Here is a 279,646-nt window from a genome sequence, read left to right on the forward strand (position 1 = left end):
AAGTTATGTTTTAATGTTTATTACAATTAATTTTTGTAATGATTTTTTTTTTTTTTTTTTAAATAACACCGTTACTTTAGGTGTTAAATAAGGGGACACGTGTCAATAATATTTTGTAAGGTGTAATGGCTAATGTTTTCCACCCGGGTGGAGAAGATTCGGCCACTATATTATTTATGTATTTCCAAGGAAATCAATCTATTCTTCACTCTTGTATGTGAGATTTTCATTTTTAATATGAATCTTATAATCTATTATTTGTCTTTTTTTTTCATTAATTTTGTAATGAGTTTAGAAGAAGAAAAAGGCCTCACTTGGCTCGCTGCCTAATGCCACATCTAGGCTTGAGCCGACCCGATGTGTTATCCTGATAATCCTTGGTATTTATCCTGATAATCTTCTATCTTGGTGTATATCCTGTTTGAGGCAGCTTCTTTTTTGTTTTTGACCGAGGCATAATTGTCTTAAGCCGGCTCTGAGTCCACTGTCCACATAGGTATTTGAACATTCAGATTAAGAAGAGGAGAGTTGGGATTCACTTCAAATAAGTAATAAGCATCAACTCTTTTTCAGCTAAAACTCCACGCGATGAATGAGGCCAAGCTATGAGCTTGCGTATGGACTTAACTCTCTATAAAATGTATGTGAAACGAAAATGATAAAGTAAGCTTATTTTAGCTTAGCTCTTTATTGGATCACGAATTTGTTCACCTTTTGAACACGATGATTTAGAAGTCATTATTTACTTATTATTATCATCTAAACAGACGATACATACATAAGTCTGCAGGACAAAGATGAAATCATTATCATGCAACTCGATCAGTAATTTTATTGCATTCATGCATATATGAGACCTAACTCCTACATGCGCTGCTACAGTACTAGAAAGTCTCTTAAGAACATTGGGAACGACGCCATCCTTGTCAGGGACAACTGGAGGAAGAGGAAGAACACCAAAGTTGGCCTAGGGAGCCAACAAGGCCGATCTACGTGCTTGGCGATAAGGAGGGTGGCTTGGTCGCTTGGGTTCACCCGCTACGTGCCTAATGCCAGTTTGCTTGGGGACCCGGGGATCCCAAATGAGGTCTACTACTTGCTTGGGTCTAGAAGGGGTTTCGGGTATTATTAGTCGACCCGCAATTAGGTTTACGTTCTTAGGGTCGGGGGATTTGGGCATCCCCATACCAGCTGCTACCGGCTACCGCCATGGGTCCTGCTGCTTCGGCAATAGCAATAACAATCAGAAGAAGTTTATGTTGGAATTTTCATGTGTATTTCAAATACTTGTGTGTTGTTTAGTCCCACATTGGTGAACCACCACTAGGTAGTGAGGTATATGAGGTGAACCTCTAACATAAGGGCGTGCCCTTAGGGTACAAAGGCTTTTGTGTTAAGAGGGAGGACTCACCCAAAGCCACACACACGCGCGCCCGCCCCGCACCGAGTCGTTGTGACACCACGCCGATCAAAGAAACTAATTCTGGAGTCATGGAAGTAACTTCTCTACTAAATGCTCGCAAAGACCCTAATTTCTAATGATTTCGAAATGAAATCAATTTACCCTAATGGGAATAAAGGTATGTGAATCCTTGCTATTTTCACACTTGTCCAAGAGATTTTTTGATATTTATTGTTCAAATAAGAATGCTAATGATATATGGGAGAAACAAGAAATACATGATAGAGGATCTTTGTACTTTCGAAATATGCTATTGGGAATTTTCTAAAGTTCCATATGAGAGGATATAGAGATGTAACGCCTCAAATCCATGATTTTCATGTGTTTGATTAATGATTTGAAAACCGAGGGTATTAATTTACCCTAATCCTTTGTTCTTTGGATGTTTGATTGAGAAACTCCCCGAGTCTTGGAAACACTATAAAAAATAGTGAAGAAGATAAGCGTGAAGATGACTCTTGAGGATGTGATCATTCACATTCACATAGAGGAAAAGAACAAGACTTCGGGATGAGGTGTTGTCTAAGGAATTTCATTCTAAAGCCAATATCGTTGAAGGTAATCCCAAAGAAATCTAACAAAACCTCTAAGAAGCGGAAGTCCAACAAAAATAAGAATTTCAAGGTCAAAAGCACTTCTTTTAAAAGGAGTGGTAATCGCAATGGAAATTGTTATGTTTGTGGTAAACCGACATAGGGCTTTTCGGTCGCATAACAAGAAAGACACCGATGATCCTCCCAATGCTAATCTAGTTGAGGGAGATGATATTGTTGTTCTTTGTCGTCACAAGTGTTCATAGCCACCGGGAAGAGGAACCGGGTACTAGATTCGTGCCACCCGCCACATCCGTGGTGATGTTGAAGCCTTCTCGGACTACATACTAGTGAAAGATGAAAAGGTCTATATGGGTGACTCTAGGTATGTTCTGTTGAAGGAACAGGCAAGGTTCTTCGAAGTTAACTTCGGGAAAACCCTTTCACTTAGTAATGTTCTTCATGTTCCCGAGATTCGCCGAATCCGATTTCTGTCCCCTACCGGGAAAAGTCGGGCCAAGGTGACTTTTGAGAGTGACAAGTTTGTTCCGACAAAGAATGAGGGGTTTTGTTGGTAAAGGTTATTGTAATAATGAAAGGTCTTTTCATGTTGAATGTACTTGACAACATTATTATTAATAAGAATGAATCATACGCTTACTTGCTTGACTCTTTTGATATATGGCATGGTAGACTAGGACATGTGAATGTTCAAGATATGAAAAGGATGAAAGCATGTGGTTTATTGTCTAATATTTCTGATTTCTCTAATGATAAATGTGAGATATGTCTTTGAGACTAAAGCCACGAAGAAACCCCCGTAGAATCGTGTCTAGAGATAAAACCGATTACTAACTCTTATTCATACGGTTTGGGTGAATTCGTATACCATGTCTAGAGGGGAAGTTTTATTATATTACATTCATAGATGACTTCTCTAGGTACACCATGGTATATTTACTTAGACACAAGCATGAGGCGGGGTGAGATGTTTCTCAAGTACAAAGTCGGTTGAAAACCAAATTTTAATCAGAAGATTAAGAGACTTCGGCCCGATAGGGGTGGAGAATATGAAGTCTAACCCTTTCCGTGACTTTTGTAACAAGAGTGGCATTATTCATGAGACTACTCCACCATACTCTCCCGAAGTCTAATGGAGTAGCCGAATGGAAAAACGTAACACTAAAAGAGATGATGAATGCTATGCTTGTAAGTTCCGAGCTTCCTCGAACTTGTGGGGAAGCAATCCTATCTGCTTGCCATATACAGAATAGGATACCCAACAAGAAAACAGGGAATAAGACACCATATGAGTTATGGAAAGGTCATGTACCTAACTGGTTGTCTAGTGGGTAGTGGATTACCAATTGCCTAAACTTGTTTTTCTTTTTTGAACAAGTTTTGGCTGGAGTCGCATCTTGAAGTTGGACTCGCCTCATAGCCGTTTTTGGGAGACCGAATTGAGGAGTCATTCTCATATTTGGATTCCTACAGAAACCTCTATATAAACACAGCAGTGTGTGTCTATAGGGATGAACCGATTACAGAGAGTAAGAGATAGAAGTTGAAGTCGTCTTCTTTGCCTCCACACCAATAAAACGTAACTTCGTGGATACTCCCTTCTCTCCACCCTACACCTAAAACGGATAAGTCTTTTATTGCTTCAATCTTCTTCTCTTCTCTTCTTCCCATCGCCACCGAGAGATAGTTATATTGTCGTTCTAGAGGGTAGTCCGCTCTAGTGCAAAGTCGATCGCTGTTAACCATTGAATCCTCGTGGAGGAAGACGCCATTGTTGCTTTTTCGCACCATTGGAAGGGCGAAATCTTTCCTTAAGGACAGCCTAATCCGCGCCTTGGTTATTACCTGTTATTCTGTCCTTGTCTTCTATTGTTTTCTTTTATCCATATAAAACAGTTTACTCAGTGAAATGAAGGAGAATGATTTACCCGCCATGACTCACTTCTTCGATAACTTTGTTTCCGGAACATTGAATGGAACACAACTTATATAGGAAAAGAAAATTAAACTTTTTGTCAAAAACTGGAGTAATAGGCCGGTGATGGATGATTGAAACTTTTTCCCCAAGTTATCAGCACTAGCTTGGTGGCAACTGGTTAGTATCTGCTCGAGAGTCACATGGGTGATGAGTCTAGGTGTGTACCTTGCCAAACTAGAGGTCCAGCAATTAAGTGAATCATCTAACTTTGTTCGAATTTGGAATAATTCGATTTTTAAGGCAATTTAAAGTGAGAAGGTCATACCTACAAACCTCAGACTAATGTAAAACTACGAGTGCATTAACCATCATGAGATTGTTCGTGCAGTTTATACATGATTTATAATAAGTAGAGTCTGGATTTATTTACTAACCCCGACAGAAATGTGATGGCTGCAGAGTGCATCTTGCGTCTAACCGATGCAAATGGTATAGCTAGTTGTAGCTATGTGGATGAAAAATAACATAATTCAGTCACCTTCATGACACAAGCACGTTGATAACTTGATATACTAGTTACTGTAAAACACTAAAAGTTGTTATATTTTTCTTACTTCAGGAGTACATAATTATACACAACAACTTTCTTGATGCCATACCATACCATTACAACTGATTTATGATCTGCTACAATCTGGAATATGTTAACATATATCTTTTTTTTTTGAAACGAGTTAATAGGGTTTGGCAGACCCTTAACCTGTATTAACATCTTACATAAATCATTCCCTTTAGATCATTCGAAACTAGTTCAAAGAGTTTACTATCTAAGGGAGGACCATTACAAACATATATCTTAAACCACCTGGGAGTGCATTTTTTCTTGTAGGACCTGTACAAAAGATTTCCGTACAAGCAGTTGCGTCCTCATTGAGTGCTCTCCAAATCAATCAGGCATTTCTTTGTGAGATTTACTACTGAATCTGCTATAACTTTTGCACTGGACTTCATATAACCACCTGAAAGATGGGGTAAGACGATATTCTTCAATCACAATCATAACGGTTCAACAAATAAAAGAAACTGGTTTCAACATAGAGCTATAGATAGCTCGGAAATACCGTTCAGACAACCTAAGGCTACTTACGTTATTGGCTCCAAACTAAATGGACAACCCCCTTTTCTTCTCAACTCCAGGTCTCTTATCAACTTGGGACTCCTAGTTTAATTATAGGTAGGAGAGAGTTTAGGAATGACATTGCATGTACTTCCCTTTCAGTTCTAGATCTAGACTCTTGGTCATTAAAAGGGCAGTTTGGAAATTGGCACACAGTTTAAAGAGCACAGATACCTGAGGTAAGCATGACTAGAGGAATCTTCTTATCTTTGGCAAACTTGAAAACCTTCTCATCTCTACTGATTACTCCATTAGGGCTGATCTGAATGTGAATAAGCACCATTAGTACTTGGAAGTTGTTAGATCTTAGCTCAATGTCCAGAGTCTCATGATGTGCAAAGAAAGCACAGCCTCGAGATTACAAAACAATTAGCCAATTTACGAAGTCCATTCTTGATGAAGGAAGATAAATAAAACAATTACCTTCAAACCGCCCAAAGGATCTCCATCCAGTATATCAGTGCCAGCATTGTAGACCACCAATTCTGGCTCAAATATATTACCAGCTACCTGGAGTTCATATTCAAACAGTAAAGATTTCTACCAAGTAAAAATGCTCTGTATACAAACAATATCGTCAATTGCAGATATCTGTTTCTCAGCTATACTAGCAGAAGGCTAATGAAATTATAATCCACTTGAGCAACGTTTCATGTCTAGATCGGAAAACAAAAAAAAAATGAAGTAAAAGCACTGGAGAAATATAGGGATCACAACAAGTATTTCATAGGGGCTAATTAATGTATAGAAGGAGTAGTGTTGTTGTTGAGAAGAAAATTTTCCAGGGTTGTTAAACAGAAATTAAACAAAAGAAGAAGACACCAATTCTGTGATCAAGCACATTAACTGACCAGCATCTCTCAAATCAGTGTTCCTAGACCCAACAGGAACAATAATAACCAAGCAGAAATAGAAAAAAAGTTTACCAAAGAAACAAAAAGGTTTCCAATTTTTTTTTATCGATGATCATTTTAATGGATAATTAGGATTTCCAAGAATGCGGTGACAAATATGTACCTCAAGTGCTTTATCTAACCGTTCCAAATACACATCTGTTGTGGTTCCAGTCTGTGTGGATATAACAAATAAACGTAAAGCCAAATCAGTAAAACAGAATAACAGTAAACATTCCTATTTTACTTCCAACGCTGAGAAAAGGGAGGAAATGCCTTACCGGTACTTCAACCTTCTTATCAATGAACCTCCTTGCTTCAAAATCCTAAGAAATGGGGTATATGGATAGACGTGAGTGAGTAAGTACATGTGACAATGATCATCATCCTCTCTAGAAAATATAGACACTGGAAAGACAAAAATGTGAAGCAAGACCAATATTGGAAAGGGAATGTATGGTTTCACAATGTTTAGCTCAGCCAGAAAGGATCTTACATGAGGATAAATGTCGGGATTGTACATATCCAATATAAAAACTCGTCCTGTTTTAATCAGTTTAGTCAGTAAATCTCATAAAGAGATGGTACAGATGCTTAATAAAAAAATACGGAGAGAGAAGAGTAAAACAAAACAAATCTTACTGTCATTGGAGAAGTCCATCTCATGACCATTTCCTTGATGTGCATCAAGATCGATAATCATCACTCTGCATATATATAGTAACATAAAAGAAGACAATAAGGCAAATTGATACATAATAACTTCTAAATAGCATCAAAATGCACCAAAAAAGGATCTTTTATATCCTCACACCAACTGTCGGTACCTCGAAATGTTTAAGCGGATAAATGCGTAGTGAATGCAAAGAGAAATATCTGCATATGCACAGAATCCACCTCCTTTTTCTGCAGAACAATGATGAAATCCTCCACCAACGTTAATTGCCCATCCTCGCTCTTTTGCAAGCTTGGCTGCCAAAATGGTTCCCCCAACCTGTACCTCGCAGTTTATATCCTTAAGATATATAGTGATTAGATCGCAAGAGCCTAATGATTGAGGGTTTCACCTGCTTGCGGAAAGGGTAAAGGGCTTTCTGCTGCACAACACAGTTGGGAAGTAATGCAACTGGTGGTACCTAAAGAATTTATCGAAAGCAGTGTCAGTTATTCATCAAACATATTACATTAGATTTATCACAACCACACAGTCTTAAATATGATGAACACAACAAATAAGTACATAAGAAAATCAGTCAATGTCAGTTTCATGACTATCAACATTGTATGACATTATTTAATACATGAGATGAGAGAGTCGACTTGGATAAATAAGTATGAATTACTTTTGCAGGGTGTCTTGACAAAGCAATTTACAGAAGAGGTTTTCATTCTTTCTTCGTACTCTTAATTAACACACTATGGAATTAGGCTGTGATCTCAACGAGGCAAAGATCATCATATACAAGAAGCAGCTAACTTTGAAATCTATAACCTTATCACATCCATCTCGCAGTTCTCAGCAACTTTCAATTATATTCAGCCATCAATTTTACATGTCACGAGGTTAGATATTTTCAAACGAGCTCATTTTTTTAAGAAGAACTTCACAGCGTCGAAACTGTCTTCACCAAAAACAAAAGACCTAATCCTTATGATATAAACTCTTGTGAGATTGCTTTTGTGTTCGACAAAGTTAGAAACTATAATCAATCGTGCTTTCTCATATCCATAATTAATTCTAACTTTATTGGTTCTATTGTTGAAGAAACTAAGATCACAAAGACATAATTGGACATTACCTCCATAATGATTGAAACGTTCAAGCTGTTTTTAAGACTGTTCAAGTATGATTCTGAATGCACCTATCCATTATATAAATACAATGTATTAGGAAATTAACGTTACATAGATATATATTCAAACAATTAACGGTGTTTAAAAATTGAGTAGTTACCACAAGAAGATCTTCTTTAGAAGCTTCTAAAGGTTCAACCACTCGATTTCTATCCAAAACACCCTCCGCAATTAAAAACTGACATATCCGTCCCCATTTCGAAGAATCAAATGGATGTCTACACACACACATAATTAATTCAGTTAAAAAACACAACTCATTATTAAACTTGAACAATTTTTTTTTTTTAACTTACAGCTTTTCGATGCCAAAGAACGCGATGTTATATGCGGGAGAGTAAATTAATGGAACCTACAAATAATAACCAATTAATTATAATTAAATTAATAATGAATTGGAGGAATATAGTTTTTTTTATTATTATTATTGTTACTTTGGATTGTGGGACGTTGAAGTAGAGTTTACTAGAAAGGACACGTGTCGTTCTTTTGGTTTCGGTTTGGATTGTAGTAGATGATGAAGTTCCTGCAGTGGCGGTGCTGGATGATGTTGTTGAAGCCATTGATTGGAAATGGAGGGTAGAAGAGAGAGACAGTGAAGCGGTTAAGGTGGAGAACCTGTGAGGGTATTTTTGGGATTTCGGAATATGGTGGAGAACCGAGCCAGTTTTGACAATTTGGAATAGTGGTTCGGTTAGCCACCCATGGGAAATGAAACACGGTTCTAATTTCTAAAGCACAGGTTTAAAATCTTGATTTCGTTAACAGTAATGCTACACTGACACAGGATATCGACACAGTCAACCAACACACTGAGGTGGATGGTGACGTGTCATGTCCACGTAGCAAAAGTTAAACATACTATTTTTCTTTTTGTTTCTGCGATAAAAAAACCCCTATCTTCTCGCCGCTCTCTCTCTCCTCCGCTACTATTGGAAATAAAAAATCGGAATAACCCAAATTCATTCTCCCAAAATTTCCACCCTAAAATCAAACCCAAATAGGTTGATATAGTGTCGACAAAGAACATCCCGTTTGTATCTCGTCATGACTCATCATGTCTGAAGAAGATGGTTTCCTCATTTGATGATATCACTATTTTTTTTATTGCAGAGTAAGGAAGAGTATGAAGCTTCTGTTTGTTTATGTGGAAGTCAAATCTGTCGCGGTAGCTATTTGAATTTGACTGGAGAAGGGGCTTATCAAAAGGTACAATATGAGTGGTTTTCATAAGAATTTCCCATATGGTGTTGTGGATACTGAGTTTGTATAATTTGCCTAACTGAAAAGATAATACTATGTTTTAGCTTATTCATTTTTATTTATTTTTTCTTTAATCATCATTCTCTTGACCAAGGAGCTTTCGAAAAGTATTCTGCTTTCAAAATGGTCAAGTGAATTCTCGAGTGTAATAGTCACTTATTTTTTCCCACCGTGTCCTTATGGAGTGTCATGGAATCTTTGGACCGGCATTGGTCGATGCTAGAATCTTGTGAGTTGAACTATGTATCTGAAGAAGATTATTTTGATTTGGGTATATTTACCCTATATTCACTTAGCTTAACAGAAATTATAATGAGTATATATCTTCTTTAATTAAAACATCAAGTTCAAATTCCACCATCATCTCCCTCAACCTTTGGTAGAAAAGGTTTCTTAGCCATAAACTGGTATCTTTTTTACCTTTTAAATTTTTGGATAGGTTGTGCAAGTTTTCTTTCCAATCATAATCACTAGATAAGGAGGCACAGCTATTAATTGTGAATACTTTTCACGCACCAATATTCTTGTTAAATGGTGTTCTAGAAACCATTAATTGACCATATTGATAGATAATGATGCAACAGAGCGGTAGTTTCATTCTTATTGGATCCATGATCTGATTTGTATTTGTATATTTCAGGTGAGATACGTAATGAGATGTATATACCATGACCCAAAAAAAGCTCCACCCCCACTGAAGAAACTGAATCCTGAAGAGGTATATTTCACTTGTTGAGGAACTTCTTGAGTGCATGGTTTCTCATACAGAGGAATCCTTGTTAAATGACCTTAGGTCCAAAATACATGGTCACGACCCATCAGACTCTAATGATCTTATGGGAGAACTTCAAAATTCTTTATTGTGGTAAGTAGCATAAGCTCCTTTTCTTGTTGCACTCATTGTATAACACTCTTGTTTGTAATTGTGATTATGAACATGCATATTTATGTTTAGAGCGTCAGAAGTATGGTTGTCTTTTGTGTGTGTGCAGACTCGTGGTGCTCACAATACCCTTTTCTGGCAGGAGAAGCAGTCCCAGAGACCGTGGTTGAAAGACAGAATATGGTCTTTTAAGAGTGCCCCTCAAGTTTTTGGTAGTCCGATGCTAGATGACGTTGTGAATAAATCTTCCCTGGACAAGGAAATGGTGCTTTGGTTGAAGAATAGACCTCCAATATTTCAGGCCATGTGGGACAGATGACCCGTCTTGTTTGTGAGAGGCTGCAGGGATGTTGCTAATTGACCCAGCCATTTTGTTTTGAAATGATTATTCTATTTATGTTACAGCTACCCGTTGGATTGTGGGAGTTGGTAATCATTTCAAAACATCGTCCTTTGTGCTCCTCTTCATTCAAATGTATAGTTCTAGTTCTCTCTGTAATTTGTATCCATTATTTAGAAGCAATGGTTATTTAGTTTTCTATTTTTTTGTTCTCATTAGAATATTCGTTTATATAATAAAATTCAAAGGAAATTTTCAATTGCCAATTTCGAGCCAGACTTGTAATGCTAATTGTTTTTTCGGCGAAGTTGGTCTGTTATAGAACAGTAACGTAATATGCTTGTATTTGGTGAAATTGATCAGTTGTTACAGACTGTAGTGCATAGAAAGTTACAGGCTAGAGTTATCATTGCCCCTTTCGGAAGTTTTACAATACAAATTTGAAATCATGGTTATTGACATTACAAATTACAAGCTGCAGTACAATATAGTTTGGACGGTTTCTGACAGTGTGGTTTTAATTTTAATTTTTGACATTGCAATATCCTTGATTAGGAAGCAACAAATGTAAAAACAGAAATGACAGACTAAGAGAATAAACACTAAGGTTACCTAGAATGAAATATGTTAAGAATCAACAACAATCTTTTTCCAAATAACCAAAGGTCTCTAACATGATTCACAATTCACACACGAGTTCAGTGAAACACAAACAGCTACGACACGGCCAGCAAACCTGTGTCTATCTTCTAAAACTGATACTTAAAATTCTCTGCCATGCTAAGAGACAAAACTCAAGTGCAAATAGACAAACTCAAGTGCAAAGAGACAAACTGCTCTCGTTTTTTCCCTATCACACGTACGTCTTCCATACAGTTTACTCGACTAACTCTCATTCTTCATTCATGCCTACTAAATGCTTCCACCAAACTCCATAAGTTCTGCTCCACCAATCGTATCCTACGTACCAAGAATATAAATCCAATTCATTGAAACAACTTTTTAAAAAAAAAACAACAACAATAAACTATGATAAATAGAAACCTTTAATGGAATGCTTTCTTGTGTCTCGCCAGACTCCATAACTTCCGATCCACCAATTGGGTCCTACATATAACGTAAAATTCATACAAATGCTCAAATAGCTAAAAAAAAAGTAAAATCATTAAGGTTGTTTGCTAACCTTCTCCAAATCTAAATCATTAATTGTTTTTTCAATTGCGCTCGTCCCTTTCTTCTTCTTTCCTTGGTTCATTTTAGTGACTTGTTCTCGCTTCCCCTCTTTCTTCTTCTTTTCTTGCAACTTTTTAACAGCTTGTTCTACCTTGCTTGTCTTCCGCTTAAAAGGTGGACGGCCTGCGCCACGAACTGATTGAGGACTACGAATAAGGCCATTATCCTTAGTTGTAGTATGAACATTACCACTAGTTTCACATACAGTAGGTTGATCACTTCCATATGCAATAGGCTGATCACTTCCACATGTAGTAGGTTGACTACTCGCACATGCTCCTTCGCCTTTCTTTAGTTCATTATTCAAGCCCTTAATCCACTTCATAACAATATTTGTCTTATCTTCATTGTCGGTTGCCAAGTCTGCTGTTTCATAGAAGGCATTACACATCCTATCAAAACGTTCATTCTCAAGGTTTTGCATCCAATCAAAGTAACTGATTTTAACCTTTGTATGACACCTCTTTACATCTTTCCTCCATCGATGAAGAATGTACTTTTCAGGTATATTTTGAATATTTTTCTGAATCAATATGACAATAATGTGTTTACATAAGATTCCTCTAAACTCAAACAAACGACAATTGCACTTAATGTCACTGTCATCTGGGTTAAAGCAAACTATAAAAGTAAGTTGTAGATTTACCTCTCCAACCATAACATCTTCGGAAATTTCATACGCCTCAATGCCACATTCCTTTTTAACTGAAGACATGTCACAGTAGAGCTTCCCGGTTAACTCCTTCTGAAACTCCTTGAATTTTGCAGTTGTATAAGCATCCTGAAATTGTTTCTCAATTTTATAGTGAGTAATACATGGGACTCGGGAGTTGAAGGAATTAAAATCTTCTTGGTTTTCTTTCTTTGCCTTGCTCCGTAATGCATTCTCATATTGCTCGACAAATTGCTTCAATGTAGTCTTCGAATTGATGTACCCGTCAAAAAATGCATTCATGCTCTCACTTCTTTGAGTACTTGACATTCCTGCCCAAAAAATATCTTTTACAAACGCAGGAACCCAACGGCGACTCTCCTTATACAAACCATCTAACCATTTATTTTCCTTAAGATCATACTTCTCAATAAACTTATTCCATCTTCCTTCGAATTCAGTGGTTGTTAAGGAATTATAAACAGCTTGTTGTATCTCAAACTTAATTGACTCATACTTCTTATAAGCCCGTAATTTTTTAGGTAACTTTTTCATGATGTGCCATATACACCACCTATGTCGTGCATTCAGAAACACAATTTCTATAGCATTTTGCATAGCTTTGTCCTGGTCTATAATTATTGCATTAGGAGCACGACCACCCATACAACCAAGCCAAGTCTGAAAAACCCAAGAAAAAGTCTTGGTGTCTTCACGAGATATTAAAGCACAACCCAACAAGATTGACTGACCGTGATGATTCACACCCACAAAAGGAGCAAACGGCATGTCATACTTATTAGTTAAGTAAGTTGTGTCGAACGTGATCATGATAAACGTAAAATGAATAGTTTACCTACGAAATGAACGATGAATTCACAACGTAAGTAAACTAAACTGCTATTTGCTAGAGCGTTTATCAAAAGTTTTCTACTCTCGATGCGATTGCACTACGTGGAGTAGGAAGTTCGTTCCACTCCTAGTTCCCTAGCACGGATTGTTTTCTAAGTCTAAGTAATCGAGTCTTAAATCTAATGAGAGATTTACGAGGGGGATTATACTACGATGCAATATGAAATTGATTATTTTAATTTAAGCTACTTAATGCTATGGAAATACGATAGTTTGAATTCAGATAAAGAAATAGAGGGAATTGAATCCACTTCGAATCCAACTTAACAACCTAAGCGTAGAAGGTTGTATCTCAATTCTCAATGTTCTTCGGAGAGAATTTGAAGTTCTAATCCCTAGTGTTCATGGCATTTCTACCGGATACTAACTAGCATGTGAGGTCGTCCACCCATTCTCATGGCGAAACACGACCTTCTAGAGTGGAATAGATTCTACAACCAATTCTATACTAACCACTAAGTTTTCATCAAGGCTTCATCAACCCCTCTAATGGAGGTTTTAGCCTTGAGTCATCAACCTAACATTTCCCATTAAATCTAAACTAAACATAATGTAAGAAATTGAATTTTACTTAATTAAACAATAATGAATCTAATTTAATGACTGGAATAGAATGATAACAAGAATTTAATTTAGATCTAGAATGGAAATGACAAAATTCGAAATTGACAACTAACTATTTTATTAATCTAATCAATCAAGAACAATCATTCAAAGATTTAATCTAAAACAGGAATTGAAATGGAACTAAAACTTAATCTATTAATAAAACTAGATCTAGAATTCTATATATTAATTTAGGTCTAACTAGCTACCATTAACAAAGAGTAAAGCTTTTGTTTTTATACATCAAGATCCAAAAATCGTGCATGGGCTTGGAGCCATGTTTTGGGCCAGAGAATCAGGCCCAAAACATAATACTTTCGGTCCAAAAAGGCCTCTTCAGCTGCAGTTGGCTTCCACAGACTTTTCGTCCACTTCTACTCCTTTGATTGGGTCAAGGCTTGGACCATTGCAAAGCTCTTTCCGAGCCGGTCGTTTTGACATAAGGTAGGCCTCAATCCGAGGTCTGAGTCCAAAGATATGGCATTCGGAAGTTCTGCTGACTTTTGCTCCTTTATCTCGCTAAAGTGGCACATTTCGCACATAATGGACTTTGAAGCCCGAAATGCATAAAAACACGTAATCAATATTAACTCTTACTTATTATTCACATAATTGGTCTAACAAGATGATTATTAAGGGGTTAAAACTACAGTTTTGGGCTCTTATCAAACCACCCCTAAACAACATTTTGCTTGTCCTCAAGCAAAGATGAGAAATTAGAATAAGTGACCAAAAATGGAGTTCTACCTAATCTCGTTTTACTGAGTCGCGATTGCATTGACCATATGTAACAAGGCCTTAAACCACTAGGAATTCCCTAGTGGACGAAGTTATAGCCTCGTGAGAGTTTTCCCAGTGAAGGTACTCACAAACTTCATCTATACTACAACGACTAAGAAAATAAAACTATTGTTTCCTTTATTCATGCTCCAAATTATCTATACGTCTCACTAGCTATGAACAAGAATAACCAAGTCAAAACCTAAGCTAATATATGCATAATAATCAATCATCTAAAATAAACATATAACAATGAGTAATACTATGAAATGTAATAGCGAGTCCGTTTAAAAACTTCGGATTAAGCGTCCTTAAGTAGGTCCTCACATAAATGTCAAGACAAAACCACTCTGATTTTTCCACTCAAGTTTATTTGCTCCAGATTAATGCGATGGGCACACTTTACCTTACAATCTCAATGACAACAAGGAAGCCGGTCGATCAAACACATCTGCCACTTACTATCACACTAACCTATTCCTAATTGAGCTAGAGGTCTTTATTAGGTGTTACGGGGGATTAGGAGATGGTTTAAGAAGGAAGGAAATGGATATTCTAAAGGACAAGTCCGAGATAATAGAGTCTTCATATTATGTAACTAGAGAAAACCTTGTTATTTACTTTTTGCTTCTACACTTTGTTTCCATCCTTAGCCATATTTTTTCTTTTTCTTTTCTTTGGCTTTTTGACTCCTTTTATTCTATTTTTGGAGTTTTTATTTTATTTCTATTTTTTTCTTTTCCTTGGATGGAAACTTATTTTCTTTATTTTTCTGAAGCACTAACTAATTTTTTGTTTACACGGGTTTTTCTTCTTCTTTCTTCATTCATTCTATTCTCGGACTTATTCTAAATTGGGTAGGTTGATTTATTATATATATATATATATTTTTTATTTTGTTTTGTTTTTTGTAACAGGTAAAGGAATTGTGGTTTATGGAAGGCTAAAGGAAGGCTCAGAGGGGCGATTAGCGGAACATAATTCATAGGTTTGAATTTCTGGCTATATCGATCCAAAAAGGGCCTAAATTCTCGCTTAGGATATGGCATAGTGATCAAGCAAGTGGACGTGTGATATCTCTATCCGGATTTTACTTCTCCCTTGTGTCATTTCTCAAATGTTTCGCTCATATAAGGCTTTAGGCTATATTCTCACAGGATTTGTAGAATAAGTACTCTAGCCTAGATTTGAAAACTTCTTCGCTAACAATCATAGATACTCATGTAATAAATTTATAGATAGATGCAAAGATTATTACCTACATATTAACCTAAGTTTCTAACAATTATTCGATGCAAAAAAGCTATGTGAGACTTCTAAATTGTTAAGAGCATAGAGAAAGAAAACAATACCAATATTCCTAAGTGTATAGCATACTTTTTATTTATATTTTTGAATTTTTGAAATTTTAAGTAGAAAACAAGTGCATATTATACATATATATATCCTAACAGATGTCTTAATTACACGTGTTTCTATGCCCCCAAACAAGAAGCATGCTTTGTCCTCAAAGCATTTAAATAAAGAGGGTAGAAAAATACCATTGAAGCGCGTGAAATTCAGGAACATCTGCAAAACAAAGTTAAAACATACCAATATAGTAATAAAACGACGCAACTCTATAAAGAGTTCCACCCATTATGGGGTTAGCGGAATGAAATTGCTTGGGACTTAAGCGGACACTAACTTAACTAAAAAAACTTACACCTGCACCCCATCTACTCGTCATCCTCCTCTTCTATATGAGGTTCTTTTCGCATCCCCGCCATGCCATAACAACTTGCCGCGCCTTCCGTGGGTGTATCATCAACTAGTGCTAACCTCTCTAGTGTTATTTGGTCCGATGGGGTGTAAGGGGCAACCAAATGTGGTTGCACCTGCCATCCCGCCAAGTCATGGCTCGGAATGATCTTACCACCCACGATGGGTGGGTCTCATGATTTCGACCCTTTCCCAATGCGTAATCGCGTGTATGCAGAATATGGGTAGGCAAAAGCGCATAATCGCGGCAAACCAAGACAGGCATAAGAAGGTACTTATGCCTCAAGGTATGGCCTCGCCTGCGGTAGCAACTAAAACTTCGGGGAATGTCATACCGACGGCGTCCCTCGGCTAAAGCAAGGAAAACGTCACCAGCGATATTATTGGCGTAAAACTGCCGTTCCTAGAATGTTCATCATGATGAACAACATGGTTGTGCCTACATTCAGCGATATAGGCTACTTTCGAGCGATGTTATATTGGTCTTTGTCCATGATCTGAAACACCCCTCCCCATAATACTCATGGAAATAAGCATATTCATATAGGTATGAGTTATCATCATATATCCCCGTGTGCATATAGGGTCGGATAATGGCAACCCGAAACCAAAGCTATCAATTGCTTACTGAATTTCATAGTCGTGCCATCAATAGCAAGGGAAAATTTTTGTTCTCCTTCTTGGGTACAATAAAAGTAATATTATTATAGAAGAATTCAGTTAGCTTAGGTGAAAAAGAGTCGTCATCACTCACGAGAAGATGCAGCCATCCTAATCGCGATCCGGCTCGGCCAAACGATGCTCCATAGGTATCGGTTCCCATCAAGTCTTCAAATGACTGTTCAGGGAATCACTATAGGAGGTGTCATCTCAAAACTACTCTGTAGAACAGGTGTGAAAACACTGAAAGAAACCTCCTCGAAAAATTTGAATTTCACGTGGCTTACGGGTGGAGGCGGCTATATGGCTATTCAGATAAATCTTGGTCGCTCTTTAGGTTTTTGAAATTATAGTGTTTGAAGCGAATTATCTCTGAGATTTTTCGATTTACAGTGTTTTAGGGGCGGGTCGAGCTCTAAAACAAAATTCGACAAAAGTGTAAAGCGTGGCTCTGACGAAGGCGGCGGCGTAAAAATCTGGCCGAGTTGACAAGAGAAACAAGAAGAAAAAGCTTGGAGTAAAAAGTGAGAGATGATTGTGGGGTGTAGTGTGGGTTGTGAGTGTAGAAAGATGGAAGTTTAAATAGGTTACGGGTTTCCAAAAGCGAATCGGCAAGTTGCCAAATTATTTTAAAGCAATTTCGAACTTGAAAACTGCCAAACCCAAAACGAAACTATCCATAGTTTTGATTTCCTAACAACCACGGTATCTTTTAAACTTGGTTTAGCATAGTAACTTCTAAACTCTCCTACATATCATGCTACCACTACAAAAAATCATAGCTATGCCGATATCGGCCTAATTTTCAACTCTAACTCCAAGACAACCTTACGAAAGATGATCAAAATAAATTATATTAAAATAATATGAAATCCAAGCAATCTAAAACAAACAACTTAATATTTAAATCTAACTACTGAAATAAAATTCCACTAACAAAACAATAAAAAAACAATGAAATAACGGGGAACTTGGCCGATGGTGAACACCTAGGCGTGTGAAGAAGATGGTCCCCGAGATGGAGATTGGTTACGTGGTGAAGAATGGCTTGAGCCATCGGCTCTTGGCGACGGCTCATGCCTCTCGGACTTCGGTTGAGACGGACTCATCCACGAGTGGCATCGTCGTAGCATCTCTATCTGAACAAAGCGTGTGCTTCCATCTCGATCTTGAAGTCTTGCATCTTGGGCTTGGTGATTACGGTGGATAATCTCCAAGTTAGACAAGATATCTTCGACCCCTTTCGAGCATTTCAACTCTCGTCGAAAAGTTCGTTTGCTTATTCGAATTACAATTTGTCTATGTCGGATATCTTCACCGGATCGATAACGCATCGCAAACCGGTTTGCGGCATTATCATTCGTTCTAAATTAGAAGTATGACTATCGAAATTATCCTCGACCAACCATGTCATATCTTACGCCCTTCATTATTCGACTCAACTTTATTCTCTGCGACACAACGGCCAAGTCTCTTGGATGCATTCCTTATAAATACTTGCATTAGAATGCAATTTGATCTTAATAGGAGCAGTTTAGCGGCGGCTCTAAATGAGAGCATAATCTTAGTGATCAATACGGGGAAGAGGCGCCATGCTCTTCCCCACCTCTAATCACATTCAAAATTAAATCGAGGATGCAGAAATTACACTCATTCGTTTGCAAAATCCAGAAACGTCGGAACGAAAGTCCGATGTCGATGACTTTGTCTTTCAGGGGCGTTCCTACCAATCCAGCGAGCTCTGACCCGGTTGATTGGTTCTCCGGGTCGTCTGGCGAAGCTTGATGAATGAGATATCGTATTGTATTCACCCTCTATGACCATTATCTTTCATCAAAACGAGGAACTGCGGTATCTTTGGGATTCCTGAATGGTGCGTATCTAGGTTGGTTCTGGTAGTGATTCCTAATAGCTCGACCAACAAGCGTCTCGTTACTTCCCTCCTCGTTCTGCTATCCTAATGAAAATCCTATTTCCCTCGATTCGTTTCTTATAAAAACTGTTCTACCAAATCATAGTGATAGAAATCCCGGTCGAATACCACGATCTGTTCCAATCCCTCTTAATCATATTGGCGTCGTAAAATGGTGCGAAATGGTGGGCCTCAAAGCGTGCTCGGACATTCTTCGTCGTAAGCGCCATTGGAGTTTGAACCGATTTGGGGTTTGTAGATGGAAGTGGATGCAAGTTTGATGAAAAACAAGGAGAAACAATGGTGGTGGCGGTGGTGGTTCACGGTGGCGGGTTTGAAAACTTGAATTGGTGGGTGGTTTCTTGGTGGAAACGGTTGGAGATTGTGTTGGTGTTTCACAAAGGCGTGGGATGTCTTTCTATTTTGATGTATTCTATTTTTATTTTTATTCTATTTTTTTTTTTTTTTTGGTTGCTAGGGTTTGAATTTAAATTTGTGACAAGCGGTTGGAGAAGATGAACTTCGCGATTTGGATTTTGGAAAGGGGAGCGAGTATTTGTAGGTGGCCTGAGTTGGGCCCAAGCCCAATTCGATTTTTCGACTTTAAATCGATTTTTAAGCGCAACTTCAAACTAAATTTCCCGCCGTTATCGGTCCGATTTTCTCGAATGAGATATGGAAATGATCGGGAGAGAATTTCCAATCCATTGATCCATAAACTACTCTATTCCGACCGTGGGTGACATATAAGATAGTGGAAAACGCCTCGAAGTGCGTGCATGGCGTAAGTTATCTTAGCGAATGAACACTAAATTAGATGACATCAACCCCAATGAACTATACTAATGGACCTAAGCAACACAAATAGAAAGTTCGAGCAATCCGGATGGAAAAGACTGAGTTCCCACCCCCAAACAAATTTTTAAACACAAAATTTGTTTTAACATGGATGTCGTTTTAAAGTCGATTCCCAAGACTTGTTGGATTGCTAGTTCTATGGGTTTAGATATATATCTATATCTAAAAATGAAAACAATTATTATTATTATTATTATTATTATATATATATATATATATATATATATATATATATATATATATTTTTTTTTTTTTTTTTTTTTTTCCAATAATAAGCAAAAACATTAAGCAAAGAAAGACATAATTCACACCATAGAAAACATGACTAAAAATCCGAGAAAACATGCAAGAGTGGAAAAACGTGAAATATGTGAACCATGGACTTAGGATCCGGTACTTACAGCCACACACTCCATAGGGAGGGCCCGGTTACCTTAATGGTGCACTTACCATTAAATGGAAGTGAAAGGAAGTACACGATGACAAGGGTCATTCCTCATATATAGGGTCTGTAAAAAAGGACTTCCTCTATATCGAGGGGACGAAAGTTAAGTGAAAATGTTTTAACCGTTGACCGTTAACTTGAAAGGTACTTGTTGTCCTTGGGATTTACCAAGGTAATTGCCCGTAAAGGGGTGACTTGATAACGAGAAAAGGACCGGACCAACGCGGGTTTTAGTTTCCACAGGAAAATATGTAGGCGGGGAGTTGTAAAGCAAAACCTTTTGTCCGACCACAAACTCTTTCGCCAAGATATGCTTATCATGAACCGTTTCATGTTAGCTTTATAATCCTTAGCGAGATCGTAAGAATCGCTCACGGTTTCTTCAAGCTCATTTAATTGTAACTGCGTTTGACACCGCCTCATCAATATTGTAGTTAAAGGCTTTTATAGCCCACGAGCCGCGGTGCTCTAATTCAACGGGCAAATGACATGGTTTCCCAAATACAAGTCTAAAGGGGAGACATACCTATAGGAGTTTTGAAAGCAGTTCTATATGCCCATAAGGCATCCGATAGGCAGCTTGACCCGATCTTTCCTATCGGGGTTTCTTGTTGTTTCTAAAATCTTTTTGATTTCCCTATTAGAAACTTCTACTTGGCGCTAGTTTGTGGATGATAAGGAGTTGCTACTTTGTGTGTAACTCCATACTTTTTTTTTTCACTAGGGATGCAACAACTCACTGTTGCAAAATGTGTTCCACCATCACTAATGATGGCTTTAGGAATGCCAAACCGGCCAGAAAAAATATATTCTTTAATAAAAATACCACGGTCTTATGGTTATTGCTCGGCAAGCTAGGGCCTCTATCCATTTAGACCGTAAACCACGCAACTACTAGAATATAAATATAACCGTGGGAAACAGGGGAAAGGGCCCATGAAATCAATACCCCAAACATCAAAAATTTCTACTATCAAGATTGGATTTAATGGCATCATATTACGGCCGTGATTAAGCCCGAGTTGTTGGCAAATCTGAATACCGTCTTGCAATGCACTTGGGCATCCTTAAAAGGGTAGGCCAATAAAATCCACATTGAAGAACTTTAGCGGCTGTTTTCATTCCGCTAAAGTGGCCACCACTCTTTGTCATGGCGAGCGATAGAACTTCATTATATTCCCACCGGGGAATGCAACGGCGAATAATCGATCCGCAATACTTAAAAGGTAGGGCTCATCCCATGGTATAACTTGACTCGGCCAAGAACTTCTTACGTTCATTTCTTGTCCAATTATAAGGCATAACATCAGCCGCTAAATAATTTCTGATGTCCGCATACCATGGTGATGAAAAATAGCATCTGGATGCTCATCGGGAAAAGAGTCCGTATGGACTCGGAATCACTACTATCGTCATTTGTAAGTCTAGATAAGTGGTCGGCAACTACGTTTTTCGACCCTCTTTTGTCCTTTTATTTCTAATGTGAACTCTTGCGGGAGAAGAATCCATCGGATTAATCTCGCTTAGCATCCTTCTTTGCAAGAAGGTACCTAAAAAATTGCATGGTCCGTGTAAAACTAAAGTTTTAGAACCAACCAAATAAGGATGAAACTTATCTAAAGCATAAATGACAGCTAAAAATTCTTTTCAGTAGTTGAATAATTCCATTGAGCATCGTTTAATGTTTTACTAGCATAATAAATAACAGTGGACTTATTATCTAGTTTTACGTCCCAAAAAAGCACCAAGCTGCATAGTCACTAGCATCACACATGAGTTGAAAGGTTTAGACCAATCTGAGGTTGTATAATAGGTGCGATGGTTAGAAGCGGCTTTTAAGGTTTCAAAAGCCTGTTTACAGTTAAAATTAAAATCAAAGATTGCATCCTTCAAAAGCGAGGTTAGTTAAAGGCCTAGCTATTTTTCAAAAATCTTTAATGAAACGCCTATAAAACCACATGGCCTAGAAAGGCTCTAATCTCCGCGGACGGATCCGTGGTTTTAGGTAGGGTAAGCTATCTTATCTAGTTTGGCTTTATCTACTTGATGCCATCACTAGATACAATATGACCTAATCTTATGCCCTTTTGACCATGAAATGACACTTTTCCCAATTTAAAACGAGGCTCTTTTCTTCACACCGTGTCAAGACCTTAGACAAAAGTTAGACAAGCGATCTGTAAAGGAGTCTCCATAGATAGAAAAATCATCCATGAACACTTCCATAAAGCTCTACCATGTCACTAAAAATATGAAGCATACATCATTTGGAAGGTACGGGGGCATTACAAAGGCCAAAAGGCATTAGTTTATAGGCATATGTTCCGAAGGGACATGTGAAGGTTAATCTTTTCTTGGTCATCAATATCAATAATAATCTGAAAATAGCGAGTAGCCATCCGAAAACAATAAAAGGCATGACCCGACTAGGCGTTCTAGCATCGATCTATAAATGGTAAGGAAAGTGATCCTTTTCGTGTCATAGCATTTAAACGCGTCACGTATCAATACTGATTCTCCATTTCATAGGACCTTGAGTGACAACATAGTCACCCTTCCCGTTCACGCATACCATGGTAACTCCCGATTTCTTAGGAACTACATGAATGGGACTTACCCATTCGCTATCGGAGATTGGGTATATAATACCCGCGATCGAGTAATCGCAAACTTCTTCCCTAACCACCTCTTTCATGGCGGGGTTCAAGCGGCGAGGTTCGCGAAGTCTTGGCGTTATCCTCCAAATGGATCGATGAGTGCAAACATTAGGGTCAATTCCCTTAATGTCGGCTAGGGACCAACCAATCGCGGACCGATGTTCCCTAATCACCCTTATTAAACATGTCTCTTCATCCTTAGTTAGCGAAGAAGATATAATTATCGGGTGACTACCATCCGGATCAAGTTGAATATATTTTAACTCGGGGAAGAGGTTTAAGCACGGTGTGGAATGCCGGAATGTCCGTTGATGTTTCATAAGTGTCCTTATCTTGCGTAATGAAGCAAGTCTTAAGTAATCGATATATGGAGGAGCAACCGGGTCTACAATTGGTGTGGACTCGGGATGGTGTTGACTTCCTCTAAGTAGGAGTCATTTACAAAATCTGAAGTTCTAAAAAGAAAGGAATTTGTACATATTGTTTTCGGAAATGTGTTGTTAAAATAATCTTGAGCTAAACTCGATCATGCTAACCTCCCCATCTACGGGCGAATTTGGTAAGCTGTTTCATCATTTTAAAACATTTACCTCGGCGGAAAAGATGGCCAAAAGATAAGGACATCTTTCCATCGCGACAATTTATAAAGCGCATTGGCGGTTGCCAAGAAGGGCGCCCTAAGATGATGATCGGTCTGAGTCATTAGCGACTTACGTATCGAGGATAACAAAATCAGCGGGATAGTAGAAATCCACGAACCTTAACAAACACGTTTTCCACTACACCTTTAGGATACTTAATTGACACATCCGCTAATTGCAACGTTATTTTTGTAGGTTGCATTTCCTGTAGACCTATTTATTTATACAAGTAATCACGGGGAGTAAGTTAACACTTTCGCCCCGTGTCTAATAAAGGCGATTAAAATCGTGTGGGAATCTCCTAAGGTGCATTTTCTGATGGGGCGACCGGGGTCCTTGTACTTAACAATTCCATTATTTTTGGATAAAGTTGGGAGCTGTTGGGTTAAAAAAGCGTCTTTAGGTATATTGGTCTTACGCCTAGTAGTGCACAACTCTTTAAGAAACTTAAGCGTGGTTAGGGAGCTTTTAATAGCTTGAGAAAAGGAAGGTTTATCGTTAGATTCTTGAAAACGTTCCTAATCTCCTCAAAGTTTGTATCCTTGGTTAGCATGGCTAATTTTTGAGGGAGCGGTGGTTTAAACTCTATATTTAGTGTATGGCTCGACTTGAAGTGTAACCTTGGCTTTCTGTTTCTTAGGTTGTGGTTTAACTGGGACCTCTACAGGTGGTAGGTTCTTCGGTTTCTATTTCGGTATCTAGTTCGATATCCGGTGTAAGGAATCTTGATGGGGTAACTATAGGCATAGTTACTTTGTTATCAACCACTCTTCCAGGCGGAGAGTGGTGATGGCATTTAGGTCACCTACGATTGTAGTTTCCGTACTAAATTACCGTTTACCTCAAAGGTGTGTTTTGTTTTAGGGTTTGGTATTGCTTGTCCCGGAAACACGCCTTTTGGTTGGGCTTTTCGCTTGGGCTAAGCTGTTGTATGCCCCGATTTATGGATTGTAAAATCTGTTGGTTTGATTGAGTCATTATGCGGAAAAGTTGTTGGGTAACTTGTATAAAGAAGTCGATCCGGTTGTGTAGGTGTAGTAGTCCGCGGGTGGTGTGGTTGGAACTATCTCGTTGATTATTTATGGGTGGGTTGTGATAGTTATTATTATTAACCTAACGATACCTCTATTAGTATTATAATTATTATAATTATTCTGACCTTGTGCTTGACCTTGTCGTGGTTAGCTTGGTTGTTATAATTATTATAATTCCCTTGACCTTGTCCTTGTCCTTGTCTAGGTGGAGCTTGGTTATAATTGTTTGCTTGCCTAACGTTTTGATTATTATTACCACGGAGGTGTTACTTGTTGATTATTTCTCAAACCGGTTGGGATGTTGTCTCAAAGGGCGTAGGAATAGGATAGTTATTAATAGAGTAAACATTATCTTGTTACGGTGGTTGTTGTCCATAAGCTAGAGGACAATAATCGTCGAGTGCTCTGGACTCAAAGAAAAATTACATGGGTTGGAGTTTACATTCATGACGGGGGATAGGCTTTTGTTGAAAGCGAAATAGCCTCTACTTTTTAGTTAGAGATTGATTAGATTTTTAAGTTACGGATCGGTTTTCTTCTCAAACATATACGCGGGCTTTTACTTGTTGAAGAAGAACTAGGGGCGGGGGGATATCATCACTACCCCCAATTATAATTCCGTTTAGTTTGGTCTTCTAAAATTTATAAGCCTCAGAGGCTCCTTTACTTAGGAAACTACCCCATTCATTATGTCAAGGACTTCTTTATGGTGGTGTAGAAGACCTTTGAAAAAGGCCGCGAACTAATGTGTCTTTAGCTAAGTTATGATGTGGACACTCTATTAGGAGATCGGTGAAACGATTCCATGCCTTAGAAAATGATTCATGAGGATTCAGTCGGAAAAAATGAATCTTGGAAAGCATCTCATCCGTCTTTAGGGGTGGGTAAAAATGTTCCATAAACAGCTGAACAAGTTTAGCCCACGAGTCCACCGAATTAGGCGCTTGGGCAGTTAACCAAGACGCCGCCTTATCGGCTAAGGTGAAAGGGAATACCCTCAGTTTAATTTGTTCCGCACCTACCGTAGGATGATGGAATGTTGTAAGGACTTGTTCAATCCCACGCGTAATGGCGATAAGGTTTTTCATGGTCTAACCCATGAAAAGCGGGTAACAAATTAAATATGTTTGGGGATTCAAAAATCCCCACTTGGGTCCGCTAGAGCGATGCGATTTGGGGCTATCGCTCAAGGCTTTGTAAAAGTCGGAGAGAGGAGTCTCTCTTTCTTGACCATTATGTCGGGTATGGTGTGTGTGATAGTAGTTAGAGGTGTAATAAATTGGGTGGTGTACTAGATAGACTTGTTTGTTGCCGTGTAATTACGTTTGTTGTTTTGTTCGACCGGACCTTAATCTCATGCAAGACTAAGTTGAGCTTAACTAAACATGCAACACTCCAAACAATTCGATATACTAGTAGAAAACCTCTAACGGAAATCGCGAGGTATGGAAGAAAGGAATATCGATAAGCGTCCTTGCTTCGCTTATGAATAGCGTCTTGTGTATGCAGCGTGTTCGGTGTATATAAAGAGATTAGAACAACGAAAAATATGAAAGATCAAAGTTTGAATCAAGGCTGTGGGAAATCGGGAATTTTAACCTTTGAAGCGGCTCAACCACGCCCGAGTAATTTTCAGATTACGATGTTTTTTAGGGCGTCGGCTTTCGATGGGTTGTTGAGTTCCAGTGTTTGGCCGGTTGGCGCTTAGTATGTAGCGGCGCTGCCTTCGATTAAAACAAAATTCCAGTAACTTAAGCGGGTGGTCTCTCCTTGAAGCGGGGCCTCGTTATATTTTCTCGCGAATTTGTCACGGGAAATGGGCAACCACGGTATGAAACAAACAAGGGTGGGTGGGTTTAATGGGACTTAAAATGACTACTTCTACTATGAAAACAATGCTAAAGTGTAACTAAGATGGCAGGCCCATTTGATAAGCGTAAAATGAATAGTTTACCTACGAAATGAGCGATGAATTCACAAACGTAAGTAAACTAAACCTGCTATTTGCTAGAAGCGTTTATCAAAAGTTTTCTACTCGATCGCGATTGCACTAAGTGGAGTAGGAAGTTAGTTCCACTCCTAGTTCCCTAGCACGGATTGTTTTCTAAGTCTAAGTAATCGATCTTAAATCTAATGAGAGATTTACTGAGGGGATTATACTACGATGCAATATATGAAATTGATTATTTTAATTTAAGCTCACGAATGCTATGGAAATACGATAGTTTGAATTCAGATAAAGAAATAGAGGGAATTGAATCCACCTCGAATCCAACTTAACAACCTAAGCGTAGAAGGTTGTATCTCAATTCTCACGTTCTTCACGGCGAGAATTTGAGTTCTAATCCCTAGTGTTCATGGCATTTCTACGGATACTAACTAGCATGTGGTCGTCCACCCATTCTCATGGCGAACCACGACCTTCTAGAGTGGAATAGATTCTACAACCAATTCTATACTAACCACTAAGTTTTCATCAAGGCTTCATCAACCCTCTAATGGAGGTTTTAGCCTTGAGTCATCAACCTAACATTTCCCATTAAATCTAAACTAAACATAATGTAAGAAATTGAATTTTACTTAATTAAACAATAATGAATCTAATTTAATGACCGGAATGGAATGATAACAAAATTTAATTTAGATCTAGAATGGAAATGACAAAATTCGAAATTGACAACTAACTATTTTATTAATCTAATCAATCAAGAACAATCATTCAAAGATTTAATCTAAAAATGAGAATTGAAATGGAACTAAAACTTAATATATTAATAAAACTAGATCTAGAATTCTATATATTAATTTAGGTCTAACTAGCTACCATTAACAAAGAGTGAAGCTTTTGTTTTATACATCCAGATCCAAAAATCGTGCATGGGCTTGGAGCCATGTTTTGGGCGGAGAATCGCCCAAAACATAATACTTTCGGTCCAAAAGGCCTCTTCAGCTGCAGTTGGCTTCTACAGACTTTTCGTTCACTTCTGCTCCTCTGATTGGGTCAAGGCTTAGACCATTGCAAAGCTCTTTCCGAGCCGGTCGTTTTGACATAAGGTAGGCCTCAATCCGAGGTCCGAGTCCAAAGATATGGCATTCGGAAGTTCTGCGACTTTTGCTCCTTTATCTCGCTAAAGTGGCACATTTCGCACATAATGGACTTTGAAGCCCTCGAAATGCATAAAAACACGTAATCGGTATTAACTCTTACTTATTATTCACATAATTGGTCTAACAATATGATTATTAAGGGGTTAAAACTACAGTTTTGGGCTCTTATCAGATCACATCACCGAACTCCTCATATGCTGCTCTGCTCCTTGCATCGCCCAAAATAAATTTCTTATTCTACCATCGCCATCTAAATCCATTAGGAAGTAGAAATTAGAATTATCTGCTTGCATTTTTGCGGCGTAGTTCTGAACAGTTGCGCAAAGATCCCCATTGCCAAGCCTTAACCGTCTAGATTTCTCGACATAATTGCGACAATCTTTACCTAAATACGGCAGTTTATCAAGTCCACCCGCTTCCACCGCCAAAGGAGAATAGCTTTTGTTTGGCCGAATACACGCTTGATCATTTATCTCAAGTTTTCTTTTAACACATCGGTTCAATTTACGATTTCTTATGAAATATCGTGATTTTCCTGGACTCAAACCATGATTATGATCAAGTACTACAGATGTCACCTTCCACTTTCCATCAGAATCTAAAGCAGCTCTAAGATTTGCATTGCATTGAGTTTTGGTAACTGGATGCAATTTAAAAGCATTTCTTGAAGTGCTCTCTATCTTGCCTGATCGAGAACATGCAAAAAGCACCCATCTAACCGCCCCATCATCTCCCTTCGACGAAGACCTTTTCTTAACTGGAAACCCATTCTCATAACCGTATTTAGTGTAATATTCAAACAATCCTTCGACAGTATCAAACACCATTCCTATTTCCGGATCTCCCACTTTTTCGTCTTGAACAAATTCATTCTCCATACCCACATCAACACCAATTGTTTCTTCCAATTCTCTATCGCTGATGCCCTTCTCATACATTCTCATACTTATATCGTCAAATTCAAAAATTCTTGACTCCATTCCTAAAAACAAGAAGTAAACAATTGCAAATAAAGAGAAAGTGCGTTTTTTGATTGGTGCAAATTAATAGTTAGAGAGAGTGCGTGGGGTCTGAGTTGTGTTTGAGAAATAAAAAGAGAAGAAGATACGAAGGGTTTTTGGATTAAAACAAAGAAAATAAAAAATAAAAATAAAAAATCCAAAATTGTTGAGTTTGACTTTTCTTAGGTGGACATGACACGTCAACAGCCACCTCAGTGTGTTGGTTGACTGCATTGTCACCAGGTACGGTACGGGTTTAAAACGGTATACTTGAAAAAAAAACTTAGTTCGTGTTTTAAACGGAACGCGTCTCGGGGAAAAAAACGGAAAAAAAAAAACGTAAAAAACGTGGGGCATAAAAAAAAAAGGTTTAAAAAGGGTAAAAGCGGGTTTAAAACGTTATAATACGTAAAAAAAAAACGGTAAAACCGATGATAAATAATATAATAGATAAGGAGTTTGATTTTCTATAAAAGTGGAAAAAAAAATAGACACATAAAATAAAAATAATAATAATACAAATGAAAGAAAATTCAAATACATGAAAGTATCAAATTATCATTACTCATCCAAATACTAGAAATTTTAGATTCGATTGCCAAAACACTATTCAAAATAAGATACTACTAATTACCAACCATAATGGCATAATTAAATTACTACAAATAAGTTAATAACTTTAAAAATTTCAATTAATTATTAATAGTCCAAAGCAAAATAGAACGGTCTCAATAAGTCAATCTAACCCACTCTTCAAAAAAAAGGTAAACTCCATAACCCTTTTTTTCTTTTCTAGCGTTTTCTTTTAGAAAAAAAAAAAAAGTTTTAAACGGAGATTTTCAAAATCTCGGTTTTAAACATTTTTTTAAGTTTAAAAACGGGTTTAAAAAGTTTAAAAGCGGGTTTAAAACGCGTTTAAAACGCGTTTTGTTGAAAAACCCGGTTTTAAAGCGGAACCGACGCCTCTCGGCAATATCTCGGGTTTTAAACGCGTTTTAAACCCGTATTTGGTGACAATGGTTGACTGTGTCAAAATAATGTGTCAGCGTAGAATTACTCTTTGGTTAAGGATCAGGCACACGGATGTCGGCTTTATTGCTCTATCGATTGTTGCAGAAAGCTTATTCAAGTGCAATAATGGAGGAGGAAGCAACAGAAAGGCCTAGACCAAAAATTGCTGTTGTACAAGCAACAAGCCAGCAACATTGAAGGTTACAGTCCAAGTATCGCAGTCTCCACTAGTTGCAATGATGAAACCCAACCCCAACCCCCCAAACTTGACAATAAGGAGTCAACCAACAGTGGCCGTCAGTTGCACTAGTTGCAATGATGAAACCCCAACCCTAACCATAGTACAAAATATCTCGATATATCGCGATATTTAGAGATATTTATCCAAATTTGGGGGAAAGATATATAAATATCACGATATGTTCAAAGATATATACGACTGCAAATCTCGGTGATATTTTGATGATATTTGTAATATTTGGGGATATTTTGCGATATTTGAAGATATTTAGTGATATTTTGTGCATATAACAATTTTATTTAATATTTACTATTATATTTCAAATAAATATAAATAATGTGTCATGATATATCAAGAAATATCCACGATTTTGTCGATATTTTGAATATATCCACGATATTTGCATGTGAAACAATGTCAAATATCCCCAAAGAGAGGGATATATCCACGATACATATCCAGAAATTGAGTATTGATAAATACCTATATCCTGATATTTTGTACTATGACCCCAACCCCCACAAACTTGATAATAAGAAAGAGTCAACCAACAGTGGCCGTCAGTTGACTAGTTAAAGATTGTGAATTGTTCTAAATTTTTTTTTCTGTAGAAATTACAAAATTTGCCATAAACTATGATGTGCCACGTATTGGACACTGTTTAAAGCCTACAACTCGAAATTAGACACTGTTCAAAACCCACAACTCAAAATTAGACATACAGTTTACGTCCAATCAAAGCTTGCTCTATTTGTTGGTTTTAAGCGGGAAGAATGGTGTTGTGCTGCTATTGTTATGCAAATTCTAAGATAAAAATGAGAGCTTTGTAAGTAATCTTCACTTTTGGCTGTGATTTTGAGTGTCTAAAGTGTAGATCTAGTGGTGTTGGAAGTTGTTGTGTGGATCCTTCATATCGTGGACATCATCACTATATCTAATATTCGATTTAAAGGTAATCTCCTTCAATCTTTGTCAACCTCACTATTTTTTTACTTTGTTATAAAATGATGAGAGGGATTTATACAGTATTTATCTCGTTCTTTAAAAACAAAAATAGATTAGCTTTTATACAGTATTTGTCTCGCTCCTAATTCTCAAGTAATTTATCCATGTTTGTGCAGGATGGTGTTATTTGACAATAAGGATTTGATTATTTATATTGGGGGAAGCTTTAAACCACCGCCTGATGCAAAAGAAGTGTGTCATTCTCATTACGAATCTGAGTAGGATTCACTGATGATGCGTGAGGTTGATGGTGATGAGTTGAATATGATGGATTTCACAAAAGACATACTTAAATTAGTAGAAGTGGTCGTTGGTTTGCAATTGTCCTACATTACAAATGGTAAATTGGTGTATGTGAATACTGATGGTGAACTGCTACAGATGTGGGGTCTGTTGGCTCCTAGCAAAGATGGTTTTTGTCGTATATATGTTTACTTAGATCTCGGTGGTGTTGATGACTTTTTAGTTATGACTCCTAAAATTTCTACACCGGTACCAAATGCACTTTTTCAACTATCCCAAGCTGAAAAGGGAGATGATATCACACTTTTGGAGATAAAAAGAAGGGTTGCGAAGAAATGTAAAAAAAAACCTACAAAGGTGGCGTCCAAACCAAAACAAGTTAAGAGAAAACATCAGAAGGGTAAGAAGTTGACTTCGAAAGACAAGGGAAAATGCGTTATCATTGATGAAGAGGAGGAAAATTTTTGGGCAGAAATGGCTAGACTTAAGGCGATTGGTTTTGAGGATGAGCTGGATGATGATCTTGAGAGAGAGAGAGTTCCATTGGTTGTACCAGCAAACCCTACTGTTCAAGTGGGAAAGGCAAAAGGCAACACCAAACAGGCAACTATTGATGGTCTTCACCCTGAAGAGGGCTACCACAGTTCACACTCATCTGAAGATGAGAGGGAGTTTGAGATACCACCAGGTGACGAATATTACCACTTTGAAGTTGAAACTTCTAATGTGTACTTTGAACCAGAGATGGAGATGCCAATGATTGAAGTAGTTGAGTTGAAGCTTGGTATAGAGTGGTCAACCATTATTGCTCTACAACATGACATTATGACAATTTGCATACGGAATAGATTTGAAGCATTTTTAATTAAAGATGAGTCTTACAGGATTAGAGTTTTATGTAAATGCATAGGATGTCCATGGTTAGCTTATTAGAGGTGCAAGGATGATGGGTTCACAATAAAGTTGAATACACTATTCAATGTGCACACATATTCAGCTGATATAGATCATAAAAACAGTATGGCAGATGCCAATTAGGTGTCAAGAGTAATGGAAGACCATATGAAGGTGCACTACAAGTCAACAACACTACATAATATAATAGATGAAATATATAAGATAGAAATACCATGTTGCCATCAGCTACTAGACTGCTTGGCATTCAAGGATCAAATGTTTAACACAAATTCATGGTGATTATGGTGAAAGTTACAACCTGGTTTCTATACTATGTGATCAGGTAGGTATATGCTTCAACTTAGTTTATGTTCATGTTTATGTTCAACTTAGTTTATGTGATCATATTAATTCATATAATTTAATGATATGTGATCAGGTAATGCAAAGTAACCCAGGCTCTCTTGCCACTTACACTAGAATGAAGATAGTTTAGAATTTGAGGACTTGTATATTTGCTTCAATGTTTCATTATATGGTTTTCTGAATGCTTGTAGACCAATTATTGGATTAGATGGTTGTTTCTTAAAAGGGAAGTATGGAGGGCAGTGCTTAAGCATGATTGGCTTGGATGGAAATAATGGTTTGTTTCCAATAGCTATTTTCATCACTAGATCGGAGACTAAGGATAGTTGAATAAGGTTTTTGGACAAAATGAAACACTATGGGATAAATGATCATCCACAAGCTGTAACTTTCATGTCTGATAGACAGAAAGGACTAGTTGAGGCTGTGCCAATTGTTTTTCCTAGAAATGAGCATAGATTTTGCTTTCGACATATGTACACAAATTTCCAAAAGGAATTTAAGGCCCAACACGAAGACTGGATTTGAGAAGGCTATGGAGAAATTGGGAACTGAATGTAGTCAAGCTAAAGATTGGTTTTTGAAAAAGAATGTTGAGACCTGGGCAAGGTCACACTTTAGTCATGTTACAAAGTGTGAACATATCTCGAACAATTTCTCCAAATCGTTTAATTCATGGATACTAGAACTGAGGGATAAGCCAATAGTGTCTTTTGTTGATAGTTACCACATTTTGTTGATGTCATTTCTGTATAAGAGGAGAGAGAAAGCCAAGGAATGGGATAGCAATGGCTTAGTACCTTGGGTGGTTAAGAGAATTACAGAATTGATCGAATACATACCATATTATGATTTGGCTGAATCTACCAATGACTTACAATGTGTGAAAGATCTCTATGGAAATAGATGGACTGTGAACCTGGTAGATCATGAATGTAGTTGTGTTAGGTGGCAACTCTCTGTAGTAGTTTGTGTGCATGCTGTAAGAGTGATATATCCTATGAGACTGGATTGGATAGACTATTGCAGTTCCTATTATTGGGTTTCCACATACAAATAAGCATACATGGGTCACATCAAGCCAATGCCTGACCCCAAGGACTGGCCTAAACCAATAAGTTTAATTTGTTATCGGACTGACTATGCATTTGTGTAAATTTCTTATGTATATTTTTCTAATTGGGTTTTGTTGTTCTGTAGGATCCAAACAAATATGTGTTTCCACCTCCATATGTGAGAGGGATTGGCAGACCTAAAAAGAATAAAAGAAAAGATGAAGACGAGGGTTTGAAAATGAACAAGAAGAAGAGAAAATGTCGTAAATGCAAAGTTGAGGGACACAATGCAAAAACTTGCAAAAGCTGCAGAGAAAAATGGCAGGGCAAAAGGTAGAAACAAATAGTTTTGCTTAGTTAAGACCTAAAAAGAGTCTAAGTGTTTAACTAGTTGAAAATTGATACTTTTATATATATTACAGTAACAAAAAAGGACTGCCAAGCAGCACCCTCACAAACATCAATAACTCAGGTGGCAGCACCCTCACAAGCACCAACAACTCAGGTGGTAGCACCCTCACAAGCACAACCAACTCAGGTGGCAGCACCCTCACATATTATTAGAATACTTTTGGTTCAAGTTAGTTGATTTGCTTTACTTGTTCATGGGGCTTTTAATTGTTTATTGATGGTTAAACTCTTTGGATTGAGAAATATTAGAATTTTTGTCTTACTTTTTTGGGGATAATGTTAGCTTAGGAAAAAATTGAATGATGAAGTAGGACCATATCCAATTGATAAATGACTAGTTTGTGTTTTTCACAATATATTATAATTCTTAGATATTTTATCTTCTGATGATTTTTTTCTTCGAGTTGTACGTTAAGTATATGGTTTTTGCACTTTCAGATGGGAATATGTTAGCAACTGCAGCTTCTCGGGCGAATATAATATTTGGTTGTTCAGATAATAAAAAGGTGCGACAAGTATTCTTTGCATACGATTCATTGGTTACACCATCATTTCAAAGAATTTTAGTTCAATATGGTATAGCTAAACATAATGTTAAGTAGCACTCGATCAGGGTGGGGTTCTTTTGCCAATGGATTAGGTCCAAAAGTCTACTAAAACTCAAGTTGTGCAAAGTGCAGTGAAGGTAAGTCTCTCTATGACAACATTTTTTTTTTTGCCCCTTGTGTGGCTGCGCTCGGAGTTAGTTGTTTATTAGTAAGTTCTCGAGTTCATCTAATTAGTTTGTTCAATATGTTTTCTATGGTTATTGACTTTGGTAGTATGAAAATATTCATACATGGCTTTGTTCAGTTTTCCTATGGGTCTTTACTACTTGAATTACTAACCATGGCCATGACACTTTTTGACGACCTATATGATAATTCCGTCACTATAAAAGTGTGACAGTATGAAAGACGCAACTATACGCTTTTTCTGAGTACCTACATTTGTATAGCTCCTTCTCTTCTTTGCAAAACTATAAATTTGGTTAATCCAATGTAAGCGGTGCTCCGGTGATAACTAAGCTGGCCATTAATTGTCGCAGCCATTGCGGCTATTAGAATTGAGAGATAGGCTATTAGAATTGAGAGATAGGTAAATAGATTCTAGAGCATAAACTGAATATAGACTTATCTACCGGGACCATAAATGAATGTAGATAATGCCTAGAAAACCATTTAAAAACTACAATTGCAATTTAAACTAAGAAGAAAGTAATAAATAGACTGAATTGCTTTCGGTCAGATGCCTATTCATATAAATGAAAATAACATGTATTTATTAGTGAGTGTTGGCTAAAATGGTATAGGGCCCACTTTATATCAACACCATAGTTTGAAATTTCTGAATTTTTGGAATTCTGACAAATCTAAAAACCGAAATTCATTAAATTTCGACCCCTACCACATTCGGAATTTCAGATGATTTCAGAATTTCAAATATTTCGACTCTATATTTGAAATTCCGATTTTTTAAAAAACCAAAATTTCGGGCGGAATTCAAGAGTTCCGTTCGGAATCACAAACTATAATCAACACATCATTCATCTGTGTGAGCTTTGTAACCTTGGACTTATTAGACTCGGTTAGTTAAAGATTATATGAATGCGCAAAAATTAAATGTTACTAGCATTCCTGTACGCTCGATGAGCGTTGAATTAAGCATAGCATTAAGAAATTAAACATCTCAACAATTTAATAGAAAAGGCTATTTCTTAAACTAAATAGGTATGACAAAAAATCTTAAGCCCATAGGCCAATCATATTGTCACGTTAGAAGCAACCAAATTACTTAGTGTTAAAAACATTTATGATTGGGTCCCATTTTCTTGTCTTTTCTTGTTTCATTTATAATGGAAGACAAATATGTAATTTTAAACGATTAATAAAGGAAACAAAAATTAATGACGTGATGAATTCACTGTTACTCCCTCCGTTTTCTTTAAAGAAGTTAGATTGCATGAATATTATTTTAGAAAAACGTCAAAGAATTACGAATGGTACTGGTGTGTCCTACTACAACTATCAACTTGCCAAGTCTCACTGACAATAACCATTACTTGGATACAGGATATGCTATTATGTTTGATGCAACCTTTAATGTCAAACTCTCACATACAGGTATTTGGTTGAGTGGGTGACTAAACATGCTCAATACAATTTTTTTTTAGCCGGAATGATTACAACAAACTAGGTAAGGGGTGCAGTCTGCAACAGTAGAACCATAGTACAAAATGCCGCGCATTTAACCTATATCGAGATATTTGCATGATTTTTTCTATTTCCGATATCAAGTCGGGCAGGGAAAACTCCTTTATGACGTATATCTATTTAAGATAGATTATCGAAATTTTGAAATATCATGGGTCATCTTCTTGTTGTCAAAGGTGTAAACAAGAAACACAAAACAAGAGAGATGGGTAATTTTCACTGAAATTCCCGATGTTGTGGGATAATATCAACTTGTAATTGATCGATCACACAATTGTTCTCTTATCGTTTCACCAGCCTTTCCCATTTCCTCTTTTACTATTCATCTCTCATTCTCTTTTGTTTTCTTGCAAAGAAATTTTCTCTCTCCTTCCATTCAAGTTTTTGAATTGGATATTTAGATTTGAGAAGTTGGGTGTAAAGAAGTTAGAAATTGCAATTATGGTCTTCCCCGTTAGAAGTTCATCTTTAATAGATTTTTTTTTTTTAATGAGATCACATTCGCCATGGTCTGCACAAGCATGAATGAGGTTGTAATAATTCTCATCTTTCCACCTCATCTGGTCATTTACAAATAACAAGTAAGGTTTGGTTGATATCTCCTTTAATTTTCCAAATTGTTTATCCCTCTATCAAAACCTCATCTCATCACTAAAAGTCCCTTATATGTCTCGATATATTGAACAACTCATTAAACTAGGCTTGCCAAACCTCCTCTTATCGATCGATATTTTCTTATATATTTCAAAATATCGGTTTTGGAGACTTTCGGTATTTTGAACCGGCACGATATTTTGTACTATGAGTAGAACACAGCCTTGGTAACCTTGCCTAAACCATGATCTTTTTCTATACACTCTTGATGACGTGTCTGTTGCAGCAAATCGACCAAGAAAATGATACTCAATAATGTCACCACCTTGGACTGGGTGTGAAATTGTGAATCATTGTCACCAGCCATGTTCTTCTCAAGCTCTTTAGAAAATCAGACAACGAATTGACATCTTGCACAGAAATTTTCATTGAATTGAGCATATTTTCACTAGGAGGGGCCCAAGAGATCGAGCTTAATTATGCATCTCAGGTTCTCAACAGACGATTAATCCTCGCTAGCCACTCACAACACCACCAACAATTCCGATTTATTTATGGCTAAATCTACCCTGCGCAGGTCGTATGGTGCGCTGTGAATTCACAGCCACTCATACCAGGGGTGCGTGTGTATTGCGTGGCTGAAGTACTGAATCCAAAGGCCCACATTACCTGCGCACGATACAGCTCGCGCACTGAAGACCAGCTCTTTATTTATTATGTGAGACTATGTCAATTGTTTTTCAAATCATCAATGTGGAGATGAAGTTGGCCATATATATGCCGCTTTGTAATAAAGATGTTACTGTTTTATTTTGGTCAACGTTATTACCTGGACAAGTCCAATTTCTTAATCTGTACATACCATACTCAATCATTGTTACTGTTAAGTTACAAATTTTATTATATTATAATTGTAGGTAATTTGTTACAGCCGGATCCCAATTTGTGTTTGGCAAACTCAAAAAAAAAAAACGATTATTATAAGTGTGTTATTGGTTTCAAAAAATCTAAAAAAAAAACATTATTACAAGTATGTCATTGGTTTCCAAAAAATTGAATTCGAAACCCCAAACTTAAACGATCCGGCTAAGTCGTTTAGACTAAGTCCCAAACCACTTTGCCACACCGTTTAAGACTTAGTCCAAACGATCCGGCCAGGTCGTTTGGACTAAGCCCTAAACGATTTAGCCACACCGTTTGGAACGTAGTCCAAACAACCTGTCAAGAGCCTAAAAAATAGAACTTTAATTTTTTTTTCAAAGTTCAAATAACAAACGACATGGCCACACCGTTTGGACTGAGTCCAAAATGATGTGGCCATATCATTTGGAATTTGGACTTAGAAAAAAATGGCCACACCGTTTGGACTAAGTCTCCAACGATATGGCTACACCGTTTGGACTTAGTCCAAAACGATGTGGCGGTTGTGGCCATGTCGTTTGGGATTTGAATTTTGAAAAAATATAAAGTTTTATTTTTTGGGCTCTTGACCGGGTGTAATGGTCGTTTGACTTCACGTCCCAAACAATTATACACAAAGTCGTTTGGGACATAGTCCAAAACGACCGACCCCGGTTTGTTGTTTAAGTTTGGGGTTTCAATTTAATTTTTTGGAGACCGATAAATCTACATACTTGTAATAATATTTTTTTTATGATTTTCAAAACCAATAAAGACATTTTGTAATAATCGTTTTTTTTTTGTAGGAGTCCGCCCAACACAAATTGGGGTCCGGCAGTAATAGGACCATAATTGTATGATTTGGACTGGGAAAACACAATTACACAGCCTTTTTACCAGTCAATTATTTTGGACGATGGACGATAGAATAAAAGTACCAGTATTTTTTGGGAAAAAATGTATATTATAAAGCTGTTTTTTAACATAATAGAAACGTCTATAGAAATGGCTTTCCAAAATTTTAAAGGTACTAAAAGCCAGTCACTCTCAATGCTAGCTTTTCAATCACGTGCGATGTAATATTATGAGCGGTCAATTAACGATGAAATTGAGAAGAATAGTGTCAAATTTAATATCTCTTACAAGAGCGACAAATTTAATATCTATTACACAATAATAATTTTAAAGTATTGAATAGGATTGACAAACAGTAAATTTTCGGCCCAAAAAAATATAGGCATCCAAACATATTACACATGCATGTATTACACTTCATATTTAATACCAGTTATGATATTACACATTTACATAGACACTAAATACGAGCTAACAATAACGTGGTAGCACGTGCCCTCATCTAGTAATAGTAAAAGCGTCACAAAATACCAATTTTTGCAAAACATACATGCGTAATCAAACAACAGGAGGCTAGTACCTCAGATATGACCCAATCATGTATAGAAGGGCATTGCGCAACGAAAACATGTTACCAAGTAACAAGCCCAACATGACGTGGCAAGGCGATTTTGTGTGCGACTAAAGAAAGGAGTGGGTCAACAAAACTACAGGTTCCCTCCTTTTTCTGGTAAGTTTCAAAAGGTGAGAACACAACCTTATCTGTTTCCTTCATCCTTCTTTACCTCTTTTAGCAAGTTTCTCCTTGTTCTTCATCTTGTTCTTTTGGGTTAAGAGTGATTCTAACTACTGGATTACCATAGCGAGTCAAGCTTAATCCTTTATAACTTTGTGAAGAGCACCTACTCCCTACATGCGAAACTCTAAACTTTGACATGATTCTCTTCTTCTAGCGAAATTGAGGTCCACTTTCAAACTTTTAGTTTCAAATCTAGCAAGAGTAGGATTAAACATGGCTTCTCAACCACTAGGATTAGAAGGTGGCTCCTCAGCTCAAGATAAAACTTGGAGTTCGCTGTTCTCAAACACAACCACAAATTTTTCCAGTGGTCAACTAGACTGGATCGAAACAGACATGGATCTAGATGTGATTGATGTACCAGAAGACATCCTTGAAGAGGGTTGTGAAAAGTGGAGAGAGCACTTAGTGGGTTTCTTTGTGGACAAGCGTCTACCTTTTCCAGTGGTTAAAAATGTCCTAGAGAGATCTTGGAAAACCAAAGCACATTATGATATTGCTACGGATCGTGAGTTGTTCTATTTCAAGTTTAATGATGATGAAGATAGGCAAATGGTTCTAGAAAAAGGGCCTCTTTTTTCTTGGGGTAGAGTTTTTATGGTTAGACCATGGACGTAAGACTTAGAAACACGAGAAAAGTATGACTACCCTTCCTATTTGGGTAAAGGCGTGGAATGTTCCAAAACGACTATGGACCAAAGCAGGCATGAGCTTTGTTGGAAGTAGAATAGGGAAACCTCATTCTTTGGGATGAGGCGAGTCAAAAACTTAAGACTTGATTATGCAAAGATATGTGTGGAAGTGCGGGTGGGTACTAAATATCCGTGATACAATAAGACCGAGAATGGGTAGAGGAATAGTTCTTTGAAGTTATTGTTGAGTACATGTGGCTCCCAACTATATGCGCGGGATTTGCAACAAGCTTGGTCACAAAGAACCGAAATGCCCAAACAAGGACATTAATGCACGAGATGCGATGATGTTGCATTGAACAAAATATAACAAAGAGAAGGAAGTGGAGCGTAAAACAATAGAAGCAAAGGCGGAAGGAAGTGGAGCAGACCCGGTAGTAGCGAGAAGCTTCTGAGAGAGAGCCACAAGGAGTGAAACAACATTACCGACAAGGAACCATGCTATGGAACCCGATGTTACTCCAATGAGAGCAACAAGTGATAGTCCGATGGTTCAAACCTTAACCACGAAAGTCGAGGCGTGCAAGGAGTAACTAGGATACAAGCTCAAGGAGTCCACACTCGGTTCCTATCACCTAGGCAAGAAGAAATAATTGAACAACAACAAGGACAACAGAGTGCTGCTCCAAGCAATCCTAGGAATCAGAATAGTAGCAACGCAAATGCAATGGAGGATAGAGTATGGGACAACAATGAAAGGGTAAGTGAGAGCATGACCAGAAAATGCCTTGAGGAGAGGAATCAATTTGCAGCTCTAGGTGATAGTAATGATGAGCTAGAAGATGACATATTAGAAAAGGAAGATGACTTATTTTCTGATCATGAAATAGATGAGATGTTAAGGACAAACACTTTGCAACCGAGGGTTGTAAGTGGAGTAGAAGTTGGAGTTACTAGCTCTGAGAGCTCAGCGCAACAACGATCAACAAAATCCAAGACTAGAGCCCAGAGAAGGGCTACAGATGAAGTGACATCACCAACTACAGAGAAGAGAGGTAAGGACAAGAACAGGTCCAAAGGTAGAAAGAAAAAATCCCCAAATACATGGAGGTAAGTCTGAGTGTCTAGAATGTGAGGGGGATGAATCAAGCTTCTAAAGCTAAGGAAATAAGGAAGTTTAGTGATAAAAGTAAAGTGTGTTTGCAAGGATTGCTGGAGACAAAAGTAAGACAATGTAATAGTGAGGCAATAAGGAGAGTGTGTTGGCCTTCATGGCAATGCATTCAGAACTATTCAAGTGATGTGAGTGGTAGAATATGGCTTCTATGGGATGACACAAAGGTTACCGTATATAAGCTACAAGAAGGAGCACAATATATACACTGTAGGGTTGCTCTTTTGCATAATAGTGTAAATTTTATATTTACTATTGTGTATGCTAGTAATAGCAAAAAGGAGAGATTGAAACTATGGGAAGACCTGCAGCTTATGAGTACCTCCATTAACTCTCCATGGATTCTTATTGGGGATTTTAATAATGTTTTGTATTCACATGAAAGGATTGGTGGTGAACCTGTATACCCTAGGGAAATAGCTCCTTTTGCACGTTTTATTTCTCAAGCTAACCTTGATGACTTGAATCTACTGGAAGTTTTTTCACTTGGACTAATTATGCTGATGTGAGTAGGAAGTGGTCAAAAATAGATAGAACGCTGGTCAATTATCAATGGCTTACAGAGTTTCCAAATTCTGTAGTGGAGTTTCATACTCTAGGTGTCTCAGATCATACTCCAATGGTATTGAGTTTGTATGAAAAGGAAAAAGGTTTCTATCCTTTTAGGTTTAGCAACCATCGGGCATTACACCCGATTTCATGGCAACAAAGGCAACTATGTTGGGACTTGGAGATATATGGGGATAGGCTCTATGTCCTTACACAAAAGCTGAAGATTGTAAAGGCTAAGCTGAGGAGTTGGGCAAGACATCATCTGTCTGACTTACAGAAGAGGGTAGACACTGCAAGAGTGGATTTACAGGAAATCCAAAAACAGTTACAAGGTGTGCCTTTTAATAACCTTCTGTGTAACAAAGAGAGGGATGCACGATCAAGGCTATGTTTACTACTGGAAATGGAACATGAAGACTATAAGCAGAGACTAGAATGTGACGATATGCTGCAAGGAGATAAATGCAATGCCTATTTCCATAATGCCATCAAAGAAAAGAAAAATAGGAATTTCATCTGGGCTCCAGAGGACCTACAGGGTAACAGGTACCAAGGACAAAAGGAGGTAGGCCAAGCACTAGTTGATTACTATCAGACATTACTTGGAGGCACCAGTGAAGTACAAGGAGAACAAACCGAGAGTTAGAGGAACCGGAAGTGAGAAATGTCATAGATAGTGAAGCAAACAGAGAAACCGTAGAGCAAGTCACCGAGAGAGAGATACAAGAAGCCTTGTTCTTAATGCAAGATAGTAAATCACCGTGACCATGGGTTTAATGTATTCTTTTTAAGAAAACTTGGTCTATAGTGGGGAGGAATTCACAAGTGCCGTTAAATCAAAGATTCATCAACAAGGTGATTCATGGAGGAGTTAATTCTACTTTTTGTGCATGATTCCAAAAAGAATAAACCAGCTAGAGTGGATGAGTTTAGACCAATTGCATGCTGCAATGTGGTCTATAAATGTATCTCAAAAGTTTTAAGTAATAGGATGAAGTCAATCATGCCTAAACTTACAGATTTGAACCAGTCAGCCTTTGTTTCTGGAAGATCGATTCAGGATAACTTGTTGCTTGCGCATGAACTTCTAAGAGGGTACAATAGGGTACATGGAGCCGCTAGGTGTACTATTAAGATAGACATTCAGAAAGCGTACGACTCGGTGGATTGGGATGCAATGGAAACTATTCTGCTAAGATTTATATTTCCAAGGGTATTTGTGGACTGGATCAGGATGTGCTACACTACGCCAAGTTTCTCTATATTGGTTAATGGCATACCTCAAGGTTACTTTAGAGGTAGGAAAGGGCTTAGACAGGGAGATCCTCTATCTCCCTATCTTTTTGTACTCATCATGGAGATGTTAGGTGGACTACTGAAACAAGCAGTGGACAGGAAAGCCATTGAGTACCACTCAAGATGTAAGAGGCTACAGCTAGTTCATCTATGTTTTGCAGACGATGTGATGCTTTTTTGCAAAGGCGAAGCTACTTCTATATATGGAGTGAAGGAGACCCTCGAGTCCTTCTCTGCTCCACGGGGACTCAAGCTCAATATAAGTAAAACTACCCTTCTCACTGGTAGTATAAGCCCCTCTTCAAGTACTACTTTGGCAGGAATCTTGGGTGTGAAGCTAGTCACTCCCCCAATCAAGTATCTGGGGTTACCTTTAACAGCATCTAGGTTAGGTGTACAAGATTGTTTGCCATTAGTAGAGATGATTACAACAAGAATTTCAAACTGGAAGAACATTTTCTTGACTCTTGCAGGAAGGCTACAACTGATACACTCAGTACTAACATCATTTCATAACTACTGGGCAAAGACATTCATCTTGCCTATGGGGGTCATGGACAAGGTGTCCAAGATTACTAATAGGTTCCTGTGGGCTGGTCCTTCTATGGAGAAAAAGATACACAAAGCAAGCCATAGTACTATAAGATACAGTAAGAGTGAAGGAGGACTGAATATAGTGGATCCTAAAGTGTGGAATGTGGCAGCATATTGTGGTCTGATTTATAAGATTGCAAGTAAAGATGAAACTCTGTGGGTCAAGTGGATGTGGGAGTACCAGGTGAGAGGCAAAGAGTTCTGGACAATGAAAATTCCTTCAGATTGTTCTTGGGTGTGGAGATCAATTCTCAAGCACAGGAAAGAAGCTGTCAAGTTCATTAAGTATGTGATAGTAAATGGTGAGACTACAAGCCTTTGGCACCAACCTTGGTGTTCAAAGTAGCTATTGTTAATGAATCCAGAAGCTAAGAGGTTGCTACAATTGCTTGATGAAGCAAAAGTGTCCGAACTGATCAGTGATAGGCAATGGAATAGTAGAGTACATGATCTTCCAAATGGAGAGCTCAAGAATGCTATTTTGGGTACAGAGATACAGGACATGCTGGAACAAGACTTCATAGTGTGGACAGAAACTCCTACAGGACAATTCTCTACAAAATCTGCATACATGACACTCAAGAAAATCAGAGAAAAAGTTAAGTGGTATCGACTTGTTTGGGGGAAACTTACAAATCCCAAAGCACTCCTTTATAGCATGGCAACTGTTTTAGTGGCAGCCCTCTCCACTCGATAGGCTTATAAAGAAAAATATTCTTCACCATTCACAATGTTGCCTATGCATGCAGGAAAGGGAGAACTCTCACCACCTATTCTTTGATTGCGCATACACTAAAGTAATATGGGATGAAATCAAAAGAAAGCTTGCCCTCAATCCAATGGTGATGGAATCAAATCAAGAGTGGTACTACATTATGAGAGAGACAAGAACAAACTCAACAGGAGCAGAGATCATTAGAGCTATGACATGTGCAACAATATACAACATTTGGAATGAGAGAAATAGCCACAGATTCAGAGGAAAGAAACACCAAGCTAATCAGGTAGCTGGTGATGTGATGAAAAAAATGAAACTCTACCTACAACAAGTTCTCAAGAGTGTTACTGAAACAAACGAAACAAGAAGAATGTTGGACTGCTTGGGTTTGCAACTTGGATGGACTCAACAAACTGTGACTCAATGTCAATGGCAGAAGCCTTTAACCACAATGCTCAACCTTGATGGTACAATGCAACCACAAAGCACAGGATATGGAGGACTGATCAGAGACAAGGATGGTAACGTTCTGATGACATATAATGGGAGCTCTAACAAGAGGTCCATTCTATTCCGTGAACTACTAGGCATTCGGAAGGACTAAGAGCAAAGAGATGATAGGCATAGACCGAATTGAGATAAATCCGCATTCACCGAGGGTCACATCATCAATGGAGCGAAACTAGTCCTTGGTTCTCAGAGAAATTTGTGTGCGCCATCGAAAAGGATGTCAAAGTTCCGGAAAGGTAGAGACAAGTCATATATTCAGAGAAACGAATCGAGCAGCTGACTTCCTTGCCAAGTCATGTAATATGAGTGATCAAACAATTATCTATAGTATAGGACCTTACCCTAAGCTCCTAAGTGAAATATTAGCTGATGATGCTAATGGAGTTGTATACTACAGATATTGAAATAGTGCAGGTCGAGGCCTGCCTAACCTCTAACTGATTAAAAAAAAAAAAAAGTTTAAATAGTACGTATATATTGATGTACCAAACTAACCCATCCATAACATTTTGTAAATACTTTAACTTGTAAATTTTCTTTAATCAATCTATCTATGTATTCCCTTTTGTCTTGCAAAATGGAGTATAATTGTTATGAAGCTCTAAATAAATCTCGAGTTTATGAATAAATTGTTGTATACATTGATGCCTTCACTTTATTGATTTTTGTTTGTTCACTTACATAATAGGAAATTTTTAGAATTAAGAAAATGTCACACGGTTGGGGGCGGCTTACTCCTTGAGGCTTACGCGTCGCGTCATGAGCTGGTTAAATGCTTCACCCCGTGCTTTGAAACGTTGCTAGGTACTGCTACAAATGGTCTCGGTAAGATTTGGTCCAGCACGGTGACCCTCTGGACCCTGAAAATTTACGTTTACCAGGAAGATCCTCAACTCAAAGTTTTCTAAACAGTATCCAAGCCCTCTTCATATGGAACTTTAATTTACGATTGTAAGTTGTAACACGGACAAGATTTTGGAGGACAAATCCATGATCGTTTCTTTACCTCATAACCGGGCCAAGAGTAGGTAGCAGCATTCAATACATGCTTGACCACAGTTTACTATATAGGGGTTCACACCAATGAGGTTCATGACCACGCTGCTTAGTGGAATTTTACCAGTGTCCAGTACTTTGGGTCATAAAGCAGCTTCGTTTCTAAGTTGTGCATGAATCATGAAGATAATGAAATGAGGAATGTTCGTTTGACAAGAAACCCTCAGTTTAGGTTCAGAAAATGCATCTACTATAACACGAGGAAATGCCTTAACAAAGTGAAGCAGGTGATACATGTTAATGAGAAAAATATCCAGCTGATATTATACAAGAACAGATCTTCCACTACAGCACTTCAACTAGACCACAACAGAACCTTCATTATCATACCCATTTGGCAAGAGAACAGAGTTTGCAAACGAAGCCGTGCCATTGTTTGAAGCACCCTGTATATTCAGAACAGAGGTAACCATATTGTAGATCTGAACATTCTCAAAAGAGGGAACCTTCCGGCCCCTTGCAAACTGAGGTCCATGGCCAATAAAGATAGTCCTCATAGAGAAGTAAGCATTATCATAACCATGAGCTCCCGCGCAAGTTCTCTGGTTCAAATTCCTCTGCTCCACCATAAACCCTTCATCGAGCAGTCCTATGATTGGAGATATGCGGTAATTGGCAGAATAGTGAAGTCTAGCAGGGAAGTCCTCCTTGAGAAACATTTTCAAATTCTTTCCGTTTCGAACAGTGCTTGAGTTTAGTCCTTCTGTCATATTCTTTACAACTTCAGGTGGAGAGACGCCAGCAGGAGGTCGAATTGCGAGCAATGGATAATAAGACTGAACCCACGACTCCGGAATTTGGACCCATGGAACCAAATCTTCAAGATAGAGGGACTTTCCGTCACATGTACCAGCCATGCCATGATCACCAACCATAATGATAGTAACATCATCGAACACTCCTCTCTTTTCGAGCCCTGCTATCAACTTCCCAATAATTCTATCAATATTAGCTACTGCTTCAGTGATATGCGGATCATCAGGTCCAACACGGTGACCCTGACTGTCTGGATCCTCAAAATATACGTTTATAAACGAAGGAATCTCGTTACTAGGAAGATCAAAATATCCTAATACAGTATCGACGCGCTCCTCAAATGGAACAGAAGCATTATAAGGAGGACAAAATTTTGGAGGACAGTTCCATGATCCTTTCTTTACCTCAGAACCGGGCCAGAAGTAGGTAGCTGCACTCAATCCATTCTTGACCACAGTTTGCCACAGTGGTTCGCCTAACCACCAATGTGGTTCATGACTTCGTGTAGTGAAAGTCTCGCCGCTATTTGGGTCGGTAAACCAGTTGGCAATTATGCCATGGTAATCTGGATAAAGACCGGTGACAATGGCATAATGGTTTGGGAATGTTAAAGTAGGGAAAACTGGGATCAAACCGGTCTCAGCTTCAGTTCCATTTCTGATCAATCGGTGGATATTGGGTGTGGGTGTCTTGAATTGGTACCCGAATCGAAACCCATCTGAGGATATCAATATTACAACTGGTCGCTTAAGCTTGACGAGTGGACGAGCAACATTTTCGACAGAATAGGAACCAAAAACAATTGGTGCTGCCGCTAAGGAGATACCTATGAGAACAAATAGAAGTTCACTTAGTGAAGCGAAGGATTTTACAGATGTTCTTGCCATGACTGCTTTGATAGCTTAAGGGCAAATTTTCGACCCTTTAATAGAGAAGAAGAAACATTAAAATAATGTTCCTCTCAATAGTTGGTAGCAGCCGGATCTCCAAGTGGGTATAAGCCTAAGACGCCTAACAAGAACCACGAGAAATGAAGGGGAAAAGAACCGTTTGGGATATATATGAAAAGGATAAAAAAAAGTGAATGGAGACAGTGGGTATAAGCCTAACAAGAACCAACGAACACCAATTTTTTCTTGCTCTTTATTCGTTCTATATGAATGTTTTCATCAATCATTGTCCTTCTATATTACTCATTTTCCACATTTTTCACTTTTCTCTTGTATATTGTATATTTTTGTACTAGAATAGGGCTATTGCTACAAGCCTGTTAACCAATGCCCAAAATATCGATATCAATAAATATATCGGTGTATCCAAAAACCGATATATACTCAAAAACCGATATATATTGGATATATCCATTTTTTTTGTGAATAGTCCAAACTATTTAAAATATCAAAAATATCAAATATATCAAAAATATAATATCGAAAATATATTGAAAATATCAGATTTATATTAAAAAATAGTAAAAAAGTCAATCGATATATATCATAAATATCAGATATATCGATTATATTGGCGATATAAAGTTTTATATTGGAAACTCCGATATATATTGAGAAAAAAAGAATTCTATATTCGGTAGATATATGTCAAAAATATCGATATCGGTATACCAAAATACCAATATATATCGACAATATATTAGATATATCTGCGATATTTTGATCCATGCTGTTAACTGCATTTAGTAGGACTGTGAATCGGATATCGAATATCTTTATTCCGTATGAGTACCTTAGTGGCACCTATGCCCAATAATGAGAAGATTGGTCAGACTAAGGATGGAATGATGGATGCACAACCAAGAGTGCCCACAAGCTGACAAAAGAAAGGAAGAACGATAACTTTAAAAGCATAAACTACTGAAGGAAACTCAATTCCGGAAAAAAAAAATCCAACGCCACCTTTTTTATCATAAAAGGAATGTATTTGGCCGGTGTGAAACAAATGATAGTGGTGATTGTTACAAGATTACAACTATTAAATTGAGGAAGATGTTCAAAGTTCAAACTGAGTACATTGCCAGGAGGGCATCAGCAACTAAGTGCAGGAGATATAGCCCACAATATTGTATCGTCACTATACCAGCTGTGAAGCAAATCGACCACCTCTTTTGACCAAAAAATCAGCTCCTGCAAGTGAACTCCTCTTTTGTCCAGTGTACATTCCATGTCATACGCAAGCCTTAATCGCCATGAATATCTTCTCCAAGTTATGGGCAAGTTTTGTTAATATCCTCATTATGCAACTTCAAATTGATCCAACACACACACCATAACGATTACATTCACAAACCAGTTTCACAGAGCTAGTTGACAGTGTTATGACATGCCTTGAGGTAGATTGTCATAACAAACGCACATCTTGCAAAGAACCTGCTCGACAAATGCACATCTTGCAAAGAGGTAGATTGTTTCTTCCTCCTGTCCACACAATACACATCTGTTTGGTATGCTCCATCCCCTAATCTGCAAGCTATCGCCATATCAATTCTCACCAAGAACATACCTGATAGGGAAAAAAAAATATAGCCTTATTGGTGCGTTCCCTACAGTCTTGTAAGGCAATGTGATGTGTGTAGCATTAACCATTAGGTTACCTCCACTATTCTCGGATAAAAAAGACTTCACATAAGAGAAACCCTTCGTGTTCCACTTCCATTGCCCTCATATTCACTATTCCCTCTTTTTATTGTCAAATGGTACCCGATCGTCAACCAAATTCTTCCACCTCCCAATATTGGCGGTCTCTTGTGTGAAGATTCCCCGCAGCTCCATTTCCCCAAGACAAAGTAAGTCGCTGATGTCTGATCATGCCATTATACCAATTCTCTTCCACCACTAGTTTTCGCGATACATGTAGTCACCGAGCATAATACAATTCAAACGAGATAAGAAACACCTTTAAGAAGTCGGTTCAAGTACTCTTCCCTTAAAAAGGTTCGAAAAATCAGTGTCATAGTCATAGAATCATGTGCGTAGGTATTTAACTAAAGTCGAATGGAAATTCGTGCATCTTTCATTAACTTAAAAAAAATGCATTCTAGAATTACTCACTCTCATCCATCCTCACGCCCAACAACAAATTCTTCAAGTACTTACTTTACTTTGGTACAATTTCAAAAGTTCTGGCACCTCATTTTGATATCTGATGACAAACCTCTCCAAGAATGCATTTTCGACTAGTTTTAATGCTCTACCCACGCTATTCTTTCTTATTAAGCCCTTTGAAAGAAGAATTTGAAGAACAAAGCTTCTAGGAACAATTCTCTTTTCCATGCTTAGTAATAAAACAGTTGCATATTTGGAAATATCATCACGGCTCCAATTCAAATTATTCATAAAGAAATCCAGTGCTGTGCTAATCTTCTTCAACGAAGCACCCATAATGAAGGGTTGCTTGTTGAACACAGCGAGAACCTCATCTTCTGACCAGCCAAAACTCTTATAAACTTCCATTTTCGCATCCCAAATAGGCTTTTTTATCCCAGAAAGCACAATGAATCCACTAATGAACACCGTACTTGTAGGACTAAAACCCATTTTCTCGAGTTCTAACACGACTTCACTAATCTTGTTGGGATCAACACATAGAGTTCGAGGATTATAAATCATCAATTTGGAGATGTTGGATTTGGGCATACCATGAGCTAGTAGCATTGCTATGTTTGGCCCCATTCGTTGTTGTACACCTCTGGGCCACTTTAAACGGTTAAGAATGATGGCGACGTCACTGTCTGTTGTGGCAAAGCTTTTAAGGAAGTTGATGGTAGGGATGATGGACTTCTCTACGCTTGCCATAAATAAATCGTTGTGCTTAGATACGATTTCACTAAGATTGGTTCCCGCAATGCCAATGCTTTTGAAATATTCAAGCTTGGGTCTTAACGTTTTATGAGGAGAGGATAGGAGATATGGAGGGTGGGTTGCAATGATTTTTGAGATGTGGGCATCAGTGAAACCATGGGACTTGAAGAGGGACAGAACTGAGTCAGGTTTAGTCGTTGTTGATTCCTTGAGAACAAATTTTTTGGAAGCTTTAAGAGCTGATTCTGGGGTTAACCCACATGAGTTTATAAGGTAGTTTACTGTGAAATCTGGGTTTGAGATTATGGAACTTTGAGTAGAGATGAATCTAACGAGTAGAGGCTGGTTTTGAATAAGTAAATAATCATGAATTTGGGATGCGGCGCTGATTCTTGAATTTTGAACAGTTTGGAATCTATTGAGTAATGAAATTCTGTAAACAATTTGATGGGGCATTGTCCAAAAAAATAAATAAAACAATTTGTAGGAACTTACAGAGAGATTGAGGTCGCCCGTCAAGGTCGAGTTCACAAAAAAAAACGGCCACTTCTTTTAGGGAAAATAAATGGTGTGAAAAACTGAAAAGAAGGACAAACAGTGGATATTAGGGCAGGGATCGGGTCGGGTTCGGGTTGGCTATATCCGAATCCGAATAGTTTCGAATCCAAACACATTAAATCCGAAATTTAATATCCGAACCTGACCGACCCAATCGGATAACACTAAAAATTAAAAAAGGTACTTGTTACTGCCGAACCCCATATTGTGTTGGGCAGACCCCAAAAACTAAAACACTTATTACAAATGTGCCATTGGTCCCAAAAGTTGTTTTGTGTTGGGCAAACCCTAAACCAAAGTGAATTTGACTTTGTTGAACCTTTTTCACCCTTTTCTATTCTCTTCTTCCACCATAAAACCATAAACCCTTAAACCTTTTAAACCCTAACACTAAACACTAATAGAATAAACCCCATTTTTAAATGATGAAAAAAATGTAATGCATTATGACCCCATTCAAGAATATGCCCAACCCCATTTTTAGAACAAAGTGAAAAAAATGATGGATGATAATACATTTAATAAGAATAAGGTAAATCTAAATTAAACGTCAATTATGAATGTAGTAAATATGCATGTAATAATTTCCATCTAGGAATTATTGATTCAAGAAAAAATTATACATGTAATAATTTGCATGTAGTAATTATGCAATAGAATTTTGCATGGAATTATTGATGTGTAATTATACATGTAATAATTATGCATGTAAATTAAACGAAAGCGTAATTTCATGAATGTAGTAATTATGATCATGTAAAAATTATGCATCTAGATTTAAATTTGGAAAACGATTTGTCCGCTTTTTTGCGATTATACGATTTGGAAAAAAAATGCTTTAATGCACACCGTTGAATTTTGGCATGTCGCTTTCGATTTTAAATTTGGAAAAACGACTTTTCATGTTTTTTTCCTCTTGACTTGGCCCCGAAAAATGGTGTGGCCATGTCATTTGAGATTTGAACTTGGCAAAAAACGATTTCTATTTTTTTTGATTTGAACGGTGGGCCCCAAACGTGCCATTATTTGAACTTGGCAAAAGGTTTCTGTATTTTTTGAGATTTGATTATGCATGTGTGGCCATGTCGTTTTTATTCTCTAAAAAAATTATTAAAAAAACAGCAAAGTCATTTTTGGCATTGATCCCAGAGAAGTTAATGTTCCAAATGGAAGAGGTCATGCGGAGTAACCATTTTACCTCTTTTATCACAAAGTTAGATAGAATAACTTTGTTTCAAACATGATAGTTAAAGGAAATTTGGAAATTGTGTGAAAAGATACACCGAAGATATACCGTTGTCATACCTTCAAATCCGTACATTTTTTATATTTTTTGCAATTTATAAATTCAAAATGCCTCGGGCCTTCGAAAGACTTGAATTTGAGGGGATAATGAATCCCAAAAATGGTCTCAATGATATGTCTTCAAGCCACGACCACCCTTAGATGGATGTGTTTGAACTCTCATTGACTAGTTATCCGCTTACGCAGGTTCTCCGTGCTCTTTCACTGCGAAGAAATTAACTATCTAACGATCGCATACGGGTGGAAAAAATGGTAAACCATATTTGAGAAATGTACAATTTTGCTATAAATCATTTTTAGAACACCTTTTTCTTTATTGCTGTGGGCAACGGGTGATACAACTATTTTTGTAAACTAAATGGCTATTGATTAGATGACTTCTTGCCTAAGTCGATCCGGACGATTTTTTTCTTTTTTTTTTTTTTTTTTTTTTTTTTTTTTTCGAGATATCAATGTCATCATTTCTCCAACTCATCCTAATTGATTCTACATTTTTGTAATGCCTCACCTTATACCTCGCATTGATAGCTTTGTGTTTCTCCGTAAAGTTAGTAACTCTACATGACTACCAGCTTTAGCACAAAATTGAACACCCTTGATGATCCTTCATGCCTCCTTCCACCCACCATTACCTGAATTATGAGCTACTGATCCCATTGCAGTTGATCTTAACCATAGGTAGGTTTCTGTGGATGGTCTTACCCAAGTTCCATAATATTGTTGGTTATGACTGAACTTGGCAAAAAGATTTCTCTGTTTTTTTGGCATTTGAACGGTAATTGAAAAAAAGATCGAGCTTACCAATAGTAATTGAAAGGTAGCTAATTGGTGGGTTTGATCAGCTAATTGGTGGGTTTGATCTTGATTGAGATCGAGCTTGATCGAGATCGTGGGTTTGATTTTGGTGAGAGAAATTTGATTTTGGTGAGAGAAATCGCGAAGAGGGTTTGAAGGATAAAGGTGGTAGCCGGTTTTCCGGTTTCTTGAATATTTGGTTGGGGGGTGTACGAGTCCAAGTTGTGCCTAACAATGGGCGCACCGCCCAACTCGGTCCGCCAACACAAATTGAGTCCGGCAAGAATGGGACCCTTAAGAAAAAACCCAAAAATTATATCCGAACCCGACATACCCGAATGCGACCTGAATACATAAATGGATATAAAAATCGACCCAAACCTAATGTATTCGGTAATCGGGTCAGATCGAATTCGGGTCTACTCGACCTGATTCTCTGCCCTAATAGATATTAACCAGGCTAATTTCCATGGGCCTGAATGGCTGATTCGTAGTCTCTCCGTTATTTAATAGGACAACTAATTGGGCTGAGAGCCCAACTTTTCAATTCTTTTGGCCCTAAGTCTATCTTAATTTTAATTTTGAAGATTAACGAACGTCAGCAATGTTTTCTTATGTAATATAAATATATATTTTCATATGTAAAACACTATGTAAATTTACATTTTCATATGAAAATTAAAATTTTAAATTGACATCTATAAATTGAAATTTTTATAAGTAAATTTAAATTTTAATATATAAAAATACTATGTAAATTTAAATTTTCATATATAAAAATACTATAATTTTATATTGTCATATGTAAATTTACATATGATGACGTCAGTCCGGTTTGTCCTTGAGCTGAAATTATTGTTGAAAATTTGTTCTTAAGTCGAAATTATAAGTAAAGATTGATGACGTCAGTTCGATTTTCCTTCAATTCGAAATTAAAATTTAGGGCCGACTTGGGGAGAAATTATTATTGGGCTTTTTTTTTGGGCTGTAATCACTGTTAGTAGAACCTATATGCTCTGTTTGGTTCACTGCAATGGGATGCATTTGCACCCATTTCCCACTAACTACCCATTTACTGGTGTTTGGCCCACTAATGCAAAGTGGCAGTTATGCAAATAAGTTGCACTCATGTGCACCGTATAAATAGGTCAGGAGACAACTTGTTGCAACCAAAAAAACATTGTAACTATTTGCAATTCCTCTCTCTCTCTCTCTCTCTTAGCTTTTTTTTTGGTAACTTCCTCATCTTTTGTAGCAGCCACCAACAAGGAAAATAAAAGTTTAGTTTTTTAATCTCAATTTCTCCTCTCCATGAAGAATAAACTATCTCAAATTAACTAATTTTGTTGAATCTCAATCTCCTTTCTATGAAGATTTAAACCAACTCAAATCAACTAATTTTGTTTGAATCTCTATCGAAATTAGATAAAAAATTAAAGAAAAAAATTGAGGAAAAAAAAAATTTTAGGTAGATTTTATGGATGAGATCTTAAAATAAATTGTTCTATATTTAAAGACTTGTTTTAATCTTAAAGTGTGTATTTAAAATTTGGAATTATGGAGAGGAGAAAATCATTTGGTTATTTAGTCATATATTTGTGAAGAAGATGAAAAAAATGTAGGGTGCTTTTGCACTACTCTAACCAAAACAGAGAAGTGACTTGTCATTGTAATTCCTTATCGTGTATTACGATGTAATTGCACCCATTTGCTATTTGCACTTGCTTGCATCGAACCAAACAGAACATATAATTTATTTACTTCTAAACTGAAATTGGTAAAGCCTCATTTGTAAATTTGTAATCATTTTTTGTATGATCCATTTCTCCAACTTGTTTGACGACCTGGAGCACACACAAATGGGCATGGTTTTAGCGAGTTTGGTGTAAACTTGTTATATATGGCTTGGATACCACATCAAAGTTGAAATAACTTAGCAATATTTTATATTCATGAGAGATGGCAGAGTCCAAATTTGTTCACCATCGGCTAGTGCTGGTAGATACTAGTATACTACCAGCGCAACTGTTGTACCGCGTTGCACACTATCGATTAGCATCTTAAACCACATTTTTACATAAAAAACCAAAATAAAAAAAATAGTATTGTAATATTGATAAATACAATCAAACAACAACCCATATAAATGTGGTCAAAGAAACGTTCCATAACTCACTTCACCCAATGGAAATATAATCAAACAGCAACCCATATAAATTAAAGTTGAGAAAAATCCATCCTTCCCTAATCCAGTGAAAGTTAAAAGGCCCTATAACCCCATTTCTAGTAGAACCACAACTGAGTTAAACCTAAGGCTGAGTCCAATGGCTCCCTATCCTTTTAAAAGTAGTGCTAAAGTCAATAAAGTAGAGCTAAAATCAACAAAATAGAGCTAAAGTCAACATATTTTACTCTCTATCATTATTTTTTTATATATATATATATTTACTAGGATTTTACTCTCTATATATATATTTTAAAATAGATATAGAGAAGAATCCTTTGTATATATAAAGAGAAAATTAATGATAGAGAGTAAAATCTGTTGACTTTAGCTCTACTTTTAAAGGGATAGGGAGCCATTGGACTCAGTCTAAGTCCTTCATTACCAGCAAACAAAATCACCCAAAAAGTCCAAAACCATTTAAAAACTTACAACAACAAACTAGAAGATAGTCACCATCATTGCATAGGTATCTTTCACTTATTCATTCAACCTAATATAATAGTAAAAACCCATCAACTTCACTATATAAAAACAATTTAGAATCTTTGTTTCTAGGTGTTTTGATCCTTTTTATATTTTATATTTTATATTTTCCCATGATTTTGGATTTTGCATCTTTGAAGAAAATAGTCGGGCTGAAAGAGCAAAGAGGAGCTCTTCTCCTATTTTTGATTGGTGAGTATAACTTTTTATTTATTTATATTAGTAGAAATTAGGAATTATAAATTAAATTAAAACCTTACAAACCAATATGGAAATGCCTACACACAAATGGTAGTCTTGGAGTGGACACCAAGTTAACATACATAGTAAGTCTTGGAGTGGACATCAAGTCGATCATGCCAAGATACAATACACAAACATACATAGAACTAGTAATAATCCTTATTACGGCATAGCTCATTTGGTAAGAAACCTTCAGACTAGGTTCTACATAATGCATTATAGAATAACACAAGGAAATTGCATTACAAAGTGAAGAAGTACATCTTCACGAGATAAAGACCCAGCAGAAGCTTACTACAAAAGAACAGACCAAACCAGCATCACTATAGTACTTCAACTAGACAGCAATAGAAGTTATAGAACCTCCATTCTCATAACTGTTTGGTAAGAGAACAGAGTTCACAAATGGAGCTGTGCCATTATTAGAAGCGCCCTGTATATTTAGAATCGATGTAATCAAATTGTAGATCTCAACATTCTCAAAAGATGGAATCTTGTGACCTCTTGCAAACCGAGGACCATGGCCAATAAAGATGGACCTCATAGAGAAGTAAGCATTATCGTAACCATGAGATCCCGCACATCTTCTCTGGCTCAAATTCCTCCGCTCCACCACAAACCCTTCATCGAGCAGTCCTATTATTGGAGACTAGTATGCCAACCGAGCTTCGCACTGGTTTTTCAAAAGTAGTCGGTGCACACATGGTATTTTAAGAAAATTCTGCTCAAGGATCATTCTAAGTTGATGCTTAATTGCTTCACATATATATGATGTATGTATATGAGCAATTATTATATACACTACCCTGTCCCATGGTATATGTTTGGGCTGGAGGATTGAGATTTGATTCGGACTAAAGTTTCTTTTCCTTGACACAACAATCGATTTTATTGTCAGATTTCTAAATGGATTCATAGATAATTGCCTGAAATAACTTTGGTTCACAATCGTTTTTAGATAAGACAATGCTCTTTAATACCAAAAGGAATGATGTACAATGTAGGAGGCCTCAGCCAGTGAAGCTGATGGACTGATGGTCTTGGCGTGCGTTAGTGGAAGCAGTATGTTGGTCTCTGTCTCTGAGAACCACTTTTGGCATGTAGAGAACATTGTGTCAGAGTATTAATGATTAGGCCAATGAAATTACTCAGTGATCGTCTCAAGCTCATTATAGTTGCAATTTGCATTGAACTTTCACGATTAGTCTGGTACTCTGAATTTGAAATTACCGGTACACCGGTGATAGCTGATACATTGCCATCGATACGGTTGTTATCATGCAATGACGGTTTATATATAGCACGATGTTACCTACATAAGTACAGATAGCACACACACTTAACATACACGATACACACGGACACACCATATATTCCACATAATTACTATAGGTAACATTCCCTTACGATGAAAATTGAAAAATGGTAAACTTAAATAGATATGTGCTGGCGTGTGGCATATAACTGATGAAGTCAAATTTGGTCATGCGGGTTAATTTTCTGAGATAACCATTTTAAGGGAGTGAAAGCATATCTAATAGAAAAGACTTATTAAAATTGACCAGATTCTGTGTGAATGTAGTTTGACTCTGATCACATCCAGCAAAAAATCTTCTAACCAGGCAACCCTACACACAACTATTCTAAGAACCTCCGAAGTCATCAAGTCAAACTATTCTAAGAACCGCTGAAGGATTCACAAGGTGATACTCTCACTGGCCAAGCTGAAGTCATCAAGTCTATCTTGGAGTATTACACTGATTTGCTTGGAGCAGATGCAGGAGAGATATATGAAGAGGAGTTCCTTAACGAATTGCAGGTCAGAGACACAGTATCTGATCAGATGAAACTTAGTCTTGATACAGAGGTCACAGCAGAGGAAATCAGATCAACCCTTTTTGAGTTGAAGGACAACAAAACACCAGGACCTGATGGCTTCACTCCATATTTCTTCAAGAGATGCTGGTCTATTGTTGGTCATGACTTCACTGCGGCTATCTTAAATGCTTTTGCTTATTGTAGATGTCCTAGAGGTGTTAATGCTACTTTTCTATGTCTCATACCAAAAGTCAGCAATCCCTCCAAGGTTGAGGATTTCAGGCCTATAGCATTGTGTAACACTACATACAAATGCCTTTCTAAAATCATTTCAAATAGGCTAAAGCTTGTTATCAATGACCTAGTGCAGACTAATCAATCTGCTTTCATCCCTGACAGATCAATCCAAGATAACATTCTCCTTTCACATGAGCTACTCAGAGGTTATGAAAGGAAGAATGGTACTCCGAGATGTACCATCAAGGTGGATATCAGGAAGACATATGATATGGTAAGTTAGGAGGCTATCAAATCTATGTTGAAGATTTTCAGCTTCCCACCTAACATATGCAAATGGATTGAAATGTGCATCTCAACTCCTTCCTACTCTGTATTGATAAATGGCGCTCCTGAAGGATTTTTCTCTGGAAGAAGAGGAGTTCGTCAAGGAGATCCTCTATCTCCATATATCTTTGTGCTTGTTATGGAGATTCTCAGTTGTATTCTCAAGCAAAAGATTGATGATAAATCCATTCAATATCATTCAAAATGCAAGTAGGTGAAGTTGTCCCATTTGGCATTTGCGGATGATGTGCTCATGTTCTATAAAGGGGAGGCTTCCTCTGTTCAAGCAATCAAGGAATCTCTTGACATGTTTGGAAAAGCTACAGGCTTACAGATCAACAAGTACAAGACAACTCTCTTAGCAGGTGGTCTAAATGAGCAAGATTCTGTATCCTTGGCCTCTATACTGGGGGTGGAGTTGGTTAAACCACCAGTGAGATATCTTGGTTTACCACTCATCTCGGCTCGGTTAGGCATAAGGGAATGTCAGCCTCTTGTGGAGAAGGTAACAAATAAGATTACAAACTGGAAATCGAGACTGCTTTCTTATTCAGGAAGAGTACAACTAATCCAATCAGTGCTGTTATCGTTTCATACCTTTTGGGCTAGAACCTTCATTTTACCTAAGACGGTACTGGAGCAAGTTGAAAGGATCTGTGTCAAGTTCTTATGGTCTGGAAGTTCTAACCAGAAAGGCTATCACCAAGCAAGTTGGAGAATGGTTTGTCAGCTAAAAGAAGAAGGTGGGTTAGGATTTATGAACTTGCATAGATGGAATATTGGTGCGTATTGTGGTTTGATCTTTAAATTGGTAACAAAAGAAGATACAATATGGGTTGATTGGACGTGGAAGCAACACATCAAGTCAAGTCACTTTTAGACTATGAAGGTGCCACAAGATTGCTCGTGGACATGGCGTAGTATTCTGAAGACAAGAGCAGTGGCCAAAAATTTCATAAAATACACCATTGTAAATGGGAATGACGTCTTATTGTGGCATGATATATGGTGTGATCGATCACCATTGATAGAAGACGAAGAAGCTAAAGCAGAGTGGAATTTCCCTGATGATACAAAAGTGAGTGCACTCATTGAAAATGGGAGGTGGAATGGAGAAGTTAATGGTTTACAGTCATTGTCGCTGAAAGAAACTATTAGGAAAGTGGAGATTAATCAGCATCTGCCAGCTGATAAGATCGTATGGACTCCACATCAGAGTGGACTTTTCACATCTCACAGTGCCTACGATGCTCTAACTCAGAGGAGAGAAACGAAAGGATGGCATAAACTGGTGTGGGGAAGATGGGTACTGCCAAGACACTCATTTACTACCTGGCAACTATTCTTAAACAACATTCCTACTCAAGACAGGTTGGTACAAAGAAAAATCATTTCCTCTTCAGCTTGCTGTCTTTGTAGTAACAGCAGAGAGTTCTCTGTGCATTTGTTCTTTGAGTGCTCTTATTTGAGGGAGATTGTTACCAGAGTCAAGCAACTGCTGGGCATAGTTACGGATAATAGATCAGCAAACAGAGAATGGTCTTCGATCCAAAGACTCTGCAAGAATGAGGAGGTGGGGGAAATCTATAAAGTCTTCTTTTGTACAGCTGTGGATAGCATATGGAAGGAAAGAAACTCTCGCAGATTCAGGCAAATTTTAAATCAGCTAGGACGATATTTGACAAACTGGTAAGTGAGGTAAGAAATTATCTGCAAGTTCTGAAACCGGAAATTAAAGAGTCCATCACTGCCAGGAATTTGTTTCATCGGTTAAATATAGATATCCAACTGAAGTTTCCAAGATATACGGACTGTTTCTAGATTCCTCCACTTGGAAATCGGGTGAAGGCAAATGTTGATGGTGCGTTGAGTACCAATGGGACAGGGCATGGTGGTCTAATAAGAAATCAAGTCGGCAGTGTTCTAGCTTGTTTTAGTGGAAGCGGAGGAATGCACTTAGTGCTCATTCAAGAATTAAAAGCCATTGATATATGTCTACAGAGATGTCTGTCAGAGGGATATAAGGAAGTAGAGGTGGAAACTGATTCTTTGAGGGCAGTGAAGGCTATCAATAAGTTGGAGAAGCCACCTTGGTACTGTTGGGATATTCTGGAAGCCATTGAAAAGAAAAAAGAAAAGTTTATCTTTGTTTCCTTCTCCCATGTGTACAGAGAGGTAAACAGAGCGGAAGATTACTTAGCATCTCTAATTCAGGGTAGTTGTAATCTTTTAATTCAATTTGTCCCTCCACTAGATCATGTATTGCAGAATATTATAAATGATGATGTGAGTGGACAAAAGTATGTAAGAAAAGGTTAAATCAATACAGGTGGAGGTCTGCCTAACCTCAGCTTAAATATATTTAACTTTGAAATACCAACATAATGAAGCCAATTAAGAACCCAATCAATAAATAAACAATTAAAACACTCAATCAACTAAAATAAATATGATTAAAGTGTAGAACTTTACAGAATCGAGGGTTGGTCGAATCGGCGAAATGTTGAGTTCAATGTTTAACATTGAAATAGTGAACACAATTACTCGGCTAATCGAGACTAATTGGCCGAGTACTCGGGGAGTTTTTGAGCCTGATTGTGATCGGGGATTAAATTGTTAGTCAGGTCGGCTAAACAGCGAGTATCGAATACTCACCGATTAATCGGGGAGTACTCAACGATTTAATAGCCCAGCTAAGAACCATAATAATTAGATCAAAATCTGACACTAAGGTAGCACCCCCACAACACATACGACATTTTCAACCGACAAAGCACACAGAACCAAGATAAAAGTAACAGTGAATTGCTCTGCAGCTTATGCTGCATGTTGGAACTATGACTTGTGGATTCATTAAGACTTGAATCCGACTAAAAATATCAAGCAATCACAATTAGCATAAAAAGTACAGCTTACTGATCCATCACATGTTGAGTAATCTTTCAAAGGCAATGGCACATTAAGATCAATAGCAGAAGGAAGATGCACCAACTCTACCCGGTTGTCAGAAATGGCATCTGCAACACACTTGGCTTTTGGTTTCTCACCACTGCAACATTTTGTTACATTAGAAGAAGCAATTTCATCACGATAGTAACAAATGTTTGCCTTCACATAAAAATTAATAATAATACAATAGTTGGATATCTATATGTAGAGAAAAACGATGTTTTCTTATTCTGGTGTGAAAGGCGCGACCCGCGCTCCATTTACACCTGGGCAAGGCGTGACCCGCGCTCATGTTTTTGGCGACCTCCAGTGATTTAAGCGCGACCCGCGCTCAACTTTGCCTGGTCGAGGGCGCGACCCTAATAATAATACAATAGTTGGATATCTATATGTAGAGAAAAACGATGTTTTCTCATTCTGGTGTGAAAGGCGCGACCCGCGCTCCATTTACACGCAAGGCGTGACCCGCGCTCAACTTTGCCTGGTCGAGGGCGCGACCAGCGCTCCACCTTATTTCAGCACGAATTTGCCATTTTTCGGAAGTTTTCTGAAATAGTATAAATATAGGTTTTTTCTGTAGAAACCTAATTTTTCCAAAACAAAGAAAGAGAGAGATTATAAGTGAGCAATTCTTTGTGAGTTGAGTGTTCATTCTTTGTGAGTGAATTGAGAGACTTGTAATATGTTACTCCGGACATCTAGTAAAGCTTGGAACTGGTAATGTGGACGTAGGCAAATTGCCGAACCACGATATATCTCGTCTTGTAGTTTGTTCTTCTTTTATATTAATTATTTTACTTTAGATACTTGTTATTTGATATTGAGAAGTGTTGGGATTACTTTGGAGGGTGTTGAAGTCTTGTCTAGTAAGAAGGATCGATCCTTGTGTAGGATTGATCTATTATAGTGGGTAACATTATTTTCACAGTGTTATATTCGTAACAATTGGTATCAGAGCATAGGTTTACGACCTAGAAATTGGTGTAGACAAGGTGTTCGATTAAATTCCTGAGTTAAAGTTTTTTTTTGTTTGGGTTATTGTGTGTAACTTGAAAAAATGGCTCCCAAGATGTCAAATGCTAAGTTTGAAGTAGAGAAGTTTAATGGGAAGAATAATTTTGGGATTTGGAGAATCCAAGTAAAGGACATCTTCATCCAATAAGGTTTGCATAAGGCTTTAAATGGGATTAAATCTAAGGCGGCGAGTATGAGTGATGATGATTGGGAAGAGTTCGATCTACAGACTTGTTTATCAATCCGGTTGTGTCTTGCTAATGAGGTTATGTATAGTGTGATGGGAGAAGATACCGCTGTCGATATTTGGCTCAAGCTAGAGTCTATGTATATGACCAAGAGCATGACTAACAAGATGTACCTTAAGAAGCGTCTTTATCGGTACATGATGGTGGATGGTTCAACGATGCAAGAGCACGTTAGTGAGTTCCGTCGATGCCTAGCGGATTATTTGAATGTTGGCATGAAGATGGATGATGAGGATCAAGTGGCATGTTTAATATTCTCTTTGCCAGAAAGCTATGAGCATCTAATGACTAACTTTATGAACAGAGAAGATGTAGATCTCGACGAAGTTCAAACTGCGCTTCTTTCTTATGAGTTGATGAAGAAGACACGAGTTGAGAATAGCATTGATGCAGGATAGGGGCTAGTGGCAAGAGGAAATTTGTATGAATAGAATTCTACAAGTAATGAGAATTCTAGGTCCAACTTAAAGAAGCCTTTAAAACATGTAAAGTACTACAATTGCAATGAAAAGGGACATTACGTAAGTAATTGTCCTCACCCGAAGAAAGAGAACAAGAGAGATAGTCAGAAGAAAGGTAAGGCACAAATTGAGGCAAGTTATGCTTCAGGCTTTGAAGGGGATGAGTTCAGTCTCTGTGTGCCCACACAAGACTATATGACCGAAAGGTGGATTCTTGATTCTGGATGTTCTTATCATATGTGCCCGAATAAAAAGTGACTTACTTATTATGAGAGCATTGATGGTGGTTCCATTTTGATGGGTAATAACGTTGCTTGTAAGACGATAGGAATTGGAACTATACAGATCAAGATGTATGATGGTGTAGTGAGGACTTTAACCGATGTGAGACATGTTCCTGAGCTAAAGAAAAGTTTTATTTCTCTTGGTACCTTGGATTCCAAAGGCCACAAGTTTGTGGGCGAAGGTGGAGTCCTAAATATTGTTAATGACTCTTTAGTTGTTATGGAGGGTCAAAAACATGGAACCTTATATACTCTGATAGGTAGTACGGTGATAAGCGATGTAGTAGTGGGTGCATGTAGTAATGATTTTGAGTGTACTAAGATATGACATATGCGTTTAAGGCATATGAGTGAAAAGGGTTTGTCTGAGTTGTGCAAATGAGGGTTCTTGAAGAATTTGAAGAAGCCAAGTATAGGGTTCTGTGAGCATTGCGTCTATGGTAAGTAGTGTAGAGTCAAGTTCAAGTCAAGCAAGCACACGACAACAGGCATCCTTGACTATATGCATACGGATGTTTGAGGACCCTCCAGGGTGGCTTCAAAGGGAGGTAACCGCTATTATGTCTCATTCATTGATGATCATACTTGCTATGTGTGAGTGTATATGATGAAATCAAAAGATAAAGTGTTTGAGACATTTAAGAAGTGGAAGGCAAGGGTTGAGAATCGCACAGATAGGAAGGTAAAGACACTACGGTCTGACAATGGTACTGAGTATACCTATGGACCTTTCCAAGAGTTTTGTCTTGTAATGGGGAATTGCCGCATTAATGGACGATCGAGGGCATGCCACAGCAGAATGGAATGGCAGAGAGGATGAATAGAACCTTGCTTGAAATAGTGAGATGTTTGTTGTCTAATGCCGGTCCCAGGCAAAGATTATCAGCAGATGCGTTATCCATGGCGTGTTACCTGTACAATAGGTCACCAGTACCAGCTATAGATTACAGGACACCTTATGAGGTGTAGTTAAGTAACTTAGCTGATTATAGTATTTTGCGAGTGTTTGGATCGATAGCTTACTACCATGTGAGGGAAAGCAAGCTAGATCCTAGAGCTAAGAAGGCCATATTCTTAGGTTTTGCAAATGGGGTAAAGGGATATAGATTGTGGTGTCTAAAAGACCACAAGTTCCTAGTTAGCAGAGATGTTACCTTTGATGAGACTTTTCTGTTATCTTTCAGTAAGCCGAAAGTAGCTGGGTAGAATGGTGAGTCTATAGAAGTTCAAGCTACTGAGCTTGAGTTGTTTGATGCAGTAGATGACTGGTTAGATCATGATGAGGTACCAAATCATGAAACCACACAGCAACAGGAAGAAGAGCAAGAGCATCCGCAACTTGTACTGGTTGACCCTAGGCCAAAGAGACAAGTTAAAGAAGTGCACAAGTATGGGCACGAGAAGCCGGTAAAACAGTATGGTCAGGTGGATTTAGTGGCATATGCACTGAATATCGAAGATGATGAGCTAGATAGCTTCAAGGAAACTGTTAGAGATGCTCATTATAGAGATTGGTTGGTAGCTATGCAAGCAGAGATGGAATCTCTTGATAAAAATCACACATGGGACCTAGTTTTATTGCCAAAGGGCAAAAAGACTATCGGCAGTAAATGGGTGTTCAAAAAGAAAGAGGTCCTTCCTGAGTCTGATAGTACTGGGTACAAGGCAAGAGTGGTAGCAAAGGGTTTTTCACAGAAGGAAGGAGTCGACTATAATGAGGTATTTTCCCCGGTGGTCAAACATACATTCATTTGTGTGTTATTGAGTTTAGTTGCTCACTTCAACTTGGAGTTAGAGCAACTTGATGTGAAAACTGCTTTCTTGCATGGGGACTTGGAGGAAGAGATCTATATGAGACAACCTGAAGGGTTTGTCGTTGCTGAGAAAGAAGATCATGTATGCAAATTGAATCGGTCACTGTATGGGTTAAAGCAATCACCCAGGCAATGGTACAAGCGCTTTGACACGTTCATAATGCAACATGAGTACACCCAAAGTAAGTATGATTGTTGTGTTTACTTTCATAGGCTTCGTGGTAATGACTTCATCTATCTCCTGCTTTATGTGGATGATATGCTTATTGCTTCCAAAAACATGGTGGAGATAGACAAGTTGAAATCCCAACTTAGCTCTGAGTTTGAGATGAAAGACTTAGGTGGAGCCAAGAAAATACTGGGCATGGAGATTGACAGAGATAGGCAGAATCGACGGATAGTTGTATCTCAGAAGAAATACCTTCAGAAAGTACTTTCGCGTTTTGGTATGGAGAATGCAAAGTCGGTTTCTACACCTTTGGCTGGGCATTTTAGGCTTTCAGCTAAGTTCTCTTTTAGTTCGGTGGAGGAACAAAAGCATATGGCACATGTTCCTTATGCTAATGCAGTGGGCAGTTTGATGTATGCTATGGTGTGCACATGCCCAAACATTTCACAGGCAGTTAGTGTTGTAAGTAGGTATATGGCTAATCCTGGGAAGCAGCATTGGGAGGCAGTGAAAAGGGTATTAAGGTACTTAAAGGGTACCTTGGATGTAGGATTAGTTTATGGTGGAGGCACTTGTTATGTCAGTGGATATGTGATTCAGATTATACAGGTGATCTAGATAGACGACGATCGACTACTGGTTATGTTTTTATGATGCATGGTGCACCGGTTAGTTGGAGGTCTATGTTACAGGCTACAATTACTCTATCTACTACTGAGGCAGAGTATATGGCAGTGGCAGAGGCAGTGAAAGAGGCATTATGGCTTCGAGGTCTTCTGGATGATATGGGTATTGAGTAGAACAGTGTTGCTTTGCATTGTGATAGTCAGAGTGCTATTCATTTAGCGAAAAATCAGGTTCATCATGCTCGGACCAAGCATATTGATGTCCGTTATCACTTTATACGGGATGTCGTTGAGGATGGTGATGTAGCACTTGAGAAAGTGGACACCCATGACAATCCTGCTGATATGATGACTAAGGTTGTCACCGGAGTTAAGTTCCAACACTGTTTGGACTTGCTCCAAATCCTAAATGCTTGATAGAGCCCTTTGTGGGCATGGCCCTTAGGGGCGGATGGATTGCGAGTTTCTGGATGGATGTGTTCTTGCTGGATGTGTTCGGCTCGGTTTTATGTGTTCAAACCTCACCGAGGTGGAGAATTATAGAGAAAAACGATGTTTTCTCATTCTGGTGTGAAGGGCGTGACTAGCGCTCCATTTACACCTGTGCAAGGTGCGACCCGCGCTCATGTCTTTGGCGACCTCCAATGATTTAAGCGTGACCCGACGCTCCACCTTATTTCATCACGAATTTGCCCTTTTTCAGAAGTTTTCTGAAATAGTATAAGTATAGGTTTTTTCTATAGAAACCTAACTTTTCCAAAACAAAGAAAGAGAGAGATTATAAGTGAGCAATTCTTTGTGAGTTGAGTGTTCATTCTTTGTGAGTGAATTGAGAGACTTGTAATCTGTTACTCCGGACATCTAGTAAAGCTTGGAACTCGCAGTGTGGACATAGGCAAATTGCCAAACCACGATATATCTCGTCTTGTGGTTTGTTCTTCTTTTATATTAATTGTTTTACTTTAGATACTTGTTATTTGATATTGAGAAGTGTTGGGATTACTTTGGAGGGTGTTGAAGTCTTGTCTAGTAAGAAGGATCGATCCTTGTGTAGGATTGATCTATTGTAGTGGGTAATGTTGTTTCCGCAGTGTTATATTCACAACACTATACTTAACCCATAAACTGAAGTGGATATTCGTAGAGATATAATGACAAAGAAAAAACATCCTAGGACAAAGGGTAAACCCTAGAAAAGAATATGTCAGAATGACAGTGATACTGAGCCAAGAAGCAAAACACAAACCAGTATCGTAATACAACGTAATAACAGCACATTGACGCATAGAGACAATTACTCTCAATAGACTTGTAATATGTCATAGAAGACAGGTAAACAAAGTATCAGCCTTCATTTAAAAGTTTGTAAAACAGCTCAGCGTTTAGTCCATAATGCAACATTTGCTTACTTAACTCTATAATTAACTAAGGCTAGCATATGCAATTGCCTCAGTGTTATAGTAACCTTCCAGGTTTGCATAATTGAGTAAGTTAGTAAGTGCATATAGCGATAGGTATAACTTGAATTAGCATCAATGTGACTTATGGTATCCACAGTCCAAGTTGTACGAAAGAGGAGGACTTATTGACGTAACTCAGCAATTGGAGTTGGAAACTATCTAGCATGGTATCCATGTGATAAATCAATGATATGTGAAGGTGAAAGCAGTCTGTGATTCGAATGCTTAATTTGCTCCAGTAAGTATCCTCAAGACTTATAACAGTCAGGCAGATGAAATCATTTTTAGTTGGAAGAAGACTTTTGTTTTCGTTGCGATCCATCTAGTTCACTATTTATCCTTCTCCAAATAAGTCGCACGAAATTGACTTAAGTTTCTCCATTTAATTTTATTCAGCAAATTACCTATGAACTATGCTGGTTACCAAATGCCTCCTGAGTATTAAAATCAAGATTTTACAACACAGTCTTAATTTTAAGTTTTATCAAACACCCTTCCAAAATACCATGTCGAAAACTCTCCTATTACAACATGTAGGTTCCCAAGTTTCTTTTCTCTTTCAGTAAAAGTAGATAATATAGTTATATATTAAGGGATAAACTTCAGTAGTTCCTAACTTCACTAAGATGAAATATCCTACAATACAATGGTTATCAAGAAGACTGTAAGCACACTATCCCCATTAAACTAATCAAATAGATATTTCTAAGTCTGACATATAAATTTTGAAAGATGTTTAAATAAGCAAACCTGCAGCAGTACCACTGGACCAATCCACGAATTTTCCCTGTGATTATTTTGGCCATCCTTTAGAAATAGTCGATACTCGCAATCAGCCAACAATTTCCCTATCGTGCGATGCATTTCAACAGGAACCAGCTTAGACTTTTCTTCATCGGTGCATGTCCTAGCCAAGTGTAGTTTAAGTCTTCTAACACCACCGTACGTCACAATTTTTTTTACAGTAGTTACACTGGGATTTCTTGCGATCATCATCAAATGATATTCCATGATCCTAAACAATGTCCGGCTTACAAGGCACACCTATACAAAACATATATATAGATGCACAAACTAAATCTCCTGAAACCTATATACAGACTACAAAGAAAAGTAGTCTTAAGACTTATTTTCCTGAAACCCTCCTGTATAATGAAACAATGTTCTTAACATATTGGTACACAGTAATTAACATCTTGTATAATGAGATCGTAAAGAACTTTCAATTAAGTGGAAGACAATGAGCAAATATTGAGTTTAATGTATGTATAATATCCCTTTAAATAACAAAAATATATAAGTAAAGCAACTTCAACATATAACTTGAGTGTATTTTCGTATGTCGTTCCGCACTCCTTCGTTTACGTCATGATTCTATTGATGAGAAGCCTTATGAATTCAATCAATCCTGTAGTAAGAATAATTTTAAATCTCATTATTAGTTATTATTTCAATATTTTATTTCCAAGTATTAGGGAATAAGTATGTTACCTGAATTTCTACACATTGTTTTTTGGCATTTGGTTATTCATCCTCTTGTTTGATTTTGATGCCCTGTTTTTAAGATAGTAATTGAATAGGTTAGTAGTAGAGCAAAACGTTAGCTATGACTATTACTGGGGTATGAAAGGAAGCTAAAGTTCCACAGCTTGCTTAGGCAATAAACTGCAACAGTAAAATTTTAACAATGCATTATAACCAACAGTAAAATTTGTACTTACCTTTTCAATTTTGTCTAATTTTGAGACAGTTAATGAGCTATCTTTTCCATTTTCACAGTTGTACTTTGTTATTCTGACTTCAAATTCATATTCCTTGCCAATTAGTTCTTCTAATATTTCAGAAACCAAGTCGAAGCCATTTTCATGCATAGAATATTTTAATATCATTGTGCGAGATTTTTTGTAAATAAATATAATTTTAAAGAGTTAAAGCTAATTAATACCTGTTTCTCAATTTTCAACAGTTCATCCAAAGGACGTTGCAACAAATATTCGGCCTCATCATCAAACAATGTTATCAACTTTTTGCATGTTGAATCTTCTATTTCAAATTGGAGTTTGTACCTGCATAGAATGTAATTACTTTAGTCTCTATGATAATATTTGTATTTTTTTTTTAATAATATTTGTTACAATACCTTTTTGTTGGTTCTTTCATTAAAATGGAACAATAATCACACCACCATTCTGGATATTTTAGTTATACTTTTCTTCTGCACTGATCGCTTTCACAACAATTGTAATGCCAGTTGTATTTGTTGTCAATATCTGATATTTTTGCTTTAAATTTGTACCTTTTCCCCTATACATTGATAATTTCAAATTTTGTTAAACAGTAAAACAATAATTGAAAAAAAGAATTACACATGAACTTGGATAAAGGCAGGAAGTTACCACTGATGAAGTACTTAGCAATGTATCAATTTCTTCTAAATTTTTCACTCGAATTGCCTCTGTTGCATAGGTAGATGGCCTTTTTCTTGAAATTGGCAACTCTGCCCGTGGATTGTTTGAACTGCATTTTACATGAGAGATATGTCATAAACTTTAAAGTATGTACATAATTTTTTCTTGTTAAATAAGTAATTGTTATCTATTTTTTAAAGTATGAGCATCATCTGTTTCCAGGTTTATATACACCTTTGTCGCTGGTGTTGGTTGGAGTACATATTTACCTGAAGCCCAATAACTTCATACATTAGCACATATCACTCAAATTTATTGAATGTACATATTTAGATAGATGTACCTGAGAACAATCTGACTATTGTTGAAGTCACAGTTATAATATCTCTTGGGCCTTTTTTTGTTAGGACTTGTGGTATTTGTTTAATCCGATCTCCCCAGAAAGTAATTTCCAAGCATTCCATTCTAACAACAAATAAGGAAACAGAGTTCAAAATATACCATTGGTGATTAGTTGGTTTATTAAATAGTAGAGTATCATTAATAAGAAAAAACATACCTCTCATTATCAATGTAGATTGCTTTTTTATTTGATTGTCCCATTCTTGTGTGAACATTTTTTTGCAATTCACCGATGTTGTTGTAGAATCCAATGACATCTTAATAAGGTAAACTTTATTGGTAAACCTATGAAAATTTTACCAATAAACGAACTAATGTACTTTGAAAAAAAAAATGTTAGAATTCCCAGTAAGAAATTCGTCTTGCTTATCTCGTGGGGCTAATTTCTTAAAATCGACAAAGCTGAATAGTTGTCGTGGAATTGATGTTTCATCTGAAATATTCCTCATGGTTGTATACTTCTCAAATGTTATCTTGTTTTTATTGTTCACGGGACAGTAAGACCTAACGTTTTTAACGGTGAATTTTTCCAAATGTACCACTGAACCATCTTGAACTTTTTCCTTAAACTGTGGATAAGATCTCTATAGGTATAAACGCATTGATTTGGTCACCCTGTATGAATGAAAAAAAAAAATAATTGATATAAATCTTAAAGTGATAAAAGAGATGTTGAATAAGTGTGGTACTTACTTTTTCGTCGATGAGGATCATATCCTTACTTAACAATGTCTCATTTCCAACCAGATAGTGGTCCCAGCTTCTATCAATTCTTACTCTGAGCTTCAAATTCCTAACTAATTTGGTGGCTTGCTTTATCAAACTGTAATGAGTTGTCATGTCTAAATGCTGCAACATTATATAATGTTAGATCGACCGAGAACAGATAAGTAGGAGATTATCTTTTCAAAGTTAATATAATTAACTAAAAAATAAATATAAAATGAAAACAAAGGTATGTCCAATGAAGTAATAAACTGTAATGATTTCAAACACTTGGCATATATAGAAAATGGTTGTGTATATTCCAATAAAGAACAAAAGAGAATAAAAAAAAAGATAGCGAATGTGAATAATGTCTCCATAGTAGCTGCTGGTCCTCTACACTATAATAGAATAAAAAAATTAATTAGTTAATAAGCAATTCTCTCTATATGAAGTTAAAAATTGAAAATTTGAGATTGAACTAATATATTTTTTACCTCATTGTAAATTGTTGAATGCTTCTTTGTAGACAATGTTCTGAGTGTATCCTTCTGGTTCGTCACCATTTTTCTTGATTAGGAATTTCAGTCCTGATCATGTAGTTGTTCGTTATACTGCAACGTATAGTTGTCCATGACTGAAAACTGGCTTAGGCAAGTATACCCCCACTTGCTTCAATGTATGTCCTTGACTTTTATTTATTGTCATTGCGAAACAAATCTTTATTGGAAACTGTATTCTCTTCAAACTGAAAAGCCAGTTCATGCACTTATAAGTTGTCTCTATCCTTGGTATATCAGTTTCCCCGCCAATGTTGCTCCCTGTTATAATTTTTGCTCTAATGACCTTTGGAGCTAATTTGATAATAATAAGTCTCGTTCCATTACAAAGACCAAGGCTCTGGTTTATGTTTCTAATGAGCATGATTGGCGTGCCAAGTTTCAACTCCAGCTTATGGTTTGGAAGACCAGATCCTTTAATTGTGTTAAGAAATTCAACTAGGTATACTGCATACTGTTCTTCAATATTTTTAGATATGGAGCTTAATGAATCGGCGCTGAAGTACTCACGCATTTGTCCCTCGAAAGAAAACAGGATGTGGGAGTTGATATCATCTACAGACTCATTTGTAGGTGGCAGAATGCATCCGTCTCTGAAGTATTTGTCATCCATGTATTTTGATGGTAAATCTTTGTAAATATTTGACACGATATCACTTATGCTGTCATTTCCAGGGGGAATAAGAAGATCATTAGGAATTTGGATCCAATTTTTTTCTTTACCTTCGAATATGGAAATGGCAGGCAAGTTTCCTTCTCCGAGGTCTAATACCCACTTGCTGAAATCTGACACCAATGAAGAATCCACATTCTCTAAGCGCATGTTTCTAGTTAGCTTGAAGACTTTGCAATGTTGCCAAATATGTGATCTGTTTATTGATGAAGCAATTATTAATTCCCTTGTACCTCTTGGAATGACAGGTAAAATCTTCCTGAAATCTCCCCCTAGCAGAATAATTTTACCTCCAAAGATCTTGTTTTCATTTTCTTTGCCCATTAGATCTTTCAGCGTCCTGTCTACTGCTTCAAAATCATGCATGTGGGTCATAGGAGCTTCGTCCCAGACTATAAGATCAGCTCGTTGAATAAGTCTGGCCAGCATGGTGTTTTGACTTATATTGCAGGTTGAGTACTCATCAATTTCTATTGGGATTTTAAATCTTGAATGCGCTGTCTTTCCACTTGGAAAAAGTAGAGCTGCTATTCCCGAAGAAGCAACTGCAATGACTATTTTCCTTTGTGACCACAGTTGGGTCAGTATGGTATTTGTTCCGGCCCCCACAAATGTGGCCCAATAAAAGCCCAATTCAATATAAAGCCCACACTCAAAGTCCATGCTACAAAAAAGACCACGCTCAAAGCCTACATCCCACGATGTTTTGCAAGTCAAACAACTTCCACCAACTTCATCCCACGACAGTTCTCCCGCCAGTTCTCCAACTTCATCCCACGACAGTTCTCCCGCCAGTTCTCTAACTTCATCTCCCACCAGTTCTCCAACTTCATCCCACGATTGGAATATTGGAACGAGGAAGTAACTATCACCGATCCTACCTATAAAATCCAACCTTCGTCATTTTTCCAGAACTACGCAATCGAGACTTGATCCCAAGAAATATCTTTGGGTACATAGGCAACTTCAAAACCGAAGTCCAGTCTCATATTTCCCCAACCACCATCTCCTTCACCATCTCCAAAAAAACATTACTTCCTACCCTCAACTGGTGTGTTTTGGCAAATCTTGCTGAAACATATTTGGCGCCGTCTGTGCTCCTACCCTCAACCACAAACAAAAGTTACGTCAATGGCTTCTAGAAAAATCAACAACGGTGAAAGTTCCCCCTCACAAGTTCAACACTCACCTTCTGCTGGGAATTCACTTTCCAAGTCCGATGGACCTCGACCATCTACGACTGAGAGAGTGGGTATTCATGTATCCGATCCATCAACTCAGGTCGACCGTCGTCTCCGACAATTGGAGAGCAAGAATAAAAATCTGAAGAAACAGCTGTGTCAACTTCTCGAAGATGATTCAGGGTCCATGACAAAAAGTGTTTGGGATCGTTTGAACACTGAAGCATCTCTATTAAAGACTCCAAGCACAAACTCCCGCACCAAGAGAAACCGTGCGAGTCGCTTACGAAAGGCTTCAAACAGAATGTGCAACGCCGAAAGCCCACACTTTCCAGTGTAATCGTAAGCGAATCCCAAAACTCCTTTGCCGACCTTGATGCCGACCACCCTGTGAGGGATCGCCAACTCACAAAAGATCTCATGAAGAAAACAGGTTTAGCCAAATCGGACCATACTAAGGGAGATCGGAAAAATATCCATATAGGTCGGCAAGGTAGACTGCCCAACCAACGAAAAACCAATGAAGTTCCTTACCCCAAGCTCTAAGAAGGGTAGGCAAGCCACTGCAAGTCCTCGTCGCAACAGCAATATGCGCCGATCTGGACAGCAGCACTATTCACCGGGCAGTTCCAGTTCACAACCTAATCACTCAAGTTGTAGTCCTAATCCAAGAGCTCATTGTCGGCCGAAGTATGTTGACAATGGTAGCAATGGAGATGGAGACTCACTTGCAACAGGTCAAGAAAATGGTTGTGACAGTCCAGCACTCCGTCCATATTCTCCCGATGTTCACCATAGGAGACGAAGGAACCGATCTCCACTACTGGCTCGGTCACCTTCACCTGCATGGACGGGTCGACGAGAACTCACTCCCCCTCCTCCGAAGAAATCTTGGCCAAAACGTCCACAGTTCGGTCGGGACCATCGTCGAGAGAATGTTCCATTTTCTGAACGACGTCTCCATGAGATGATACTGAAGGCTGTTAATGATAAGGAGTCACGAGAAAACAAAATTCGAAATCTCGCTATAGAAAGTGGTATCGATTCTCCCTTCTCTTTCCGAATCCAAACAACCGTTCATCACAAGGACTTTAAGCAGCCAGAATTTGAGAAGTATGGTGAGATTGATGGAGATCCTTTAATGCATCTTGTTAATTACAGAAACAAGATGATCTTATGGACTTTCGACGATTCTCTTCTTTGCAAGTTATTCCCATCTACACTCATTGGAATTGAGTCGATGAGATGGTTTAACATGCTTCCATAAAGATCCATCCACAATTTTACTGATTTGGCTTACAAGTTTGCCGAGCATTTTCGTCACAACTGGAAAGAACCGAAACATATTGATTCTCTATTCAGTATTAAACAACAAAAAGAAGAAAAACTCAGTAAGTTTGTTGCGAGATTTCGGAAAGCGGCTGTTGAAATCCCAGATGCATATGATATTCTTGTCATTTATGCCTTCAAGGAAGGCATTAATTATGATAGGGACGGCATTTACAACTCTATTGTAAAAGACGTCCCAACAACTCGTTATGAACTTTTTTCTCGAACTCAATAGTTTATTCGAGTTGAAGATGATGCATCGGCACGAGTTCACAGAGATAGGGATCGAATAAGCAAGCCGCAAGAACAGAGTCAAAGACAGAAGTTTCAACAAACATCCGATCAAAAGTCCAAGAGTGATGGTAGGCCACAACAATGGAACGGCAAAGAACAAAAGAAACTTCCCGAGTTAAAGCTTACCACCCTCAACGAGAAGTATGCTGTTATCTATGAGAAGATTAAGGGAAAGAATATCTTATCTCCACCTTTTCCCCTCTCCGAAGATACCAAGGCTACATGTGACAAATCACTATGGTGCAAATTCCACTATGATTTTGGTCATGAAACTGAACAATGCCGATCTCTAAGGGGTCGAATCCAAGGTTTGATCGAGAAGGGTATGCTCCAGGATTACGTGCTGGGTAAAACAAAACAAGCTTTAGTCGTGACCGCACACAATGTAATCAAAGTCAGTCATGCCAGAGTTGATTCAATGTCTAACACCCAGCGCAAGAATTTCAATCACTCCAAGATCATTGATCTCAGCCACCACTATGTTTATAGTGGATATGATTTTCTCCACGGTATGGGTACTGAGACTTATGAGGAAGGACCTTTATGTTGGACTGATAATGATCTAATAAGAGTGCACCACCCTCATTATGATGCTGTTGTAATCCAAGCTTTTGTTGGAATTCATCGTGTGCAGAAAATCATGATCGATACAGGTAGTTCGGCAAGTGTGATCTACAAGCGTTGTTACAAAGGACTCAATCTCCCTGAGAAAATGATAGTTCCCGATCCAAATCCTATCATTAGCTTCGGATGGACAAAGAAGAAAATCAATTGGTAGATGCTCTCTTCCGGTGACATTAATGAACAAGGAAGTTACAATTGATTTTCTTCTCATGGATTGTAACTCCTCCTACAATGTCATTCTGGGAAGAGATTGGATCCACTCAATGGGAGCTATCGTTTCTACTTTCCATCAGGCTATCAAGTTCTGGTGTGATGGTATGGTAGGCAAAGTTAGAAGTGATCAAATAGCAGCTTTGAAGTGCCATGAGTCTGTACTCGAAGATTATAAAGATTCGGAAGTCAAGGGCAACTCCATCCTAAATGTCGATGGGGGGGAAATAGCAATTACAGAATTCCATTGGTTGGGTAAATGCTATGGAGCAGCGTTTAGGTGCCCCCCCGACCATCGACAGGCTTCTTGAAGTACAGATCGGCAACCAGGAAGAAGAAACCACTTTTATTTCTGCAGAAATTTCCAAGAAGAAACAGGATGAACTCATTGAGCTTTTGAAGAAAAATTGCACAGTGTTTGCATGGATGGTCAAACAAATGCCTGGGATTGATCCTTCACTGGCATATCACAGGCTGGATATCGACAAAACACAAAAGCCCACCGTCAGAAGCCTCGCCGAATGGCTCCCGATCGAAAGCTCAAAGTGAAAGAAGAGATCGACAAACTTCTAAGTGTTAATTTTATAAGGCCTGTACTATATCCGAAATGGATATCCAATGTAGTAGCAGTCCCTAAGAAAAATGGGAAACTTAGAATCTGTGTTGATTTTACTGATGTCAATAAAAAATGTCTTGTTTACCCGTATCCCTTGGATCGTATTTCTGAAATGGTTGATGCCACTTCAGGGTTTAAACATATTTCTTTTATGGATGCCTCAATGGGATTTTATCAAATTGCATTAGCTGAAGATGAACAAGAACTTACAACTTTCATAACAGACCAAGGCTTATTTTGCTATAAGGTAATGCCTTTTGGTCTAAAAAATGCACCGGCAACATATCAGAAATTCATAAATACATCATTTTCAGACTTCTTAGGCAAGTTTATGGAAGCTTATATTGACGATATGGTCATCAAGTCGCATGAAGAGTCTTCTCACCTTCATCACTTGCAAAAATTCTTTGATCGGCTTGTGCATATTCCAATGCGTCTAAATCCAACAAAATGCGCATTTGGGTTAGCATCGGGTAAATTTCTTGGATATCTTATGACCAAATGAGGCATTGAAGCTAATCCTGATCAAATCTGTGCAATTACCAAAATGCCCTCGCCAAAAACAAAGAAGCAGATCTAACAACTTACAGGTAGGATAGCCGCTTTGGGTAGATTTATCTCAAAATATTCAGATCGGCTCCACCCCTTTTTTCAAGCCATAAAGGGATCCCCAAAATGGACAGATGAGTGTGACGTAGCTTTTCAGAAAATGAAAGAATACCTAGTACAGCCGCCAATTCTTGCTAGTCCGACCACCGGACAAACAATTGGCATCTATTTGGCGAAAGATCGAAATAGGCTGAGTGCCGTCTTATTCATTGATGATGAAAATGAACAACCAATTTTCTTCATAAGTAAGACCACTTACGACTCCGAAAGCAAGGTATTCAAAGATTGAGAAAATAGCTCTCTCACTTGTCCATAGTGCACGAAGATTGAAGCCTTATTTCCAAGGGCGTATCATCAATGTCTACACTGAATACCCCTTGAGAAAAGTTTTTCAAAATGCTGATTTGAGCCGATTAGCAGAATAGGAAACATATTTTAGTGCCTACGAAATTATCTACAAAGCCCGATCATCTGAGAAAGGCCACGCAATGGCATCACTTATGGCCGATTTTCCTGTCGATGACATACCGACCATGGAAAAGCAGTTTGAGGAACCTCCTCTTAATCCACAACAAGGATCGGCCGATCCTTCCACAAGTGCTGACTCTTCTTTATGGATTCTACATACGGATGGTTCAAAGAACAAATCAGGTTCAGGCCTAGGTTGTGTTTTGATCCGATCTGATGGCGAAAAAATTGAAAAATCTGTTCGCCTCGGATTTTGCTCATCAAACAATGAAGCTGAATATGAAGCGGTTCTTTATGCAATGCGAACAACACTTGACCTGGGGGCAACAAAGATCAAATTATTCACTGACTCAAAGCTTGTGTCGAATCAATTTGGCGGATCTTTTGTTGCTCGAAATGATAGGATGGCTGCATATGTCCAAAAAATGCATGAGCTATCCATTCATTTCAAATCCATTCACGTTCACCAAATACTCTACGCAATGGTAATCGTCATGCCGATGCCTTAGCCTATCTCTCTGCCGCAGTTGATGTTAACAATGAAAGAAAAATCTATATTGATTTCCAACCTTTTCCAAGCATAACTGTTATAGAAGAACATGTTCAAAACTTATATATTGCTCATCTATGCTATTTCCAGACGACATCTCGGAATTGCGAATTTGAGCAAGTAAATGCCATAACAACAAGGAAAAGAAAGAGAGAAGAGCTAGCTCAATCGGCCGACACAAGTTTAGAATCTCACTCAAGGGAAGCAGCTCAAGAAGATTTAGCCGACCATCAAGATTTGGCCGATCATCGTGTTGATAGTGATTCTCCACTCACACAGGATGCCGACCAAAGCAATGTTGATATGGAAGATGAGTCCCATGAAGCAGATAATTCTCCAGAAATACCACATTTGGATCTCCAATCTATCGACGGTGATTCTTCACCAGATGATTGGAGACCTACTTATTTAGAATTTCTGCAACATGGAACTCTACCTGAGGATTCGTCACTTTCCTATAAAATTAAGAGAGATGCCTGGAAATTTGTCATAATTCCAAATTCTAAAGGTAAGCTCCTACTTTATAGGAAGGCAAACAATTTCAGTCCTCTTCTCAGATGTCTTTCCAAAGATTAAGGTCATCTAGTTCTCGAAGAGATACACTCCGGACTTTGTGGAAACCATTCTAGGGGACGTAGTCTTGCACATAAAGCCATGACTCAAGGATACTGGTGGCCTAGCATGCAAAGACACTCAGCGAAATTTGCCCAAAAATGCATACCATGTCAAAAACATGCAAATATGGGCAAACTTCCAGCAACGGAACTCCACCCAATTCTAAGCCCTTGGCCTTTTGCAAAATGGGGCTTGGATATTGTGGGACCCCTACCAAAGGCTCCTGGAAGTGTACGATTCTTATTGGTTGCGATTGATTATTTCACTAAATGGGTAGAAGCTCAACCACTTGTCAACATCTCAGCAACAGATGTACGACATTTCTTATAGAAAGACATCGTTTGTCGCTTTGGAATTCCATCTAACATCGTCTCTGACAACGGTAAACAATTTGATGCAGAAGAAATACACAAATTTTTGTTCCTCACTAAAAATTCAGCATAATTTTTTTGCTCCATATTATCCACAAGCAAATGGACAAGCAGAAGCAACTAATAAGACGATTCTCTCGACTTTGAAGAAGAAACTTAATGAAGCAAAAGGAAATTGGGTTAAAGAGTTGCCAGCAGTGCTTTGGGCTTATCGCACCACTCCAAAGCATTCTACCAATCTTTCCCCTTTCAACCTAGCTTATGGCATGGATGCTGTCCTCCTGACAGAATTAATTGCACCAACGACAAGGACAGAAGCGGTACAAACTGGAAACAATGATGCTGCTCTAACTTTGGTGGCAGATTCAATCGATAAAACTAGAGAAGAAGCTTTACAATGTCTAATAAAATATCAGGCAGACATGAAACGTAAATATGATAGAAAGCTTTGCCTCAAAAGTTTTGAACCAGAAGATTGGGTACTTAGCCTAAAACAGAAGCTTATTGAATCTGGGAAGCTGTCAGAGAATTGGGAAGGACCGTTCATCATTGATAGGCCAGCATCTAAAGGGTCTTATTTCCTTCGTAGAATAACTGGAGAAAAATTTGCCAAGCCATGGAATGCTTTTCATTTGAAAAAGTTTTATCATTGAATGTTTTGTTTTTCATTTCATTGTAATCATTTCGTAATTCAATAAAATTCGGTCCATCTTTCGTTTTAACTAGGAATCAAATATAAAAAATTTCCTTATGTCATCATTAAACTATGGGGGCGGCGACTCCCCAAATTTCATTATGTTATCATTACATTATGGGGGCGGCGACACTCCAAATTTCATTATGTCATCATTAAACTATGGGGGGGACACCCCAAATTTCATTATATTATCATTACACTATGGGGGCGGCGACACCCCAAATTTCATTATGTTATATCATTACACCCCAAATTTAATGATGTTATCATTACACTATGGGGCGCTGACTCCCAAATTTTATTATATTATCATTACATTATGGGGCTGACACCCCAAATTTCATTATATTATCATTACACTATGGGGCGACACCCCAAATTTTATTATGTTATCATTACACTATGGGGCGTGACTCCCAAATTTCATTATATTATCATTACACTATGGGGCTGACACCCCAAATTTCATTATGTTATCATTACACTATGGGGGCGACTCCTAAATTTCATTATGTTATTATTAAACTATGGGGGCGGCGACACCCCAAATTTCATTATATTATCATTACACTATGGGGGCGGCGACACCCCAAATTTCATTATGTTATTATTAAACTATGGGGGCGGCGACACCCCAAATTTCATTATGTTATCATTATACTTTGGAGGCGGCGACACCCCAAATTTCATTACGTTATCATTATATTATGGGGGCGGCGACTCCCCAATTGCGTTATCCTTAATACTTATATCTATTTTGCCGACCTACCTAAAGGCCAGATTACCCAACTCTTATATATTTTGACCGACATATTCTGATTACCAATCTAATAAAAAATAGATAAAATCCAATAATCATGAATACAGTAAAAAATAAAATAAAAACATAATCGAGAAAGAAAAAATTGTAACCTAACCTCACATCATCCTAACAATAAAAAACAAAAATTTCACTCAAGAAGTTGCGGCAGAATGCTATCGTCCACTGGAACTGGAACACCTGTTAGATCTGATAGTGATACATCTTCCAACTTCCTATAACACATAGTATAATAATCTGACAGCTGCTGCAATTTTTCCCGTTTCTCAGAATCTCTCGATTTCTAAAGTACAACACTTGCCGATGCTTCACGCAACAACGCCCCAAATTTCTTAGTTTCAACTGTATGCTTCTCAATCATATCATCCTTCTCTTCACAACCAACCCTAAAATTTTCCACCCTCTCATGATATTCATCTAACTCCTTCTTCAAAAATGCATTCTCTTGCAATAGTACCTTGTGGTCTCCTCTAATCCCCTCAGTCTCGCAAACTCGTTTTGCCAATTCCAATTTCTCACATTTTAAAATCTCAACTTCATCACTCAAAACCTTCTGCTCCTTGAGAACAACAATTTCTTGATTCTGTTTCGACAATTCAGCTTTCATGATATTCATTTTCATCTCATAATCGTGCAAAACTACTTCATTTCTCATAAGTACTCCTCTCATACGTTCATTCTCCTGAAAGATGAGGTCTCTCTCCTTCCAAATATTTCTCAATCTCAAATATTCACTGGTTTTAATCTTATAATTTTCTTTTGCTTCTAAGATTTCTTTAGCACAATCCCCAATCTTCGACGTCTAAGAGAACAAAAATAGTGTGTTGATAAAAAATAAAAATAAAATAAAAAAACACAAAACACAAAACCACACACAAAATTACCTCTGCAAGCTTTGAATTCAACATATTAACGGTTTTTACAAAATCTACGCTACGTTGATAATCCAAACACAATAACTCTGGATCTGAAATATTAGACAAAATGATTTAAAATAATAATATATAATAATACGTAAATACTATAAAAATAACTATTCAACATCTAACCTTCAATTGCCAAGGCTTGCACGTCTGGAGTGATGAGCATAGGCATTGTAGAACTACCGCTCATCCCTGGTTGCGACGAAGAAGGTACAGTTGAGCCAACAATGATGTCGGTACTAACAACAGTAGACACTTCTGTTGACACGCGTGCATCGGTGTCAGCAGAAGTCAGCAATCCAGCATTTGTACCAACAATCGTTGACACTTCTGTTAACATACTTGCATCGGTGTTAACAACAGAAGTCGGCAATCCAGCACTAGTGCAAACAACAGTTGATACTAAACTCGACACACCAGCAATGGTGCCATCAGCAGAAGTTGCTACACCAGCATTAGTGCCAACAACAGGTGTTGGAACTCCAAAACTACTTCCACCAAAAGGAGTTGGCACTCCAAAATTGATCTTGACAACAGAAGTTGAACCCATTGTATCTCCACCATCGTCAACTTTTTCCATCTACATTACCAAAAGAACCATTAAACAATCAATAACGAATATTATTCTAAATCACAGAAACAAGATCAACACTAACATCAAGTCCAGATATACTGTTAGTCATCGCTTCCCCACCGATATCATCATCATCATCATCAATATTAAGCACATCAGTAGTTTTTTGTACAGGAAGACAAAAAACCTGTCATAATGAAACATCATTCCAAAACATATTATAGGTATTACATATTTGATATTTTAAAAGAAATATTATATACGTACCAATTCTCGACTCTCAATCCCTTCCTCAATTTTACTTGAGTTATCCCCAATTTTCTTTTCCTTCTTTTTTGGACGTACGCTTCTTTTCTTCTTTCTAATATTTTCTTGTCCACTATCATCAGAGTCATCTCCTCCTACTTCTTCGTCATCTTCACTGCTATCATCTACAATAACATTCTTTTTTTTCTTTGAGCCACAGTAAGGTGCTAATTCTCTAGGCTCATTAAGCAGTCCAGTTTCTATATCATGATAATAATCTACTATATCGTCTGGAAACGAAAGATCATAGACATCTACATTATGGCTAAACAAACGAACAAATTTCTTTTTTATCATCTCGCTGCTAAACACTGATTTATTTGGAAACTTCAGAAAATCCCCTAAAAAAACAAGATAATCAAAATCAAAATGTGATGCTAACTATTTAAAATTATAATTATAAGAATATTGAGTTAACATCTTACCTGATATATTGTTAGGATAATCAATATTTTCGAACCTCCAACTGCCTTTGATCTTAAAACCATACAATTTTACATTCTTGTAGTTGGAAGGCATCCCATAAAACCGATAATTCTGGTTGTGATGGTTATGATATCCCAACGCATAACTTTTAGAAGAAGCCTTGTTTTGCCGCAGAGGCTTCAATAACTCAAACAAAAGGTCTGACGACATACTCTTTTGATAAACCTTACAAATTCTTACTACACGGGAAAATATAACCCAATAGCCAGGAGATAATTGTAAAGGATGTACTCTCCATCGAGCTAATAACTCGGACACTGATTTTCAAAATGGAATACTATAACCAAGCCAAAAATGTGAAAACAATAAAATTATCTCGTCATTTTCACATTTTTGGTCGATATCGCTACCAACATACTCAATAGAAACATCATCTCCAATATCATACTGTGCTCTCAAACTATCTGCATCAATACCCTTCGCCACCCTATTCATATTAAAATCCCCCTTATCACCCCATCTTCTCTTCAAGTTATAATTCATCTCCATTAAACAAATATTTTTAATACTGTCAAAAACTAAACAAAATAAAAATCTGACCTTTTCCTAAATCTCGATTCAATTGATCAAACCCTCAAGCCACGAAACCACCTTGATAAGCACTAGAGTATCCAACGTGCAAACTTTACTGAGCAAGACGAACGAAAAAGTATTATAAAATCAGAACTTTGTTTTATTTTTCTTCTCTCTCAGTTTTATGACTGATGAAGAGCCGACTTGCGTTCTTTTTATATCCAAGGACTAAAGTAACGTAAACCAATAGGTTTCCATGTGTTTCACAACCAATAAAATTCATTGGTTTCTTGTGTTGGGTCTTTCACAAACAATAGGTTTCTATTGCCGCATCTCTGGCGAAAAGAAATACACTCGCATGGCAAAAGAAGACCAACAAATCCACGACAATTGTTCCTTGAAATTGTTGTCGCTGCATATTTATTGGTTCCTTGAATCTTTTATTGCCGCTGAATGCCGCTGCTATTTTGCCGCTGGGTGTGTAATATTGAATGTCCCTGAATGTCGCTGCTATTTTGCCGCTGGATGTGTAATATTGAATGCCGCTTCTAGGATTCTTCCAATTTAATCCTTTGCCGCTGAATGTTGTTGCTAAGACTCTTCCAATTTAATCCTTTGCCGCTGAATGTCGCTGCTATTTTTTCGAATTGCCGCTGGATGTGTAATTGAACTGCCGCTGATGTGTTGATCCATTTGAATTGCCGCTGGGATCGAATCGCCGCTGTCACTACTACAAAAAAACACATTAGCCACGGTTGGCAAACTTGTATATACCACTGTTTACCCAATAACAGTGGCTAATAGTTACTTACCACGGTAAAGATATCTTTTCTAATTTTGGTACAAACAAATCCCACTATTCTTCTAAAACAGTGGTATACAATGCCCCATATACCACGGTACAAGCCAATATGCCTATTTTGTTTTCTCATATTTATATACCCCACTGTTTCTACAGAAAATAGTGGCTAATGTTTTCCAAAAAAATTAATACCGTGGGTAAAGCAGTATACCAAAACCCCCCTCCCTTAATTAAAAAAGAAAAAAAAAAGAAGGGAACTCATCTGCTTTTTTTCAACAGAACACTTTTCAACTAGTTACCAAAAAAACAAAGAATTCTCAACTTCTATTGGTCTCTTTTTTCAACTAGCTAGGGTTTCAAGTATTGATTTTGTTCATTTCTCAATTTCGGATTATAGGTATTTGGTTTTGTCTCCCTCTCTCTCGATTTCTGCTGTAAATTTAGTGGTTTTGCTTTAAATCGTTGGTAGATGTTAATAGGGTTTTCTAAAAATGTAATTTTCTTCTCCAATTTAAGTAAAGCCCAATGTTGTAGTGATCTTTGTATGTGATCATTTTGATGACTCATATTCTACTAGAAATGGGGATGGTGTAATGACTATTCAATTTGATATACTTAATACTAGTAGTAGTACTAGTGTTTTTGTTAATTACTAAGAAGCTTGTTCCTGTCATGACTTATGCTTCTAGTACTGGGCTTGATTTGTCTTTGTCGAGTACAGTGGATCTTTCATTTGCTAGTAATGTGGTGTTGGACCAGGTTTGAGTACAACAACAGTTGGAAATAAAGCTAGTGGTGAAGAAGAGTAGGAGGGGCGAGGCCAAGGAGTTCTCGATGATCGTGGGGTTACATTTTAATTGGAGAACTGGAAGATGGGAATCTCATATTTGGTTAGTCTATTGTTTATATTAATTGATTGGGTCTATTTTAGTTTTGTGATTAATTAGTTGCACAATTTTAATTTTGGCGTGTTTTTTTTGTTTAGGTAAGGAAATTGTGTAAGTTGATTGGTGATGAATTGATCTTATGAATGGTGTTTTTTAATGATGAATTTGGGATTTTGGATTTTGTTTTTTCTGTTTTAGGTGGATTTGATATTGCTCATGCTGGTGCAAGGTGAAATTTGCATACTAGCCTTCTATAGTTCTATTCAATTTTGAGTTGTTCTTGGTTGAATTTTGTTTTGACTTAATTAGGTTGGGTTATGAATTGTCTAGTGTATGATCGAGCTGCTATTAAGTTTCGAGGAGTTGAGTCTGATATTAATTTCAATCTTACTGATTATGAAGATGATATGAAACAGGTATGATGGGGTTCTTTGATATTATGACTTACCATAAGTTTGTAATTAGCACATTAGAATTATTTTAACTCGATTTGATCATCAACAGATGAGGAACTTGACGGAGGAAGAATTTGTCCACATTCAACGTCGCCATAACACTGGATTCGCAAGGGGGAGCTCTAAATACAAAGGTGTCACGCTTCACAAATGTGGTAATTGGGAAGCTCATCATATGGGACAGTTCCTCGGCAAGAAGTAAGAAATCTCCGACTCGACTCCATACATTTATAGAATGTCTGTATGTAGCTATTAGGCCTAAGTTCGAGACTGCTTGCTCTTCAAATTGAGTCTCTATATTCTAGTCGTGGGGTTGTTCGGTTCTTGGACACAGTATATATGCATGGAAACCCTGTTATCATCGTTGAGAATACGACGCTTGCTTGCATGCATATATATGTATTTTGGGTTGTTCGATACTGAAGTAGAAGCTGCAAGGTCCTACTAAAAATGAATTTCACTCTCCTTGATACTGAATTTTTTAGCAACTCAACCTCTCAATATATTATTACTTGCAACAATCATTTTATGATCTTATACGTATATATGATTACTTGTAATGTTTTGGTTGAACAGAAATGGGTGCAAACACTTGGTTTTAGGCCAAGGCAGGCTATGATGTTGTGGAAATGGATTTATGAACATGGCATTTGGGCACATTCTAGTGATGAATTGAAAGGTATTCTTATGATTAGATTCTGAGATAGTGGCTACCCTTTTGGTTTATATGCAACTATAGCATACATTTGCTAGTTGTGATACTACTTGTGATATCTGAACAGGTTGATTTGGAGAGCTCAAATGGACACTATTCAGTCACAAAAGTCTCTTTGTGTAATGCATCCACATTATAGTTTTGTTGACAACATATTTTCTTATCCTTCATCCTTTATTTCCTTATTGAGCCAGCTTCCGGTTCGTCAGACAAGTTGAATTGAAAGGTGTTAATTGCAAGTTGTTTAGTTAACAATCACTCTCAATTCATGTATTTTCAAATCAGTGGGAACTTCAACATCTGCATTTGCAATTGTGGTTCGAGGGAAATGTGCGGCCTAGTTTCTAGTATCTGGAGGAGGCATGTGTCACAACTATAAGCTTTGCTAGACAACATAGAAATTTCGTATCCATTTTGACATTCTACCTATAAAGTATAAGCTTAAGGTATTTTCTACTGGTTGCTCATATTATTTGTCTTTGTGACTGTTTGGTCTTTAGAAGTAACTAGTAAGTAGGGTTGGTCATTAGTTATTGATATTCAATTTGTTAGTTTTTTTTTTTTGAGAACCATATAATTATCTAATCATTAGTTAGAATAGATAGTCATATTTATCAGTGGTTATATATGTAATGAGCTATATAAGAAGCTTAGGCAACCTCAAGCTTTAATGGAGTGTGGAATTTGGTTTAGATCAGCATGTGTTCTCGATTTACCATTTTCATAAGAATACTTTGGTTTAGACCAACATGTGTTCTTAAGGTGCCAAGTGTCCTTAGCATCATAAACAAATTCTTATGCATACATATTGTGTGTTTGGAAAAATATATATATGCTTATGAATATTTTCCATGTTTGTACTTAGGGCCCGTATCAACCTGGTAGTAAAGAGTGTGAGTATTACGTAATGAAGTTTATGAGAGAAATAATGGAAGCTTCTTCAGATAATTCTTTTGAAAATAAGGTATAAGTTGTCATACACTAGCATTCTCTATTTTGTGTTACTCTTCATTATTTAGTTATTATATTACTCTATGATATTTGATCGTGCAGATAACAAATCTATCCCTCAAAGATACATACACACAAGAGGAACTTGATGTTGTTCGACTTGAAATTCTTAGATTCATCTAGCATAATGAAGTGTTCGAGCCAAGTGTTGTGTTTTAGTTAGGTTTTGACCCATTCCAGTTAAGGTTTGGTATTTGGTCTCACCATTTTTTTGATATTTTAGATGGAACAAATAGATTGCTCTTTTGATTGATGGAACAAGTTAGGTCATTATTATTTTGATAGAACAAGTAAATTTGGATGTTTATTTCATTATTGATGACTCGAAAAAGTTCAAAACTCTTTTAGCAATTCAATGTCTTCGTGTTGGATGTTTAAATTTATTTCTTTTGTTCATGTTGTACTATGAATTGTTTATTTGAGTAATGTGTTTTTAAATCCAGTGTGGATATATATGGTGAAAAGGGCAGGTTGTAGGTTGAATGAATATGATTAGAATCAAATAATTAGGGGCTTTTATTTTTTTTTAAAAATGACTATAAACCACGGTTTGGTAAGAACCGAGGTATAAGTAGTTTATATACCCCACGGTTTTTATCCAACCGTCGTATTAGCATCACTATTCCCCACGGTTCACATCGAATAGAGCATATTGTTAAGACTATTAACCACGGTTTGGAAATCCTAATATCACGGTTTTAGTCAAAACCGTGGTATATAAGAGGTACTATTACCCATGGTTTTGCTAGAAGTATTTGTCACGGTGGTTGTTACCACGGTATGAAAACAGTGACTAAAGGCTTTTTACCACTGTAAATAACAGTGATATATGAGCTTTTCTGTAGTAGTGTGTGTTTTCTAACATATGAAGTATTGGCCGCTGTCCATAGAACTGCGCAGGGAAATCAATTGGACTGGAATCAACTGATGGATAGTGTATTGGCCCTTTTTCACCACCCTCAGGAACCGGTGGAGCTGATGGAATAGCATCCATTCTAGTGTGCATAAATGCCGCTCGCAAGCCCATAAATGCCGCTTGCAATCCCTTTGAATCATTGTGACAACGGAAGTTTTGTTATTCCAAGATAAAGAAGAACAACAGAACCTCTCTAATAAAGATTTGAATGCCAAAGATGAAACTAATAGAAAGCTGAAGGAGTTACTTAGTCTTGAAGATACCTAGTGGAGATTGAGAGCTAAAGCTTTGTGGGTGACAAAGGGCAAAAGATGTACAGGATATGTTCACAGAGTTGTCAATGCTAGAGTAGAAGTAATACTATATCTAGGTTATAGGTGGATGGGCAGTTAGTTAATACATGATCAATAAGTGATTAAAAATCAGATAGTTGATTGGTACAACAATTTATTTGAGGAAGAATTCCTCGTTAAACCTATTCTTGATGGCATTGAAATTAACTCTGTGGGAGCCGAAGCTGCAGCTTGGTTGGAAAGGGACTTTGAGGAAGACGAGGTCAAAGTGGCCCTTAAATCTTTGGTGGCAGAAAAATCCTTTAGGCCAGATTGGGTAGAATGGGGTTTGGTCAGAAATGGTGTAGTTGGATTAAAACATGTTTGTCGACTATGCATTCTAAAAGATCTTAAGGGTTGAGGCAGGATGCCTCCCTCTCCTATGCTATTTATCATTGTGGCTGAGGCTTTTTATTAAATTGGTGATCAAGGATGAAGAGCATGTGGAGAAAAAGTGAAGAATTTGAAGTCGATCTTCATATGGTTTGAGGTTGTGTTAGTGATGCAAACTTCTGCAAGAGTGATGTCTATGCAGTGAATCTTACCTCGACGATAGTATAGTGTATCGCTTCATTGATGTATCAGTTATGAAATCATCGTTGGAAGAAAGCCGGGACGAGATACATTGACAACCCGCCGGTGGAGTCACACCGGACACCAACCCATTTGGTGCAAATGATGCGTTGGATTGCTTCCATGCTTGTAACAGTTTAGAAGATCTTTGCCTTAAATCCAAGCAGTGCTGTTCTATCACTACGATGACAAGCTTCTGTTGTAAGGGAGGAATAAAGGGAGAATGCTGAAGTTAGCTGTTTAGGATCTGATGCTGCATAACCAACTTATTGTGATTAACTGAACAAGGACTCAGCGTCCAGTTTTCCTTCTTCAATTCTGAAATTATTTTTATACAGGACTACAAGTACAATGTGATCAATTAGATTGACCCACCTCAATTTCCACTATCCATTTACTATTTTACCAATCAATATAACAGTTTACAAACCAACAAACCTATAAAAAAAAAAAAAATCTTTGCCACACAGGCTTTGCCCATGTAACAAAGAGAGGGCGATGTTCCGGCCCCCACAAATGTGGCCCAATAAAAGCCCAATTCAATATAAAGCCCATGCTCAAAGTCCATGCTACAAAAAAGACCACGCTCAAAGCCTACATCCCATGACGTTTTGCGAGTCAAACAACTTCCACCAACTTCATCCCACGACAGTTCTCCCACCAGTTCTCCAACTTCATCCCACGACAGTTCTCCCGCCAGTTCTCCAACTTCATCTCCCGCTAGTTCTCCAACTTCATCCCACGATTTGACAGTTCTCCAACTTCATCCCACGATTGGAATATTGGAGAACGAGGAAGTAACTATCACCGATCCTACCTATAAAATCCAACCTTCGTCATTTTTCTAGAACTACGCAATCGAGACTTGATCCCAAGCAATATCTTTGGGTACGTAGGCAACTTCAAAACCGAAGTCCAGTCTCATATTTCCCCAACCACCATCTCCTTCACCATCTCCAAAAAAACATTACTTCCTACCCTCAACTGGTGTGTTTTGGCAAATCTTGCTGAAACAGTATTGTAGAGGAATGTCTTGCCAGTCCATCCTCCTCCATAGAAAAAATAAACCCCACCTGAGTTTGTATTGACTGCATTTATAATTTCATCATATATAGTCCTCTGGTCATGATTCAGGCAGTTTTGCATTTCATGAAATTGTTGGTGCATTTCATTGTGACTATATTCTTGTTCTTCCGTGATGAGTCTATCTGGGTCTCTAGGTTCTAACCTCATATCTTTGAACAGTATCTTAAAATCCTTCAGTTGACAGTTTACTTGTTTCAGTAATCTGTCAATCTCAGTCAGCGCATGGTTTCTAAGCTTTTTAGGTGTTAAAATCAGATCACCGTCATTTGCTCGGAGTTCTTTCTTTGTCCAGTATGTCGTCTATAAACAACTCCCAATGTCTGTTCCATAGAACCAAAGGTTCACTCACCTCACAGAAAACTAATAGTGTCGCAAATAACTACCTCAAGGAAGCACTACAAGCCCATTGACTTGCTTCAACGATTGCATTGTTCCATTAAATCGTCATTTTGCAACAGTCCAAGTGCAAGACATGTTGATTTGAAATCCTCATACACCTTGCCGTTGACAGTTCTGAGATCTTTATATGACGTTGCACCTTTTTGAACATTTAATACCATTCGCAAATAAAACCGTTCGCCTGACGTCGGATGTGCATAAAAGATCCTTCCGATTTTTACTCTTTTCTATCTTAATTTCCAATATTTCAGAGAATCAATCCAAACAAATTTTAATGGGAAATCAACATACCTCAGGTGTCTACCATCTTCATGTAATTGGTTATAGCGCATCCACTCTGTAAATTTGGTTTTCTTTGCACTTTCACAGGTGATGACTTCATCGGTGTTGTCATCGTCATGATAGAACATCGTATGTTTGTCTTTAAGATGGAATGGTAGTCTCTCAATAGGTGGGTATTGATATTGGATATCGTAACCAAATAATCTCCAGCAAGCTTCATGTGCAGATACATACCGACAGTCTAAGAATCTTTGAATTTCATCAACTTGTATTATTGTTTCTTTGGTTTCTGTGTTTTCTACAGTGGTATCAGTCTCAACAATAGCAGTGGATCTATCTTGACCTTTGCTCAAGTATTTGAAGAGATACTTGACCATTTGACTTCTATTATAGAACTCCACGTTGATGTGTGCTCCATATTTCTTTGAAAGAGTTGGATTATAAGGAACAACCCATCTGTTATCAACGGTGAAAGTCTTCTTCTTCCATTTTTTTGTAGTTGTTTTACCTGGTCTTCTCATGTACATTGCAAATCCCTTGTCATCGGATGTAGTTTCTTCGCAAAATTCTTTTGGATAAAGTCTAGTACATTTTCTTTCGTTCATGCAAGGCGACTTCTTGTCTAGCTCTCCACATGGACCGTGAATCATGTTGTCTACGACAATTTCATATAACAATGGGTCATCATTTTTTATCAATGTCAGGATTGTCAGCTGGTGTAGAAGGCTTGTCATCAGGGTGCAACCAAAGTAGTATGTGAGCGTGTGGTAGACCTCGTTTTTGGAATTCAATAACATAGATTGCTGCAAAATTCAAATCTAAAAGTAAATAAATATGAATGCTTGATACCACTATATCACATGAAAATTTACAAACAAATTTGTAAATATTTAAAAACAAGTTATGTGACTCAAGTTATGGTAGTTAATATATTTATTGAAAACTTGAGTCACTCTTGGCATTCATAGTTTAGGCATTCATATTTATTTACATCTTATGTTACTCTTGGCTTGCTACATCTTATTCCTTTGTAAATATTAACTCAAGTTATGGTAGTTAATATATAATGTTCTGCATAACCCCGAGCAACCACTACACCAGAATGGTCAATTCCTAACAGACCACTTTTTTAATTTCTAACGGATATATCCGTTACCAACCTTCTTACGAATATATCCGTTACTTATCAAGTTTTTCGTTAGGATATATCCCAAATAAGATATTTTAATTATTTTTTAATATATGTTTAAGCGAGAAAAAGAAAATAAAACAAAAGAACAAAAAAAGTAGAGCATCTAAATGGTAAAGTTTCTGCCCGCAACCAAAAAAGAAAGAAAGTAAAGTTTAACGAGGAAGACAATGTTTTCCTTCTGATCTATCACTCGAAGAGGAAAGGCTCGTCATCTGTTAAGAAGAACAGAGGTACTCTACCCTCTGATTTCCTTATTGTTCTTAGATTTAATCCCATGCGGTTTTCCTAAAATAGTGTTCATAGATTTTAGGGATTTTTTAGGTAAAAGCGTTTCTTTTATATAGCTTTAATGGTGGAGACAAGGTAAGCTCTCATTTCGATCTGTTTTCTCTCATTTGTCTAAATCTATTTTTTTTTTTTTTTTTTATTTCACTTCTATTAAGTTCCAAATTTATTCAACTTACATGCCATAAACTTGGAGCACCAATCTATTCAATGGGGTTTCCTAAAAATTCTCAATTTGAATTCCTTTTCAATCTCCAAGAGTATTACGGCAAAGAATTAAGTATTACGGCGTTGTGTTCATTGACACTACTTTAAGGGCATAATGGGGAGGTCTTCGGTCTTGCTCTTTCAATTGGTAGGATATCGACTCTAATAATTGTATATAATTTGCCTCTAGTTTCTTTTTGATTACCAGGCTTTGAAAACAAATTAGGGTAATGAAGATGTAGATGGGTTTTTTTTTTTTTTTTTTTTTTCAGTACTGTAATTTGTTGCTTTAGTTTTATAAAGTAATAAAGTCTTTTAAATTTTTATCCTATTTCTGAAAATGATGAATAGTTAGGGATGTGATTACTGTGCTTGCTTGAATATATATAACCTGACTTTGAGTTTTCCTTTTGCTCATCAAAGTTACCGTAGATTTTGTGAACAAAGGATGCGGTGGTGTTGGTCGCTTAACTTTTTTTTTTCAGACTGTGAGAGGCACCATGAGATTGATCTGGGTGATTATAAGGATAACAATTTGTAGACAAAATGAATATTGTGTTGAAGGTGTTGATTTTTTTTTCCTTTTCACTTTTCAGGGTGCTGAGTTTGAAGTTATTGAAGCCCCATTAGAGGGAGAAATGCTAGTACGACAATCTCCCTTGTTTCTTAGAACTTCAAGTATTCGACACTACAATATGCCACTGGATCATTTAACATTGCCAACAAGATTGGTCAGGGAGGATTCGGGACAGTATACAAGGTAAGTTGCAAAACTATGCAGATATAAACATTGTTATTGCAACTTGCAATGGCCAAAAAACATTCATAAAATTTGAAATAACGGAGACTTTCGACATATCATGAAAACCACTTTTACTGTTGGTGATCAACCTCCTTTTTGCTGACGGGAGTTTTAGCTGATGGAAGAGAGGTTGCTGTTAAGAGGCTTTTTGTTAACAACAGACACAGCTGGAGATTTCTATAACGAAGTCAACCTAATCAGCAGTTTAGGGCACAAAACCCCGGGTTGTTGGGTTGCGGTTGTTCAGACCACGAAAGTCTTCGTCTATGAGTTCCTCCCAAACAGGGAGCTTAGATCGCCCTATTTGGTACTTTTCTTAAACTTCACCTGCCTACTTTTAATTATATGCATGTGAACAAAGATGTCAAAATTCAATAGTTTAACTATGGTATATTCAATAGATTGGCCTTTGACCGCAAAATTGTTAAAGTCCGAGATAACCGTGCATAGGACCATCTGTAAGCGTGATTCAATGCTTTTTACACTTACCAACAAACTAGATTACCAATGAAACTACTCTTGTTGCCTCACTTTTGATAAATATTCTTAAAATGAAACTAAGTTTCAATTTTGAATCACATAAACAACGAGATACATCGATCCGGAGGAAAAACATTGAACCGGAAGAAGAGATCCAAGATTATTAAAGGCACGGCAAATGAAGGGATGATTTACCTGCATGAGAACTCAAGATTATAATCATTCACAGAGATATAAAGGCTAGCAATCTCCTTTTGGATTCTAAGCACCGAAATTGAAATTGCTGATTTTGGGTTGGCAAGATCTTTCCAAGATGACAAAGGCCATATCAAGATCTTTGCCATTCTGCACATTGTAAGTGGCATTCACTTTTTTCAATTCAAAATAATTTAAAGATATATATATATGTCAGCCTACAAAATGAGTTAGTTTCCATAGAATCGTGTGTTGTACCACCTCTTACTTACACTCTCCATATAAAGATCATACATAATTCCATATATGTATGCGCATGAAGAAGCGGATTAGCACATCTCCTTTCATATATGTTTACTACGAGAATTTATGAACAAATTTATGTTTATAATGAGAACATATTAACTTTTTTTATATCCGCAGAGGATATATGGCTCCCGAGTATCTATCACATAGTCAATTAACAGAGAAGGTCGATGTTTATAGCTATGGGGTGCTTCTGATAGAGATTGTTACTAGAAGACAGAATAACATGAGCAAAACCTCTGATTACTCGGACATCTTGGTCACCGAGGTAAGCTTACTGAAGTCATCATACTAATAAAAACCATCATTATTGAAAACTTACAATGCTTTTCCCAACTGTTTCATTCAAGCGAAAGAAAACTAAGTTCAACTATTCAATTTGTTTATCAATTCATTGTCTAATCTGTCAGGGATATATTTTTGTCCCAACTTGATCTATAGCATTTAAGCATAATCTTTTATGTTTTGAAGTATTCCGTCTGCACCATTAGTGTGTGCGTGTGGTGTTGTGTGCTGGGTGGAGCCTGCTGCTGGGTGTTACTGCTGCCGCTGGCGCCTGCTGTTGCCATGGACCTGCTGGTGCTTGCTACTGCTGCTGGGTGGAGTGTGTCTGGGTGTTGTTGTTGGGTACCTGCCTGTTCGCTTGCTGCCGCTGCTGCCATGGACCTTCTTGGTGCTTGCTGGTGGTGGTGGTGGTGTCTTTGGTGCCCTTGGTGTTTAGTTCTTCTTCAGGAAGGGCTAAGTATCAAAAAGCCTTTGGTACTTAAGTATTTTGTGTTTGTTTTTGCTAGTGACTAGAGAACTTTAAAAAGGATAGAATGAGTGTTATATTCTTGAATGAGAATGATGGTGTACTTGTGCATTTTATGGAACTTCGTTATGTTCTTATTTGGTCTTATGAATTATATTTTGTTATTTTGGCTTACTTCATTTTTGTTTACTTGCTTTCAATTTTTGCTTGATTAGAACAAGTCTTGTTTCCAACTTTCTTTTCTTGTGTTGAAAAGAAACCTTTTTGTTATTCATTTGTTGATTAAGTTTGTGGAATGTGTTCTTTATATCATATTTGATATCCGTTAAAAATTACAAATTTATTTGTAAATATTTAAAATTGGCTATGTGACTCAAGTTATGGTAGTTAATATATTTATTGAAAACTTGAAGTATTATCTTGGCATTCATAGTTTATATTCATATTTAAATTTGGCCTTATGTTACTCTTTGGCTTGCTACATCTATAACCTTTGTAAAAATATAACTCAAGTTATGGTAGTTAATATATAAAGTTCTCTTTTAACCCCGAGTGAACCATTGGCTTTCAGTTGGAATATCATTCCTTTTTTGGCTTATTTATTAGTTATTACACTTGGCTTGAAGGTTCTAAGTGAGACATTACACATTATATTGTAAATCGACTAATTATTCCTATATAAAAAGTGTAAGAGAAGGCCGAAACTAATTGACCCGTACTACTAACTTGAGGTGTTTGTGAAATCTTGGTAGTGTCGCTTCCCCATACTTACTTTGACAAAATGACAACCATAGACATTTTCTTGATCGGTGTTTGTCAACCATAGACATAATAACATCTTACATATTGACTTAATGTACCAGCTTGATTAAATTTTAGAATGAAAAAAAGTGAAACCAGCAAAAAATAAAATAAAATAAAAATGAATAATTTACGGGGGAAAAAAGAAGGAATAAGATGTTTTCAAGCCAAGAGTCACATAGTTTAGGCATCACACAAATAAAATTAAGATGTAAAATATTTAAAATTAACTACCATAACTTTGCCAAAGTGTTCTTCTTCTTTGAGGTCCTTCATAATTTGATCCACTTTTATTTTAAACGCTCTAACAACAACTTTGGGACAATATTCGGATTTTAGACCTTCAACTCTTTTCATTGGAAGTTTAATTTCATTCCACTTTGGATTGCAAGTGAATGTGATGAATAGATCTGGAGGTCCCGCCCATCTGCATATAGCAATGGCATATTGGTAATTTTGCACCATGTACCGTGGCCCACCAGTAAATGAAGAAGACAAAACTAAATGCTTTTCGACTAATCTTGCATCTGTGTCTCCAGCGTGCACTGAGTCAACTATAATCTTATATAGTTCTGCTCTAATTTTGGATTGGTTGTTTCGGAACCAATCAAGTCTTTCTTCTTCTACACATGTGTATATATCGACCAGAAATTGCAATTTTACTTTACCACCTCTGACTAAAGTCTGGCCCTCATTTTCACTATGTTGAAGTTTGAAGGCATAATATTCTCGCATGCTAACTGTGTGGCGGTGATTTTCTGATATTTCTTCTTCTCCTCGATACAAAATATCGAATGTGTAGCCGTTCTCACCGTATGGAAATAAAAGAGGATATTGCATTGCCATAAAGCTAGGATAATGTTCAGTAATTCGTTTGAGGCCTTCTTCTTGGTGTTCAACAACTATATCTCGATGATGAAATTCAACTCCATTTCCAAACATCAGTGCTGCAACTTCAGTAGATGTAGGCAGGTTGTACTGTCTTGCATCTTTTGAGCGTGTGTCAATGAGTCTAATGCATACAGGTATGTAGTCCTCTTCATTGAACTTATCTCGTGCCATTCGGAAGGCCTTTGCAATTTCATTTTCCACATTCAGCATTGTTATCAATCCTTCAACTATACTACCATCTAATGCTTGTTCGAGTGCTTGATTGGCAGAGCACTTAACCTATTGGACACCTCGCTTCTCGTGGTCATATATATAAAGCTGCGCAAACTTTGGTTTATCTCCTATTGGAAGTAACGATCCAATTTTATGGTAATTTTGTCCATGAATTCTGAAGACATATGGACCACCACCATTGTTAATTGCATAGTCTATTTTTCCACCCATTGATGTGAAAGCAAAGATCGAATTATATGATCTTATGTTTTCAATAAAATGAGTGCTTTTTGGTCCCCTTGATTCAAGCAGATCCTTTAAGAATTGTGGAGGATTCTTCAATAGTGGAAGTTGTATCTTTCCCACTTGACAACAAATGGAGAATGTAGGCAGCTGTCCCTTTTGTTTCTTGTTGTTCCTTTCTTCATTCCAGAGTATAGCTCCACAGAAAGAACAAATTTTGTTGGGTTCACCAAAGTCCCATAGTTCTATATAAAGAAAAAAAAGATAAGAAAAAGGATATAAGTTATTAATCGAAATATTCAACGTGTTTAATTTAATACTTACCAATATCGCGAGTACTTTTGCGAAGTGGAATGCTGTCAATGAAATCAAAATCTGACAAATCAAAATTTGTTGAATTGTTGTTGATGTTCTAAAAATCAACGTCAGTAGTAATGTTTCTTTCCCTATTCACGGTTTCTTCTCTATGCATAGACTGAACTCTTCGAATATTTGAAATTCTGGTAGCACGCGAATCATTTATAACCAACACTCTTTGTGGGAGAAGATTGCATCCTAGCCTTGATTTACGAACATGTTTATTCTTCTCCTTGGCCATAGAGATTTCTTATAATAAAGATAAAAAAAATGCAGAATTATAATTGTAAGGGACACTTAAAATAGAGTAGTTAGATTGAACACAGATAAAAGAAGTACTTAGATATATAGAGTAGTTAGATTGAATACACACAAAAAAAATGTAATCATGCACTCACAAAAAAATCTAATATAAAGAAAAGAAGTACTCAGATATATAATTATATGCACATACAAAAAATTATGAATTGAATCATGTAATTTAAAATTTTAACATTACCTGTAAAGAAACGACGACGGAAGTGAATCCAGTAGGCAAACTCTAATATAAGGTTTTGTTAACAATAGCAAACAAAGTTTTGTTAGCAAATAAAGTTTTATTCAGAGTTTCGTACTTAAGTACACTGAACACAGAATATCCCCCTGGTCATGCAATTTAAAAGATTGATTCAGATAGCTTAGAAGCCAGAAGGTTAAAGTAAATTCAGGACCCAACTACAAACTTTAGGAAAACCAAATCAACAAATTGACATTACGACTATGATTGACATTTGATACCTGCTGTTGGGCCATGCATGGCAACCAGCAGTCTCACTATCTTGTACTCTAACTTAGACACCAGTGCCTAAGACAATATACCTTCATGTATTAATTGATATATTATATTCAACTATATAATATGAGTCCCCGAGTCTAATGAAAACCGAGACCCGCCTAATCCCTAGCTTGAAGAGCATGCATCGCAAGCCTTACCTTTGTAGCCTCTGAAGGGAAGTGGAGCTCAGCCAGTTCTCTCTCCATTTTATAAACCTTTTCATCCTATCAAACATTGGCTTCTGCTGTGTTCGGCAATTGATCTCAGTTATTGTAAAATATGCCAAGTAGAATACCTCGTGGAATTGACTATCTCTAGGCATACTTGAGCTTTATGAATTAAGCAAAGTCATCATCATTATTCAATAATTTATAAGCACGTTTCATAAGCAATTAAGGCTTGATCTCTCTTAACTTTCTAATGCCGACTTCATGTTCAGCCTAAGCTTGCACACTTTTCTCAACTTGGAGGTGTCCCTAGTTCATATAAAGTTTATCGTATACAAGTTTTGGTCCATTTATATTGCCCATGTGGGCATGTAGATGGGAATGCTGAGAAGATTTGGTAAGAGTCTTTATTTCTGCCATGAAAAGACAACATAATTACGTACTTTTCAACTGGTAACAGCTGCATGATCCTTTCCAATCAAGACATGCTACTTGATGATGTAGGGAGGCATTACTACATATTTGGAGAGGAAGCTTCCCTTTATGAAGTTAGTTATCCATCCAGATTGGAAGCCATGACCAACTCAATATCTTACTGCAGCTGTAGAGCACAACACAAAACTAATGTTGTTTCTGTTTGCGTTAATTCCTACAGAAATGCCATGTGCATTCCCTTGCAAAAGGACCAAGTGCTATCACAGCACAACGTAGGGTATCGGAAGCACAGGACACGGGCTTTACCTTCTTGGGTTGTAGGATCACTGGCGTAGGGATTGCCATCTTAGGAAGGTCCTTATTCTAGGGTGGTGTTTATTATGAGTTTCATGTCTAGTGCTGTACTTCCTCAAGGATGGGATGGCTGGGGTGAGTCGAGCAATCATAGGTACGCCCAAACTAATCCCAGATTTCTACTTTGTGTAGGTAAAAGTTCCTACAGCGTTTAATGATTCATCCTCAGTGGTCGAAGGGTATTGTCGAGAGAATAGTATGGATAAGGCCTTCTAGCTTCTTGATGAGATGAAGAGGAAGAAAGTAAGGTGCACAATGGTGACTTACAGTATAATAATTGATGGACTATGTTGTTATGGGAATTTCTCACGAGCTAATGAAATTCTGAAGGAAATGGTTGCAGGTGGTCTGAAGCCAAATGCTCAAATATACACAACTCTTATCGCAGGTCACTCTCGTGATGGTAAAGTGGAAGAGGCTAGAAAGGTTTTAGAGGGAATGACTATCCTACTTGAGATGGTAGACAAAAGATATGATCATGTTACAACTAAGAAAAAAAATCCCAATATATATGAACTCACAGACCACCCAGCAAAAACAGTCAGGATCAAAGAGAAAGTTGAAAGCAAAATATAGAATCCTTATTCAGGAACATGACACAATCATAGTTTCACATGATTTCACATATAAACAAAGTGCAACATATTTAGTTACTCATAGTTTCATGTTCAATCACCCAAAAAAACATCTCCTTATATTCAAATATCTGTGTTTGTGTTCGTTATATATTGATATTCATCATTTTCAACCAAAACTAAACTTATTTGTCCGCTAATACAGTTATAATACCTATTGCACAACCTAGAGAAAGCATGAAGAACCCGATATGCATCTATAAGTAATACACATCAAACTTTTATAATAATAATTAAAAAAAAAAAAAAAGGCAAAATTCTAACCTTATACTTATTCGCAGCAACCCACTCTTGATACTGCTTCAAAAAAATCTTATACCTCTCAACTGTATGACTCTTCCGCAGCAACCCACACTTGATACTGCTTAAAAAAAACCTTATACCTCTCAACAAGCTCTCAACAAATCCCTTCATATATATATAGAGAGAAATTGGTGTGGAGTTGGTGTGTTTGTGTAATATAGTGAAATTGGTGTTTGATTTCGATTGCAAGAGAAATTAGTGTTTGATTTCGATTGGAATTGGTAATTAGTGTTTGATTTCAATTGGAGTTGGTGGGTGTTTGATTTAGGGATATTTAGTAAATATTTCAAACTCAAAGGAGGAATGGCTAAATAATAACAAAAGAGAGATTTAAATTTGCCTACTCGAGATTTGAGGAGGCTTCCGATAGACCTGGTTATCATATAGTGTAGAGAAGATATGCGCTCACTTGCAGCATAATGAAATCTATCAGGTAAGTCCTCCTTTAGAAACACTTTCAAATATTTTCCATTTGAAACGGTGCTTGAACTTAGTCCTTTAGTCATGTTCTTTACAACTTCGGACAGAGAAACACTAGCAGGGGGCGAATTTCCAGCAATGGACCATAAAACTGAAGCCGGTCCATCGGAATTTGGACCAAGGGAGCGAAATCTTCAAGATAGAGGGACTTTCCATCACATGTACCAACCATGCCATGATCACCAACCATAATGATATTAACATCATCAAACACTCCTCTCTTTTCGAGCCCTGTTATCAACTTTTTGATGATTCTATCAATATTAGCTACTGCTTCAGTGATATTCGGATGATCGGGTCCAACATGGTGACCCTAACTATCTGGATCCTGAAAATATACGTTTATAAACGAAGGAATCTCATCGCTAGGAAGATCAAAGTATCCTAAGATGGCATCCACACGCTTCTCAAATGAAACCTTCTTGTTATAAGTGTCAAAGATGTTTTACTGAATATTTCTGATAATTTTATTGATATAAAATAGTAGGTATATACAAGAATACAGAAGATCTCCTAGATCGACATATCTAGGAGAAGATAATACTCTTACTAAGATTACAAGATACTTGCTAATCCTAACTATGGTAACAAATATTCCAACACCCTCCCTCAAGTTGGTGTGTGGATATCACACATGTCCAACTTGACAAGAGAGTCAATAAACGCCTTGCTAGCCACTGCTTTAGTAAGGACATTTGCTAGTTGGTCTTCAGACTTTACAAATGGAAAAGTAATAATTCCAGCTTCAAGTTTCTCTTTGATAAAATGTTTATCAATCTCCACATGCTTCGTCTGATCATGTTGAACAGGATTATGAGCTATCTTTATAGCTGACGTATTGTCACAATACAGATTCATTTCCACTTTTGGTTTAACACCCAAGTCCGTCAACAAGTTTCTCAACCACAGCAACTCACATACCCCATATGCCATACCTCTATATTCAGCTTCAGCACTTGATCTTGATACTACTGGCTATTTTTTACTCCTCCAAGTCACAAGGTTTCCACCTACAAAAGTGAAGTATCATGAGGTAGACCTTATGTTGTCGGCTGAACCTGCCCAATCTGCATCAATGTAGCCTTCTACTTTTAGGTGATAATATTTCGAGAATAATAAGCCTTTACCTGGAGCAGATTTCAAATATCTCAATATGCGATCTACAACATCCATATGAGGTTTACGTGGGTCATGCATGAATTGACTCACGACACTAATTGCATACGCAATATCTGGCTTGGTATGCGATAAATATATCAGTTTCCCTACAAGCTTCTGATATCTCCCTTTATCGGTTGGAGTTGCATTTAAACACAGAAACAGCTTGTGGTTATGCTCAATGGGAGTATCAACTAGCTTACATCCGAGCATTCCCATCCCAGATAATAAATCAAGAATGTATTTCTGCTAGGATAAGAAAATACCATTCTTTGATCAGGCTACCTCAATCCCAAGGAAATATTTAAGGTCTCTGAGCTGTTTCATTTCAAATTCAGAAGCCAGATACTTTTGTAAGCTAGAAATCTCCTCATCTTCATCACCTATCACCACCATATCATCAACATAGATAATCAAAGTGGTGATTTTACCTCTTCTGTGTTTTAAAAAAAAAGTGTGATCCAAGTTGCTTTGTTTGTAGCCGAACTTCTTCATAGACTTGGTGAACCTACCAAACTAAGCTCTTGGGGACTGTTTTAACCCATACAATGCCTTCTTTAGTTTACAGACCATTGTTGTATCTAAGTATTCTAGTATACCTGGGGGAGGATCCATATATACTTCTTCAGTAAGATCTTCATGCAAGAAAGCATTTTTAACATCAAACTGAAGAAGAGACCAATCTTTATTAGCTGCTAATAACAAAAGTACTCTCACAGTATTGAGTTTAGCAACAGGTGCAAAAGTTTCTTGATAATTTTAGACACCCCATTTTTGCACTCCAGGCATAATTCATTCACGATTTTGCCTTGAATTAAATTTGATCATATAAGGTGATTTTCTTTCTAGAGTCTTCATTTCTATATCAAACTTCTTTCTTTTCATCTTCTTTTAGCGTCTTTAGACTCTCCTCATCATGTTCTAGCTATGGCTGAAGTTTCGTTGCTTTTCGAAGTTTTGAGTTTGAAAATGACCAAAATGCCCCTGTAACCCTTTGGAGCCCAAATCTCGTTTTTTCCACTCTTTCTTTAGATGAGATTATTTCATATTTGAATTACCCTTGAAAAATCCTTTGAAATGAATACAAGATTGCCTAGGTTTCTTTTGGATTTCGGAAACCCTAATCTTGCCTATCCCGCTTCAAATTGTTGACGCCTTTGTTGAGTGCAACGTTTGTTTGGAGTAAGATTTCGACCCAAGGGTATTTTTTAAGAGTCCATGGGCCTTCCTAATGGATTAATGAATAATTTTTGTGGAAAAGAGTTTTCCTAATTTTGACCGGTCAAAGGGAATTTCTGAAGATTGAAAATATGGTCAAAATGGGCCTTTTTGTGGATTTTGGATTTGTGCTCGTGGGCTGTGGATCCAGCTCGAGTTGGACCTTTTAATTAGGGTTTATAGCCCATTTTAAAGCCTCCAAAAACCTAGAGAACCTTCCTTTTTGTTTGATTTGATTTGATCCCTAAAATCAAGAATATTCTGTAGAATATGTCATTTTTTGAGCCAAGTTTGGAAACCCTGGATTATGGGCTCATTAAGGACGTGTAGGGCTTGTTTGTTTGCCCTAATCCATCTAAAATATCCAAAAACCAAGGGCCAAGATCGCACCCCTTATCCCACCTCTTGAATCAAGGGCCAGATTTAGGAGGTGCAACCAAAAAGATATCAAGCCATTGGATTTTTTTCTTCATCAATACTCAGCCATTGGATCAAACTCATTACCATATTTGAATCCATCCCAAAAAGCTATAAATATGGGTCTCATTCACCCACAAAAAACAATCTAGAGCAAACTAGAGCTAGGAATTCAGAGTTAATAATCTGGACCTAGTTATTTAGAGCTAATAGCCTTCTTTTCTTTAGTGTTCTTCATTTTTTCTTCTAGTTCTTCATTTTAGCCTTCTTTTCTTCTCGTCGATCTTGAGTAGAAACTTCTTTTCACCCAAAAGTTGTTTTTTTCTCAAATCACCTGTTTCAATCCAAAAATCACAGTTATCAGTTCAAGATCAAGTTTATCATCAATCAATCAACCAATCTACAATCAAGTATGAGGCAACATTCCAAACAAGGTGACATCTTTCTTTTTTATTTTATTTCCTTTATCATTGCATATTAGGTTATTTTTTTAGTTTTATTATAACATATAGTCATTAGTTTTTTAATAATTTAGTGAGGATCATCCAACTTGATAGATTAATTTTTCAAGCTTTCTTCGTTTGCTTATCTTAACACGTTACACCTTAATAGAAGTAAGGCTGGTTTTTACCAGGCGATTGTGGGTGCCTAACACCTTCCAACATCGTACCTTGACTCCCGAACCCAATAATCATCTAGTTTCAAGGGCTAGTCCTTCACATAGGTTTTACTCAACTTTTCCTTAATAAAGTTAGTGGCGACTCTAAAATCAATTGCATAGACCTAGGTACACATTTTTGCTCGTACAGGTTTTTGGCGACTCTACTGGGGACTTCCCTAGAGAGTCAGACTTACGTTTTCTTTTGAGGTGTTTCAGTTAAGATAGGAAAGAAGAAGGCTTATCCGGAAGCCAGTTGGAATAGAAGGCCAGGGTTAAGGTTATCTCGTGCAACCGTTAACTTGCTTATGGAAATGGAGAATCTACCAGTTAATTCTCCTCAAAGGTCTCTTCTACTAGCGTCTCAGCCAATGGTTAGTTCCCTGCTTATCTCTCAAGGTGAACAATCACTGTCTAGCAATGGACAACTACCCCAAGGAGGTGGTCAGAGTCCAACATCACCCCCTCCTGGATTGGAAGACTTATTAAAGCAAACTGTGGAAAGGATGGTCCAAGAAGTACTATCCAAACTTATGAACCAGGGGCAAGGACAACAATCTCAAGGGCAATCCGTTCCATCACCACCACCACCAAGGTTTGATCTTAACCTACCTACTCCACAAGCTCAGTTGCCTACTAGGAATTTCACACACCAATCCACCCAGCTACAACTTCCTATATCATCTCAGACTCCAAACCAACCAATCTCTCATATCGACTCAACCTACATGGCTCAACCCACCATTCACCATTCATACTATAACCCAAACCAATATACATCCACACCCATGTTCACCCCAAATATATCCCAACCCATGAGCTCTACACTATTCATGTTCCCTCCTTCATACGTCACACAAACACCACAACCTACCACCTACATGAACACCCAAAATCAAAATCCTATAAACCAAGATCAATACCAAGGCCCAGTGGTAGACAGATTGAAAAAGATTGAGGAAGCACTGACAAAGATCAAAGCGGACGAGTTTGACTTGGATAGTCTCTGTCCATATCCACAAATCAGGGTTCCACATGGTTTCGAATTCCCTAAGATGAGAGATATGACGGAACTGGGTGTCCTAAAGCCCATGTGAAAATGTACGCTAGCTACTTGCAGCTATGGGGATCGGGCCGAACTATTGGTCCAATTATTCCAAATGAGTTTAAAGGGTCGCGGCACCGACTTGGTGGATGAACACAGGACGCTTCGAGAAGATGAGAACGGGCTGAACTTGCAATAGCTTTTGTGACCCATTTTTCATACAATACAGACATCCAGATGGGTCGAAGACATTTGGAGGCACTCAAGCAAGGTCCAACTGAGACATTCACTGAATATGTAACCGGTGGAGGACCAAGGCAGCTCGATTCTAGACAGCCATCGAGACGCGAATGATTCGAATGGTGGTAAAAAGTTTGAACTCAAAATATGCAAATCGATTGAGTCTCAGCTATCATCCATCTTTTCAGGCTTTGGTTTCGGCGGGGACTCAAATTGAAGATGCTTTAGCTTGTGGAACTATGACCTCAATTGTATCGTCAGGTTTAAACGATGCTCAGAAGAAGAAGCCACCTTCAGTTACTGTCAATAAGCCGAAGGACACACATGCCGTCACCACACAAGTACATCCTCAACCACACACACAGATCCAGGCAGAGGTGACAACTCATCCTTTTGCCAATCAAGTCATTTTCCCTCCAAGACAGCAAGACAGGGGTTTTCCCAGGCAACAGAGGTAGTTCACAGAATTGGGCTTCCCATTACAAGTTGTATTGAGGGCTTTAGTCCAACAGGGCTTGATTACGTTAATGCAGTCGAGGCCTCCTCCAAATCCAGTGCCATCCTGGTACGACGCTTCAAAACATTGTGACTTCCATCAGGCTCTAGGTCACACGATGGAGAGGTGCATGCTCCTTAAACATCTTATCCAAAACTTAATTGATGAGGGTAAGATAGATGCGATCAATCTTGGCATTCTCAATATATCGAAAAATCCATTACCAATGCATAATGGAAGAGTTAATACTTTGGAAGCTGTCAAGAAGGATCCGGCATCATTCATCACTCCGATCAGACAGATTCCAATGTTAGCACCACAAGGCCAGTTAATCTTCAAGATGCCGTCAGAAGATGCATGGAGCAAACAAAGCCTAAAGGTATCCAATTAAATGGGGTGGTAGCACCATTTCTACATACTCCACAGATTCAAAAGTCGTTCAAGTTGACTAGAGAGCATCTGGAAGCCTTTATGATGCAGAGGCCCATTACAAAATGGGTAGATCCTTTGAATACATCTCAATCCGCGGCGTCACAAGTTGGGTCAGAACCTCAAGGACCCGTGATTTGCCAGAATCCAACTCAGCAGCAAGTGATCCCAACTCTTATCACAATCCCCAAAGTCCAGTTTGTGCCAGCCAAGAATCACGATACCGAGGAGGTTCTAGGGAAGAAGTTAATTGAGCCCGAGAAAAGTAAAGATGACTCAGCAATCTCACTACATCAGTTGAAGCAATTAGAACCTAGTTTGGTAGAGGAATGTGTTGAGACTCACGGTTTGACAAGAGGAGGAAGGATATACAAGCCACCACACTTGCAGAAGGATCAGGTTGTGGCCCAGCCCGACCGACCTACCGCCATCTTGAGCGAGAGCGGGGAGGGTAATGAAGTAATCCAACAATTGCAGAAAACCAAGTCCAACATTTCCATATGGGGTTTACTCATGGCATCACCCCAACATAGGGAGCGCTTCTTCAAGTCTTGAACCAAGCTCATGTTCCAAATTCTATCCAAATTTCACCACTTGGCATCGCATCGCTTCCCTTAGGAAGACAAACTCCATAATATTTTCTGATGATGATCTGACCGCAGACGGAATAACTCACACGAAAGCATTGACTATTACGGTGCATTGCAACAACTATAAGGTGCCATTTGTATTGATTGACAACGGATCTTGTTTAAATATTTGTCCGATCAATTCTGCGAAAGCCATTGGAATCATGCCGGAAGACTTCACTTTCACTAAGGATACAACTAGAGCAGTTCATGGGTTTGATAATCGAGAAGAGAAGTCCTTGGCGAGTTTACAACTGACGTCCAAATAGGTCTAGTCACGTTCAAAGTCACATTCTTGGCTATGGACATCGAGGCTAATTACAATTTCCTTTTGGGCAGACCATGGCTACACCAGGCCGGCGCAATTCCCTCTACACTTCATAGAAAGCTTAAGTTCTTATGGCAAGGGAAGATTATCTGCATCACTGGTGATTCGGATGATCTGGATTCTTCAGAAGAGCATAAGGTAATACCAATGATTGAAGGAAAGTGTAACTACATTGAGGAACCATTAGGGATTGTGGAGTTTAGAGCACCCGACAAGGAGAAGCTCCCTACCCCATTTTGCAATGGAAATCCCAAGACGACTCAGTTGTTCCGTGAGCAGAACTATTTTCCAGGACTTGGATTGGGAAAAAACCAAAACGGCATTTTAGAACCACTACAGATTCCTAGTCAAGATGATCGAAAAGGGCTAGGCTATACTGAGGAGGTTGTGGAAGGACTGTCAGAATTGTTTATCAATTCTAGTGCCACGGTGAATTATCTCGAATTGGCTCTACCTGATCTAGGGGCAGAGATTGAGGCTATTATTGATTCCAACATATTTTGGGGCGAAGACGATGACCCATATCCAAACTCAGAAGTTATTGTTTCAGAGGCATATGTTAATTCCTATTCAGGATATCGCCAACTTAGGTTGGATCATGAGGCTAGACAGTTTAATTGGATAAATGAGGTTGGATCGACATCTTCCTCGTCAGGTATGGACTATACTCCATCTTTTACTTTGGCCAGTTTCCCCGGGTTAGATGCTGACCCAGGAGACAAGATTGTCACACCTTATCATGTCCAATTGGACCCTCAGACCATACTTGATTTGGATGATCTGTTGAATATGGAATCTATTGTTGACCTAGTTCCAATGTATGTTGAGAACATGCCACTTTCTGACTCCCAAACGCAATATGAGATTTGGGAAAGGTTTTTAGAGACCTTAGATTCTGATGAGGATCCAGTCATTGATGGAGACTATGATGATTGGGGAACGCAAGTCATTATTGATCCAATCCCCAACCATCATATTGCTCCGGTTGAGCCACCGGATGAGTCCGATAGGGCTCAAAGGCCTTGAAACTTTTTGTTCTAACTCCTTTTGTATATAGTTATATTTCAAAAAATCCAAAAAAATCAAATATTTCAAAAACCTAAAAAAATCCAGATATTTCAAAAAACAAAAAAAATTAAAATTTTTCAAAAATACAAAAAAATCAAAAAAGTTTTCAAAATCCCACAGAATATAATTTACCTACTTGCCTTAGTGCAAGATGATTGAATGACTTGTGTAGATTATTATGATCCCCTCCCCCCGACGATGAAGAAGGAATGGACAATGAAGCTGCTGAGTCCATTCTTTCTCATGAGCAGTCTGAGGATTGACAGACGATAGTCATTGTGAAGACAAAGACCATCAACCTTGGCACCACAGATGAACCACATTAGGTGCAGATTGGTATAACCTTGATCCCCTCTGAGCGTTGAAGCATGATCAAATTACTGAAGGAATCCATAGAAGTGTTGATCATACCTATGACAATATATTGTCTTAAGGTGGTACATGATTTTCATTGTTCGAAGATGAGAGAATCACTCACCGAGAAGAAGAAATTGAGGAGGAAGAAAGTTCAGCGGTTATGTTTGAGAAGATTTTTCAAATGTCTAAGATCACCAACATCAACATTCAACATTATGCATTTACCCTTGTGGAGAGGGCAAAGCTCCACAACGTCATTTGATCAACTACCCTACTGAAGAAGGGGAATATTCTGCATTCCATTAATCAACGGCTACTTAGCCAATCAACCAACCAGCTACCCTACCGTGGAGAGGGCAAACTCCATATTGCATCATTAGCATCCATTTGCATCCATTGAAGACATGAGAACTATCTATCAAAGAAGTCAGCTGACTCAAATCTGACTACATCAACGAGCGGAATGCTAAGAGGAGTTCATCTACGATCAATATTTTTGAGAGCCGAGATATATGAAGGAGGGCATTGATGTTCTAGTGGGACTTAGATACCAATGGAGACAGATTGTTGAAGTAAAGCTGAGCAAGCGAATCCATACTAGAGTGGAATCAATGAACCAGAAAGTTTGAACCTAACAATGAATGTCCATTCACTATAAAGATTCTACATGGAAAATCCTACCAATGCCGACCAATTAAAGAGGTACTACTTTTTACCCAACTTTGTTTATTTTAAGACGAAGAGTATAGTGGAAATCTTAGAGAGACGATAGAACAGGCCATCTTTGATCGTTTTGTTTTTAGCCTCATAAGCCCACCTAATGTCATATGCTACCATTAGAAGCCCATTTGAGCCTTAGCCTATTCTTTTATTTCCCACAATACAAGCCCATATCCTTTAGGAAGCCTAATAAATCTTTAGCCTACCCATAGATTACCCATACCTATTTTTATAGAACTTGTCATATTCTAGGGGCATCATTCCATCCATCTTTGATCACGAAACAATTATCCCCATGTTATTTATCCCAAGGAGGTGTTGAAAAAAAACCCTAATGCAAGGGGTTAAAAAAAAAAAAAAAAAGAAAAAAACACCGTCATAGCTCAAAATGCTTAGAGTTGCACAAAATGATCGACACTGGTCCAAAATGGAAAACCTAAACAAGAGGCAGTTTCATTTGAGATTTGGGATTCGTATCATTATCTCACTACCATCATTCCAATTACTCATCCCTTTATATGACAAGTTCTACTCCAAAAATAATTTTTTGATCCTATCCCTTCTTTCTGAGCCCATCACCTAAGCTTACATTATAGTCCTATGAAAGTCCACTCTTGATCTCTAAGTCCACTATATCTCCTAGTTGAGAAGTACTCAAGGGATTAAAAAAAAAAAAAAAAAAAAAAAAAAAAAAAAAAAAAAAAGAAAAAAAAAAAAATGGAAGGCATTGGAGGATTCACTACTAGTGATTGCAATGTATGAGGAAGTCGTCTCCAGAAGATTGGTCTTATGCTTCATGCTCTATCTGTTTTGGAAGAAAGTTTTTGGGTGTCGTTCAGTACGTTGTGAAGGTCAAGCAATCAAAGGGACAAGAATATCATCTACTTCATAGGTGCCAAATTTGATCGTACTTCTATCATATGGTCGTCTTCATGCTCATCTTCTTGTCGGTAAATCATTTTCCCACCTTCACTTGTTATTCAATCATTTGTGGTATTTCTTATTCTGTGAAAGAAAATTGTTTTGTTTTCCATGGTTTTCAAAATTGTTTTCAAAATAAATTTAAAAAAATAAAAAATAAAAAATGATTTGTTTTCAAAAACTTGGTTTGCTTTAGATGGCTTATGATGAAAAATCTAGGATGACACTACAAGCATGTAGAAAATTCTGAAGCCAATATATCCTAACTGAACCATGCACTTTTTGTACTAACATAACATTCAAATAATTTGGTCTATACATTCATCATAATCTGACCACTCATGCATATTTTAATAATATAGTTGCATTATAGTTTTATGTATATATATCATGTATATTATACTAACCTGTCCTGGAGAGAAATAATACCCCGTGCCTTTTTCTTTGCCAAGAAATTGCTTTTCTAGTCTCACAGGTTATCCAACAAAATTCCAAGATGCGAGATTGAGGGTAAAACTGCGGAGTATGGATAAAATAAGTGAGATTGCATTCTATATTGAGCAAAGATTCACTGTTAGTTCGGAAACAAAAAAAAATGCATTGGCTTACATGGCATGGCGTCACCTTCTCCTTCTCACTCACTGGAGAGAATAAGGAAATAATAAATAACGTAAGTGGTTTATACCTTTGCTTACAAAGAATAACCGCCATGATTTATTTGTTTCTTCCTGGACGACGTAAGGTGGGGTTTATTCCCTTTCTGGACGTAGGCAAGGTATAATTATTCTTTTTCTTCCTCTGGTCAAAAATATATAGGTGTGGTTGGACGGGCACATTAAAAAGTGCATGTGATCTTGTTTGTTTAGAAGTCGGTGGATTTTGTTTCGAAAAGGGTACTGTTCGATTTTGTTTACAAAAAAAAAGTAATGATTGTTTTTGGAAACAAAACAGTTTGACTTTTCAAAGATTCTTTTTACCTTTTTGGAAAATTGAAGATCTGTTTTAATGTTGAGTCCGTGCAAATGCAAAATGGAATTTCGGTGCATCTTACCTTAGTTCACCCGGTTGGCCTGGTTCAATCAGTTTGGTCCAGTCTAACCCAGTTTTCACCTGTTTGACCCGGGTTGGACAAGTCTGACCCGGTTTTCACCAGTTTGACTCGATTTTGACTGTTGACCAAGTTTAAAAATATATATATAAAAAAAAAAAAAAAAAAAATTAAAAAAAAAAAAAAAAAAGGCTTTCAAAAAATAAAATAAATGAATATTAGTACCATGGAGTTCTTACTCTCTATGAGAAAATATTCATCAAATTTTGTTCCACCGCACTATTGGTAACCACTTGATCATTAATATCATTTCGGTAACTCCATTTGTGCAACATTAAAATTGTTTGCGAGAACAATGTCAGTTTTTACTGACAGCCTCACGGATGGATTAGCCTGAACTCATAGTGACAGTCTTTTCCAACCTAAGTATACTTGAACGTAATTGATTGATTGATTGATTGAACTTGAATATCATCATCCCCAGCATCCATCTTTCATCTCCAAAGACATCTCTTCTTATCTTCCGTGTTAAATGCAGTTTCGTCTGTGTCTTTGTCCATCTTCTTTAGAATCTCCTATCCCCAGTGGATCTTCTTGCTCTCCCCGGTGAGTCTTTCCTTTTGTCAGTGTTTGGTTATCACCATTATATGAGAATCTTTAATTTAAGTCAAAATCATGAATGAATTGATCTATCCATTTGATTTCACCATTTTTCCAAAATGAATTTGAAAATATCAGATTTCAAAAAAAAAAAAAAAAAAAAAAAAAAAAAAATTGTCCCTTGATTTCAAAAAAGTTGTTCATCACTTTCAGAAAATATTTTTTCAATCAACCAATATCATGTTACGCGGTGTAAGTCCGTCCGATGCTTCCGCTAGCATTGATATTTTGTCTTGTGGTATAAGTCCGTCCGATGCTTCCACAGATAATCCAGTTGCCATGTTGCGTGGTATAAGTCCGTTCGATGCATCCACCAACATTCAATCAGTTTTAAGCCCTCACAAACAACTTGAAAAAAAATCAAGGATTTCAAATATCTAGGGAAAAGCCCTATTTCAAAAAATATTTTTCAAATGAATTTTCAAAGATTGCATGAGATCTTTTGGCTAGAGCTTGGCAAAAATGGTTTGTCTCCATGGCTTTGCCGTTCCGTTGCAAGCAACCTCCACCAAAGAGGGGCAACTGTAGACACCCCATTTTTGCACTCCAGGCATAATTCATTCACGATTTTGTCTTGAATTAAATTTGATCATATAAGGTGATTTGCTTTCTAGAGTCTTCATTTCTATATCAAACTTCTTTCTTTTCATCTTCTTTTAGCGTCTTTAGACTCTCCTCATCATGTTCTAGCTATGGCTGAAGTTTCGTTGCTTTCTGAGTTTTGAGCTGAAAATGACCAAAATGCCCCTGTAACCCTTTGGAGCCCAAATCTCGTTTTTTCCACTCTTTCTTTAGATGAGATTATTTCATATTTGAATTACCCTTGAAAAATCCTTTGAAATGAATACAAGATTGCCTAGGTTTCTTTTGGATTTCGGAAACCCTAATCTTGCCCTATCCCGTTTCAGCCTGTTGTGCGCACTGTTGAGTGCAACGTTTGTTTGGAGTAAGATTTTGACCCAAGGGTATTTTTTAAGAGTTCATGGGCCTTCCTAATGGATTAATGAATAATTTTTGTGGAGAAGAGTTTTCCTAATTTTGACCCGGTCAAAGGGAATTTGCAGCATTGAAAATATGGTCAAAATGGGCCTTTTTGTGGATTTTGGATTTGTGCTCGTGGGCTGTGGATCCAGCTCGAGTTGGACCTTTTCATTAGGGTTTATAGCCCATTTTCAAGCCTCCAAAAACCTAGAGAACCTTCCTTTTTTGTTTGATTTGATTTGATCCCTAAAATCAAGAATATTCTAGAGAATATGCCATTTTGGAGCCAAGTTTGGAAACCCTGGATTATGGGCTCATTAAGGACGTGTAGGGATTGTTTGTTTGCCCTAATCCATCTAAAATATCCAAAAACCAAGGGCCAAGATCGCACCCCTTATCCCACCTCTTGAATCAAGGGCCATATTTAGGAGGTGCAACCAAAAAGATATCAAGCCATTGGATTTTTTTCTTCATCAATACTCAGCCATTAGATCAAACTCATTACCATATTTGAATCCATCCCAAAAAGCTATAAATATGGGTCTCATTCACCCACAAAAAACAATCTAGAGCTAGGAATTCGGAGTTAATAATCTGGACCTAGTTATTCAGAGCTAATAGCCTTCTTTTCTTTAGTGTTCTTCATTTTAGCCTTCTTTTCTTCTCGTCGATCTTGAGTAGAAACTTCTTTTCACCCAAGAGTTGTTTTTTTCTCAAATCACCTGTTTCAATCCAAAAATCACAGTTATCAGTTCAAGATCAAGTTTATCATCAATCAATCAATCAATTTACAATCAAGTATGAGGCAACATTCCAAACAAGGTGACATCTTTCTTTTTTATTTTATTTCCTTTAGCATTGCATATTAGGTTATTTTTTTTAGTTTTATTATAGCATATAGTCATTAGTTTTTTAATAATTTAGTGAGGATCATCCAACTTGATAGATTAATTTTTCAAGCTTTCTTCGTTTGCTTATCTTAACACGTTACACCTCAATAGAAATAAGGTTGGTTTTTACCAAGCGATTGTGGGTGCCTAACACCTTCCCACATCGTACCTTGACTCCCGAACCCAATAATCGTCTAGTTTCGAGGGCTAGTCCTTCACATAGGTTTTACTCAACTTTTCCTTAATAAAGTTAGTGGCGACTCTAAAATCAATTGCATAGACCTAGGTACACATTTTTGTGCGTACAATAATCAACACCATAAGATTGTGTATACCCTTTCGCAACCAGCCGAGCTTTGTATCTCTTAATAGCCCCAACTGCTTTGAACTTGACTGTAAATACCCATCTGCACTCCATTGTCTTCTTTCCCTTTGGTAAGATTACAAGTTCCCAAGCGACATTCTTTTTCAATGCTGCCATTTCTTTTGCCATAGCTTTGGTCCATCTAGAATATGCTAAAGCTTCCTGCATTTTAATAGGAATAGAGACAGATGATAACTGGAATACATAAGATGGATATGACTTGGACAACTTGTAAGATGACACATGGTTGCTTATGGGATATTTCACTTTAGCTTTAGGATCAGGTTCATATTGAATTGGTGGTTGGCCATGGTTAGATCGAGGTGGAAGATGATATTGAACTAGTTCAGAATTAAGACTAGGTAGATTAGCATCATGAATATTAGAATCACCAACATTATGAGTATTGGAATCAACAATAATAGAGTCGGGCGATACCTCTAATGAGTCTTCTAGAGAAGATTGTTCTGGAGAAGATTGGATTAGTAGATCCGTTGTAGGAGGTAATGTACTATCATGGACTTGATCTTCACATCCTTCACTTGAGCACTCAGTGGAGGTTCCATCGATTTCTTCTATTGAGTTTTTATCACTAGGTGATTGTGATCTCGATAAATCAAAGACCATTATATCATCATGATTCTGTATTTCATTTCTATTCTTCCCCTGAAGTGAAGAATCAGTGATCTTCATATAAAAAAGGTCGTGTTCATGGAAAATGGCATCCATTGAGACAAATTTTTTTTATAGAAGATGGATGATAACACTTATAACCCTTCTGAGTTGAGCCATACCCAACAAAAACACACTTCAACGTACGTGGATCAAGTTTGGTGCGTTGTTGTGTATGTAAGTGAACATACACAACACACCTGAAGATATAGGGTGCTAAATAAACAATGGGCGGAAGTGTACAATGATCAGAAAGCACATCTAAGGGTCTCTGAAATTGGACAACACTAGAAGGTGTACAATTCATCAAGTAAATAGCAGAGGTCAAAGCTTCGCCCCATAAGTGAGATGGGACATGACCACCAATTAATAAAGACCGAGTGACCTCTAAAAGATGTCTATTTTTTCGTTCTGCAACCCCATTTTGTTGAGGGGAATAAGAGCAAGAGGTTTGATGTAGAATACCAGCCGAATGCATAAAGCTAGTAAATTCCTTTTTGAAATACTCACCCCCATTATCAGAACGAACAACCTTTACAGAGATTCCAAACTGTGTGAGCACCATCTGATGGAAAAGGGGAAAAACTGTACAGACATCACTTTTATGTTTCAAAAAATATACCCAGGTCATTCGAGTGCAGTCATCGACAAAAGTAATAAACCATTATATCCCGTTATGTGTTTGACATGGGGCAGGACCCCAAACATCTGAATGAACTAAAGAAAAAGGAGCATCAACTCTATTATCACTCAAAGAGAAAACAGTACGATGTCTTTTCGCCATTACACAGGTTTCACAAGCAAAATCAGAAAGACTACAACCATTAAATAAAGATGGAAATAATCTCCTAATATAACCAAATGAGGGATGTCCTAGTCGTCTATGCCAAAGCAAAATCTCGCATTTATTTTTATTAACCTTATCGTCACTCATAACATGGGCTTGGACTTCTTGATTGGACCGTTGAAACTGATAATCATAAAAACAGTTAAACACTAATACGTAATATTACCATTTTTTTTGTTATCAATTCTATTTCCTTACTCTATCAAATAATAATGAAACAATATAGATAAGAGTATGGATTCGTTTCACTCTTAAACTACCAAGACTCAATAGGATTCAACTAATTAAATCAAGAGGAAAGTGGTGAGAGTAATAATGATATTGATAATAAACTAATTATGATTATGTTATTAATTAAAACGTAAACTAAATAAACTAAACTAATATAAATAAGGTTTTGATGGAAAAGAATAATATAGAGGAAGTAATAAATCCACATATGCAAGTTTATTCATAATTCATTTAGTTCATGTATTAATAAGTCATCATCTTTATCAAATTCCGTAATGCAATGAAATAAAGATTCATACTTTGTAAGATCCTTAATAAACTATTACTTTCTCTAGTTAATAATTAATTAGCATAAGAGAATAATACTTCTATCAATCTCTTGTCTAGAATTACTAAACTCTAGTTCAAAACTAACAATTTCTATCTCTAAAAATATGAAAGTTTCAAACTTTAAACACATAAACACAAATAACCAACAAAAACATAAACAATCCTCACACAGGCTTCATTAAAACTCCCTCTAATGGGAGTTTTAGCCTTGATTCATTGGACTAAAATTACTTAAACAATAAAGGGAAAGCATAATAAAAGAACTTGATGTAAGAGGAGAATTGGATATGATAACTAAAGTTTTTTTATTGAATGGTTTAATGGAGGCTACAAACTAAATCTAAACTAAACTAAAAAGGGAGAGAGAGAGAACCCTAATTTAAAACTAAACTAAAGAGGGGAGTAGCTGATAAGAGCCCAAAATTGTAGTTTTAACCCCTTAACAATAATACTTTTAGACCAATTATGCGAGTAATAAATAAGAGTTCATGCTGATTACGTGCTTTTATATATTTCAGGTATAGGAGTCAATTATGTGCAGAAATGTGTCACTTTTGCCAGATAAAGGAGCAAGGGTTGGTTGCTAAGAAGTTATGTGATTAAAGGCCAAGATTCAAGGAGAAAAAGCCTTTTTAAAGCCCGATCAAAACTGAAAAGTCAAAGTCAATGCGGGCAGAAATAGCGCACAAAAGTCAGCAGAACTTTTGAAGACCGTATCGTTGGACTCAGACCTCAAAATTAGGCCTACCTTATGTCAAAACGACCAGCTTGGAAAGAGCATTCCAATGGTCAAAGCCTTGACCCAATCAGAGGAGTAAAAGTGGATAAAAAGTCTATTGAAATCAAATCCAGTTGAAAAGGCCTCTTTGGACTGAATAAAATTAGGTTTTGGGCTCGATTTTCTGGCCCAAAACATGGCTCCTCAGCCCATGTACAAAAAATTGGATCTTGTCTCCTCCATTTGAAAACACAAGACTTAGCTCTTAAGCATCTAGGTTTTACTTAGAAAAATTATCCAAGAACTTGTTTTTTAGATCTAGTTTTTTACATTCAATAGAATTGGTAGCTTAGAAAATAAATTAGTTAGACTTCATTAATTAGTTTTATTTACTTGTTTTTAATTCAGTTGTTGAATCAATACTCTTTTATTTCATTAGATCAATAAAGTTAGTTTGTTACTCATAATCTAGTTTTAATTATTAAATCACTTAGATCTAATTTCAATCATTTAGTTATTAATCATTTCTTAGTTGTTAATTTAGTTTTGAATTCTTGATTAGATCAATAGAGTAAAGTTATAATCTTTATATCATGTCTTGCTTAAATTCATATAAAAATGATAGTTTAATGACTCAAGGCTAAAACCTCCATTAGAGGGGTTTGAGAAAGCCTTGATGAAAACTTGATTTTGTTAGCTTAGAAATCGTCGTGATAATCTATTCAATTCTAGAAAGTAATTAGTTCACCATGAGAATGGGCTTGATTGCTTCACATGCTAGTTATTATTTGGTAGAGATTGCAATGAATAATTAGGGATTAGAAATACCAGTTTGTTATTCGAAAGCATTGAAATTTGGATTACGACATTTCTTTGTTAGTTGATTAAGTCTAATCAAGGTGGAATCGAATTCCCCTAATTCATTCTCTATTGTCAAGTTAGTATTTGAATTCCGTCATTTCGTTATTCCCATATTGATTAGTAGTTTCCCATCGTAGTATAATTCCATCGTTACTCTCATTAACTTTGATAGATTGATAATTGTAGTTAACTTAGAATTCTAAAGAACTAGGAGTGGAACGAATCTTCAATTCCAACTATATTGCAATAGCATCGAGAGTAGAGAACTTTTATAACATTAAGCCTGAAAATAGACTTAGTTTTACTTGTGTACGAGTTTCGTAGCTTATTCGTAGGTAAAACTATCGTTTTATCTTTTATCAAATGGCGCCACTGCCATCTTAGTTCTGTTTAGAATTGTTTTCATTAGTATTGTTAGTCTTCCCAAAGTCTCATTAAACCCACCTACCCTTGTTTGATTCTAACAGTGATTGTTTGGTTCCGAAAAATATTTTTTTTTCAAAGAACAAGCCTGAGAGCGCCCCGCGCCCTCACAAGGCTAATTCTGAGCGCGCTTGGCGCTGAAACACCTGGAGCTCGTGTTGGACCTGAACGCGACCCGCGCCCTCTTCTGGAAAAGCCTGTTTTTACTGGTTAGTTCAAACTTCCATTACTTCAAGTTATTCAGTGTTTCTAACTTGTTACACACATTGAGCTCGCGTATACAAGACACTATTCATAAGCGAAGCAAGGAGGCATTCAGGTACTTCTTTCTTCCACTCCTCGCATCTCCTGTTAGAGGTTTATATTAACATATCAGGATTATTTTGAGTGTTGTCGTGTTTACTTAAGATTGGTCTTAGCCTTGCATGAGATTAAGGCCAGGTAGAAGAAAAACCCCTAACGTAATCAACCGGCAACGTCAACAAACACGCATTTCTAGTATACCACTCACTACACCTCTAACTAGTATACCACACACTACACCTGATATAATGGCTGAAGAAAGAGAGTCATCTCTCTCTGACTTTTACAAAGCCTTGAACGACAGCCCAAAATCTTGCATCGTTCTTGCAGACCCAGTGGGGGATTTCCGAATCCCCCCAAATATATTTAATTTGTTACCCGTTTTTCATGGGTTAGACCATGAAAAACCTTATCAGCACATGCGTAGGATTGAATAAGTCCTTACCACATTCCACCATCCTACGGTTGGTGTTGAACAAATTAAACTTAGGGTGTTTCTTTTCACCTTAGCCGATAAGGCGACGTTTTGGTTAACTACCCAAGCACCTAATTCTATGGACTCATGGGCTAAACTTGTTCATCTATTTATGGAACATTTTTACCCACCACTGAAGATAGATGAAATGCTTTCCAAGATTTATTTTTTTCGACAGAATCCTCATGAATCCTTTTCGGAGGCTTGGAATCATTTCACCGATCTTCTTATAGAGTGTCCACACCATAACCTCGCGAAAGACACGTTAGTTCGTGCCTTTTTCAAAAGACTTTTACACCACCATAAAGAAGTCCTTGATATAATGAATGGGGGTAGTTTCCTCAGTAAAGGAGCCTCATAGGCTTATAAATTTTTAGAAGATCAAACAAAGTGTAATAATAACTAGGGGGTAGTGACGATATCTCCCGCTCCGCTAGTTCTTCTACAACAGTTAAGGCTGCCGGTATGTTTGAGATTAAACCCGATCTTGAGCTTAAAACTTTAATTGAATCTCTCACTAAAAAGGTAGAAGCTATTTATGTTCAACAAAAGCCTATCCCCGTCATGAATGTCAACTCTAATCCATGTAATTTCTGTTTGAGTCCTGAGCATCCCGACTCCTATTGTCCTCTCGCTTATGACCAACAAACATCACAACCAGATAATGTTTGCTCAATTAATAGCTATCCTATTCCTAACGCCCCTTGGAGATAACATCCCAACTTCAGTTGGAGAAATAATCAACAAGTTACACCTCTAGGGTGTAATAATCAAAATGTTAGGCCATCGAACAATTACAACCAAGCTCCATCACGACAAGGACAAGGTCAGGGGAATTATAATAATTATAATGCTAATAGAGGTATCGTTTCGGTTAATAATAACTATTACAACCTACTTGTTAATAATCAACGTGACATAGTTCCAGTCACACAACCTGTAACAAATACTACTCCCCAACCGGATTATTTTGACGCCTTTATGCAATCCCAACAATAAATTTTACAAGCCATCCAACTTTCCTTATAGCAGTTAGCCCAAGAGAAAGTACAACCCAAAGGTGTGTTTCCAGGTCAAGCGATACCTAATCCTAAAATAACAAACACAGCCTTTGAGGTAAACGGTAATACTAGTAAGGACAATGCAAACGTAGGTGAGCTAAATGCCATCACCACTCTCCATTCTGGCAGAGTGGTTGATAACGCCGTAACTATGCCTATAGTTACTCCACCAGTAGTCCCTACACTGGATATTGAACTAGATACCGAAATAGAAACTGAAGATCCTACCCTATAGAGGTACCAGTTAAACCACAACCTAAGAAACAAAAAGTCAAGGTTAGACATCCAGTTGATACATACGCTAAATATAGAGAGAAACCACCGTTTCCCCAGAGAGTAGCAATGTTAAACAAGGATACAAACTTTGACGAGATTAGGGAAGTTTTCAAAAATCTAACGATAAGCCTACCCTTTCTTGAAGCAATTAAAAAGTTACCTCACCACGCTAAGTTTCTTAAAAGTTGTGTACAACTAGGCGTAAGACAAATATTTCTAAAGACGCCTTTCTAACTAAACAGTTTCCAACTTTATTAGAACATAATGGAATCGTTAAGTACAAGGACTCTGGTTGTCCTACTGTACAATGGACCTTAGGAGATTCCCACACGACCACCGCTTTATTAGACCTAGGGGCAAGTGTTAACTTACTCCTATATTATCTATACAAACAAATAGGTCTACAGGAGATGCAACCTACTAAAATGATGTTGTAATTAGCGGATTAGTCTATTAAGTATCCTAAGGGTGTGGTTGAAAATATGCTTGTTAAGGTTCAGGATTTCTACTATCCTACTGATTTTTTATCCTCGATACGGAAGTCGTTAACGACTCTATTCTGATCATCTTAGGGCGTCCCTTCTTGGCGACTGCCAATGCGTTTATAAATTGCCGCGATGGTTCGATGTCCTTATCTTTTGGCCATCTTTCTGTTGAGGTAAATACTTTTAAAATGATGAAACAGTTACCAGATTCGTCTGTAGATGGGGAGGTTAGCATGATCGAGAGCTTAGCTCAAGACTATTTTAATAACACATTTCCCGAAAACTAGCTGCATAAATTCCTTTCTTTTAGAAGTTCAGATTTCACCGATGACTCCTACTTAGAGGAAGTCAACACCATCTTCGAGTCTACACCTATCGTAGACCCTTCTGTTGCTCCATCTACTGAGTTTGAAGACTTGCTGCCTAAGCAAGTTTTCACTACTCAAGATGAGGACCTTCCAGAAGCATTTATTGACATTCCTTCCACCCTGGTGCTTAAACCTCTTCCTTCAGAGTTAAAGTATATTCAACTTGATTCGGATGGTAGTCATCCGGTAATTATATCTTCTCTGTTATCTAAGGATGAAGAGGCACGTTTGATTAGGGTGATTAGGGAACATCGTTCTGCGATTGGTTGGTCCCTAGCTGACATTAAGGGAATTGACCCTAATGTTTGCACTCATCGTATCCATTTGGAGGATAACGCAAAGACTTCTCACGAACCTCAGCGTCGCTTGAACCCTGCCATGAAAAAGGTGGTAAGGGAAGAAGTCTTATGGTTACTCGATGTGGGTATCATATACCCAATCTCTGATAGCGAATGGGTAAGTCCCATTCATGTAGTCCCTAAGAAAGGGATTACCATGGTACGTAATGCCAAGGGTGAATATGTTTTCACACATGGTCCTATGAAATGGAGGATCTGTATTGATTATAGACGTTTAAATGCCATGACACAAAATGATCGTTTTCCTTTACCCTTTATATATCAGATGCTCGAACGTCTAGCTGGTCATACTTTTTATTGTTTTTTGGATGGCTACTCTGGCTATTTTCAAATTATTATTGATATTGATGACCAAGAAAAGACTACCTTCACATGTCCTTTTGGAACATATGCCTATAAACAAATGCCTTTTGGCCTTTGTAATGCTCCTGGTACCTTCCAGCGGTGTATGCTTCATATATTTAGTGACATGGTAGAGTGCTTCATGGAAGTATTCATGGATGATTTTTCTATCTATGGAGACTCTTTCACTGACTGCCTATCTAACCTATCTAAGGTTTTGACACGGTGTGAAGAGAAGAGTCTGGTTTTGAATTGGGAAAAATGTCATTTCATGGTGAAAAGGGAAATAGTGCTAGGTCACATTGTATCTAGTGATGGCATCGAAGTAGATAAGGCCAAACTAGATAAGATAGCATCTTTACCTATACCACGGATTGTCCGTGATATTAGAGCCTTTCTAGGCCATGCAGGTTTTTATAGGCATTTTATTAAAGATTTTTCAAAAATAGCTAGGCCTTTAACTAATCTGCTTTTAAAGGATGCCCCCTTTGATTTTAATTTTACTTGTAAACAGGCTTTTGAAACTTTAAAAGCCGCCTTAACCTCTGCACCCATTATATAGCCTCCTGATTGGTCTAAACCTTTCGAACTCATGTGTGATGCTAGTGATTATACTGTTGGTGCTGTCTTGGGACAGAAACTAGATAATAAATCCACTGTTATTTATTATGCTAGTAAAACTTTAAACAATGCTCAAAAGAATTATACAACTATTGAAAAAGAATTCTTAGCTGTCGTTTATGCTTTAGATAAGTTTCGTCCTTATTTGGTTGGTTCTAAGACTCTAATTTACACGGACCATGCATCCCTTAGGTACTTTCTCAAAGAAGGATGCTAAGCAGAGATTAATCCGATGCATTCTTCTCCTGCAAGAGTTCACATTAGAAATAAAGGACAAAAGAGGGGTCGAAAACGTAGTTGCCAACCACTTATCTAGACTTACAAATGATGATGATAGTGATTCTGAGTCCATACCTGACTCTTTTCTTGATGAGCATCTGTATGCTATTTTTTCTGCACCATGGTATGCTGACATTGTGAATTATTTACCGTCTGATATTATTCCTGATGATTGGTCAAGAAATGAACGAAAGAAATTCTTGGCCAGAGTTAAGCTATAATATTGGGATGAGCCCTACCTTTTTAAGTATTGTGCAAATCAGATTATTCATCGTTGTATTCCCTAGTGGGAATATAATTAGGTTCTATCATTCTGCCATGACAAAAAGTGTGGTGGCCATTTTAGTGGTATGAAAATAGCTGCTAAAATTCTTCAATGTGGGTTTTATTGGCCTACCCTTTTTAAAGATGCCTAAGTGCATTGCAAGACGTGTGTTCATTGCCAACAACTTGGGTGAATCACGAAGCGTAATATGATGCCATTAAATCCAATCATGGTGGTAGAAATTTTTGACGTATGGGGCATTGATTTCATGGGTACTTTTCCTACTTCCCATGGTTTCATTTATATTCTAATTGTCGTGGACTACGTGTCTAAATGGATATAGGCCATGGCTTGCCGTAGCAATGACCATAAGACAGTTGTGCTTTTTGTTAAGGAGTACATTTTCTGTCGATTTGGCATTCCTAAAGCCATCATTAGTGATGGTGGAACACATTTTTGTAACAGAGTTGTTGCATCTTTAGTGAAAATGTATGGAGTTACACATAAGGTAACAACTCCGTATCATCTACAAACTAGCGGACAAGTAGAAGTTTCTAATAGGGAAATAAAAAAAATCTTAGTTACAACCGTAAATCCTGATAGGAAAGATTGGTCTAAGTGTCTAACTGATGCCTTATGGGCGTATAGGACGACTTTTAAAAATCCTATAGGTATGTCTCCCTTTAGACTTGTATTTGGGAAACCTTGTCATTTGCCCGTTGAATTGGAGCACCGTGCTATGTGGGCTATAAAAAGCCTTAATTTCAATTTTGATGAGGCGGGTGTCAAGCGCAAGTTGCAATTGAATGAGCTTGAAGAAATCCGTAGCGATTCTTATGATCTCGCGAAGGATTATAAAGCTAACATGAAACGTGTTCATGATAAGCAAATCTTGTGCAAAGAGTTTGTGGTAGGTCAAAAGGTCTTGCTTTACAACTTTTGTCTACATATATTTTCAGGGAAATGAAAAACCCGTTGGTCTGGTCCTTTTCTGGTTATTGAAGTCACCCCTTACGGGGCAATCACCTTGGTAAATCCCAAGGACAACAGTACCTTTCAAGTCAATGGCCAACGGTTAAAACATTTTCACGAGTTAATGTCCCTTGATGTGAAGGAAGTCCTTTTACGGACCTTGTCTATGAGGACTGACCTTTGTTGCTTAGTGTACTTCCTTTCACTTTCATATATTGATAAGTGCACCATTCAGGTAATCGGGCCCTCCCTATAGAGTGTGTGGGTGTAAGTACCAGATTCTAAGTCCACGTTTAACATAATTCGCGTATTCCACACTTGCATGTTTTCTCGATTTTTGAGTCATGTTCCTCTATGGTGTGAATTATGCATTTATTGCATTATTGTTTTTCTTATATTAAATCTTATTCATAAAAAAATATATAATAAAAAAATCAAATATATTAAAACCATAAAAATAGTAATCTAGGAAGTCTCAGGAATCTGACTTTAAAAAACCCACGTTTAAAACAAATTTTCTAAACTTTGTTGTCTAAAATTTGTTTGGGGGTGGGGTGTCGGTCTTTCCATCCGTGATTGCTAAACTTTCTATTTGTGTTGCTTATGTCGTTTAATCGTATTTTGATTCGGGTTGACATTATCTATGAATTTAGATTTCATTCGATCGCATAACTTATGTCACGCACGCACTTTGAGGTGTTTTCCATCTTTTTATATGTCATCCACGGTTAGAGTAGCGTGTTTTATGGATCATTGGATTGGAAATTCTCTCCTGATCGTTTCCATATCTCATTCATAAAAATCAGACCAGTAACGAATCAATAATTTTAGTTTGAAGTTGCGCGAAAATTTCGGAAATCGAATTGGGCTTGGGCCCAAATACCGCACGCACGTGCGTTTCCTTCCTCAAAACAAAACAGTTCGCAATTTCTCTCTTCTCACTTCCGCCATTAACGATTTTAAACCCTAAAAAAAAAGGAAAAAGAAAAAAGAAAACCTAAATACCACCACGCCAAAAGTTTTAACCCACTCCAAAACTTCTCCACAACATCTCCACCACCATTTCCAACATTTTGCACCACCAAAACATAAAAAAATTCAAAAAATTCGAACCACCACCGTGCCACCTCCCAAAATTTTTAGTGAGTTTGCTTCAAACTCGTTCCCTACATTGTCTTCATCCAACAAATCGTTTCAAAACTTCAATGGCGCAAAGATGGAGAATTTTGCTGGAACAAGCTTTTACTGTCGACCGCTTTGCGCCGTTTTTTAGTGACGAGATGATTAGGAGGGATTGGAATAGGTTGTGGTATTCGACAGATGACTTCTACCACTCTGATTTGGTGGAACAATTCTATAAGAAGAGGGAGTTGGAGGGTCAGAAATTTTTTGTGAAGGTGGCTATGATGAGGAGAGAAGTATCTAGAGAGTTGTTGGCTGAGATTTTAGGCATTACGCCTGAACGCCATCTCGAAGCCACATTGAAGGAATCCCAGTATGCTGGAGTTCCTGCATTAATGAAATACACTGTCATGGAGGGACGGTATAATCCGAATTCTCATTGTGTTCAACGATCATCCTCGCTGCCCAACCACAATTGGTTCAGAGCTCGATGGATTGGTAAGAACGTCATCGGGAAAGAGAAGGTCAGCGACATCGGTCTGACCTATCTGCACGTTCTCTGGATATTGCAAGAGAAGAGGTATAACTTCTGTATCCTCGAGTTTATTTTAAATATGATTAGAGGAGTTGGAAGGAGTGTTGCTCCCTTTCCGGTATTGATCACTAAGATCATGCTGTCTTTTAGAGCTGTTATAAAATCTGATTGTATTATGTTAAAATTGCATTCGAATGCAATTATTTATACGGAGTGTATCCAAAAGACTTGGAAGTTGTCGGAGGATAGGGTGGTTGATTCAGATGAGGAGATGGAGGATATGACATGTTTAAATGAAACTGCCTTGGAGAGTTGTACTTCTGACTTAGAACACATGTCAGTGCTACATAGTGGCTTGCGTTGCATTTATAGTATTTGTGAAGATTTATGGACTAGGCAGATTAAAATTCGAACTAAACAAAAGAACCTTCAGACGAATTTTGAAGTACTCGACAAGGGTTAAGCGGATCTCTAGTACAACATGGAGACTCTCGTCCAGCATTAGGATGCGCATTATGCAGAGATAAAGGTAGAGATGGAAGCACATCGCCAGTTCCGAGTAGAGATTCTACGATGCATGCCACCCTTGGGGGGTTCTACGCTTCAGATGAGTCCGAGAGGCATGAGCGTCGTCGCCGAAGGACGGATGGCTCAGGCCCATCTTCATCTCAGGCCCCATCTTCATCCCAGGCCCAATCTTCATCTCAGGCCCAATCTTCATCTCAGGGTCCATCTTCATCGCATGGCTAGTTGTTTAGAAAAAATTGTTGCTTTGATGTTGTTTTTATTGTTTTTATTAGTTTGGATGTTCAGTTGTTAAATTTAGTAGTTAAATTTGAATTCGGTAGTTAATTGTTATTTGAATTTCGATTTGAATTTAATTTGGTTCTTTTCAAATTATGCGATGATTTTAGTGTTAATCCCACCTTCCCGAATTATTTGGGGGTGGTATTATTTCTTTTAGCATGGTTTTTATATGATCCACAATTTTAGAAGTAATTTTGCGATGATTGTTGGGAATGTTGCCGATATTGGCATGGCTATGATTAGAATGATGAAATTTTAATGAGTTAGGAAGTTGTTATTCTAAATTCAACCTAAAAGATATTAGGTTTGTTTTGGAATAAGGAATATAGGTTGTTTCCGTTTTAGGTTTTGGAAATATTTTGTTTCCGACAACTGCCTTAAAGATTTTTGGCAACTTGATGATTCGTTTTAGAAACTAAAACCCTATATAAACTTCCTTCATTCTCCACACAAAACCCACACATTCACTTTCATCTCTCACCTTAAACCTCACATTTTTCCCCTTTTATTTTTCAATGCACCTTGCTCAGAACACACAGAGCATGACCCGCACCCTACCCAGACCAAATCTGAGCGCACCCCGCGCTCAAAACACTGTAACTTCATTTACACCTGAGCACGACCCGTGCCCATACAAGGCATAGTTTGAGCGCGCGCTCTGACCTCCGCAGGCACGATTTTTTTTTTTTTTGTGGGTTGTTCCAGGATTGTTTGCAGCTTTTCTAGAGAGTGGTTTTGTGATGACATCTCATTACAGTTATACCTGAGCAGTCTTTCGAAGACTTGTTGGGAAGTGAGACCTATGGAGGTTGGTTCCGTAACAAGATCTTGCAATTAGGATGGCAGCATCTACTAGTAAGTGATGACGACTGGTATTCACCTCAGCTTACTGCATATTTCTACAATAATATTAATTTCTATTGTAACCATGATGGAGAACAAAAATTTTCCCTTGCAATTAATGACACGACAATAGAATTCAGTAAGTCTTTGGTAGCGTTAGTTTTAGGATTGCCCTTGCCTGATCCTATACACACGTGGGGATATATGACCGATAATGCATACCTGATAACCGGTAAAAATGAAATAGTTTTACCTACGAAATAAAGCGATGAAACTCAAAATGCAAGTAAAACTAAACTTATTACGATGCTAGATTGCTTATCAAAGATTTCTACTCTCTAATCTATCGAAATAGAGTGGAGTAAAAGATTCGTTCCACTCCTAGTTCTTTAGCATTCAATGTTTTCTAAAATTGGTGGTCTATCCAAAGTCAATGAGAGATTTACGAAAGGGAATTTATACTACGATGCAAATTTAACTAACAAAATATAAATAACGAAATGACAGAATGCTAAGGTTTGAATCTAGATAAAGAATTAGGGGAATTGAATCCGCCTTGAATCCAACTTAATCAATTAGCATAGATTTGTTGTAAACCAATTCTTATGTTCTTACGGTAAGAATTGGTCGTTCTAATCCCTAATTATACATGACATCTCTACCAATTCATAACTAGCATGTGAGGTCGTCCACCCATTCTCATGGTGAATCAACGACCTTCTAGAGTGGAATAGACTCTTACAACGATTCTATACTACACAATCAAGTTTTCATCAAGGCTTCATCAAACCCCTCTAATGGAGGCTTAGCCTTGATTCATGAAACTATCATTTCCAATTGAATTAAAACTAGACATCATATAAAGATTATAACTTTATTAAATTTAACTAAACAATAATTCAAATCTAAATTAATAACTAAGAATTGAATAACAAACAAGAATTGAAATTGGATCTAAGCAATTTTAAATAACAAAATCGAAATTATCAAGAACTACTATTTTATTTATCTAATAAAATGAAGAACAATGATTCAAATAACTAATCTAAAACAAGGAATGAAACTAATTAATGGAATGAAAACTGATTTATTCACTAATTCAAAAACTCAAATCTAGATCTAGAAGCTATTCTAATGGCTACTTTCTATCCTAAGCTATCTAACTATATCTTCATTAAGAGCTAAGTCTTGTCTTTTGTAAAGGAGGAGACCAGATCCACAATTTTGGGCATGGGCTGAGGAGCCATGTTTTGGGCCGGAAAATTGAGCCCAAAGCTCAATTTCTTCAGTCTAGAGAGCCCATTTCAGCTGGCTTTGACTTCAGTAGACTTTTTTCCACTTTTGCTCTTCTGATTGGGTCAAGTCTTAGACCATTTGAAAGCTCTTTCCGAGCCGGTCGTTTTGACATAAGGTAGGCCCAATTCCGAGCCCTGAGTCCAAAGATACGGTGGTTTCGAAGTTCTGGCTTTTGTGTGCATTTGTTTTTTTCGCGTTGACTTTTCAACTTTTGACCGGGCTTTACAAAGGCTTTGTCTCCTTGAATCTTGGCCTTTAATCACAGAACTTCTTAGCAACCAACCCTTGCTCCTTTATCTCGCCAAAGTGCCACATTTCTGCACATAATTGACTCCAATACCTAAAATACATAAAAACACATAATCAGCATTAACTCTTATTTATTAGTCGCATAATTGGTCTAAAAGTATGATTGTTAAGGGGTTAAAACTACAATTTTGTGCTATTATCAAACCACCCCCAAACAGCATTTTGCTTGTCCTCAAGCAAATATGAGATTGCATTGACCATATGCAACAAGGCCTTAAACCACTAGGAATTCTCTAGTAGATGAGTTATAGCCTCGTGAGAGTTTTCCAGTGAAGGTACTACTCACAAACTTCGTCTATACTACAACGATTAAGAAATAAAACTATTGTTTCCTTATTCATGCACCAAATTATCCATACATCTCACTAGCACTGAATACATAATAATCAAGTTGAAACCTAAGCTAATATATGCATAATAATCAATCGTCTACAATAAACATATATACAATGAGTAATACTATGAAATGCACTAGCAGGTTCGTTTCTAAAAACTCGGAATAGCGTCCTTAAGTAGGTCCTCACATAAATGTCAAGACAAAAACCACACTGATTTTTCCGCTCAAGTTTTGCTACTCCAGTGTGCAGTGGGCACACTTTACCTTACAATCTCAATGACACACAAGGAAGCCAGAGTCTATCAAACACATCTGCCACTTATTATCACACTAACCTATTCCTAATTGAGCTAGAGGTCTTTATTAGGTGTTGCGGGGATTATGAGATGGTTTAAGAAGGAAGAAAATGGATATTCAAAAAGGACAAGTCTGAGATAATAGAGTCTTCATATTATGTAACTAGAGAAGACCTTGTTTCTTACTTTTGCTTCTACACTTTGTTTCCATCCTTAGCCATATTTTTCTTTTTCTTTTTCTTTGGCTTTTGACTCCTTTGATTATATTTTTGGAGGTCTAACTCTTTATTTTATTTTATTTTATTTTTATTTTTTTTATTTGGATGGAAACTTTCTTTTCTTATTTGAAGCGACTGACAAATTCTTGATTCCAAAGGTCTTTCTCTTTTCTATTCTTCATCTCTATTGTCAGACTTATTCAAAGAATGGGTAGGCTGATTTTTTTTTTTTTTTTATTTGTTTGGTAACAGGTTAAAGAAATTGCGGGTTATGAAAGGCTAAAGAAAGGCTCAGAGGGGAGACTAGCGGAAAATAATTTCATAAGGGTTGAAATTCTGGCTATATCGATCCAAAGAGGGCCTAAATTCTCGCTTAGGATATGGTATAGTGATCAAGCAAGTGGATGTGTGATTTCTCTATCTGGATTTTACTTCTCCCTTGTGTCATTTCTCTAATGTTTCACTCATATAAGGCTTTAGGCTATATTCTCATAGGATTTGTAGAATAAGTACTCTAGCCTAGGTTTCAGAAACTTACTGCCAAACAATCATAGATACTCATGTAATATATTTATAGCTAGATACAAAGATTATTACCTACATATTAACCTAAGTTTCTACAATTTATTATAATGCAAAAGCTACGTGAAACTTCTAGATTATTCAAAGCATAGAGAAAGAAAACAATACCAATATTCCTAAGTGTATAGTATAAACTTTTAATTTTTATTTTTTTCTGAATTTTTGAAATTTTTGAATCTTTAACTAGAAAATAAGTGCATATTATACATATCTATATCCTAACAGATGCCTTAATTACACGTGTTTCTATGCCCCCCCCCCCCCAAAAAAGAAGTATGCTTTGTCCTCAAAGTATTTTAAATAAAGAGGGTAGGAAGATACCATTGAAACGCGTGAAATTCCAGAATATCTGCAAAACAAGGTTATAACATACTAATATAGAAAATAAAAACTGACGCAACTCCATAGGAGTTCCACCCGTTATGAGGTAGTAAAAAAATTAAATTGCTTGGGACATAAGCAGACACTAACTGAACTAAAACTTACCTACACTCCTGCTTACTCTACCTCTTCCTCATTATCCGCTGTAAAGAGATGAGATTTCTTCGCGTCCTGCCATGCCATGATAATTTGCCAGGCTTCACACCATTTATCATCTATGATTGCTAACCTATTAAGCGCCACTTGGTCGGATGGGGTGTAGGGGGCAACCAAATGAGGTTGCACCTGCCATCCCGGCCAAGTCATTGCACGGAAAGATCGAATAATAGAATTAGTGGGTCTCACAGTGTCGACCCAACCCGATCCGTGTAACGGGCACAAAAATAGGGATGAAACATAGCATAATACGACAAACTAACACATGCATAAGAAGATACTTATGCCTCATGTTCTGGGCTTGTGCTAAACTAGACATTAATGTCTTGGGAAGGTCATATAGCAGACGTCCCTCAGCTAGAGCAAGGAAAATGTCGCAAGTGGCGTCATTCGCAGAAGAAAAATGCCACTCCCCTAATATGTTTAGCATTATAAAGAACATCACCGTGCCCACGTTCATGGATAGGCTACGAAGGGCGACGTTATATTCCCCTTGGTCCTCTATCCTAAATATTCCTGTGCCGTAATGCTCATGCAAATCCTCATAGTTATAGAGGTACATATTATCTACCAAATAGGTCCATGAGTTTTGTATTTCAGCGGGCATAGCAAGTCCGAGAGCAAAGGCTAACAAGAACCTGGTAATTTCCATCGTTTCATCCTCAATGGTGATGGAGAACATTGGTTCTCCATCCGGTCTATCAAAGAACTTACAATTATCATAAAAATAAGATGTAAGTGTAGGAGAATAAAGTTTATCAGGACTTACCATTAGTGGTTCCCAGCCTGCTTGTATGATCACCTCGTGAAACCAAGCACCATAGGTGTTGCTCGAAAACAAATCTTCGAAAGATTGCTCGGGGATGACTTTAGGAGTTTTCATCTCAAAACTACCTTCTGTAACAGCTGCAACTATCCTGGAACAACCCACAAAAAATTGGATTTTTTTTTTTTTTTTTTTTTTTTGTCTATTGTATCGGTCGCCTCAAGGTGCGCTTGTGATGGATGAAAACTAGAATTCTGAAAACTAGGCACTAGTGTTTTGCTTAATGCTCAAGTTTGGGTTGGAGAGGGCGCAGGTCGCGCTCGGGGTAGAATTTTCCTATGGCGATTGTAAAGGCGACGTGGCCTCCCTCACGAGCGCCAGTCTGTCGCTCGAGTGATTCGCCCGAAGTGTGAAGGAAAAATAAGGTAAATTGGGAGTGAAACGTGAGAGATGAATGTGAGATGTAGTTGGGGTTGTGAATGTAGAATGAATGAAGTTTTTATAGGTTTTAAATTGCTAAAACGAATCGGGAAGTTGCCAAAAAGCTTTAAGGCAATTGCTGGAAATAATAAAATTTCCAAAACCGAAAACCGAAACAACTCATATTCTTGATTCTAAAACAACCTAATATCTTTTAGGTTGAATTTAAGATAGAAACTGCCTAACTCATCGAGATTTCATCCTACCACAATATCTATTCATAGCGATGCCCATATCGGCAATATTCTCAACCCTCACTCCAAAACAAATTATGAAAATAGATGATCATATAACGAATTATGCTATGCTAAATAATACCACCCCCAAACAATTCGAGAAGGTGAGATTAATGATAAAAACAACACACAATTTGAAAATAACCAATTTATATTAAAATTGAATTCAAACAACATAAAACAACCAAATTCAAAATTAATTACTGAACTAATATCCGAACTAATAAAACAATAAAAACGACTAAATAACAGCGAAACACAAAATTATTCGAAACGCCTAGCCATGTGGTGAAGATGGACCCTGATATGGAGATTGGTCCTGGAATGAAGAAGGGCCCGAGCCATTCGTTCTTTGGCGACGATGCTCATGCCTCTCAGACTGCTCCTCAGAAGAAGAACCTCCTTGGGGTGGGTTGTGTCCAAGCATATCTTCTCTGAACTTCCGCTGTGCTATCATCTCAGCTTTTATTTCTGTATACTGAGCATGGTGATGCTGGTGGATAGTCTCCATGTTATACAAGATATCTTCCTGACCCTTTTCGAGCATTTCAACACTCATCTGAAGGTTCTTTTGTTTATTTCGAATTATAATTTGTCTATCTCGTATATCTTCACAAATAGCATAAATGCAACGCACGCTAGTATGCAATATTGACATGCGGTCTGAATCAGACGTACACCTCTCCAAGGCATCTTCATCCAAACATGTCATGTCCTCCATTTCCTCGTCCGAATCAACCACCCTATCCTCCGGCAAAATCTAAGTCTTTTGGATACACTCCTGTACGCGCAAAAATGTGTACCTAGGTCTATGCAATTGATTTTAGAGTCGCCACTAACTTTATTAAGGAAAAGTTGAGTAAAACCTATGTGAAGGACTAGCCCTCGAAACTAGATGATTATTGGGTTCGAGAGTCAAGGTATGATGTGGGAAGGTGTTAGGCACCCACAATCGCCTGGTAAAAACCAGCCTTACTTCTATTGAGGTGTAACGTGTTAAGATAAGCAAACGAAGAAAGCTTGAAAAATTAATCTATCAAGTTGGATGATCCTCACTAAATTATTAAAAAACTAATGACTATATACTATAATAAAACTAAAAAAAATAACCTAATATGAGGATCAAAGGAAATAAAAGAAAAAAGAAAGATGTCACCTTGTTTGGAATGTTGCCTCATACTTGATTGTAGATTGATTGATTGTTGATGATAAACTTGATCTTGAATTGATAACTGTGATTTTTGGATTGAAACAGGTGATTTGAGAAAAAAACAACTTTTGGTGAAAAAAGTTTCTACTCAAGATCGACGAGAAGAAAAGAAGGCTAAAATGAAGAACTAGAAGAAAAAATGAAGAACACTAAAGAAAAGAAGGCTATTAGCTCTGAATAACTAGGTCCAGATTATTAACTCCGAATTCCTAGCTCTAGCTTGCTCTAGATTGTTTTTTGTGGGTGAATGAGACCCATATTTATAGCTTTTTGAGATGGATTTCAAATATGGTAATGAGTTTGATCCAATGGCTGAGTATTGATGAAGAAAAAATCCAATGGCTTGATATCTTTTTGGTTGCACCTCCTAAATTTGGCCCTTGATTCAAGAGGTGAGATAAGGGGTGCAATCTTGGCCCTTGGTTTTTTGATATTTTAGATGGATTAGGGAAAACAAACAAGCCCTACACGTCCTTAATGAGCCCATAATCCAAGGTTTCCAAACTTGGCTCCAAAATGGTATATTCTCTAGAATATTCTTGATTTTAGGGATCAAATCAAATCAAACAAATAAGGAAGGTTCTCTAGGTTTTTGGAGGCTTGAAAATGGGCTAGAAACCCTAATGAAAAGGTCCAACTCGAGCTGGATCCACATCCCATAAGCATATGTCCAAATCCAACCAAAAAGGCCCATTTTGACCATTTTTTCAATGATGCAAATTCCCTTTGACCGGTCAAAATTAGGCAAACTCTTCTTCACAAAAATTATTAATTAATCCATTAGTAAGGTCCATGAACTCTTAAAAATACCCTTGGGTCGAAATCTTACTCCAAAAAAACATTGCACTCAACAGTGCGCACAACGAGCTGAAACGGGATAGGGCAAGATTAGGGTTTCTGAAATCCAAAAGGAACCTAGGCAAGCTTGTACTCATTTTGAAGGATTTTTCAAGGGGAATTCAAATATGAAATAATCTCATCCAAAGAAAGAGTGGAAAAAATGAGATTTGAGCTCCAAAGGGTTACAGGGGCATTTTGGTAATTTTCAGCTCAAAACTCAGAAAGCAACGAAACTTCAGCCATAGCTAGAACATGATGAGGAGAGTCTAAAGACACTAAAATAAGATGAAAAGAAAGAAGTTTGATATAGAAATAAAGACTCTATAAAGCAAATCACCTTATATGATCAAATTTAATTCAAGGCAAAATCGTGAATGAATTATGTCTTGGGTGCAAAAATGGGGTGTCTACAACTCCTTATAACTAATTTCATTTTCTTGGGGAAGAGTATCCTCGAGAACTGAGCGGAGGATGTTGAAATCCCTCACGCTCCCCCAAGACAATATTATCTTCGTAATTAAAACAGGAAATGGTGCGATACTCTTCCCAACTCCTCTAATCATATTTAGCAAAAACTCGAGGATACAGAATTCATATCTCTTCTCTTGCAATATCTAGAGAATGTGCAAACATGTGAACCCGATGTCGCTCACTTTCTCCTTCCCAATTACATTCTTACCAATCCACTGAGCTACAGCCAGTTGGTTGGTTCGCAGGGATGACTGCCGAGTACAATGAGAATTCGTATTATATTGTCCCTCCATGATGGTGTCGTTCATTAATACAGGAACTCCAGTATACTGGGATTCCTGCACGGTGGCTTCTAGGTGGCGTCCAGGCGTAATGCCTAAAATTTCAGCCAACTTCTCTCTCGATAATTCTTTCCTAGTCCCAGCCATTTTCATGAAAATTTTCTGACTGTCCAACTCTCTCTTCTTATAGAACTGTTCAACCAAATCAAAGTGGTAGAAATCATCTGTCGAGTACCACAGCCGATTCCAACCCCTCCTAATCATCTCGTCACCGTAAAACGGCGTGAAGCGGTCGGCCGTAAACGCTTGTTCCGACAACAACCTTCGTCTTTGAGCCATTGATATTTAGAACGATTTGGGGGTTTAAATGGAATGTGGGAATGGAGTTTGAGACTCCATCACTAACAAAACAGTATTGGTGGCACGGGGGTGGCGTGGCAGTTCGAGTTTTCTTCAAAAATTTTACTGTTTTGACAGTTGCAATTGTTAGAGGTGGCGGTGGGGAGGTCGTGAGGATTGTCTGGCGTGGGTGTATTTAGGTTTTTTATTTTATTTATTTTTATTTTTGGTTAGTTTTTTGAATTTAGTAATGGCAAAATTGGAAAGAAATTGCGATTCTGTTTGATTTGGAGGAAGGAGACGCACGTGCGTGCGTTGGGCCTAAGCCCAAATTGATTTTTCGATTTTCGTCGATTTTCCGCGCAACTTCAACCTAAAATTCCCGCTTCGTTACCAGTCTGATTTATGCGAATGAGATATGAAAATGACCAGGAGAGAATTTCCAATCCAATCATCCATAGAACACTTTATTCTAACTGTGGGTGACATATTAGAAGATGGAAAATGCCTCAAAGCACGTGCATGACATAAGTTATGCGAACGAATGAACTCTAATTTATAAGATAATGTCAACCTGAATCTAAATATGATTAAACGGTCTAAACAACATAAATGGAAAGTTTGACCATCAAGGAAAGACACCCGAACACCCCACCCCCAAACAAATTTTAGACAACAGAGTTTAGAAAATTTGTTTTAACAACGGGTCTTTTAAAGTCAGATTCTCAAGACTTTAACAACTAATTGGATATATTAATATATATACCATGCAGTTTTCCATATATTAACAACCTAAAAAGTTGTGGGTCTTTCCATAAATAAATAACATGGAATGCACCCCCAAACAGAATCAAACACCAAGATTTCTTACGACGCAACTTAGTGAAATGGAAACAAAGTCTAATAGATCTAGAACGTAAGCGCGCATGCATCTTCTTTTTCATCTTTGAACGAGAGGGTGTCCAAGTGAATGATTGTGAGAAAATGGATGTTTGTGGAAGATATGGTGGATATGGATGATTTTTAGACGTAAGGGATGGAAGAAGTGAGGATGTGGGTTTAGCACAAAACTCATTCATGGTGTAGGTTGAAACTGTCTCAATTCTGAAAATGAAGGTGTCAGGTGCCTTTCCCTTAAGAATTATTTCTGTATTAAGAGAATTTAGAAATTCATTAAGCACGGAAGAAACAAGAGGGACAAACGCAAACTCCAGGTTCCGTTGAAAAGGTGGAAAGTGGGAAAAATTGGTGAAGGAAGATGAATGAGTGTCCGCTAGAACTCTCAAGTCTGGATCATCAGAGGCCCTGAGATATACAAGACATTCCTTAATAGGTGGGTCAAAAGAATCACTGGGATAGAGGGTAAAAAATTCATCTTCCGTCATAGTGTCAAGGGATGAATAGATATCAATAGGAGGGGACTCTTAAGGTGGTGAAGAAGAGTTGCAAAAGATGCTAATGAAATCTTCCTCGATTTTGGCTACGTCCAAGGAGTCCTTGATGAAGTTGGAACTTCCAAGGGCAAGGAATTTGTGCATCTGATTATCTGGAAACGTGGTTTTGAAATAATAATGAGCTAAACTCTTGATCATGCTAACCTCTCTATCGATATTGGTATCAGGAACCTGTGTGATTGTTTTAAAATCATTGACCTTAGCAGAAAAATGGCCAAAAGATAGAGACATCGAACTATCGCGACAATTTATAAGCGCGTTGGCAGTTGCCAAGAAAGGGCGCCCTAAAATGATCGGGACCGAGTCGTTAGCGACTTCTGTATCGAGGATAACAAAATCTGCAGGATAGTAGAAATCCTGAACCTTAACTAGTGCGTTTTCCACTACACCCTTAGGATATTTGATAGACCTATCAGGTAATTGCAACGTCATTGTTGTAGGTTGCATTTCCTGTAGACCTATTTGTTTATAGAAGTAATAAGGGAGTAAGTTAACACTTGCCCCAGGTCTAATAAAGCAGTGGTCGTGTGAGTATCTCCTAAGGTGCATTGTACAATAGGATGACCAGGGTCTTTGTACTTAACTATTCCATTATGTTCTAATAAAGTTGGAACCTGTTCAGTTAGAAAGGCGTCTTTAGGAATATTTGTCCTACGCCTAGTAGTGCACAACTCCTTAAGAAACTTAGTATGGTGAGGTAATTTTTTAATTGCGTCGAGAAAGGGTAGGTTAATCGTTAGATTTTTGAAAACTTCCCTAATCTCGTCAAAGTTTGTATCTCTCTTTAACATAGCTAATTTCTGTGAAAACGGTGGTTTCTCTCTATATTTAGCGTATGGTTCAACTGGATATCTAACCTTTGCTTTTTGTTTTCTAGGTTGTGGTTTAACTGGTACCTCTATAGAGGTAGGATCTTCAGTTTCTGTTTCGGTATCTAGTGTAATATCTAGTGTAGGAACTCCTGGTGGGGTCACTATAGACGTAGTTACTTTGTTATCCACCACTCTGCCTGAATGGAGAGTGGTGATGGAATTTATCTCACCGACGTTTGCATTTTCGTTACTAGTATTACCGTTTACCTCAAAGGCTGTGTTTGGTATTTTAGGATTAGGTATCGCTTGTCCTTGAAACACACCTATGGGTTGTACTTTCTCTTGAGCTAACTGCTGTAAAGAAAGTTAGATGGCTTGTAAAATCTGTTGTTGAGATTGCATAAAGGTATCAAAACGATCCGGTTGTGGAACTATGTCACGTTGATTATTTATGGGTGGGTTGTGATAGTTATTATTATTAACCGGAACGATACCTCGATGTTCATTATAATTATTATTGTTATAATTATTATAATTACTCTGACCTTGTCCTTGTCGTGGTTGAGCTTGGTTGTTATAAGTATAATTACCCTGACCTTGTCCTTGCCTTGGTGGACCTTGGTTGTAATTGTTTGTTGGCCTATCATTTGGGTTAAACAACCTTGGAGGTTGTTGATTATTTCGCCAACCGAAATTGGGGTTTTGTCACCAAGCTACGTTAGGTTCGCTATTAATGGAACAAACATTATCTTGTTGTGATTGTTGTTGTTCATAGGCGACAGGACAATAGGAGTCGGGGTGCTCTAGACTCAAACAAAAATTACATGGATTGGAGTTGACATTCATGACGGGGATAGGCGTTTGTTGAACAGAAATAGCCTCTACCTTTTTAGTTAGAGATTCAATTAAATTTTTAAGTTCTGGATTGGGTTTCATCTCAAACTTACCGGCGACTTTAATAATTGTAGAAGAACTAGCGGAACGGGAGATATCATCACTACCCCCCCCCCCAGTTATTATTACGCTTAGTTTGATCTTCTAAAAATTTATACGCCTCGGAGGCTCCTTTACTTAGGAAACTACCCCATTCATTATGTCAAGCACCTCTTTGTGGTGGTGTAACAGTCCCTTGAAAAAGGCACGAACTAGCGTGTCTTTAGCGAGGTTATGGTGTGGACACTCTATAAGTAGATCGGTGAAACGATTCCAAGCCTCTGAAAATAATTCATGAGGATTTTGTCAAAAGAAATGAATCTTGGAAAGCATTTCATCGGTCTTCAGTGGTGGGTAAAAGTGTTCCATAAACAGTTGAACAAGTTTATCCCACGAGTCCACAGAATTAGGCGCGTGGGCAGTTAACCAAGACTCCGCCTTGTCGGCTAAAGTGAAGGGAAATACCCTCAGTTTAATTTGTTTAGCACCAACCGTAGGATGGTGGAATGTAGTAAGGACTTGGTCAATCCTACGCATGTGCTGATAAAGTTTTTCATGGTCTAACCCATGAAAAACGGGTAACAAATTAAATATATTTGGGGGGATTCGGAAATCCCCCACTGGGTCTGATAGAACGGTGCAAGATTTAGGGCTATCATTTAAGGCTTTGTAAAAGTCAGAGAGAGGAGACTCTCTTTCTTCAGCCATTATTTCAGGTGGTGTGTGTGTTATTCTAGCTAGAGGTGTAGTGAGGTATACTAGAAAGGCGTGTTTGTTGACGTTGTCGGTTAATTACGTTAGGCGTTTTTCTTCGGCCTGACCTTAATCCCATGCAATGCTAAGACCAATCTTAACGAAACACAACAACACTCCAAACAATCCTGATTTGCTAGTATGAACCTCTAACAGAAGATGCGAGGTGTGGAAGAAAAGAGTACCTGAAAGCCTCCTTGCTTCGCTTATGAATAACGTCTTGTTTACGCGTGCTCAGTGTATATAACAAGGTAGAACACTGAAAATCTTGAAGAAATGGAAGTTTGAACAAACCTGTGGAAATCGGGCGGTTTTGAGGCGCTCGAATAGGCCTACTTCAGGAGTTCCGCAGTCACGGAGTTCGGGCATGTGGGCTTCGATCGTTCGATGTTAGCCTTGGTAGGGCGCAGGTTGCGCTCAGCCAAAAGGTGGAATTCCAGGCGTGTGGGCATGGGTGCACTCGTGTTTTTCCTTGGCAGGGCGCAGGTCGCGCTTAGCCAAAAGGTGGAGTTCCAGCGTTTGAAGTCGCTCAATTTGGTTTTGCCCCAGTGGGAGTCATTTCAGAGTAATTTTTTTGAGGAAATTTCAGTGCTGAAATGGACAACCACAGTGAGAATCAAACAAGGGTGGGTGGGTTATGGGACTTTGGAAAACTATCAATTCTAAAGAAAACAATACTAAAGGGAACTAAGATGGCAGCGGCGTCATTTGATAAACGGTAAAAATTGAATAGTTTTACCTACGAAATAAAGCGATGAAACTCAAAAAGCAAATAAAACTAAACTTATTACGATGCTAGATTGCTTATCAAATATTTCTACTCTCTAATCTATCTAAATAGAGTGGAGTAAAAGATTCGTTCCACTCTTAGTTCTTTAGCATTCAATGTTTTCTAAAATTGGTGGTCTATCCAAAGTCAATGAGAGATTTACGAAGGGAATTTATACTACGATGCAAATTTAACTAACAAAATATAAATAACGAAATGACAGAATGCTAAGGTTTGAATCTAGATAAAGAATTAGGGGGGAATTGAATCCGCCTTGAATCCAACTTAATCAACTAACATAGATTTGTTGTAAACCAATTCTTACATTCTTACGGTAAGAATTGGTCATTCTAATCCCTAATTATACATGACATCTCTACCAATTCATAACTAGCATGTGAGGTCGTCCACCCATTCTCATGGTGAATCAACGACCTTCTAGAGTGGAATAGACTTTTACAACGATTCTATACTACACAATCAAGTTTTCATCAAGGCTTCATCAAACCCCTCTAATGGAGGCTTAGCCTTGATTCATGAAACTATCATTTCCAATTGAATTAAAACTAGACATCATATAAAGATTATAACTTTATTAAATTTAACTAAACAATAATTCAAATCTAAATTAATAACTAAGAATTGAATAACAACCAAGAATTGAAATTAGATCTAAGTAACTTTAAATAACAAAATCGAAATTATCCAGAACCACTATTTTATTTATCTAATAAAATGAAGAACAATTATTCAAATAACTAATCTAAAACAAGGAATGAAACTAATTAATGGAATGAAAACTGATTTATTCACTAATTCAAAAACTCAAATCTATATCTAGAAGTTATTCTAATGGCTACTTTCTATCCTAAGCTATCTAACTATATCTTTCTTAAGAGCTAAGTCTTGTCTTTTGTAAAGGAGGAGACCAGATCCATAATTTCGTGCATGGGCTGAGGAGCCATGTTTTGGGCCGGAAAATCGAGCCCAAAGCCCAATTTCTTCAGTCCACAAAGCCCATTTCAGCTGGCTTTGACTTCAGCAGACGTTTTGTCCACTTTTGCTACTCTGATTAGGTCAAGTCTTGGACCATTGGAAAGCTCTTTCCGAGCCGGTCGTTTTGACATAAGGTAGGCCCAATTTCGAGGCCTGAGTCCAAAGATATGGTCTTCGAAAGTTCTGCTGATTTGTGCACTATTTCTGCACGCGTTGACTTTTCAGCTTTTGACCGGGCTTTACAAAGGCTTTGTCTCCTTGAATCTTGACCTATAATCACAGAACTTCTTAGCAACCAACCCTTGCTCCTTTATCTCGCCAAAGTGGCACATTTCTGCACATAATTGACTCCAATACCTGAAATACATAAAAACACGTAATCAGCATTAACTCTTATTTATTACTCGCATAATTGGTCCAAAAGTATGATTGTTAAGGGTTTAAAACTACAATTTTGGGCTCTTATCAATACCTCTATGACTATACATATTTCCATGAGTATTATGGGGGAGGAGTGTTTCGTGTAATGGACCAAGGGTGATATAGCATAGCCCTTGGTAGCCTATCCCTGAATGTAAGCACCACCATGTTATTCATCCTGATGAATATTTTAGGGGAGTGGCAGTTTACTTTTGCAAATAGTACCGCTGGTGACGTTTTCCTTGCTTTAGCTGAGGGACGTCGCCGATATGACATTCCTAGAGTTTTAGTGGCTAGTCTTAAGAGAGCCCATAGCATGCGGCATAAGTATCTTCTTTTGCCTGTTTTGGTTTGCCGCATCATACGCGGTTGTTTACCTGAATTATGTACCTAGTTCACGGATTGGAAAAGGGTTGAAGTCATAAGACCCACCAATTGCGTGGTTCGTTCATTTCAAGTTATGACTTGGCCGGGATGGCAGGTGCAACCTCATTTGGTTGCTCCTTACACCCCATCAGACCGAGTAACACTCGGCGAGTTAACCGCAATGTGGATGACACACACGAAGGAAGGCTTGGCAAGTTATTATAGCATGGCAGGACACAACAGAGCCTTGGTCCTATGAAGAGGATGAGGATGAGGATGAGGATGAGGATAACGCTTAAACGGGGGAGATAAGGTAAGTTTTTAGTTTCAGTTAGTGTCTGCTTATGTCTCAAGCAATTTAATTCTTGTTAACCCCATAACGGGTGGAACTCCTATAGAGTTGCGTCTGTTTTTCTTTTTCTATATTGGTATGTTTAACCTTGTTTTGCAGATGTTCCAGAATTTCACGCGATTCCATGATATTTTTCTACCCTTTTTATTTCAATACTTTGAGGACAAAACATGCTTCTTGTTTAGGGGTGGCATAGAAACACGTGTAATTAAGGCATCTGTTAGGATATAGATAGGTACAATATGCACTTGTTTTCTAGTTAAAATTTTGATTTTTTTTAAAAAAAATAATAATAAAAAATAAAATATGTTATGCTATACACTTAGGAATATTAGTATTGTTTTCTTTCTCTATGCTCTTAATAATCTAGAAGTCTCACGTTAGCTTTTGTATTAGAATAATTTTTAGAAACTTAGGTTAATATATAGGTAATAATCTTTGCATCTATCCATAAATATATTACATGAGTATCTATGATTGTTCGGCAGTAAGTTTCTAAAATCTAAGCTAGAGTACTTATTCTACAAATCTTGTGAGAATATAGACTAAAGCCTTATATGAGTTAAACATTTGAGAAATGACACAAGGGAGAAGAAAAATCCGGATAGAGAAATCACACGTCCACTTGCTTGATCACTATACCATATCCTAAGCGAGAATTTAGGCCCTCTTTGGATCGATATAGCCAGAAATTCAAACCTTATGAAATTATTTTCCACTAATCGCCCCTCTTTAGCCTTTCTTTAGCCTTTCATAAACCACAATTCTTTTACCCTTTTATAAAAACAAAACAAAATAAAAAAAAATAAAAAAAAATAAAATCAACCTACCCAATTTAGAATGAGTCTGAGAATAGGATGAGTGAAGAAAAGAGAAGAGAAAAACCTGTGTAAACAAAAATTAGTTAGTTGCTTCATAAAAGAAAAAGGAAAGAAGTTTCCATCAAAAGAAAAGAAAAGAAAAATAAAAATAAAAATAGAAACAAAATAAAAACTCCAAAAGAATAAAATGAATCAAAAAGCCAAAATAAAAAGGCTAAGGATGGAAATAAAGTGTAGAAGGAAAAGAACAAGGGTTTCTCTAGTTACATAATATGAAGACCCTATTATCTCAGACTTGTCCTTTTTGAATATCCATTCCTTCCTTCTTAAACCATCTCCTAATCCCCGCAACACTCAATAAAGACTTCTAGCTCAATTAGGAATAGGTTAGTGTGATAGTAAGTGGCAGATGTGTTTGATCGACTTCAGCTTCCTTGTGTGTCATTGAGATTGTAAGGTAAAGTGTGGCCACTGCACACTGGAGTAGCGAAACTTGAGCGAAAAATTAGAGTGGTTTTTGTCTTGACATTTATGTGAGGACCTACTTAAGGATGTTATTCCGAGTTTTCATAAACGGACCTGTTAGTGCATTTCATAGTATTACTCATAGTATATATGTTTATTCGTAGATGATTGATTATTATGCATATATTAGCTTAGGTTTCGACTTGATTATTATGTAGTCATTGCTAGTGAGATATATAGATAATTGGGAGCATAAATAAGGAAACAATAGTTTTATTTCTTAGTCGTTCTAGTATAGATGAATTTTGTGAGTACCTTCACTGGAAAACTCTCATGAGGCTATAACTCGGTCACTAGGGAATTCCTAGTGGTTTAATGCCTTATTGCATATGGTCAATGCAATCGCACTCGGCGAAACGAGATTAGTTAGAACTCTATTTTTGGTCACTTATTCTAATTTCTCATATTTGCTTGAGGACAAGCAAAATGCTATTTGGGGGGTGGTTTGATAAGAGCCCAAAACTGTAGTTTTAACCCCTTAACAATAATACTTTTAGACCAATCATGCGAGTAATAAATAAGAGTTAATGTTGATTACGTGCTTTTATATATTTCAGGCATAGGAGTCAATTATGTGCAGAAATGTGTCACTTTTGTGAGATAAAGGAGCAAGGGTTGGTTGCTAAGAAGTTCTGTGATTAAAGGCCAAGATTCAAGAAGAAAAAGCCTTTTTAAAGCCCGGTCAAAACTGAAAAGTCAAAGTCAACGCGGGCAGAAACAGCGCACAAAAGTCAGCAGAACTTCCATAGACCGTATCGTTGGACTCAGACCTCGGAATTAGGCCTACCTTATGTCAAAACGACCGGCTAAAAAAGAGCTTTCTAATGGTCTAAGCCTTGACCTAATCAGAGGAGCAAAAGTGGACGAAACGTCTATTGAAGTCAAATCCAGTTGAAAAGGCCTCTGTAGACTGAAGAAATTGGGTTTTGGGCTCGATTTTCCGGCCCAAAACATGGCTCCTCAACCCATGCACGAAAAAGCGGATCTTATCTCCTCCATTTGAAGACACAAGACTTAGCTCTTAATCATCTAGTTTTTACTTAGAAAAATTATCCAAGAACTTGTTTTTTAGATCTAGTTTTTTACATTCAATAGAATTGGTAGCTTAGAAAATAAATTAGTTAGACTTCATTAATTAGTTTTATTTACTTGTTTTTAATTCAATTGTTGAATCAATACTCTTTTATTTCATTAGATCAATAAAGTTAGTTTGTTACTCATAATCTAGTTTTAATTATTAAATCACTTAGATCTAATTTCAATCATTTAGTTATTAATCGTTTCTTAGTTGTTAATTTAGTTTTGAATTCTTGATTAGATCAATAGAGTAAAGTTGTAATCTTTATATCATGTCTTGCTTAAATTCATATATAAATGATAGTTTAATGACTCAAGGCTAAAACTTCCATTAGAGGGGTTTGAGGAAGCCTTGATGAAAACTTGATTTTGTTAGCTTAGAAATCGTTGTGATAATCTATTCAATTCTAGAAAGTAATTAGGTCACCATGAGAATGGGTTTGATTGCTTCACATGCTAGTTATTATTTGGTAGAGATTGCCATGAATAATTAGGAATTAGAAATACCAGTTTGTTATGCGAAAGCATTGAAATTTGGATTACGACATTTCTTTGTTAGTTGATTAAGTCAAATCAAGATGGAATCAAATTCTCCTAATTCATTCTCTATTATCTAGTTAGTATTTGAATTCCGTCATTTCGTTATTTGCATATTGATTAGTAGTTTCCTATCGTAGTATAATTCCATTGTTACTCTCATTAACTTTGATTGACTGATAATCGTAGTTAACTTAGAATTCTAAAGAACTAGGAGTGGAACGAATCTTCAATTCCAACTATATTGCAATAACATCGAGAGTAGAGAACTTTGATAACATTAAGCCTGAAAATAGACTTAGTTTTACTTGCGTACGAGTTTCATAGCTTATTCGTAGGTAAAACTATCGTTTTATCTTTTATTAGTAGCCAATTTTTGTTTTAGTCTTAACTCTCTTTATATAGGAGTGGGTTAGGTTACAATTTTGTGCATGGGCTTTTAGGCTAGGTTATAGACCCATAAATCAAGTCCATAACCCAATTGGGTAAATCCAAGACTTCCAATTCTGGTTGTGTTACTGTAGCATGCAATTTCACTAACTTATACTACTCTGATCGAATCAAGGCCTAGACCATTAGAAAGATATTTCTGAGTCGGTCATTTTGATATAAAATGGGCCTAATTCTGAGGCCTGAGTCCAATGCTATGGCTTTTTGAAGTTTTGTTGACTTTTCTTCAGCTTTCTAATCCGGTTTGACTTTCACTTAACAGTGTTGACTTGGGATTTTTAAGGGCTTTTTCTCCATTAAACTTGGGCTTCTTCATGGAACTTCTATAGCAATCACTTTAGCTCCTTTTAGCGCCTAATTAGTAACAAATTGACATTTATTCAACTCTGAAGCCTGAAATACTCAAAAGCACGCAATTAGTGATAAACCTATATTATTAATAACATAATTAGCTAAATAGAAATACTATTAAAAGGTTTAAACTACAGTTTTAAGCTCTTATCAAACCACTTTCAAACAGCATTTTGCTTGTCCTCAAGCAAATATGTGAAATTAAAATAAGTGGCCAAAAATGTATTTTTAATTAGTCTCGTTTCGCTGAGTGCGACTGCATTGACCATATGCAATAAGGCCTTAAACCACTAGGAATTTTCTAGTGGACGAGTTATAGCCTCATGAGAGTTTTCTAGAGAAGGTACTCATAAACTTCATTTATGCTACAACGACTAAGAAATAAAAGTAATTGTTCCCTAATTTTATCTCGGAATCTATACATCTCACTAGTATTTAAACAAGAATGATCATTCTAAAACTTAAACTAATACATGCATAATAATCAAATCATCTTAAAATAAACAACTATACAATGAACTATAATATGAAATGTAATGGCAGGTCCGTTTCTGAAACTTTTGGGTAGCGTGCATAATAGGTTCTCATAAGGAATGTGTCAAAACACATTGCACTCTGATTTTTCCACTGAAGTTTGCTAACTCCAGTGTGCAGTGGGCATACATTTCCTCACAATCTCAATGACAATCCAAGGAAGCCGAGGTCGATCAAACACATCTACCACTTACTATCACACCAACCTATTCCTAATTGAGCTAGAGGTATTTATTAGGTGATACGGAGTGTAAATGTTGGTTAAAGAAGGAAGGAAATGGATATTCAAAAGGACAAGTCTAAGAAAATAGGGTCTTCATATTATGTAACTAGAGAAAACCTTGTTTCTTTGCTTCTATACTTTGTTTCCATCCTTAGCCTTTTTATTTTGGTTTTTTTACTTTTTTTATTATATTTTTGGAGTTTTTATTTTATTTTTATTTTTATTTTATTTTATTTTATTTTTCTTTGGATGAAAACTTCTTTTCTGAAGCAACTAACTAATTTTTGTTTACACAGGTTTTTCTCTTCTCTTTTCTTCACTCATCCTATTTCTCCGACTTATCTAGATAGGTAGGCTGATTTTATTTTTTTTTTTTTTTTTTGTTTTATTGGGCAAAGAATTTTTGGTTTGTGAAAAGGCTAATGAAAGGCTCAGTGGGATAACTAGCGGATAATAAATTTCATATAGGTGTGAATTTCTGGCTATATCGATCCAAAGAGGGCCTAAATTCTCACTTAGGATATGGTATGGTGATCAATCAAGTGGATGTGTGATTTTTCTACTCAAAATTTACTTCTCCCTTGTGTCATCACTCAGATATTTTACTCTTATGAGGCTTTTAAGCTAGATGCTCACATGATATGTATTAAGTACTCTAACCTAGGTCTCAGAAACTTACTACCAATACAACCATAGATGCTCATGCAATATATTTGTAGAAAGATGCAATGATTATTATCTACATATTAACCTAAGTTTCTAAAATTAAATCCTAATTCAAGTACTACGTGAGATTTCTAGACTAATATTATTATGGAGAAAGGAACAATATCATTATCACTAAGTGCCTAGTATAAACAATATTTATGATTTTTAATATTTTATAAAGAAAAGTGCATAATTTACATCCTAAAAGTGCCTAATTTTTGTAAATATTTCTAACCCACCCCCAAACAATCGAACGCTTTGTCCTCAAAGTGTAAAGAGATAAGGAAAGAATTTACCATAGAAACGTGGCAAAAATTGGCAGTACCTATAACATATATATTATAAAAGATGATATGATAACATGATGCACAATTAAACTATTACGTATTAACTAAATTGGAGTAAACATGACAGACAATGGGTGGAAAAATATTTTGAAATGAAATACCAAAATACGCCACCCCTAAACAAAATTGGAAAACTTTTTTTAAGTTTGAAAATTTTTGTTTGGCCTATACTCTAGAAAAGTGGTATTGTACAAAAACTTGGGTCTTTTAAAGTCATATTCCCTAGACTTAAAGTGATATATATGTATTAATATGCAGTTTACCATATATCAATAATCTAAATAATTGTGGATCTTTCCATAAATAGTTAACATGGAAAGCACCATCAAACAAAATTAAGCACCAAGATTTCCTATGACGTGGTTTAGTAGAATGGGAGTGAATTATGATGGATCTAGAACCTAATCAAGCATACAGTTTCTTCTTTGTCCTCCTCCTATGAAAGGGATGCCAAGTGAATGAACATGAGAAAATGGATGGTTGTGGAAGATACGTGGGATGTGGATAATTTTGAGAAGGAATGAATGGAAAAAATGAAAAAGTGTCAGGTGGCTTGTCCTTGGGTGTTACTTCTTCACCAGATGGGTTTAGAAAGTTATGAAGCATAGGACAAACAAGAAGGTCAAGTACAAACTCAATGGTTTTTTGAAAAGGTAGAGGGCGAGGAACATTCGTGATGGAAGGTGAATGAGTAAGATGAGGATGTGAGGTGGGTGAATGGTGCTCAACTAGTGTTCTTAGTTCTATATCATCAGAGGCCTTGAGATATGCAAGACATTCCTCAATAGGTGGGTAAGAAGAATCACTGGGATAGAGGGTGAAAAATTATTCTTCCGTCATGGCGTCAAGAGATGGGTGGATGTCAATAGGAGGGGACTCGCGAGGTGGCAATGAAGGGTTGCAAAAGAGTTGAAGGAAATCTTCCTCGATGTTATCTATGTCTAGGGAGTAGAAATTGTGATCCTTGTCTTCTTCCATAAGAGGGGTATCTACTAGTGTAGGGACTAAAGCGTCAGCCGCACTAATGTGAGGTACAAAACTCTCAATGGACTTCACTTTTCCTTCTACAGGCAAACCTAGTTGTCTTTGCTTTTGTCTAAACATGTTAACTTCCACAGAAAGATTCCCAAAAGAAAGAGTCATTGAGCCATCCCGACAATTGATTTGGGTATTGGCGGTTGCCAAGAAAGGACGCCCTAAGATGATGGGAATGGAATCATGAGCAACTTCTGTGTTGAGAATAACAAAGTCGGCTGGATAGTAAAAATCCTGAACTTTAACGAGAATGTTTTCAACTACACCCTTGGGATGCTTAATAGAACGATCGGCTAACTGCAAAGTCATTTTGGTTGGTTGAAGTTTTGTTAGACCTAGTTGTTTATATAAATAAAAAGGGAGTACGTTAACACTCGCTCCCAAGTCTAATAAAGTAGTTGTTATGAAGGTATCACCTAAGGTGCATTGTACAGTAGGAGGACTAGGGTCCTTGTACTTAACAATTCCGTTATGTTCAGATAAAGAGGGATATTGTTCAGTTAAAAAGGCTTCATTGGGTATGTTGGTTTTCCTCTTCTTGGTGCACAACTCTTTTAGAAACTTAGCGTGTCCAGGTAGACTTTTTATAGTATCTAGAAAAAGTAGGTTTATAGTCATATTTTTAAACACTTCCCTAATCTCATCAAAATTCTAGTCCTTTTTAGACAAAACTAGTCTCTGGGGATATGGTGGTTTATCTCTATATTTAGCATAAGGTTCAAAAGTATTATTAGTCTTTGCATTATTTTTAGCCGTTTTCCATCTAGGTGTCCATATTAGAACCTCTACAGGATCATCAATTTCTATGGTGGTATTTAGTAAGGTTGTACCTCTTGGTTGTGGTTGGACTGGAACTTCTACAGTTGTAGGGTCTTCAATTTCTATGATAGTATTCGGTATGGTTTCATTTTCAGTTTTCATTTGCGGGCCATCTGTAAGCATAGTCACTTTGTTATCAACTACTCTCCCTGAACGAAGGGTAGTGATTGCTTGTAGGTCCTCTTGGTTTATATTACCATTACAGTGAATACTGTTTATTTCACAGGCGGTGTTTGTTGACTTAGGATTAGGCACTGCTTGACCTGGAAACACGCCTGTTTGGTTATTATTTTGGTTAGGAGACATGTCAATAACCTTTTAGCACAAAGACTGCATCATTTGCATCATTTGTTTTATCATATTAGAGTTTTGATCATGCTGATCTTTCATCAAGTTTGAGTTTTGTTGCATAATTTGATTTTGTTTTTCCAACAAGGTCGTGGTTGTGCATAAACAAGAGGACAATAGAAGTCCGAATGCTCAAGACTAAAACAGACATTACAACGAGTAGATTTAATGTTCATAACAGGAGTAGGTTGTTGTTTAACAGAGATGGCATCTACCTTTTTAGTGAGGACATCGATAAGAGTTTTAAGCTCGGGATCAGGTTTAACCGCAGAAGAAGGAGTGGAGCAGGAAGAGTCGTTACCTCCCCAACTGTTGTTCCTCTTAGATTGATCTTCTAAGAGTTTATAAGCCTCCAAGGCTCATTTACTAAGAAAACTACCCCCAGTCATGATATCTAGAACCTCTTTATGATAATGTGAAAGCCCCTTGAAGAAAGCACGAACAAGCGTGTCTTTTGCAAGGTTATGATGCGGACATTCTATGAGAAGATCAGTGAAATAGTTGCAGGCCTCTAAAAAGGATTCATGAGGGTTCTGGTGGAAGAAATGAATCTTTTGAAGCATTTCATCGGTCTTCAGTGGTGGGTAAAATTGTTCAATAAACAATTGAACAAGATTAGCCCATGAGTCCACAGAGTTTGGCGTTTGGGCAGTTAACCAAGATGCCGCCTTGTCGGCTAGGGTGAATGGAAACACCCAAAGTTTAACTTGATCCGGACTTACGCTAGGATGATGGAATGTAGTGAGAACTTGTTCTATCCTACGCATGTATTGATAAGGCTTCTCGTGGGCTAAACCATGGAAACCTGGTAACAAGTTAAATATATTCGGGGGAATTCAAAAATCCCCCACTAGGTCTGCAAGAACGATGCACGACTTAGGGCCATCGTTTAGTGCTTTATAAAAATCAGAGAGAGGTGTCTCTGGTTCTTTAGCCATTGATGCAGGTGTAGTGTGTGAAATTCTAGATAGGCGTGTGATATCGCGTCTACAAAAAACAAGCTTGATTATGCTAGAATTGAAACTGCTCTGATAGAAGAGGTGATGAGTGTAAGAAGGAGTACTTGAACGCCTCCTTGCTACGCTTATGAATAGTATCTTGTATATGCGAGCTCAATGTATTTAACAAGTTAGAAACACTGAATAACTTGAAAAAATGGAAGTTTGTACTAACCTGTGAAAATCGAGCTGTTCAAAAGAGGGCGAGGGGCGCGCTCAGAATTTGCTTGACACGGGCGCATGTCGCTCTTGCCTTTGGCAATGTCCAGTAAGGTTAACTTCCTCCAAAAAATTTGAAATTTTTACAGTAGTTTTCTAAGACGTCTGTCAAGTAGCCTGTAAAATTTCAGATCAATCGGAGCTATGAAAGTCCTTCTACTGCCCTTCAAAGTTTGTGAAACAGTTTTCGAACACAATACAAACAACCGAATGGTTAACCAATCAAAACAGAGCCAAAAATTGCCAAAAGTTTACTGAAGACTCCTGACAGATCCTACGTATTCTTGTAAAATATTTAGAGCAATTGGAGTTCTACAAACCCTCCTTATTGGCTGATGTTCCAGAAATTAAGTGTTTACAAAACTGCAGAAACACACTGAAAACAATCCACTAGTTAGGTGGTCAAAAAAAATAAAAAAACTCCTCAAATTTTTACTGAAAACTCTTGACTTATGATAGATACTCCTGTAAAAATTTTAAAAGTTTTGGAACTGCCTAAGTAACCCTACTCGTCTGGTTTTCAAGAACTTACGGTTTGAAAACTGAAATGCAGCACTGTAAAAATCGTATTAGTTCACTAGGTAAAACAACTAGGAAATATCTGAAAAAATTACAGTAAATCAATAGAACCTTAAGGATTACGCCTGTAAAGTTTCAAAATTTTTCGAAATTTACAAATACCTTTACTGCAGTATTTTCCTCTTTGAATTCGCAGCCTCTATGCCTAAAATAGTTAACAGTACCAAAAATACAAGAAATAAGAATGAAAAATTAAAAGGGTGGGTGGGTTGAGAATGGGGGATTACCCCTTGGATTCAAGCAATTGAATTCTTGTCCTGAAAGAATTTAAGATGGCAGCGGCATTTTGATAATCATAAAAACAGTTAAACACTAATATTAATGTTAACAACACTAATACATAATATTACCATTTTTTTTGTTATCAATTCTATTTCCTTACTCTCTCAAATAATAATGAAACAATATAGATAAGAGTATGGATTCGTTCCACTCTTAAACTACTAAGACTCAATAGGATTCAACTAATTAAATCAAGAGGAAAGTGGTGAGAGTAATAATGAATTAATGATATTGATAATAAACTAATTACGATTATGTTATTAATTAAAACGTAAACTAAATAAACTAAACTAATATAAATAAGGTTTTGATGGAAAAGAATAATATAGAGGAAGTAATAAATCCACATATGCAAGTTTATTCATAATTCATTTAGTTCATGTATTAATAAGTCATCATCTCTATCAAATTCCGTAATGCAATGAAATAAAGATTCCTACTTTGTAAGATCCCTAATCAATTATTACTTTCTATAGTTAATAATTAATTAGCATGAGAGAATAGTACTTCTATCAATCTCTTGTATAGAATTACTAAACTATAGTTCAAAACTAACAATTTCTATCTCTCAAAATATGAAAGCTTCAAACTTTAAACGCATAAACACAAATAACTAACAAAATTATAAACAATCCTCACACAGGCTTCATTAAAACTCCCTATAATGGGAGTTTTAGTCTTGATTCATTGGACTGAAATTACTTAAACAATAAAGGGAAAGCATAATAAAAGAACTTGAAGTAAGAGGAGAATTGAATATGATAACTAAAGTTTTTTTTTTATTGAAAGGTTTAATGGAGGCTACAAACTAAACTAAAAAGGGAGAGAGAGAGAACCCTAATTTAAAACTAAACTAAATAGGGGAGTAGCCAATCTTTGTTTTAGCCTTAACCCTCTTTATATAGGAGAGGGTTAGGTTACAATTTCGTGCATGGGCTTTTAGGCTAGGTTATGAACCCATAAATTAAGTTCATAACCCAATTGGGTAAATCCAAGACTTCCAATTTTGGTTGTATTACTGTAGCTCGCGATTACACCAATTTATACTGCTCTGATTGAATCAAGGCTTTGACCATTGGAAAGAGCTTTCTGAGCCAGTCATTTTGATATAAAATGGGACTAATTATGAGGCCTGAGTCCAATGCTATGGCCTTTTGAAGTTCTGCTAACTTTTCTTAAGCTTTCTAATCCGGTTTGACTTTCACTTAACAGTGTTGACTTGGGCTTTTTAAGGGCTTTTTCTCCATTAAACTTGGGCTTTCTTCATGGAACTTCTATAGCAATCACTTTAGCTCCTTTTAGCGCCTAATTAGTAACGAATTGACATTTATTCAACTCAAGCCTGAAATACTCAAAAGCACGTAATTAGTGATAAACCTATATTATTAATAACATAATTGGCTAAATAGAAATACTATTAAAGGGTTTAAACTAAAGTTTTGGGCTCTTATCAAAAACCTTCCTCCAGATAGTACAGTCCTCCACTTTGTTTACCACTACCAATCCTTTCCTTGGTAAGGGTGTTCTGAAAAATACAATGAGTAGGAAAGAACAAGGCAACACAATTATGAGATTTGGTTAATTGGCTAACAGAGAGAAGGTTACAGTTTATTGATGGAACAAATAAAACATCATGGATAGATAAAGAAGGGGACAAAGGTATAGTGCCAACACCAACAAATGGAGATGACACACCATTAGCATTAGTAATGACTGATTTGGAACAACTAGAGGAGAAATAGTTAAATTTATAGTGATCGCAAGTTATATGATCAGTAGCACTCGTGTCAATTATCCAATCACTATTTCCAGTAAAAGCAATAAGAGTAGAGTTAGATATACCTGACTGGGCAACAAATTTGGCTGTAGTGACTAAGTGACTCTTCGAGTTAGAAGATATGACAGTGGAATCATTATTGGAATGCACAACAACAGAATCATTATTGGTAGGTAAGTCTGTCATTATGATATAGAGCATAAACAATGAACTAGATCAATAGACAAGAACGATAAGGAAGAAGAGGGTAATAAATACAATATGATATAGTGTAACAAATTGTATTATATGACCAGAAAAAAAAAAATCAAAACACCAAGAAAAAAACTCCGATTCCTATAGTAATGGGGTAATGAAAAGGAAATCGGAGTTGGCTATTGATATCATGCCAAAGATGTTTTACTAAATATTTCTGATAATTTTATTGATATAAACAGTAGGTATATATACAAGAATACAAAAGATCTACTAGATCCACATATCTAGGAGAAGATAATACTCTTACTAAGATTACAAGATACTTGCTAATCCTAACAAAGGTAACAAATATTCCAACAATAAGTCGGACAATATTTTAGAGGACAGTCCCATGATCCACCGGGCCAGAAGTACGTAGGTAGCAGCAATCAATCCATGCTTGACCACAGTTGGCCATAGTGGTTCGCCAAGCCACCAATATGGTTCTTGACTACATTTTGTGAAAGTCTCACCACTATTTGGGTCAGTAAACCAGTTGGCAATTATGCCATGGTAAGCTGGATAAAAACCAGAGAATGGAGTAATGGTTTGGGAATGTTAAAGTAGGGAAGACTGGGATTAAACTAGTCTTAGCTTCAGTTCTGTTTTTGATCAATCGGTGGATGTTGGGAGTGGTTGTCTTGAATTGGTATCCGAACCGAAACCCGTCTGAGGATATCAATATTACAACTGGTCGCTTAAGCTTGACAAGGGGACGAGCAACATTTTTGACAGGATATGAATCTTTAAGGGTGTTAGCACTGGCAAAAACAATAGGTGCTGCCACTATGGAGATTCCTATCAGAATAAGTAGAAGTTCACTTATTGAAGTGAAGGAAATTACGGACTTTCTTGCCATGACTTCTTTGATAGCTTAAGGGTATATTAAACCAAACTTTTATAGAAGCCTCTCCAAGTAGAGGTAGATGCCAAACAATCGAACCTCATGGCCTGTGTAAGTGTCACATGCCAAAAGTTAAAAGCTCTATATAAGGGAAAAAACGTTCCCGACAAATATTTTTTTACGAAACCGAACCTTATTGGTTGGGGTTACTGACGTAGCGATAAAATGAGAATGAGTTATTGAGCGAAAAACAAACTTCTCGTCCCTCTCTCCTCTTTCACCATTCGTCCCTTTCTTGTCTCTCCTCTCATGTTCGGATGTTCCAAGTGCAACAGATAGTATTCATCTAATCTACCATTCCTTTTTTTTTTTTGAAAAGGCATAATAATTTAATTTACCATAACAAGATTCACACTTTCCATTAATTGGTTTTATGTTTTTCATTCTTTTGAGTATCCTCAATTTTAAAATCTGACTTCATGGAAACCAAAATCTCGTCTCGACTCTCGTCTCTTAGTTTTATTGATTCTTTTTTGACTCAATAACTCAATCTCCTTCATTGCCACGTCAGTAACTCCAACCAATAAGGTTTTGTGATAGATCATGTGTGACTATCACACCCAAAAAAAAAAAGTTTGGGCACGAAAAAGAAAAGAAAACGAGAATGGCAAACAGTGGTGGAGCCAAAAGCCAACAACACCAACCGCTCTTCTTTGGTTATGTGACCTCTGGCTGAAGGACCCCCTGTCTGAATGTGTTTTTCATTTATTTTTGTTCTTCCAACTTTATATTACTCGTTTATTTCTCTCATTTTTCACTTTTCTCTTGGTATATCGTTCATTTGTATTGCATCACTACAATCTATTAGTTTTCGGAGTTAATTGGTCAAGAAACATAGTAATAATAAAAAGTAGCTACTTTAAGTTATATATATATATACAATAATTCTCTAAAAAATAGCTACTTAAGTTAACTTAAAATAAGTACGTACGTAAAACTTCATCTACAAAATAAATTCAAACTTAATTTTTTGTGGTTATAAAGCACTCACCATAATGATTATCTTCCCAAAATTTCAACTCATTTGGAAACCTCTAACATAGATAAAAATTGTTGTCATCTTTAAAAAGAAATCTAACGGCCCAGAAATGTTGAATTTTTGTAATCGTTTTTTGCCATTATTAAAAATTTCCAAATGAGCTGAAATTTTGTAGAGATTATCTTAATATTGAGTATATCATATCCACAAAAAAATATGTTTAAATTCATTTTGTAGGTGAAGTTTTACTTACGTACTTATTTTAAAGTTAACTTAAGTAGCTACTTTTTAGAGAATGACACACACACATATATATATATATATATATATATATATATATATATATATATATATATATATATATATATATATATATACGGTTTGTCTAGAGTGCCACTCTAAATCTGCCACTCTTATCTCACACTTCTTCTTAGCCGTCCGATCTCACCTCAAGATCTGATGATCTAATTCACTCAAAAATCACGAAATTTCAAATTTTCAAAGTATTTCAAAAACAAAAAAACGAAAAAATACGAAATTGTTTATCATCTCTCATGGTTTTCTTCTTCTCCACTCCATAAACAAATATTCCGACAAATTGAACCCTTACAAACCCTCGTAAATCCAAAGCACAACTATGGCTGAACAGGTCCGTTTCAACTAATTGTTTATACTATTTTTTTTTTAAAGATTAAATATTAATTTGTTGTTTATTTTGTTGAGTTTAGACGGAGAAGGCATATTTGAAGCAGCCGAAGGTGTTTCTTTCTTCAAAGAAATCAGGGAAAGGAAAGAGGCCAGGGAAAGGTGGAAATAGATTCTATAAAAGCATTGGTTTGAATTTGAAAACTCCCAGAGAAGCTATTGAGGGTAAAATCTTAATTTCACTATTCATTATTTTTTTATGAAATGCATTTGCTAGTATTTGAATGGGTTTATGATAAAATTACTATAATGAGCTAGATAATTGATAAGTAAGATAGTAGTGCAAGATTCTAAGACTATCAGATGGTTTAAATAAATCATACGAAGTTCTAGAGGATATGAAGAAAATCTATGTTTAGGAGAGGGAGAGAATAAGAGGAGGAAGGAAAATATAGGACAAACTTCGGATGGATGAATTGCTATTGGCATCCCGGCCTTAAATACACACGTTCACTCATTCATTTAACCATCCATTTATTTCTTCTTCTACTTAAACATCCGTAGTAAGTCACACATTATTGGCAAATGCAAATAAACTTTTGTATTTGGGTAGTGGCGAAGAACGTTTTGGTTGGTGATTTTGCATTGATTTTGGATAAAGAATATATGGCAAGGGAGTATGTAACAACATCCAAATCACTTTTTTAACTTCTTTTTTCTACTAGAAAGATTTCTTCATACCACCACAGCCTTTATAATAAATGGACTTGTTTGCTCTTTAAATGTAAAAGGTATCTGATCTTTCTTTATCTTCTTATTAGTCGACCGATTTGCAATTATGTAAACTAACTTTTGGTAGATTTTTCTTTAGTTTATTCATTTGTTTGCTACTTTAGAGTATATGGTGCAAAGTGAGTTGATTTGGTTTCATTTGTTGATATTGCAGATTCTCCTTCAGTTCTTCAAGATTCTTAGGATTACTCCCAGCAGTTGTGGCTCTAACTGCTTCGAAGAGATAAAATACTGTAGTGATAAAATGTACACACGGTTTCATTGTTTTTTATTTCAGACAAAGAAAGATGAAAAGTTGGGGTACAAGATGGATTGAATCCCTTTTCTTGAGGAGAAGGTGAGGAAGATAAGGGAAGCTGGAAAGCTATTGACGAAGGACATAGAGAGGCTATTGTTATTGATTTTGTAAATGAGGTAGTAGTTGAGGCTAAAGAGTATATGGATAACAACCGGGACGAATATGGAAGCAAGAAAGCAATCCAGCATGTTCTTAGTAACCATGTAAATGATGCGGGGTTCAGTCGTCCAGAGGCCTACATGGATCCCGATCCATACAAGCCTGGCCCTAGTTATCTACGAGAGGAACATATATAATCATACTGATTAGATTCATCAACTACTGATCACTCTTCACCAATTCTATATGTTCCTTGGATGTAATATTGAAAATAATTGGGTCATTTCACACTTGTATGATTTTCAACTTGCAATGTTGTATCCTAATACAAGTGCTTCTATCGTTCAATGTTGTTTGTCAATTCCTTATTTACATTATTCTCATACTATATAGTTTCTAGTGTCTACCAAGTGACGACAATTATGTTAAAAGGATCGGGGGACCTAGACTAATGCACGCAAAAGACATCGCTGATAGATGAAAACTGCTTTCATTGCACTTTCTGCGAGAGTCCATGTTTTGTAGGTTCACGATGCCCAAGTTGTTCATGGACTTATAGCACCACTACATCTTTGGAAAACATGGGAATATGTTTTAAACATGATTTTCTCTGTTGTTACACAAAAGCCCACTTGCAATTTTGTTCCGTAAGTTGATATGATGCATTGATGCATATACTATACCACCAAGATAATGTCAACGTTTGTCAACAACAAATTTACCTCAACTCATATGATCATCAATCAACATCAACAAAATTTAGCTCAACTGATAAATTGCCAAAACACGAAACTTCGGTTTTTTGGCCCCTTGACGGTGTCAAGAGGCAAAAAACATATCATCATTTTTTATCCAAGTTTAAAAACCAATATGGCGAAGTTTGGGACAAAGTCCAAACAGACACGCCATTTTTTTTGCAAGTTCAAATCCAAACGATATGGCCACACCGTTTGGACTTAGGCCATGCCGTTTGGGACTAAGTCCAAACGGTGTGGCCATATCGTTTGGATTTAAACTTGGATAAAAAAAATGGTGTGTCTGTTTGGACTTTGTCCCAAACGGCATGGCCACACCGTTTGGCCTTAGTACCAAATAGTGTGGCCATGCCGTTTGGGACTAAGTCCAAACGGTGTGGCCATGTCGTTTGGGACAAAGTCCAAATAGACACGCCATTTTTTTTGCAAGTTCAAATCCAAACGATATGGCCACATCGTTTGTACTTAGTCCCAACGGCATAGCCACACCGTTTGGGACTAAGTCTAAACGGTGTGGCCATATCGTTTGGATTTAAACTTGATAAAAAATGGTGTGTCTGTTGACTTTGTCCCCAACGGCATATACACCGCTTGGACTTAGTACCAAACGGTGTGGCCATGCCGTTTAGGACTAAGTCCAAACGGTGTGGCCACACCGTTTGGGACTAAGTCCAAATAGACACGCCATTTTTTTATCCAAGTTCAAATCCAAACGATATGGCCGCACCGTTTGGACTTAGTCCCAAACGGTGTGGCCAACTTGGATGAAAATGAATTTGTCTGTTTTTTTGCCTCTTGACTGGTGTGGCCACACCGTTTGGGACCTAGTCCAAACGGTGTGGCAATGTCGTTTGGGACTAATTTTGTCGAGAGGCACAAATACTGTGGATAGAGTGAAGAAATAAGGTTTTGGATTCTTGTATAATGCTTCATATGGTGAATGGTGGACATCTCTCAAGTTCATTGATTTTGTAACTTACGAATCCTACAGACATTAACCAAATGTAGCCAGAGAAATTATATCATTAAAAGTGGTTCCACATGAAGTGTTCAAAGGTGTTCGTTCCCCTTCAACATATATACTCAGATCTTGATCTTTCTTTTTGTTTTTCAATATGATCACCTGATCCAAAATTTTGTAATGGAATGATTGTTAGGTGTTTCTTTATTTATGTACAAATAATATCAATGTATATCGTCTAATTTGTCGACATTATGAGAAGGTTTATGATCCTGAAAATACTTAATACAAAAAGCATTTATATTTTTTTCTCAATAGTATGAATAAGGTACAATATAGTAGCATGCCAGCATCTGTTCTCTGACATATACATAAAGTTGCACTGTAACTGAAATTGTGAAATGCTTGTGAAGTGCTTTCCCACATTATTGAAACAACTGCTTGCTGGAAATGCAGCTTATATAAACAATTTGATCTTTGTGCAACAATAGCACTCAATTGTGCATGCAAAGTTTTAGTAAATAGATACATAAGCACTAAAATACAGAGAAGGTTCAGCAGTTGGTGAATAAGTGATGTCTTCGGCCAGATGTTGTTGACATACTTTTTGGCAGCATTCTGCCTTAAAATGATATCTAGAACACTATACGCTTCCTGAGAGTTCTCTGATTCCTGACCACGGAGAGCACTCGCAATGGACTTCATTGGAATTTTCACAGCATAACTTATCTGAACTTTGAAGCTTTTCGACTGATACGGTCGTCTAAATCTTTTCCGGTCACTCCCATTCGGACTCCTGCTACCCCCTGGACTTCCATTCCCAGCAGTCCTACATATAAAATCGTCAAAAGAGTTAACAATAGAGCCAAAGTAATAATAAATTACCAATCACGAAACTAAAGACACCCAATGTATGCATACTTAGAAGAACCGGAATCTTCTAACATAACAGTGAACTCGAGTTTGTTCTGTGGGAGGGAACCAGAGTAAACAAACTCTTTTCCCCATCATACGCAAAGTGTTTTCCTCCCAACTCAGTATCATATGTCTCATGAAGCTTGTCAATGACTTTTCTTCCAATGCCCTTTCCATCTACAGGACGGTCATCTTCATAAAAAAGAGCGATTTGCTTCCACAGAAGAAAGAAAGTAAATATAAGAAAAAGATTTATCATCATGCACCTAGAGAAATACAAATGAATAACCTTGAAAGTTAATTACTTACACTGTAGTGATAGAAATCACCATCTACACCACCGATATTTACTTTGAAATGGTTGGTTAGTAACTGTATTAGGCTGTCCTTTAGTGCAAAACCGGGCCTAGCTACTTGAACACGCTGGACTTCTTAACCTTAACAATTTTTGTGTCCATTTCGTCAACACGTAAAGGAACATCACCTGCCGTAAGAGGTGGAGGGGGTGGCAAAAGATCAGCCCCATCTGCTCCAGGAGAATCCATCTGCCAAAAATGAGACACATTATACTGACAATGTCAAAAAACAACCTACAACAGTTTCAAATTAGTGCCGGTGGGGTTGAGAGCATAGTACAAAGACCAAAGGCTACATCCATCCAACAGAAAAAATAGGTACCAAAACACAACAAGATACCACCCAAAAATATCTTATATAGAATCATTACTACAGTTAACCCCATGACTAAACTTGGTGTGTTTGATCTGTTGGAATATTTCCTCACCCAAAGTCTCCTCCACTTGTAATAACTTTCCCACACAACTAAAACTGTTTAGTGGTGAAAAGTTCCACAGAATCAAGAGTTTAATTCCTTTTTGCCTATTAAGTTAAAAAGGACGTTTTACACATGGAGAAATTCTCTACAAATCAAACACATGACAACTGCTATAATTTCAAAATAAGTAAAACACACACATAAAAATAAAAACTTTAGATCTTACCATATTGTGAGGAGGGAGTGAGCGAGTGAGTGAGGAGAAGAAGATGGGGGAGAGAGAGATCCAAATTTTGCTGGAGAAGAAAGGTTGGGCTGGAGAAGAAGTCGACCAAAATTTTGGATTTGAGATTTTTGTACGAAATGACCGATATACCCCCATTTGTTTTTGTATTGGGCCAAAGATTTTTAGCTTTTAGATCTTTTGAGATCGGATGTAATCCGACGGTTCAAGAGGAGTGTGAGATAAGAGTGTCACTATAAGAGTGGCACTCTAGACAAACTATATATATATATATATATATATATATATATTTTTATATATATATATATATATATATATATATATATATATATATTTTTTTTTTTTTTTTTTTTTTGTAAGGAAATATAACTTAAAAATGTATATATGGACAATCCAACTCGTCAAGTCAACTCCTGAGTTTTCGGTCTATTGACAAAATGAAATTTCGAATTATACTGAATTTCGAGTTTTTGAACAATGAAGAAATATATTCAATGGTTTTGGTTTTCTAATTGAAAGAGAACTAAGGATAAGATGTGGTACAATTAACAATTTAATCAACAGAGGTACGCACGAATAGAAATATAACACATGTACACAATGTTAGGACATGTCATGTGAAATCAAAGTTGTTTACTTCACACCCAACGGAGGCCCCCACGCGTCTTGAGTTCGAGTCTTGTGCCCCAGGGAACATGCGGGTTTTGTTCCCGACGGGCATGGGTGGTGGCCTCCAGGTTTGGTTCCAACCACTCACGAATACACTTCCTTGGCGGTCGGCGAAGCTACCACGGTGAAAAAATTGCCAACGGGAAAAAAAAATGGTGTTTAATTACATCAAATGTACCTATCAAAATGATGATATCTTGAACATTTTCAAAAAATGTGTTACTCCTAGAGAAAATGAGCTATTGGTAGCCATTCCCATGTACTCATGACAAAGTGTGGAATGTGCTTAAGAAGATGGAAGGTCTCAAAGCTCCCAGACCAGATGGGTTTCAACAAGTCTTTAATCACATAATTGTTGGGAAGTGGCGGGGTCTGATGTGGTAGATTGCATGTGTACATGAATTCTTTTCAAAAGGGATTCTCAACCCCCAAGTTTAGACCGTACCCATCATTCTTTGTAACTTCTCTTACAAAAAATTATTTCAAAGATCCTTGCAAATAGGTTGAAATGCCATATTCATAAGATGGGTTATTTAGGTTTTAGACCTACTATTTATGGGGTATTTAGGCTTTTGTCATAAAATTATCGATTATTAGGCTTTAGTCCTACTTCATTCCATCTGTTGATCGTTAGTCGTCTCAGATCAGTTGACAGTGCTGTTTAATCCTCTTTGATTTTCTCAAATGACCAGAATACCCTTGGAGCATGCTTGTCACGTGACTTGAAATTAGATAAAAGTATGACCAAAACCTAGTTTACCCAATTATAGGAAGGGTAAACCCTAAAAATGAGATTCAGACATGCACTAAATTCTAACATTTTCTTAACTTGTTTTTTTCACAGATTTGTCAACTTTAACTTCACTACTGAAGCAAATGGAGTTATGTTCTTAAAGTTAGGGTATTTAATGGAGAAGATGAAGTTTGGTTAAGGTTTGAGTGATGAAGTTTGGTTAGGAAAGAAGATGAAATGTTGAGTGTGTCTGAACGAAATGGGGGAAGTGAAAAGAATTTTCCCTCATTATCTCACCTAATTCATCAAGATAAAAACTATTAATGATTGAATAGTAGATGTAATTTATGTAGGAAACTTATTCTAAAATTATACTTATTGTTAAGTAAACAAGAAAATCAAATTGATACAACAAATATGTCATGAACAAACCTTTAGTTCAACAAATTAACTTAATTTACCAATGATTAAATTCGAGCCTCTAGTGATAATCACTATGTCCTTATTAAGACAAATTCGCTCCCTCTTAGTGCTCAAGGTTGATGATCGAACAATTGTCTCCCAAGATAGAATGAATTTCAATCCTATGAATGTAGCACTCCAATTCAAATGACTCAACGAACACAATATTGTGTTGCGTAGTCGAACAATTTAAAATGAAGATTTATAGAGAAAGAGTGCACAAAAAAAAAACACAATGCAATGACTTTTCCCAAAATACATTTTTTTTTAATACAAGTTAAGAAAATGTTAGAAATTAGTGTATGTCCGAATCTCATTTTTAGGATTTACCCCTCCTATAATTGGGTAAATTAGGTTTTGGTCCTACTTTTATCTAATTTCAAGTCGCGTGATAAGCATGCTCCAAGGGTATTCTAGTCATTTGAGAAAATAGAAAAGGATTAAACAGTTTGACCACGGTCAACTGAGACGACTAACGGTCAACAGATGGAAGTAGGACTAAAAGCTAATAATCGATAATTTTAGGACAAAAGCCTAAATAACCCATAAAAAGTAGGATTAAAACCTAAATAACCCTCATAAGATTGTCTCTCCTTATTTCTAAGGAACTTTTATTTAAAGAGAGAAATATTGGAGATAATATTGGGCTAGCAAGTGAGCTATTCCACAATATGAATAACATGCATGTACAAGAAGAATGATAGTTGAGTGGCTTTGAAATTAAATAAGGCTAAAGCTTATGATAAAGTGGAGTGGTCTTTGGGGTTTGGTGCCAAATGGAGGAATCTTATATATCATTGCTTATCATCTATCTCTTTCCAGGGTGTTATTGAATGGCTCTCCCTCCTTTAAACCACATTTTTCCTCAAAGAGGGCTGACAAGAAGACCCTCTCTCTTTATCTCTTTATTCTTGTATCAAAGGTCTTATCTAGGATATGATGATTATTAATAAAGTCGAACATGCACAAGTGAGGTTAGGGGTGTCAAAATGACCCTCAAGCCCTCAGTCTGCCCGCCCCGACCTGGCCCATGGGCCGAAAAAACCCTCTAAATGAGGCCCTCACACATTCGTGGCTGTCGGGCTGACCCGGTCCTCAAACCTTTGAGGGGAGAATCAATGTGAGACTTCCATGAGCTTTAATGGAGAATCAATGAAGAGCATGGCTGCTGTTACGGAACTGCTAGAATGGCTGTCTATGCATTTAATTTATAGTCGTTACATAATCACATCAAGTTTCCAGTTTGGGAGTAATATACTTGTTCGATCTGCTTGGAAGTGTTCTTGTAGGTCGTCGAGCCGTCCTACGGGAGGTCTTTTATTCAATGGAGTGAACTGTAAACATGTTAATATATAGGAGAGATATTCTATAATGTAATGAGTCTGACACGTGTATAATGTACATTGATTGTGTATATTAGTCCCTCACAACACTACTGGAGAAATACACCTTATATCATTCTCATAATCTTCCCATCCGTTATGAGTGAACAGGAGAAAGGCTTTGGATGTGGAAGACACAACATCCATTGCGAATAGGATTTGCTTAGTCACCGCAAACAATGGCTTCTAGTATGTCCTAAACACCTAATTTAATTCGTTTTCTTCATTGATTGACATCCGATCTTGGGTTATGGATTTCTAAAAAATTCCTAACAGAATTTTATCAGTACGTACTTGGGTAAAAAAGAAGTGTCATTTGTAAGTTGTGTATGGATGATGAACGTTGCAATATAATTAATAAAATGAGAAATTTTCGTTAGACAAGAATTTCAGATTAGGTTCAACTAACGCATCTACGATAACATGAGGAAAGGCCGTAACAAAGTGAAGCAGATGATACATCTTAACGAGAAAATTTCCAGCAGATATTAACGTAAGATGATAAGAACAGACCATTTCAGAAATTCCACTACAGCACTTCAACTAGACCACAACAGAACCTTCATTATCTACCTATTTGGCAAGAGAACAAAGTTTGCAAACGAATCCGTGCCATTGTTTGAAGCACCCTGTATGTTCAGAATAGAGGTAACCATATTATAGATCTGAACATTCTCAAAAGAGGGAACCTTCCGGCCCTTTGCAAACTTAGGACCGTGACCAATAAAGATAGTCCTCATAGAGAAGTAAGCATTATCATAACCATGAGCTCCCGCGCAAGTTCTCTGGCTCAAATTCCTCTGCTCCACCATAAACCCTTCATCGAGCAGTCCTATGATTGGAGATATGCGGTAATTTGCAGAATAGTGAAGTCTAGCAGGGAAGTCCTCCTTGAGAAACATTTTCAAATTCTTTCCATTTCGAACTGTGCTTGAATTTAGTCCTTCTGTCATATTCTTTACAACTAAAGCTGGAGAGACGGCAGCAGGAGGTCGAATAGCAAGCAATGGATAATAAGACTGAACCCACGACTCTGGAATTTCAATCCACGGAGCCAAATCTTCAAGATAGAGGGACTTTCCATCACATGTACCAACCATGCCATGATCACCAACCATAATGATATTAACATCATCAAACACTCCTCTCTTTTCGAGTCCTGTTATCAACTTTCCGATGATTCTATCAATATTAGCTACTGCTTCAGTGATCTCCGGATGATCGGGTCCAACACGGTGACCCTGACTATCTGGATCCTGAAAATATACAGTCATAAACGAAGGAATCTCATCACTAGGAAGATCAAAGTATCCTAACACAGTATCCACACGCTCCTCAAATGGAACCTTCTTGTTAAAAGGCTGACAATACTTTGGAGGACAGTTCCATGATCCTTTCTTTACCTCAGAACCTGGCCAGAAGTAGGTAGCAGCAATCAATCCATCCTTGACCACAGTTTGCCATAGTGGTTCGCCAAGCCACCAATGTGGTTCTTGACTACGCTTTGTGAAAGTCTCGCCACTATTCGGGTCAGTAAACCAGTTGGCAATTATGCCATGGTAAGCTGGATAAAGACCAGTGACAATGGAGTAATGGTTTGGGAATGTTAAAGTAGGGAAGACTGGGATTAAACCAGTCTCAGCTTCAGTTCCGTTTCTGATCAATCGGTGGATGTTGGGAGTGGGTGTCTTGAATTGGTACCCGAACCGAAACCCGTCTGAGGATATCAATATTACAACTGGTCGCTTAAGCTTGACAAGGGGACGAGCGACATTTTGGACAGAATAGGAACCTTTAAGGGTGTTAGCATTGGCAAAAACAATGGGTGCTGCCGCTATGGAGATACCTATCAGAATAAGTAGAAGTTTGTTGGTAACAATTGCTGCAACAATAACAAATTGTAAATAAGAAGGTTTGCTGAGGCACGGATCAAACGCTTTCTTTAAGGTTGTTTCGCGTCTGTTCCTCTTTATGCAAACAAAGCGCGTCAACCTCCAGGATACAACAGCCACATAGACTCTCCTTTGTTTACTATAGATAAACCAAAGAAGAAAAGAAGAACCACGATTCTGATCTTATGAAAGCCCTCAACTTAGTATAGAAAATAGTTTTCGCACATTTTATTAGATGTTGCTTTAGGAGTATTTATAGAAGAAAAACGTGGAGCACTTAGTAGATCTAGATAGGATACTGATCCAGTTTCCCGATAAGAATTGGATTCTACAAGTCTATCACATTTGTTTCCCAATCCATATCCAATTCTGTTTCCAAACTTATCCGGAACAGTTTAAGGAAAATGGTTTACCAAAAAGAAGATAAGGGATCATAGTGCCCAAGCCCAAGCCCAAGTTCACCTCTTGTTTTATTCAAAATAACACAACAATCCCTCACTTATTTTTGATAAAAACAAAATAGAAAATATACTTAAAGGCAATCAATATCAGTATCAACATGTTATGCATAGATGAAGGTGTCCACGACTTAAACCTTTACGTAGTGAAAATTACTCAAAGTATAAGAGCCATAAGTGACTAAGTCTTAAACTTAGGTCTTGAGTATACAATAAGTCGTAATCATGCACAACATATCTAGTGTTCTCCTTTCATGTTCTGCACATTAAAAGGCCCCATTATCTCTCTGGATTAAGTGAATGATCTAGAGAATCAGCCCTTATTCTCATAGAAAGCGGCCTCTACTGTCACATTCACTAGGTGAGTCTATCAAGAGTGCTCCTGAGCTATGCACTCCACCCATAAGGACCATAGAACTTCATTAAAAGTTTTCCCAGAAAACCTCAACCTCTATTTATTGCTGCAGGATTTCATACATTTTACTATCCAACTACGGGACAGATAAGTAACAATGCATGTCTCACAACCAACATTCTATGAGTTGTTCTTCTCTTTGAACCTAGTTCTTGGGATCTCCAGTCCCTAGGTTGGGTTACCATCATAGATGTTCATCTTTCAATTGGCTTCAGTCCCATGCTAGTAAAGCAATCCACATTGTATCTCTGGCCAGAGCTTTAGTTTGTGAATCTGCAAGGTTATCTTCAAATCTCACAAAATCAAAATAATATGGCCTCTCCCAGTAATAGCTGTAATGCTATCAACAAAGTATCATTGTAACTAATACTGTCTATCTCAGACTAGTATATGAGTAAGAAGACCTTGTATTCAACTAGCTTCTTCACTCGTACTAGCCAAAAGCAATAATCTCAGACTCCATAGCAAACTGTGCTATTATGGTTTATTTCTTGGACTTCCAAGATACAACACCTCCACCAATGCTAAACACATAGCCACTGGTGACCTCGGAGTTTTCTGAAAGGATGTTCCAATCCGAATCTATTGCCTGCTAGTATACATGCAAAATAACACCTACTACATAGGCAATGTCAGGTCTTAAACAATCTATAGTATATCTCAAACTACCAATGATACTTGCATATTCCGGCCCTTTTGATTCACAAGTTCCCCATTATTTGCAAATAATTTAACACAGGGATCAAAAGGAGTACTCACAGTCACGCAATTGAAGTAGTTATACTTCGTCAACATTTTCTCAATGTAGTGTGACTGATCCAGCCATATGCCATCAGACGATCTTGTAATTTTGATTCCTAACATTACATCAGCCTCACCTAAGTCCTTCATATCAAAGTTAGAAGACAATAGGTTCTTGGTTTCTTTCACAACATGTAAACTGGAACCAAAGATTAGTAGATCATCAACATATAAGCATATAATAACAGCATATAATAACACATATCCCATCAGAATACCTATGATAAATGCACTTGTCACTTTCATTTATCTTGAACCCACTGGTAATTATAAAGTTATCAAACTTCTCATGCCACTGTTTAGGTGCCTGTTTCAACCCATAAAGTGACTTAAGTAATCTGCATACCTTTTTACTATTACTTGGTTCTACGTAACCTGTTGGCTTATCCATATAAATCTCCTCTTCTAAATCCCCATTTAGAAAGGTTGTCTTAACATCCATCTGATGAATAACAAGATTATGAACATCATCAACAGAAAATAATACTATAATGGATGTTATCCGTGTAACAGGTGAATATGTGTCAAAGAAACCAAGTTCTCTCTCTGTCTAAAGCCCTTGATAACAAGTCTTGCTTTAAACTTATCCACTGAACCATCGATTTTTAAACTTCCTTCTTAAAATCCATTTGATTCCTATAGTTTTACAACCAATAGGCAAATCAACAAGTTTCCAAGTTTTGTTTTCCATGAGAGAATCAATCTCACTCGAATGACTTCTCTCCAAAACTCGAAATCAAAATATATGAGAACTTCTTCAATGGAGGAGGGATCTCATTCCAAAGTACAGTGACAAAGTCGGGTCACAAAACCTTAGTGACCCTAAGCTCTTTTATATCTTCTAGGTTCATCTTCTGTGTCCATGATTCTATCATGCAATCTAGATATGTTAGTGTCATAAACATCAATATTAGGGGCCTTGGAGGATACTACCCCCACTGGCACCCCCACTATTTCTAGATAAATATGAAAATCTATCTTCAAGAAACTTAATATAAGATGATCAACAAAAACATTACTCTTCATATCTAGAAAAACATAGACATTGCTCTCCATAGCATTGCCTAAAACGACACACTCATAAGCTTTGCTCTCAAGCTTTGAGATCTTGGGATCATGCTTCCTTACAAAAGCCAAACATCCCCATATTCTGAAGTAACTCAAATTAGGCTTCTTGTTCTTCAATAGCTCATAAAGTGTAATCTTTGTATTAGAATTAGCAATTCTATCCAACACATATATAGCTAATAATCAAAATAGTTTCCTCCACAAATTTGAGGGTGCTCTAGAACTAAACAACATAACAACAATTAATCCCTTTAAGTGTTCTGTTCTTACGTTTATCTACTCCATTCATTTTAGGTGAATAAGAAGTTATCATCTCATGAATAATACCATGTGATTGCAAGAAAAAGATTAAAGTTAACATAACCATATTCAGTACCTCAATTACTTTGAATTACTTTAATATTCCTATCATGCTGATTTTGAACCTCAAGTACATAAGCTTTAAAAGCATAAAAAACACCACTTTTTATCTTCAGCAATTAAACATATGTAAATTTTGAGCAACCATCAATGAACGTAATAAAATATCTTTTACCACATCTAGTTATAACACCTTCAAGCTCACAAATATCAGTGTATACCAAGTCTAGTAGATTTGTATTTCTTTCAACTGATTTGTGACGCTTCTTTGTGATTTTGGCTTTTGTGCAAGATTCACCGTGTACAAAATCATCATCATTCAAATTAGGAATTAAATCAAGTATGCTCATGTTCTTAACATATTTCCTATTAATATGACATAATCTGCAATACCAACATTAACAGAACAAGAAATCATGTAAGTAGAGGTATAATATTATTAATATCAACAACATCCAATTCAGTCCATACACCTAACAATCTCCACCTTGGACCGAAACTGGTCTAACCGAACCATCGGCTTTGTCTCACCAGTTAGGCATGACCAGGGCCAAGGCTAGGGACCATCCATGGTACCCTCACAGATGTCTCACCCAAGACTATTATTGTCCCCAACTTTAGCCATCACTTGGCCCAAACCTCAGTTGGACCTCATCTAAGGTGTGGGGTTCTATATCAATAGAAGTGTAGCTCCATTACTATTAGATGTGGGATTAACAAACTTCAATATCTCCTTACATGCATATCCCTTACCAACAAAGACACCAACCTTGGTGATCATATATGTACAAAAGAGAAATTAATCTCAAACAATTATATCTAGTCAATGACAAAACTTTCAAAGCATGTTAACCAACACCCAGTACCACAACATATTGACTAGATAAATAACTAAAACATATAGACTTAGGTTTTAAATTTCCTTAAATTAAAAACCCTAGCATGTAATTCTATGTTTTAATTCTTCTCACAATATAAAACAAAGAATTGCATAGATTTGGTAAGGAATACGATACCTATCCGATTGAAAAATCGGATTATCACGTTTTGCTATTCGACGAGAAATTAGCCCATAAATAACTGTAAAACTGAATCACCTCAGGACGAATTAGGCTTCACGCCATACATCGTTGGAAACATCTCTGAGTCAGCTTTCTAATGCAAAAAGCGGTTTGCAAATTCGACGTTTGAGCAAAACGTTATGGCTGTTTTCGTTGAGCGTGTCATAGCAGTCCGAATTTCAAAGTCGGACTCGTGAATCACAAAGGAGAGATCCATTAGAGTAATCATTCAACAGAACATATATTGACCATATGATTACAGCCCAAATATCATGAACCAAAAAATATCATGAACTTGTTCCTTTTAATAAACAGAAGATTCATCATGGTGTTTACACACTTGACAAACTAAGATGGCCAACCAACGTATATGTGTCAAAAAGATTTGCTCCAACCTCCAATAACGAGATTCACACTTAACCCGAGAGCTAGTACAATCCAATAATTGTTAACCACAAAGTGTTTCCAGCCCGTGGCCTAGTGGTGAACAACAATAAAATCCTTTAACCGAGAATCAACGCTTCTAATTCATAAGTAAAGATAACGATTGTTTTCATACCAATCTCCATGATAAGCATTAGCCGTAAACACAAAAATTATTGTCACGTTCAGCTCCATCATACCAAGTACCAACTCTTAGTATATATTAGAGCAATCTAGACAATAATACACTACGATAATGATAATACCGTAAGAATAATATAATAACGTACCTCGTAATCGTTTAACCCATAAACGAAAACCGGTAAAAAATATTAACCTTTTTTTCGTATTCATTGTTAAGCAATTTTAAAACTGTTGGTAACAATTGCCGCAACAAGAACAAACTGTAAATAAGAAGGCTGGTTGAGGCACGGATCAAACGCTTTCTTTAAGGTTGTTTCGCGTCTGTTCATCTTTATGCAGACAAAGCGCGTCAATCTCCAAGATACAACAGCCAGATAGACTCTCCTTTGTTTACTGCGATAAACCAAAGAAGAAAAGAAAAACCACAATTCTGATCTTATGAAAGCCCTCAATTTCGTATAGAAAATAGTTTTCGCACATCTTATTAGCTGCTGCTCTAGGAGTATTTATAGAGGAAAAACGTGGAGCACTTAGTAGATCCAGATAGGGTACTGATCTAGTTTCCCGATAAGAATTGGATTCTACAAGTCTATGACATTTGTTTCCCAATCCATATCCAATTCTGTTTCCAAACTTATCCGGAACAGTTTAAGAAAAATGGTTTACTAAAAAGAAGATAATGAATCATAGAGCCCAAGCCCAAGTCCAAGTTCACCTCTTGTTTTATTCAAAATAACACAACAAAGTTCAATTAGTGAAGTGAAGGAAACTACAGACTTTCTTGCCATGGGTTCTTTGATAGTTTAATTCAGGGTAAATTTAACCAACCTTTTATAGACTGCTAGCAGCTGCCTCTCCAATTGGGGGTAGATGCCAAACAATAGAACCTCATGGCCTTCGTAACACAAGTTAAAAGCTCTCCTGCAGCAATGAGAAATGAGTTAAAAAAAAGGTGTGGACATGAAAAAAAAGTAAACGTGAATGCAGACAGCGGTGGAGCACTGTAACCAACAACACCATCTTTTTCTTTCCCTTACTTTAGTTCTGTGACTTCTGTCAGCATATTTTCTTCATTTATTCTCGTTCTTCCAACTTTATATTATTCGTTTTCACATTTTTCACTTTTCTCTTTGCATATTGTATATTTGTATTGCATCATTAGAATAGGGCCATTGCTGGAAGCTTGTTAACTGCATTTATTAGGACTGTGAATCGCGAATATCCAATGACGTGGGGCAATTAACGATGTAACCAACAGAAGTACGCTGAAATAGAAATATAACACATGTACACAATATTGGGACACGTGAAATTTAATCAAGAAAATTCGACTAAGTGTTAACCATCCGATTGACTTACAGTCTAAAGTACAATGCAAATCATATAATTCCAAGAGACAAATACTAATAGACTTCTTGGATATTAGCTCTAAGACAAACAATGTGTACATAGAGAAGGCAATCTCGTGGCTGGCGCTTTTGCAATACTAACCTTTGATCAAGCTGAACAACAGTTGCTGCTTCTATTCTTTCTTTTGTATTCTCCAAATTAGGGTCATAATTTTCTGAATATACACTCGTTATGCAACTACCAAATGAGCCAACACACGGCATAAGGAATAAGTTCTCACACCAGTTTCCCATAGCTAGTTGTGGCGGTGTTAGGCCATGGCTTGAGAATCTCCTGCATATAGTAGTAATGATTGCACTGTTTGAATTGGTGAGGAAGGAGCTATGCAAGCGGTTATAATTTCCCACACCTGCGCCACAAATGCACATCTTGCAAAAAGGTAGATTGTTCTACCTCCTGTCCACAGTCCACACAACACGAATCTGTTCGGGATGCTCCATCCCCTAATCTGCCAGCTATGGACGTATCAATTCTCACCAAGAACGTACCCAATAGGGAAAAAAAATATAGCCTTATTGGTGCCTTCCCTACAGTCTTGTATGGTAATGTGATGCGTGTAGCATTAACCATTAGAATATCCTCCACTATTATTTGATAAAAAGACATCACAGAAGAGAAACCCTTCCTATTCCACTTCCATTACCGTCGTCTTCACTATTCCCTCTTTGTCATATGGTACCTGCTCTCCGACCAAATTCTTCCACCTCCCAATATTGGCAGTCACAAGTGAAGATTCCCCGCAGCTCCATTTCCCCAAGACAAAGTAAGTAACTGACCATGCCATTACACCAATTCTCTTCCAACACTAGTTTACACAATATGTGCAATCACCTACCTTAATTCAGTTGAAACCAGATGATAAACACCATTAAGAACTTGGTTCAAGTATTGTTTCCCTTAAAAAGGTTTGAAAAATCAGAGTGTCATAGTCATATGGAAAAGAATCAAGTGCTTAGATAATCAACTAAAGTTTAATGGAAATTCGTGGATCTTTCATTGACTTTAAATAATGCTTTCAAGAATATATCAGACTCACAGCCATCCTTAATCCTTATGCCCAACAACAAAATCTTCAGGTGTTACTTTACTTTGGTACAACTTCAAAAGTTCCGGCACCTCATTTTTGATATATATAGTAAGACCAAGCCTAGTGTCTCACCTTCAAATCATGGCACGCTGGCTGCTGAGATTCTCTCTCCATAATCTTGTAGTTATCCTGGTATGATAGGATGTATTTCATATCTGATATCTCTATGGTGTAGGGAACTGTTGAGTTTATGATAAAGATGGATCTCATAGTCCTATTGTGGAGGAAACTGTTGTAATCCTTATTATAAATAGAGGACATGACCACCTTGGTCTAGTGTGTTTTCCAATCCATTAAACTATCTCAATAAACAATCTTTCATGGTATCGGAGCCTTAGTCCAGCGACAAGAATTTTTTTTTTCTCTTTAACATCAATCACAATTACAATGGACGCAGGAAACACCTCTTCAACTGGTGTCGTCGTACCCAACCATTCTGGGTTCATGTCAATCAAATTGGACAGGACCACCTATTCTCTTTGGCTTGCTCAGATTGTTCCCGTTTTGAAGAGCAAGACTCTAATGGGTTTTGTAGATGGTACAAAACCATCTCCATCTGAATTCAAATGGGATGCTACGGGCGCAGTGACAACTGAAGTCGATCTCGAGTATGCTGCTTGGACTCAACGGGATCAAATGATCATGAGTTAGATCAACAGCTCTCTCACTCCATCAGTGTTATCAACGGTGGCTTGCTGTACATCCTCACGTGACACGTGGTTGTCACTAGAAAAGAGGTATGCTTCTCACTCACAAAATCGCATTCTCCAACTGAGGAATGATTTGTTTACAACAAAAAGGAAGGCCTTTCAATTTTTGATTTTGTGGACAAAATTAATCGCCTTTGCTTCGATAATCTTGCCTTAGCTGGCAAACCTATTGAAGATGATGATCTTGTTACTATTATTATAAACAATGTTGGTTCCACGTATGAAGCTACAGTAAGTTTTGCTCAAGCCCGTGACACTCCTATATCCTATGATGATCTTGTGGCATTGCTTCTTAATGCCGAAATGAGACTTAAGGCACATAACACACCTTCACTTGAAACCAATCCGACTGCAATGTATGCTCCTAAATCTCATCAAAACAATACTCGTGGTCGTGGTTCGCCAAATATCTGAGGATCTCACATGAGAGGCACAGGTCGTGGTCGTGGATTTTATTCAAGATCATAAACTATGTACCTCAGGCTAACAATTCTGATCATCTTGTTTGTCAAATATGCAATCGACCAAGACACTCTGCTATAGATTGCTATGAGCACATGAACAAAGCCTATGAAGGTCGGGTTCCCACTCAGAAGCTCACTGCTATGGCAGCTACTGCATCATTCAACAACAATCCAACCACTTGGACTATTGATACTGGTGCATCAAATCATATCACTTCCGATCTGGCTAATCTTGCAATTCATGATGACTATCATGGCAAGGATCAAGTTGCTGTGGGTAACGGTGCAGGTTTGGCTATAAACTAATATATCACATGCTATGTCATCCTATAAAATGAACAATATTTTACATTGCCCTTCTGTTGCTGCTAACCTCCTTTTAGTACATCAATTTACTCGTGACAATAATTGTTTCTTTGTTTTCTTCCCTGATTGTTTCTATGTGAAGGACCTAAAGACGGGGAGGACACTTTTCCGCGGATAGAATGAAAATGGTCTCTACCCTTTTCACATTCATAATCAGATTTTGAGCAAGTCAGGTCATCCTTTTGCGTTTGTTGGTGTCCGTGTTGGTGCTCAAGTTTGGCATTCTCATCTAGGCCATCCTGCATCAAACACCTTATCTAGACTTATGTCAAATAAATGTCTTCCTTTGAAAGGATCAACTTCAATATCTTTTTGTCATTCATGTCCATTAGGCAAAAGTACTAAATTGTCGTTTAGTTTGTCGAATTCAAAAACAAAACTTCCTTTAGAGTTGGTGCATTCAGATGTTTGGTGTTCTCCTACTATGTCTTTTAAATGGTCGAAGTATTAATTTTTATTTGTCGATGATTTTTCTAGATACTCATGGATTTTTCCTATGCAATTTAAACATGAAGTCTTTGATATTTTTGTCCGATTTAAATTGCATGTTGAAAATTTATTCTCGACCAAAATCAAAGCTTTTCAATCAGACGGGGGAGGTGAATACACTAAACGTGTTTTTCAAAACTTCTTATCAAATCATGGAATTAGTTTTCGTTCCTCTTGTTCTGACCATCCTGAACAAAATGGATTGGCTGAAAGGAAACATCGACATATTGTTGAAACAGGTCTCACTCTCTTGGCACATGCTCATATGCCAAGCACATATTGGGTTGATGCTTTCAATACTGCATTATACTTAATTAACCGGCTTCCTACTCGAGTGTTGAATAATATCACTCCCTACGAAAAACTCTTTCAGAAAACTGCTGTGTATGCCTGTCTTCGAGTCTTTGGATGTGCCTGTTTTCCTTATTTGAGGCCATACAACTCTAATAAGTTACAATTTCGCTCCAAACAATGTGTTTTTGTGGGTTATTCCCTTAACCATCAAGGGTATCATTGTCTCGATCCAACTACAAATCGTGTGTATTTATCATATCATGTTGTGTTTGACGAAATTTGTTTTCCTTTTAAAGAGATCATTAACATGAAATCTGTGGCGGAAATCTCCCCAGACTCGTTTGTACCAATGATACAAATGGTTTCATTGCCTACCAATCATATGCTGACTTCCAACTCCCGTATAGAACCTAATGTCACTTCAATATCTACTCCACAAAATTCTACCTCATCTTCTTTCACTAGCATTGCCGCCCACATGCTAAAATGAAATAACTCCACCCTCCAGTAGCACCTCTGACCAATTGCCCATGGAGTCTGTCCCTTCACCCTCCACTACTATTTCACCTTCTACTACTAATCAAACCATTATATCCCAAGACCATGTCCCACAATATAACCCAGAATCTTTACCTCATTCAATGGTTACTAGGAGACAGAATGGAATTTCCAAACCAAATCCCAGATATGACAATGGAATTTCCAAACCCAAATTCAAGCCAAATCGCAAATATGCCATGCATGTGATGTATGATTCTAATGTTCAACCAACTTGTTCTAGCCAGGTAGTTAAACATGCAGAGTGGAGACATGCTATGGGAGCTGAATTCAATGCATTGCAACAAAATGGAACTTGGTCCCTAGTACTTGCTAGTTCGGATATGAACATTTTGCCAAATATGTGGTTGTTTAAGATAAAAAGGAGGTCAAATGGTGATATTGAACGCTACAAGGCTCGGCTAGTAGCAAATGGTTTTCATCAATAGGAAGGCTTTGATTATACAGAGACCTTTAGTCCATTTGTAAAACACTCGACAATTCACATTGTCATTGCTCTATCCGTTCATTTCAAATGGCCCATCCGGCAATTGGATGTTCAGAATGCATTTCTTCATGGAGAATTATCTGAGGATGTTTACATGCGTCAACCGCCTGGTTTTACTAATCCAAATTATCCTCATTATGTGTGCAAGCTTCATAAGTCGCTCTATGGCTTGAAACAAGCCCCTCGCGCTTGGTTTAAGAAATTTTCAGACTATTTAGAAGAACTTGGTTTTCAAGATTCTAAAGCGGATTATTCCTTGTTCACTTTTCATAAACGTGATTTGATCATATTTCTTCTCATCTATGTTGATGATATTTTGATCACTGGAAATAGTCAGACTAATATTTCCCGGCTTATTACAAGCTTAGGTCGACTATTTTCTATGAAGGACTTGGGTTCTCTTAATTTCTTTCTTGGAATTGAGGATGTACAAGATGTTAATGGTTTATATTTGACTCAATCCATGTATATTATGGACTTGCTTTGCCGTACAAAGTTCCAGGATGTGAAGCCAATTTCTTCTCCTTGTCAAACTGGCAAGAAATTAAGTCTGTATGATGGTGAATTTCTATCTGATCCGAGTGAGTATCGCAGTGTGGTAGGAGCTCTTCAATATCTGACAATCACTCGTCCGGACATTTCTTTTGCAGCCAACCAAGTATGTCAATTGATGCACCAACGCACCACCACTCATTGGACTGCAGTCAAACGCATTTTGAAGTATCTGAAACATACTCCTGATCAAGGTCTGTTTTATCGATCCGGCTTACTTAGCCTAGAACCATATTCAGATGCTGATTATGCAAGGAATCCAGATGATCGTCATTCTACAGGAGGTTATTGCATTTACCTTGGGTATAATCCCATATCATAGAGTGCTAAGAAGCAACGTACCGTTTCTCGCTCCAGCACTGAAGCTGAATATCGTCAATTAGCATACACTGCGGCTGAAATTTAATGGCTTCGGTCCATATTCAAGGATTTGGGTGTTTGTCTTTCAACGCCCATTATTTGGTGACAATATCAGCTCGATTGAACCTGGTGTTTCACGCTCGTACCAAACATTTGGAAGTGGACTATCACTATGTTCGTGAGAAAGTGGTTCGCAAAGAGCTTGACGTTCGTTATCTTTGCACTGAAGATCAGGTCGCAGATGTGTTTACCAAAGGCTTATCCTCTGCTCGTTTCAAGAAACTGGCAAACAAGCTTATGGTGCAATCTTGCCCTATTAGCTTGCAGGGGTGTGATAGTAAAGACCAAGCCTAGTGTCTCACCTTCAAATCATGGCACGCTGGCTGCTGAGATTCTCCCTCCATAATCTTGTAGTTGTCCTAGTATGATAGGATGTATTTCATATCTGATATGTCTATGGTGTAGGGAATCGTTGAGTTTATGATAAAGATGGATCTCATAGTCCTATTGTGGAGGAAACTGTTGTAATCCTTATTATAAATAGAGGACACGACCACCTTGGTCTAGTGTGTTTTCCAGTCCATTAAACTATCTCAATAAACAATCTTTCAATTTTGATATCTGATGACAAACCTCGCCAAGAACGCATTTTCGACTAGTTTTAATGCTCCTCCCATGCAATTCTTGCTTATCAAGCCCTTTGAAAGAAGAGTTTGAAGAACAAAGCTTCTAGGAACAATTCTCTTTTCCATGCTTAGTAATAAAACAACTGCATTTTTGGAAATGTTGTCGCGGCTCCAATTAAGGCTATTCTTGAAAAAATCCAGTGTTTAAGTGATATTCTTAACTGAAATGGCCATAACAAAGGGCTGCTTCTTGAACAAAAGAGAGAACCTCGTCTCTTGACTAGCCAAAACTCCTATAAACCTTCAATTTCAAGTCCCATATAGGCTTCTTTATCCCAACAAGCACATGTAATCCACTAACGAACACCTTACTTGAAGGACTAAAACCCATATTCCTGAGTTGTAATACACTTGCATTAAGCTTGTCTGATTGAAGATATAGAACTCAAGGGTTCTTGATAATCAATTTTGAGATCAAAGATTTCGGCATACCATGATCTTGCAGGAGGGCTATGTTTGGTGCCATTCTCCGTATATCGATGGACCACTTTAAACGTTTAAGAATGACAGTGAAGTTATCATCTGTGGGGACAAGGCTTCTAAGGAAATTGATGGAAGGGATGATAGAATTCTCTAAGCTTCCCATAAAGAGACGTTTATCATTCGAGATGAGTTTAGCAAGATTGGGTCCTGAAATGCCTATGTTATTGAAATATTCAAGCTTTGGCTTCAAGATTTTCTCTGGAGAGGCTCGGAGAAGTCGAGGGATGCTAGAGATGAGTTTTGAAATGTGGGCATCAGTGAAACCATAGGATCTAAAGAGGGAGACAATTGAGTCGGGTCTAGTTGTTGTTGTTGTGGATTTATCGAGCACAATGTATTTGGAAGCTTTGAGAGCTGATTTTTGGGTTAACCCACATAAGTTTACGAGGTATTCTTCTGTGAAACTTTTTGAGATGAAACTAGAGATGCATCTTGAAATTGGAGCAGTCCTATTTCTAATCAAATTTCTACAAACAAAATGATAAAACATTGTACAGAAAAGAAACTATGAATTGGATAGTTGTTGCAACTCACAGAGTGGTGGGTTTAAATGGATTTCTTCTTTGGGAGTTAATTAGGCTTGAACCAACCTTCTTGCCACGTTAGGAGATGATTGAGAAACCCCTCCCACAAAATCAAGAGTATTTTAGGTTTTGGTCCTCCTAAATAATTGGCATCTGGGATTTGGTCCATATTAATTTGCTTATTAGGCTTTAGTCCTTCTGACTAACAGTTACGTGCCTCACACAGGAGAGGATAGGAGATATGGAGGGTGGGTTGGGACTTGAAGAGGGACAGAACTAAGATAGGTTTAGTCGTTGTTGATTCCTTGAGAACAATTTTTTTGGAAGTTTTGAGAGCTGATTCTGGGGTTAACCCACATGAGTTTATAAGGTAGTGTATTGTGAAATCTGGGTTTGAGATTATGGAACTTTGAGTAGAGACGAATCGGAGTAGTGATTGGTTTTGAAGAAGTAAATAATCATGCAATTGGCCTGATTTTTAAATTTTGAACACTTTGGAATCTACTGCGTGAGGAAATTCTACTAACTATCTATATAATAAAACAGCTTGGTCTTTAAGCGGGTTGTCTGAAGCCTACATCGGATGGCTAACAGTTAATACAATCAATACATCTAATGGTAGAGTGGCACGATTAAAGAGTAAGTTGATTCCAATTGGGAAACTATTCAAAGAAAGCCCTTCGAAACTAAAACGTACTGATTGATATTAATCCTCATAGATATATATATTAAATTATATCTGATATCTTCATTCGGATATATATCCACGGGATCCAAGGCTATATAAATCTATCAATATAACATAATATGACTGGTTTTGGGAAAAGCTATGTGGTGGTTGAGATTTAATCTCATGCCCCTCGAGATTAGTATTCTCAAAAAAGAAATTCTATATTGAATCAAACACTTAGTGTCGGGGTCAATAAAGAATACTTAAGAAGTTTCGAATTTTCAACATCTACAGAGTTGTAGTATGATTAGAGAACTATATTGGCTAACACTCTAATCAATTGAAGGTTCACACGTAATTACACATCGAACCTAGATGGAATCATGTCCACGGTTATTGATTTGACTAATGAATCTTGGCTATTGTACATGATTGGTACGTAGACATATACTCGGTAGGATTAGTTGTCATGAGATCGGAAGATAAGGTGCCCAATCAAATATAATCTTATTCTTATAAAAAAAAATCAAATATAATCCTATAATTAAGTAAAGTAATAACTATTACTTATCAAAAAAGAAATTCTATATATATTGAATCAAACACGATTTGTAATTTAGTTTGTTGTTCACAATATTCAATTGCTATGTTGAAAACAGCGTCAATGGAGTGGCCTCCTGATGGCCTATTGTAGTTGTTGAATGGTTTGTCACGTCTTATTGGTGGCCTCTATATGACCTTTAATTGTTTGCAGGTGGCCTGATATAGAAAAAAATAAGTTGGAAATTAACTCTTTGCCTAATTCTATTGGCCGTAGTTAGTTGAGCATCAATGTTTGGGTAAAGTAAAATAAAGATGTATACTTATCCAAAAAAAAATGTTCTTCATCTATAATCTCATATACTGTAACAACTAGCCATTTGGCCCGGCCTATGGCCGGACTTGCTACATAGATAGCTAATGATTCAAAAGCTTAAAGTCTACTTGAATAAATAATATATGTATATTGATAATTAATAATTCACTACATACTTTGTTTGAAGGCTTTATATTTTTCTATTTTTTTTTAAGAGATTGCAATCAAAATACTATACACACAATACTTGTATAGGACGTACCATTAATATTTGATTTTTTTCATCTATACAATACTTGTATAGATGAAAAAAATCCGATTAAAGAATAAAATATCTCGTCCTCACTTAGCATGTATTTACATACATGAGTAAGTAAACCTATATTAATGGTACGTCGTTGGCATATATTCAATGTTTAACTAAGAATAGGGAGGCATGTTGTCTTGGATTGCGGGAGCAAGAGCATGTCATCACTTTCCAGTAGAACTCTTTCAAAGTTTTAAAATCAAATAACACATCAACAACCATAGGCAATACCACCATCTTGGCAATCACTTTCTTTATGACCAATTTCCTTAAGACCAACGTTGCATGCCTACATATGGTTTACATTGCCAAAAACTTCAAGCTACTTGACTACTTCGACTAAATCATGGAACCATAAAATGTAATTAAAATGATCTACTATGAAGTTGATTAACACTTTGACTAAATCATGGAATCATGAAATGTAATTAAAATGATCTACTATGGAGTTAATTGATGTTAATTTAATTTGTAATCAAATTTACATGTGCAACGATTTGGAATATAGATTAGCCAAGAGTGATGAAATCAATGCGAACTTGATTACAATCTGACGCAACTGAATGCAACCTATTGCAACCTTGGGCAGACCCATAAATGATACTCTGTGAAATGTCATATATTCTTCCTCTTAATTACAGTCTTACATCAGTTTACTCTGTAGGCAATAAACTACAACCAAGATATGGGCCATATACTACGAATCCATCATAGAAACCAAGATATAAACCCTAATTCAGGTATAAGTTCTTCATCTATTTACCTCCATCAAAATGACCCATCCAAAAATAATTAAAACATCGACTGGAATAGTTGTAATTGTACAAAAACCCCTTCAATGATGTCAGTGTGATAGGGTTCCTGAAAAGACGTGTTCCCCAATTAGGAGCTGTTCACTTTTTCACTATCTTGAAGAATCCCTGACATCATATGTAACAAAAAAAAAGGTTATTACCCACTTGACCTAAAACAGCAGAACAAATATGATGACCTCCTTTATGAGTAACATGTGAACAGTAATACACTAAATGAACTATAAACATGTGCTCACCATGTGAGATGAACACGAAAAAAGAAAACCACACATTGAGCAAATAACGCAATCCAAATAAATCATCACCATACTGTACTGACCTACTGACACTATACATAGAAACTTAAAAGACCAAACAAAAAATACAGAATGAACAGTATTAAGACGCAATTTGATGTATGCGTGGTGGTGGGGTGTAAAATTAACTTCAAGTCTAATTGGTTTTGCAATGGGCATGTTATTCCCCCCACTCAAACACCACCACCTTCCTTCCTATCGTGATTCATGAACTAAAAAAATGGCCATATACACAACAATTCCAACGTTTCTAAAAGGATTGTAAACTTCTGAGTTACCTATAGCCACAGACAACATGGTGTTAACTTTATGATCCTAAACTATACACAAACAACATGGTGTTAACTTGGGTGTAATAATATTTTATATTCTAAAGCACCATGAAGACTTCAATCACCACAAGCAACATGGTGTTAACTTTATGATCCTAAACTTGTCTACTTAGTTAACTATATCCCCAAACACAACAAATTTCAATAACCCTCTTTTTAGCCTATTTCAAAACACCAACTAACACAAATTTACACATACAAAGCTCAATAATTTAATAACTATTACCACTAAAACTAAATGAACTTATTTTTTCAGCTTACTAAACAGTAAAGATTATATTTTTAAGCACACACATAATAAAAAAAACAAATAAATAAAAAACAATATATAAAAAACAAACAAAAAATAGATACTGCAAGAGTGCAAGAGAACAAAACTTACTGCCTACAGTGTAGAAGAAGAAGAAGAAGACTACTTGATGAGTTTTTCCACAGAGAGAGATGATTAAATTTAAAGAGAGAAAGAAATGGAAGTGAAGTTAAGTAATGAGGGGGTTCCTTCTTTAATTACCTCAATCATGTAATTAAAGCTCTTACCAATTGGAGTCCCAGTGTTTCCAGAGAATTGGGCTTCTGCAAGTGCTATGTTTCGAGGATTGAAATCCCAAGGCAGTGTCTTTAAGTAGAGCTCCAATATGTTGAAACAATAATAACTGGGACTTTATTATTTACCTTACTGCCTTGCTAAGGAACATGACACATAGTGGGCTAAGAGGTATGAGCCTAGCTGGGATGTCTTAGTTATCAATATAGATTCCTTAAGACCCTTTTGTTGATTGTTGCTTATCTATTATTACCAATCAACAAATTGATCTGGTTCTAGGTAGAGACATCTTAGCATTTTGGCCCCTAGAGACCAAATCCCATCGTCTTGATCACATGTATTTGGTAATTTATGACATTTCTCTTCAAGTCATACTTTTTTAAGAATTGGAAGGAACATATTTGGCTTACCAATTCCGCCAATTTTTACAAATCCTTCTCGAATAGTTTTTTTCACTATCCTTTAGTTTATATTGAACATTGGCCAAGTAGCACTGAAATCCCTTATCGTCATCTATACCAACCTTTCTAAATAACCAAGAAATCTGCAATTTTGAAGATAAATTTAAACCCTCTAACCATTTATATCATATTTCAATCAATTTAAATTTAAACCCTCGATCAAGTCCACAACCAAACATGTATATAGTTCTCTACTATTAAGTACAATATAATTTCAACTAAATCTCCACATTTTAGATCTAAAAAGATTACTTAAAATGATAAGATACATAGCCCGCTGATATTATATGACTCAAATTAAGATGGCAGTGAGAGGTCTAAGAGATCAACATAATAAGTCACAACTGAAAAGAGCAAGGAGATGCATAAGGAATGGGCTACAGGAAGTACTTGCCTTAGTAACAGGGAATTCCAAAGTTTGTTTGGCTGCTAACTTTATAGCAACCTCAGAACTGCATCAACCATGCTAAATTCTTTATTTCGAGAAGGTCCAATCATCCTATTGTAAGCAAGGTACCACCATGGAACATCACCCAAAAAGCAAACACAATTAGGTAAGTTAACATTTTCTTGAAAATTGGAGGTTCTTTAAATATGTATGATGAACATGAACAATTGCTAAAATGAACCAAAATTATACATAACCACTCTTAGGTTGTTTGAAATGACCATGAATTGACCCTTCCTCAACGATAAGCACTACTGTCTTTTTATCGTGGTCCAGCATTTTACATCCTCTCCCTCTGTGGTTTCCGTCTTAATCAAGCAATTAATCATGGATGGTAAAACTATAAAATATATGACTATCATTTTAATAAAAGTGTGATCAGACTCTGTACATTTTAGTAGCTAAAAAAGTACCTCTGTCCTTGATAGAGGAGACTTCAAATGATGAGGAATAGCAACTGAAGTCCTTACATATAACCAAATCCCAATAAGATTATAATAAAAATTAGGTTTCAAAATAGAAATGTCCAAATTACATTAACAGGTACCTACTAACCAAATTGCATCTCTGTGATTACATTAATAAGTTCTCACTTAACCAAATAAATATTGTTAGTGATAGAAATAACTTAAGCTTAAATGATTTCATAAAACACCAATCACCATATAAGATGAAACATCTAAAATGGTCTGCCCTATTAGGTGGTAAATGCTAGGATGCATTTATCTTCTAATCGCTTATTCAAGCACATCATTTTTACCCCCCACACCAAAAAAAAAAAAAAAAAAAAAAAAAGTAGTCCTTTTTAATGGTTGTGCAATTACTCACAGGGCTTATAGTAAGAGTGGCAAAGCGGCAAAAAGCAGATCCACTGGCATTAGTACCAGCGTACTCATCATATTGGGCCTCCAGTAAACGACGTTCTGCTGCCCATTGCCACAAACCGAGGATCATGCAAACCAACAGAGTTCCAGATATCAGCCACCCTCCATTGAAATAAGCAAAAAGGGGAATGTGAACGGTCTTTGCTTGGATCTTCATTCAACATGTTAAATACTAAATAAGTGTCTTTCAATCTTCAAAGAATAAAATTAAATATAATAAAAAAATTAGAGATAAAACTTGCCCGATATCAACGGTGGTATCATCGTATGGGTTGAGATGGAACAGTATGCATATATCCATCTTTGGTAAGTCCGAACTTAAGAAAAAATCTGAAGTCAAGAATCGGTCCAAACTCCATCATATTGCAGCAGAAAACAAATATGGGCAAGTTTGGTTGATTGATATACATATCAAGTTCGAAGCTCATTGAACATAAAAAGCAATGAGAGGGGAGCATATGGATGTAGATAGGGTTGTAGGGAAAAAAAAAAAAGAAACACACACACACAGAGAAAAGAAAAGAAGAAGGCCTGAAGAATAATAGCCCTGAGCAAAATGAATCATATTCCTAAAAATCTTTTTATCAGAAACAGAACAATAGCCACCAACCCAACAGGCAAAAGAGCTAATGACCTTTAATTATAGACAGTTGCATCTGGTAATCTTTGGGAATCATGTAGTCATGAGTTACGACCCAAAAGTTTTGGGAATGACCATCATCATGCTAAGGTCCTCAAAAAGATAGAATGGTAATCTTTCCTCCATCTTGAATTAGGAAAAATGCGAATAGTCTTTGACAAAGGGCTATTGAGGTCTAGCCAGATTTCCTAATTATGTGTAGCTATTTCATTTCATAGTGAATTACTTGGGTAATTGGCAGCAAAGATATATCACATTGAACCAACATAGGACTCCACCATAATTGTAACTGTATTGTGAAGGAATGTCTTAACTTTCAATACCATAGAAGCATCTTGACTTGGTTACATGTATAGGGAGACAGAGAGAGTACATTTTCCTAATTATGTGTAGCTATTTCATTTCATAGTGAATTACTGGGTAATTGGCAGCAGCATATATCACATTGAACCAACATAGGACTCCACCATAATTGTAACTGTATTGTGAAGGAATGTCTTAATTTTCAATACCATAGAAGCATCTTGACTTGGTTACATATATAGGGAGACAGAGAGAGTACAATGTAGCGAAAAAACAGCAATCAGTTTGCTTATGTGGGTTTACATTGGTGCAATGCACTGGGGTACACATGAAGTATTTTTTCCTCGAACTTCTAGGTTCAATAATAAGATGTTAAAACTATAGCAGCACTCCTGATAACGTTTCATATACATTTCAATATCAGTTTAACTTATTCCAATATTCCATTGGGGCCACGATTCATGAAAACTGAATGAGATTTGAAGGTTTATGGACATACCTGGTGGCAGATTTCACAAGTGATGCCCTTCTTTTCGTCACATCATCGTTGTACACAGCTCTTGTGAGCATATTGAATAAAACAATATTAGAATCCACATAATTCAACTGCATGAAGATACTTACATGACCCTTTTCTGGATTAACATTATTATTTGTAAGCTGCCCGCAATCTTTTTCATCTTGTTGTTGTTCAAAGCATGGTTCACCTTTTTCTGAATTCAGTGCTCACCATAGAATTTAATCACGATAAATATGGTACATAATACAGAAGAAGCAAGTCAAGTTCAGTTTTCATATTTTGTTTCTCTCCATGACTATATTATCTTTAGTTATAAGGCCATTTCTTTCCGGTCACATTAAATATATCATGCAATGAAGACGAATGAGTTAACAATACCTGAAAGATCTCAAATGAATCCAAGAAGATGATGACGCCACCTAATAAGAAGAAGATAAATTTGAAGTCTGAGTTCTAATATCAGAAAACAAAAATGAAATTCGGTACAAAGGGATTTGAGAAGATTTCTTAATTCCACAACAACCCATGTTGCATTTGCTTGTGTGATTCTGTAGTTCTGTACCAAGCATAGTTCGTGATTCCGGATGAAACTTCGGAATTCCGCCTGAAATTTTAGTTTTTCAAAAAACCGGAATTCCGAATATAGAGTCAAAAATTTGAAATTCCGAATGTAATAGAAGTCGAAATTTAATGAATTTCGGTTTTTAGATTTGTCGGAATTCAGAGAATTCCGAACTATGGTACGAAGACAATATATATGTTCAGTCCTCAAAACAGTCGGCCTGAGTTGAGCAAAATTGCAGATGGATCTTTCCTATCACTTTCATTCCCGCTTTTGGTCCTCATTCCCGCTTTTGGTCCCTGTTTTTCTTCTGGATTTTTGTTATCCTCTTTGTCCAGTAGCTTTTGTGCGATATCCCATCAGATCGTGGATCGACTAAAATAAGTTCAAGAAGTTATCTGTTTCCCAACAAACGGGACAATAAAACAAAATTGCATTTTTGAAAAGAAAATATTACAATTGTCGCTTTTGGCTCATATTCATTTTACATCAAATATGAATATGATTATTCTAGAAGCAGTTTTTGCATTTACATTTGAAGGGGGCAAAAAGAAGTTGCATCTGAGAGCATCATCGCCACTACTGTACCATTATTTGTATAATTTATTCCGGTTGTAAGCCTATGTCATCTTTGTATATCATCAGATTCCTAGGAAAAGGCTACTCATCCTTGAACATTGGGGAGATGCTGCACCAGGGATATCAAAAGGCTAGCCCGTACTTTGTTTGAAACTTGAACTACATAATTTCAACCACAGCCCGGCCAACAATACTTCCACTGGAAAGATCTTGGAACACTTTATCCACCTCTTCCAATGTGCATTTTCTTGATATGGCAGAATTGAAATCGAAGATGCCAGTCTCTGCAAGTTTTACCAACTTGGCTTCTGCAATCCACTTATTTAAGAATGTCTGCCAACATAATAAAATACACCTCAATTACCACTGTTTTCTTTGATTGAGTCAATTGTGTGTATATATAATGTGTGTATATATATGCAAAAACAGCTGTCACATATGCAGGGACCTATGCATTCAATACTTAATTTCTTTGACCAGTAAAAATCATATTTAGTTGATGTCATATCATATAGTGTTTGTTTAACAGACACAACGTTAAAAATATATTGTGCCATATATGTTCTTAATAAGAGTGAGAGCTGAGAATGACAAAAGCATGAAAGAAAGGAAAATAACTTACCCAGGGACCATAGGGTACCGAGACATGCCCCATTCGTTCTTAATGCTGTGAAGATCGGAATGACAGATCCCACAGAACAACACTTTGAAGGCTACATCATTTTCTCCAGTATTCCTATATAACAAACAATTCGACCATCAAATGAACAGTGGCTATAATTTTACTTCATTTTGATTATAAAAAAGATAGTCACTTTATCACATAACATGACTGTTGGATCCAGCCCTATAGCGTAAAAGCCATTGCCGAGATTGTGCCTAAATGAGCAACATGGTCAATTACTGTCGCTCTAAACCACAATTTAATGATAGCGGAAATGTTAAAACACAATCAAGGGCTATGATATATCGACTCTGAAGAAAAAAAATAAAAAAACTCCTAATTGACGACTATTAATTCGTACTGAGATACACAATCACTTGTATCTCTACGCAAGTCAATGTTTTGTATCTAGTGAGTCCAAATAGGGAGTAGATTTCAGGGTGCTCGAGTAAAAACAATTTACATAATTTATAATCACATCGCCCATATTCAGATTCAAGTAGGTTTCAACATTATGTATCGATTCATTAGTATCCCAAGCTTTTACAAAGCACGTATTCGGTCATTCGGTGCTAGTTGTTAGAATCATAGTACAAAATATCGTCATCTATCCGCAAATATCACGAACGAACAAATTACCAAAAAAAAAAATCTTCAAAAGTTTCCTTCACTAAAATTTTGTTTTCCTTTGTAATTTTTTTTCTAGTGAAGATGAAGTTATCAATAACAAACAAAAAAGAGAACATAAATTCAAAAAGCAAAGAGATAAATAAATAAAAATATACCTTCTGGAGGAGTGGAAGGGAGAGAGAACACCAGTGTTATCTCTTGCTGCCCATCCAAAAGCAGCTAATCGATCTCCACAATTTCGCCATAAGATTTTGAGGTTTAATGCTTCCAAATAGCAAGTAAATAAATTTGATTTTGTATTTACTTCTTATTCCCAGTCTTTCAAATTGGGAGAAACTTTAAAGCTCCTCCTAAATAATCCAAGTGCAAGTGTTAATATTAACAACTGTTAACTAATAGGAATGAATCTCACAGCCAATCTCAGCCAGCAAGTTATAAGACCATATTGTTTTGTTAAAGACGGTTCAAAATTAAGATATACAACATCAACCTCGGTAAAATTCCTAGCGTAACATTTCTTTTTGTCAGTAACAGCGTATAAAGAACTAACAAAGACAAAACATACGTCATTCAATTAATATTTAATTAAACAATGATTATAAAAAATTAGACAACATAAGAAGCAAATCTGAAATATATATATTTGACAAAAAATACGAAATACAAATAAAGGCCTTACAGTAAGAATTTTGCAATGTGGATTCTTGATGCAATCGTTGTGCTTCCACGCCAAAGCTCCTTGGCCGTCGAATGTGCCCCCTCCATCAATTGTCATTCTTTCGATATATTGAAACTTAATCCAACCATCACCAGTAATAAGATTAGTTGGTGCCTTAACTATCCCTTCAACCTGAAACTTGACTACTTGATACTTACATTTTTGTCCCCCGATGAAAATTGTTACACCTGCATAGTAAGTCTCTCTTGGTATGTAAACAATTACATCTCCCTCCCATGCACATGCCTCTTCCGAAGCTTTTACAAAGGCCTAATATATAACACAAAACACACAAAATGCAATTTTGTAGGTATAAAACTCATCATTTACAACAACAACAACAACAAAAAAAAAAAAAAAAAAAAAAAAAAATTGGACGGTTTGTGTATATATAAAACTCATCCTTGAAGGTCATTGGTTATAGTATTTCCCCTGACTTGTAGGGCAAAAATCTTGGGCCTTACCCAAACAGGGGTGAGTGCCTACCTGGGTTCTAGGCTTCCAGCACTCAATGAAACGAAAAAGTAAAAGAAATAGAGTAAAAAACTACTAACCTTGCTGCAGTCTATTTTACCATTGCCCACAGCACTATACTTCCTCACATCAGAAACTTTGGTATAGGGTCTAGCTCTTACAGCCAATGCAAAGTGAAAGGCCAAAGAAACCCATAGGAGAAGAGTTAAGCTTGAACTCATTATCTCTTCCTCTTCTCTAATCAAGACAAATCAAAAGTCATAAGTTATGTTATATTGGTTGGTAAGTGGAAGATCAAACGAACAAAACCGAAATCCTTTTTGTTTTTGCGTTTTGGTTATGTTTTGTGGCAATGCTAGATGCACTCTTTGCTTTTATAAGGGAGTTCATCAGCATTAATAAGGCTCGAACACATAATTTTCGAGTATTTATTATTCTCTGATTCTAATATGTGATTGTTTGCCATAATTATGATGAGAAAATCTTTACTGTGGTCCGGGGTGGAACATTTTTGGATATATTTCTAACTTACCATCTATATTTTGGCCTTAAATCTATTTTGCATAATCCTCTTTATCATATTTGTTTCTAAAATGAGCCAAAACTTTACATATTTTAGTAGCTTTCTACTTTCAACCGATTTTTTTCTAGTTTCAACTTTCAACTGTAACAAATATTGCTTACCTTGACCGAATTTAAATGTTGAAGATATTTTAGGCCCAGTTTTGCTGAAAAAGCATTTGTGATTTGCTAACAGGTGCTGCAGCAGAAAGGCCATCATAATCCAGCAATTCAGTCTTGAAGAGTCGCAAGTTTTCCGAAGCGTTTTCCAACGTTAGCAGGTGAGCATTCTTTTCATCATCTGCACGCAATATGGTTGGAAAGATTTCAAAATAGTTACTTTGCATATACGCTCTTTAAAACCAAAGATAATACAACTACCACCTTCCCTTTCTTTGGAATAAGTAGCACAACGTTTTCTTTTTGAATTTTAGACTGAATCTCAATAATCAGAACATAGACAATTCAATCTCCAGCACTTACGTATTTCGTTCAGATGCAACAATATCATTTACAATTTTACCTTCAAAATAGAAAGTGACTTTTTAATCTTCGAGGAAGAGAAATTGCATGTATAGGGAAAGAGAGTATGTACTTGGGTCTCTGACGGTGGCATGAACCATGTAACCTTTAGATAGGAGCAACTTGATGAGCCACGATGCTTGATACCCTCCACCTCCTGTCACGCATACTCTTTCCTTCTCCATCATTATCTATTTCTCTGTTTTTCCCAGCTTTGCTGAAAAAGCATTTGTGATTTGCTAACAGGTGCTGCAGCTTTATAGCCGGAAGACCCCGCTTTGACCAGGAAATCTTCGAGAGTTATCTCACGGAGAGTAGGTTGCTTCTCCTGATCTTTATCCTCTTGATTACTGCTAGTATTGTTGTTGCCTTGACCTTGCTGAATATATCTCTAGACCTCATCGACGGTTTTTTGGCTGAGGCTGGGTTGATGGTTATCTCTGTCAATCGAAACAAAATCATACCTTTCTTCTTCTTTTTGAGAGAGAGATTTTGAGGAAGTTTTTGGAGCAAAAGTTGGGACTTTTGTTTTGTTTTCTGTTTTTGTTTTTTGATTGGTTTTAACAGGTTATCGATAAATTGAAATTGGAAAAAAAGGGCGTATATTTGGGTTTTTTTCAGTCGAATCACGGGAAAATCTGATGTGTCCATCTAAGAGAAACAAAGGGGCTGACGTGTTTCAATGGGAGCATTCTCAACTAATCAGTATTAATGGTCTTTGATTAAGTGCAAAGATTAGATGTACAAAGAAAAAACAATTAGGAGAATATGCAATTATTTTTAAAAGCTTCGTGCCAAAGTCACGGGCAATTTCTAGTAAAGTAAACAAATAAAAAGATCAAATGGTTTTGTAGGAACTTACAGATAGATTACATATAGATTGTGGGCTAAAGGAGGTCGAGCCTCGAGCTTAAGAAAACGGCCACTCTTGTTACGGAAAAGAGTTTCAAAGCAGGGGATATTTTATTTGGGTTAGTTTGGGCCATTGGGCCTGATTCGTAATCTCTCCATAGTTTAGTAGAACCCATAATTTGTAAACTGATATACTGGTAGAGGCTCATTTGATACCATTTTTTTAAGATCCATTTCTCCAACTTGTTCGGCGACCTGGCGCACACAAAAATGGACATGGTCCGGCGAGTTTGGTGTAACCACTAACCAACATTCTTGCCAAGTAAAATATGAATACCTTGTCACCTATGCCAGAGTCACCACAGCTGAGCGTACTCCAGGGTTTTAGATTTGGAGGTTGATAAGTAACAAGTTTTCGTTGCACAAAGCTCTTTTACAGGGTTCCCATTCAAGGACACAACAGACGTGGCATAGTTACTCTGATTGGAAATGTAATTGGAAAAGCACTTGACTGGCATTTTAAATCAGAATACAATAAAGCAAAAGTAAAAATGAGTTTCTTAAGTATATGTTATTATGGAGCTGCCCAAACGTAAAATCTCTTCGAAATTTTGGGATAGGCTGGTGAATCTGATAGTATAGCCTTCTTGTGAAAACCTACATAGTGACCACGGCACTGACCAAACCAACCCCCGCTGCCTTAACCCATATAATTGGCATAAGGTATGTCAGCATGTGGAGCCGGACTAAAACGAAGAAGACTACCTCGTCATCCTAAATGTACAATTTTTTTGTTTTGAAAAGAACAATTAAGCATTCATCTATTTCGTTCACAATTACTCACATGGAATCCGTCAATTCTGTGAAGTACAACACATGTACAAATGTATTAAACCGTCCAAGTGATATTACTTGTAACACACTTCTTGGTTGCCTCTAAGACATAACAATGTGCAATTTTTAGCAAGTTGTTTCTTTAAACTGTCCAAGTCTTCAATTGCATTCCAAGTCACTGCCTCACTGTTGTCCTTCCAACATGTGCAAGCAAATTTACCAACATCTATATATAAGTTGTGGTACTTCTCCCTCATATCTACCCAAACGAAACTCAGTGGCTCTTACTCATATACTGCTTAAAAGAATTGATAATGGAGAGAAAGCGCAAGTTCTTCCATGGAACACTTGAGGCCACCATTTTCCATGCCACCCCGTATGCACCATCTTTCCCCTTCAATGTAAGTATTCAAGTGTATAAGCCATTCTATGTAGAAGCTTTTAATGAATAAGTCCTAGGATCTTTTCGGAAAGTAGTACATTAGATTACCTAGTCGTAGCGAAATTCATTTGGTTGTTGTGCTTCACAATGTAGGATAGTACGCCATAGGTTGTGGGTACTGTTATGTCTAAGAACACCTTTCTCAAATGTTATAAGATCACACAATCTTACTAATGAATCAGAATAAATGAAAAGAATGAACAGAAAGAATGAATGAAGAAGATGAATTGAATCAAAGTTTTATTGATTGGCGATTAAATGTTTACAATCTCTCTTTCTCTCTTTTCTCTCTGTTTTTTACAATTTTTAGTAACTAGATTGAATGAATGACATGAATGAATCTCTGATGCTCTTCCAGTCTTTATATAGTGTCCTGATTTGGCTTGGACCCAGTCAATCTTTGACACGTGTCCCTTGTCTTTATTTCCCATTTCCCGCTTTCTACCTGTAACACAATTTAAACACCCACGAGATTTACCGAGATATTGACCTTTATGCCAATATCTCGAGTTTTAAAATACTGAAATGAACATGTTTATAGGTACGATATTTGTCCACTATATCACCCCCTCTTGAAATTTTGAAATTTCAACTTTTCGAGAAGCAATTATACCAAATAACAGATAAGAAAACTATCGGGCCCAAACAACCACCCGGTCCAATATTTCAAAAATATAAATTTAAACCTCTTTAGCTTTTTCAGTACGCTTCCCAAACACACAATCTCTTTAGCTTCTTCAGTACGCTTCCAAACACCCAAAAAACTATGGTTTTCTTCTTCTTCAACTTTCCAGAACTCATCACTCTTGCAATCCATAAGGTATGTTCTTTCACCCTGCACTTTGTTAACCTTTCTAACACATGCATTGATATACTTGCTCTAGTAATAATAGATACGATATTTTATCTTAGCTTTAGTTGTTTACATCTGAATCCCTTAATTTTGCATGTACGTGTGTGCTAATGCCTATGTAATGACATACATTACTACCTTGAACTTCAAAACATATAAAAATTTGAATCTTTTTATTCATAACATTGTTTTTATCTTTTTGTTTGTTCTGCTTTACTATCGGCATATATCACAATATTTTCGATATTTTTTTATTTCGATATAACTCTATACATCGATATCTCCGATGATTCAACTTTTATATCGACATTGCCGATACTCTAATATCATACAACTAATAACACTTTATAAATATTGAATTGCCGATATTAAAAATACCTCTGTCATTCCTTCTTTGTGTATAGTCATTTTAATGGCCAGTGAAGATACCATTTCTGATGCTAGTTTTCCTTCTGAGGATACCATATCGGATGACATCCTTTCTGACGATATAGTTCCTAATGATAGACCTTTCAGCCAAAACTTTGCTTCGACTTCTACCAATAAATCTCGGCCCCAGATTTCATGGGACCTATCTTATGTTGTAGAAGGCATTCCCTGCCATCCTTTTGCAACCACTGACTCTCAATCTGAGCGTGATACTATAGAAGACACCAGCTGATGGAGCAACGATCTTTGCGGTTTTTTCATTAAACGACCCAACCTAGCTTTAGTTCAAACCGCCTATCAAATTCCCTCCACACTTTATCTACAACATTATGCTGGTACTCAGGCTTTTACTCAATGTCAGAGTGGTACCAAGAATGGAATCATTGTTACTGTCGGCCAACTCGCCGCTGGACTGAGATTTCCTTTTTCTAACCTCGATCGTGAAGTATTGAACCATCTGAACATTTTCCCTGGTCAGGGTACGCGTAACTTCTGGAGACTACTGTTTGTCTATAATTACTACAATAGTCACCTCTCCCCCGATAGATATGAAGCTGATCGGATTAGGCTATCCGATATTCTTATGCACTATAGATTTTGCGAAAAGATTATCGAATATTTTTATCCCAAAAAACATACCCATAAAAACATTAAGGGTATTCTTCGGAAAAACCGTAATAGCGACAAACAGTGGACCCAATACCCAATTGTTGTTATAGGCCCATGGGAAAGTGCCAATAACCTAGCAAATCCTCCTTTGAAACATCAAGTCTTCAACTCCACAGGTATGTCCTCCCTTTGATTTGTTTTCACTCTTTAAATCTCAAAAATCCCATATCTGATGTCACTCTCCTTTGCGTCTTTTCAGTACTCCTCCCTCATTTTGCCAAGGCTCGTGGGAATTCAGACAAAGTACTGAAGCTTTTAGAAGGGACTGAAGCCGATGTCAATCTTAAAACGGGTGCCGATAAAGAAGGGAATCCCAAAGTTACTGTTCCTCTTCCTGACATCTCAAACTATCGCGCACCTCTTTATGTACTCAAACACCGAGCTCTTCAAAAAATGGGTCAGTTGCCAACTCCTCCTCAGCCTCCTTTAAACAATTCCTTAGACGATCTTCCCTTTCTTTTATCCTCCTTTGCCTTGCATGGCTTGCCTCCTAACCTTCACAAAAGTTTCTACGACTATCTAGATGACAATTGTACCATGACTCCCAATCTTTTCCCTGAGATTAAAGAAAAGGTTCCTGACTTTTATGAATATCCGATATTGCAAAGTATATTTAATGAGCATCTTTTATTATATACAGATATGGCTCCTCGAATGCCGATGAATACCAACGATGGTCGCTACTTATCTGAGAAAGGGAAAAAGAAAGCCTCTAAGCCCTCCTCAACACCAACTGCTGCCGATACACCACCTGCTCCTTCTTCCATTCCTACTAAGCATACTCCTACTGCTACTACGGACCAACCTCCTACTTCTTCTCATCAAAACACCTCCATCCCTCCCTCGACTACTACTGGTCATTCTAAGAAAAGAAAAACCACCCATGCATAGGGAGAGAGTGGACTTACAAATGGTCAAAATCTTGATTCAGCCGATGCCAGCCAACCCTTCAGTCCTGTGTTTCTCTTCACTGATGGCAGCAATATGCCTTTAACAGCTTCGCTCTTTGAAGACACTAATAAGGATGAGTTGGGTGTCGGATTATCCAGCAATTGTATCCTTCCCAAAGACAAAGTAGCCGCTATGAAAGTGGATCCCACCGAACGCCTTACTCAGGATTGTGATCATATGGAAAAGGTATTCATGTCTTGTGCTTATCTGCCTTTAATCACTTTCGCCTTTTTACTTTGTGTTTATCTGCCTTTGATACTTTTATAGGCGAAAGTGCTTGCCATGGCTCAATTCAATCTGCTTTATAAGCAAGAATGCGAGATCGGGCATATTAGAAAAACTCTGACCACCCAGCAATCAAAATTCGACAAATTATCCCGAGAAAATAGCGGCTTCAAAAAGGAAATCCATTAGTTGAAAACTGATATGAAGCTGCAATCTGAAAAAGTCGAGAAGACTTTATCGGATAAGCTGGCTGAGCATGCAGAACTCGTGAAGAAGATGCTTGAAGATTTTGTTCTTTGAAGAGACGAAAAAGTCGCGAGAAGCCTCTGGAAATGCCGATCTTTGAATTCAATCTTCGCCATGGCGGTTTGTAAATTCTCTAGGTGATAAGTTAGATATCTGCAAACCTTTTGTTCCACGCAACATTCTTATGGAAAACGATATGATTTCTGATGATGAAGAAGGAGATACAACTACTGTGGCTGCTGCTCAAAATACTGAGGCTGCCCTGTTTGATGTTGATGCCCTTCTCAACAATCCTCCTCTTTAAACTATCCTCTTTTTACTCCAAAGTTGTAATTTCCGAACAAGTTATACTTTTTTATTGCTATAATTTCTAACTTTCATTGGTTTTTTGCCATGACTATTTGTCATCATTTATATTTTTCCCTTATTTACATTTACCATCATCGAAAATCAAATTTTTGGATACCCTTAACAAGGGGAGAGTATCGGCGATACTTAGACTTTTATCAAAAAGAAAATATAATTTTCGATATCCTCAACCAAAAAGAGAGTATTGGCGATACTTAGACTTGTATTAAAAAGAAAATATAATTTTCGATATCCTCAACCAAAAAGAGAGTATCGGCGATACTTAGATTTGTATCAAAAAGAAAATATAATTTTCGATATCCTCAACCAAAAAGAGAGTATCAGTGATACTTAGACTTGTATCAAAAAGAAAATATAATTTCGATATCCTCAACCAAAAAGAGAGTATCGGCGATACTTAGACTTTTATCAAAAAGAAAATATAATTTTCGATATCCTCAACCAAAAAGAGAGTATCGGCGATACTTAGATTTGTATTAAAAAAATATATAATTTTCGATATCCTCAACCAAAAAGAGAGTATCGGCGATACTTAGACTTGTATCAAAAAGAAAATATAATTTTTCGATATCCTCAACCAAAAAGAGAATATCGGCGATACTTAGACTTGTATCAAAATGAAAATATAATTTTCGATATCCTCAACCAAAACGAGAGTATCAGCGATACTTATACTCGTAAAAAAGAAAATATAATAAATCATTACCACTTACCTTTATTATCGAATGATCTCTAATGCATCATCCTTTGCTGATATCTTGTCCGATATTATCATTTCTGTACTTCTCAGAACCGTTCATGCCTGATATCTGCCCCTGTTTTTGATATCAGAACTTTTTGACAATCTGCCTGAGATCAACATTTCTATCAATCTTAGAACTTTTTTATGTCTGATATCTGCCACTATTTTTGATATTAGGTCTTTTTGACAATATGCCAGAGACCAACATTTCTGTCAATCTAAGGACTTTTTATGCCTGATATCTGCCACTGTTTTTGATATCAGGACTTTTTGACAATATGCCTGACATCAACACGTCTGTCGATAGCAGGACTTCTTACGCCTAATATCAATATTTCTATCAATACTAGGACTTTTGACAATATACTTGATACCAACATTTCTATTGACACCAGGACTTCTTATGCCTGATTTCTGCCACTGTTTCTAATATAAGGACTTTTTGACAATATGCCTAATACCAACATTTCTATCGATACCAGGACTTCTTATACCTGATATCTGCCACTGTTTCTGATATCAGGACTTTTTGACAATATGCCTGATATCAATATTCCTATTGATACTAGGACTTTTTATCATATGATAACATGAAATATATTTTTATACGAAAATTGAAATTTGAAACTTGAATCCATTTGTATTGAATTGAAAATTCATGCTACACATGTTAATTTCCCATAAAATTTCAAAACATACACTATTGATAGAATACCTTCAGATTATTGATATTCTGAGGTTTTGTTAGCAATTCACCATTAGCTTTCTTTAGATAATACACTCCATTTATCCCCACCTTGTGGACAATGTATGAACCTTCCCAATTTGCTGATAACTTCCCAGCTGCCTTTTCTTTTGGTGCCTGTGTAACCTCTTTTAGCACTAGGTCACCTTCTTGGAAATTTCTTTCTTTAACTTTCTTATTGAATGTTTTTCTGAGCTGCCTGTGATAAGAATCAAGCCTCATTCTTGCTTGCTCCCTTTTCTCTTCCAAATTCAAGACTTCTGCCTGCATCCCCTGGTCATTCAACCCTTTTTCTACAAACATTGTCCTTGATGTCGATACTACCATCTCAGCTGGAGTCACTGCTTCCATGCCATAGGCTAGAGTAAATGGTGATTCTCCCGTTGCTATTCTCGGAGTTGTTCTATACATGGCCCAAAATATCGCCGAGATATCCGATATCTCGCCGATATATCTCGGTAAATTGGTACACCGATATCGATATTTCCGACATATATCCACCGAATATTGAACCCCTTTTTTCCGAGATATATCGGAATTTCCGATATGAAAGTTTATATCGCCGATATAATCGATATTTCCGAGATAATCGATATATATCAGTTGACTTTTTGACCAATTGTTAATAACTTAATATTGAAATTTCTATCCGAATATTGAAATATCCGAATATATCCGAGATATCTGATATATCGGTGAGATATCCGATATTTTAGAAACTTTGGACTGGTCACCAAAAAAACCGATATATCCGATATATCTCGGTTTTTGGGTACACCGATATATTAACCGATATCGAAATTTTGGGCCTTGGTTCTATATGCCCACAACACGCTATTTAACTCATCAACCCATAAGCTTTTCTTATCCTCCAGCTTCTTTTTGATGTTATCCATAATGGTCTTATTTGTTGCTTCTGCTTGCCCATTTCCTTGAGCGTAGTAAGGTGCCAATGTAAAGTGCTTAATCCTATATGATTCTAAAAAATCTTTCAATTTACCTCCAATGAATTGAGGACCATTATCCGATATAATAGCATATGGCAGTCCATATCGGCAAACCACTCTTTCGAACAGAAAACCGATGATGTCCTGCTCTTTGACATGTTGCAAGGCTATCACTTCTACCCACTTAGTGAAGTAGTTAGTTACTGCTAACATGAATCTTTTCTTCCCTTTTCCAGGTACTAGAGGACCTACAATGTCCATCCCCCATAAAGTGAACGGCCATAGGTTCGAGACACAGTGTAACTCCTCTACTGGCACATGAATGGCATGTTCATGTTTCTGACACTGAATACACTTTTTTGCATATCACAAATAGTCCCTCCGCATTTGTGGCTAGAAGTATCCCTGCCTTGCAATCTTACTAGCTAACGATCTTCCTGCCGAATGATTGCCACATTCCCCTTCATGCATTTCTGCAATAATTTTCTGAGATTCTTCTGCCGATACACATTTTAAATGTGGTCCTCCTGGATTTTTTCGATATAATTGATCATCTATTAATAGATATCTTTCAGCTCCTCCTTTTATCCTTCTAGCCTCATTCTTATTTGCTGGCAACATTCCTTGCGATAAGAACAACATATAATCGCTCAACCATGACGCCCCTAGCGTATCTATTTCCATTATCTCTGTATGCTTTATACTAATACTCAGAATTTGTTGAACACCGATATGCAACAACCACCCTTCCTCATTCTCGAGCATTGCAGCTACATATGCCAATGCATCAGCATGTCGGTTTTCTCTCCTATCGAGATGCTGAAAGACAATCTTCCTGAAATCCTTGAGCTTCATCCTCACCAAATTTAGATAATCTATCATGTTATCGCATTTTGCAACATATCCTCCATTGATCTGGCTTATCACCAACTGCGAATCACTGGAATACCGATAAGTCTTTGACATTTAATGATTTAGCCATCTCCAAGCCTGTTATTAGAGCCTCATATTCGGCTTCATTATTAGAAGCATGAAAACCTAAAGTAACTGCTGTCTCGAGCCTTTGGTTTTCTGGAGTTATCAACACAGCGCTGATACCACATCCCTTTTGCCCTGATGATCCATCTACAAAAAGCCTCCATCCATTTGTACCAACCCAAAGATCATCCTCATCCATTACATTATCAGTCTCTTGTACTAATAGAAGATTATCTTCTTCAGCTTTCCAATCTTCATCTTCAGCAGGAAAATCTGCTAAGAAATCAACTAGAACTTGGCTTTTCTCCGATACTCTATTCTTATACTCAATCCCAAACTCATCAATAAGAACTGACCACTTCGCCATTCTCCCCGATTTAGCTGTCTTAGCTAAAGTTTGCTTCAAAGGAAGATTTGTCATTATTACTACTGAATGGGATTGAAAATAAGGTTTTAACCGTTGAGTAGAATATAGGAAAGCTAATGCATATTTTTCTAACATTGAGTATCGAGTTTCAGCTTCGAGCATTGTTTTAGATTGAAAATACACAGGTCGCTCAGCTCCATCTTCCACTTTGACGAGTACTGAACTGATGGAGAAATTCGAGACAGCGAGGTATAAAAACAACATATCGCCTTCTTCTGGTTTTATCAGAGTTAGTACTTCTTGCAGATACTTTTTTAACTCCATGAACGCGAGTTCACATTCCTCACCCCATACAAACTTTGTATTCTTCTTCAACAGCTTGAATTAAGGTTTACATCTATCGAAAGTTTGAGATATAAACCTATTCAATGCTGCAATTCTGCCTATAAGTCTTTGAATTTGCTTCCTTGTACTAGGTGACGGCATCTGTTGGATAGCTCGAATCTGATCTGGGTTAACATCAATTCCTCGCTTTGTGACGATATATCCGAGGAATTTCCCTAAACATACCCCGAACGTACATTTCTCAGGGTTAAGCTTCATATTAAACTGTCGGAATATTCGAAACACCGTATCCAAATCTTGAACATGATTACACGCCTTCTTTGATTTCATGACCATATTATCTATATACACCTCCACAATATGCTTAATTAGATGCTTGAACATCTTTTCCACCAATCCTTGATAGGTTGCCCCTGCATTCTTCAAACCGAATGGCATTCTAATGAAACAATAAAAACCCCCTTTAACAACAAATGTTGTTTTCAATTGATCTAATATTGACATAACAATCTGAAAATACCCGGAATGACTATCGCAGAAACTCAACAATTCGAATCCAGTTGTTCTACCCACCAGTTCATCAATTCTAGGCATCGGATAGTAGTCCTTCGGGCATTGCTTGTTAACATCTGTGAAATCAACACATATCCAAACCTTGCCATTCTTTTTTGGGACAACCACAATGTTTGCAACCCATTCTGAATTATCAACCTCTTTGATGATTCCACATTCTAGCATTTTCTGAATTTCATTCTGTACTGCTTGTGCGTATATCGGCCTAACCCTTCTATGACGCTGATGGACTGGGGTTGCTCCTTCTCGCATATTCAACTTATGAGAACATACCTGAGGGTCGATACCAGGAAGATTAGCCATCGACCAAGCAAATGCATCTTTATTCTTCATTAGAAACTCGATTAAATCACTCTTGATTTCTGAATTCATCTATGTTCCAATGAAAATGAAGCAACTTTCATTGTCTTGTCCGATATTGATCTTTTGCACTTCTTCCATTGTCTTACTTAGGATTATCTCGGGCTCTATCTTCATTTTCGAAGTGAATCTAAAATCCTCCTGATGGTTTTTGTTATCGGATTTTGGTGATGAACTTTTCATTAACTGCTATCTGGCGACTTCCGAGACGCCCCCAGTGTCCACTTTCTCCCCCTTTCATCATACCTTTTACCGTAACAAAATTGTATTTCTCAGATTCTGATTGGTCACCTCTTATCTCGTGTGGCCCATATACTGTCGGAAATCTGATCACTTGATAAAAAGTACTCGGAACTACTCTCATAGCATGTATCCATTTTCTTCCCAAAATAGCATTATGATCTGAATGATGCTTTATGACTATGAATTTAGTCATAATAGTTTGTGGGCCTGCCCTTACTGGCAACTTAATTTCTCCCGCTGGTCTTGTTGAAGTTCCATTGAAACCAAACAGATTAAACTGTGGTACTTTTAAATGGGATTCATCAAATCCGATGCCACTATATGCTTTCCAAAACAGAATATTGACAGAACTACCACAATCTACCAAAATCTTTTGCACATCATATCCTGATATTCTTAATGTAATCAACAAAGCATTATCGTGAGGTAACATTACCTTTGACAAATCGTCAGGTACAAACATAATAGCTCTAGGTATACTTGCCGATATGAGAGTAGGATCTACTGGTATCGGCTCCACATTCACTTCCAACACTTCTTTAACTGTTGATATCTTTCGAATTTTATCTCTTATGATTTTCTTCTGTGGTATAACCCCCTTATATATCATATTGATCACCCCTAAAGGCTTATCATTCATTTCCGCCGTTACCTCTGGTCTGGCATTAGCTCTAAACTCCCTGAGCTTTCCATCTCTTATTAATCGATCTACTTCCCTGAGCAATTGAAGACATTTGTTTGTCTTATGATTCTTTACCTTGTGAAAATTACAAAAAGGTTTATCTTCTATCTCTCGAGGCTTATGAGTCGGATATTGGAAATAAGGCTCTTTCCCCACCCTTCTCAGAATGTCTTCCAATGTAGTATTAATAACAATATAATTGGACGGATCCAACTCCTCTCTCAATGATCTATCGAACTTCTTCTTCTATGAAGGTTGACCATATGTTTTCGAATAAGAATCATTCGCCTTTCGCTTATCGAATTTATGATGGGTCTCTTCTTTGGATGAATTGCTTACCTCAGATACTTGTAACACAGGTTGAACTAAAGCTGATAGAACACCCTCTTCAACTTGCACGTCTTTCTCGGCCTTATCATAAAGCTCTCTTAAAGTTTTAATATCCTTTCGAAGCATATACTTGTGCATATCAGATGCAGGAATGATCCCTGTTTGAAATGCCATTACTGCTGTCATCTCATATTCATCCAAATGTTCTACTAACTGCGCTTCTGTCTCGAATCATGATAAGAAACCCTTCAGAGATTCTTTCTTTCCTTGCTTCAGTTGGAACAAAGCCGACACCTGCTTTAGTTTCACTCGTTGATGCCCATAATTTGTCAGAAATTTTTCCTCAATCTCTGTATAACCTGATATTGATCCCTCTTGTAAAGAACAGAACCACTTTAATGCCTTCCCCTTTAAACTTGAAGAAAAAGATTTGCATAACAATGAATCCAGATATGCAGTTCACTCGATGATCCATCATATTGAGTGAACTTAGGCAATTTAAACTTCGGTGAAACAGGCATCATCTCGATACTTTGATGTATTGGATTTCTACTCACATCATTTGCTAATTTTCTTATTGATGCTGAAGTCTTCTCGAGCACTTGATTTCCCAGTTGCTTTATAATCATTTCTTGTATCATCTCCTTGGTGATAGGTTGTGGTATTGGAATTTCCGATATTGGTGATACTTCTGCAACTCTTTCCTTTCTTGCTAATGCCTTTCCAGTATAATGACTACCCGACTTTGAACTACAATCCTCCTCCTCTTCCTCATGAAGATCTCTCTTACTGCATTACTTGGAACTCCCTTCTTCATCTCTTGGTTCTCCTTAAGTAAAACAGCATTCTGTCTTTCCACCTCCTTCAATCTTTTCAATACTTCCTGAAGTAAAACTTCAACCTCAATATTTTCTTCCTGAAATCTCCGACTTACAAAAGCTCTTGTATTCTTTATATGTGATTGATTATTGTTATCTATTCGCTTGCTATTTGTTTTCTTCTTGGGAGCCATTATAATCCACTTCTCACTCCTCTTTCACACTTTTTCACTCAAACTCAGAGAAACACTTCGGATTCTTGATCGCAGAAGAAGAAAACATCAAATTTTCTTGTTCGCGAACCACAGACGACGCCAATATGATGTCTAAGAACACCTTTCTCAAATGTTCTAAGATCACACAATCTTACTAATAAATCAGAATGAATGAAAAGAATGAATAGAAAGAATGAATGAAGAAGATGAATTGAATCAAAGTTTTATTGATTGGTGATTAAAAGTTTACAATCTCTCTCTCTCTATTTCTCTCTCCTGTTTTTACAATTTTTAGTAATCTAGATTGAATAAATGACATGAATGAATCTCTGATGCTCTTCTAGTCTTTATATAGTGTCCTGATTTGGTTTGGACCCAGTCAATCTTTGACACGTGTCCCTTGTCTTTCTTTCCCGTTTCCTGCTTTCTACCTACAACATAATTTAAACACCCATGAGATTTACCGAGATATTGGCCTTTATGCCAATATCTCGAGTTTTAAAATACTGAAATGAACGTGTTTATAGGTATAATATTTGCCCACTACAGGTACAAATACACAATCTTCCGCCCACAAGAGACATTTCAGAACCAACTAGCAACTCAATACCCACCATGACTAATTTGTAAACAAACGAGTCCATGAGACCTGAATTAAACTTAGCTTAACAGTGTTGGGCATCAATTCTTTTACTTAGCTCAATGAACTGAAGTTATTTTGATAGTGTATATTGATAGGAGAGAAGGCTACCTATGTGACCATCAAGTCGCAAAGACAACTCAAGCATACGATCGAGTATGGAACCAAACCTTTGAAATTATCTGCGCCCATCCGTCCAGCTCAACTATCACCATAACAATGAAGAAAGTGTTCTGTCTTGGGGAAAGTCCATATTCCAGCTTCTCGTATTCTTAATGAAGAAACTCTAATTGATGGTTTCTTTCCTCTCGAAACGGAGAAAGCACTCAGATGTATCTTATGGTTTAAGCATGCAGATGCCGAGCTGGGTTGGGAGAGAGCACTCAAAATGGTGAATACGTGGGACTTAAAAGTTCTACATTTCCACAAAGATCAAACTGTCATGTGACACTATATCAAGATGCTCACCATCACTCTACATTTAGTCCACAGGTTTATCTTCCTGGACGCCCTAGAAAGCTATGGGAGGATGTATACAGAGCTCTCGACGATGCCAAGTATTTGATATACATTGCAGGATGGTCTTTCAATCCTAAGATGGTACTGGTAAGCAAAAGTCTATTACCGTTGCTTGCTCGTGATTGTCGGTTTGGTTAATTCAGAACTCTTTTGAGCAGGTCCGCAATCTTCAAACTGGAATTCCATATGCAAGAGGGATAAAGATTGGTGAACTACTAAAAAGGAAAGCACAGGAAGGCGTGGCAGTGAGAGTCATGCTCTGGGACGACGAGACTTCATTACCCATCATTAAGAATAAAGGAGTAATGAGAACCCATGATGAAGATGCCTTCGAATACTTCAAGCACACTAAGGTAGTCTGTAAGTTATGCCCAAGGTTATAGTACAAATGCCCCACTCTCTTTGCTCACCATCAAAAGACCATCACTGTGGACACCCAGGCACACTTACTCTTATCCAGTGAATACTCTACTAGTTGTAACAGAGAGATAATGAGTTTTATTGGTGGATTGGATCTCTGCGATGGACGTTATTGTAGAGAAAAAACAAGTTTTTCTCTGTTTTTCACATTCAAAGCGCGCCTGCGCTCAGAGTGGGCGCGACCCGCACTCATGGTCCAGTGTTTTGGCGTGACCAGCTTTCGAAAGGAGCCAGCGCCACCACACCAGCGAAGGAGTCATTTTTTTTCAGTCATTTTTTGTGGGCCATTTCTGAGAATCGCAATTTTGGTTTTTTGGTATAAAAACAAAATCAGTTTTTTGGAAAACCTAACTTTTTCCAAAACCAAGAAAGAGATTATAAAGAGAGCAATTCTTTTGTGAGTTGAGTGTTCATTCTTTGTGAGTGAATTGAGAGACTTGTAATCTGTTACTCGGGACATCCAATAAAAGCTTGGAACTCGCGGTGTGGAAGTAGGCAAATTGCCGAACCACGATATATCTCGTCTTGTGGTTTGTTCTTCCTTTACATTAATTGTTTTACTTTATATGCTTGTTATTTGATATTGAGAAGTGTTGAGATATTGCTTGGAGGGTGTTGAAGTCTTGTCTAGTGTGAAGGATCGATCTTTGTGTAAGATTTATCCGTTTGTTGTGGGTAACATTGTTTCCGCACTTATATATTCACAACAATTAGTATCAGAGCTTAGGTATACGACCTAGGATTTTGAGTTTAGTGCTCAAAATTTGTGTAGACAAGGTGTTCGATTAAATTCCGAGGTGAAACTGTTTCTTTTGGGTTATTGTGTGTAACTTGAAAGATGGCTCCCAAGATGTCAAACGCAAGGTTTGAAGTAGAGAAGTTTAATGGGAATAATAACTTTGGGATTTGGCAAGTCCAAGTAAAGGACATCCTCATCCAACAAGGTTTGCCTGAGGCTTTAAAGGGGATTAAATATAAAGGCGGCGATGTATGAGTAATGATGATTGGGAAGTGTTCGATCTTCAAGCTTGTTCATCAATCCGGTTATGTCTTGCTAATGAGGTTATGTATATTGTGATGGGAGAAAATACCGCCCGGTATTTGGCTCAAACTAGAGTCTATGTATATAACCAAGAGCATGACGAACAAGATGTAACTTAAGAAGCGTCTTTATCGGTACATGATGGTCGATGGTTCAACGATGCAAAAAGCACGCTAGTGAGTTCGTCGACGCCTAGCGGATTATTTGAATGTTGGTATGAAGATGGATGATGAGGATCAAGCGGCATGTTTAATATTCTCCTTGCCAGAAAGCTATGAGCATCTAATGACTACATTCATGAACAGAGAAGTCGTCGATCTTGACGAAGTTCAAAGTGCACTTCTTTCTTATGAGTTGATGAAGAAGACACGTGTAGAGAATAGCATTGATGCAGGTCAGGGGCTAGTGGCAAGAGGAAACTCGTATGAATAGAATTATTCAAGTAATGAGAATTCTAGGTCCAAGTCAAATAAGCCTTTAAAATATGTACAGTGCTACAATTGCAATGAAAAGGGACATTATGCAAGTAATTGTCCTCACCAAGAAAGAGAAACAAGAGAGATGGTCGAGGAAGAAAGGAAAGGCAAAAATTGAGGCAAATTATGTTTCGGCTCAAAGAGGATGAGTTCGATCTCGTGTGTCCACACAAGACTATATGACCGAAAAAATGGATTCTTGATTCGGATGTTCCTATCATATGTGCCGAATAGAAAGTGGTTTACTTCTTATGAGAGCATTGATGGTGGTTCCGTTTTAATGGGTAATGACGTTGCTTGTAAGGCGGTAGGAATTGGAACTATCTGGTCAAGATGTATGATGGTGTAGTGAGGACTTTAACCGATGTGAGACATGTTCCTGAGCTAAAGAAAAGTCTTATTTCTCTTGGTACCTTGGATTCCAAAGGCCACAAGTTTGTAGGCGAAGGTGGAGTCCTAAATATTGTTAATGGCTCTTTAGTTGTTATGAAGGGTAAAAATATGGAACCTTGTATACTCTGATAGGTAGTACGGTGATAAGCGATGTAGTAGTGGGTGCATGTAGAAATGATTCTGAGTGCACTAAGATATGGCATATGCGTTTAGGGCATATGAGTGAAAAGGGTTTGTCTGAGTTGTGCAAGCGAGGGTTCTTGAAGAACTTGAAGAAGCCAAGTATGGGGTTCTATGAGCATTGCACTACTAAAAATATGGTTTTTTGCCACGGTTAGTTGTGGTGGCAAAAAGCCCAAAATTCGTGGCAACATGTGTTTTGCCACGAAAAAACTTTTAGCCTCGCTCGAGGCAAAAAAGGGTGTGGAAAGAAGTTTGTTGCCACGACTTTTGCCACCGCTACAAGAGAGTGAACATTTAGCCGCGACCATGTCGTGGCAAAACATTGTTTTTTATTTGAATTAATTTAATTGTCAAAATAAATTAATTTCTTTTTGTCACACCGACACGACCCATTTGCAAAAAAAATTTATTGCCACAAGTCGTGGCAATAAATGTTTCTCCCGCCATTATTTTTGTTCTTTTTGCAGCAAATGGCGTGGCAAGACATTTTTTGGTTTTTTTTGCAACAAATGGCCGCGGCAAGACATTATTTTTGTTTTTTTTTTTGCAACAAATGGCCGCGGCAAGACATTATTTTTGGTTTTTTTTTGCAGCAAATGGCCGCGGCAAAACATTACTTTTGGGTTTTTTTTTATAGCAAATGGCCGTGGCAAAAAGTGTTGTATATATAATAATAATAATAATAATAATAATAATAATAATTTGTGTACTAAAACCACATAGAACTATGAATGAGAATCTAAAGTGAAATTTCATTTCACATGGAAGCTACATAAACCAATTCCAATCACTACCAAAAATAAGAGAAATAACAATCCATCTTTCGAAAGTATTTCGTATCACACAAACAAAAAGTATCAAACTATCTACACAAAAATTCTTATGATGAAAGTCCAAAATCCAACAATGCGCGATACTGCAATAGTACCATATTCCGCCTATTAGCCAAAATCGCAAAAACTATGAAGTTTCGAATCAATCATGCATGTACAATAAGCTATCGTTGTGCATTTATTTTTCTCAAAACAAACAACAAGAAAAGTTTAGAAATAACAAGAAAGACATAAACCGAAGACAATAATTAAAGGTTTATCACTCCAACAGTGCTTAGTCATCTACCAAGCTTAGCATATGCTTCATTAGTGTCGACTCTATAAACCAAAATGTTCACTATAAGTTTTGTAGCTATTTCATACCTAAGACCCGAAAGACCAAGGATGATAGCCACTCCCTGCCCTTTTTTTCTCACCTGCCCAAAAGAAAAGGAACAAGTCAAGACCGATCACTACTTGTAACATATCTAGAATTCTAGATTCTAGACAAAACAGAGTAGATGTAGATGCAATTTCATTATTATAAACTGAATAATACAGATAGATAATATTATAATGTAGCAAACACATGGATTATGACGTAGTTGACAATACCCAATAATCGGCCTTAAACCCCATCAGTTAACAGGCGATTTTACTATGATGGCAGATAAAAATCTTTTCTACTTTAAATTTGTCAATGATGAGGATAAACAGCACAAAGAGCACTTGCATCAGCAACGTTCTATGCCCGTCAACAAGTAGCAGATGGAGAATTATATGCAAAGCAGAAAGAGGCGGAAGGACTAATTGCACTAGCTCAAGCACAAGGCACATATTTGCGTACACTCTTAGAAGCACTGGGAGGTAACTACACGGCATTAAGAGATTATATGATGATCAACGGTGGTGTGTTCCAAGAACTTGCAAAGATTAATGCAGGCGCCGTACAAGGACTGCAGCCAAAGATAAGTATTTGGACTAATGGGAGTGGTGGTGAAACGGTGGATGGAGTAGGAACTAGTAGTTCTGCCTTGAACCAGGTTGGTGGAGTGTATAAAATGTTGCCCCCATTGTTTCAGACAGTACATGAGCAGACTGGAATGCTTCCACCCGCATGGATGGGTACTTCAACTGACTCAACAAATAACTGAAATCAATATACCCCTAGTGTGTGGACGTTGTATGTAAGCTTGGTTTCAGTGTAGATTGTGTGGACTGAAGGGGTGATGTGTTGCATGTGGCTTTACTTCAATTAAATTCTGTAAGCTTGGTTTCAGTGTAGATTGTGTGGACTGAAGGGGGTGATGTGTTGCATGTATCTTTACTTCAACTAAATTCCGCAAAGTTCAAAACAACAGTGTACAACTACAAATCAGAGAAAGTTCAAAGAACCCGAGTCCTACAGTTGTATCCGCGAGAGATACCTCATTAGAAAACGACCATGCAGCATCTGAAGAAAAACAAATTAATAATTGAGGATGGGAACCGAAAACGTCTAAGAGTCTAAGACAACCTTTCAACTAATATTTTACATTTGACACATCTATAAGCAAATAAAATCGAAAGGAAAACCTCACTGTATTATTTTTTTTTAAATTACTTTCTGACATCCCTGACGTTGTATCCAACCTGACTACATATGACCTGAAAAGGAGACATTTCTTGTGTCCAAAGAAAGTGTCCATGTGGTTCTTCATTCAGATAATAAGTCTTCACTGAGGAGATCATTTAGAATTAATCTAAACTCATTAGCCTTTGCAATTACATTTTACCAAATTAAAGCCAAAAATTAAGATTGCACTCTACCCCAGCCCAGAATCGGTGATATACCGATATCCACAAAAATGTAATATACTAATTACACGGACCAAAAAGACTGGTCATATCCACCAACAAATCTTAGTTTAATATTTCAGTTAAACCTAATCTCTTACTTCATATATATGATGCCCTGTTCCCGGTACTAGTGGTAGTATAGAATTCTTATATGCCCCATCAAACTTACAATAACTAAAGGCAAGGCAATTTGTTCCACCAAATAAAAAGCCACACACCGCACCTTCAAGTCCTTCGACTCCATGAAGGCGTGCCCCACCTTCTCTAGCCTATTGTTTAGTTATTCCGTCCAACCATGTTCTAAATCAGGTACCTATTCCCCAACTAGTGGGGAAAAAAAAGATAATCATTCCTATATAGGGCCAAGCATTGATACTTATTTCCTCAACTTGGGGAACATATGTTTAGTATAGCGGGGACAACTATGGAGCATAAAAAATAGGAAAAGAGGTAAGAACTAACCACAAAGTCGGGGTACTTAAAATTTGGTTCCCAAGATACACCTTGGTTCCGAATTGTCAAATCAAGCAGCAAAAAATCCGGTTCAAAAGACCATCTGATCTACGACCACCCTCAGCACCGCTTATTAACAATAAATAACAATAAAACAAACAAGGGCAGCCTGGGCGGCAGCTTGAGCCCTAAGTGCACCAAGCATTGCCATTGAGCGGTTGTTGGGGAGTATCCCGAGGAACTACTCTAATAAAGAAAGTCATTTCTCTCTTTGGCTGGGATACCCAATTAGGGGAGAGCGAGCTTCTGAACCCCCCAACTTCCATTGATTCAACTTAAATGGATGATTCAACCGCTACTTCAACAACATCAATCGATGAAGGCGTCTGAGAACTTCAATCTCGCACATTGAAGGGGAGGCACCAGCCTGATATCGCCCATTTATCGATGTTTATCACGAGCTTGAAGCCCATTCAAGCGATTGAAGCGGTACTAAATCGGGTCTACGAGATTAGTCCCGAACTCCGAAGCCGAGGCGAGTTTTCAAATTCCTCCAGCTGTACATCCTTAAGAGATGGGAGTTGACCAAGTGCTGGGAGATTTTGACAATTTCTACATTGTTTGAGACTAATCAAGACTAAATCTGGGAGCAATGGATCCGTCATCCACCGTGGGAACCTGTTATCTCTGTAACCTTTTATGCCCAACGCTTTAAGATTTTGATGTGGCTCGAGGTTTCCCAGCACATCAAAATCAATTTTCACTCTGTTAACGCCTTCGTCATTCCATACTAAATGTAACCTTGCAAGGTTGGGCTTACCCTTTAGATTCGCTTCCACACAATCTCTAGCACTGCTCACATTTTCAAGATTGAAAATCTTCAACAGGCCTTTGATATGTATTAGTCCATTCAACTCATTCAATTTGCATCCAATCCCCTTCCCCACAAAAAAAGTTTCTAATCTCCGAATAGAAGTTAAATGACTAAGGCCAGATGGCATGTATGTTAACACAGTGTCCTTATGGGTATAAATGTGCTCGAGTTTTTGCAATTTCCAGATTTCTCCAGGCAACAGTGTAATTTTACTACATAAAAGCCCCAAGCTTTCTAAACTTTGCAGCTTAGTAATAGAGTTGGGGACAGTCGTAACAGAGTCAGATATAATCTCAAGGTATCTTAGGCGCTTCAACTTACCAATGGAACTTGTAACTTCCCCAGTTTCTACCAACAAACCCAAAGCACGTAAGCATTTAAAGCTTGAGAGAATATCCTCGATTGAGAGATAATTTCGAGTTAAAAAGAAGTGTCCGTAAGTTTGTATGTTTACGCAAGGATTCTTCGAACTCAACCGGCAAATCTTCTCCCACGCTAGCGCTTGATGTCGTACTCCATTAGGGATGTCTCCTTTAGTTTCCTTTCCCACAATGAAGTACTCTGTTCTGCAAATGATTGTGCAAGGTCATGAACAAGGTCATGCATTTTCAAAGTCCTAATCTCCCCAAGTAATCTAGTTCTGCTTCTTGAAAGAACGATCTCCACATCAAATCTTTGACATACGCATTACCTATATCTTCTAAGATTTGATTTTCTCCGAACGTGTGAACAGACCCTTGTGCCACCCATAATTGGATCAGTTCTGGCTTCGAAAGTACCCAACCTTTAGGAAATATAGCACAATAGGAAAAGCATTAACAGGAATGGAATGGCAAATGATTATAGCTTATTCTCAATGCAGGCAAAATCCCAACTTCTTCTAGAGGCAATCTCCAAAGATCACTATCTTTGATACTCGTCCACTCATGTTCCTCAGTCTTAAACCGCATTAAGCTTCCAAGGGCTTTAGTCGCTAGAGGCACTCCCCACACTTTCTCACAATTCCTTTCCAATTTCCACAAGGTTCGGCTTTCCTTGCTTTTGATCCGAACCAAATGCCCTTTTGCTTGAACAAATCCCAAAAATCATCTTTCGACAACCTTAACAGTTTATATTGTGAAACGGATCCCATTATAATCGCAACCTTTTAAACTTCTAGTGGTTACAATTATTTTGCTTCCCATTGCACCTCCTAATAACAAATCTATCAAGTTATTCCATTTCTCACGTTTTCATTCCACACATCGTCTAGAACTAGTAAAAATCTCTTCCCTTTAAGTTGTTCCCCAAGACGAGATTATGCGATTTTAAAATCCTCCCCGCACACACCCACAATTTTAAATTAAAAGTACGATTTTAAATGTAAGAAGTTGGCCAAACACAAGAGAGAACTTACAGAAGTGGTGATCAAGCCCTTGAACCTACTACAGTTAGATGTTCACAAGTCGTAGTTCATTCCGAGGTACAAGCTTCAAACAGATTTGCATACTCATGCCAGAGGATGAAGGTGTGCGAGGAATCTGAAACTGAGATTGAAAAGCAAAATAACATGGAAATAGTTCCATATGTGGCAGCCATTTCCAGAAATGAACAAGAACTGTTACAGGAGGACAAATTTGAGGAGGTCAGAACTGAATTTGAGCCATCAGAAGTGGGTTCTCTGAATACAGAAGGAGAAGAAGGAAATTCTTAAGATTCTAAAGAAAAGAAAGTTTACTCAATCAAGAGAGGAGAAATTCGGCAGGAGGATAGCTACTCGGTAAGTGAAGAGGAATTCGAGAAAGAATATTTTTCAGACCACCTTGATGCTGAAGAAGATTCAGAGGTAGCTGGAATGTTAGAATCTCCACCAATAAATGGTATTAGTGTCAAAACTAAACCGCTAATAGAAACCACTGGCCTCTCTAGTCAGACAGGATGGCATAAGGCCAAGAGGAAGTCTAGAAACAAGGCCAAAAGGGCAGATAAAAGTCGAGAAAAAGATAATAATGAAGAAAAGGAAGAGAATGCAATAGGAGAGATCATCAACGCATTGCAAGTACACAACACATGCATAAGAGCAACAAAGAGCTGGTGCGAGAAAAAGGGACCAAGAGTGGGTCGAATACAACCCCGAAAAGGGGACCATATCGGGGCGAGTTCATGGGCATAAGCTGATGTAAGTATCATATCACCAAAGAATACTAGTAGATACAATCGAGTAATTATATCTTTGTTGGTAAACCGCGCAACAAAAACGATATTTGGGTGTCCCGTGACTTGTTCTTGTCCTGGTTGATAAGACGGATCTGAGCCCCCAGTAATCCGTCTTTCCAGCTCTCCTTCTCCTAACTTGACTTGATAACGCTTAAAGTAAGCCCTCGACTTTGTGGGTTTGATGAACACCATGGTTGGGTTTTCGATATGCTCTTTCTTCCAGCGCGAGAAGAGAATGAGAGTGAGAGAAAACCAATACAAGTTGAGTGAAGAAAACACCAAATGGTCCCCAATTTCTTATAGCCGATCGTAATAAAACGAACCATGGCAACAACGATGATATGTGTGGCACAGGGAATATCTAGAAGTCAAAGACTCTCTGACGAGAGTTTTACAAGACCAGTTTTGTTCCCGATATGCCCGGTTAATCCCCTGCCATTTCTCGATGTTATTGAAATTGGGTCATCATTTTCTTCATGAAGAAAGCCGACAAGTTGCTTAAAACGAGATCAAGGATAGCGATTCAAGCACAACCCCGCTCTAGCACCTCTTCCCAATTGGAGTAGGAGTCTCAAACTTCAATCCAGAAAAATGGGTTTATTGAGGCTCGTGACATCTCACTAGCCATCCAAGATTAAACTCAAGTTTGGATCGATCATCCTACTACTAAAACGCGTGACAACCTCGTTTTCACATTTCTAAACAAAGACACCGAGTAGACAATATCTCAAAAGTCAAAACATAGACAAAGACTCAAAAGGCACCAAGAGTCAAAACAAGAAGCACCGCAGTTGAATACAATCAACCCTTGTAACGATCAAATAGGAACTCTAGCTTGCTCTAGACTTGGACACCCGGTGTATATCGGGTTCCTGACTTGAACTCTAAGCAACTACAGACTCTAAGAGACCAGCTCAGATTATAAAGAAAAAGAACATTCATAGACAAGAAACTAAGCATGTTTACGTACCTACGTGATACCATTTGGGCAAAATTAGCCACCTTTTGCATAAGTCGTGTTTCCATGTCCGCATCTCGTGCATCCAACTGCCTCTTCATCTCATCTATTTCATGTAGCCTTTGCTCATCTTTCTCTTGTGCTTGCCTCTTAATCTCTTCAATCTCAAGTCGTCTTTCCTCCTCCTTCTCTTGTGCTACTCTTTGCATTTCAGCCAACTGGCTTTCCAGGTCATTCACACGATTGTCTGAAGATAGTCGGGAGCCAAAGTAGCTGGTTGGGGTTACACCTCGTCCCTTCAACCTCACACGTCCATGCCGCTCTGGAGGCATCACTTCCTATAGATCTCATCCGAGAGAGGTAGTTGTGTCCCATGTTCATCTATACCTGCTAGGTCTTTCATTTTGTGCTTCAGATTCCTAAAAAAAAAATTACACAAGATTACCGCGGGATATTAAATACACCAAGTATGATATTTAAACCTGAAGCTATTACTAAGATGAAATTGTTACATACAATGTATTCTCTTGATTGATCATCAAGAGCGTCATGCGTTTGTGAACTTGTGTGAGTCCTCACAAAAAGATCTCCTAGGGAAGGGGGTGCTCCAGCCTCCTGACTCTAACCAAATATAAAGAAATTTATTAATTGTTAATCACTAGTCAAATTCAATGCCGCAGTAGGAAAATAAAAATAATAAGCATATGTACCATTATCTCTTCAAACTGGGGAAAACTTATTCTTCCAAAGAAGATGCTTAAGCTATTTGCTTAGCACGGTTAGCCCTATTACGTTTAGAAATTGCCTATACAAAAAGATCTCCTAGTTAGTATTGTACCCTATAAAAATACTTAAGCTAAACATTACACTTTTTCTTACTTGATGCTCCGGAGTATCCCAAAACTCCATAAGTTGAACCCACTCCTGTTGCGATAGTTGCTCTGGCCTATGGCTTATACGTTCTTCATATGTGGCATAGCGGGTATAAAAGTTCCTTTTCCATTTACTCTTTTTGTTTCTGAATTCGTCCCCGGAAATCACAGCCAAAGTGGGCTCCTTCCGGGTCTCATCAAGTTCCCATTTATCCTAAAACGAGAGACAAAAAGATCTACTAAGAAATGAAATAGACAGTTTTTTTAAATTAGTGCAAGTGTGTGCAGATCCAAATGTCCATACCTTAATGTTATCCCATAACCACTCTTTGTCGCCTACATCTTGGAGCTCCCAATTTTTTGTCCAATCAAATCGACGTGGCGTTGCCATTAATACTCCAAGAGATTGAGAGAACAAACTTGGATGTTTCCGAGGTCCCACCGGTTGTCTGCCTTTCCATACCAATTCCAACTTTGAGCCATTTGGTTGGTCAAATACCTTAGGAAGGGTAGAAGTGCCCTTACCCACTTTCCAGCTGTACACAAGCCCAAAGCTTCATTAATTAAACATAAGACAATAATGAACTAGAATGTTAGTTTAGTTAAACTTACCTCTCGTCACCATTAGGATCCTCGAAATCGTTTGACCATTGCACTGTCTAAATCGTCACATAAAGCAATTCATCAAGTAAATCCATCAAGGAAGACACTAGATAATAACCACTCCCAAAACATAAAAAAAAAAAAAAAAAACAAAAAACGAGTTTGTTCCCACAAAAAAAAAAACAAAAAATGAGTTTGTTCCCACAAAAAAATAGCACAAAAACTACATATAATCATCGTCCACCGTCATTGTCTTCATCACAATCATTATCAAGGTCTTCATCACAATCACTATCATTGATGAAGTCTTCATCACATTCGACATCGTCAATGATATCTTCATCAATAGTATCCGCAACAACTTCTACTCCATCAATCTCACCTAGTCCAACCGTTAATGTCGTGTGTCTTGTCAACCAACTATGTTATCCACATCTTGCTGCATGCAAGGCGTGTTATCTTCAATCGACTCAACTACTGAACCCATATCATACAAGTCCCTTGGGCGTCTTTAACACAACTTCGCCAATTATCATCCAAATTATCTTGGAGATAAAAACTTGTTCAGCTTGAGATGCTAAAATAAACGGTTCACTCGTAGCTAAGGTTAGGTGTAAAGTTCACGCGATGGTGAACCCATATTCATCTATTTTCATTCTGCGCGAGTCATAACATCCCACCAATCACACTTGAACGAAACACTCTATTCTCCTTGCAATAACGCAACTCAACTATGTCATTCAACACACCATAATAACCCACACTACCGGTCACCGGGTTCATGTCTTTTCAGCTTTCATAAAGCTTGGACGTTCTGCCGATACAAAAACTCCACTATTCTGAGTTTTCCTTCGTGACTCCGCGAGCTTTTGTGTGAAATCTGTATCCATTTGCAATACAGCCCTTGAAACAAGAAGCAAATCGACTAGGACCATATGCTAAACTCACGAAAGTTGCTCGTGACCAACTCCCCATCCTTTTTCATTTGCTGGACCTATTCAGATAAGGAGAAAAAAATAATGTTGAACTTCAGTAAACATAAGCAATCAGTAGCAAGTAGCTCCAATCAAAAAGAAAGAAGACAAAAAAATGGCTTCTTTTGCAACAAACAACATGGCAGAATATTGGACTTTTATTACAAGGTTTGAGGCTCAGACCTCAGAACACTCTATCTGAAGCAGAATATAAATTGTTGTACATGAGTAATTATTATAAGGTTTGAAATTTTGAATAGCCCTAATAACTTTACCACTATTGATAACACAACTAGATCAAGTAAAGTCATTATAGTAGATCGACATTAGATCAAGATATACTCTGAAGCAAAGAAAAAGAGCTATTACAACTAATTACTCGGTAATGCAGAGAGACATTCTTTGTCTTCCACTCTCCAGGACCCAAAAGAAAAGGAAACAACTAATGCAGGAGGGAGGGGGAGAGAGATTTACTAACATCTTCCTATTTTTTCCTTGTTCTTTGTGTTGGACAGACTAATTACCAATGCTCTAGGAACCTGCAGCTAAATTCCAAGTAGAACAAACATCCCTAAATAAGAAACTAAATCTAAACTGTACTAAACATCCTCTAAATATCCCTAAATCAGCTAAACATAAATATAAATAAAACAAGTAGAATCCTTCTTGAGGCATGTTACTAAACAGTGAAATCATATTGCTATCTACAAAACTACTTTGGAAAAAAGTAAATCGAGTACATAAACTGATATACATAATCTAACTGCATACAATTAACACTTACTTGGTTTTCAAACCATTTACCAAACTGTTCATTATGAATACGGTCCACATTCCTAGCACTTCCCCGCCGCCCGAGCTCATCCCTAATCACTTGTTTGTGTTTCCTATACAAAACATTATTGCATTTACGACATAGGTTTATAAATAATATTTCTTTTAACTAAAGCACAATTTCAATAAAGTGGACTTACTCAATAAATGGTACCACTTCCTCACAATTGATTAGCACATACAAACGAGCTTGTTCCAACTCATCGTCTGTTAAAGTCCTAAACGTTCCTTTCCCTAAAGCACGACTGTATCCTGAAAAAATAGAAAACTGTCCATCCAATCCAACAACTCGGAACTCTTCATTCCTCCCTGTCCGGTTGAACTTAGTCTCCATCCTATCATCTAAGTATCTTGAGCAGAAAAGTCAAGCATTCATCGACAAAGATACCCCCGGCAATGGATCCCTCTCGGTCTACTCTTATTACGAACATACTTCTTCAAAGTGTACAAGTACCTGAATAAATATAAAAGATGACAAAATTTAAGTTCAAATTTTAACAAAATACAAACAAAAGTAACCATTACTATTATCTTTACTTACTGACCTTTTCGATTGGGTACATCCATCGATAGTACACTGTCCAAATGAGCTTAGCTTGACCAGCTAAATGAATAGGCAAGTGCACCATAACAACAAAAATGATGGAGGAAATATCATTTCCATTTTGCATAGTGTGACAAACAATCTGGTACTCAAGGCGTTCCAACTCTGCAACCCATAATACTTTTGAACACAATTGCTTGTAGAAATTAGAGAGTTCAACAAGAACTAATGTAACTTCCTTAGGTAAGATTCCACGTATTGCAACCGAAGCGATTCTTTTACTAGAACATGCCAATCATGGCTTTTTAGGCCGGGTATTTTGCATTCTTTCACTGAACATGACGCGATATATTTGATGAAAAATTATCCGAACTTTAATACCTTTCAAGAATTGACAAAGCTTCCTCTTCTCGATCAAGGACAAGGTAAAGGGAGCAGGGGGGATATAGTATTTGTTACCCTCTTTAGCTATCGGATGAAGTGACTTTCGCATACCCATTAACACCAAATCTTGTCTTGACTTCAGGTTATCCTTTGATTTCTTCTCTAAATTCAGCAGTGTCCCAAGCCAACTTTCACCGTTGTTCTTTTCAATGTGCATGACATCTAGATTATGGAGTAAACAAAGGTATTTCCAATATGGGAGCTCAAAAAATACACTAATCTTCTTCCAATTGTGTGGCAAAGAATTATCCTCTCGACTTCTCTTTTGTCCAATAACCTTATCACTATTCACCTTACCAAATGTGATTTGGTCGAATCCATCTAATTGAGCAAGTACATCACTTCCAGTAAAGGGGCTTGGGGCAACTCCCATTTCTGTCTTGTTATCAAAAGAACTCTTATTCTTTCGATATTTATGATCAAGTGGCAGGAATTTACGACTTCCCATATAACAGAACTTTTTCCCATTTTGCAACCATTTTGAGCAAGTCTTCTCATGGCAAGAGGGACAGGCAAGTTGTCCTTTAGTGCTCCATCCGGACAAATTAGCAAATGCTGGGAAGTCATTAATAGTCCACAAAACAGCTGCATGCATTTTAAAATTTTGTTTTGAAGAGGCATCATACGTCTCAACTCCCTTCTCCCACAACTCCTTTAACTCATCAATCAATGGCTGCAAGTACACGCGTCAATGTTATTTCCAGGATGCTAGGGCGGGGAATTAGCAATGACATGATGAGAAAAGGTTGTTTCATACACATCAAAGGCGGCAGATTATACGGAACTAGAATAATGGGCCAAGTGCTATGAATAGAACTAAGACTACCAAAAGGATTGAAGCCATCACTAGCCATTCCGAAGTCGACATTGCGAGATTCTAAACCAAATGAAGGATATCTTTGGTCTAAGCTTTTCCATTCCTTGGAGTCACCGGATGCCTCAAAGCACCATCTTTCGTGCGATCATCGAGATGCCATCTCATATCTTTAGAAGTTTTTGAGCACATAAATAATCTTTGGAGTCTTGGCTTTATAGGAAAGTATCGCAAAACCTTAGCGACCTTTTTCTTAGGTTTTGCGGATGAACTAACTCTATTTTCTCAGTACACTCCAAGTCGCGTGATCCATCTTGACTCACCACATACATCACGCTTATCCTTGTCCATGGTGGTTTATTATCCTTCCAATACAACATACAATCATTAGGACATGCGTCTATCTTAATGCACTCCATCCCAAGATCCCGGTTGTTTTATTGATTCATAATGATTCTTGGGCATATTGATGTCATTTGGAAGTGAATCATTTAATACCTCAAGCAACATGTCAAACGAATGATTACTCCAGCCGTTAAGACACTTTACATGAAGCAATCGTACTAGAAAAGACAATTTTGAACTCTTAGTACAGCCCGGGTACAAGGGTGTGTCTGCTTCCTTCAACAACTTGTAAAACTTATGTGCTTCTTCATTTGGCTCATCCGTTCGAGTGTCACTGGAACTAGACTCATTTGTATTCGAACTAGGTGGTATGTCATTGTCTATACCAACCATGTTTTGAAATCCTAATGCATCTTGCAACATTATATGCATATCATCACCCTGATTAGACTCGGTATTTACCTCCACACTCTCCCCATGCTTTGTCCAACGGACATAACTCCGTAGTATACCACGATTCTTTATATGATGTTCCACTATATGTTTAGGCAATAACATTAGATTAAGGCATCCTACACATGGGCAGTAAATCTCACCACCAAGTTCCTTAATTCGATTATTCCAAGCAAACTCGATAAATTTCTCACAACCAAGTATATACTTACGACTGCATCTTCCTAGAGTCGGATCCATCCAACTTTTATCCATTTAAAAACTGAACTACAACTACATAAAAAAAAAAAAAAAAACAAATCTTGTTCAAAGAAGAATATCATATCCTACATCAAGTTCAAAAATTAATATATTCACTAACATATCCTAACATAACATAGGAGAACCAATAAAAAAAAGACTGTGACAAGGCCATATTAACTGTCCAAATGTGGGATTTACCACCAAATATTGGTCTCACATAATTGAAGAAAGCAATAGCCATGAAAACATAACTAGAACTCAATACGAGGAAAGCTAAAGCTTTAAATTTGAAAAGTCGATCTTTTTATCCAAAAATAACATAAATTGGATTAAAACCTCATATATATATACAATATTCTAACAATAGAAAAGTCGAATCAATTGATCAAATATTCTTACGATATTTAGATTTAAATAAAATAATGAAGTGCTTGACTTAGTCACCAGATCGTTGAGCGGGAGCGGGAGCGAGATCGCCTAACTTGAGAAGCTCCCACTTTGAGAGCGCCCACAGAGCGCTTATATATACTAGTAATTTTACTAATTAATGAAGTACTGAGTAACAAATGCTAGTTATCATACTTGATTTTGTCTTGTGTGTTCTCAAAGTAATTAATAAAGGATTAATAAATCAAATGTTTGATAACAAAGTTACAAATGATTCTAACCAAAAAACAAAATTACGAAGGATTGAAAAAGAAGTAGAATTAGGAGAAAGGACAAAAACATAATTAGCTATTGAGTTGGCTGTAAAACTGAGAAAAATAAGTTATACAACACTAGTGCTACTATGAGATGGGGAGTATAGTATAGTGGTACAGGTCTTCTTCCTTAAACCTTCTTCACACTTCAGAGACCCAAAAATTTCATGAACGACAACATCTCGACAAAAACCCATTTCATCAATTATGAGAAACAAAACTCGCTAGTTCGATAAAATCGTCATATTCTCATCTCTTCCAAAAAAAATTTTGTTTTTGGATTTTGATTAATTCATTTACAATATTTTGATTTAAAGTTGAGAATCTATTAAAGTTCTTCAAATTAGTGAATGGTTTGTATAGATAATTAGATTCGTGTTTTACTCTAGCAGAAAACTCATCTAAATGGATGATTAGAAATAAATTAACTGATTCTTTAGTGCAAAGAGCAGTTCTTTAAATCCAAAACGCGGAGAAGGAGGATTACCTGAAGGTAAAATAAGCAATGGAGAAGGAGGCGTAGCGAAAGAAGAACAAAGAAGGCAACCGTGAAGAAGAAGCAAAGAATCGGGTGAAGAAGAAGGTGGCGGTGAAGAATAAGGCACTGGTGCGGCAGCCGGTAAAAAGTATTTGGGTTTTTTCGGTTTCTTCTTTCTTCGATCTTTTTGTTATTTGATTCAACTATCAAAAAATAAACGAGCGAAAGAACCGCGGGAATGCTAATTATTTCTATTTTCTATTTTCTATTTTTTCTATTTTCTATTTTCTGCGGTTTTTCTATTTTCTGATTTTTTTTTATGAAAATAATTATTTAATGTTTTAAATAGCCTTTTGCAGCCATCGGCCAAAAACACTTAATTAAAGCCAAAGCGCAAAATTTGTTAAGCTCTGAAAGGTCCGACTTAAAGCCACGACCACATTGAAACGGTTGCAAAAAATGCACCTTTTGCAACAAAAGGATAATCACGAGGCAAAAAGGTACTTCTTGCCACATATTTAGTTTGTCGTGGCAACAAGTAAGATATAGCCACCAAACCCCTAGCCGCGGCAATATGTCCGAGGCTAAAAGTCACTTTTTTGGTAGTGTTGCGTCTATGGGAAGCAGTGCAGAAATGATCACAAACGCACATTTACACACAAAAGAAGGAAACGAAGTAACAAATTTAGTAATTAAAATGCTCCATTCAATCATAATTAGATGGCTCAAAATGGAAAGGTAAAGATTCTTTTTTATCTTTTTTCTTTCTTTTCTTGTTTTTTCTCTCTTTTTTATTGGATTGGTAAAGAATATATAACACGTTAAAAATATGGAAGACATTCAATCTGATAAGTGAGATACTTTTTATCAAAAAGTATTTCAAGTCCATGTGAACACATGCATTATTTGTCAGATTTCTGTTGAAGAATTTGAAGCAACAATTCTTCTTCTTTTTCAATAATCAGTAGAACTTGTCCAAATCTTAGCCCATTAAACTCCCTCTCCCAGATTATGCTTTATAATCAGACTCTCTGATACCTTGTGACAAAAGAAACAACTCATTTTGACAAATACCAGTGGCAGGCATACACAACATGCTTCCTTATTCTTTATGCTATAAATATGGAACTGACTGGATGTTACTGCTTGCATGTCGGAAAATATTATCATTAGAGCCCTGTAGGTTAAGAGCTAACAAAATACCTGATAATCAAGAATGTTGCCCGAAATGGAGACAACAATAACATGAGATAATGTGGGCTCAGACACTTGACAGCCTGTATGAGTGAGTTCGACCTCATATCCTTTTCTCCACTTCTGATTTACAAGATGATAATAATGACCCAAGGGACCTGGAAGAATCAACTCAATCCCACCCAATAATTCACAATAAGATAATGTATAAGATCTTAAAACCACAGTAAAGTTGATGCAAACATGAGAGAGATTACTGGTGCGGGCTTGAAAGAGTGAGGACAGTTTCAACCACTCCCTTCCTTAAATGTGGGTGGACAATTGCAGCTCTGGCTACAAAACCACCCATAGAATGACCAACCAAGACTACGCTTCTCGGTAAGCTTCCAAAAGGTTCGGCACCTTCCTTTGACCGCATATCACGTGACTCTTTGTATAGATCCAAAATCTGTGAGTATGATAATAATATAAGTTTTTTTTTTTCTTTTTCTGAAACCCAAGATAATAATATAAGTAATATCATGTATAAGGACAGAACAGAAAGTTTCTAAAATTAAATAGAGAACATATTCAATGGGATAACAATTTATGTATGGGTCAAACATCAAATTTTGATCACACACAATAGGTAAACCATGAGCAAACGTCTCTAATCCTTCATAAACTAATCTTTCCAACCAATTCAAAATTAAAAAACACCACAAATTTATAACACAAGTTGTATGCAAAACTTCTCGTACTACAGTAAAATAGCACTCGAATCCCAAAAGTAGATTTTTGAAATCAGAATTCAACCCTGGCAAAACTGATTACAGTAAAAATATCCCACCATTTAAAAATATAGATGAATCTTTTTGCAGGAATTTGTGCATATTACACCTGAAACCAACTTTAGTCAAAATTGTATAACTGCAGGAACGAACAATACACAGTTAAAACTTGTGCATCCAGAAATTTATTTCCTCAAATCCTTCACCCAATTTTGGCCAAATGGTCTGACGCCTAGTGTTTTCAGGATTCTGTCCTCTTGCCTTAGAGTGCGACCCTCTCTTTCCCTCTATCTTTATTTATGTCGTAAATGACAGATGTTTTAGGATTTTAAATTGGAGAGGGTTACAATTCAGCAACATCCATTTGCAGGTTGAAGATTTGTGCCCGTTCTCCTAAGTAGTGACGTTTGGAATGTCACACTTCTCATAAGTCTTCTTTCCTATTCCAAGACGAGTAAAGCTTCTTCGGAATTGACCTACTTAAGCCCATCTACGTCTGTCACATGCAAACTTTCATGAGAATGCCCCCTTTTTTAACTAGTTTGACTATCTTTTCTGTTTTTTTTTTATCGGTAGAGTATAGATTATATATATATATTGAAAGGAAATAGGATGAAACATCCTATAGTACAAGCTACAAATGTAACTGAAAAAAAAAACATAGTTTGGCTATCTCAACAGTACTCACAATATTTACAACTTTAAGAGAAGGTAAAACTTTTTTGTTGACTGCAGAATTCTTGTATAGCAAATAACTGAAGCCTATTACTCACTATATCAAAAAACTTTGGATTTTGTCATTTAACCTTTTATAAATCTGGCTAAACACGGGTTCCTAGAGCTACACAAGCTGTGGAATCCAGACCATCCCCCATTATTCTCTTTCTAAAGGAATAATCTTTAGAAGGCAATACCACAACTAAGGATTGAAACAAAAAAAAAAGATAATAATGAAATAATCTTTAGAAGGCGACCCCGATACCACAACTAAGGATTGAAACAGGAAAAAGATAATAATGAAATAATAAAAAGTCAACGGGTCCTGGAGGTTTACAGAAAACTAGTCACTAACATAAATGTTTCTCATTCAGTGACCTCAGTATCTTTAAATGAAAAAAGCATCATGCCTGAGGGACGAGGTTAGGTCTAGCGAGATCTTTTTATTCTATATGATTATCTCACAATCTCACATTCCTCCTTATTTGCATTTTTTTTTTTATCACTAAGTGATCCATTAACCAGAACGAAAAGTAAAAAACCTAAAATCAATACAAAAGTCTGAAGGAATCTAAACATTCTTAAGGGTAATTAGATTCTATTCACAGTTAATATAGCATGATTAATATTTTATACTCTAAAAAAGTGTGGGAGGGGGATGTGATATTATCTCTTCTAAACAAGAAGTAACATAATTACGCAGATTTCCCTAGAGACTAGTGGAAAGCACTTCACGAACAACAATGAGCTAAAGCAACATTTCCCAATACGAATAAGCAATGCAAAGTAATACCCGATGGATAGCATATACAACATATTCAGTATGTTCTTCAACTATCTGACTGTCCATGGCAGAATGTTCCTCTTCAAAGTCAACAGCAAACCAATCCTGTCTGTGTGAGTACTGATTGGGTATAACCCCCGCTCCGTAATAAGCTCCAGAGGACCACCTTGATATGCCCTATCAGATTATGCTGCTATGGAACGTACCTAGAGAAATATATGAAACAAATGTACAAACACAATACGATATAAATTTGAAAAAAAATAAAAAAAAATGTAAATTGATATGAAAAGGAGGCTTGCCTGTTTGTAGCTACCACCACCATTACCCGAGAGTGACCCTGTACAAGATATACTACACTGGACTAGACAGACAATGGCAATGATGTATAGATTAATTGGAGAGGCTATCCAAGAGAGCAACGAATCGGTGCACCCCAGAGATTACTTAAATTTTTTCTGCCTCGCAAACCGGGAGCAGGAAATGAAAGGGGAGTTTGTTCCTCCTTATTCGCCCCAGCATGCAACCCAGTATTGGAATGCCCAAAAGCATAGGAGATTCATGATTTACGTCCACTCCAAACTCATTATAGGTAAGTGCAATAAACTCTTAATGGTAAAGTTTAATTCTCTGCAGCTTTGATGCGATCCACCAATTTAATCATGCATTTGTTGATACTAATTTCTGCAGTGGACGACACTTATGTACTAATAGGAAGTGCCAATGTGAACCAAAGATCGATGGATGGAAGACGAGACACTGAAATTTCCATTGGATGCTACCAACCAAAATATATGGGGAACAAATCCGGCCATGGGGATGTTCACGCATATCGGATGTCGCTCTGGTATGAGCATACTGGGCGGTCTGAAGAATCATTTCTAGATCCCCACAGCTTGGATTTTGTTAGGTTGATGCACATGATTGGAGAGGAAGCCTGGAGAATATACACTGAGGAAGAGGTAATGGACATGGAAGGTGTCCATCTGGTTAATTACCCGGTAACTGAATCAAATTATGGTAATGTTGAGGATCTTGCAGAAGGTGGGGGTACCTTCCCCGACACCAGAACCCCTGTAATAAAAGGAAAGAGATCAATAGTTCTACCACCAATTTTTACAACATAAAGAACTCACAGACGCAAAGGCACACACTATTCATCACCATCTTATACCAAAGTCCACTCATTATTGATATCAACAGCCAAGATATAAATTGTTCTGTTTCCATACGACTTTTGCTTCTAGATAAGATAACATTCTAATAGTAATAGAGCAGTGTTATTTCAGATAAATACAACACATAGAGAAATTAAAATTTCCATTGAAGATTATGAATAAGGGTAGATACCAAATAGTTCTCTTTCATCCCATCTAATACAGACTTCACAGCACTTAATTATTGCAGATGATCAGGTATTTCCCCAAAAGTAATCCCTCCCCCTTTTTTTCATATGCAAGTATATGTAGCAGTCTTTGCTACTCATCCTATTTACCATTTGAAAGGTCAGTGTCGCCCAATGTTCCACAACCTCATTGTACGTGTTAGCTTCAAGCTTCAATTCATAAGTGACGTAATCACTGATCGCAACCAAATGTATTGAATACAGATGAATTCCAAAAATGCTAGCAGATATTGTACAAGAAGCACAAACAGAAGACACAAAAATAAGAAGTATAATATGGAACACAACAATAAGCAGATCTTTGCTTGTCATTAGCAAAGATCAGTTGACAAAAAAATATAGAATAGGTTTCTATAGTGCATCTACAATTAAAATGAAAAAAGGCCATGAAAAAGTAGAGCACTTTTTAACTAGCTCAACTTACATGTATAGTCACTTTAAGTAGACCACAACAGAACTACCACTTCATAACACTCATAGTAATTGCAAATATCATCTTCAATTCATGGTGGCAAATCAACATTAGTGGAAACTACTCGTCAAGATACAAATGATAGCATCTTATGTACTTAAAGCGCTTCATTTCGAAATGAAGCCAACCATTTACTAGAATGAGTATCCGTGTGTAAAGATCCATATCCACTGTTCTCAGTTGTCCTTTTGAGTGAAATCGATGCCTTGTAAAACTTGAATCTCACAAGCTTGGCAAAAGTAAGGACTTCGCAAATGTAGCTGTTCCATTATTGGAAGCGCGTTGTATCTCCAAAACTGAAGTAACCATGTTGTAGATTTGAACATTCTCAAAAGATGGAACCTTACGACCCCTTGCAAATTGAGGTCCATGGCCAATAAAAATAGTCCTCATAGAGAAGAAAGCGTTATCATAGCCATGTGCTCCTCCACATTCCTTCTGCTTTGAACCCTTCTGCTCCACCTTAAACCCTTCTTGAACCAGTCCTATTATAGGAGGTATCCTCTCACTCGCACTGTAATGAAGCCTAGCAGGTAAGTCCTCCTTTAGATACACTATCAAATTCTTCCCATTCTGAACCTTTCCAGAACTTAATCCTTCCATCATCTTGGAAACTACATCTGATGGCAAAACACCAACAGGAGGTCTAATCGCAAGTAATGGACTATAAGACTGAATCCAATCCTTTGGAATATCAATCCACTGAACCAAATCTTCAAGAAAGATAAGCTTCTTATCACAAGTACCAACCATCCCATGATCACCAACCATAATAATGGTAACATCCTCAAACACCCCTCTTTTCTCTAACCCTTGTATCAACTTCCCAATCATTCTATCAATATTAGCTACTGCATCCGTTATCTCTGGATCATCAGGCCCAACTTTATGACCCTGATGATCTGGATCCTCAAAGTACAAAGTCATAAAAGCAGGAATCTCATCACTAGGTAGATCAAAATATCCTAACACAGTATCAACGCGTTCTTCAAATGGAACAGAACCATTATAATGCTGACAAAAATTAGAAGGACAAGTCCATGGACCTTTCTTTACCTCAGAACCAGGCCAGAAATAAGTAGCAGCTTTCAATCCATTATTCACCACAGTTTCCCACAACGGTTCGCCTAACCACCAATGTGGTTCATGACTCTGCATATTAAAACCTTCACCAGTAACTGGATCAAGAAAATAGTTATTAATTATACCATGGTAAGCTGGATAAAGACCAGTGACAATGGAGTAATGGTTTGGGAATGTTAAAGTAGGGAAGACTGGGATTAAACCAGTCTCAGCTTCAGTTCCGTTTCTGATCAGTCGGTGGATGTTGGGAGTGGGTGTCTTGAATTGGTACCCGAACCGAAACCCGTCTGAGGATATCAATATTACAACTGGTCGCTTAAGATTGACAAGGGGACGAGCAACATTTTTGACAGGATAGGAACCTTTAAGGGCCCCACTGGCAAAAACAATGGGTGCTGCCGCTATGGAGATACCTATCAGAATAAGTAGAAGTTCACTTATTGAAGTGAAGGAAATTACGGACTTTCTTGCCATGACTTCTTTGATGGCTTAAGTTAAGGGTATATTAAACCAACCTTTTATAGAAGCCTCTCCAAGTAGAGGTAGATGCCAAACATTCGAACCTCATGGCCTGTGTAAGTGTAACATGCAAAAGTTAAAAGCTCTGTGTGAGGGAAAAAACGTGCGCCACAAATATTTTTTACGAAATCGATCTTATTGGTTACTGACGTGGCGATAAAATGAGAATGAGTTATTGAGCGAAAAACAAACTTCTCGTCCCAGACTCTTTCTCCATTCTTCCCTTTCTTGTCTCTTCTCTCATGTTCGGATGTTCCAAGTGCAACAGACAGTATTCATCTAATCCATCCCCATCTCCCGTTCCTTTTTTTTTTTTTTTTTTTTTTTTTAAAAGGCATAATAATTTAATTCACACTTTCCATTAATTGGTTCTATGTCTTTCATTCGTTTGAGTATCCACTATTTTTAAATCTGACTTCATGGAAACCAAAATCTCGTCTCGACTCTCGTCTCTTAGTTTTACTGATTGTTTTTTGACTCAATAACTCATTCTCCTTCATTGCCATGTCAGTAACTCCAACCAATAAGGTTTTGTGGTAGATCATGTGTGACTGTCGCGCCTGAAAAAAATAAGTTTGGGCATGAAAAAGAAAAGAAAACGAGAATGGCAAACAGTGGTGGAGCCAAAAGCCAACAACACCAAACGCTCTTATTTGGTTATGTAACCTCTGTCTGAAGGGACCCCTGTTTGAACGTGTTTTTCATTTATACCAAAATCTAGGGTACGCCTGGTGCACCGGTACCCTGGCTCCTTGTCCAAGTTTTTTTTTTTGTCATATTTTTGGTAACGGACTAGGTAAGTTTAATGATAATTAATTAAAAGGGTGAAAATGTAATTTACATCTTAGATTTTAAATTAGATTAGATTTTGGTTTGGATATTACACGAACCATTTCAACTAACAAAAATATCAGTCTTTCTCCTCCCCTAACTTCATTTAATACAACCATCGTCGATTGTATTTCGGTCAAAAGTCCATCTTACATTCTGACACACTATCAACCTTTACAGTAACAATAAGGTTAGTAAACTGGTTCCTCAACTGAAAGAAAGATTTTTGAAGCGTGTTTGCAATTCAATTTGCAATTTGTGTTATAATATGTTGAGTTCTTAGGGTTTATTTCTTAATTTTGGAGATTCATTCTCATCCCATGAATGACATTCTATGTATATGCTTTATGAGAACGAATGGTACATATAATATATCATTCTAGTGGATAGTTCAGAAACATTCTCCCAAAAATAGATGAACGATAGATGACAAGTATCAACCTTGTTAGACAACATTCTCCCAAAAAAGGAGGGGTGCATTCTATCTATTTGCCTTCTATGAAGAAATTGTACATATAATATATCATTGTAATGAATAGTCCAGACTTCAGAAACATTCTAGAGGCAATAATGAATGATAGATAACATTTGTCATCCTTGTTGGACAACAAAAAAGGAAATATGCCTGGACGGGGCTGTAAACCCATATTAAGAAAGGAAATTGGTAGAGTAACCATTATGACACTGCCTTTTTACTAAGTGGGTGCCAACCCGTTTTGTTGGGGGTAAATGGCCGCGCCCCCTCTCTAATGTCTTACAAGTATTGCCATTTAGGGGTGTAGAACTGTGTAAATTTGTGTTAAAAGTCTCCATTGGTTTTATGTAGTGCGATCCTAACATGAATCATATCTCCAAGGACGACGAAGAATGGCTTAGAAATACATGTTCTGACAGTTTTAGGTCTGAGGAAGAGGATGAATCAAATGTTTCCATGGTTGATAGTGAAAATGATGAAGTTACAGACACCAGGGATACATTTGTGAGTAGGCTAGAGACTGATAGGCTTTATGAAGAAGACAAAACAACTTTTTATTCTTTGCAGTTCAAAACTTTGGAGGAGGCGTACAAACTTTATAATGATTATGCCAAAGTAGTAGGCTTTAGTGTTCGTAAGGATACTTTGAGAGTTCGTAAAAATGGTGATCGTGTTAAGCGGAGATTTTTGTGCTCAGCTGTAGGTGAACGAGATCCAAAGCGTCTCATACCGAGGAAACGCAAAAGAGCACCCAAAGCAATCACTCGATTTAAATGTGAAGCTCGATTTGAGGTTGGTTATGATTTCCAAGCAAAGTTGTGGATTGTGAAAGATTTTGTTGGGGATCACACACATTCACTTATGTCGTATGCAAGCTCAATGTTCGGTCGATCACATAGAAAAGTGCCTCAACATGATTTGGAATATGCTAGGACTCTGAATGATGTGGGCATTCGTCATTGAAAAATAATGGATATCTTTGTACATAGAGCTAGAGATTTCTCAAATGTTGGCTTTATGAAGAAACAGTTGTATAATAAATTGGGGTATGATAGGAGAATTTGTTGTATTGATGGCAATGCCAACACTCTGCTGGGTTACATGGATAGCAAGACAAAGGCAGATCCTTTCTTTCACCATAATTACCAATTAAATGAGAGCGGGTAGCTAGTTCGGCTATTTTGGGAAGATTCCACCTCACATATAGATTATAGTTGCTTTGGTGATTTGTTGTTGTTTGATTTATCATACAGGAGCAGTCAATACAAGATTCCGATTGTAGTGTTTGCTGGGATCAACAACCATTGACAGACAGTAATTTTTGGTTTTGCATTGATGACAAGTGAGACGGCGGAGTCTTATAAATGGGTATTACAATAATTTATTGATGCAATATACGGAGAGCACCTAAAATCTGTGATTACAGATGGTGATCTAGCGATTAGTGAGGCTTTGATATTGACTCTCCCAAATTCGAAGCACTGTTTGTGTTGTTGGCACATCATGAATAATTGCCTCAAGAATGTCCCCAAGCAAGGATTTTTAAAAGCCTTCAACTCGATGATGCATATGAAGTGCTCCCCGATAATGAATTTGATAAACGATGGGAAAAGTTCGTGGAAAATTATAAGGTTGATAAGCACAATTGGGTGGGAATGATATGCAAAAAGGGAAAAGTGTCAGAAGCTTATCTCCATGGTTATTTCTTTGCTGGTTGTAAAAGCAACCAGCGGCGTGAGAGTATAAATTATGTTATACGGCATCATGTGAGGTCCGCATGCGGTTGTTTGATGTTTTTGGGAAATTGGAAATTGCAGTTTGGAATATCTGCTAGAGAGAGCATGAGGAAGAGGTGAAGACTATAACGAGCATGCCTGTTATTGATACCCACTTAAATGAATATGCAAAACAGGCTGAATCTATCTACACTCGAGCTTGTTTTGATGTTTTCATGATGGAGTTAAAGCAAGAAGCTATGTACACTGTAGAGGGTAGAGAAGATGCGAGTGAGAATGTTCGCATGCATACATACCGTGAAGTCGTCATTTAAACAGACATAAAAAGTCAATTGTGAAATACAACGTCCTAGAAAGGGAAGCTAATTGCTCATGTGGACTATTTGAGTCATCCGGATTTCCTTGTAGACATATAATTTCAGTTTACAAATGTGAAGACGTTCGACAAATTCCGCAGAGTTGCTTTTCTAGGAGATAGACCTAGGTTGCTAAATCAGTTGTTAGAGTACCCAATCCAAATGATTCTAATCGGTCTACCACAGCCGTTCGTTATGGTGAACTTACAAGCAACTGCAAAGATATATGTTTGTGGGCTTCCAAAACTCAGGGAGACAGTGAAGCCTTTAAAGTCGTATTAGTTTTTTTCCAAATAAATGACGAGACTCAATCTACTTCGGATGGCAGGCCCCAGGTTCACTCTGACATACCTTCTACTCATGATCGAACTTATAGAATGGATGAGACTCCATCAACTTTTGAACGCAGCCCACCAATTCCCTTCGAGTTTCCTTTTACTCCTCCTAAAACCACACATCATCAATCAGTTAATGATCCACCACTACACCATAATAGGCTATTTGCAACGGCAAAAAACCATTGAGAATAATTTTCGCAACACTTTTTAAGCGTTGCAAATAGGGCGTCGGTAAAGTGTTGAAAATATTTGCAACGGTTAAAAAGCGTTGAAAACGAAATTTTCCAACGGTTATTAACCGTTGCAGAGTGACAATTACTAACGGTTAAAAAGCGTTGCAAAAGAAATTTTCCAACGGTTATTAACCGTTGCAGAGTGACTATTACTAACGGTTAAAAGCGTTATGTAGTTTGATTTGTAACGATTATTGATGATGCTTTAATATTTATTTTTTCTTGCAACGGTTTACAACCGTTACTAATGTGTTGATATTGTAAAAAAAATTATTTTTATTTTTTTCTTGCCCTAAACCTGCACCTCCTGATTTCATATAGAAGCAAAGAAAAATACCAATGCTTTTTCATACTATTTGACAAGTAAAATAAACACAAGCAAATGCCTGAAAAAACATATATTCATTGAATCATATATATAACTTCAAAAGAGTTTTGAGGGTTACAAATTCAGATTTACTAAGAGTTACAAATTTCTATACGATTTTCCAAGCAATTCCAAATCTTCAAAATGCAATAACAAGCATTAGTGACAATGGCTTCACTCAATATAAATCCTAGTGCCGCTCCACAAAGCCCATCTAATTCCAAAAAAATCACAAAACAAATAATGAACTCAGAAAAACAATCATACTAATTAAATTCATGCAATTAATTAAATACTTGATATTAATTACTTGACCAACCCCCCTAAAAATAGACCATTTGTTGTCTACTCCCATATCTCGGCGACATAAACAATGATTACATAAAATCGGTGCATAAAAAGAAAACCTTGTAGTAACTTGATGAGTTGAAAATTGAGAAAATAGAGAGTGGGGTTTAAGTTTTTTCCTTAACGAGGAGCTTGAAGTGAGCCTGACTCATCAGATTGGGAAGCAATTCTTTTGGCCTTCTTGTTTTTCTTTCATAAAATCGATACCTACACAATACACCGAACGACAACAAAATGATCTATCAAGCTAAGAAAGAACTTGCACGAGTGATATGTCTTACATGTAAAGGGTCCTGTACCCATGACTCAAAAATAGATTTCCGAAAGTCCACATAAATATATTATGAATTAGCTCACTTATGCAAATCTCATCAGATATACAAATGAACCTGATTCAATAGCAATTCACATACAGGACCTTTATCGATCGAAAAAGAAAAACTAACGAGTAAATAGGAGATTACCAATCAAAGGATCATTTCCCTTAGAAAAGTCTTTCATGCCCTCCTAATATAAGAATTCCCATACAACTTCTCCACAGACGTTCTTGAGGATGTCAAAAGTTTCCCATACCTACCTATATATGATTCCTATCTCTTGAGAATTGCACTAAAATGTGGGATTCAGTGGTGCAAATTCCCTCATGCAATCAAACACACCCTAGTTCTCAAGCCACTTTATAAACAAATCAAGAGAGAAGGACACAAAAGCAAATAGATTCCTATATCAACGACTCATTGTATATTTAGAACATACCACTTTTTACCTTCAAACATAACTTCTCATAAGTCATATCTAGCCAAAAGAAAGACTTAACCATTGAATATCACCAAATAACCAACGGTGATTAGTATTTGAAGGAATAATTAGTGTTGATGCAAATGATGAATATCTTTGTATTATCTGTGAGGGCTTGCCAGAAATACAGCGCATGGTATCCTGGTAATTAGATCAGACCAATATAAACAGCTAGTGCAATACAGAGAAGTCGACACACTTTCAGATAATAGAAATGAAAATAAAATATGAAGTTTTCAATAAAAATGTCCAGAACCTTGACTTGATTGTAAACTTAAATATTCCTAGTACATATGAAATACTTCAGCCACTATTGAGTTTATATTTTAGGAAATAACTAACAGAAAAGGCAGTATAAAGAAAATAAAACAGTGAGAAAAAACCAAGCAATACCTTGGAAGCAAAAAGAACGAGATCAAGTTATGAGAAAGTGAGTAACTCCATGCTTATATTGTTTTGTAGTCAGAAAGAACAGTTCTCCATCACATCTTGCCCCGGGCTTTATCAATATATCCAGTCTAAAGTGGAACGTTGAGACCTCCAACTGGTAAGGTCTAAAAGAACTGGGAAAACAATGAATAGAGATTAGTACAAGAAAATAGTAAAACACTTCCAATCTACAAATAAGATGTTCCATAGTATATATTCAGTGCCTCGACATACATCTATGAGCAAAAGAATAAACTGAGGTTGGGTAATCTAGCAACCTCTCATAACCTAAATTTGAGTATTTGACATGATAACCTATATTTTGAGTATTTGAAATAGCACAACTTCAACATTCTTAAGCTACTACAACTAAAGAAACAACCAGGAATCTCATCGAGTTTTAGCGACATCATATCCCTGACCCCAAAAATCTCACCATAGAGTGATACAAAGAAAAGATATCCATTATACCAATATATAAGAATAAATTATAATTTCATTATGAGAATCTTGAGGAACTTCATGATAACCAAATTTACGTGCTATAATTTAGCCTTTCTTCATTACACATGCACATCCATTGCAAAAACACATTCTAGTCATAATTAAGTATAAACACATCTTACACAAGAGGAGGTCTAATATAAATATATAATAAATACTTAAATAGTAATCAATAAAAAAATGGCATAGTTACGTGTCCTCATCATATCATACTATATTGTATCATACAACGATAAAATAATGTGACCATATTGGGTACAGATGCTGCTATATATTTCGGTGGAAGAAAGTAATCAGGGGCACACAGAGACGAGAAAAAAGTACCAACAATATTAAACTTAAACGTCTTAGCAGAATACCATAATGTGCATAAGTTGCAAACAAAGTGCAAGTCTCGACATATAGTGTTTAAAAATAATATTTTTTTTCCATTGCAACTTTTCCTTTTCTACTCCAACTGGAATAGTGGCAGATTATTTGAAAAGATGTGTGGCCGTGTTAAAGGGACAATGAGGCCACGAGATTACCGTGGTTGCATGAATCCCAAAAAAATGTAGATGGTTTAGTTTGATAACGTGTAAATGAATTAGTCTTAAATTTCTTCATCAAATCAAATCGCCGTGTTTCACAGCCATATCATAAACTAAAAGGCATGACAAACTAAACATCCAATGCAGATAACTTTATTGCCCTTACAGACTAACTAGCATTTATGATATGTCATCCAGAATTACCAACACAAGTCATTTGACAAAGATATAAGAAATAACATGAAGAAGAACTCACAATTTTTATCAGTCCTCACTCGACAATTCATTATACTTCATCGGCCAACTCCTCTGAATCAGAATCACTTGCAACATACCCTATAACCAAAATAAAACTTAAATTAGTGAAAACATTTTTTTTCAACAAAACACCAAGTAGCCCAAGTAAAAAGAATCTAACTCACCAAGACGCTTATCGCCCACTTTCAAAGCCGCTGATCGAACTTTAGAAGCTTTATTTATCCAAATTTTCCCCTGTTTATATTCCAAACATAAACAATACTCAAATCTTCCAAACAAAACAAATAATGAAACAATTCAAAATATATATATAAAAAAGTATATATATTTACCATTTTGGGATCTTTGGGGATACCATAACCACTGAAATACATCTGAGCAAGTAAAACCTGCATAGCAGTATCACCAGCTTTATAGAATTTATAGAATGGGAACACATTCATAAGTAATGAAATTTCTAGAAAAAAATTATATCACGATTGGCACGGAAGTACAATCGATGTCATGGCATCCTTCTCGAGTGCCGACCACCGGGGACTTCAAAAGCCGGGGCAACATCGTTACTCTGCCATTAAAAGGAAGACAAACTTTAAGAAGGAAGCAAATAAACCGAATGTGATCAATTACGGTAAGTAGCATGAGAGACGTTCATAAGAAAATTAATATAAATACGTCTGGGTGAATCGGGGCGGATAACGAAAATCACCTCCAACATATTCGTAAGCCGGCTCCTGTGGCCTAGGAACCGCGGCATGTCGGACGAGAAGAGGCTTTTTGAGAGCCAAAACTCCTCATGGTCAACCCCCGAAGCCGCAAGTACAATGCGTGGAGCGATATAGTTTTCCTATAATTTTCAAAGACGGTCGGTCACGAGTTTACATAGCAACTAAGGTATGACTTGTGCAAAAGTGAGCATAAAGCTTATTTGTCTCAATCGCAACAACCTCCTCCGGGATATAACCATTTAGTACGCCCAAAGCATATTAAGGGGCCAAAAGTGGATTAGCCAATGCTCGGAATAACCAAAGCCAGAGTGAAGCCTCCATAAGTAAGCCCCGAGGGTTGTTCTTAATTTCTGCAATCTCCGCTTTCACCTTCTCGAGTGCATGCATCGAATATGTAAATTACCAAGTCATAACAAAAAAATAGGTATTTCAAGTATTAAGAAGAAAGAGAATTCCCAAATGTAAGCTTTAAATTACCTGTTCATTAACTTACCAATCTAAGAAAACAGGGTTTCTAACACTATCAATAAAAATCCAGTCCAAACCATTGTCCCTAACTCTGTAACTCCCAAGTAAGAACAATGTAAAACCACAGTGATCTCCTACTATGTAAGATTTAATGCACTTAACCGTTCGACGATGGAACGAGTAAATGAGAGCGAGAATAATCCGCAGACATATGCTTGTACGAATCAATGCTACCAATAGCTCCATCACTAAGTAAAATGATTAACTTACCAATAATTTCTAACACTATCAATAAAAATCCAGGTCCCTAACTCAGAACTCCCAAGTAAGAACAATGTAAAACCACGTCTCCTACTATGTAAGATTTAATGCACTTAACCGCTCAATGGAAAATCGAGTAAATCCATCACTAAGCTCCATCACTACCCCTAACAATATAAATAAACATGATAAGAGCTAACAGATTAGCTAGGATGAAAGAAATTAATCAAAACAGGAGCATTTGTATCACGGTCTAACTTTTGAACCAAGCTGGGATTCTGCAATTCAAACAAAAAAAGAAGTGGTTATTTATGAGTCATGCCACAGTAGAAGGGAAGTGGATTCTCCAAAATAAGACATACCTATTCTTACCATGACAGCAACACTCATTCCAAGGTTCCATCATTCTCCCTCCTCCTTTATCCGGGCTTGGGACCGGCAGCGCAAAGACTTTCACTACTTTGCACTGGCGGAGTTAAAAACGGGGTTATCTCTTCAACCTGCAAAAAACATAAAAACTTTCATAATATAACATTCAGACAATAAACATTCTTATAAACCATCATACCATCATAACAAGCTATAGTGCACAAGTTCGTTATGTCATTCTTACATCTTGCAAAAGGCTCTTACCATTACTTACATAAAACATACTCAAAAAACCAAAATAGATGAAGTTTGCATATCCCACACAATAGATTACTCATACTGCAACCTTGATTCAAGCCAAATCAAAGGCCCCCCTTCAACAAAATCACTAAGGTCCGAGCAGCCAAATTGAGGTCCATCATAAATAGGAGCATTGGGAACCAAGACTTCCTCGATGTAGATCTTTTTCTCCCCTCTAAGGACGGTTCTGCCATGGCAAATATTAGGGGTGGTTGTCATAACATATCCCCTAGCAACCGAACACCATCTCTACCTAATAGGGTAACCTTAAGAGGTGGACTCAACATTTCCACAGAGGGGGTTCGCAGGAGGGTTCCGATTCAAACATATTCATTAAATTCTGTTGAGGCGGACGGCGGAACTGAGTTGGAGCCAACATCGGTTCCGGGTGTTGTATCCCCACGTGGCGGTTGACTATTCTACATTCCATTGTTGGTTACAAGCTTAAGCATATCCTGACAAAATGAATGACAAAACTAAGAATTATATATATGATGAAAGCAATAAGTTTTTTATTTAAGGCAAACTCACCATCAACACACCCTCAACTCTAGCTATGGAGGACTTCATCTCACTCATTTCACCCTGAAATTCAGAATTTGATGAAGACCTTGCTTGTGCTAACATCACCTTTGCAATACTTGTACGTTTTAATTGCTTCTTAGAGAGGTTAGAGCTGATTCCATGAGTCCTACTCCTTTTATCCGCTCCTAAGACTTCGGTCAATTCGTCATTATCAAAATCAAGATGAGTTGCACTGCCCTCTCCACTTGAAGTTGCACTTTTTCTTTTCTTTTGAGCAGCCTCCACCAATTCCTATAGTGTTTTCTATGGAAATTAGTCCAAAACTAACAAGTTAGTACAAACTTAAGGTAAATCAGTCGAGAAAAAATTGTCTATAATAACAAAGTAACGAACTAACAGCCTGCACACTAGTTCGTGCATCATTTACAAAGGGAAATACTATGTCAAAGACTTAACAAAATTATAGTTGGAACTCAAGTGAAATGCAAACTCACATAATGGGCTCGAGCGCTCTCCAAAACAGTTCCATTACAACGTTCATGTCCTCTTTCCAGCTGTCTACCCGTCCGTGTATCTTGTCATGATTTTGTTTATTCTACATGTACATTGGTAAACAATTGTTAGCATATTGTGATCAAAATTTAAAAGATTATGGAAACACACCTACCATTTTATGCAACATGTTGGCATACGTATCCCGCCCAAGTGTATGTCGAGAATCATTCAATTTTATATTCTCACCATTCTTCGCATTTCTTGCCATCACTTCAGAAGTGTTCTCATATATTACAAACTGTTCCCAATGATTTGGATCAATGCCAGCTGGGCATGCGGCAATTTGTTCTTCCAAGGTCTCCAACTTATTCAATATATCTTTTCTCAAGACCCATTTTCCATATCTAAACTTAGTAGAAAAGTTTTTTTCTCAAGATGTGAACGAGCTAGTGCTTGGTCGACATTTGTAACTTCAAATTCACGCTGTAAAACACAAGTTATATAGTAATGTGAATGAAGCTAGAACTCAAAATGTCTAGAATGCATTAAAAAAAAATTAGAGGTAAACCTTACCATTAAGGCATTCCAAACCTTATCATTGAATTCAGGATGTACAAGCCTCCAATCAGTGTAACTAACTAGGATACGAGCTCGAATGAGACTACCAGCACGAGTATTCCATCTGGAGGCATTATCACCAACGACAACACCATCAATATCAATCAATACAGGTAACTTCCTAACATTTTCTGATTCTTGCACGTCGCCTGAAGGCTGAGATGCATGTGAAACTGAAGTAGAAGGCTGTGATGCATGTGAGGCAGAACCAGAAGGTTGAGATGCACTAGGCTGTGGTTGAGATGCACTACAGTTTCCCCAAGAATGTTCATACAGAGGCTGGTGCGGCCATCTAGTGGGGACGTGGCAGCCAGATACACGCCAAGTGTTAATGTGTGCTACTACCAGAGGCGGTTTGTGGACTATCTGGAATGGCCCACTAAGATAAGAACCCTTGGCACAAGGTTCTCCTTGTCATAACTAGTTCGCTAAAGGCTGCTAAAGACAAATTCGCCAAGAGAATTGTTTTACGAAAGATTGTGTTCTAGCAAACTAAGACAAGTCAGCTCTTTGCCACTAACCTTTGTCTCAGGATGGCCCCACTTGTGGGGATCTGGCTGTTTCCAACTAAATAAAGAAACATATGCCTTGTATTAGCAAACAAGCTGCCAGATGACTGCAGAGTTGGCAAGATGGATCACTAGCCATCTACCTTGAGCTGTGTCAGATGGCTGCTGAATTGGTGAGATGAATTATAGACCATCTACACCCTTCTATTAGGGTGTGTTTGATAACCATTTTTTCAGTAGTGAATGGCTACAGTGGCTTAACTCACCCATTACAATCATAAATGCACTGCTTGTTTCACTTTTACCCGCAGGGAACTTTGCCACAATTCACTATAAGTCTTCCTTACGACCTTACAATATAGTGGGTGGAAATTTCTTACATTCCCAATAGGCAAATTTTTCCAGGAAAAAACACAAAGGGATTTGCCATACTTGGAACAAATTTGCTATCAAAATAAAAATTCACCAACAATGCAATCAAACCCCAGGAAATGCAATTCATCCACTATAGTTTGTCTCTGCCCACTATTATTTGCCATGGAAGTTTTCTACTGGCATATGGGGGAAAAAATTCATTAGCCTTAGCTTCTGTATACCTATCTAATCTTCAATGAAGATGGCAGAACTGCAACTTAGTTAGCTTCTGTAGTCACTACTGCGACCATGTAGAATGGAAATATCTGTATATTCGTGCCAATCTCCAGAGTTCATGTAAAGTGGAAATTCTTTTACTGGAAAAGAGCCCATGTATCATTTTGTGCCACCTAAATTTTTTAATTCAATGAAAAGGGAAGCTACCATTGGGACAAAGCTTAAAGCAAGTTGGTGAAAGAAATGAAAACCCCACCAATGTGCTCAACTACATACCCTTGCAACAAAACAAACTCCAAGTAAAACAAAATGCTCAAGGTAAATACTCAACTCCTTCCAAAACCTCAGATTCGATATTTGCTCCTTAAATAAAAAACGAAATAATTCAACCTTAGAAATACAATCTTATCGTATCAACAATCAAGTGAAGTCTCATTAATCAATTAATTATAGGCATTTGAAATGATTGAACACTCTAGCGGGAATTCAAATACAAGCTCAATTACTCCGTGTAGTCAAAGCCTACAACTAATGCATGTGGGGCAAAAAGATAGCAATGATACTTACCACGATAAGTATAAGAGGTTCCAATAATAATGACAACTTATATGACTTTTCCTTTATGTATCATTCAATAATATTTCACAACAAATTGGATTACACAATGTCCTAAGTTAACATTAAACATAACGTAATATTATAGTACCTTCGATTGGTGTCCCACCTAAACGCCTCCAACGAAGATTACCAATAGAATGCTAATATTACCCCTTTAACAGTTTTTTCTTCACTTCACTCATCGATGATGTCTAGCAAAAACTTCAAAAGCCCCTTCTCCCCTGGACAATAAAAGAAATATTTTTTTTTCATGGTTCAAGAATAGTAGATAACTAGAACAGAAACAAGAACTAAAAATTGAGGTAATCTACAAGTAGAAAGAGTAAAAAACAGTTATGGATCATCACTAACAAATAATACACACAAAACAAAGAGAGAAGGAAATATATAGAAGAACGAAACAAGATAAATGCTTACGGGGAACAGATCAAAAGGGAATTAAATTATCCCAAAGACAGAAGCTTGTTAAAATAAATAAAAGCTAATCAAAATGAAAAAAGATTTATTTATTATTTAAAAATGAATCCGCTCAAGTGTTTTTTCAATGCAAAAAAAAAAGACGAAAGAAAATGTAGAAGAACAAAACATGCTTATTGCTTCCAGGGGAACAAGTAAAGCAAGCTTGTTAAAGAAATAAATAAATAAAAAGTAACCAAAACTAAAAAGATTTACTTTTTCATTTCAATAAATGTGTTTGCAGAAGAATAAAATGTGTTATTCAGTGCGAAAAAACAGTAAAGAATAAAATGTGCAGAAGAATAAAACATGATCATTGCTTCCAGGGAACGAGTCAAAGGGTATTGAAATATCCGGAAGAACCCGAGGGTAAAGGAAGTTTTGTTAATTAATAATAACCAACACAAAACAAACATTTTTATGTGCAATTCTGCAATTCAGTGAAATGAAATAGAAAAATAAAAAATAAAAAAACTAGATTATACCTAGGCATGATACCATCGGGTTGGATTCCATGTTCGAGACAATAGAGTTCCCAACATGAGTTACCAACTTGAATCCTGGCCTGATTCAGATCTACGTTCTTTTTTGCAAAGAAAGAAACTAGATCTGGAAAAATAAGTAGAAAATAAAACCCTAAAAAATCGATTTTCTAGTTATAAACAAATTTGAAGGCAAAGGATTTGTACGGATTCAAGGATTTGGAGAGAGAGAATTAAAAATTTGAGGAGTGCGAGATCGGATCTTGAAATGCGGCGGTGAGAGAGAGAGAGGAGAGAAAGAAACTTATGTTTTATACTTAGACCGAAATTAGAACGAAATAATAGAGCGGCAATTTTTTTTTTGTTTCCCTATTTCGCGAAATTTTAATTTGTAACACTTATCTAACGATTTTTAAGCGTTAGCAATTAATTTCTGAAATTCACCCAAATAAACCAACGCTTTGCAGCATTGCCAACGCTTATTTAACGTTAGTAAATTGCTAACGGTAAATAACCGTTGCAAAGCAAAAAAGGTGCGTGTTGCAAATATCCTATTATGGTGTAGTGCACCATATGTAAAATACAAGGGTTGGCCCAAAAATCTTAGTAGACTAAAAGGTCAGAATGAGATGAAAAGAAATAAGTGTGGCAATTGTGGTATCGTAGGGCACACGAAGCCCAAATGCCCATGCTTGTGTCCAAAAGGTAGGGGTAAGTTTATATAAGTTGGTGACAACCTTGTTTAATATTGTAATGATCCATTTTCTCAGTTGTTTGTTAACATTTTGTTTGATTATTTTTGATGGGGCAGTTGCTTGTGATTTTTATTTGGCCGCATTTTTGTTGTGGTGCGCTCTGTTGTAGGTGTAAATAGGGAGAATGTTGAGCGCAATGCTCGAGCTACAGATGACGAGTTGAACGGAGATGTTGGATGTAAGTTCCTATACGAGTATATTTTCTAAATAAATTTACTTATGTAAGTAAATGCGCTTAATCTCTCTTGATAAGTTGTCCGAGTATACATTTTAAGAAAAATAACACGTATGTATGTAGATCTCACTTTTGGATTATGAAATTTCCTTTGTGAAGAGATGAAGTTTTATTTTGGGTTGCTTGTTATGTAGTTGTAGTGGAAGCTGCTGAGCAAAATGGGAGAGCTGGAAAGAACAAGTGTAGCAACTGTCAATCTACAGAGCATACAAAGCGTAGGTGTCCACATGTGCCCAAACCTAATTTGCAAGGTATGCGAATGTTTCCATATTTGCTCATTTTCAGTGTTACCTGCTAATGATTATGACTTTAGAAGGTAAATTTGCAATATATATATTGAACTTACAGGCATACCGGTTGATAATGTCCCAGATGATGATGTTGTCCTAGATGACGATGTTGGGTGCAAGCCTCAAGACAGATATAGACTCCAAAAGTTTTGTAGAGATGATGGACATGTCTTTTTCTGAATGATAAATATTTGATGTAAGGGAAAGAGAATAGAGAGCTTCTAGAGTGCGCAGCCTTATGTGTGCGGCGTTGGCATCTAGAGCTTTGAATAAAGACTTTGCCATGGAGATGGACCCGCACCCCTTGTGTGATGGAGGGCCCAGATTTGATAGCGCGGGTACACCCTGCATATGCTAGAAACTGCAAAAAGAATATTTGGCTTCGAACAATATAGAAGTTTGCAAGTAATTTTAAGCACTCGTTGCGAATCTTCTGACATGATTTTAGTAATAGATTCTGACATGATTTTTCTAATAGATTTTGGAATTTAATTCACTGTGGCATTCTTAGTTGCTCAACAGGATGTTATATAGTATGTATCAACCCAAAAAATGGATGCTACATAGTATGTACCAACCATACTTTGGCAGATAAAAACTTCCAGCAATAATGGTGCTCAACAGGACGCTATATAGTCTGTATCATCTCCAAAACTGGATGCTACATAGTATGTACCAGCCCCACATATCGTTCACAAAAGAAACTGGCCTTAACGACCTCTTCAGATAGCTTTTCTATGAGCCAAACGATCTGACAGGGTCGTTCAGATCATCTTCAAGCCCCAAAACGGGATGCTACCATAGCTAGTAAATTCGCGTTTAATACTCGTTTTATACATTTTTAAGTATAATATGAATAATAAGGCGAACGTTTCAAACTTAGGGATTAATACACGAATTCTATGATCCAGGCTTATAATTACCCCAAAATATGGTCCGTATTTTTTAAATGGAAAAAAATGTGCTATAAAAGGTATGATGCAACTTCAAAATGGAAGGTTTTGAAAATCCACTTAAGTTAGAGCCTTCCATACCTAAAGAATATTGAAGAACTAAAGTGTTAGCAAGTAAATATAAATGAAAATTTGAGTTATGCATGTGTAGTTAATGAGTAATTCTGACAATTTCTTGCATTCTAAACTTGTAATGCAACAAAATATATTAGATTTTTTCCGTATTATACTCATATAAAACACGAATTGTATGTTTGGCATTTTTTGTTGAATTTTTAAACGTATTATTATGATTACATTTCGAATTTTTGGCGAATAATTTCCTTATTGATTTTTAGCCATTCGTGAATTTACTAGCTATCGATGATACATAGTATGTACCATAAATACTTTGGCAGATCCAAAATTTTGTGCTCAACAGGATGCTATATACTATGTATCATCCCAAAATATGGATGTTACATATTATATACCATCCAAAATAGACGAAATAGCCCTTAACGACCTCCTTAGATCACGTTTCTATGAGACAAACGATGTGACGATGTCGTTCAGATCATTTTCAAGGCCCAAAAGGGGATGCTACATAGTATGTACCATCCATACTTTGGCAGATCAAAACTTAGTGCTCAACAGCATGCTATATAGTATGTATCAGCCCAACAAATGGATGCTACATAATATGTACCTTCCCAAATAGACTAAACGGTCCTTAACGACCTCCCCAGATCGCTTTTCTATGAGCCAAACGATCTGACACGGTCATTCAGATCATCTTCAAGCCACAAAACGGGATGCTACCATACCTAGTAAATTCACGTTTAATACCCGTTTTATACATTTTTACGTATAATATAAATAATAAGTCGAACGTTTCAAACCTAGGGATTAATACACAAATTCTATGATCAAAGCTTATAATTACCAAAAAATACGGTCCGTATTTTTTTAATGGAAAAAAACGTACTATAAAAGGTATGATGCAACTTCAAAATGGAAGATTTTGAAAATCCACTTAAGTTAGAGCCTTCCATACCTAAAGAATATCGAAGAACTAAAGTGTTAGCAAGTAAATATAAATGAAAATTTGAGTTATGCATGTGTAGTTAATGAGCAATTCTGACAATTTCTTGCATTCTAAACTTGTAATGCGACAAAATATATCCGATTTTTTCCATATTATACCCGTATAAAACACGAATTGTATGTTTGGCGTTTTTGTCGAATTTTTAAACGTATTATTATGATTACATTTCGAATTTTTGGCGAATAATTTCTTTATCGATTTTTAGCCATCCGCGAATTTACTAGCTATGGATGATAGATAATATGTACCATAAATACTTTGGCAGATCAAAACTTTGTGCTCAACAGGATGCTATATAGTATGTATCATCCCAAAAAATAGATGTTACATATTATATACCATCAAAAACAGACGGAACGGGCCTTAACGACCACCTCAGATCGCTTTTCTATGAGCCAAACGATCTGACGGGGTCGTTTAGATCATCTTCAAGCCCCAAAACGGGATGCTACCATAGCTAGTAAATTCGCATTTAATACCCAATTTATACATTTTTAAGTATAATATGAATAATAAGGCGAACGATTCGAACCTAGGAATTAATACACGAATTCTATGATCCAGGCTTATAATTACCAAAAAATATGGCTGTATTTTTTAAATGAAAAAAACGTACTATAAAAGGTATGAAGCAACTTCAAAATGGAAGGTTTTGAAAATCCACTTAAGTTAGAACCTTCCATACATAGCTAGTAATACTCCGTTTTATACCCGTTTTATACGTTTTCTCATATAATACGAATAATAAGGCGAACATTTCAAACCTAAGGATTAATACTCGAATTCTATCATCCAGGCTTATAATTGCCGAATAATAAAGTTTGTATTTTTTAAATGAAAAACACACACTACAATTTAGGCAAAATATTACCTTCTAAACTTATAATGCAACAAAATATGACCGATTTTTTTTTTCGTATTATACACTTATAAAACAAGAATTATATGTTTGACATTTTTTTTGCTTTTTTGGGCTGAATTTTTAAAAGAATTAGAATCCAAATTTTCAGATTTTTTGACGAATAATTTCCGTACCGAATTTTTGCCGTCCATGATATTACTAGCCATGCTTCCATAACCTAAATAATATCAAAGAAATAAAGTGTTAGCAAGTAAATATAAAGAAATTTTTTAGTTATGCATGTATAGTTAATGAGCAATTTTGACAATTTCTTGCATTCTAAACTTGTAATGCGACAAAATATATCCGATTTTTTCCATATTATACCCGTATAAAACACGAATTGTTTGTTTGGCGTTTTTGTCGAATTTTTAAACGTATTAATATGATTACATTTCGAATTTTTGGCGAATAAATTCCTTATCGATTTTTAGCCGTCCGCGAATTTACTAGCTATGGATGATACATAGCATGTACCATCAATACTTTGGCAGATCAAAAAATTTGTGCTCAACAGGATGTTATATACTATGTATCATCCCAAAATATGGATGTTACATATTATATACCATCAAAAACAGACGAAACGGGCCTTAACGACCTCCTCAGATCGCATTTCTATGAGCCAAACGATGTGACGATGTCGTTCAGATCATCTTCAAGGCCCAAAAGGGGATGCTAGATATTATGTACCATCCATATTTTGGCAGATCAAAACTTGGTGCTCAACAACATGCTATATAGTAAGTATCAGCCTAACAAATGGATGCTACATATCATATACCATCAAAAACAGATGAAACGGGCCTTAACGACCTCCTCAGATCGCGTTTCTATGAGCCAAACAATCTGACATAGTCGTTCAGATCATCTTCAAGCCCCAAAAGGGGATGCTATCATAGCTAGTAAATTCGCGTTTAATACCCGTTTTATACATTTTTAAGTATAATATGAATAATAAGGCGAACATTTCAAACATAGGGATTAATACACGAATTCTATGATCCAAGCTTTTAATTACCCCAAAATATGGTCCGTATTTTTTAAATGGAGAAAAACATACTATAAAAGGTATGATGCAACTTCAAAATGGAAGGTTTTGAAAATCCACTTAAGTTAGAACCTTCTATACCTAAAGAATATCGAAGAACTAAAGTGTTAGCAAGTAAATATAAATGAAAATTTGAGTTATGCATGAGTAGTTAATGAGCAATTTTGACAAGTTCTTGCATTCTAAACTTGTAATGCGACAAAATATATTCAATTTTTTCCGTATTATACCCGTATCAAAGACGAATTGTATGTTTGGCATTTTTGTCGAATTTTTAAACGTATTATTATGATTACATTTTGAATTTTTGGCGAATAATTTCCTTATCGATTTTTAGCCTCAGCGAATTTCCTAGCTATGGATGATACATAGTATGTACCATCAATACTTTGGCAGATTAAAACTTTGTGCTCAATAGGATGCTATATATTATGTATCATCCCAAACAATGGATGCTACATATGATATACCATCCTACATAGACGTAATGGGCCTTAACGACCTCCACCGACCGCTTTTCTATGATCCAAACGATTTGACGATGTCGTTCAGATCATCTTCAAGCGCCACTGATGCTACATAGTATGTACCATCCATACTTTGGCAGATCAAAACTTTGTGCTCAACAACATGCTATATAGTATGTATCATCCCAAAAAATGGATGCTACATAATATGTACCATCCTCACAGACGAAACGGCCCTTAACGACCTCCTCAGATCGCTTTCCAAGGAGGCAAACGATCTGACGGGGTAGTTCAGATAATCTTCGATCCCCAAAACTCTTGTAGGTACCATAGCTAGTAATTTCGCGTTTAATACCCGTTTTATACATTTTTTTCGTATAATATGAATAATAAGGCGAACGTTTCAAACGTAGGAATTAATACATGAATTCTATTATCCAGGCTTATAATTACCAAAAAATATGGTCCGTATTTTTTAAATGGAAAAAACGTACTATAAAAGGTATGATGCAACTTCAAAATGGAAGGTTTTGAAAATCCACTTAAGTTAGAACCTTCCATACCTAAAGAATATCGAAGAACTAAAGTGTTAGCAAGTAAATATAAATGAAAATTTGAGTTATGCATGAGTAGTTAATGAGCAATTCTGGCAATTTATTGCATTCTAAACTTGTAATGTGACAAAATATATCCGATTTTTTCCGTATTATACCCGTATCAAAGACGAATTGTATGTTTGGCGTTTTTCTCGTATTTTTTGTCGAATTTTTAAACGTATTATTATGATTAAATTTTGAATTTTTGGCGAATAATTTCCTTATCGATTTTTAGCCGTCCGCGAATTTACTAGCTATGGATGATACATAGTATGTACCATCAATACTTTGGTAGATCAAAACTTTGTGCTCAACAGGATGCTATATAGTATGTATCATCCCAAAAAATGGATGCTACATATGATATACCATCCTAAACAGATGAAACGGGCCTTAACGATCTCCGCAGATCGCTTTTCTATGAGCCAAACGATCTGACAATGTCGTTCGGATCATCTTCAAGCCCCAAAATGGGATGCTACATAGTATGTACCATCCATACTTTGGCAGATCAAAACTTGGTGCTCAACAAAATGCTATCTAGTATGTATCATCCAAAAAATGGACATCAGGACTAGTGTAGTAAAGGTGTTAAGGCGCACCTAAGGCGCAACACCCTCTTGTGCCTTAGGCGCAAGGCACGAGGCGGGGCGCGTGCCTGATTGAAGTGAGGCGCGTAGTAATAAAAAAAAATAGATATATCAAATAAAAAATAAAATAAATATTAAATATGACATGAATTATCACTGATTTGTCTAGCCAAACTTTAAAATTAATTTTATGTGATTGTAAACATAAAACCATTGTAGTCATTTAAAAGAAAAATCTTAAGCAATAAGTAAAGAGCAAAATAAAACTCGTATCTCTCAATACAATCTAGCTCAATTTCAATAAACTAAAATAATGAATCGATCGAATTGAGCCAAATGAGTTCTTCATAAAATAGAACACGTGATTCAAATTTTAGAATCCCGTAAAATTTTATTTAAAATTTAATCTATTTTTGTGTCTTTTCTCAATCCATACAACTTAACAAAAACTAGTCAAAATTAAGTTTAAAGTGTACTCCACAATGAAACTTACTAAATTTGTATAATTTCTTATATCATACAACAATTGGATCAAGTGTAAATGTGTCATGTATAGCAAAAATTATAAAAAAAAAATGAAAAAATTGTAAAAGTTGATAAGGCGCGCGCCTTGTGCGCCTCGCACCTCGACAAAAGGCGCAAAAAATGCACACCTTAAGTTACCTCTTGCGCCTAGGTCAAGGCGAGGCACTAAAGTCTTTTTATGATATGCTTTAGGCTCTAAGTAGCCCTATTTTATTTGACTACCTTGATCAGGACATCCCTAGATGAAAGTGTCAATTTCCTGTTGATTTGTTAAGTTAAATTTCGATTTGATATTTCATTTCAAATTCTAGTGAGATTCCAAGTTGTTAACTGGCGAAATATTTTGAGAGTGCGGGAAACAATCGTAAGCTAATGAAAAAGAAGAAGTTCATCGGTCCAAAGCCCTAGCCCTCCATCACCTGATCGATCTATCTCCTCATCACACCCAATCATTTCATAAGTCTATTAACCATTAGAACGCGGGAAAACAACCGTGTTGAGTATGGCTTGTCGACAGGTATGGATTTTATTGTATTATTTGCATGTTTCTGTCTACTTAATTGAATCAATATAATAATGTGGAGACCAAACCCCATAATTTTTAATAAGGATTGTTGAGACCAAACCTTAATTACATGTCAAAATTTAGGGCTTTAGTCTAATTATGGTTTACTTTTACTGATAAAAAACATTATGGTTTACTTTTCAATTGTCCACAGTAATTAACCGTACTTACTAGTATAAATTGGGGATTGTTTTTTCCAATTATGATTTATTATTTCAATTGAACACAAGTTAAGTGTAACTGCTTGTAAGAAATTGGGGGTTTGGTTGAATTAGTGTTTTTTATTGCAGCTGAACACGAAATTAGCTCTAATTACATGTAAGAAATTGACTGTTTTGTCGAATTAGAGATTATTATTTTATTTGATTACCAATTAACCTTATTTACTTGTAACAAATTATCACCGTAATTAAGTGGATTGGCTCTGTGTGAGCATAATTGATCCTTTCGGTGTACATTGACTCATAGTAGCATTGGACTAATTATGAGAGTGTTAAATTTGGAGATTTTACTTAAGGAAAACCCTTAAAGTAAAGTTGTCACGGTTTCTATCTTGAAGATTATTGAAGTAGTTAAGTATATACATTTTCATACACTTTGAGAACCTATGCATTGGGTAAGTCTTATAACATGGATGCTCCTTAACATGATAGTTAATACGGGTATGCTTTGATGTGTTATATCTATTTTATTTGGGTACATGTATGTATGGTATTAATTGCATTTTTGTTGTTTCTCTTGCTACATTCTCTCTTCGCTAACTTGATGAATTATTGGGTAGCTATACTTGCTATCTTGGCGTTTGGCCTTTATTTATTAGTTTTTTTTTCCGTGATTGAAAAGCTTAGTGGTGATGTTATGGCCAATTTTATCAAATTTCTATTATTTTCACTATATGTGTAGAACTTCTAGGAGCCTCTCTTTTGTTTGCTGCCATGTAGCTCTTGGTACTTTACAAACCCAACTTCTTAGTTTTGTGATTCCCCTTTTATAATCTCTCCATTTGTCCCTCAAGAGAATAATGAAGCGATTAGATCGATCTGTTAAGGACCTAAAACACACAATCCCTGAAGACATCATTTTCAACGAAATACTCTCAAAAGTAGAAGCCATACACTTAATAAAATTCTACTGTGTTTGCAAACAATGGCTTAACTTACTCAAATTCGATTTGAGGTTTATCAATTTACATCTCAACCGTTCAATCCAAGTCCACAGTTCTAGCGTCATCTTTGTCACTAGACTCAACCACATAAAATCCCAATTCTACCACTTAGAGGTTACTGTATGATCAGAATTTACACCCTCCCAAATCCCAATCCTTTTCCCTTTTCTTCTCTTTTTTCTCCTTCTCTCTTATAGCTTCTAACCGCTAACCGCTTTTCGGTTCCACGACCTCCATCTCTCTCTCCCCACGATCGCTAACTGCTTTCCAACCATCTCAGGTATCGCGGCCGGGATATCCTACTCATGTAGTATGTTCTGCTAACTTGCATCCCATCAAGCTCATGAACCCTCCTTTTCTGCATGTCTCTCCGGAATCCACGTCCTTCAAATGTTTCGCGGACTCGATCCAGTGTCCTCCCTCTCTCCTGCCTTATATTACCTCGGTCCATGAGACGTGTCATCCTGTTGGTCCTGAATTTGGTTGATACAGATGCCCCCTCTCGGTCCCCAGAACCATATGAAGAATTCTGTTCCGGGGTCCGAGATATCCTCGGCTCGCTTGATCTGTGGTCCCTTATTCCCTCAGCTTCTTTGTGTTGGTGTGTGTTCCTCCCAATTGACACGTGTTTTCTCTATCCCCTCCCTTGCGTGCTCAGCACGCCCCCACGCATCATGATTACCTGCAGAATCTTACTCCTCGTTCCTTGAAATCCACGTGGCGCCCATCCTCCGGTCCACATCTCCTGGCTTTTGGGTTTTATAACCTAGAAAATTACCCTCCTGCCCTTGATGCTTCAAATCCCGCTCAAACCCCTCATCTCCTCTTCCATTTTTCCATTCTCTTTCATTCTCTCTAGCTCAGCACCCATCTCCCCTCTTTTGCCCTTCTCTCATCTGCCCCGTCCTCCCCTTTAACTCCCTTTCCCCGGTGATATTTTTACTTGCCCTTGTTCTAGCCCTCTACGCCTTATCTTCTTTAACTTGCAGCTGCATTGAAAGTCAGGTTTGTTCCTTTCTTTTACTTTCTTTTCCATTTTCAATTTTCTAGTTTCCGATCAAAGTTTAGTTCTTCCCCTTGCCCCTTAGGCTTTCTTGTATTCCCTCGGTATCTCTCAACCTTGTTGCTTTCTTGGGAAACAGTACCCTTTCTTGCCTTACTCGCTTGATCTGTGTGCATCATGTTTGCTTCGGAGTCCTCGACCTCCTCCACCATCAGATCTACTAGATCGGAGACCACACCCTCTAAATCTAATAACTCTATCGCGGATGAGTCAGTGTCCCCGGCCTCCGGGTCGACGAGCCCTGCCGCTGCCCCTTTTACCTCGGGGAGGTCGTTTAAGCTCCCTCCACCTCCCTCATACTACCTCCGACCCAACCTAGATGCGGTCAAGGCCGCTTATGGCATCCCTGACGATGTGATATTAGAACATGTGTCTGGAGTAACTCATTTCCCTCATCTAGTAGAACCGCGGCCAAGGTGCCTGGTCGTTACGGTCGGGCAAATAGTGGCCGGCTTAAGATTTCCCTTGTCATTGCTGGATGTGGAAGTATGCAATCATTTCAACATGCCGCCATGTCAGGGTATTGGCAATTTGTGGCGTGTCATGTACGCTGCCAACTTTTATAACAAAACTAATTCTCCCCAAATCCAACTCCGCGATATCATTGCCCATTACGTCCTAAAAAAGAGTACCAAGTTTGGCAGTATAGGCTATCAATCCTTTTGTAGTCGTCCACAGAAGAAGTCTTTCGTTCTCAACATTACCACCTCTGATAAAGTCTGGCACCACTACCCTTTGTATGTGTTCGGGAACTTTCTGTCGGCGGACATACCTCCTGAAGTTTCCCTAAGGCATTTACACTTTCTCAAGAGCGGTAAGTGTAGTTAATCAGCTTAAGTGACCTTTTACTGTTCTCATCGATGCTGCGCTTAACTTTCCTTGTCACAGGTTGGATTCCTGACTCGCACTCTCAAATCTACGCCGGTGTCTATTCCAAAATCTTCCAGAAGCTCCGCAGTTTAGGAACTGATCAGTGTGTCATTCTCGGCATCGACCCTGATAAAGCCACTCCTCTTCCCCTTGATCCAACTCTCAAAGATTTTGGCAAGTATCAAGGTCCCTTCTACCGTATGCCTCCCCTAAAGAGAGATTACCCAAACCTTCTCCCCCCAAGACTAAGAAGAGGGCCTATACCAAGAAGATCTCTCATTCTCAAGCTGCGGCCCTTAATCATCTAGACACATGCCTTATCTAAATCCTTCCAAGGTGATATCCAAGAAATACCACAAGTAATTGTCTAATATTGCTAAGCATGTCTTTGTTTTCGTCACATCCCTAAAGTATGTAAGCAATGAGACTATAAAACGGCATGCAGATATGCATGTGAAGATGTAGGAAACTTGACTGATGGTTAACAAAGATGTAAACCTTGCCATAAGAAGTTGTACGTATAGATGTTTTTAAGAGAGTGTCATAACTAAACGTGTTAATCTCCAATTGTAATAATCTACACACTCCATGGACTCACTAAGATATAGTTGTGGAGTTTTTCTACTTGACATTGCATAACATATATACTAATTAAGCATGCGTGAAAATAATACACAAGAAAACGAAGGGAAGAAATAAAGATACATTTGGAAGATAAGCTGACAAACGAGTATGGGCTTCAGAACCGAGAATCAAAGACAAATTATATATAAAAATCAAAGTAAAAGTAAAGCATCGACGTGATATTTGACTGCAAAATATATAAACACCTAGTAGAATGAATAAAACAAATATGTAATTTTTTCCAAAGCATAGGTGGTGTAGAAGATGGAAGCGAGAAATCAATTTGAATCTTAATATGAATACCAATGTTTAAGATCCATATTCAGCTGCAAGCGCACAAATTGAAATGGAATATATAGTTCGAGCAAACATGGCAGAGGGGACATGTTTGAAGGAAAAAATAGGTGCTAATATGAGAGTAGAGCCCAAACAAGTTATAGCTGGTAAGCACCTGTCATACTGCTACATATGCCACCTGCAACTAACAATTATATGCCCCTACATTGTTGTTTTAGACATCTGATGTGTTGCCTACAAAGACACTTAAGCTTAAGCTTCAGCATACAAGGACAACTAGACTAACAAATTTGTCATGAGACACCTTAAACTTCTAAGGCAGGCTCATTTTGTAGTTTTCCTAGATATACCATGCTCAAGGAAATAAAAAACATAAAACTTAACATGCTCAAGGGGTCTACTATTTCAGTTTCCTAGTTATTCTTCCATCCAACCATTGATAAATGCATCAATGCATTAGACAATGCTCTACTATGATAGACCGATGTTAGAACACCCCCAAGATCACAATAACCACCCACATACAGATCAAATATCGATCCTTATCTAACCCCATATTTCAACTTCTACCAAGTCTGAGGATTTCCACATAAGGCAATTACACTTCCCCATCTTAGTTTCATATGATTAGATATATACTACATTAGTGCGGGTTGTGCAACGTACCTTCATTAATTATAGATTTGGTTTTCTCCTTTGCCTTTTCTTCTCTATCTATGGTCTCCTTTTCGCTTTCTTGTATAGAACAAAAAGTATTTATCATTTTTCTCTTTTCTTTCTTGATTCCTCTCCTCCCCCTTCACTCTTTTCACCATTGTAGACGGGCTAATTATGACTTTTCACTTCTGCATTTCCTCCCGAATAAGAGGTTCTTCTATCGTAATCGGGTAACCTTCTGCTTCTTGAAGATGTTGTCGCCCCTCCTCTTGAAGTTGTGGTTCTTCTATCACTGAGGCACCTCCTTGTCGCAGATAATCCACAATTTTGGTGGGTACTTCCACTGGAATCGAGTCTGTACTGAGACATTTAGCATGAGATTCATCTGCAGGAGTATCGAAGTTGGGGCTGTCATGATCCATCAAACCTCCATCTCCCACATCCGCACCTACTTCACCCAAATAATCTTCTTTCCTCTCCTCTTCAATTTCTGGTTCTTCCATCATTGGGTCACTGATAAGCACCCAAAACTATATTATAAAAACCCGTAGAGACATAACATTTCGGTCAATTTTGTGTTTAATAATCATGAAATAATCGCATCTTCGTGTTTTTTGTAGGTTGGAGCAACTAATATAAAAATTATGATAAAGCCAGCATTTAAGCACAGAATAGGGAGTATACACATGCTTTTCGATCAAGCCCATGTGAAGCCCAACAAATCCGGACTAAAGCCCAAAGACTTAAACAGTACAGAATCCAGTCAGAAACGGGATTACGTGCACAGAAGCGTCAAACTTTCGAAGCTCATATCTCTTGAACCAGGACTCTGAATGTGATGAGTGAGCTGCTCCGACGATCAATGCGACAAACTCTACGCATAGGCGGGAAGTTGTAAAAATGCCAAAAGACCGGACTGCCACTGGACACTGCACGTGGACCCACTAGGCGGGCCCATAATATTTGATGAGTCATCATGCAAGTCAAGACAAAGGTACAAATAATTGGTGCAAATTTGACACCTTGCATGAAGTTAATGAGTTGGTTGGATTTAGGTGATGATTATCTAAAAAAATGAAAGGTGTCAAATGGGGGTTAGTTATGGATAAGAGAAAAATAAATGAGAGGAAAGTGTTTCACGTGGGAGAAGAGAAAAATACTCTCTTATGTAAAGGGGGGCTGATTTTGGGAGTTGGCTAGCTTTTACTTCCTTGACTTTTACTTTTCATTTACTTCCATGTCTTTACTTTTGGTTTTTAGTTTTAGTTTTAAGAAAAAAAAGCTTGTAACTTGTTAATGGAGGAATACACCTTCTAGTTCTTGAATAAAAACTTCTATTTTCCTTAGGTAATTAGTTGGTTTTGTATTCAATTCTTCTTTCTATCTCTTTTTACTTATCTTACTTGTAGTTTTAATTAAATCCTAGGATCATGAGCTAAAACTCTCCCAAGGGGAGGGTTAATGATGCTCATGTGAGGATCAGGCTACAAATTTAGGATTCCAAAATCACTACTTAAAGACTTAGGTTCTATTTTTCATCCTGTCCCAAAATGACAGAGATTGACAAATATCTGATCAACTGTTGTAAAATAAAACTAGGAGTTGGAATGATATTTCAGAGATGAAATATCATTTCAATTCCACATGCTAGCATGATATGTTTAGAGATAGGTATATTGTGTTAGGGATTTGAGATGGTAGTGACCTGTTTCTAAAAGACTTGTAGCTAGGCTTTGCATGAGTAGGATTAATCCTTCCTTATATTTCTCTCTCTTTCATTTAACTATAAAACAAACTTACAAATTTTAGATAACTTGTGTAAAAAAAAATCTATCTATCAAATCCTTCTCACTTAGTCCTCCAAGGTGTATATTTCAGTTGTTTACGTTTAGATTCTTGTCTTAGAAGTTGGAACGAAATCCCTACTCGAACTAGGTCAGCATAAAAAAAACAGTGAGTAAGGAAATATTGAGTTTTAGCACGTAGTAAGTAAATTTCTAAAAAAAACTTCTGAAAAGTGCTAAGATCAAATGGCGCCGCTGCCATTCTAAAGACCCAAGGACCTGTGCTTGGAAACTGGAATTGCTCCAAGGGGAAACCCCCCACTCTCATCCTTTCATTTATTTCTTTTTCTTGTGTTTTCTTCGTTTTTTTTTTTTTTTTTGAAATTTCCTGCGTTTTTGCTACTGATCCGCATACTACTTTTGGTTGCACTTATAGGTTCCAAATGCTAGGACCTAGAAACTAGGCTACAATAGCCACTAAGCTTACTGTGAAACTTTTGGTCTGCTGTGCACGTTTCTTTTCTTTGGTGGACTTGTGGGAAGCTTGCAGGTTCCAAATTTTCAATATTTTTGCATGCTTCACATGTATGTAGTTATTATGTCGTAGTTAATGGACTATATTTTGCGTATTAGGCTAGTAATATGCATGAATCATGTGAATACGCCTGTGAATATATATATATATATATATATGCGGTTAAGTGGTCATGAATTACACATTAATGTATATATACATACAAATGGTACTGTTTTGCATGGTTATATATATATATATATATATATATATATATATATATATATATATATATATATATATATATATATATAAGTAACATGTTTAGCATATATATTACCGTATGAGTGGTTATTTGCATGTTGGCATATATAACTTAGGAGTTATACATAGTAATTAGGGCGTGTTTTGGTATTTTGGCCATAACTTTGGCTACGATTCTCTGAATCTCACGTGTGGGCTCAATTCAGAAAGATCTCAACGGCGCGCACGCTGTCACCACCGAGATTTAGAAAATTGCTCGGTGGAGGTCATTTTCGAGGTCAAAATCAACTGTTTTCCCCTCTAAAATCATCATTTTAGAAAATTGTGTTGTTTAATAAGTCGATTTTATCATGAAAGAGGAGAACATTCCAACAAGGGTTAAAATCTGAGTTGGGTAAGTTGTTTCTAAACCCTATGGGGTGAAGCTGCTCTCTATATGACACTTGCAATCTCAATGAGTATTGACGAAATCGAATTATTATGGAATACAAGAGTCGTATTTTAGTCTAGGTAAAATACATCGCCTGTTTAGTTTACATTTTTGCATATTAGTATATATACGCGTACGTATAATATTTTCACATGCTACCATATCTAAATACATATAAGTAATTCAAATTTGCCTTTAACTGTAGATATACGACTACGTAATATTTATTTACAAATTAACGTATATATAAGTATTACTGATGTATATTTGCCTGTACGTATCGAAGTATTTATTGATGATACAACTTTGCCTATTTGTATTACTATACGTATGAGTAGAATATCTTCACATGCTACTGTATCTAGTAATGTATGAGTAGGTCGTATTTGCTTGATTGTACTTTCTCCCTTGCATAAATTTTAATTAAAAAAAAATTAAGCCCTTGCATAAATTTTAATTCCATAAATCTTAATCATAATCATATTCCAACGGTGTCTAGGAAACTTGAAAGATTGAGGTTACTTAATTAGAACCGTGCTTGCACGGAAAGCCTCCCTCATATCTCTCTTGTGACCTGGCTATTAGTTTATGCACACGTATTCCTAGCTTCACTGCTATGTTAGCAGCAGCTTAGGCCTACGTTGTTCAACTCTAATGCTTGAAGATAATCATAAAATTCAAGTAATAATAAGTTCCTTCTGTCAATTAGATCTAATTTTATGCTTACATGAGATTAAGGTCTAGTTCTACTAAAGAATTTGAACATACTTATCGTCGGAGAAAATACGATAAGTATTTGCGTAAGTTCTCACCTCCACAAAGTTCTTCATCTATTAATCCAAATCAACAAGATTCCTTGTCACCATTTCCGTCATTCATTATGGCTGACGAAAATCCACCAGCTAAGAAGCCCCTTTCGGACTTCTATACAGCCTTACAGGAAGGACCTTCTTCCTGCATCAAACTTGAGGACATTGTCGGTGATTTTCAAATTCTGCCAAACATTTTTAGTTTGTTACCTGTGTATCATGGTTTGGATCATGAAAAACCATACAATCATCTCCGTAGGCTTCAACAAGTGGCCAAAACATTTCACCATCCAACCGTCTCTAAGGAACAACTCTTGCTTCAGCTGTTTCCATTCACTTTAGCGGAGAAAGCGTCAATTTGGCTAGCAGGACAACAACCACAATCCATAGACACATGGAATAAACTTGTTCAAGCTTTCATGCTTCAATTTTACACTCGGAAGAAAACAACTGAAATGCTTCAGAAAATTCAATTCTTTCGTCAAAATCTTCATGAATCCTTTACGGAAGCATGGAGTCGCTTTACTGATCTTCTTTTAGAATGTCCTCATCACCAACTAGACAAAGCTATCCTTGTTCGTTCATTCTTTAATGGACTTTCTAATCATCAAAAAGAAACTCTTGATATAATGAACGGCGGTTGCTTCATGGACAAAGGAGCTACTGAAGCATATACTTTTCTTGAAAAACAAGCAAAAAAAGGTACACATTGGGGTAACACTAATTCTTCTAGGTCATCTAAGGATAATGTTACAAAAGCTACGTCTATTTTTTAGGTAAAACCCGATCCCGAGTTGAAAAAACTAATAGAATCCCTCACTAAAAAAGTAGATGCTCTTGCAGTTGAAGTAAACGATCAACTTCCACAATAAGCCATGAACGTTAACACTTCCCCATGTGTTCTATGTCTTAGTCCAGACCATCCCGATGCTTATTGTCCCTTGTTACATGCTACCCCTACCCAAACACCAGAGGAGGCATGTGCATTCAACATTCCTAATGTACCATGGAGACAACATCCAAATTTTGCTTGGCGTCCGAATAACCAACAAATGGCTCATCTAGGTTTCGTCAATCCACCTGTTCGACCAATCAACAATTTTATTCCATACCACCAAGGAAATAATCAGAAATACCAACAAAGTCAAAATCAATTTCAAAGTAATTCAAATGGTAACTATCAAAACAACCGCAGCCTTGTTCCAGCCAATCCAAATTCTGGTTATAATCAACAACTTCTCAGCAATAATCGTGAACTAGTACCTGTTGCATAACCTATGCCTCTTGCTACTGATAGGACAAGCGAGACGTTCTTCGCTTACATGAACCAACAATCACAAATCCAAACGTCTATCTAACAATCACTTCAACAATTAGCGCAGGACAAAAGCCAGAAAGGTGTGTTTCCTGGCCAAGCAGTTCCGAACCCTAAACTAGCAAACACTGCCTTTGAACTCACCAATACACCTGGTACAAGTGCTCCAAACCAAGATGAGGTGAATGCAATCACTACTCTTCGATCTGGAAAAACCGTTGACAATCAAATCCGTATGCCAGATGATCAAACGAAAGATACCGGAGGTTCCAAGGAATCTATTTCAGAGAATGAACCTACGATGGAAATACCAAGTTCAACAACGGTACCATCTAAAAAATTGGGAAACAAGAAAGTGGACCCTTATACCAAATTCCGCCCTAAGGCACCATTTCCTACTCGATTGGCAAAGAATAAACCTGATGAAAACTTTGATGAAATTAGAGAAACCTTTAAGAATTTGACAATAAACTTACCCTTTCTCGATGCCCTAAAGCAATTACCAAAACATGCAAAATTTTTGAAAGACATGTGCACCACAAAAAGAAGAACAAATGTGCCTCAACGGGCTTTCCTTACTGAACAATTTCCATCCATCACTGAATACAATGGTATAGTAAAATACAAGGACCCCGGTAGACCAACAGTTTCATGCACATTAGGTGATAAGTATACGGCTACGGCATTACTAGACCTAGGAGCTAGTGTGAACTTACTTTCTTATTACTTATTCAAACAACTAGGTCTACATGAGCTTAAACCTACCATGATGACTCTACAATTAGCCGATCGATCTATTAAGTATCCGAAAGGCATTGTGGAAAACGTCCTTGTAAAAGTCCAAGATTTCTTTTATCCTATAGATTTTGTCATTTTGGATACAGAAGTTGCGTGTGACTCCATTCCTATCATATTAGGGCATACATTCCTCACAACTGCTAATGCGCTCATAAACTATAAGGATGGGTCCATGACCATGTCCTTCGGAAATCTTTCGGTCGAGGTTAATGTGTTCAAGTTGATGAAACAAATTCCAGAGAATGATATTGATAGTGAGATTAACATGATTGACACCCTCGTACAAGAATATTTCACAAACTCTTTTCCTGAAGATGAAGTACACCAATTCCATTCTTTTGGCGGTTTTGAATTTGATGTTGATGATTATTCAAAGGAGGTACATGAGTTTTTAGAATCAATACCACCAATTGACTCTACTACCGTCCTATCAAGCGGCTTGGACGAACATAAATTTGTTTTCTCTGTGGAAGATGACTTTCCTCAAGAATCTTTAATACCCACTCCTCCCACCCCGGACTTAAAGCATATTCCTTCGGACTTAAAATACGTACAATTAGATCCAGATGGTAGTCACCCAATTATCATATCATCACAATTGACTTCCGATCAGGAATCATGTTTAATTAAGGTCATTCAAGAACACCGTTCTGCTATTGGATGGTCTCTCAATGACATTAAAGGCATTGACCCTAATGTGTGCACCCATCGCATACATCTTGAAGAAAATGCCAAGACATCACGTGAACCGCAACGTCGTCTAAATCCAACCATGAAAGATGTGGTACGAGAAAAAATTTTAAGGTTACTTGATGCAGGTATTATTTACCCCATCTCAGATAGTGTTTGGGTAAGTCATGTCCATATTGTTCCCAAGAAGTCTGGCATTACAGTTGTGCAAAATGATAAAAATGAATGCATATCTGCTCGCATTTCAGTGAAGTGGCGAATATGCATTGACTATCGAAAACTTAATGCAGTCACTCGTAAGGATCATTTTCCACTTGCCTTCATTGACCAGATGCTTGAACGGTTAGCGGGTCATGTATTTTACTGTTTTCTTGATGGCTATTCAGGATATTTTTAAATTGTCATAGATCTTGCTGACCAAGAAAAAATAACATTCACCTGCCCTTTTGGTACTTTTGCATATAAACGAATGCCATTTGGCCTTTGCAATGCACCCGGAACATTCCAACGCTGTATGCTTCATATCTTCAGTGATATGGTTGAACGTGTTATGGAAGTCTTCATAAATGATTTCTCATTATATGGTAATTCTTTTGATAACTGTTTATCAAATCTTGAAAAGGTTTTAGTACGTTGTGAAGAGAAAAATCTCGTTCTTAATTGGGAAAAATGCCATTTTATGGTTACAAAAGGAATAGTACTAGGTCATATTGTTTCGAAGGACGGAATCGAAGTCGATAAAGCAAAGATTGAAAAAATTGCTTCCTTGCCTATACCAACTTCAGTTCGCGACATACGTGCATTTTTAGGACACGCAGGGTTCTATAGGAGATTTATTCAAGATTTCTCAAAGGTTGCCCGACCTTTAACAAATCTCTTACTTAAAGATGCCGTATTTGACTTCACTTTCGATTGCAAACAAGATTTTGAGACCTTAAAGTCCTCCCTGACTACAGCTCTGATAATTCAACCACCTGATTGGTCTAAACCTTTTGAATTAATATGTGACGTGAGTGACTACGCTATTGGAGCTGTCCTAGGGCAACGCCGAGAGAACAAGCCAATTGTCATTTACTATGCTAGTAAAACCCTTAATGACGCTCAACATAACTATACCACCATTGAAAAAGAATTTCTAGCAGTTGTATATGCCCTGGATAAGTTTCGTACTTACCTAGTTGGTTCTTCCACAATATTCTACACTGACCATGCGGCGCTGCGTTATCTATTAGCAAAGAAAGATGTCAAACAGAGGTTGATCCGATGGATCCTCCTTTTGCAAGAGTTTATTCTAGAAATTAGAGATAAAAAAGGTTGCGAGGACGTGGTAGCAGACCATTTATCACGACTCGTCAATGATGTCGATAATGAGGCCGAACCAATCTGCGAATCATTTCCAGATAACACATTTGTACTCTGTTTTTTCATTTCCTTGGTATGCTGATATAGTAAACTACCTAGTCACCGAGGAGGTCCCTTCATCTTGGACTCGAACGGACCGGAAGAAGTTCTTATCCACTATGAAATTTTATTTTTGGGATGATCCCTACCTCTTCAAGTATTGTTCTGACCAACTGATACGCCGTTGCATTCCCAACTAGGAACATAATGACGTGTTATCCTTTTGCCATGAACAATCTTGTGGTGGTCATTTTAGTGGTAAGAAAACTGCAGCCAAGGTCCTACAATGTGGATTTTATTGGCCAACGCTGTTTAAAGATGCACACGAGCATTGCAAAGCATGCAACCGCTGCCAGCAACTAGGACGCATTACTCAACGCAATATGATGCCCTTAAATCCAATTTTAATTGTAGAAATTTTTGATGTATGGGGCATTGACTTTATGGGTCCCTTTCCAAATAGTCATGGCTTCCTATACATACCAGTAGCTGTTGACTACGTGTCAAAATGGATTGAGGCGTTGGCATGTCATGTGAATGATCATAAAATGGTCGTTTTGTTCATAAAGGAAAATATTTTCTCTCGATTTGCCGTTCCCAAAGCTATAATTAGTGATGGGGGAAAACATTTCTATAATAAATTTTTTGAATCATTAATAAAGAAATATGGAGTTACTCACACAGTGGCAACTCTGTATCATCCTCAGACCAGTGGCCAAGTAGAAGTCTCTAATAGAGAGATTAAATCAATTTTAGAAAAGACAGTTAATCCATCTAGAAAAGACTGGTCTCTTCGATTATCTGATGCCTTGTGGGCATATAGACCAGCTTTTAAGACACCTATAGGCATGTCCCCTTATCGTCTCGTTTTTGGTAAACCTTGTCATCTTCCAGTTGAACTCTAGCATCGTGCTCTATGGGCCATCAAAAGCCTAAATTATAATACCGATGCGGCAGGCGAGAAGCAAAAATTGCAGTTAAATGAGCTTGAGGAGATTCGGAGTGATGCTTATGATCTCTCAAAATCCTATAAAGCCAACATGAAAAGAGTGCAAGACAAACACATATTAAGAAAAGAATTCAAAATTGGTCAAAAAGTTTTGTTGTACAACTCGAGATTACACATTTTTCTAGGAAAACTAAAAACTCGATGGTCTAGTCCTTTCACTGTCTTTGCTGTCACCCCTTATGGGGCTATCTCTTTGAAAAATGTAAACGATGACAGCGAATTTCAAGTAAATGGCCAACGCCTTAAACATTATTATGAGTTGCATTCTCCAGATGTCGAAAAGACTCTTCTCAAAGATCTAGTCTACAAAGACTAAAGATTCGCTGGTGTATTTCTTTCCAGGTGTTTAAAACAGGGAAAGTACACCATTACGGTAGTCGGGCCCTCTTCTATTTCCTTCTCTCAAATCTCCTATAGTGTGTGGTTGCAAGCGCCAGAACCTTAGTCCACAAAAACTCTATTTCAGAACTGAATATCTTCTGTTAATCGAGCAAATGTGCCTTCTGGTAAACAATGGGTACCAAAAATTTCCCAGCCTTCCTTCTCTTCCTTTTTCTATTCTCTCCCTCGGGAACTCCTGCTCATCATTTGGTGTAAATCTCACCCATCTCGAATAGGTAATGGTCGTAGTACTTTTGCTCGAAAGCGACGTGCACGAAAGATGGGGTGGTGTATGAATTGTCAAACACCTTTCTGTCCAGGTCTTGATTTACTATCTGATATGAGCCAGTATAAGGTATATTATTGTCTGACACCAGCTCAGCAGGATAAACTTCGTCATTGTCCCTTTGCTCCCAAAGGTTGGGATTCGTCTTGAGGATCTAACGTTAAAAGACTCACATTCGTCTTGAGGATCTGATGTTAAAAGACTCCATATGTATATACTCGTGTCTTTTATTTTCACCTTTGCATTGTGCACAAAGAGAGTCATGATGAACAACATCGGATAGTCCCACGTTCACACAGGCAATGGATTTCACCAGTCCAACCCCGAATAGTTTTCTATTTGATGACAGTTCGGGGCGGTTTAAGGTTATACCATATGTACTAAGGGTAATATTATTATTAGACCATTGCATATTGGTCAAGGATGGTACCGTCCTGAACCCTAGGCCCCCAAAACATAAAGGTTAAGCCACAGTCTAGCTGGATTGGGTTCGCCCCAGAGCCAACATGACAGTTGCCTGATTTTACTGTAATGATTTTCTTCTTGTAGTCCTGTGTTGTTATCACGTTCTTTTGTATATTGACACATACATCTTCCCTTGTACATTGCCACGTTCATCTCCACTTGTACATTTGTATATATTCTATGTCCCTTGTACATTGCCACGTTCATCTTCCCTTGTACATTGCCACGTTCATCTCCAGTTTTTTATTTTATTTATTTCTACTATTTATTCTATGTGTTATCTAATAGCATTTTTTTTTTTTTCATTATGGCTTTGCCATTATTATTTTTTTATTTACTTTCTATTATATATTTTATAACGATAATTAAAAATACAGTTTATTTAATTTTTTTTGGTAAAATTTAAAAAAATACTTATAGGTCGGGCCTGCTACATTGATAGTTAACGATCCAAAGGCCCCAAAGTCCACTTGAAAAATTAATATATGTACATTGATTGTTAATGGTTCAATAGGCCAAAGTCCAATTGAATTAATAATCTATGTATTGATTTTTGAAGTATAATCCATTGCTTGGGTTTTTGGTTTTAAAATTTTTATTGTTTTTTAAACCAGTACAATTAATGTAGTCGGGCATATTTTTTTTTTCAAATCTATTATTTTTGGGCCTGTCAATTTTCAGGCTTTTAATTTTGTTTGATGTGCTTAATGTATAAGCCCATTTGTTTGTATAATGAACACGTGGTAAGATTTGATTTATTCCATAGAAAGATAACACGTGTAAACTCACACTTTATTCTTAAAAAAAATTTCACTGATAATACCTTCATCTGCATCTGCCCATCGTTGATTGTACTGCAAATTTCCTTGTTTGCTTTTTATAGAGTTATTTTATTTTGTTTTTGTTTTTTGTTTTTATTTATTTATTTATTTATTTTATGAATAATTGATTTGAGTGCGCAGGAAGGATTTGCTTCTGTCAATATTTTTTTTTGCAATGTTTGAAAAAATTGATGGTTAAACACATGACACTTTTGCTAAATGTATCTTCTTTAGTTGATTTTGAAATTGTACTTTTACTGTAGATAATTATCGCACTGAGCTGTATGGCAAACTTAAATTAATTTATTCGAAAACTTTCACGTTGGTTCCTAATTGATGAGGGTTTTAACTTTACTCACCGTAGTGTCTTTTATGTAATAGGTGGATTTTTTCTATCTCAATGGTTGATTGCCTGGGTTAGTAATGAATTTTATTTGTCACCTAAACTTTTGGGAACTTAAATAATTATCCTAAATCATCGCGTCCAATTGTCCAAGGCTAGTGGTATCTCCGCATGTTTATCTTAAGGAATATTTACCCATTAAGAAGACTCAGTCTGTTGTGTAGCTTTGCAATACTATTTTCTTCTTTTCCCAAAGATTCGCATGTCGTAACTCATAAGCTATCACACAACACCCACTGAACTCTTAAGAGTAGATTATTAAGGATGAATTTGAATACTGAAAAACTTGATTTAGATATGGAACACTGGAAGTAGCTCAAGGTTTCAAGAAGATTTATTCAGATATGTTTGCTATGTTCATAGATTATATTTCCCATGATTGGCTCAAGGGATGCAATGGATGCGTTTAAACACTTGCTTCTTATATTAGTAAAGGTCTTTTGATTAGATATCATTTCTTCACCCAATCCTAAATGAGTGGTGTGTACATATATATCCATAACATGTAACCCTAAACACCCTAAACACCTCTGACTTTCACCTCATGCACACCCATTTTTATTATTATTATATATTATGGCCACTTGGGCAGCTTTAATTAAGTTCTGCCTCTTCCACATCTCTAGCTCGATATCTTTTGTGAGCGGCTTCTTGTCTTGATGATTTGTCAATGGCATCATCAATTAAAACATGCATAAGCTCTTGCATTGTGTATATCTTAAGTTGCATGCCTGTATGTCATACAATCACTGCATTCAAAACTTTATTTCTTGGATATACCATTCCTGACAAAAAAAAAATCAAATTTTATTAACTTATATGAAGCTTGCATAACTTATATAAATGCAAAAATATATATAAAACAAAATCAATTAACCAAAACCAATTTCATCCCTAAATTGCATGAAGTAGGACGGACAAAATTCATACAATGAGTAGAGATGCTTTTCCAGATCTAAAGAGCATTAACCTTAGTATTGATAGTGCTAAATTTTGGTTTTAGGTATGTTTAATTAATCAATCTGCAAACAACCAAGCAACACTTTACAATGTGTATATAAGGCTATAAGCAAGGGAAGTATCAAAAGTGTTCAAAGTTCAAACTTCAACTACAAACCATTTAGCAAAGCAATCCAATAGAGAAAACCTAAGTAAAAACAATATAAGATTCAAAAGCAAGATATAAAATAAATGAGAAGTACAATTAAGCAATATAAGGTCCCTTTTCTTTTTATTCCTTTCGGTGCAGGTTCAAATTGTTCTCTTCCTAGTCCCTAACTATTTCTTCTTTGCAACTTATTCTCAAAAAGCTTATATATACAACTTCACTTCATCAATTTTAATAATGGATGACCAATTCAAGGAATAGAAAACAGTTCCTAAGATTCTTATAATCGTTGCTTACTTGAAGATCCAATTGATAAGCCATAAAAAGGAGCGAATGATTCCCCCTAATCCAATCAAATTTGAAGTGATCGATCAAGCGACCTAAGATCTTGTGCAATCAATTTTTTCATAGAGGCACAAAAGCAACATAGGCATTAGGCAGTCTTTACAATTCAGATTCGGGGTCCAGATCACAGTCTCGTGTGCTTCAATTTCATTGTTTTCTGAGCAAAGTTCATACATGGTGGCTCAAAGATTGACGCCTCTTGCCTGTAGTCTAGTCTACGAGACAACTTCATACCTTACCCCTATTCCAAAATTTTAAACCCCACACACGTATTCAATCCAGAAAACTATTACAAAAATAAAATAAAATAAATAAATAAATAAATATATATATATATATATATATATATATATATATATATATATATATATATATATATATGGGAGGGATAGAGGCACATTCTTATGCGCACATTATAGCCACATTTTTCACATACAAATGAATTAAGGCCTGGTTTTTTGTGGAGATGATCTCCCCACCATAAAGATCATTCTCACAAAAAATTATAATATTGGGATATGTCTAACCATGTAAAAATTAGTGTTCATTTTTTAGCTTTTTATCTATCGGTCCAAAAGTTTTGTGAGCATGTTCTAAGGTTAGATTTCTTTGAATGAGCTAAATTTTTGTGAGCATGTTCTCCATGGTGGAGAGATTATATCTACAAAAATTCAACCTTTAATTCAACTTTTAAGTCCACAATTTTGCTTGGATTAATTTACAAAGTGGCTAGAATGTGGCTACAGTAAATGTGCCTCTATCTCTCCCCATATATATATATATATATGGGGTCCAGATCACAGTCTCGTGTGCTTCAATTTCATTGTTTTTTTAGCAAAGTTCATACATGGTGGCTCAGCATTGACACTACTACCCAGGTAGTCTACTGAGACAACTTCATACTTTATCCCTATTCTAGCCTTAAACCCGAAAACTATTACAAAAATAAAATAAAATAAAATAATATATATATACAGCCCGGCTCCTAAAAGGACCTTAAATAAGTACCAAATCTAAAGCACCCACAACTTCACCTACAAAATATTTTAAAACCTAATCTTTTATGCATATGATCTACTAACCATAAAGAACATCTCTACAAAAATTCAACTCGTTTGATATCCTCTAACTTAGATAAAATTATTTTCCACTTTTGAAAATATATATAAAGGTCTAGAAATGTCTAGTTTTTGCAATCATCTTTTGCCAATGTTAAAAATTGTCAAACGAGTTGAATTTTTGTAGAGATGTTCTTTATGGCATGGTTAGTAGATCATATGCACAAAATATTAGGTTATAAATCATTTTGTAGGTGAAGTTGTGGGTGTTTTAGATTTGGTACTTATTTAAGGCCCTTTTAGGAGCCGGACTGTATATATATATATACAGTAATTCTCTAAAAAGTAGCTACTTAAGTTAATGTAAAATAAGTACGTACGTAAAACTTCACCTAAAAAATGAATTCAAACCTAATGTTTTGTAGTTATGAAGCACTCATCATAATAATTATCTTCCCAAATTTTCAGCTCATTTGGAAACCTCTAACATAGATAAAAACTGTTGTCATCTTTGAAAAGAAATCTAACGGTCCAGAAATGTTGAGTTTTTGTAATTATTTTTTGCCAATGTTAGAGATTTCCAAATGAGTTGATATTTTGTAGAGATGATCTTAAGATTGAGTATATCATATCAACAAAAAAATAGTTTTAAATTCATTTTGTAGGTGAAGTTTTATTTACGTACTTATTTTAAAGTTAACTTAAGTAGCTACTTTTTAGAGAAGGACTGTATATGTGAAAAACCATTATGTGAGAATAAAGTAAAAACAATGTATTAATTCATAAATACCCTGAGATAATAGTATAACAAACAATAAAACTTGCAGAAAAATAATAACAATAAAAGCTAATTCATACGATTGTTTGTAATTTTCCTAGTTACCTTTAACTTAACTTAACTCGGTGAGCTATGAGCTTATACTCGCAGTCTCATACAGAGTCACTCCCTCTCTTTGTTTGAAAGAACAAAGGGCACTTTCCCATGTTCCTCTTCTTCCATTAATGGAAGTAACTCAATGGAATAGTTAGTAGATCATATCCACAAAATATTAGCTTTTAACTCATCTTGTAAAGGGGCGTGGTATAAACCATGGTATAAAAAACCATAATAAACGGATCCCTCCTTATTAGTGCTCTCATCTGGACTCCTTTAACAAAATAAAGTCAGGACCTATTAAAATTCACGTGAGCACTCCCACTTTTCTCTCGGTTTCCAATTCTCTCTCTTTTTATTTTCTCTCTCTTCTAATCATTAACTACTCCTACATTCTCTCTCTTTAGTATATTCTCTTTTCAGTAATTATTTCCTAAAACATAATAAAGACTCCTACTTGTTTCTCTCTCTTAGCATGTGGTTACCTTTTTCTTCCGGGAATACTGATTCACTCATATTCTCTCCCTCTCTCTCTTTGCTAGTGTTGACTAAATTAAATAACTACATAGGCTAAACCAAAAGCAATGTACAAATGCATTGGAATCAGTTCTTTACTACTAAAAGTAATAACATTCACAAGAAATTCATAGTATGTAGAAAAATAACATAGCATGCAATCTCTCACTTTACACCAACCCAAATTCTCACTGTACTTCTCCCTACAGTCCTACACTCCAACCAACTTTATTTCTCTAACTTCACTACTATTACTAGCTCCATTTCTCACAACTTCAGTTTTAACACTTCATAACACATGCATAGTCTGACACGCATGCTCCTTTAAAAAACAACTTCATCTCCAATTCCATTCTCATTTGTCATTTGCCGAGTTACCACCATCCGTTGAACCTATAATTTCCACCAGTATATATCAGTATAACAAACAAAAAAAAGGAAAAACACATGAATTAAATAATTGAACATTACCTGTTAACATAGGACAATTTCTTTTGTCATGTGATTGTCCACTAAGTCCACATCCATTACAACGCCTAGCAGAAGCTATTGCTTTCTCTTTCCCCCTTTGTCATCTATGTTTCCCACGTCCCTTGGCCCTAACCATATTTGGTTCATTCAAAGTCCACTACCGAGATATTTTTTCCTTCGGAGCTACTCCAACCCCTCTATTAGCGATCACTTCCTTAATCTTTTCGTGAACCAATTTCATATGTTGCTCGTAAATTTCACTTGTCTCTTCATAAGCTACAACATCATCGATTACCCTTGAAGTAAGATGATATAATTTTCTATGCCGCAATAGCACAAAATTGTCGCTATTTTGTTTCACAATTTTCTCGCCATCTTCTATAATTATTTCCATCTTTACATCTTTTCTCCATCTGCTTAGTATATATAAGTCTGGCAAATAAACAATTTGACTGGTTCTCAAATAAGCCAAAATGTGTCTGCAAGGAATTCTTTCAAATTCAAATTTCTTACAACTACAACTTGCAAAATTTAAGGCCTTCTCATAAACAACCTTACGAGCTCTAGAGTTTATTGCATTTGCCCTTTTCACCATGTAAACAATTTGCTCTTCATTATCTATTGAAGTTTCAATCAAGTACTCCAAACTTTGCCATAACTCAATCTGAAATCGAAGAAAAATAGACAGGGTATATATTTCAGACATCTGCTTCTCCATGGAGATTAGTGTCTTCATCACCGGACGTTCATTGTTATCAACGTGGTCAGCTTCCAGTTCTTTGTGACGTTGGTATTCAAGTACCCGATTAAACCGAGTCACAAATTCATTTAACGAATTGTCTTTGGAGATATATCTCTTGAAAAATGCATGCCCACTTTCTGCTCTTTGACTACTTGACATACCAGCTGAGAAAATATGTTTCACAAATGAAGGAACTCATTTCATATGAATATCATATATTCAACGCAGCTAACCAAGTATTATCTTTTAACTTACTTTTTTGTAATATCTCTTTTAACCTACCTCAAACTCTTTCACGGTTTCTGAATCCCAGATACATCTTTGAAACTCAATAAAGTGATCTCTATAAATGACTGCATCCAACTTTTCATAAAACTTGCTAAGAATGTGCCAAATGCAGTATCTATGATATGTATTCGGCAGAACGTGAGCAATAGCCTTTGACATTGCAGGGTCTTGATCGGTGATAATAATTTTGGTGGACCAACTGACATTATTTCCATCCAGCTTTCAAATAGCCAAGCAAATGAACTTGCTGTCTCGTCACTCAAGAATGCACAGCCAAACATTACAGTCTGACCATGGTTATTTACCCCTGTGAATGGTGCAAAGATCATTTCATATTTATTGGTCTAGTAGGTAGTATCAAACACAGCCACATCACTAAAAAGCTTGTACGCCTTTATCGACATTGCATCAGCCCAAAAACAGCGAGTCAATCTATTTTCATCGTCTGTTTCTATTCTGAAAGCAAATAATGGATTTTTTTCTTTCTCAGATATAAAATATTCCATTAATAACTCTACATCATGCCCATCTACCGATTTCTTCAAATCTCTAACAAGGTTTCTAATGTATTTTTCTGTACAACCAATATTTTGTATTCCACCCGCTTCCATTGAAAGAATGCTAATTTGCTAGTTTATAGGTATATTGGCTGATAAAAGAAGTTGAGATAATGATTTTTTTGCATTAGATACGCCACGATGAGATCTCAATAAATATACCTTATGGGGGGTTGAAAGAGAATGAATGTGACCTCGATAAATTGGCTGACTCTGTAATTTGATCCTAATTTGCTTTTTACAACTGACAACTTTGCTTTGCAACCTTCACGTACTATCCCACGACCCCTTTTCTTTTCTCCCACATCTTTTTGGTTGGGTTTACCTTCTTTGAAGAAACAATACTCTTTCCGGGTGGTTTTGCTTTCTTTGTTCTTCTTAGTAGAATTACTCCATATACTGAAGCCAACCTCCTTTGCATAATTATTATAAAATTCATAAACTTCATCTAGACATTGAAACTCTTGGTCAATTTTCGGTTTACAATCATCTTTTACTTGAGGCATGAAAAACAAATCCTCAGATTGTTCTTACAAATTCAATTGTTCAGAATCCACATCCATTCTCATAAATAATACTCAATATAATTCTCAGCAAAAACAAGATTATTGATTAGGTGGAGAACTGAATAGGGTAAATAAAGAGAAATTATTAGAGATTATTAAGTTTTAAAAAAAATGAAGAGGGTGAGATTGTGTGAGATTATTTGTAAAGTGTGAGAAAAGGATTCGACTTTCCAGTAACCGATTACTGGGATCAAATCCCAGCAACCGTTACAAGTCACCGTTGATTTAGATCCGAAATCCGTGTGTGTGCACCGAGATCTGTGTGGGTGTGCCGAGATCCGTAACCGAGACAATCCAATGGCAACTTGTAATGGTTCTTTGGGATTTGATCCCAAGAATTCTTATTAATAGCCGGACTCGTGAGAAAATAGCTAAAAGTGGTATATTGGTATATGTGAAGAAAAAGGTAACCACACGCTAAGAGAGAGAAACAAGTCGGAGTCTTTATTATGTTTTAGGAAGTAATTGCTGGAGAGAGAATGTACTAAAGAGAGATAATGTAGGAGTAGTTAATGATTAGAGGAGAGAGAATAAAAAGAGAGAGAATCGGAAACCGAGAGAAAAATAGGAGTGCTAACGTGAATTTTAATAGGTCTTGATTTTAGTTTGTTAAGGGAGTCCGGATGAGAACATTACTATATATATATCTACTATCTATATACTAAAGCAGAGACCGCTAATAGAGGATTTTCTCTCTTCTATGTGGCACTCTAATATGAGAGTTAAAATTTTCTCTCTCCTATGTGTTACTATAATATGAAAAATAGTCTTTTCTAATAGTCTACAATTCCACGTACATGGAATCTCTTTGGAGTCTACAATCCCACGTACATGGAACCTCTTTGGAGAGTTTGAGTGTATTTCCAATTCTTATATATTTGATCAAATAAAAAAAATTGCTAAAAAATAGGTGATTTGTAAAAGGTAATTTCCTATTACGAATCAAACACTTTTAATGTTCCAATTCTTATATATTTGATCAAATAAAAAAAAATGCTAAAAAATAGGTGATTTGTAGAAACTAATTCTCTATTACGAATCATACAATTTTAGTGTCTATGATAAAGCACTGACTTATTTCGAATATATCCTTAACACGGCCTCAAAATGTTGTTAAAAACAATTCTACAAAAAATAACAACACAAAATATATAATAGAAAATAATAATAAAAAAATAACAACAAAGCAATAATGACAAATATTTTAAAAAAATATATAATACTGAATGAATCTAACGTCAAAAAACAATTAATGGGGAACTGAAAACTGGATGCAAATGCATCGAACTAACCTCAAATAATATTTAATGGGAAATCGGAAACTGGATGCAAATGCAAGCATTAAACTAATCTTAAAAAGTAATTAATATAAAATTGGAATAAAGATACAGCTGCATTAAACTAACCTCAAAGAATAATTAACGGAAAATCGAAACTTGGATGCAAATACATCAAACTAACATAAAAAAAATAATTGCAGGAAAACTGGAAACTGGATGCAAATGCATTGAGCTAACCCTCAAAGATTAAATTAACGGGAAATCAGAAAATGGATGCAACTGCATTGAACTAATCTCAAAGAAAAATTAATTATAAATTGGAAACATGATGCAAATGCGTGGTACTAATCTTAAAAAATAATTAACGGGAAATCGAAAATCGGACGCAACTGCACTAAACTAATCTAAAAAAATAAACTGGATACAAATGCATTGAACTAACCTCAACAAATAATTAACAGGAAATCGAAAACTGGATGCAAATTCATTAAACTAACCTCAAACAATAATTAACGGAAAATCAGAAACTAGATGCAAATGTAACTTTATCACATAATAAACGAGAAATCGAAAACTGGATACAAATGCATTAAACTAATCTCACCGAATAATTAACGAAAAAAAAAAAATTGAATGCAAAAGCATTGAACTGACCTCAAAGAACAATTAACAGGAAATTGGAAATTGGATGCAAATGTATTGAACTAATCGAAAAGAATAATTAACGAGAAATCAAAACTAGATGCAACCACATTGAACTGATCTCAAAAAATAAATAACGGGAATTGAAAATTGGATGCAACTGCATTGAACTAACTTCAAAATATAAATAATATAAAATCAGAAACTGGATGCAAATGCATTAAACTAACCTCAAAACATAGTTGGGTTATATGTTGTGGGGATGTCTCGATAAGTATAGTTTTGCATTTAAAATGGTGTTTATTTTATCTCTTTCCGTATAATTAGGAACTCCTTGCTATTCAAGTAGCTTCAATATATATGAACTTCACCTTATTAGACAATCTCATAAAACTTAAATCAAACTTCTATTATTAAACAACAAAATGAAGTTGAAGGGTTTTATCAAAGGCGAGTTTTTTTTTTAATGGAGAGTGAGATTTTCACGTTATAAGAAATTTGGTTGAGTGATCAATATAATATTAATATATAATAGCTATGCATATTTGTAAATATTTTTTAGAATAATTAATATAACAACACCCGTTCGTAGATAATCTTTGAAGATTCCACATAGTGAGTCATGTATAATTTAAAGAATAATTAATGAGAAATCAGGAACTGAATAATCTTCGATGATCCCACATAGTAAATCAAGCATAATTTACTTTGTATGTCATGTTTGCAAGGACACTACAAATGGATTAGTAGAAGTTGGTATTACACACTACATTGGATAATTAAAAGGAAATTGGAAACTGGATTCAAATACATAACTGAGCTCAAAGAGTAATTAACGGAAAATTGAAAACTTTATGCAAATACAATAAACTAAACTAAAAAAGTTAACTAGAAATCGGAAACTGGGTGCAATTGTATTAAACTAATGTTAGATAATAACTAACAAAAAATTAGAAATTGGATGCAAATCCTTGAAAAATATTTAACGGGAAATCGGAAATGGTATGCAAATCAAACAAACCTTAGATAATAATTAATGGGAAATCAAAAACTGGATGCAAATGCATTGAACTAAACTCAAAAAATAATTAACATAAAATCAAAAACTGAATGCAACTGTATTGAACTAACCTCATGGAATAGTTGGTGGGAAATCGAAAACTAAATGCAAATGCATTGAAATTATCTCAAAGAATAATTAATGGAAAATCGGAAACCGAATATAATTGTATCGAACTAACCTTAAAGAGTTATTAATGGGAAATCGAAAACTGGATCCAAATAAAATGAACTAATCTCAAAGCTAATTAACGAAACATTGAAAAATGGATGAAACTGCACTGAACTAACCTAAATGAATAATTAACGGGAAATTATAAATTTGATATAACTGCATTGAACTAACCTCAAAAAATAATTAACGGAAAATTGAAAACTTGATGCAAATGCATTGAACTAACCTTAAATAACAATTAACATAAAATCGAAATTGGATGCAACTACATTGAACTAACCTCAAAGAATAATTAACGGAAAACCAAAAACTGGATGCAACTGCATTAAACTAAAATCAAAGATTAACTAATGGGAAATCAGAAATTGGATGCAAATGCATTGAAATAATCTAAAAAAATAGTTAACTGGAAATCGGAAGTCGGATGTAACTGCATCGCACTAACCTCAAAGCTAATTTGCTTGTTTACTTTTAAAATTTCAAGGACAACTGGAACTAGAATAATTGAATAAGTGGTGATTATTTAGGACTTCCAGATGGGATGATTAGAACTTTGCTGCCATTTTATTTTATCCTGATTTGCATCTTTATTGGTACGCGAAACAACTACAAAGGCCGTGAAGCACACCCTATTTATCAAATTATAAAGCAGGAAAAGTATACAATTTTACAATATGAACAAGCAAGATCTATATTAAATAAGAATGCATCTCCTGACATTAAGTTTAGCACATTTAGTGGTGCATACGAACACTAAAGACTTGCAAACTAAGTGAACAATCAGAAATGCTACTCGAGTTTGGTGGGTTTGGTGTTCGTTTCGGTTTCAATCAGAAACGCTTCTGATGAGACATGTTGTTCACATGGTGGGCTGGACCATTGTGAGACATCTAGTGATAGAATCAAACTTCAATCCTGCTTCTACTTCTTGCACATAATCAATAACAGTTTGTATCTTCCTTAATGGCCGGTTCACTTTTTTTATCTTGTGAGACGGCCATCTTGATATCCCATGCTGTCTGCATATCCTTTTCAGAGTAGTGGGACAAACTACAAATTCAACATATATAGTGTCAATTGCCTTTCAAGTCTCATCTTCTAGACCTACCATGAAATTCCTATTAATTGGAAAAATACAGCTAGCTTTATACTGTTATTGAAGTTCACTAGTAAGAAAGGAAACTGTATATCCATCTCACTTCATCATCCTAAAGATCACACAACTAAACAATATTGTTATTCTCTAAGAACTACATAGAAGCTAATGGAACGGTTTGAACTTTGAAGTATTAGAACTTCATACAAACATCTTTGCAGCAATAATAAGGTGATTCAACTAGGAATTTAAGCAAACAAGAGTAAGTGTTTTCAATCAGCTGAATAACAAAATAATTCGAAGACGCTACTGATTGAAGAATCATCATCATCATCATCATAGCCAGATCTACGTGAGATTTATACTAGAACGAGCTTAAAAAACAATTTACACCATAAACAAATGCAATGTGGAGATGACGAATACAAAATCAAAACAAGCCAGATCTACATCGATTATAAACTAAACCATCCGAATATAATGTAGATCTACATCAAATGCATATAACAAATATAGTTGAAAAAAAACAAATAACAAGAAGCAGAAATAGTGTATCACAAGATTGAACTAAAAACGATAAATTCTTACCAGATAAATTAAGAATAAGCGAGATGATTTTGGAGAGAGGAAGAGCGAGTCAGAGGAACCCAAACCCTTCGTAAAAGCAGAATTTTGTGAGGTGAAATATCGTATTTTGTGAAGCAAATTTTGAAATATCATTTTTTTTCATCTTGATCTGATTAATTTTGATCTAACAGCCGATATTCTGCTGTTTGGATGTTGTCCGAAATTCTGCTGTCTACCTATCCGGCCCGTGTGTGTGTGTGTATATATATATATATATATATAGTCCCTCCCTTAAACGTAGGTACTTAAGATAATAACTAACGGAGTAAACCTCACAAGATATCCTACGAGATTTAGTCAATCCAAAAACTAAAAAACCCCACTCGTATCTCTCTTTCTCTTTTATTTTCTCTCCCCATTTTTCTCTCCCATTTTTTACTCCCGTAACTCTCTCTCTCTCTC

The 279,646-nt window shown here is 36.9% G+C and overlaps 11 protein-coding genes, 6 long non-coding RNA genes and 3 pseudogenes across 21 annotated transcripts; 5 read left to right on the forward strand and 15 right to left on the reverse strand.

The window, feature by feature from the left end:
* Positions 1 to 4,510: 4,510 nt before the first annotated feature.
* HDA2 (histone deacetylase 2) lies at positions 4,511 to 8,573 on the reverse strand. 2 transcript variants are annotated; one of them, XR_015219597.1, is made up of 14 exons: positions 8,293 to 8,573; positions 8,155 to 8,210; positions 7,959 to 8,076; positions 7,804 to 7,866; positions 7,072 to 7,140; positions 6,832 to 6,998; positions 6,647 to 6,711; positions 6,501 to 6,547; positions 6,286 to 6,330; positions 6,129 to 6,179; positions 5,535 to 5,621; positions 5,286 to 5,373; positions 5,082 to 5,153; positions 4,511 to 4,953 (listed from the first exon to the last, which is right to left on the reverse strand). XR_015219597.1 is itself a non-coding variant. In XM_086603656.1 (13 exons), the coding sequence occupies exons 1-13, from the start codon at positions 8,419 to 8,421 to the stop codon at positions 4,862 to 4,864; spliced, it is 1,077 nt and encodes a 358-aa protein (XP_086459782.1). In that variant the 5' UTR covers positions 8,422 to 8,569; the 3' UTR covers positions 4,511 to 4,861. The 2 variants fall into 2 exon arrangements, 1 of the variants encoding a protein (XP_086459782.1); XM_086603656.1 differs by lacking the exon at positions 5,082 to 5,153 and having other exon boundaries at positions 8,293 to 8,569.
* A 185-nt stretch (positions 8,574 to 8,758) lies between these two features.
* LOC147512079 (uncharacterized) lies at positions 8,759 to 10,595 on the forward strand. Its single transcript, XR_015217133.1, has 3 exons — positions 8,759 to 9,067; positions 9,762 to 9,986; positions 10,147 to 10,595. It is a non-coding gene; the product is annotated as an uncharacterized LOC147512079 (long non-coding RNA).
* Positions 10,596 to 10,969: 374 nt separating this feature from the next.
* Positions 10,970 to 28,583, reverse strand: LOC147512080 (protein FAR1-RELATED SEQUENCE 5-like; annotated as a pseudogene). Its single transcript, XR_015216063.1, has 4 exons — positions 27,773 to 28,583; positions 11,528 to 13,052; positions 11,389 to 11,451; positions 10,970 to 11,304 (listed from the first exon to the last, which is right to left on the reverse strand). The product of XR_015216063.1 is annotated as a protein FAR1-RELATED SEQUENCE 5-like (transcript).
* A 4,232-nt stretch (positions 28,584 to 32,815) lies between these two features.
* On the forward strand, positions 32,816 to 33,759 carry LOC147512081 (uncharacterized). The gene is made up of 2 exons (XM_086598641.1): positions 32,816 to 33,349; positions 33,568 to 33,759. Exons 1-2 carry the CDS (start codon positions 32,816 to 32,818, stop codon positions 33,757 to 33,759), a joined length of 726 nt encoding a protein of 241 aa, XP_086454767.1.
* A 12,173-nt stretch (positions 33,760 to 45,932) lies between these two features.
* Positions 45,933 to 47,632, reverse strand: LOC147512082 (nucleotide pyrophosphatase/phosphodiesterase 1 pseudogene; annotated as a pseudogene). The gene has a single exon (XR_015219598.1). The product of XR_015219598.1 is annotated as a nucleotide pyrophosphatase/phosphodiesterase 1 pseudogene (transcript).
* Positions 47,633 to 48,412: 780 nt separating this feature from the next.
* Positions 48,413 to 50,909, reverse strand: LOC147512083 (uncharacterized). Its single transcript, XM_086603657.1, has 2 exons — positions 49,130 to 50,909; positions 48,413 to 49,038 (listed from the first exon to the last, which is right to left on the reverse strand). Exon 1 carries the CDS (start codon positions 50,790 to 50,792, stop codon positions 49,620 to 49,622), a length of 1,173 nt encoding a protein of 390 aa, XP_086459783.1. The 5' UTR covers positions 50,793 to 50,909; the 3' UTR covers positions 48,413 to 49,038; positions 49,130 to 49,619.
* Positions 50,910 to 56,284: 5,375 nt separating this feature from the next.
* Positions 56,285 to 155,346, reverse strand: LOC147512084 (nucleotide pyrophosphatase/phosphodiesterase 1-like; annotated as a pseudogene).
* LOC147512085 (uncharacterized) lies at positions 68,606 to 69,212 on the reverse strand. The gene is made up of 3 exons (XR_015217134.1): positions 69,076 to 69,212; positions 68,846 to 68,908; positions 68,606 to 68,762 (listed from the first exon to the last, which is right to left on the reverse strand). It is a non-coding gene; the product is annotated as an uncharacterized LOC147512085 (long non-coding RNA).
* On the forward strand, positions 84,928 to 85,682 carry LOC147512086 (floral homeotic protein APETALA 2-like). Its single transcript, XM_086599443.1, has 4 exons — positions 84,928 to 84,980; positions 85,176 to 85,206; positions 85,308 to 85,393; positions 85,482 to 85,682. Exons 1-4 carry the CDS (start codon positions 84,963 to 84,965, stop codon positions 85,632 to 85,634), a joined length of 288 nt encoding a protein of 95 aa, XP_086455569.1. The 5' UTR covers positions 84,928 to 84,962; the 3' UTR covers positions 85,635 to 85,682.
* Positions 155,347 to 156,723: 1,377 nt separating the features above from the next.
* Positions 156,724 to 158,333, forward strand: LOC147512087 (uncharacterized). Its single transcript, XR_015217135.1, has 3 exons — positions 156,724 to 156,931; positions 157,011 to 157,152; positions 157,874 to 158,333. It is a non-coding gene; the product is annotated as an uncharacterized LOC147512087 (long non-coding RNA).
* A 1,912-nt stretch (positions 158,334 to 160,245) lies between these two features.
* Positions 160,246 to 161,126, reverse strand: LOC147512088 (uncharacterized). 2 transcript variants are annotated; one of them, XR_015217137.1, is made up of 3 exons: positions 161,057 to 161,126; positions 160,754 to 160,961; positions 160,246 to 160,661 (listed from the first exon to the last, which is right to left on the reverse strand). It is a non-coding gene; the product is annotated as an uncharacterized LOC147512088 (long non-coding RNA). The 2 variants fall into 2 exon arrangements; XR_015217136.1 differs by lacking the exon at positions 161,057 to 161,126 and having other exon boundaries at positions 160,754 to 161,050.
* A 4,279-nt stretch (positions 161,127 to 165,405) lies between these two features.
* LOC147512089 (uncharacterized) lies at positions 165,406 to 173,793 on the reverse strand. The gene is made up of 11 exons (XM_086598642.1): positions 173,724 to 173,793; positions 173,394 to 173,628; positions 173,126 to 173,317; positions 172,463 to 172,555; positions 170,182 to 170,390; positions 169,623 to 169,822; positions 168,925 to 169,020; positions 168,797 to 168,828; positions 168,456 to 168,717; positions 168,291 to 168,366; positions 165,406 to 167,086 (listed from the first exon to the last, which is right to left on the reverse strand). The coding sequence occupies exons 1-11, from the start codon at positions 173,791 to 173,793 to the stop codon at positions 165,582 to 165,584; spliced, it is 2,970 nt and encodes a 989-aa protein (XP_086454768.1). The 3' UTR covers positions 165,406 to 165,581.
* Positions 173,794 to 182,662: 8,869 nt separating this feature from the next.
* Positions 182,663 to 184,486, reverse strand: LOC147512090 (uncharacterized). The gene is made up of 2 exons (XR_015217138.1): positions 183,763 to 184,486; positions 182,663 to 182,857 (listed from the first exon to the last, which is right to left on the reverse strand). It is a non-coding gene; the product is annotated as an uncharacterized LOC147512090 (long non-coding RNA).
* Positions 184,487 to 188,136: 3,650 nt separating this feature from the next.
* On the reverse strand, positions 188,137 to 192,811 carry LOC147512091 (exopolygalacturonase-like). The gene is made up of 7 exons (XM_086595060.1): positions 191,964 to 192,811; positions 191,492 to 191,669; positions 190,888 to 191,044; positions 190,295 to 190,603; positions 189,771 to 189,965; positions 188,944 to 189,057; positions 188,137 to 188,654 (listed from the first exon to the last, which is right to left on the reverse strand). The coding sequence occupies exons 3-5, from the start codon at positions 191,026 to 191,028 to the stop codon at positions 189,954 to 189,956; spliced, it is 462 nt and encodes a 153-aa protein (XP_086451186.1). The 5' UTR covers positions 191,029 to 191,044; positions 191,492 to 191,669; positions 191,964 to 192,811; the 3' UTR covers positions 188,137 to 188,654; positions 188,944 to 189,057; positions 189,771 to 189,953.
* A 7,776-nt stretch (positions 192,812 to 200,587) lies between these two features.
* Positions 200,588 to 201,076, reverse strand: LOC147512092 (uncharacterized). The gene has a single exon (XM_086598643.1). It carries the CDS (start codon positions 201,074 to 201,076, stop codon positions 200,588 to 200,590), a length of 489 nt encoding a protein of 162 aa, XP_086454769.1.
* A 1,895-nt stretch (positions 201,077 to 202,971) lies between these two features.
* Positions 202,972 to 204,258, reverse strand: LOC147512093 (uncharacterized). The gene is made up of 2 exons (XM_086598645.1): positions 204,082 to 204,258; positions 202,972 to 203,988 (listed from the first exon to the last, which is right to left on the reverse strand). The coding sequence occupies exons 1-2, from the start codon at positions 204,256 to 204,258 to the stop codon at positions 202,972 to 202,974; spliced, it is 1,194 nt and encodes a 397-aa protein (XP_086454771.1).
* Positions 204,259 to 216,263: 12,005 nt separating this feature from the next.
* On the reverse strand, positions 216,264 to 216,656 carry LOC147512094 (uncharacterized). The gene is made up of 3 exons (XR_015214712.1): positions 216,621 to 216,656; positions 216,427 to 216,531; positions 216,264 to 216,319 (listed from the first exon to the last, which is right to left on the reverse strand). It is a non-coding gene; the product is annotated as an uncharacterized LOC147512094 (long non-coding RNA).
* Positions 216,657 to 223,856: 7,200 nt separating this feature from the next.
* LOC147512095 (phospholipase D alpha 4-like) lies at positions 223,857 to 230,051 on the forward strand. The gene is made up of 2 exons (XM_086595063.1): positions 223,857 to 227,272; positions 227,371 to 230,051. The coding sequence occupies exons 1-2, from the start codon at positions 227,056 to 227,058 to the stop codon at positions 227,805 to 227,807; spliced, it is 654 nt and encodes a 217-aa protein (XP_086451189.1). The 5' UTR covers positions 223,857 to 227,055; the 3' UTR covers positions 227,808 to 230,051.
* LOC147512096 (nucleotide pyrophosphatase/phosphodiesterase 1-like) lies at positions 228,339 to 230,264 on the reverse strand. The gene has a single exon (XM_086595061.1). It carries the CDS (start codon positions 230,112 to 230,114, stop codon positions 228,780 to 228,782), a length of 1,335 nt encoding a protein of 444 aa, XP_086451187.1. The 5' UTR covers positions 230,115 to 230,264; the 3' UTR covers positions 228,339 to 228,779.
* A 42,105-nt stretch (positions 230,265 to 272,369) lies between these two features.
* Positions 272,370 to 273,113, reverse strand: LOC147512097 (protein FAR1-RELATED SEQUENCE 5-like). The gene has a single exon (XM_086598646.1). The coding sequence runs from the start codon at positions 273,111 to 273,113 to the stop codon at positions 272,370 to 272,372; it is 744 nt and encodes a 247-aa protein (XP_086454772.1).
* Between the last annotated feature and the right edge of the window lie 6,533 nt (positions 273,114 to 279,646).

This window comes from Coptis chinensis, chromosome 3 (assembly GCF_015680905.1).
Source record: "Coptis chinensis isolate HL-2020 chromosome 3, ASM1568090v1, whole genome shotgun sequence".
NCBI classification, from domain to species: domain Eukaryota; kingdom Viridiplantae; phylum Streptophyta; class Magnoliopsida; order Ranunculales; family Ranunculaceae; genus Coptis; species Coptis chinensis.

Excerpts from the sequence above, each read along its gene's own strand:
- LOC147512095 (XM_086595063.1), top strand. The coding sequence starts at position 227,056 with ATGGCAATGATGTATAGATTAATTGGAGAGGCTATCCAAGAGAGCAAC. Across the intron at positions 227,273-227,370 it reads CCACTCCAAACTCATTATAG|TGGACGACACTTATGTACTA; the intron begins GTAAGTGCAATA and ends TAATTTCTGCAG.
- LOC147512083 (XM_086603657.1), bottom strand. The coding sequence starts at position 50,792 with ATGCCCCATCAAATTGTTTACAGAATTTCATTACTCAATAGATTCCAA.
- LOC147512093 (XM_086598645.1), bottom strand. The coding sequence starts at position 204,258 with ATGACAGCAGTAATGGCATTTCAAACAGGGATCATTCCTGCATCTGAT. Across the intron at positions 203,989-204,081 it reads CTGTGTTACAAGTATCTGAG|AAGAAGAAGTTCGATAGATC; the intron begins GTAAGCAATTCA and ends CAACCTTCATAG.
- LOC147512092 (XM_086598643.1), bottom strand. The coding sequence starts at position 201,076 with ATGATAGATTATCTAAATTTGGTGAGGATGAAGCTCAAGGATTTCAGG.
- LOC147512097 (XM_086598646.1), bottom strand. The coding sequence starts at position 273,113 with ATGTCAAGTAGTCAAAGAGCAGAAAGTGGGCATGCATTTTTCAAGAGA.
- LOC147512096 (XM_086595061.1), bottom strand. The coding sequence starts at position 230,114 with ATGGCAAGAAAGTCCGTAATTTCCTTCACTTCAATAAGTGAACTTCTA.
- LOC147512081 (XM_086598641.1), top strand. The coding sequence starts at position 32,816 with ATGAGCATAGATTTTGCTTTCGACATATGTACACAAATTTCCAAAAGG. Across the intron at positions 33,350-33,567 it reads TAGTAGTTTGTGTGCATGCT|GATCCAAACAAATATGTGTT; the intron begins GTAAGAGTGATA and ends GTTGTTCTGTAG.
- HDA2 (XM_086603656.1), bottom strand. The coding sequence starts at position 8,421 with ATGGCTTCAACAACATCATCCAGCACCGCCACTGCAGGAACTTCATCA. Across the intron at positions 8,077-8,154 it reads TTCTTTGGCATCGAAAAGCT|ACATCCATTTGATTCTTCGA; the intron begins GTAAGTTAAAAA and ends GTGTGTGTGTAG. Across the intron at positions 7,141-7,803 it reads ACGTTTCAATCATTATGGAG|GTACCACCAGTTGCATTACT; the intron begins GTAATGTCCAAT and ends TAAATTCTTTAG.
- LOC147512089 (XM_086598642.1), bottom strand. The coding sequence starts at position 173,793 with ATGGAGCTGCGGGGAATCTTCACTTGTGACTGCCAATATTGGGAGGTG. Across the intron at positions 170,391-172,462 it reads CTGCTAGCAGTCTATAAAAG|ATTATGTCATATTAATAGGA; the intron begins GTTGGTTAAATT and ends TTGGTATTGCAG. Across the intron at positions 168,367-168,455 it reads AAAAGGGCCGGAATATGCAA|GCAATAGATTCGGATTGGAA; the intron begins GTATCATTGGTA and ends GTATACTAGCAG.
- LOC147512086 (XM_086599443.1), top strand. Across the intron at positions 85,207-85,307 it reads ATTGCTCATGCTGGTGCAAG|TGTATGATCGAGCTGCTATT; the intron begins GTGAAATTTGCA and ends TGAATTGTCTAG. Across the intron at positions 85,394-85,481 it reads ATGAAGATGATATGAAACAG|ATGAGGAACTTGACGGAGGA; the intron begins GTATGATGGGGT and ends GATCATCAACAG.
- LOC147512091 (XM_086595060.1), bottom strand. The coding sequence starts at position 191,028 with ATGAGTTCAAGCTTAACTCTTCTCCTATGGGTTTCTTTGGCCTTTCAC. Across the intron at positions 190,604-190,887 it reads GTAAAATAGACTGCAGCAAG|GCCTTTGTAAAAGCTTCGGA; the intron begins GTTAGTAGTTTT and ends GTTATATATTAG.